General features: G+C 49.8%; 2 protein-coding genes across 5 annotated transcripts; one reads left to right on the forward strand and one right to left on the reverse strand.

The window, feature by feature from the left end:
- Nucleotides 1-555: 555 nt before the first annotated feature.
- On the reverse strand, nt 556-210,313 carry PEBP4 (phosphatidylethanolamine binding protein 4). Of its 2 annotated transcripts, none has more exons than XM_047717354.1 (7): nt 210,295-210,313; nt 197,490-197,626; nt 191,137-191,263; nt 94,717-94,815; nt 13,142-13,187; nt 10,900-11,013; nt 556-890 (listed from the first exon to the last, which is right to left on the reverse strand). In XM_047717354.1, the coding sequence occupies exons 1-7, from the start codon at nt 210,295-210,297 to the stop codon at nt 742-744; spliced, it is 675 nt and encodes a 224-aa protein (XP_047573310.1). In that variant the 5' UTR covers nt 210,298-210,313; the 3' UTR covers nt 556-741. The 2 variants fall into 2 exon arrangements, with proteins under 2 accessions (XP_047573310.1, XP_047573309.1); XM_047717353.1 differs by lacking the exon at nt 210,295-210,313 and adding an exon at nt 209,929-210,195.
- A 37,939-nt stretch (nt 210,314-248,252) lies between these two features.
- Nucleotides 248,253-275,657, forward strand: RHOBTB2 (Rho related BTB domain containing 2). Of its 3 annotated transcripts, XM_047717355.1 has the most exons (11): nt 248,256-248,322; nt 254,290-254,376; nt 261,943-262,144; nt 262,856-262,959; nt 263,481-263,666; nt 264,297-265,306; nt 265,606-265,724; nt 268,374-268,524; nt 272,194-272,282; nt 273,269-273,374; nt 274,555-275,657. In XM_047717355.1, the coding sequence occupies exons 2-11, from the start codon at nt 254,294-254,296 to the stop codon at nt 274,770-274,772; spliced, it is 2,268 nt and encodes a 755-aa protein (XP_047573311.1). In that variant the 5' UTR covers nt 248,256-248,322; nt 254,290-254,293; the 3' UTR covers nt 274,773-275,657. The 3 variants fall into 3 exon arrangements, with proteins under 3 accessions (XP_047573313.1, XP_047573311.1, XP_047573312.1); XM_047717356.1 differs by lacking the exons at nt 248,256-248,322; nt 254,290-254,376 and adding an exon at nt 257,243-257,896; XM_047717357.1 differs by lacking the exons at nt 273,269-273,374; nt 274,555-275,657 and having other exon boundaries at nt 248,253-248,322; nt 272,114-272,231.
- Nucleotides 275,658-286,284: the final 10,627 nt, after the last annotated feature.

A 286,284-nucleotide genomic window follows, 5' to 3' on the forward strand; every position in this document is an offset into this window, starting at 1 on the left:
CCTGAAGTTAGACAGCACTTCCTCAGAGAGACCTCGCTTGGGCCTCTACTGTGCCCCTCCACCACAGAGCGGGACCCCCACACCCTCACAGCACACACCATGCTTGTTGTCATTGGCCTGTGGTCACCTGATGAACCTTTCCCTCCCATTCTAGACTGTAAGCTCTGTGAAGCGAGCCCTAGGTTTTGTCTGGCCCTGTTCACACATGTATCCCCAGCACCTAACGGAAGGTCAGGCACGTACTGGGGGCCCACAATATTTGTTGAATGAATGCTGCTGAATGTCACAGTTGGAAGGGACCATGGCAATAACCCAACCAGCCCAACTCTCCTTCCTACCTTGATTTCCCAACTGAGGGAGTGGACTGTAGACAGGACAAGGCCACAGTGCCTCAGTGACAGTTGAGGCCTAGGAACCCCCTACCTCCTGCCTATCCATCTCTCTCAGCACTGCTCCCCCACCACCCCCATACACACACTCGCATTTATGGGAAAGCTCCAGGTCCCAGTGCTGGGCAATGATGGATTTCTTCTTCCTAGTTTTGGAAAGATGACTGGTTGGGAAAGAACACATCCAACCAGTAAGCCCTGGATGATTTTTTTTTAATTTGGAAGAGAAGGGGTTCCGTACCCAGCAGGGGTTCCATACCCAGCAGGGGTGCTGTACCCAGACCGTTGCTGGTGGGCACCGTGGACACACACACCTGCGGCGTGAAGACTGATGTCTGGCAGGCAGTTATCTCTACGTGGGTTTGTCCTTTAGCTCACTGCTTCCGGCTCCGGGGGCCTGGTAATTGGGCGAGTCCTGGTAATTTTGGGTCATGAATTGGGTGCTTGCTTCAGGTTCGCTCAGGTGGAAGCGGTTCAGGAATTTGTCCATTTTCCAAGAGCCTAGAAGGACAGACAGACCAGAGGAAGGTAGTGAGGGAGAACCATGGACTGAATGCTGGCGGGACTCGACAAGGAAGCCAGCTTTGGGGAAGTGGAGACAGCAAGTGAGGACCTTGATCCTTGGGCTGAGGGTGTCAGGGTGCCTGGAGGCGCCTTCTGGGTCCCCGCTGGATGCTAGCAGAGTGTCTGGGAAGAGGCTGCTCTGCAGGGAACAACAGGCATCAAGCTGGACTGGGTCAAGGCCTTCCTTTGGTCTCCTTCCCCAGAACCCCTTATTGGGTCTAACTCTGCCGCCTCACTCCCATGCAGAAACGAAGTGCCCTGTCGGGTGGGCTCCCCTCTTCCTCCACCCACCCCTCTTTTCCCGCAGGCTCTCCTGACCCCACGACTGAAGTCTTACTGTTTCTTTCCTTCACACCTGGTCACCCTGGCTGCTGGGGCTGAGGCCGAGGCTGGCCCAAGTGACCTTGGCCTTCCTGCAGGCTCCTCCCTAGGAGGGAGGCGGCTGAGGAGGGCAGCGGCTGAGGAGCGGAGCCTACCACTGGGCTTCTCCCTACTCCTGAGCACCTGGGTGCTGTGGGAGCAGAGTATGCGGGAGAAGTCCCCGTTGTGCCAGGTGCTCCTCAAGGGGAGAGAGCACAGGGGTGTTGGGGGAGGTGCCTCTTCTGGGGCAAGTGTGGACAGGCCCAGCAGCAGGGCAAGGTGGGTGCAGCCCCGGGCACTGGGGAGAAGCCGAGGGAAGTGGTCACAAGCATATTCCCACGCTCTGGTTTCCCAAACCCTGGGCCTCAGGCACCCTCTGCGCGTGATGGCCGGCTACAATCCAGGATGCCCGGCTTAGCTTGAGTTTGAGATAAAACAACAAATAATTTGTAAGTCTGTCGCCCGTATTGCATGAAGCATACTTAAAAATTTCTCTCTTGTTTATCTGAAATTCAGATTTAACGGGGCATCCTGTATTATTTTTTTCTTTTTGGCTACGTCTACCAACATCCCCCCCAGGGAGGGGGGCAGGTAGTGCTCAGGGCCTCTGTCTGCACCCGTGAGCCTTTTCAACAAGGAAGACAGCAGGTCCCTTGAAGGGCTGTTACTCCACTTTTCATCCTTCCCCCTCCCAGGGGCTGTTAGCTCTTCAAAGATGATTTCAAGGGAAACAAAAATGTTTTAATCCAAAGAAACAAGACAATAATAATGCTAATGCAGGTAATAATAATAGTAATAACACATCTATATAGTGCTTCCTATGTGCCAGCAACTCCATGCATATTCATACACTTAATCCTCACCAGGGCAGACTATTTTTATCCCCAGTGCACAGATGGGAGGATGGGGCACAAGATGGGGTTCCGGTGAGGAAAGGGCCCCTTCAGGTTCCCGCAGGTCCGGTCTGGTCGCTGGCTGCACGCTCTAATTAGGGAGAGAGGCGCTGGGCCCTGGGAGAGCCTCTCCTGGGGGGAGAATGCTGCTGGGGGACAGGTGGGTGACTGCATGCAGTGGGGTCTTCCGCTGGGAGGGGAGGCAGGGAGGCACTGGCCTGGTGTGGTCTTCACGCCCAGAAAGCCTGGCCGGATGATGAAGAGCTGTGGTATGATCCTGGGAAAGTGTGTTCACGTGTGTATGCTTGTACATGTGTGCGGGTACAAGCCAGGAAAAGGGCTCATGGGTGAACCGGTGTGTGACAGGCATGGGGACGAGGGGGCCTTCCCCACCGAGTAGGGCAGGAAGAAACCTTGGTGGCCAGGAGGGAATTGAAACTCTCATCACGAGATCAGGGCAAGTTGGTGGAAAGAAATCCCCTGTACCCTGAGGGAGAGCTTGCCTCCCTCCTGCAGACTTTGCCCTCCCCTAGCTCAGAGGCTTCTCCCAGTGGAACTTGGAGTGCCCTTGGAGCCTCCCAGCTCCCCCCCCCCACAACAACACTGTGGTTCCCGGGCAGCTCGTTAAGCCAGCCCTGTGTCCCTCAGGAGAGTGGGTACCGTGCTGCTGGCTGCTAGCCTCCCGCTGCCTCCTCCCCTGGCTTGGCCGTGACTCTTCACACCCCCTGTTTCCTGCCACAAAGGGCAAGAGGAACTGACCCTGTGCAAGTTCTAGAAGGAAGAGGGGTGAGTCAGACCCTCAGGGGTGTGTGTGTGGGGAGAGATGGGGAGCTGGGAGGCTGTGGCTTCGTGGTCACCCTGGGGAGGAAAGTCCCATACTGCATGGCACTGCTCTGTCCCGGCCTGGAACTGCAGAGAGACAGCCGACACGTGGGAAGAGGCTGCTGTCTGTGCTCCAGCCACTCCCACTGGCCCCGTGGGCCCAACCAGGACAGGCTCTTCCTTGGCCCAGGCCAAGGGTAGCGAGAGCCGGAGGGAGAAAGGAGGAGGGCGTCTGCGGCCTGTTTCCTGAGCCACCCAGTGGCTGAAACAGGGAGGCTGGCTCTCCTCTGGGTGGGGCCACCGGATAGGATCGGCAGCTTATTCTCTGCACAACCCTAGGGGGCGCCGTTCCCATCCCGCAAACCCTTACGCTGTGGCTGCACCAAGAGGCCAGTCTCTCACCTACTGGCTGGTGCCGATGGGGAAGATGTTGGTGACAAAGGATTTTAGATGGGAGAGATGTTCCAGAAACGGGCCAAGGGGAGAGCTGGGTAAGCTAACCTAAAGTCATCAGGGGGTTCTGAGCTCTTACTGTGGGTGCCTGATTTCTCCTAGACAGTGACTTCAACAACTGGAAGAGGGGCTCCGAGATTTCAGCTACTCATCCTCCCAGCTTGAGTCCTAGGGGCTGCCATGGCTAGAATGTTCAGAACACCCTGGGGCAGGTCTTGCCAGTCACTCTCTGCCCCCCAGCTCCCCCAGTCTGTGGGGTTGGCTTAGCATCGTTTGGATGTGGTTCATAGCATGGGACTGGACAGCCCTGTTGGGTCTATCAGGGTTCAACAGGCACCCCAGGACTGAGAAATAATCCCCCTCGGAGGACTCGTGAGGATGGGGTGGACAGCTCCTGGGCTAGAATGGGCAAGCTCTGGGCTGAGGGCAATCTGACAGCCCAGCTGACAGCCGCTTCCTCGTGTCTGCGGGGCTGGGGCGGGGGTGGGGTTTTCATGCCCTGCGGCCTTACTCCTGCCCTCAGTGGGTTTATAATATAAGATAATGAACACTGGGCTAGTAACAGTTCCCATCTGACTTGCCATTTAGTCCTCAGTGGGCGGTCAAGTGTTTCCCTCTCAGCCCAGGAATTGGGGGCCGAGAGGGAGGCCTCCATTCAGGTGGGCTGGAGGACAAGGGGGCGGGGTCCTCATCCCTGTCTCCCTGCCCGCCCCCCACCCCCAGGGGCACCGTGGCTTCTTGTCAGGGGACGGTGGCCCTGAAGAAAAAAACAAAAATTGAACGCCAGCCTCATAACCGCCCCATCGAGCGCCCGGCTCAGGTCTGTAATTTGTCTGACTCTTTGCAGGGCCGTCTGCAGTGATAGAAGCACTCGTGCCTTTCCACTGAGATTAATGATGTCCTGGTGGTGGTAGGCGGGAGGCCTGGGCCTCTTATTTTTTGTGCCATTAAATGACATCCAGAGACTTCCACTCAAGAGCTGAAAAGCCCTCGTTCCATCACATCCAATTACTCCTGGAGAATATTTGCTGAGTGGCTGATCCTGCCTGCTTGAGAGGCTTGGGGCAGAGGGGACCACTCTGACTTTGGAAGTGAGAGGGTGGGGATGCTGGGGGTGGGGGGTGGTTTGGAGGTGGGCAGGGATTACCTGGCTACTCTGGAGCCCTCCCCAGGACTGGAGAGTGGAAGAACAATTCCTAATTACCCAGTGAATGGATGGCCCAGGATGCCTCCATTCTCTCCTGGGGCCCGGATGCGGGGGAGGGCACAAGAGAGGAGGATTGGAGCTGTGGACGTGAGCTTCCCGGCATCAGTTCCAGTATCTCCTGGTGGTGGCAGGCTGGCATTCTGGGTGAAATCTGGGGGATGATCTGGTCACTACTGCTTTGGACAGTTGATGCTTGGCTTGACTGGGAGCTTCCAGGTGGTTCTTAGCCAGGGTGCCTGTCTGCGAGTTGCCCAGGATGGCCCCATCTGGTCTGCTGCCAGGCCCCCAGTCCTTCCCGCTCTGCCAGGTGGGTGGGGCCCTTCGGAGGCAGAAGAGGGCTGCCTCACACAAGCCCACACAGTGACTCAGGGGCTGGGCCCAGGGGCCGTTCTGGGGCCCGGCCAGGTGAACCGCCTTGGGAGGTCATGGCAGGGGGTAGGGGCTGTTTTGCAGTGGGCTGTGTTTGTGTGTGTCTGTGTGTGTGTTTGGGGCTGGTCTACAGGCGGGGGCCCCCTTCCTTCCATCTTTGCCTCCACTGTGTATTTTTCCCTCACTGCCACCAGGCCCAGCAGGATTTTCTCCCAGCCTCTGTCCCTCCACATCAGTGTCCCCTCCTTTTGATACTGCTGGGAGTTCTGCTGCCTTTCTGACCTTGGCCTGTGCTTTCAAACCTTTCCCCTCAACCCCCATTGTCTCAATCACCCATGATGTCCCCCAGGCCTCTAGAGGCCAAAAGCAAGACTTTAAACGCCATTGTGTGCAGAGTCTTAGCTTGTCTCTCCTCTCTGACCCTGTGGCGGGAGGGCAAGGGGGATGGCTTACCCAGGAGCTGTTCAATTCAGATGTCTGTGGTGCTGGGGGAGTGGGTTATGGCCGCCTGGTCCAGAACCCAAGGACCCTTCTCAGCCCCTCCCATCCCATTTTGCAAGGATCGGTCGGTCTCTCTGCACACCTCAGGCTGCCCCAGCAAGGGCGCGGTGGAGGCTGGTGTGGCCCGTTAGCTCCCCTGGCGCTGTGGCACCATCCTGGGCTCACCACCTCTGAGAGGCTTCTGGAACAAGCTGCAGCACGTCCTCTTGTGGGGCAGAGAGGGGATTTCCCCAGCTCACTCTCGAGAGGAGTTTGGGGCCGTGAGGCCGGCTCGTGACACCCTTGGGCCAGGTGGCTGAGGTGTGGTGTGACGCAGACCACAGCTCCCTGGAGTTCTAGGCTCTACTCAGGGCTGGGCTATAGTCTTCTCCAGGGAGGCCTCAGGGGTCTGTCTCAGGTGGCTGCTGCTGTGAGCCAAGGACACCCAGGGCTTCAGGATGGACTTGCTCCTTCTCTGTCCCCACACCAGGGCCCAAGAAGTCAGATGGTCTGGGTGAGGGGAGAGGGAATGTAGGTAAGTGGGCACCAGGAGCACAGAGCCTTGTTCCAGAAGTCAGAAGAAAGGTAATTTGCTCTTAACTGCGGAACCTGGGTCGGCCAAGACATCACTGTTCCAGGCTTCAGTCTCCTTACTCCCCCAGTGGGAGCAATGGCCATGGTCCTGCCCACTCCACAGGGTCCAGCAGCTGGGTGAGGCCAGGGAGGGGCAGGGCAGGCTGGCAGAGAGGCTGGGCACAAGTGGTCCTGCCCACCTGCTCAACATTGGGACAGGGAGGATGTGGATGCCAAAATTGTCATTTGTGGGCACGGTGCTCACAGAGGTGGCTGTCTTTTCAGGTGTTAAAGGAAGTTGATGATGAGCTGAATATGGGGGCGTGAGAATGTGCAGCTGTGTGTGTGTGTGTGGCTTGTGAATGTGCGTATGTGGGTGTGTCTAATACACAAACATCCTCATTGACTGAAAGCTCACAGTGGGCTGAGCACAGGGATGGGGGTAAAGAGGAAATCCACAGCAGAGGTCAGCTTCTCCCTCAAGGAATGGAGTCTCACGGTGGAAGTGGGACCCGTGCAAGTGAAAAATGACTGAGTAATACAAAGAGATGAAAGTGGGTGACTAAAGAGGCACAGCAAAGTGTCACTGAGCCCGTCAAGAGGGACAGGGGCGGGGTCAAGTGTGGGAAAGCCCCCCGCCCCGGGGGGCTGTCAGCAGGACCGGTGCTCTGCAGGTGGCCAGAGCCCTCCGTTTGGGGAAGGGGAGAAAGGGTCTGCCTAGGTCAGCAGGCAGAGGCACACCAGTTGCGCGGGGAGTGTGGGGGAGGTGGTGCCATGAACGAGGTCGGTGGGAGTTCGTGTGTCCAGAAGGGCCCACAGGATGAGGCAGGAGCCAGCCCTGTGTGTGTGGGCCCTTTTCAGACAAGTCCCCTAGGCTCATCTGGTTGGTTCCTCTACAGTGTAGAAGTCTAGATGCCAAATCCAAGAAGACTCAGGGACAAGCCATCATCAATTACAGAGAAGCCCAGAGGCCAGATTCTGGACCTTGGGCATAGAAGGTCGGGGTGTGGAGGGAGGGTATTAAAGCTGGGGGCCTGGAGGGGCATGTCCAATGTGTGGCAGGCTCTCATTTGGGAAGGTGAGGTGTAGCCTTGGGGACAAATGTCAGTGAAACTGGGCCAGCGCTGATCAGAGGACACCCGTTCCGGCACTTTCAGCCTCAGTATAAAGGCAAGAGGAGTGGGGAAGGGAGGATTTCATAAACGAGAAGCAAGGGGGCTCCAAAGCCCCTTCTAGGGCCCTCCCTGTGGTCCTGGCAGCCTGGTGTCTGACGGAACGCCTCCACCCAGATGTGCGTGGAGCCGGCTGGGCTGGTCAAGTCTGATCACTTGCTGCTTGCACTCGTCTCACAGGACTCGAAGTTGGGGGCGGCTCGGTAAGCTGGGAGCAAACCGGTTAAGGGTCATTCCGTGGTAGATCAACTAGTCCGACCCCTTATCTTGATGATGTAGAAATCAAGGCCCAGAGATGTGAGGTGGCTGGTCTAAGGTCACACAATGGATAGGTCAAAATCTCCCATCTGCCGACCCTCCCATGTTGTCTTGAGGTCAGAGAATAAAGGGAGGCCCTGGAGAGGCTTTCAGTCCCTGGCACGGAGCAATGTTCCCCAGCCCCCAAGGTCATAAAAGTTCTACTAGAATAATGTCACCCTTGCTTCTCATCCTAAATTGTCATTCACACCTAAGTCCTAGGGAGGCAAGGACCCAACAGGAAGGGCTCCCGTCGACTATCCTTCACGGATGCCTCTACCTGGCTCTCGCAAGGTGACTTCCCCTCCAGTTTCTGGAGTCTGTTCCTGCCTGTGCATTCAGGAAACACAGGGGGCTGGTTAGACCACGCTTACTCTAGGGACACCCCTGCTTCTCCAAGGATACCTTCCCATGGAATGAAAACTAGACAGCCGTAAGGCCTCGGGCCCGTATTCCTTGGCTCCAGGTCCTGGCCTCCCGAGGGCTGGGCCAGCCTAGGGCTCCATGGGTCCCCAAGCACGGTGTGGGCGCTTCAGAGAGCGCCAGGGGTTCTAACGATGGGCAAGGGCAGCTCCTGCTTTTGCCATGACCCTCCGGCTTCATTCGGGCACACATCTCCAGGCCCCCCGCTGCCTGCTGGGCTCTGGCTCCTTTCGGTCCTGCCCACCGCTCCAGCTTAGTCATCGCTCAAAAGTGGCTTTTGTGTTGCCTCTCCCACGGGCAGCGGCTAACGGTGCTTCACGGCACCGGCCAAGGTTGTGCCTCTGCTGGGCTTTCATGAACCTTCCGTGACCTCCCCCCCCTCTCCTTTCATGGCCTCACTGCTCCTCACAAGGGGTGCTCCTTCTCACTTTTTAAACAAAATAATCTTTGCATCTGTGGTTTCTCCAACCCAGAGGTTCCTCTCTCTTTCACTCAAGAATTCGAATGTCCTCCTCCACCCAGGCCCAGCCCAGGCGATGCCTCTTCCACGTAGCCTCAGGCCATACAGACCTGTAGATCATCTAGATCCAACCCCTCATTTTCTAGATGGGGAAACCAAGGCTCAGAGAGGGAAGCTGATTTGCCCAAACATCAAATCACTAGCTGGAGACTGGAACAGATTTCTTTACCCTGCAGTAAAATCCCTGCTAAAGAGGGTGTGTCTTCTTGGAGGGAAGGGAATCCTAGAACCTTATAGACAATCCCTAAATCCTACTGGTCGTCAGTTGTCCTTACAGCCCTAAACACACAATTAAGTGCTTAATTATAAGCTGCTTTGCATTGTTATTTAAGTGTTTTCAAAGTAGACTGTAAGCCCCCTGAGGGCAGGTAACATTCCCTGTGCTGTGGGATTGTGCTCTCTTCTAAACCCCTAGCTAAGAGTGCCAGGCACCAGAAGATGTCATAGAGTGGGACCGGTCCCCTGGCCTGGCTGGAGAGCTCATCTGTGAGGCTAATTCTCCCACCTCTGTTTCTAGTAGCAAGCAAAATGGCATGGAAGTCAAGGGTCCCTGCCCAGATGCAAGTCTGGTTCCTAAGTTTTCACATAGATGAGGGGTTTGTGTGTGTGTGTTGGGGGGGTGCATTACAAACTGTGGCTTGGGCAGATTCAAAGGGACTAATAATGGGTGTCAGGCTGGATAGGTTTCGAGCTTCCTCACCAGCTGCCAGCATCACTGGTGGGGGCACAAGCCACTGTGTTTTCTGGAGGACAGGCGAGGATCGAATGCAAGGACTGCAACCAAGGCAGGGGCAAGCATCTTTGCCCCAGGCACCTCCCTTCTTCCTTCGCCCCCTTTATGCTCTTCCTGGCTTCATCCACTGCTCTTTCCTTTCCCGGCCACCCCACCCCTCACAAGGTACTCGATCCCGAGGGAGGCTCTTTCAGGGGACAGTCTGAGCATGATCCCTGCCCCTCCCCACCCCGGGTGTGGGCTCTGTGACTATGATTCTAACGTAGGACTCAGAGGCACAGCCTGACTTTGTGGGGGAACGTGGTGGGCTGAGGTGCTAGTTCCCAGCCCCCAGAAAGAGCGGTGCCTGGGCTGGTGGAAGAGGGTTCGTGAAGTCTGAGGTGAGAAGGATCTAGGGAACTGGAGATATTCGTCTTGGCCTGGGCAAGATACACTTTTCTCTTCCTTCTCTCCTCGCATCCACATTTGAAAATGTGTCTTGGGAAAGTGGTTTAAACAGATTTACAGATTAGCAAGGTGCTGAGGGCACCTGGGGAGGGTTCACCAGTGGAAAGGTTGCACCAGCTCGACTTTCAGGGCAACCCAGAGCCTTCTGTGATTGGTGGCTCCCACTCGGCACACCTGAAGGCCTCCTTTGCTCAGCCAGTGCCTTTGCCGGCTTGGGCTCCTTGTTCCTCTCCTCTGGGGCCTTAGGCAATGGGCTTGTAACTATACCTTCCCCGGCTTCCCAGTGGGTGGAAGTTGGTCAGGGTCACTGGGTGAGAGCAAATGGCTGATGACACCCACCCACCCACTCATCCTCCAGCCGGCCTGGGGGATGTGCTCTCTGCACCCTCCAGATGGCATGTGTACATTCCACGTTCTCTTCCCTTCCCCCAAATGGGGGAGATGCTAGAGTACACAGGGATTACTTAATTTCCCATTTTTCTGGAGAGAAAGCCAAGGCTCAGAGAGGGGGCATGGCTCACACAGGAGCATGTGAGTCGCCTGAGGCACTGCGGCGGCCTGATGTCCCTGGGTCTCTTCCCGCTCCCCAGCTCTGGTGGGAGTGGGAGCAAGGCCACTGTCAGTTAGCCATTAGGAAGCTCCAGGGAGTGGATCCTCTCCAGGATGCCAGAAGGGCTGCTCAGAGAAGCTAGTGGAAGGGGCATGGCCGGGGAAGTTTTGGCCCCACCACTTGGTGCAGGGCAGACAGAGCAGTTAACGACCAATGAAGGCAGACTGGCAGGGTGGCATTCCAGGGCCCTCTTGCCCAGATTGGACTCAATTATAGGGTACAATTACCTGCAGGGGTGCTGTGGGGTAGCTGCCTGCACATGCCATTCGAGGCTGAGTTGGGGAAATGCTTCTCTCCCTGGCTCCAGGTACTCCCTTTGGGACCTGGCCTCCCAGACTCATCCACCCAGTGGAAGCTGCCATCTTGGTCTGTGGGACTCACTTCTTGGGGGAGACTATATCTGATGCCAACATCTCCCTTAGGACACTCATTCCAGTCCACTGCCAAGGAAGGCCACCCCCCCTGACTCCAGGCCCCAAGGCTCATGGGTGGGGGAATGGGTCAAGGTCCCCGCTTCGCCATGAACGCACAAGCATCCACTTCCACCCGAGAAGTCACACTGGCTTTGGCAGATGGGAAAGCCTTACCTCGAGTTTTGTTTTCTTTGGAATGGAGAGAGATGTTCTGTCTCTCCTGAAGATAGACGAAGAACTGGTAGCGGTGAAATCCACTTTGTGCTGGTGGGGACGGAGGCTGGTAGGCTGCAGGGGGCAGAGAAGGACAGCACATGGGCCCCCAACCCACAGTACCCACAACCTCCTGGCTGCCCTGGGCCAGAGGAAAAGAGAATTCCTTGTGCCTTTCATGGTCCTTCACCCTCCCCGCGACGCCGGGGGGTCCCAGCTGGGGGCTTACCCAGGGCAAACCATTAGGGTTTTTCTTTGGCAGGGTCTCAGCTTCAAAGCTGCCTTTAGGAAGCGCCTTAGTTTGCGCAGACCGGGGAAGAGGAGGTGTGGGCTGCTTGGGGGTCTTGGGGGCCAGTGGGACTCCCCGGGCCTCTCTCGGGCAGCGGGCATTGGTGCTATCCCTTTGGTGCTTTGGTCTATCCTGATGGATTTCCTGCCTCAAGGGAAACTCATCTTCCTCTGTGAGAGTGTTTGGCAGTGGATTTTTATTTATTTTTTCAGCATTTCCTTATGAACTCAATTCCCAAAGAAGCCAATTTCTTGGCTGGATCCGGAGGATCTGGAAGTGGTTACGGGGGTGGGTGGGACTCGGTTCAAAGGTTTGATCATGGAAGTGTAGGATCTGGGTGCTCGGGGCACTGGGAGCCCACTCAGGCTCTTCCGGAGAAGAAGGCCTGTCTCCCTCCCTCTTGCCCTCAATGCAGGAGCCAGATCTTTTCCTGGGGTAGGGGGGAGCCGGGGTGGGGACATCTCTCCCTCTTTCGCCAAGTCTATGCAGGGGTTTTGTGGGCCAGACTTTTGCGGTTGGTTCCAGTTGGGCCTGCTTCCAAACTGTGGGCCTCTGCCTCCTTCGCTCTCCTCCTCTCCCCTTCTGAAGAGCCTGGAATCTTCCTGGGGGTGGGTGGGGTTGGAGTGTTTTCGGTGAGGGTGCTGGTGGGAGGGAACGCTGGTACTCTAGGGGGCCCTCCCTCTCCGGGTCATCAGACAAGGGCCGCTTGCTCTTCACTCTTCTCTTCAGAGCTGCTGGAAGGGTTCCTCAGGGTGCACTTCCAGCCACCGGGGCCCCCCCATGCTCACAGCCCGGGGGGGAAATTCCTGACTGTTCATCTCTCCCGCCTTTGTGATTGCAGACCTGATATCCGTGTGTGTGTGTGTGTGTGTGTGTGTGTGTGTGTGTGTGCGCGCGCTCAGAGTGAGCACTGCACAGCGTGTGCCGGGAGTCGTGTGAGTTTGTATGACTTGGCGTCTACACTGCCAAAGAGAATGGTGCCTGTGATCGTGTGCGCAGAAGGCTGCGGTTGGAACCCTCCGGCTCTGTGCAGCTTGGGAATTTATCCCTAGGGGTGAGGAAGACCCAGCCCCCTTCACTAGGGCTTTCCTAAAGAATCTGCCCTCCGAAAGTAGAGATGAGGGGTGCTGAGGAGGAGGGGAAGGCGTACACACATGCATCCTACTTCTTGGGGCTGGGCCCTGGCTCCGCGCTTTCCCTGGTGACATCGCCTTAATCCTCACCACAACCTGGTCAGATGCAATGTTATCCCCATTTTCTGGATGAGGAAATGAGGTTCTGAGAGGTGAAGTCAGGCCAACAGGATGGGTGAAGCTGGGATCTGAGTCCAGGCCTGTCCGATGTCTGACCCCACCTTGGGTCATGGAACTACGGGGCTCATTTGTCTTTTTGCTCAGCCCTCCTCGCAGGCCCGGGTCTGCACCTCAGCCTTCCCTTCAAGTTGAGTGGCAGACCTGCTCTTGCCGGCGGGGTCAAGGGGGAGGGGAGGAAGGGAGCTGGGGGGAGTGGAGAAGGGGTGGGAAGGGGAGGGCATCAGAGAAAAGGGAGGTCTATGGGGTCCCATGCAAGTACATCATGGCACTGGGTACAAGGGAACACAGGGAGGCAGGCCCAGGGAAGGGAAGGACTCCAGTCCCTCCAGGAGAGCAGACCCCTGCATTTAATGCTGGCCTCACCCCTTAATCCTTGTGAGCTGAGGGACAGTGGGGTCATGCCTGCCTTTCATTCTCTTTCAAATGAAGACAGCAGCCTTTAGAGGCCATTAAATGAACTCAAGGAGCGAGGAAGAGTCAATTCCTGGGTCGGTGGGCACTTTCACACCACCAAGTCTCAACATTAAGTTGCATTGTTATGGTTCTTGTGGTCATGTCGTTGCCCCAGCTGGGGCAAGGGGTGGGGGAGGGTCGTACTCACGTGACAACTCCTGGCCCTGGACCTTCCCTTTCTTTATATCAACGCCCTGCAATCAGAGACAGGTGTGGGTTACTCCTGGGGCAGCAGAAGGCCACACGGCCACACCTCAGTCCAAGCGGGTTTTGTGGACTTCTTTCTCTCCCTGAGGGAGTAAGATAGAAGAGTAGGCACGGGTATGACTGCTCCTAGGACACATTCCAGAACGGGCTCTGGGGCTTAGAATGGTGCCTTAGGGGGTCCAGGGAGAGAGGACAGACACAGGCATTGCTGAGGGTGGCCTGGGGGTGAAAGATGGACCCCCCGTCCCCTGGAGAGTGCGAACTCCACTCCTCCTCTGCTCACTGGAAGGGCGGCTCCACTCCCATCATCTGCGTCCCCAGACTGGGCACGGGACACAGTCTCTGCCTATGGGGTCTGGTGAGCTCAAACACAGGGGCTGACAATGCTCACAGCCTTGCTAGGCTCTCTTTGGGGCCTTCAGCACATTAGGCCAGTGGCTGCCTGAGGAACCAGAAGGGCAGGGATGGCAGAAGGAGGCTGGACTGCTGATTCTGAGGCAGTTTCTTCCCCAGCCTTGATTGGACTCAGCCCACAACCCCTGGGCAGATTGTTTGGCCTCAGTTTCCCTCTTCTTCCTTCCCCTTCCTCCTCCCCTCTGCTCTGCGTCTGTGGGATAATGAGGCGATCCCGGGGGCGGGTGCTAATTATTGTTTGTGCAGGACCGGGAGATGCTCAGATGAAAGGGACTGGAGCCGGGCCCCTGGGTCTGTGCCACAGCTCGGGGGCCCCTAGGTGTGGGGTTTTATGGCCTTAATGATGGTGATTAGCATGGCTCTTCATTGCTTCTGCCAACACCTAACTGTGCCCTGGCCATTTTTCCACCGAGCCCTCCTGGTCCAGCCTTGGCTCCTTCCCCTGGCAGAGGTCCTCGGGATAAGGCTTTGGGAGGGGGAGCTGTGAGATTCCCTCTCATTTCTCTGCAGAGGCTCTCAGAGTCAGCTGGGTGACCCAACTCCTAGTGCGGTTTACCTTCTACAGAATTAAAGCCCCACCTACCCCTCTTCTTGAAGTACCCTCCCCCCATCTTTTCCACTTTGGGCTGTAGCCTGCCAACTGTTCTTATTTTGGGCCTCCTTGGCCGGAACATCCCCTCCCCAAGGCTCATCCCTGTCTATGTTACCTCTGGTTGGGAGAGAGTGTTGGGGGTTGGGGGAGACTGAGACTGCAGAATGGGCCCCTCCACCTTGGGCACCCTTCCCACTTGGTTGTCCTCAGCCTGAGCATTCGAGATCTCTGTCCCCTGGCACCCCGCCAGCCCCCCTCATGCCGTCTTCTCTGCTCAGGAACATCCAAGCATGCCAGCTCTGCCTTGGCCTGCTTTCAGCAGGGTTCCCCCCGCCGACCCCAGTATCAGGCCCTGTCTTACCCGTGGCATGGGGCCCCCGCTGTGACCTGCAGGTTGAGAAGCCAGGGGTCACCAGGGTAGGGGAAAGGGGCCGAGGAACAGAGGCCCCTTTCCTTGATACCTGGCTCTCTCAGGAGACAATGTGAGGCCCCAAGCCCTAGCAGCCCCTCTCCCAAAATAGCTGTCTGGCTCTCTGGTGGCTCTAGCAAGACTGAGAGAGATGGGGGCTAAGCCCCAGGGCGGCCCAGCCCAGCCTGCTGCGAGCTCCCAGCCTCCCCCTCACTTGTCTCCAAGTCAGCCCAGCCAGCGGTTTGTTTAAACAAAACAATAGCAACCTAAGCTGGCTCTTTCTTTTCAATTCCCCACAGGCTTGGGTCCCACCCAGAGTGATAAACAGGCCTCTCTCCTCTGAGTGAGTGCAGGGAGGGCTGGGAGGGCGGGCTGGGGATGGTTGCTGGACCCATAAGGTCAGTGAGTTTGTGCAGAACGGGGTGGAAAGTCTGATCGTAGCCTTGATCAGGGTGGAAAGGCTCTCATTCCCCTCCCTTTCACTCCGGGGAGTCTTTTCTCATCTACTGGGGCCAGCTTGGCAAAGACAGACGTGGATTCAGTGAGTAAAGCCAGCGGCCCTTCCTGCTCGCCTTCCCTGGTGGAGCTGCCCTTGAGCTCGGCTGAGGCAGCTGCTGGGGGAGCCGGGAGCAGAGGGCATTGACGGCTTGAGTTCTTAGGGTCTCTCTGGAGCTTGTCCTATGGACAGGTGCTGGTCCTTGGAAGGATGAGCAGGGAAGGAAGTCTCCAAGGAAGGACCAGGCTGCAGAGGGGCCTTCCCGGAAGAATCTGTGGTCATTGTGGCTGGTATTTATTCAAGCTGGGTTGAAGATTGGCTAAACTCCCTTTGGCCACAAACCTTCCCTCATTGGTCTGTTCTGGGGGGGGGGGTGCTAAAATTTCTACCACACGATCAATATGTGATAGGGTCTTAGGAAACCAAACTCAAAGGGTAAGAAAATTGACTCTCCAAGGGGCTCAAACTGCTTGTCCAGAGCCACAGAGTAGTGAGTGGGAGAATCCCAGAATATTCCAGGAGGAAGAAGCCTAGATCCTTTGACCTTTGAGACCCACTAGCTCAGGATCTCATGTCTTTTGACCCATAGTGCCATCTTTTGCTTTTTTTCTACGACAATCCCATCACTTCTCCAAGCAGCACGGCTTTAGGAAGACTGTTATTAAAATACATAGATATTACCTAGAGGCCTGGGGCCACAGTGGAAATGGCTACATGGTTCCCTGCCCCCAGCCCCCCACCCCCATATGAAATCCTGAGCTCTCCCGAAGAGTCTTCACGGATCGGAGTACCTCATTTAGCCTGAGATGACCTTAGGAACCCGGAAATTTCTGGGGATGGATGAGATTCTGGAACATTCTAGTGGAGTGGGGGGGAATCTCTGATTCTGAGCACTTCCTAGGAAGACAGGACTGAGGAAGGGGTCTTGAGGGTGGGCAATGAACCCAGCATTTGAGGGACAGAACAGTCTGAGCAGACAAGAGTTTTGGAAAGAGGTCATGCAGCGGGAGAGGGGCTGCTGAGAGCTCCCCCAACCTTGGCTTCCTCCCTGGCCTTCCCCCCTCCTCCAGGTACACTTTTCCTCTTTAAGACGGGCCCAGCCCAGACAAAACCTCCTTTCCCTTACTATACGCTAAGACAGATTGACATTTTCAAAAGGAGCTTGTCTAAATGCTAAGGTTAAAAAAAGGAAATAATTATAGAAATTATAAACAGTGTAGAAATTGTCGGGTTTCTGATCCTCAGGAACACGGAAAAGACCAGGGTGGCTTTTTGAGGATAGCGGGACAGGAACCCCTAAGGTATGAGGGCAGTGTGCTTGGGAGGATGTCCAGGATCCTTCTAAGTGTCCAAGACTAGATGACCTTGGGGAAGCAACTCTTTTCCTAATCAGCATCCTCTGTTAAGGGGAAGAAAGGAAGGGGTGAAAGGTTGTTCAGTAGGACCCTTAAACACTCAGGATATTAAAAAAAATGTCTCTTCTTTTTCTTAGAAGTTGGTCCCCGGTGTGTGTGCGCACACGTGTGTGTGTGTGTGTGCATGGCAGAGATGCGCACGACTGGCATAGAAAGAGTCACACGTTATTCTAATTGCAGAGAAGAAGCTTAGCTCTATGGACAGTTCAGAGGAATTTCTGGGTTTACAGACGTGAGATTTCCTTTCCACCCCTCCGACCTCAGAGCTCACGGCTTCTCTGTCAACTTAGTTTGGACCTGGCACGTCAGAGGTCCAACTTAGTTTGGACCTTAGGAGGAGTTGAAACTCGACCGAGAGTCATGGCCACTCCGTCTTGGCCCAGGGTAGATACAGACTGCCCCACCAGATTTGCTCCGATCAAGTAGAGGGCACAGTGCTGGAAGCTGGGGTCTGCTCCCCACTACTGTTATTGGACATTGGCAATGAGCTTTCAGTTCTTCTTCTCCAGGGCTCTAACCGATGCATCCATCTCAGGGCAGCCCTTGCTGGGGAAGGGCAGAGCTCAGTCTCCCAATTCAGTGGAAGGAAACCCAGAGGAGCTTAGTCTCTCAAGGGCAGGGATAGCATCCTGCCCATCTCTGTAGCCCTTAAGATGCTTGGCACAGAGCCATGGATGTTGTCAGTGCCCAGGCTCACTCCCCAGCCCTTGCCACCTTGGTGCTCTCCAGCTCTCCTTCCAATCTGTTTCACCTGGTCCCAGGGCCTCCTCTGGCCTCCAGGGCCTGCTTCACTACCTGCACAATAGGGCAGACTTGCTAGGGTGTTAATGTCCCCTGGCAACAGCTCCTAACCAAGGGCTGATGGGAAATGGTGCATAAAAACTGCAGCTCCTCCCCTCTTGGGGAAGTGATGGGGCTGCTGGGCACCAAGAGTAGAACTTGTTTGCCCATGAGCCTCAACTGAGCGCCCTCCTTTTTCCCTTCTCACCCGGTCCCTTATTGGGGCTTCCTCACGTCCCTTTGAAAATTCATTACTTGTACGAGACTCCTTGTCTTGAGCTCTGCTTTGGGGCAACCCAAGCTAAAACACTATGGGTCTAACACACATCTGTGGAAGGAGTGGAGAGAGGAATGAAGGCTTTGTTCAATGTGTCACAGGTAGCTGGCCTTGAGGCCAAGACTAGAAGAAGCCCCTCCTCCTGGCTTTCTGTCCCATTCTCTTCTGATGGGACACACCACCACTGTCCGGACCCCGATCCTTCCGCCCTCCCAGGCCGGGTCCCAGAGGTCCCTGATACATTAAGCTTTTGGAGTAGCACAAACAGACAAGCCAGTTAGATGAAAGACACTTCTATCCTTTGTTTCTTGTGCATGGTATCAGCTTCTCGAGAATCACGGGTCCCGGGGCTCCCCTTCCCCAGCCTGGAGAAGCCTTAGGCCAAGCCTACCTGAGACAGGGGGGGCCAGATTTAGGTTGTGAGATCTGGTGGATGGGAAAGGGCCTGGCTCAGCGCTGGGCCCAACAGAGATGGCCAGCCTGGTGTCCTCATTCCCCTTCAATTACCTACAGGTAACTGTCCGCCCACCTGGGCGTTTGTGAAGGCCCCAGGTGCTCGGGCTCGCTGACCCCTGGAGTAGAGGGTCAGCAGCACATTTCCTAGAGTCTGCGGGAGATGATTTAATCTCTTCACCCACTTCTTCCCATCTTAGACAGGAGGATTCAATCACTTCCCCTGCCTGACTGCCAGCCTCGGCCCGAGTAGGGAAGATTCACTTCTTGATCTCCGGGGTAGCGGGGGCAAGCGGAGTGGAGGAACTGTCAGAAGAGTCCTGGACTTGAAAGATGTTGTGGGGATAAGGGACAGTGAAGGGAGACATGAATGAAACAGCACTGGGTGGGGGGAGGTGGGAGGGAAAAGTAGGGAACACAGAAGCAGAATTCCAGGCCCTCTGATATTGGTACCAAATGAGAAGGCTCCTTGCTGTTTTGCACAGGGGCCTGCTAGCTGCCAAGTGGCAAGGGATCCAGGAAAAGGCACAAGATTGCAGAAGTGCTCCCGAGCAATCTGTGTATTCTGCAATTAAGAAGGGGTAAGTAAGTAGAACGCACTGACAGCTCCCAGGCTCTGAGGTCTCCAGGGGCTATGGCTGCCAGGCCGCCAAACACCGGCTTGGAGAGGGCCCAGCCCTGGAGACCGGTGCCTGCTTCAAGGGAGAGGCTGTGATCAATTAATCCTGTGGCCTGCTTTTTTTGCCCTGAGGCCAGGGAAAGGAGGGCTGGCCACGGCCACTGAGGTCGGTGAGTCCGCGGTGAGAAGGAGTCACGCACCTGAGCTCTCCTGGGAGCTGAGGGCTCTGGACTCCAGGGTGTAGGACAGCCAATTATTCTGTGCACCGGCTTCCCTCAAGAAGGGTTAACATCAAAGACCCAAGCGGCTTCTTCCTGGCACCTTCATGGGCAGTGGGCCTGGGGGTGAATAGTGTTTAGAAAGTGCCAGTGGGCAGCCTGAAGATTTGGTGTCTTGGCAGGGGCTGGTAACAGACCCCTGGGTTTTGACTCCTAGTTTGGCTTCAGATCTGGGGTCAGTTACCTCCTGGGTCTCCAGATACCAAAAATAGGGAGAGGTGGGATATAGCCGAGGGGGAATTATCTGCTTTTTGTAACTAAGCAGTTACCCAGAGGAGAAAGAACAGCTTCACCCAGGGCTTCCCCGTTCTTCCGGACACTGGGTGAAGAGGCAAGATTTCCCAAGGCCAAGGTCAAGGCTGTCTGCAGCCTAAAAAGTACAGGCTGTCCAGGCCCTTTGTTCCAGGCAGCGTGGAAGGGCATGTGGTTTCCAGATAAGTCACGCTGTCTCGCACCTGTGTGTGTGTGATAATATCTAGCGTAGAGCTGGCCCTGAGGAATGAGGGCTGCGGAGATGGGGAGATGATGAGTCAATGAACGAGGAGCCCTGGGCTGGACACAGAGATATGAACGAGGCACATTTCACGGTGCCGGTCCAGTGAGGTAGATTGGTCAACAAAGAAATAACTCTATTACAGGCCTAAATAACTGGAAATCTAAAGGAAGTGCTGGGGGAGCTCCGAGAACAGAAGTTGTACCTGCTTGGGGGCAGAGATCGGGAAAGGCTGTCGAGAAGAGGCTGTACTCTATCTGGGCCTTGAAGGATGTGTAGGAGTTTTTTTTAGTTTTCCAGTGGACCAGATGGGAAGGGGCAGTGTAACTTGAGGGAGCTGCATGAACAATGTATAAATATGCAAACAAGATGTGAAGACAGCGGTGGGTCTGGAAGAAAGCTCAAGGTAAGGCTGGAAATGTAAGCCAGGGTTAGGTTTGAATGGCAGGCCATGCTTCTGAGAGTCAAAGCCACCAGCAGCCTGAACTGTGGGTCCACAGACTGTAGGCAAGACTTCTTCCCCATGCTCAGCAGCGTGTACCCAGGAGAATCATCAGAGGGGGTCAGGGGAGCTGCCTCTGGTCAAGAAAGTATCTGGACAGATCCAGGCCTTGGAGCATGGCCCAGGGGGCAGGTCAGAGCTGCAAGGAGCTCAACTCCATCACCATGACCTCATTCCGAGCAGGTGGGTCTGGGGCCCTCAAACACCTCCCCATACAAATGATAACTTTGTTTCAGATCATTAAAGTACTGTATGCTCATCGTAGAAAAGGTTGAAAACACAGGGAAAAAAACCACACACACACACACACGCATACCCCAACCAGAAAGAAAAAGAAACCTCTAGATCATTCTGTGTAGAGATAAATCCTCTGAGAACACCACAGCTCCATTCTTTGCATCTGGGTCCCAAAATGGCTTGTCACACAGGTGCCAGCTCTGAGCCCCAGTCCCCTCTGGGGCCTGCATTAGGTGAACTCCTGTCTGACACCCTGTTCGGGGAAACTCACGCCGAGTTGCTTTCCATCTCTGAAGCTCACAGACTGGTCTGGACCTCAGGAGAAGGAGGAGACATTGCTCTTTGACACTTGCCTGTCACAGGTCATGCACCCTCTGGCTGCATCTCCAGGGCAGGGTGACAGAGTGGGAGTGGGAAAGAAAACAGAATAAAGGACACAAAGTGCGGTCTTACTGAACCCAGTCCACTTAGAAATAGACAAATATATTAAGATAGTTGGAGAGCAAGTATCATGAGTTAACAGCTAAATATAATTATCATGCCTTAATGTGACTTGGGACTAAGAATGCCATTTCTAGATAATGGACCAAAAGCGGAGGCGTTCAGCATCAACCGCAGGTCTGCGGAGCGCCTCAGTTATCTGGAATTGCGGGGCAAATTGGCTGTTCTCCGTAAGCGCGCTTCCCGGATCTCGTCACTCTTATCCTTGTAGTTCTCCCCAGCTCCTTTCATCTTAACTATTTTGGCTACTGATCTTATTAAACAATGGTTCTTATCTTCTTAAACACACACACACACACACACACACACACACACACACACACACACACGGAGACTACCTTATGTAATTTTAAACACCACTGCAGTTGACTCGGTGAATAACCCATTTCGCACCCTGCTACAGCGCCAGACTGTAAATGCTGAAAAACAAATAAAACGCACGGGCCCTTTGGCCTTCTGCCTGCTCAAACTTCCTTAGGAGCCAATAATTTAATATTTATGTGGTCATGGTCACCACATAAAGAAAGGGAAACACCTCTTGCCCGGTGCTGGCAAGGCCCAGGCATTTCGCCAGCATCTTTATACAAGTTGGCTCCCTCTGGTCCCCGCCTTCCCGGGCATTTCCTGATAAGGAGCAGGACCCTCAGGAGACTGCCCCCCCATCCCCCCCTGGGTGGACAGAAGCCGCCTGCCCTACTGAAGGAGTTGTGCCTTCATGGTCTGATTTTTGGCGGCTGCGGAACCGGGGAAGCAGCCCTGCTGTATTAGTGACTGAGCTGTTCACACAGTCGTCCAAAAGGGCAAACTGGGCTTCAGTCCAATGTCATTACCTATCAGCTGCATGACTGTGAGCAAGACACTTAACTTTCTCAGAGTCTCTGCTTCCGTACCTGTGAAGTGGAAACGGGACTGATGTCTGCCTGGTTTCCCCGTGGGGCTGTTGTAAAGATGAAATTAGGAATATTCTCAAGTCCCACAGTGCTGTCCTGGTGCAAGGGTCATTGTGGTTTCCCTTCCCTGGGGCTGCGCAGTGCGGGGAAGGGTGTGGTGGCGGTGGGGTGGGGAGGAGACAGGGAACCCGTCCTGCCTGCCCCTTCTGGTCATGGCAGTCCCCATGAGTCTCCTGGCAGGTCAAGTTCATGAGGCTAATGGTGGTGCCGTGGGCTTAGAGGTTACTCAGCTGTGAACGTGGGCCCCTCCTGCTGGGTCTGCACTCACCCGCTGGGTCTGCACTCACCCGGGGTGTGCCAAGGGCATGGTACATAATGTTTATTAATATGCCTTGATGAGGGGCATTAATATCTCTTAATGACACCATCTGAGCCCAGCCTCCTTCCTTCTCTCACTCCCTGCTCCTGTCTCTTCCCCAACCCACAGCGACATACACACTCACAGACAGAGAAAGCCACGTACAGGAGAGAGAGCTGTCGGGGAGGAGTGGCTCCGATGGGGGTCCCCAGCCCCCTATGGGGAGGCTCGGACAGGGGTCCCAGCTCCGATGGGGAGACCGAGGATCCTGGGTGGGGGAGGGGGGAGGATTCCAGGGCTCTGCTGTCAGGTGGAAACCGGGCTAGAAACCAGCAAGGGAAACAAAACAGTGGGCAAGACTTTTCCAAAACTGGTGGAGGGGAAGGGAAGTGGCAGAGGGGTGAGACAGAGGCCCAGAAGCCTGGGAGCAGGAGGGGAAGAAGAGAAGTGAAGAGAATGCCTGCAGGTTATTCGAAGGCAGGGTCTGGGGGAGTCCACGGGTGGCATGGCGAAAGTTGGAGAAGGGGAGGACAGCAAGTCACACTCATTCACACACCCTCGCCCACGTTCGCACACTCATGGCCGCCCATTTGTGCACACACATCACTCACATGCATACTCAACGTGTTCACACACAGCCCCCACACTCACACACTTAAGTGCACGTGCCCACACACACCCTCACACACATACATGTTCACAGCCACACACATGCTCGCATATAAACACAACATGCTTATGCACACACACAGCTGTCACGCTTACTTATGCATATGCACCCCCACACATGCACATGCACGTACATGTGTCCATGGCCACACACACATGCACACACACGCTCACACGCTCAGCATGCATGCTGATACACAGCTCTCTGCACTTGTGCACTTAAGCTCAGTCTTAAGTGCACTTAAGTCACGCACTCACATATGTGTATGTTCACACTCATATATACAACGTGCTTGTACGCATACACGCATCTCACACATGCACACTCACACACCAACATGATATGCTCATACAATACATCCTCACATAACATGATATGCTCATACAATACATCCTCACATATACATATACATGCATACACACCAATATACTCGCATATTCGCGCACAATACTCACAATTATACAGATGCACACTCACGCACACACACGTACTCACATTATATGCAGTTGTATATGGTCACACATACATATTCACAAAGCACACACACACACACACACACTCACAAACACATGCTCACACACACTCCCTCCCCCAGGCCACCCTGTGCTGGTGGGTGTGTCAGGGGCTGAGCACACTAGGAAGACCAGGGTGATGGGGCATTGGGAAGGGGCAGCGGGAAGTTGGGGGGGCGGTTAGGAGGAAGCAACTTGGACTTCGGGATTAGGACCAGGGGGTGTGGGAATCTCCAGGCCCCTGGCAGGAGTCCAGGACAAAGAGATGACTGATTAGGACTGTTGTTTGTGAGTAAGAACTGAGCAGTTCTGCTCCCTTGTGAGAGCCCCTGGGGTGGGGATGGGGGAGGGAAGGGGAGCCCTGGCAGGAGAGGTGATCAACCGGGTGGGGGCACCAGCCCTGCCCCTCCCCCTGCCCCAGGAGTGCGGAGCTGGGGTTGGCCTGCTCCCCTCTCCATGCAGCAGAATTGGGAAATGACCGCAGTTAATCCCCCAAACAAACAGGGCTTGGGAAACTGCAGCCTCCAGAGGGAGGGAGCTGCAAGTCTACCTCCTTAGGACTTGTGTTTATCTACGGCTCCCATCTCTCATCTCCAGCAGCCAGTCTTTCTGGCTGGGTGGCTGCAACCCCAGGAGGGGGACAGGAGGCACTGGGGAGGGCCAAAAAGCTTGGGGGTGGGTGGTGGGCCAGACCTCTGCTTCCCAGCTCCAGCTGGACCAAGGGGGCCCAGCAGCCCCCTAGCGCCCTCCTGGCCTAGGGAGGGTACCCCAGGGCTTGTGGACCATTGGTGGCACTGGCGTCTGGACCTCTCCGGAGTGGCTGTGAGAGCTTCATGACACCCCCCTCCCCCAGGTTCTGTGGAGTGGAGACCACCTTCACCAACGGCTGGGACGCTGTTCATAGTGCCTGGCTCAGCCTCTTCACCTGCTTCTGGTTCTACTAGTCCCTCCATCTCCCCTCTTTCTGCTCAAGAGGTTTCTCACCACCCGGATCCTGTCCTGTCCTGTTCTCAACTGTCAACCAGGCACCAGCCAGCAGCCTCTGGGCCTTGCTGTTCTCCCCACGTGCCACCTAAGACATGCTGGTAGTTCTAGAGAAGCAGGCCACAAGGCTGGCGACTTCGGAGCATGGGGTCGGGTGTGGGGGTGGTGGTGGGGGCCTGCCCAGCCATCGTGAGCCCTCCAGCCTCCTGGGGAAACGCGGGTAGCAGTGGTGGGAGTCAGGCTCCTGAGCTCTGTTCTCCGCTTTCTCTTCCTCCTCTGCCCTACTTCAGGCTTCAGCTCTAGTGGGAAGATGAAACACAGCCTGTGCTTTTGGGCTTCTCTGTTCCTTACCAGAGAGCTCAGGCCTGGGGCTACCTTGTAAGAAAGAAGAAAGGAGGGAAGGAAGGAAGGAAGGGAGCAGTGGATAGACAGATGGACTTCCTGGAAGAAAGCTTGGGGATCAGGATTTTGAGATGAAAGAAGAAAAGATGCTGGTGAGATCTGGGCGGTTCTGGGAAACCATGCCCTCATGAGGAAGTGTGGCAATAGGTAGAAACGGTTAAGTCTCATTCAAATCTCATCTTGTTCTTTTCACAGGGGCTGATGGTGAACTTGGCTCTGGTCCCCTAGTCCCTGGCTATTGAAACAGCAGCAGCGGTCACCCGTCACCATCACCGTCACCTCACCATCACCGTCACCGTCACCCGGGAGCTCATCAGAAATGCAGAATCTCCGGCTCCACCCCAGAGCTGGGAATCAGAATCTTCCTTTTAACAAGAACCTGCGGTGATTCTTATTCGTTTGAGAAGCCCTACCCCAGAGTCCTGCTCTCAGACCCGCCAAGCCACTTTCCCTGGGCTTGCTGAACTGGGCGGGGAACGTTGCCTCAGACCTGTGGGCGCAGCAGTGGTCCAAGGTCCGGTCTCTCACAGGTCTCTCTCAGGTTTTGGAGCCCTTGCAATCCCCCTTTCTGGGCACGACTAATTGGCCCTGAAGTGGCTCCAGCTCTCAAGTCAGATTCTTTGGACCCGTCAGGCTCCTGGGCGGTCAGAGGAGATTGGGTGCACCGGAGGGACAGGGGCTCAGCTGGGACTGGGAGGCACCAGGCACATCTCCTCCCCTGTAAACCGGCCTGGAGCTGCAGAAGCAGCCCCAGATCAGTGACTCTCAGTGTCTCTTGCTGTTCGGAGCCTTTGGGTTTCTAGTGTTGGGCAGGGCAGGCCCTTTCACTGGTGGGGGACCTGTGTGGCCACACCTGGGGATAGTCTGATGGGTACTGTCGGGGGAGGTTGTTGACAAGCCCATGGGGGCCCCCTTCCCCTGATCATGCTCCTCACTCCTGACCCTGTTCGGGGAACCTTTATTCCCCAGGTTTTCAGGGACCTCCGTGGGGGTAGAGGGAGAAACAAAAGAGACAGGAGCTTTGCTCTTCCTTGTAGCCTGTAGACCAGAGGAGGGCGCTGTGTGAGGCTGCACAGGTCTGGGGGTCAGGGTCTGCTCTAGGGTCCTGGTCCTAGCAGGAGGCCTGGTACTAAGGGTCTCCGTCAGCTCCTTCCCCACAGAGATGACCAGGTAAAGCTGTCATCACTGGTGAGCTGACAGTCTGCCCTCTCACTCCTCAGCCATGCCTGGGCCCCGCGGTGGGCTTTTGTGCCCCTGCCTGCCCGACGCAGGCCAGGCTTGTTCATCTGGGCCAAGGGGACAGCACATGGGGCCCACGGGGGGCCTGCCAGGCCCAGGGCTGGCTCTCGTTCTCTTGTGTCACCTTTTACAGAGCCCGGCAGGCAAATGCCAATCTGGGGAGCTTGGCAATTACAATGAAAAAACAACCGAGACTGAGCTCAGTAAACACCGTGACCTCCCAGTTGGTCCGACTCTGGAATGTGTGGGGATGGACATAACCTCAGGGGGTGGAAGGGAGTCTGCGGGCCCCTTTCTCGCAGGGTCCGCGACCTCGGGCTCCCCATACTGCCCCTCTAGTGGAGATCACGTATGGAGGGCCTCTGGGCTGAGCCCCACAGGCGGGTGGGAAGATGGGTGGCAAGCCGGGCTTGGGGCAGGTCCCGTGCTTGGCCTCCCGCCCCATGGGCATCATCATCAGTCTCCAAGTATGTTGAAATGAGCCTTTGCACAACTCCAAGGAGGGCCCAGCAGTTCCAGGTGACAGTGCCCAGGGCCATGAGGAGATGGGAGGAAAGGGGACAGGGTGACAGCAGGGAAGAATCCCAAAGAGGGTCAAGGGGCCTCCCCAGCTGCTGACTCCCCAAGCTTCCCGATCGGGGGCTGAGTGTCTCCTTCCAATTCCCCACCCATGTAGCTGGACCTCAGAGGCCTTCTACCCATGGAATCCAGGCTTCTAGGCTGCCGGAACTGTCCCCAGGCCATGCCACAGGGAGCTGAGACAAACTTGTCCCCAGAACTTCTTGTTGTGAGCAGTCAATCGCTCCGGCATCTGCGGCTGCGGCACAGAGCAAGGGGTCTTTAATGAATGCAAATGACAGCTGATTAATCTGCCTCCTCTCTGTGGGGTCTGGCCACGCTCCATTCCACCTCCACGGGCCCGCGCCAGCAGGGTGGGCTCCAACCTATTACCGCTGCGCTTCCAGCCCTAATGGGGAAGAGGGCAAGCCCCCAGCCCTCACCAGCGCCAGCCCCCAGCCTGCGGGGCTGTCATGCACGAAGGGCTGGCCCACAGGAGAGGGCTCTGCCCCTCTGGACTCTCTCCCTGGGTGCTCCCCTGGACGAAGGGGGCAGATAGCAAGGAAAGATGTGAGCGGGTGCTCGGTGGGATTTGGGGAAAAGGGTTACATTTAGGAGGTAAGTGCGGGTACTGTCTAGATAATGGTTTTTTTAGTTACTTGCTGACTGCGGCCTTAAGAAAGCAGTGGGTTCCCAGATCATTCTCACTGTGGGAAAAGGCAGAGAGAGAGAAGGATGCGCCTATGGAGAATGCCTCCTTCTCTGCTAGGTCACCTGCCCTGGCTCCTGGCTGATGTCCATGCAGCGCACATTTATTGAGGTCCTGCTAGGTGCCAAATGCAGTGCGGGTATGCGGGTGATTTACAGTCTGGCAGGAAGGCGGAATGAAGCGAGTAATTACAGATGGGATGCATGCTAAGAAGAGGACTTAGAGCAGGGAAGGCTTCCTGGAAGAAGCAGATAGATTGTCCCCCTGATAGTGGTGCTTGATGGGTAGAGGGGAGGGAGAACTGTGCACTGGGTTGGAACAGCCGATTTCCAGCCCTCCTCATCCCCAAGCCCCTGTCACCTCCTTGAGTTGCTGGACCCTTCCCTGAAGGGATGGAGGAGCAGGACAGGGATGGAGTCGGGCCTGGCATCATGGAGGCTCCTGACCTTCTCCTGGGCGGGAGCCCTTGCTGGGAAGCAGAAGCAGAGCTCCCTTTGGGGGAGAAACCCCTCAGTTTTTACTGCAATAAAGAAGGGGCCCCGAGCTCTCTCCTGCCATGGCCTCTAATGACGGGGTTGGGGTGTAATGAATACTATGTACTCATAAAGCAGGCTAATGACCGCCCTCATTTCACGGACCCCTTTCATCCTCACCCATTCCCAAACCAGAAGGGACCATCCTGAGGGCTGAGGCCCAGGGCCTGGTGGTAGCCACAGACCCCAGCTGTTTGGGAATGGGGTCTTGTTGGTTCCTGAGCCTGAGGCCCTTCAGAGGCTGCCTTCCCCTCCTCCATCCCTTATCTGTTTGAAACAGCTGCGGGAATTTAGGTCGACGGCCGGCCGACCAACCTTAGGAAGTAGGCAGGGGTTGGTGAGGGAGGAAGCATGTACGCCCTGATTCTTCAGAGCCGTGTCGACACTTGTAACACGGGGCGCAGAGAAAGAGCACTGAGCATTGAGCGCCGGGTGCCGGCGCCACGCCCCCTCCTGCCCCGGTACTGATAGGAGCTCCCAGCATCATCCAACACCTGAGAAGAGCGAGACTCGTGGAGGGAGGGGCTTGGCCTGCTGAATCACCAGCAACACCTGTGTTTTGCTTGGGAGGTCTGCTCCGGGACTAGCCAAGCCTGACCCTGTTTGGCTTCCTGGAGCTTGGTGAGATCACAGCCCGGGGTGATGTGGCTGCAGGCCAGTGTGACCTGCTATGCAGGGAGTATTTTTAAAGAGACACTTGCCCCTGTGTTCCCAGGATCAGCTCTGGGAGACACTCAAGTTGTTCCGAGTCCCCCAGGTCTCCCAAATTTGACCGTAGAAATTGGACGGGGGTACATGACATCGCTTGGGATGGAATGGGCAAGTGGAAATAAGTAATTTGGTCAGCTTGCCAGGGATAAGCCTCCCCTCCCCGCCTCCCAGGGGAGGGTGGGCCTCAGGGGGGGCCTGGTAATGGGTGGCAGAGGAGGGAGGTCGGGTGGGTGAGGATGGGAAAGCCCGATTTGCTTTCCCCAGAGCTATGGGACTATCTCACACCATGGTTTTCTTGAGCCTGCACAGAAGCCACAGGCCACCGTGACACGGTCTGCCTGTGGCAAGACACTCATGAGTGAGTCAGCCTGCAGCCTCAGTGTTCCCATCTGGGAGCTGGCCCAGCCCTGCCTCCAGGGCATCTGTAGATAATTGGGGTCAGTGGAGGGCAGAGGATCCCAAGAATGTAGGTTCCTGTGCTCCTTGCCAGGATCCCACGTTCATGTTCCCTTCCCTGGGAGACAATCGGTCCTTTCCAAGGTTGGGCAGAAAAAGCACTGCTCCCAGGTCCCACTTGGCCTCTCAGCTAGGGGCACCGTGGTAGAGAAGGAACATACAGAGGCCCAGGTCTCAAGTGCTCGGTCTGGGAGAGTGGGGGAGCGAACAGCTGTGAGTCACTCAGAGGTGGTGTCTCTGGTTGTTAGAGTAACAGGGCCATCCTGGCCCTGTGTCAGGCACTCTCCCATCCTGAGGCATTTCAGAATCTTCTGCTCCCCTGTATCATCTCCTCTTTTACAAGGAGGCAGAAGGGGCCAAGATGATCACCCCCAATTTGCAGGTGGGGAACGCAAGCCTATGAGAGGTTAAGTGACTTGCCCGGGATTACAGCCAGCGGCAGAGCTGGGAAAGGAGTCCAGGTGTCCTGGCCTGTGCTCCAAGACTCCTGACTCATAGTCCACTGTTCTTTTGCCTACACCTCATAACAAAGGGGGCTGTGTTAAGGACATCAGTTGTGAGGAGAAGAGATAATTTCTTTCCCCGTCGCTGGAATTTCTCTGGTGGCCCCAGATGTGCTTCAGTTTGGCTGAAAGACCAGTCTAGATCTCCCCAGATCTCTCCTGAATCACACCCGGGCCTGCGGGCGGAAAGCGTTCAGACAGGGACCGGCCACTTGCACTAGTCCCCTCCTGACTTCGGGACCCCAGGTGCCATGGAGAGGGTTGCAGGCGGGGAGGATGGGGGTGGCCAGGTGACGTGGGGAAGGCCTGGGCTCTGTGGCTAGAGGCTTCTCCCATCTGAGGCTGGGGCCTCTCCTCAGGGAGAGTTGAGGTTCCTTAGGAGTGTGGCTCATGTGGTTTCTGTCTCAGACGTTTCTCCTCCTCGGATTCTCTGTCTCGTTCCAGCCTGGTTCACCCTTCTCTTCCTCTGTGAAGCCTTCCTCAAAGGCATTTCCCCCAGTGCTTCCTCCCTTACACCGTGCTTGGCTCTGTGGTGGTGCCCTCTTCAGCCGAGGCCTGCAGCTGCTGCCTCTTCCCTGGCCACGAGCTCCGCCAGGGGATCTTGTCCTCTACAACCTCTCCTGCTGTGGTGGCAAGCGGAAGATGTGCAAAGTACCTGGGGTAGGAGGGGAGGGACTGACACATGAGTGCCTGCCTTGTCCATGGGCTCCACATCCATCCCAATGGCTCAGCAGGAAACCGAGTCTAGTGGAGCTCAGCCACTTGTCCTGGTCATTAGGTGGCAGAACGGGAAGCGAACCCAGGTATTTATCTCAGACACGATGCTCTTTGCCTGGCTCACTATGGTCTCTCAGACGTTCGCTTAGAAGGATGCTGGAGAGAGTGACAAATCGGATTATCTACAGAATTGAATCCTGGTCAAAGGTGTCTCCTGGTTTGAAAAATGCCCTCAGTCTGGCAAGAGAAGCATTTTTATTTCACTAGGTTCACCTTCCTTCCTTTTCTCCAAGAGACATTCTGCTGCAGTGAACCATGAAAAGGCCTTGGGGTGGTCTTCCCAGTGCCTGGGGCAGGGGCTTCTCTCTGCCAGTCTGTTTTCTGCACGGGGTGCAGAAGCCACCCTGGGGCACGGAGAGAGTCCTGGACACAAGGACTCATCAGTTTGGGGACAGGTTGGGCTGTTTAGGTCTGGAGAGCTATCAGATGCCATGTCTGTGGCCCCTGGGTGTGGGGCCTATGACTCTGTCCTCTGGCCCTTCTGGAGTAGGGCAGGGGGAGGTGTGTGTCAGTCCCCCTGGACTAGGACAGTTAGCCGGACCTCAGCCACAGGGACAGTCACAGGATCTCCCTTCCCTTCTGGCCCCTCCTCTCTCATGCCAGCCTCCCCCTCCTCCTCTGTTCTCTCTCCTCTCTCCAGCCTCTTTCTCTTGTGTCCTCTGTTCTGCCTCTTCTCCTCCCTCCTCCTGTCCCTTCTCCTCTCCTTCCTTCCAAGGGGACCTCAGCCCTCCACCAGGAAACAGATTTCTTCAGACCATCTGGTCTCACAGTCTGCCTCTCCCGATCAGCCCTGTCCATCCATTACAACATGCTGCGGCGGCGGAAATGTTCTAGATCTGCACTGCCCCTATACTGTAGCTCCAGCCGCACGTGGCTCCTGAGCACTTCAAATACAGCTAGTGCCGTAGAGAAGTGGAATTTTTAAACATTTTATTAAATTTTAATTTCAGGATGCTTGGGTGGTTCAGTTAGCTAAGTGTCTGCCTTCAGCTTAGGTCATGACCCCAGGGTCCTGGGATCAAGTCCCACATGGGGTGGTGGTGGTGGGGGGGACAGTCCTTGCTCAGCGGGGAGTCTGTTTCTCCCTCCACCCGCCACTCCCCCTGCTGGTGCTCTCTCTGAATAATAAATGAAATCTTAAAAATAAATAAACAAATAAATAAATTTTAATAAAGTTTAATTTAAATAAGTATGTGTCTAGTGGCTAGTGAACTGGACACCAGAGCTCTAAGTGATACCAAGTGCTTGAGTCCTGGGGCTGGGGGTCCCTGGGGACACCACCTACCCCCGTCCGGGCCCTGCCCCATCCCCTAAGTGCCTCTGTGTGGACGCAGCTTCCTGCCCATGCTGTTTCCTGACCTGTGAGAGGCCACAGAGGCCTGGGTTCTGGGCTTGGAGTTGGGCACTGGATCTGTGAGCCTCAGTGGCCTCTTCTGTAAAATAATGAAGATAATTTCTTGGGGAAGGTGCCCAAGTCCCAAGTTTCCCTTCCAGCTCTAAGTTCGATGCTGCTTTTGGGCAGGAACCTCCTATCATCAGATCTGGGTGAGTCAGCATGAGCAGCACGGCAGGTGGGGTGTGTGTGCGCGTGCGTGCATGTGTGTGCACACACATACACGTACATGTGTGCATCCATGGAAGAGGAGCTGTGAGGGACGGCCGTGAGACCCTGGGATCCTGCTTCTCAGTCTGACCCTGCCTGGTTGAGCGGCCTGGGACTAGGAAAGGGGTTAAAGGCTCCACAACGAGGGGAAGTTTGCAGCCTGACTCCACTCCTGGCAGGCGTTTTTGCCTGCTCCCTGGCCCGGGTGCTCCAGTGATGCCCCAGACTTCCTCTTCTGCCATAAAAGTCTCCCGGAAAGTCTTCCCACAGAGGCCCCGGGGGCTTTCTCAGGGAATGTGTGAGTGTGTGCGCACACAGGCACTGTGGAGCAGGAGCCCCAGGCCGTGTGCACTGCTCTCCCACGGCGCTGCTGGCCCTGGCATTGAAGGGGGTGTCTGTCCCGGCCTGGGGGGAGGGGGGATGGGGCTTCTCCTGGACCCAGGCCCTGGCTTATGCAATGCTGGGACTCTTAGTCAGCTTGAAGGATTTGGACACTCATGCACACACATACACACACATACACTGTGTAGGGAGGTGTGTGGAAGGAAGATAAATTAGCCTTTGCTGCTTTGCCCTCCCTCCAAGCTTCTGGTGCAGCCGATCTCCCCGCATCTGGAAAGAATGGGGGCGGTGGGAATCCCTCAAGACGGGATTGTTCTCAGGCTCCTCGGGGGTGATGGAGGCTCTGAGCCCATAGCTGAGGTCGGAGGGACCACAGAGACGAGCCCTCTGAGGGCAGGGGAATGTAGCCCGCCAGCTAGGATATGATGGGACGTGGCCCCAGTGTAAAGAGAAGAGGATGAATTCTCTTTTGCTCCTGAAGGTACTTAAGCCTCGGGGATCCTGGGTCACAGACCTGCCTGGTGGAGAGTTGCATCAGAGCGAAACTTCATGCTGGATGCCTTGCGGGAGAGGGCACTGAGGGCTTGTGATTCAAAGTTTCCAACCTTTAGGTGCTTGGGGTCAAATCCTCATTCTCTGCGATGTATCCCCTCTCTGACCATTGGTCTGTGCTAGACAGATGGAGGTGGTCGCTGGGGGTGAGTGAAGACATGTGGGGTTGAATCAGAGGTCACCAGACTCTAATCGGTCCTGAGTCAGAGAGGTGGGTGGGAACAACTTCAGGTAGTCTTGGGGCCCCCAATAAGCAAGAGCTTCCTGGGAAGAGAGGACCCTCCCTGATGGGGCTGTGAGGCTCTGACTGCAGACCGAACCTTTCTTTGCCATCACTTATACTCTAGGAGAGAACAGAGAGGCCAAGACAAGTGAATGATTCAGAAGCAGACCCGCCTGGAGCCAGGGAACTGGGACCAGCTGACCCACTGGGTCCCTTGTAACTCTGTAATTCCACACAGGGCACTCACTGCATCAGTGCCTCTCGGCTCTGTGGACCTACACTGATCCACTGAGAGTTTGTGTGGGGGGGGTGCCAGTTGTGGGGAGACGTCCGTCTGTGGTCAGGGAACTGAGAAAGATGTTGGTACAGAAGGGGGGATTCCCACAGAGTCCTGCTGGAGTTTCTGAATCTGCTCCAGGGTTTTTACTTCCCGGAAATAGGAAAGAGAGTGCGGATGGTTAGAAGGATCTGCAAATTGCTTTTTGGTTATGCATGGTTTTGGCAAGAAAGCTGTGGGGTGTGTTCCTCCTTTATCATAGCTGGCAGCCCAGATTTCCCACAATACGATGAGGTCTGGCTGGTTGGCACCTCCCCCAGATGTCCCTGTGGGCCTCCGCTAGGTCTCCTTGCTTTAGGTCTGTGGGCAAGAGGGCCCCTCTTAGGTAATGTCAGCCCTCGGAGCACAGCTCTCTTTCCCTGACTCATGACCTCCACCTGTCCTGCTCCAGCTGGCAGCTGTGCCTGCCCCAGCCCCTGCTTCTCTCCGTCTCCTCCCAGAGAGGGGAGTTGCCATCCAGGGCATGGCCAAACACAGCCTATGGTCCCCATTTGCCTCTGTCTGAACATTGCCCCTCCTTCCCTGCCTGCGAGCAGGTTCCCCATACGGGTGGTCAGCTACAGGGGGGCTGTGGAAGCACAGATGAGCCATGGGTGAGTTCTAAAAGGGGGGGGTCCTTCTAAAGAGAGATCCTTTGGGGGGTCCCTCCTCTGTATTTTACTGAGAAGCCAATCCAGGGTCCTTATAGGCAGCGTGGGTCTGGAACCTAGTTCTCTGAATTCCCAGTGTGAGATAATTTATAACAAATTAATTCTCTCATTGTCCCAGGGGCTTGGATGTGCATGGGGCTGGCATTTGGAAAAATGCATCGGGGCAGCATTTTCTCTTCTAAAATCCGGGTAGATGGTTTTGGGCACATGGCTGGTGTTTAATAAATACTTGCTGTTTGACCTGTGTCTGGAGGTGATGCCTCCCTCACCTTGAGTAGGAAGGAGGGGCGTTCCTTGCAGGAGCGTGGTTTAGTGGTTTACCCTTCTCTGCTGTCACCCTCTAGATTTCTACCATTGCTGGGCAGTCAGAAAGGAGGATGTCAGATGACGCAGGCTCCCCCTCCCCCGTCAGGGTCACACCTTGCTCTCTCTTAGCTTCTCTCACTGCTAAGACCTGAATAAAGGAGTCAGTCTGTACAGCGGCAGCCACCCTAACTGTTAGAGAAATAAACAAGATGGTATTGTGCCAAGGGGAGAGAAGTTACATCAAAAATATCTCAGAAAGGAAGAAAGCCAAACTTTTATATGAGATGCATGGATGGGGGAGGGGGGGCAAAAAAAAAAAGGCCTGGGTAATTAAGTTAATAGGTTTCTTAAAGAATGCCCTTGTGAGTGATGTTCAACACATTCAAGTGTTGACAAGAAGGTATTGAACTTGACACCCACGCAGCGGGCAGAAGCATGCTCTCAACTCCGACACACCTTCTTTGTCTGAAACTTGTAGTAAAACTCAGCTCTGGGTTGTGAAACCTGTCCCAGGGAATCCATGCTGTGGGGGCTCCAGGGTCAAGTCACTTGCTGCTAGATAGGCTTCGGGTGGGCCGAGGCGGCCTCCCTGAGCTAAGATCCCAAGATTAGGAAGGGCAAAGGCTGGGGTCCCCAACTCAGAAGCCTAGAGATGCTATTATGCCATATGAGGCCTGTGAGTCTTTGAGGACCCACAGACAACTTGCAAGTCCTTTGGGCTCATCAGAATGAAGCCCCGTCCTTTCCCTCCAAGCTCCTTGGGGAAATTATGTATGAGACCCAGGAACATCTGTGTGATCCTAGGGCTTCCTTATCCTGATGAACTAATGTAAGGATCCAGGTGAATATGGGTTTTTTCCCTTTCTCTTAAATCTTTGGTAGGGAGAGAGGCCCCAAATCACTGGTGGCCTGTTGGAAAGGAGGCTTGCCTCAGAATAGTGGTGTGTGTGTTTGTGTGTGTGTTTGTATTTACAGAAAACTTGGGGTTTCTCTTGTTTGAAACCACAGGAGCATAAATTACCATTCTTAAAACAAAAGAGTGCCTCCTTTGGCTGAGAGCTCGCCTCAAAGGCCCCAAATAAGCATGAGGCTTCTGGCCTCTTTGCCTGCCTGCCTTTCTGCCCAGCTGTCACCCAACCTTCCCATCATCAGCCCTTTACTTAATCTTCTCTTTGTGTTACATTAGGCTCAGACTTTTCGAGTGATCAGAGCTTTCAGGCTGGGACCCGAATCTCAGGGACTCCATCAAAGTTAGGGTGGCAAAGATGTCTTTGTGAAAGAAACCTTCTATTTTAGATATTTAGCAAAACACTTTGAAAATCTTGTAACCCAAGTCTACGGTTGTCTGGTCAACCCCGAGGAAGCTCATCTTAAGGGAATAATGACAAAGACCAGATTCAACACCTGTAGCTCATGGGTTTCCAGCCTGGCAGAAAGACCGGCCCTCACTTCACCTCAAGTCATACACATTGTCTGCGGATGTGCTGGGAAACAGTGGGTGAACTGGAACTTCCCCTTACTTAAAAATGGCGGTCAGGAAGGCAATCGCCTCTTGCAACTGGAAAGGCTGGGTTAGCTCTGTGCTTTAGTTCTTGGCACCAGCTCTTGTTCTGGGGCCCATTTCTGTCTGGAGAAGCCAGTCGCCACCCAGGTCAATTCCACTGTTCAGGAGCGGCAGAATTCTGGGGTTTACACACACTCTTAAGACATTTTCATTTCTAGGAGAAGGGAGCCAATTTTTCAGGTTTCTGCCTAACTCTCAAGGCACCAGGACCCAGGATTAAGGGAAAGCTCTGGGTTGAGTAGGGGATATTTGTTAATTTACACTGAAATTTCCCATTCTTCTAGCATTTTCCATCCCCGTTCTCCATCATGGAGACATAGCACTGCAATGCCTCCCCTTTCCTGATTGCCCAATTTGAGTGTCCTAAGAGCACACTGCACAGCCAGTTCAGCACACTCCCCTTCAGTGACTCCTATGCTTAGAGCCAGGCTGGAGGCCACAGGGCTACTGTTCCAGCCGTTAAGAGTAGAGTTCAGCTGATGGGATCCCCAGAGCTGCCTGCACCATCACTGGAGTCCCAGAGAAATACCCACCCTGCTCAGGAGGCAGGAGGGAGCTGGGAGCATCCTGGAAATATGCAGGCTTCCAGAGAAGTCCCTTCCTCCAGCCATTTCCCATTTCCTCCCACCCCCCCCAGCACTGAAACTGGGGGTGCCACAGAGACTTCCAACGAGGAGTCAATGATTCAAGGACACTGGGATGGATATTTCACTGGGACATCTTTTTGCATTAAACTCTTTTTGCAAATAATTGTTTCTTCCTTTGGAGATACCTGACCAGAGCAAAGCAGACTTCTTAGTTTGGACAAAGTAGTGACATGAGATCAGTGATAACGTTGGTGTGTTTCACGTGGACAAACGGTGCCGGGAAAACTTGAGAGCCGGACAGCTCCAGCAGCTGCGAAGAGGCTGAGGTCAAACTCCAAGACAGAGCCCACCAGAGTGGCCACCTTGCTGAAGTCCTCCCTAGGCCACCATTCTTTGTGGGGGTGGGCGGGAGCCAGGATTCTGGGCTATGGGCTTTGCTGTGCTGGCTGGCTGCCTGGCCTCAGCATTGGCTTTTGGACCAGACTTCCCCGCCCCGGCGTGGGAGGTGTGAGGGGCTGGAGCCCTGAGGCAGGAAGTGAGCACAGATGGGCTGCTCAGACAGCTGTGTGGGGAACAGAGCACATCTGTCCAGGGTGAGTCTGGTGGGGCCCCGCCCCACAACCTCTATGCCACATCTACCTATTCATCCATAGGGTATCTCTCGGCGGGGTTTGGGTTCCAAATGGGGAGGATGGTATAAAGTCGGAAGACAAAGGATGAGCTAGGGGTGGCTGAAAGGGGTACAGTCACAAGAAAACAGAATGTTTCTGAACTCTGGGGAAGAGGAGGGGCAAAGGACAAAGCAAAAACTGAAAGCAAATGGATTAGTTTGTATCTGCTCAGGATGGGCTTCTGGCTTTGCAGGGGCTCCCGAGTGCCCAGGGTCTGGTCTGGTGTCTCCTCCTCTGTGCAGCTGCCCCACTCCAGATGGTCTTTCCTCCTTGGGGCTCCCCAGGTGTCTTGCATTGTACCGATTAAAGTCCCTCCTTTTTCTGACCTGCTGCGCTGCGGGTGTACTAAGGGCAGAGACCCTATCTCCTTCATCATGGAATCCTGGTGGAGTAGACGTGCTGTAGAAGTTTGTTGAATGAATGACTGGTTTTGTATCCTAAACTGACACGAGGTTTCCTATTTAATCCCTTAATTTTCTCTAATTGGCTTCAGATACTGCTGGGAAAGCTTATCCCAAGTAGACACCCAGAGAGATCCTTGAGAGATAGAAGCTGGATCAGACTTCTCAGCAGGAATTTGCCTGTAGGCCTGAGAGTGGTTTACCCTTTTAGCTCTTTTCTAAAGAGCTCAGCAGAGGGGAAAGGCTCGTTGTTCTAGAAACTGGACAGACTGACTTGGCATCATAGCTGTTCTCACGTCCTCCTTGGGGCAGCTGCTCCTCCCTCTGTGCAAAGCTGTGAGCTGCCCGGTATCAAGCCGGAGAGGCGGGAATTATGGGTCACACGGATCTCTGCAAGTGGGGGAGGCTGGTAGTTTCCCCACATCCACTCCGTCCATCACCCCTCTCTGTCTGGTGTTTACAGGCTAATGACAGGAGATGGGCATTTGAGTCCCAGCTTGGCTGTGTGGCTGTGAGTGAGGCATTCCTCCTCTCTGGGCCTCAGTATGCTCGTCTGTACAATGGGAGGGCTGCACTGGATGATCTCTGGGATCTCCTCCAGCTCTTGGTCACAAATCCGGTAGGATGATGAGTAGGGAATGTGGCCCTTGCGTTATCACCGTCCCCCAAGAGCCTGGGCTGGGAACTTGCCCTGCACTTGGACTGGGAGAGGGCGGAGGGGCCCCAAAGCCCCTGTTGCACTCACTGGCTCCTGTGTTCACCCCTTTGCTACAATGATGACTCTTTCTGGATGAATTAGTTGAGTCCTACTTGGAGTCAGAAGGTCTGCATGGATGATTCTTAAATGTTTCTCATACTGCTACTCCTGTTTTCATCACTGAGTGAGTGTAACAGGAGTGCCCATTGGGAGGAAGGGAGGGCTGGAGTCCCAATTGCTTGGGGCCCGAGGAGACACACACTCTAATAGTCTCGTCCTTGTCCTCGTCATCACTACCACCTATTATTAATATTGTTAAACATTTACTGTTCTTCCCTCAGCCACGGGCAGTGGATGAGTAAATCAGCAAGGAAACCTGGCTTCCAGAAGCCTGCACTGTTCTGGGCGTCTCTCAGGTCCAGGCTAGTTTCTCCTACCCTTATCTAGAGATTAACTCTGACCCTCCGCAGGCTGTGGGGCCGCTGAAAGCTGTGGGAAAGGCATTCTAATTCCAAGCTGCTTCTGCTGCTGGCTGTGTGTGTCTTCTTCATCTCTGTGGCCCCTACGGGGTGTTGTACAGGGGCCGTGACACAAGGTGCTCCCTAAATGCTTACTGATCATAATTGTCATAATGCGGTCTTACAATACACTCAGTAGGCGAAGCGGGCCTCGGTGCTCAGAGAGCCCCTGAGCTGCCAGGAACAGAGAAACATATTTAAGTCCTTGTCTGGGGCATTCTCCCTGCCGACGCCCCAGTCCTAAGGTTGCAAGACTAGCCTGGGATTGTTTTGGAGGCGGGCTGGCAAAGGCTCACCCAGGAGGTGATCAGCTGGCGCCTCCTTCTGGCCCTGCAGGACTGGAGCAGGCTTGGGGAGGGCTCAGGAGGGAGCCTTTGCCCCTCAGCTCCCAGAATGTGACCCTCCGGGCCCTAGACCCTTCTCCCAACAGAGCCCAGCTCAGGAGAGCCAATGGAGGGCGAGGGAGGCTGTTATGTAACCGATTTAACTCCTTGTCAAAACTGGTGACTAATTCCAACTGTCTCGGCCAGATTGGCTCAGCAGCTTTGCTGTTAGCCGCATGAGGCCTGGGCCAGTTTGTGGCCGGTTCTCACACCCTCTGCTGGATGGATGGCAGCTTCCTGGCTGGCCTTGGCCTCACCAGCCCCGACCACTGCCCCATCAGCACTCCTCCCACCGGTTTAGACCTTTTCTGTGTTCACCCACTCCCCCGACCTTCATGTCCCTTCTCACCCTAGCAAAAACAGCCTAGGACGACTGTCCCCAGGAACCATCTGCTTGGGGTCTCGCTAAGACCCTTTATTTTGGACCAGGTGAGAGAGAGAAGGGAGTTAGGGCCTGCTGCCCTCGGACAGCTGGCCAGGCTGGGAGCTGGGGGATGCTGGGAAAGTCCTGTGCCCATGACCCGGCTCTCCCTTTCCTTTCTCAAAGGAGGGGCTTGGTAAGCTCAGCCCATGCCTGCTGCGGAAGGCTGTCCTGAGGGCACCTGGGTGGAGGTGAGAGAGTCTGGGGAGACTCCAAGAGGTGTCCTGACAAGGTCCAGAGCATTCGGAACGGTAAGTGCCGGGATTATCTTTCTACTCAACCAAACAATCCCCTGTGGTTGGGATGATTCCTATCTCATAGGTGAGGAGACTGAGGCCCAAAGTGACCAGGATGTTTGTCAAAGCTGGTAAGTGGCTGAGCTGGCCTTTGAACTCACACCCCCAGTGACCCGGAAGCCCAAGCTGGTCCTGACACACTGCCTTCCCAGGGTGTTCCCGGGACGTGTTCCCGAGGCCTTGAAATGAAATGCTTACACATCTCCACAACTTCGCGGCAACCGTTCAAGCAGATCCAGAAAATGATACTACCTTGTACTCCTTCCACCAAGCAGTACACAGACATGATCTCATTCACTCTCACAGAGTCCCCTGTGGGCTAGGGAGGGGGTGGGTAGGGTTGACTTCACTTCCTGGAGTGAAAGGGAGGCACAGAGAGGGAGTCGTCCTGTCCTAGATCACACAGCCGGCTGGCGGGACAGCTGGGACTGGACACCAGGCCCTCTTGCCCTCCAGGATAGTTACCTGCCTTGATGGATGTGGGCTAGGGTCACCCCGGAGATATGGCAGATTGGGGTGCCCTTCTTGATGGGTGACTCAGTGGCTGAAACAGCTCCAAGGGAGTTGGGCTTGTATTGAGAAAGGACATCTGAGAAGCAATAAATTCAATCTGCACGAGGGAGGGTGGGAGGGAAGCGGCTGGGCCTGGCGGCTGCTCCAGTAGCTCCCTTCGTGGCCAGGCTCCTTCCCCCTGGGCTTCCCTTCCCGCATGCCCTGGGACTTGGAGGCAGCCGTGGCAGACGGAAAGAAGACTGGCCTCGAGGTCATCGGGCCAGGGAGTGTATTCACCAGAGGCCCCCAAATTAGTCACCTCACCACTCAGCTTTTCCATTTTTCACACAAAATGTGGGGAGACTGACTACACGCAACAGACATTGTGTGTGAAATGTTTCCTCATACATTACAACGCTGGCCCAGAGAGAAACCACTGGTGTTCCCTTCAGCTTGATTTCCTTTCTAGGAAGCGCCTTTTATTTATTTATTTATTTTTAGATTTTATTTATTTATTTGACAGAGAGAGATCACAAGTAGGCAGGCAGGCAGAGAGAGAGGAAGGGAAGCAGGCTCCCTGCTGAGCAGAGAGCCCGATGCGGGACTTGATCCCAGGACCCTGAGATCATGACCTGAGCCGAAGGCAGTGGCTTAACCCACTGAGCCACCCAGGTGCCCCTAGGAAGCGCCTTTTAAAAATGGTTTTGGAGTGGTGGCTCACCCCATAGGACTGTCCGGGTCAAATGTCTAACGGAACGACTGGAGCTGTTTTCATTTGGTATCTCTAGTCCCCAAGGTCTGGCACTGAACCACAAGCTGCCCCAGTGGCCCCGTGCACTCTGGGAAGGGGCGGCGAACTTTCTGCAAAGGCCCAGGGAGTAGGCATGTGAGGCTCCGTGGGTTTTGGTCACAGGTTCTTTCCTTCCAACTCTTTAAAACTGGAAGAGCCATCCTTAGCTCACAGGTCCTGCAAAAAAAAAAAAAAGGCCAGTTTGGCCTGTGGGAAGTAGTGTGCTGCCCCTTGTCTGGTATAAAGGTGGGTGGAGGGGAGTTTGGAAATAGAAAAGCCTAGAACCCATTTAGCTGTATGCCTTCGGACCACTCATTTGGCCTCCTGAGGCTTTGTCTATTGCCTTGCCTGTTTCAGAGGGCCGTTGTCTATGCAGTGGGCTGTCTATGCAGTGCCCCCCTATAGCAGAGATCCCCTGGATGGGAGCTGAGAGCACTCTCAGCTGAGAGCTGAGAGAAAAGGAACATACAACCCAAGCTGGCCCACCCTGGCCTCAGTGTGGTAGTGGGGACAGAGCTCTCCTAGTGCCTGGAGTATTTTACAGGGCAAGTGAGGTCTTGTCTCAGAAGGGCTCCAGGGTTCCATCGAGGGGCAGGAGTGGATCTGGGAGTCTGCCAGACTGCAAGGTCTTGTCTCAGAAGAAGGGCTCCAGGGTTCCATCGAGGGGCAGGAGTGGATCTGGGAGTCTGCCAGATCTGGGAGTCTGCCAGACCCCACAAAGACTGAGCAAGGGCCAGGAAGGCCCAGGGCTTTGCTGGGAGAACTCTGGGGACTACCTGGTCCTCTTGAGTCCAGGGTTAAGTAAAACACTAGGGGACAGTAGCTCTGAAATAAGCATGCTCTTTTCATTGACACACGCTAAGCATCTTCTGCCTTCCAGGAGCCCTGCTGCAGGCTGTGTCCATCCTCCCAGCAAGCCTGGACGCTGCGGAGGGCTATGGGGCTTGGCTGCAGGGGCAGCAGTGAGGTGAGAACAGACCAGAGCCAGTGCTCCTGTTGCCTCTTATGTGATGTCCTAATTCTGTCTGTGCATTCAGGCTTGGATTGGATACCAGGCCATGGGTGTTTGAGATCTTGGCTCTTCTTTGTTTGAAATACAGGGAGAAGTGACGGGTTCCTCGGCTGTCAGAAGAATCCCACTGTCACCCAGCCACGGAACCCAGAGCACTCCCTTTCGTGTACCTGTGCCATCCCAGGGCTGGTTCTGAAGGCCTCGCCTGGGACCAGGCTCCCAGGCTATCACTCAGCAGTGTGATAGGTCTTCATACCCCCAATTGCCCTGCTCATTTCTGTGCCCCTTCCACCTGTGATGCACAGTTCTCTAGCTAGGAAAGTCCTTCTATCACTTCTTTAGCTGGTAAACCTCTACTGAGTCATCTATTATTATTATTATTATTATTTACATTATTTTGAGGGGGGAGGGGCAGAGAGAGAATCTTAAGTAGGTTGCACGCCCAGTGCGGAGCCCGATGCGGGGCTCCATTTCACGACCTTGAGATCATTATCTGACTTGAAATCAAGAGTTGGACGCTTAACAGACTGAGTCACCCAGGTGTCCCTCTACCGAGTCCTTTAAAACATAACGCAAATGTCACCTCCTCTAGGAAGCCTTCCAAGACTACCTAGGCACAGTTAGTATCTCCCTCTTCTACGTTCAGGCACTTTGTGTTCCTATTGTACTGTTTGAGGGTAAACATTAGTTGAACACTTATTACAGCCTATGCCTTCCACAAGTGCTTTACTGCATTATCTCATTTAACATTTACAAACTCATGAGGTAGCTTTTTTTTTTTTTTAATTTTATTTATTGGGCGCCTGGGTGGCTCAGTGGGTTAAGCCGCTGCCTTTGGCTCAGGTCATGATCTCAGGGTCCTGGGATCGAGTCCCGCATCGGGCTCTCTGCTCAGCAGGGAGCCTGCTTCCCTCTCTCTCTCTCTCTGCCTGCCTCTCTGTCTACTTGTGATCTCTCTCTGTCAAATAAATAAATAAAATCTTTAAAAAAATTATTTATTTATTTATTTATTTGACAGACAGAGATCACAAGTAGGCAGAGAGGCAGGTAGAGAGAGAGGAAGGGAAGCAGGCTCCCTGCTGAGCAGAGAGCCTGATGTGGGGCTCGATCCCAGGACCCTGGAATCATGACCTGAGATGAAGGCAGAGGCTTCAACCCACTGAGCCACCCAGGTGCCCCATGAGGTGGCCTTTTTTACCCCCATCTTGCAGACAAGGAAACTGAGGCTTAGAGCAGCTACATAACCTGCCCCAGGTCACCTAACTGTTAACTGGTAAGGCGGGGATCTGCATCCAGGCAGCTGGACTCCAGTGCCCTCCCTCCTAACCACTAAATTATATTGTCTCCCTTACATTACTTATAATTACCCCAAACTGTAATGATAAGTTTATGGGTCTGTAAATGCCTCCTGTGCCAAGAACTCATCTTTGTTGCCCTAGACTACATAACACAGTTCAGAGTAGGTGCTCTGTGGATGCTTATGGAATGAACGTTGAATAAAGAATCTGTGGGGGTTGAGGCCCCCAAGGGTAGGTAGGGTTCCTGGGAGCAGGGAAAGGGAGACTGGCAGGGAGACAGCTGGGTGGGTGGGGAGCACCTGACTCCAGCTGGGGGTGAGGTGGTTCCTGCCGCCAGTGGCCATACCATTTTGGAACCATCAACCTGGCAGGAGCAACAGAAAGGTGTCCTGACGCGCAAGCATCTTCGCTGTGCTCGGAAGGGCTTCACATTGGGGCATGCAGAGTCTGGAATAGAGGATGGCTAGTTCCCATCCCTAGATAGCCCAGAGGGGCAGAACCTCAACCCTGGTCCTTGCAGGACGCACTTGGGCCGAGTCTCACCCCGGAGGCAGGGCCTGGACTCTGAGTCCCATAGATTCTGAACCTTGCCGGCATTCTGTGAGTCCCGGGTGTTAGAGGAAGTAGCACATGCGTGAGTTCCTGTGCGAATGAGTCCCCTCTTGCTCCCTGAAGGTCTGTTTACAGCCCACTGGCTTCCTGGGGGAGGAGAGCTCCTAGGTGAGTGAAGACATGTGCATCAGGATGCTAGGCTTCTCCGACTTCTCATGGCCCTCTCCATCTCATGGGAGGTGGGACCCCGCCAGGCCCCAAAGCCTGGAGGCTCCCAGCAAACCCAGGTGGGCCAGGGAGGTCACGCTTCCTGCCACCCCTTCCTTGCAGGTGGCCCTGTCCTGGGGAGCTGCAGGGCCTCAGGGGCAGGGGTGGTTGGATGGTGTGTGGGGGAAGCCCTTTAGCATTCAGTCCCCTCTAGGGGCCAGCTGTGCCCCTTGAAGCCAACTGGAAAGCTCTTTTCTCGCCCGGAAGAGGTCCAAAGCCGATGTGGCTGCTGACACACGGGGAGGCGGGGGTGTGGGGAGAGGCGGGGAGAGCCAGAAGACCCCCCTGCAAGCCGTGTTCATACAAAATGCATTTCCCAACGTATCCCTCTGGCCTGTCGGAGCCCCTTCTGCTCAGTGCTCTGTTTATACATGATAGACAACTAATTAACATCCAAACCTCTTGAAAGGTCTTTTCAGAGGTAATGTTCTGACAGATTATGTCAGCAAGGAGCACTGATTTGTCTAAGCATGGATCACATTGTTTCAGATTGAATGAGGTGAATATTAAACTGCTTTAAATGTACTCTTCATAAAGTACTAATTACACACTCCCAAGGGAGAACAGCCAAGGAATACTAAACAGTAGAGAAGTCAACAGAAGGTTCTTTTTATAGTATGTTGCTGGGCTCTGTGTTTTTCTGTCTCCTTTCTCGCTCTCTCTCTTGCTCTCTCTCTCTCTCGCTCTCTTTTTTTTACAGTAAAATCACAGCACGCTAAAGAATACACATTTATAGCACAATGCTTCTCATCTAATTATATGGCAATCATTAGTTTTAAGCTGGATGCATTATATTTTCTTTGATATATTATGCCTGAGGCATAACTCCGCATTTATTGCTGCTACTGGCAGATCTAATCCCCCAACCCCCTTTCCAAATCCCAACTCCTCTCTAGTCCCCACCCTTTAACAAATTATTTAACTCCTCCTGTTAGTTTGCTTATTGTCTCAAAAAAAAAATAGCAAATTAAATGGGCAAAAATGGAGGAAACAGCACACCCTTCATTACATTAATTTAAAGGTGAAAAAAAAAAAAGAAATCTCATGTGTTCTTGGGAGCTGTGCAATTTTTTATCAGGCAGGTGATGCCCTGAACGTACAGGGTCTCCTCCCCAGCCCAGTGAAACTCCTTCGTAACAAATTCTACTGGATCGCACTGAATTCCCACTTGGCTGGGCTTCATTGTCCCTCAGGGAAAGAGATATTTATATGTATATAAATATACATCTATAAAAGCAACACAGGGGTGGAAAAACCATGTGGCAGGGATCATTCCAGAAAAAAATGCAGGGCGGCCCTTCAGAATGCCTATCTCCAGATGAAGCCAGAATTCTGCTCCATCAGTTTTTCTGGGTATTTCTGACATCAGCCCTTGTCCATGGTTGAGAAAAAGCGAGATCAATTTTGAGATGCCCTAGATTGTCAGAGTCTCAGTCCCGAAGGGAGGAAAAGGCCAAGTTCCATGGGGACGGATGGCTCGATATTGACCCAACTGGTTTCTCTTCGGTCAGGCCTCCAGTTATGATGCCTTTAAAGAAAAAAGGGATTGCAGGGTCCAAAGCGGGGACCACCTCTCTACTGTCTTCTTCCTTTTCCTCCCCACAGCAAATCAAAGACTGATGGGATCTTGCAGTTGAAAGGGTTAGACCTTTCCTATCCTCTTTGTTTTATGCTGAGGAACCTCCCCATGGGGCTTCCCAATTTACCTAGTATCACAGAGCTGCCTGCAGTTGGAAGGCTGACCCTGGGGTCCTGACTCCCAGCTCCGCACTCCCCTCACCCCCCATTTAAACAGACTAACTCCAAGCAGCACTTCCCTCTCAAGAATGACAAAGGGCAAAGGAGTTAAATAACAGAGTGCTATGGACTGAATGTTCGTGTCCTCTCAAATTCAGATGTTGACTCTTTTTTTTTTTTTAAAGATTTTAACTATTTATTTGAAAGAGAAAGAGAGCGAGAGCATGAGATGGGGAAGGGCAGAGGGAGAAGCAGACCCCCTGCTGAGGAGGGAGGTGGGGCTCGATCCTGGACCTCCAGGATCATGATCTGAGCTGAAGGTGGTTGCTCCACCAACTGAGCCACCCAAGCTCTCCTCAAATTCCGATGTTGAAACCCTACCCCCGGTGTGATGGTATTTGGAGGTGAGGCCTCTGGGAGGTGATTAGGTCATAAGGGTAGAGCCCTCACATAGGATCGTGTCCTTTTAAGACAGGCCGTATCAGAGTTTGCTTTCTGCTCTCTCAGCCCTGTGAGGACAAGAGGAGAGGGTGACTGTTGCCAGACACTAGACCTGCCAACACCTTGAACTTGGACTTCCCAAACTCTAGGAATCTAAGAAATAAATGTTCAGGTTTTTTTTTTTTTTTTTTTTTTTTTTTTTTTAAGTCATTCAGTCTCTGCACTTGCTATAGTAGCCTGGACATACCGAGACACAGAGTTATCCTCTCTGAGAGCTAGAAGTCTGGAGGGTCATCTAGTCCCTGCCCCACCCCCCAGAAGGTGCTGCCTGGGTCCCCTTCCCAATGTCCCTGTGAAGACTTGTTCTCGGCTCTGGCTCCTCCAGGGATGAAATGGTGAGTGACCCCCTCCCACAGCGGTCGGGTGTGATGAGAAGCCGCTTGTGGTGAGAAGCCGGTGTTTGGCATTCTTGTGGTGAGAAGCCGGTGTTTGGCTTTCTCTGGAGAGCAGCTCACGCCACGGAAGTGGGAGCGCCTGGTTTCAAATCCCGTGCCACCGTGCCCCAGCCATACGAGCATGGAGGAGCGATTCACATTTCTTTGCTTCTGTCTCCTCCTCATCGGGAAAATGGGAGCGAGTGCTCACCTTACAGGGTTTGTGAGGAGGAGCCTACTAAGGGAACTGAAGTTAACCTCCTAAGTATAAGCCGCTGAGTTAGTTTTATTGTTGTTCAGAAGTTCATCTCTTTCCTGGGCATCACTGCCACGCTCGAAGTTCCCTCTGGGGCCCCACAGGACAGGATTAATTTTTCTCCTACAGGACTGCTTGCAACCGTTTCATTCATTCGATGCTCAGTGTTCGCTACATGCCCCTGCCGCAGGGTACACGGCGATGGCCAGGAGCCGAGAGCCGCGCGGGGAAGACCTGCTCCCTGGTCTCGCAGAGTTTATACTCCAGAAGATCTAACAGTTTGTATCTTCAGAGCTTCCCTTACCAGGGGAAACACTCATCAGTTTCTGTGCGTGTTCCTCGCTTAACTTTTTTTCCCGGCCCGTCCTCCTTGTGTGAAATCATTCAAAGAAATAGACAGGGATGAATTCATCATGGCAGCAAAGCTGAACTTGAGTCCTAGGCACGCCTTGTGTCCATGTCCCCAGGCACACCTGTCACGCTTGCTGCTTCAGACTGGGATTCCACTGGGTGGAGGGAGCCCAAGTATGAGGTTTTCTTTTAAAGTTCCCCATTCTCAAATCCAATTCATGTGTGTGCACGCGTGTGTGTGTCTGCCTGTGTATATTATTCGTATGTGCACGTGTGCCCCCAAACTGCCACACAGCTGTGGCGCCTCCATTCCGGGGAAATCGAGAAGGCTGCCTTTCTATCTGTCCACTTCTTGGGGACACACTTTTTCCCTCTAGTGCTGACCCCAACTTCTACTGGGCTCTCTCCTCAAGGCCAGGTCCTTCTTGCTGAGATATGCTAGGTGATAATCTGTGAATCTTCTGGAGCACACTAAGTTAGTTGCCAGGCCCACTGTCCCTCCATATGTCCATCCCTCCCATCACTGATGCTGCCAAAGTTAGCATAACAGAACATGACTTAGACATTGTCACTCTTCTGCCTAAAACCCCTCCCCAGGATTCCCCCAGCTTAAGATCCTGTACAAGCCCCCTGGGGTGTCTCACCCAAAAGCTCCAAGCCGGGCACTGTTCTAAGTGCCTCCTGGATGCTAGCCCCAAACCCAGGATGGACTCTCTCTGTGGCCTGACGCAATTATGGGCTTTGCACCCCTCCTTTTCTAGAGCTTGAGGACAGCACTGCACTGTCCCCATTCTGTCCTCTCACAGTGCCTGGTACACACTGGGCTTGCTGAACTGTGTGGAATTATGACTGGTGCAGGGCATCTTTTTGAGAAAGAGCGCTGGCCTCATGCTAAGACATGTAATAGGCGGCTAGCTCCTTGTCCTGACTACAACATGCCCTCTCCCTTCTACAGCCTGCGTCTCCTTCCCCAGAGTAGCCTTCTTCACCCTCACGCTGGGTCTCTGCCGTGAGCCCACCTGGTGAAGAGGTCGTGCAGACCTCGTTGTATACCTCGGAGTGACTGACAGGTGACAGCACCTGGTATTTGTGAGGCGTCGTGGCAGACGCTGGCATTAGGGGGTACGGAGTAGGGATATGGCCTCTGCCGTCGTAGAGTTGGCAGACTCATGGCGATTTACAGAACCCTCTGAGCACTGGCTTTCTCATTTACAAAAGGGGCCTTGGAATACCTTCCCCACGGTTGCTGCAGAGACTGAAATAATGCATTTAGGGTGGCCGCCTTGGAGGTAAGGCTCTATCAAGTTTCCAAGTAGGCATTCTGCCATGCCTCAAGAGTGCGTGAGGAGCTGACACTTTAGGGACAGGAATACCTACGCACATGTCTGCAGGGATGTGACCTGGTGTCTGGGACGTATCTCTGCTTCTGGCCTTGGTCTCCAGGGACAGAGGAGGTATTGCTATGGGCGCTGGGCTAGACGGCCCTACTGGTTACATGGGTTACTGGCTCTGGGGTGGCAGAGCCTGGGGGAATGTGGGATCCGAGAGCAGGTCCTGTGTTGTTTTCTAACACCTTTCTTTATGGCCAGGGTGTCCATTTTCTCCTCAGCACAGACTCTTGCCCTTCTTCTTTCTAGGTCATTCTCTCTCCTGGCTCAACAAATGCCCAGTACTTCTGGCCCGCCCAGCTGGGTCTCCACAGGGGCTCCAGAGGGAGATGAAACTAGGTCTGAATTATTGCTTCCTCAAGCTGCTAGTTGTGTGGCCTTAGGCAAGGTCTTTAATCACCTCTTGCCTCAGTTTCCTTATTTGCAGAATGGGGATAATAGTGCCATCCTCACGACCTCATTGTGGGGATTAAGGGCAGGAAAATTGTCCCACACAGTGCAAGGCACAGTCAGCCCTCAGCATGTGTGAGTTTCTAGTTCCCCTGAGAGTCACACTGAGGTGCTGTGGGTTTAATGGATTCTCTCCCCTCAGGAGTTCCTGCATTTTAAAAGAGGACACGGGGGGCTGCTTGATAAAGCACGATAAATTGACTGGGGTAAAGACTTCTGGGGAAGCAGTGGGGTAGAGGAAAGAGATATTTTGGGGGCAGGAAATGGCCTTCCTTTACTTCTGGAATCACACCACTTAGACTAGCAGTTCTCAGACTAAAAGCTGTGACACGCTGGTGTGGTACCAGCAGTTGTGAGATATATCACAAACAAATATGTTACTAATAATAAAATGCTGCAGTTTTCGAATAATCCCCCCAGCTTGTTTTGTAAAGTAGAGGGAATTCAAGGTTATCCCCATAACACCATCATAGCCACTCACATCGCTCTGTGATTTCTAGAACAGGATGGAAAAGAGCGCATCCCGGCATTGACAACCCGGGTGTGTCTGGCCATGGGTGTCCACAGTTGCGTCATGGCCAGCCACGGACTTGGAGAGGAACAGAAATGTGAAAGGCTCTGAGAAATTTAGAGACACTAGGTACACTGCATAGTGGAAGAGAAGAAGGGACCACTGCCTTCTGCCCCAGTGTGGTCGCCTCTTATGGCCGGATTTCATGCAAGCCGCCAGACACAAAGAAGCACTTACTAGATGGTTCCATTTACGCGAAGCTCAACAATCCGCTTAGTTGATGGGGGCAGCAGTCAGAATAATGTTGGCTTAGGATTGGGAAGAAGCTTGTAGGAGCCTTTTGGGGTACTAGAAATATTCCATGTCTTGATCTTGGTAGTGGTTACATGGTGTTACAGAGTGAATGTTTGCGTCCCTCAGAATGCGTATGTTGAGGGGTGTCTGGGTGGTTTGGTCGATTTAAGCGTCTGCCTCCTCTCAGGTCATGATCCCAGGGTCCTGGGATCGAGCCCCGCATCAGGCTTCCTGCTCAGCTGGGAGTCCACTTCTCTCCCTGGCCCTCCCCCTGCTCTCTCTATCTCTCTCTTTCTCTCTCTCAAACAAATAAAATCTTTTTAAAAAATGTGTATGTTGGGCACCTGGGTGGCTCAGATGGTTAAGCGTCTGCCTTCAGTTCAGGTGATGATCTCAGGGTCCCGGGATGGAGCCCCACATTGGGCTCCCTGCTCAGCCGGGAGTCTGTGTCCCCCTCTGCCCCTCCCCCTGCTTGTGCTCTTCCTCTCTCTCTCTCAAACAAATAAATAAAATCTTAAAAAAAACTGTGTATGTTGAAACCCTACTCCCCAGTATATTAGGAGGTGGGGACTTGGGAGGTAATCAGGATTAGATGAGGTGATGAGGATGGGGTCCCCCATGAGTGGGATTCGTGCCCTTAAGGGAGGCACAAGAGAGCTTTCTTCCCTTCCAACTTGCTCTCTTCCTTGTGAGCACACTTGAGATGTTAGCTGTTCATAACCCAGGAGGCTCTCACTAGAACCTGACCATGCTGCACCCTGAAATGGGGCTTCCAGCCTCCCGGATGGTGAGAAATCAATGTCTGTCATTTATAGACACCACCCCCGCCCCCCGCCCCACCCTGTCTACTGTTTTTTGTAAGAGCGGCCCAGCCAGGCTAAGACAAAGGGTAAAACAAAACACTGAAGTTTTACACTTAAGATTTGTGTGCTTGATGTATGCATTTATAACTTAATTAAGCATTTTTTTTGAGAAGCACTTTGGAATCGCAGGCACACCCTGTCAGGGTTTTCCCTACTGCGCCGGCTGGAAGTTTCCCTAATGTTCCAGGGCCCCAGGTGCGGACAGTTAGTGTAGGAGCCGTGGGAGCACTGGGGTCACATCGGGTCAGTTCCAGTGGCCAATGATTGGCCATGAGCTCTCCTCAGGGGCGGCTCTGTACCCCTCAGGGCTCTCACCTGGCTGATGACTTTTTGGGGCTGACATCTCAGCCGCATTAGTGCCCAGTGCAGGCGGAGGCAGAACCCTCCCCAGACGATCTCGTGTCCCCTGGCAAGGCAGCTCAGCTCCTGCTGAATGCCGTCAGGTACCCCTGGCCTGGGCCCTGCCGTGAGCCCCTCAGAGCAACCTCAACGAAGGAGCTGGGCACTCCGCCCCCAATCAGTGTGGCCCCATGATGCTGAGGTGACTTTCCCCGGCCACCCATGTGGAGCTCATTTTGTTTGCTTTGTGTGTTACTTTTCACCCACCCCTTTGGTTGCCAAGGAAACAGTGACGCAGCCTCGGGTGGGGCCTCAGGCTCAGTCAATGCAGAGTCTTTTAAGGCAATGGTGGTTCAGTGTGTCGCTGGTGCTGGAGGACTGGTGGGCTGGCACAGGGGGGCAGGGGAAAGGGCCATGTGGGGAGGGGAAAAGGACGCTTTGCTGCTAGCCCACTGGACGATGCTAGTCAGGATGCCACTTTTAATTCAGAGCCTGTAGGAGACCCACCCGTGGCCGTGTCACCAGCAGACATAGGCAGATGGTTCTGGAGGCCAGATGGAACAGCCCTTCCCCACGCTCGGAGTTTGTGTGGCCTGGGACTGTCGGTCTCTGAGGCTCCGGCAGGTCCAGACCCTGTGCAGGCCAGGCAGGGCGGGAGCAGGCAGAATGGGTTTCTGGGCACTGATAATGCATTTTGGGACTACTGGCTGGGAAGTAGAATTCAGGCGGACCCCTCTTCTTGGGAGAAATGGCTTCTGTTCCTCCAGAGCTGACTTCCCTCACTTTCCATGCCTCCACTGCTGTCACCAGTGACACTGGGACCCTCGGGACTTCTCAGCCACCGTGTTCTGTCTTTTGCAGCCTCAGCCTGCAGGGCCTCAGGCCCAACAGCCTCCTCCGGGCCGGGCTCTCTGTCATGCACGAAGCCTCTCAGGCACGTGTTCCTTACACGACCAAGTAGCGCAGTTCCGAGGCCAGGAAGTCTGGCTGGTCCTGGGTCTTATGGGGCTGGGGGGCTCTCTCTTTTGAAGGCCCTGCCCAAACAGGCAGGTCTGCCACTCTGGACTGAGCCCTGCAGCCTGGTGAGTGTGACCCCTCCCCTCCATGCCTCAGTTCTCCTTTCTGTGTGTGGGGATGAGGGGGTGGAAGGGAGAGGGGAAAGGGGTTTGCCTCTCCTGCTGCAGGAATACCTCCCATGTCTGGCTGGCAGCTGGGCCTGGAACTGAGCGGGTCACTTCCCTGCTTTGTCACTCCCCCACCTAGCTCCCTTTTCTCTGCCAGCTTCCCTGCCACCCAGTCTCAAAGCCGCAGAGTTATTTCTGGTTCATCTTTCTCCTTTATCACCTTTATCTAGTCACTTATCAAATGCTGTCAGTTTTTCCTTCAAAATGTCTCTAGCATATGTCCCTTCTTTTTTTAAAAATAAGTTTCATTGTTTTTTGGTATAAAGGAGAAATATACTTGGGGTAGGAAATATGGATAGCCAAAAAGAAGAACATTAGAATTACCCATAATTCCTCCAGGCACAGCGGACTGTCATTGTTTTGATATAGACCCAGTCAGTACGCCACATACCTACACCCTTTTCTCTCCCCCACCGCCACTCCCATTCCCACTGCCACACTTGTCAGAGCTCTCTGCCCCTCAGGGTCTCTGACTCCCTTCTCCTCCAGCCTCCTGGGCCAGTCTAACCTTCTCAGACACTGCCTCTGAAACATGTCAAATTTAGGGCAGCCGCTAGTCCACAGAAAACACAGTCCCTCCGGGTAGAAGCCCACAGCTTGGCAAGCATATGGCGGACGCCTTTGTGTGATTAGAAGGAAGGCTCCCCTTCGTTGGGGTAGAGGAAGCTCCCAGACTGGGCGAGTGGCTGGTGGGCAGAGTGCAGAACCAGGGCCCCAGCAAAACTGCCCTAGGCCACCTGCTGGCCAGCCTTCCTGGCCTTATTAACCAGGGCCCCTCCCTTCCCAGCGAAGTCTCCAGAGCTGCCAGACCCGTTTACTCCCTGCTTCTGGAACACTGCATTTTCCGCCCCTCCACCAGTCTTTGCCAAATTTATACCCTCTCTACATTGTCTGCACTCACCTCTCCTTCCCTACACTCATGCTTCTGCTCATCCTTGCAGGCCTGGCCTGGGGGTCACACCTCATAGGCTCCCAGGGTCCAGGCAGGTCCCCAGTGTGTGCAAGGGGGTGGGGTCTGTGAGAACAGAACGTGACCTGGGCTGTCAGGTTTTCACCCAGATTATTAAAGGCAGTTCTCCAGTGTTCCAATGTCGGCACTAAATCAACGCATTAAGAAGCTTTGCCCAAGTGGGGCAAAGGTGTCCAGCTCTGCCACCGTCTGTCTCCTAAGAATTTTGTGTCTCTGCCCCACCTCTCCTTGATCAGCCTGGCTCCTCATACAGGAGCCCGAGATACCTGCTGGCAGCTTAGGCTTATAAGGTTTCATGGAAAGTGCAATTATTCACCCATTCAACAAGCATTTAGCGAGTGCCTACCCAGCCAGGCTTTGTAGGAAAGAACCCAGGCTTGGGTTCTGATTCTAACACTCTTTTGAGCAAGTCACTTAAGTTCTCTAAGCCTCATTGCCCACCTGTAAAATGGGGACTTCAGTAATTCTCAAACCACTCAATTGCACCAAGGCGTTTGAAATCATACGTGAAGGCATTTTGTAAACTGCAAGGCTCCGTGGAATGCCACTATTAGCCCGTCTGCTATTGTTCAGGCTGTGCCTACATGTCCAAATGTCTAAATGGTGTGAGCAGCCTCTTTATAGCAGTGAGTACAGATCGGGCATTTGATAAATCCTTGTGGATGAGTTAATGAAACGTACCATCTCTACCTCTTTCGGGAGAGGATGTGTACAGACGGCGACAAAACCATTGTCATGGAACGATAATATTACAATACTGGGAACGACAACGGAGTCCCTGCTCTGTGCTTGCTGTTGGCATAAGAGGTTTCACAATCATCATCTCCTTTGACCTTCACAATAACTCTTCTCAGGAAGGTACTATATTACCACCATCACGCAGTAGAGGAAACCGATGCCTAGTGAAATGAATAATGTCCCTGAGTCATGTCACTGGTGAGAGGTACGGACAGGAGAGGAAACACGGAAGTAAAACAAGCACAGTGAGTCAGCCCATGGCTTTGGAGGGTTAGTGGTAATAACATATATAAGGTCATCTCAGCAGACCATAAGCTCACAACAGCTCATACCTATTATTACTGAGCTCTAGGCTTGTTACGCACATTATTTGATTTGATTCAGTCCTTACAGCAATCCTGTGAAGTATCATCCTGCCCATTTTACAAAAGGGGAAACCGACATTCAGAGAGGTTCAGAGCCTCCTCCAGACCACACCCACAGCCTGATAACTGAGAAGCTGGCCTGGGATCCAGAGCCCAATACCCCCTTTACCCTGAGGTCAGTCGTTGGGGGCTCACCAAGCTTCCCCAGACAAAGAGGAAATGCTCTGCTTCCTCTAACATTTGCTGGTGGTACTTCCGTGAGCCTGGTAGCTGGAGGGCCCTTGTTAAGGCCTTCAGAGTGGCCTCCACCAGAGCCCACCTCTCTCTCAGAAGTACCTGTACAGTTGGGATGCTGAGGCCTGGGAAAATGTGGGCCCTCCCTTTAAAACTTCAGGGAACAAAGACTTACAGAACCTATCTTGGCCTTCCCCACCCCCTACCCAATTTTTTTCCCAAAGAAAAATGAAAGAATCTGATAATTACTTCTATCTACCACCCAACTGTACTAATTACCAACCTATTTCTTCACAGTGTGACAGACACCAGCTCTGGAAAACACATAGAGATAAATTAGCACTAATTGGTTTTCCTCTGGCTGTTTGAATTAGTATTTAAAGCTCCAATTACAAAGCAGAATAATTGCTATTAATGTCCTATCGCAGTACAAAAGGCAGTTCTCTCGAGAACCAGCCCAGGTGTATTATTACTTTGATTACAGCATATTTAACCTGGCTCGTTAAGAGGGAGACACGGGGGACAGTTTCAAAATGGCGGACAGACCACTTCCTGCAGGGTGGAAGCTTGAAGACAGAACTGTGTGAAGAAAAAGGCGGGAATAGAAGAAGAGAGCACAGAGGCAGGAAAAGCTGGGCCCGAAAGTCTGAAAGTCTATAGGGTTTCTCAGCAGGGTTCCTGGAGTCCAACTTCCCTGACTGTCTCCCTGGGGAACCCTCCTGGGGTCCAGCCAACCCTACTCCATCCAGAACCAGCTCCGCCTCCCATCCAAGGCCAGCAAAGCCCTCTGCAGTCCTTCCTGGCCCCTGCTTGGATGCCCGGGGAGTGAGGCTGCCCACAGAAGGACCCATGGGATGTTTCCGGTGTTGGCCTCAGACTTTTACTAGTGATTAAGTGAGGGCTGTGCCCTCCATGTTCATATCTCTCCAGGCCAAGTCTCAGTCGGGGGCTTTAGGACACAGCGTGAGATGTGCTTGCCACTCCCACCGGGGATCGCCTTGCATTATATATACCCTTTGTCCCCTGCACCCGTCCTGGCAGTGTTTTCATTCTTGTTCCTCTGGCGGGGTCCTTCCTGTTCTGGCCAGAGAACGGTGGGTGAGCTGGGGAGGAGGTGAGCCTGGAGGGCACCTCACCGGGTGTCTGTACGAAGGGCAGAGTCCCGCTCACTTGCTAGATGGCAAGTCCTTCCGACTCCAGGAGCCTCAGTCTCTTCAGCTGTGCAATGGGCGCAGCATCTTCCCGCTTTCTGGCTTCACAGAGCCATGAGGACCAGGCGAGAATGCTGTGAACATGCTTTGTAGACCAGAGGGCAGCTCCTAAACCAGGGGGTCTTTCCTTCACTGTGGAGCGGCAGTGGTTTGCAGAAGGGGGCTCTCAAGATGGAGCCGAGGCTGCTTCCTGCTGCTCCCTTCTTTGCTCTCTTCTTCCCTTTCCGTGGCTTCTCTTTCCCATCTCTTCCTCTCAGCCCCCCAGATCTCATCCATCTCCCCATTCACGCTAGGGTGTTAAGAACTCAATGAGTTACCCTTTCCTAGAGCAGCTGCGTTTCAAAAGGGAGGGCTATGTTTAACCCAAAGAAATGAGTCACTAATGGTGAACTTTCAGGCAAACTGAGATGATATTTTGTGGGGGAGAACGAGGATGTCACAGTGCTCCTCAGAGCCCCATAGGCAGCTGTCTACTCACTGACACTCAGGTTCGGTGTGGCCCTGTGCCAGGCTCAATGTGACGGGAAGCATTTTGCCAGAGAGGAAAGAGGAAAGAGAGAAATCACTGATGGAGACCGAGGCCCCCCAAACTCAGCCAGGCTGCTGATCCTGAATGCTGAGGTCACAGCACGAGAAGTGGGTGTAAGTGGGGGTTCCTTTTCTGGAGGTGCTGGCAGTGAGCCTCTCTGGCCCGTCTATCCCCAGGAGGATGGCCAGCTATGGGTCCTGGGCAGAGTTTGAGTTGGCGTCCTCAGGCTGTCCTGAGGAATGCAGCCTCCCCACGCCTGCTGCCACCTTTAACTTGTGTTGCCCCAGCTCCTCCCCCCAGACCTCTTTCTCTTTTGCCATATGGGAAATAGACCCAGCTGACTTCCCCCAGTCAGGACTCCTTGACCTGTCTGACCCCCTCTTGGTCCCCTGCCCTTCCACTGCCCCAGTCTCTCACCGGCTTCTCCCCAGGAGCCCCTCTCCCTCTGTCCTGGCAGGCTCTGTGGCCCACCCCCCTTCCCCTTGTGGGGAGAGCTGCCGCAGGATAAGGGGCAAAGTGGGGTCCTTGGAATCAGGAACCAGATTCGGCCTAGCATGGCCCTAAGTTAGCTGTGTGATATAGGTTTTCCCCACTTGTACCCTGATGGGGGCTCCCAGGTCTCTTTGGGGGTAATGTTCTAGGATTTTATGGCTCTCCTTTCCTTCCTTCTCCGTATCACTTGATCTCTGATATCCAGGCAGCCGGCGCCTCTCGGCACCCTTTGGGGACCCTGGAGGGCCAAGAGCTTTGGCTGGGTTGTTCCGGAGGTGGGCCGTGAGAAGGCAGGCAGGGCCCATCTGCCAGGGAGAAGGCTCTGGGTGGTCTCCGCGGGGTGGGCCCAGCTGTTGCAGCCAGGAAAGGAGCGTCACTGCCAACGAATCCCTCCTTTACAACCATGCTGAGAGGGACGTGGAAGGGCCCGTGGGTGGGTGTTCACGTATGGGGGGGATTTCTTTTTAAGAGACAAGGTGGGTGGAATGGGGGAAGCCAGCTGGCTGTGGGCTCTATTTCTACTGACAAGGCTTTACCCTGTAGGTGTGAGGAATTCCAATTAAATATGCAGCCTATTTGTCTGTGTGTGGGAGAGGGTTTGCTGGGAAGGAGGGGAACGGAGGCAGCGTCTCTGCGGCATACCAGCAAACCAGAAATTAGCTCCGTTCATCACAGGCACACGGGGCTTCCCTCAGCCCTCCTGTGCACTCACAGGAGTCGCGAGGAGACAGACAGAGGAAGTGAGAGAGAGGTTGGGGAGGCGGGTTCTCCAGACTCGAAGGGCTTCCGGAATCTCTGAGTGGGCAGGAAGGATTGCCCGACTCCTTGGCTCTTGGGGGGGTTTCCCATTCTGGAGGCGCTGGCAGGGAGCTTCTCTGGCCCATCTGTCTCCACCGGGGTGGGCCAGGGTCGTCCGGGCTCACCTCTGAAACTACAGGGCTCTGAATGCACATACAGGGGCATCTCCGACGAGGGTGGCACGTGGGTCTGTGGCCAGGGCGGCCTAGGGTGGACACCATAAGCTCTGTGGGGGGCCCCGGGCCACCTGGACCCTCCCCTCCTTCACCCTCATGCCAGATCAGCACTGAAAAAGCCTCTGTTTGGGGCAGCGGACTCTCTGAAGAACAGACTCCTGCAGTGCTGATGCTGGGACTCATCAGGTGGGGGGAGAATCCCACCAAGGAGATCTGGGGATTCATGGGCCTCCAGAAGCCATTGCAGACCTCTGCCATCCCTTCATCCCTCTTTTTACTCGTAGGTGGGATTTGGAAGAAGACATCAGAGTTCTCCAAGGCACAAAGAATAATCCATGTTAAGCTGGCCGATACAGTCTTTCAGCAGCAACTCTGTGTGGTTTTGGGGGTTCTCCATGGTGCCCCCCACTGCGAAACCCTCTGAACAGCAGCTGGGCTCACTACAGGGTCCACTGGCCTTCCTGGTGGACCAGCTGCCTTGCTCTGGGCCTTCAGACCACTGGAAGGCCGCTGTAGCCTCTTCCACTGTGGTCCACCACTGCTTTCTCCCCGAGGCCAGTCCTCTCTGTGTTTTTTCTGTTTCTCTCCCTATCTGCAAACACAGACTCCTCTTTAACTCTGATCCCCCCATCTACCTCCTGACTGGTTAAAACACCATCACTTATTGATAGAAGCAGCTTACTAACAGTTCTGAACGGGAGACCAAGAAGGGCCTTTTCCTGATCCAAGCACTCAGTAGCTCCAGCCAGAGAACTCCCCAGATTACGTGACCTACAGGGCCCGGAGGGTCAGCCACCAGGCGTGTCTGCAGGATGGCACACAGGCACGGCGCAGGTGGCTGGGGGAAACCGGGATGGCTTGTGATGGGTCCCAGGGAGGGCGTGCCTGGCTGGAAGGAAGAGCAGGGCAGGGGGCGGCACCAGCCGAGGTCTGCAGGGGAGGGGGTACACGTAAGGCAACTGGGCAAGCAAGCAGTGGGGGCCAGAGAAGATACTACAAAGGCTGGGAAAGAGGCTCAGGAGGGCGGGTGCACCCCCTTCCTCATGCTCCATCATTTTCTTCATTCCTTTAGCTTCCCTTTGGGCTTACTCTCCTTCTTCCATCCTCCCCACTCTCCCAGCTATAGGAGCTTCTGAATGAAGAGAGGGTGTGGCAGCTCCAGAAGAGCCTCCCAGCAGGGACGGAGGGGACAAGACCTGCCGAGATAGCGCTGGAGAAGCTCTTTCAGAATGCCATGTCTGACATATACAGGAAGCCTGGTGGTCTTCCCTGCTAGCTGCTGCCTCCCCCTCCCCCTCTCTCCTGCTTCACCTCTCTCTACAGACACTGGAACAGAGACAGAGTGGCTCAGAGGAAGGGGCTAGAGGTAGGAGGGAGGCTGGGAGGTGAGGGGGTCGGGGGAACAGGAACTGAGGAGAGACTATGGGGGTAGCGAGGTGTATCTGCGTGGGGAATATTCTAACGGTAAAGTCAGGCATACGTAAATGTTTGTGTACTTGGTTTTTTACGATATTTCCTTAAAGTAGGTATAGGGCAAGGAAGGGGAAGACTGAGTCGTGTGGCAAACACTGCCCAAAGGGCACTTCTCAATGACCAGGGGATAAAGCCAATCTTTTGACACCGGATGGAACCTTGGAAGCTCTTGCGGTGAGTGCCTCACCAGAGTCATGTGGTTGGCCTGCTGGCCACCACAGGCGCAGGGACACAGGAGCTCAGTATGGCTCTGGCAGCAGCCCCCGCCTTCCCTGGACCCTTTCCTCAGGGTCTGGGATCCTTTCCTCTGGGACTGCAGATGATGTTTCCAGAAAACATTGGAGTCTGCTCCCCACTAGGTCCAAAAGGCCATCTGGGATTGGTGGAGAGATAGCACCAGGCTACACTCGGGGACAGAAGGCTTGGCCGAGGCTGGCTGTCCTCAGTGGACACCAGTGGCACTGTGCAGACCACGAGCCAGCAGGGCACCACTGCAGTGCCTTCTTATCAGCCCACTTCCCTTTGCTGGGCACCTGTGACGGGTGAGGTCGGGTGTGTGGACGCCCTCCAGGAACTCACAGCCTAGAGAAGATGCTTCTTGGAAAGAAGACATTCCTCTTTGTATTTTTTTGCTTACTGAGTCACGGGTTTGGCAGGCCCTTTGGGCAGACGGTTGGGCCTTGGGTCTAGAAGAGTGTGCAGAATCAATCACTGAAGTGTTTCCCTGAGCCTGACCCCATGAGGGATTTGAGAGAGGTGCAGGGCAGCGCCCTGTCCTCGGGGAACTTTCCGGTTGCAGGGCGGCCTGCAGCAGCTGGAGAAGCACAGGTGCTGAAGGACAGCTGTGGTCAAGTTCTGCGGACCCCGGGAGGACGGAGCCCAAAGAGACAGGTGGGGTTGCTTTGGGAATGGGAAGGATGAGACTATGGGTGGCGTCCTTGAGCACTTCCTGAGCCAGGGCCCAGCTGGGCTTGGCCTGGGAAGTAAGAGGGGCAGGAGGAGGATGAGGGCACAGCCCCTGGACCTTCAGGGGACTGGTAGGGCCTGGAAGGGGATGGACAGGCTTCAGCTGAGGAGGCCACCGCTGGCAAGGTCTCTAGGTAACAGGCAGAAGAAGGCTGGGAAGCTCACTTCTTGGCTCCCAGACTGCCTCTTCCTGCTCTGTGGTTGTCAGACTCCTCACTCACTGGGCATGGCACTCCTGTCTCCCCCAGAGCTGGGGGCGGTGACTGGGGCGCAGGGAAATGTTGTGAATGGCAGAGCTGCTCTGAGTCCCAGCCTTCCTCTCAAGGGCGGAGGGGGGGCGGGGGTGGTGGAAGCAACCAACCATGAGGCATTTTCCTGGCGCTAAGGATAACCTTGTAGGAGGCAGAGGGAATCCAATTAGATGGGCAAGGCTGGGGAGGCTGAGGGCATGTGGGAGGTTTCTTTTCACTTTCTGGCTTCCCCAGGCCCTAAAAGAGAAAGTATAGCCAGCTCCCTCATTCCAGCCCCCGGCTCCCCTTTTCAGGGCCACCATCACACCCTGATTCCTCTTGTCATTCATCCCCTTCTCACTCAGGGTGACAGAGGCTCACAGGGGGGAAGGGGACGGGGGGGGGGACAGGGGACCCTTCCAACAGCAGCAGACCCGGGCATCAGCCACCACTGTTCCCTCCCTCTTGGTGGTTGCCTCCTGCCTCTGGAATGGAGCAGGGCCGGTGGGGGGGCGGGGTTGGGAGGGTTGCCTCCTGAACCCTTGGAGCTGGGTCCCTCTCTGAACCTGGGCTCTCCTGGGCTCTATAGTGATCATCCTTCTCACCCAACCGTGCTCCAGTTCAGTACAGATAAGGTGACATGTGACCTCACTCCCTCAACCCACCAACCTCAGTGGGCCCTGGGGCAGCCAAATCAGTGAGCCCGGGTCCTCCTGCCTCTAAGGCGTCTCTCTGTCTTTCCTAGAGGCACTTATGGGGGCACATAAAAGCATGCGTGCAGGAGGGTGGACATGGTGTGGATGTGGATGGGTCCTGTGGCCTCCTCCAGCCTTCTCCCAGTGCCCCACAGAGGGTAGGAGTGGCTTCACCCCAGTGACTTCTTCCTGCGTCCTGTTGTCCCCATTCCCCTCTCTTGTGATCCTGGGAGGGTCAAGTGGCTGGGGCTATAGGCCTTCCCAGCAAGCGTCTTAGGAGAAGGTTCTGGAAGTCCTGTCTTGACAGGGTGCTGGGCACCAAGACAAGTTCCCAGCTTTCCTCCCTCTCAGCTGAGGCCATGTGAAGGGTGCCTTTTTGGGGAAAGCAAAGTCCTCTGCCCGCCGTAAGTACCCTCCCTCAGTCGGGCCTGCCACAGGGCTCTGAGTCTTGTCATCTTGTCAGAAGCTGTCCTTGGAGGTGTGAGGAACTCCAATTAAGCATTCAGCCAGTCTGCCTGTGTGGGGGGCCTGGGCTGTGGGGGAGGCAGCCTTGTGCTGGCTTGGTGACTAATCTTTGCAATACCAATTATGAGCCTCTGAGGAGGTGGTGGGAAGGTAGGCGGGGGAGGTGGGGGAGGCGGGGGCTGGGGTTTCCTCAACTCGTCAGCTGCCTGGCTCTCTGTGCAGGCCCTGCAGGCCAGATGAGAGTCGGAGATCCCAAGAAAGGAAACCCTCGAGGACTCACACTACCCTCAGGAGAACCCTGCATCCCTGTGGGGTCCAAGATGCCCCATATTTGGACTTACCCAACATGTTCCGAGGACCCTGGCTATTTCAGGCTTTCTCCCTACCACCCTGAGTCACTGGGATTGGCCTCAAGGTAGGGATAGAGAATTGGAGGCACAAAGAAGTAAGTGACTCGTCAGAGGTCAACCAGCGAAGAGGAGACCAGGCGAGATGCATAGAGGTCCCTGACTCTGGACCAGTGGGGTTTTTATGGTGTCACAGAAGTACCAGACTGAGCTCTAAGGGTCTCAGATCATCTAGTGCGCAGGCCACAAGGACCCCTACCCTCCATTATATGGGGGTACTGAAAAGCCCAGGGGGCAAGGGCTGGGTCTGCACCTTGCCCCCCGCCCACCGACTACCTCCTCGCAGAACAGAAGAGTTTTCTTGTAGGAAACTGAGCAGTATCTCTGCTGAGTACATTCATCCCCCCCAGTAAATGCCTGTCCGTTACCAACTGCAGGCCCAGCATGGTGCTTAGCACTGGGAAGAGTGGGGAAGGCCAGGCTCCAAGAGGGCAGAGTTCGCTGGGATTCACTAGCAAAGAAGAGGTGTTGAGGATCCCAGGAAACCCCTACAGGCTGCCTCACAGGAGGCCTGGTTGGGGGCTCATATTTTCACTGGAGTCTAGGGCGTGAGCACAGCACAGGGCAGAGTGGAATGGGGTCTTCCAGGGGGCCGCGGGGAGGTAGAGAGGCAAGAGGGCACAGGGAGCTCTGCTCCTTTCCTTGGGCTTCTGCCGCAGAGTCAGTCCAGTAACTCCAGAGACAGTGGCAAGTCTGTCCCCTTGATCCAGGGGACCCTTTCAAGGGTTCATCCGAGAGAAGTAGGAGCAGCACTTAAATGGGAATGAAGGCCTTTCCCAACCCCTCGGACCTCCAGGAAAATGTTAGGTATCAGGCCTTGATCTCTAAACGTTTTTCTTCATGTTTGGGGCTCATGAAGTATGAGCACAGGGAAGAGAAGTAGCTATTTTTCTTTTCCAAGGAAGGCAAATGAGAGGAAACAGGGCTTCAGCTCCAGCCTTGGGGGGTGGGACTGGCCACTGTCAACCCTCCTGAGAGTGAGGATGGCACAGGAGTCTGCTGGGTGTGGTTAAAAGTGGGCCCCGCTTTCCAGGCATCTCGCTGTAGGAGACAGATGACAAGTGTCCTTCCTCACTCGGGCCTGGCCGTCTTCACTGGTGACTGAGGCCCTTGTTTCCCAGGCCCCTTCTATAGCTTTTTGAGGCTCAGAGCAGCTCATGCCTGGAAATCTGTTTGTCCAGACCCAAGAGTTCTTCCTCCTTCCTGGAGGCTGTGGAATGGGGAAGATTGAGAAGCCAGAGGCCACACATGGCGGTTACAGGGTAGACAACATCAACTCCTCTTCTGGGCTGCCCTCGAGAGGATGCCCTTCAGGTCCTGGCCACTACCGGGGGTGGGAATTAGGAGGCTGGAAGGCAGACGGAGTGCACTGATCAGTAACCCTATGCCCGCTGGACGCACGTGGACAAAGGCACCAAAGTGATGGTCAGATTCCTTGGATCCCACTTGAGCCTAATGATCAGCCCCAAACTTTTCCTTCCAGAAAAGGCTCAGAGGGTCTCTCGGATTGCTCGCTAAGGGGAAAGGAGATGGACATGTGTTGAGTGCCTGCACGCTTCAGCCCATTGCCTAGAACAGCACAGCCTTGTGGACTAGATGGCACCGTCCATCTGTAGCTATGAAAGTGGCCTCGAAGAGGCCCTGTGGTTTACTGAAGCTCACAAGCAGCAATCAGCTGTTGGAGTGGAACAACGCCCTGATTCAGGGAAGGCAGATGACCCCGTGCCTCCCGTGGGGCTGACCCTGGGTGCACTGTACTGAGCAGAGGTCTCAGAACTGACCCAATGGGTCCTCTTGGGGACCGTGAAGCCATCCCCTCTTCTGTGCCCTGCCCACCACGTTGGTTGCACTTGGTGGTGAGAGCCTTGTGGAGGAGTAGGGAGTCCGGGAGAAGGGGGAGGGGAAGGGGCTGTTGGAAACTCCCCTAGGCGGCAGGAACCAGGCTGAGAGTGGGGAGGAGGGACTCGGGGGTGGGTTCCAGGCTTTTCCCCACACTTCCTCAGGGATCGCTTTACATAACCAGGGCTGCTTAGTCACTGCTTTTTACTTTTTTTTTGGAAACAATTTTCTCAGCATCACAGCTCCCGTCTCCATCCCTTACTAGTCACCGGTGCTAGGGAAGTCCCTTTTCTTCCGTTCCCTAGGCAACCCAGCACATTTGCCTTTCAAATGATCCAAGGCCTGGGCGGGGGTAGGAGTTCCCTCCCCCTGTACCCGGCCTCCCACACAGCCACTCCCCACCTCAGTTGGCGATGTCATGTGGCCCAGTCACCAGGAGAAATCTGGGAGCCCAAATGCCCTTCCTGGCATCGACCCCCGTTCTAGACCCTCAGATTTTCAGGCCTGGAGTTTGGCTCAGACTCAGGGCTCCCAGCTCCTGTCTGAAGGCCCCCATTGCTGGACTTCAGACATGGCAGGCTCCCCTCAGTCCTCTGTTGACAGAGAGGTGGCAGAGGTGGGCCTGTTTCAGCGAGGCCCAGGAAACCTGGCTGGAGGTACCCACACTTTGGGAACTGGGCCTGCAGGCCTTGGTCCCCTCCTCACTCTCAACATCTTCCCGTAGGGCTGGGATTCGGAGTGAGGTCTTCTCAGTCCCTCTCTGGCTCCCTTGCTGGTCTTGACTGGATGGGGACTGCTTGTGAAATAGACTTGGCGAAGGAGTGGGAGTGAGAGGGGGAGTTCTCTTGGGGTGGGTGCCAGAGACACTGTGTAGACGGCCCAGAAGCCCAGGCCCGGCACGCATTCCCACACTCCCCCTTAGGAGACCCTGATGATAAAAGGTGCCTGACCTGCGGGCTCAAAGCCAAAAATTCAGGGTGATCGGGTAAGCTATGACAAGGCATGGCACAAAATCCCAGAGCAGGCAGGAAACCGCCACTCATTCATTCAAAACAGATCTCCGGATCCAGACCCCAGCCTTCAAACCACCCATCAGAGAGCTCCACTTTTTACACAGGGTCTGTGGATGACTACAGATCTTATGGGGGCACACAGGGGTTCTCGTTAAGAGAAAAGTCTCTTAGAATGCCTTCTTCAAGCAGGAGTTCTTAACCTAGGCTATGTGAACAGGCTTCAGGGGTTTATGAATGACCAGAAATTATACAATTGTATACATTCGCGCACCCCTGTGTGTGTACTTCATTAGTGAGAGGCCGCTCTCTTTCTTCAGATTGGGGTGGGTGACCTCCAAGGCTTAAAGACCCTTCCTGATAGGAGAGGCTGGCCCGGCTTTGGAAGTAGGCTGTCTTCAGATACTCTTGGTGGAGAGCCCACACCTGCCACATGTCTCGGGCGGAGGCAGCTTTGCAGTGCCCAGAACCCAGTGATCAACTTCCCAGAATCACAGGGAAGAACCCCTGGACTGCCCAGCCTTCTTGCTCAGACCCCAGGTTTCCTCCTCCCCAGGTTTCTTGTCCTCCCAGAGGGTACAGGACAGGCATGCACAGGCAGATCCGGCCTCCCCACTGAGCTCAGCCCACTGAGGTGTGGGTCCAGACGCACCAGCTGGGGCTCCTGCTTCTGTGGGGAAGGGATGGGCAATGTGGGGTTCCTCAGGGCTCCGTCTCCCCTATTCCAACCTCACTCTGCCTTCCTTTCTATATTTAGATCTTTTCTCTGTCCTTTCTTGAGCATAAGGAACGATGCCTAGCCATTCTCTTAATGCTTTCAATACTCTTTCCCTCTGAGAAGGGGTAGGTGTGCCCGCCAAGCAGGGAGGGTGACGGTCTGCAAAAGCCTGCCTCTGGGGGTTTCTGCATGGCCCTCTCCCTCGGGACCCTCACTAGCCTGTGGTGCCGGGGCTGCTCTGGAGAGACTCGCAAAGGGCCAAGCCCTCCAAGAGTGGCTGACTTGCTGGCCTCCCCCCACCCCCCCGGGGTGGTGTTGTCTTGGCTGCTTTCTTGAAGCTGCTGGTCAGGTGGAATCAGAGGCCAGGATTCAACCAGCATTCAACTAGGGTCGTTGTGCTCCAGGAGATCTCCCAGAAGAGATCATGACCACAGCGGGCGTGAGCAGCACTCACTTAACATGCCCGGTGTCCAGGTCCTTCTTGCACACCAGGAGTGGAGACGGCACGAGCCCCAGAGCCAGGCCAGACGGTGAGGCTGGGAGTGACTGCCACTGCCAGTGAACTTGGGAAAGCTCCGTAACATTGCCGGGCCCAGGAGGCCACGGGCATCTCAGCGATAGGCTGTGCAGAGGACTACAGAAATGGGTCACGACAGTGCCTGCCTGGACCCCGGCATGCGGCAGCCACTCTGTCTTTGTTAGTTTCCTTCTGTTCCCCACCGGCACTCCCACTACCAAAACTGAGTACTGAGTGCTATGCAGGGAAGACAGGTGCTGGAAAGGGCCAAAGGAACCGATGAAGGAAAGCCCAGGGGAAGAGGCGGGGACCAGGGAGGAGCAACAAGAATAAACAGAAACAACACATCTGGAGGGCAGGATGGGCTCAGGACTCAAGGGCAGGAAAGAGGACCAGGATGGGCAGGAAGAGACAGACTGTGGCTATCTTGCAGTTGTTAAGACTCGTCCCAGAGACCTTGTTTTTAAGGAAACTGAGGCACTAGTGGCGGGGACAAGCCTCCTGGCCTTGAATTCTGGCCCTGATGCCAGCCACTGGACGTGACCCTGGAGCCAACCTCCCATCCTGGGAGATGTGCCAGGCTTGGGTGCTGCCAGCCGGGTGCCTGATTTAGCGCACGCCTTGTTAAGAGAAGCTAATTAACAAACCTGCATTTAAATAAGCAGCAGCCCGGGTGTTTGTAACCACCGCCTTATTGAATTGTGACAAGTTATTAGCCCTTGCATGTTAAATGAAACAGAAGCATCCAGGAAAAACCCCTAAATCCAGTCTGCATAGAGCAGATCCCTGCTGAGAAAGTGACGGCAGCAAAAACGGATTCAGGATTCACTTGCAGCTTTGGAGAGAACTCCAGGCCTCCCTTCCTTGGAGGTTACATAATCCTCTGTCAACAGGGATGACACCCAGAAAAAGACAGGGAGCAGGAAGGGAGGACCACCAGAGATGCTCTGAGCTCCATCAGGGGTTCGGCCACCTTTTGGGGGTGCTGGAGACACAGCCTGGGCAAGGGGGCTGCTACAGTGGGCCATGCGGCACCTACCCGTGGCCACGAACATGTGCTGTGGGCTTGAAAGCTGTGGCTGGGCCTGCTTCTTTGGGGCCCCAGTATGCCTAGAACACACTTGTCATCACTTGGGTTCTGCCTTTGGACAACAGAACAGCTTAGCACAGACCCCTGGGGACCCGAACTCTCTGCGGCATTGACTGTACTCAGGGGACGTCTCTCTGACCGCCCACCAAGGACAGCAGGCCTTAGGCAATGGAACTGGGAGTGGCCACATCCTCAAGTTATGTTCCCTGACCTTCCGGGGCACCTGAGGGAACCTGACCAGACCTCACCTTGATACCTGCTACCCAGTGCCCAGAACTTAGAACTATGGCCATATCAAGATCACAGGCATCCTCCAGCATGGGTCCTGAACAATCTTCAATTTGGGGGAAGGCCACATCTCTGGGATGGGGTAAGACAGTAAAAGGCAAGGACATGGGTTGAAGGATGTCAAGGTAAGTCTGGTTTGGGACAAGCCTGGTATGATGCCTGACCTGGTATCAGGGAGAAGCACAGAAGAGGGAGGCCCAGTCAGGGAGGCAGGGCTGGTCTGTGGTGCTTAGACTCATCAGGACGCCGCTGGGCCACTGATTAGCCATGTGACCCAGGAAAGCTACAAAACCTCTTTGAGACTGCCTCCTGATTTAAAATAGGAACATTAGGGAGTGCCTGGATGGGCTCAGTTGGTTAAGCATCTAACTCAGGTTGTGATCTCAAGGTCGTGGGATCAAGCCCCACATCAGGCTCCATGCTAAGCATAGAGTCGGCTTGGTTTCTCCCTCTCCCTCTACACCTATCCCCAATAAATAAATCTTTAAAAAAATTAAATAAATAAAAAGGAAACAATAGCTATCACACAGAGTCCCGTGAGGAGTCAGTGAAAGAATGTCTACAAATGGCATTTGGCATCCAGTAAGTCCTTAATGAGCACTAATAAAGGAGGAAGTGGCAGGACCCATGGGCTAACAGCGTGCAGTTTCCTGGGATCCTTGGGGCTCAGAGTTGAGCCTGGAGTTGCCTTTAAATTTTGGCTCTGCTCCTTACTAGCTCCATGACCCTGATTAAGATCCAGACTTCACTGTACCCCAGGCTCCTTCTGTGTCACAGCGTTCGAGTTATCTCACAGTGCCGTAGGGAGAATGAAATGACGTAACACAGGTGTAGGAAGTGCCCAACACGGAGCAGAGATGGACAAAATGCTGGCTTCCCTTCCCCTTCTCCCCTCTACCTGCTTCATCCATCCTCCTTTTGTCTCCCAGCAAGAGGACTGCTAAGCTGTCCACCGTGGAGGGGTCTGGACTAGTGATACCAGGGAAGGAGGACTCTGATACATCATGGTATTCTGGGGCATGCTTTCCTTAGAATTAGGTTGGGACCTATTGAAAGAGGTTAGGTATACTTCTGGACTTGGAAGGCTTGTCTCTTCGCAGCTTTAAAAAAGTTGCCATGCAGTCTGAGGGTGCAGAGCGGAAACAATCTCTTTCTGTTCAGTTCCTCCAACGGTCAGATTTCAACTGACTGATCAAAGGAAATTCATCAGTGCACACACTCTGTACAAAGCTCTCTGGCTGTGGGTAAGGTAGCTCGTAGGGAAAGCAGGTCATGAGTGCCTGGGAAGTCATAGCACGGGAAGAGGGCTGGTTCCCTTTAATTTAGAGGTGGGTTCCTCCAGGAACAACTCCCAGATACCTATCTTTGGCAGGGGGGCAGGACGTGCATAGGTGGGCAGACGGGCAGTACTCTTGAATGGAACACAGTGAGGGAAGCTGGAGAGTTGGGGTCTGATTCTAGACACCTCAGTTAAATTAGGGGGAAGAGTTTGTACTGGGGACATGGTCAGAAAGGCAAGAATTATACAGGGTCTTACGAGCTCAATATGATTTGCCCGGCAGGCATTCTCCAGGCCTGGGAATTGGCAGAAGTGGAAGAAGAGGGGATACCAGCACTCTGTCGGATCATTTTTGTTTCTATAGTACTCATACCCTCTCCTTCCAGTCAAAAGTGATTCTCTGCACAGATTCCGGGTGGCTGATGATGGCAAAGAGAAAAGCGAATGAACTAGTCATGGCAACCTTCATTCTTCTCTGTCACTTCTCTTCAGTCAATAAACACACACTGGGATGAGAAGGACTAAACGTGGTCTCTGCCCCCAAGTATTTGAGTCTCATTGGGGAGTCAGAGAAATAAACTACTACGAGTACTAATACTAGTACCCGCACTTCTGCCCTCGGTTCTGTAATGGAGGAGTGTATGAGCCGTGGTGGTTTCCCAGAGGAGAGGGGGTTTAATACTGCCTAAAGGAAGGGAGGCCACAGAAAACCTTGTGAAGGGTGAGATGTCTAAGCTTCGCCTTAAAAGATGATCTAGGCAGATGAGAGTGTTAAGCTGGGGACCGGGCCGGGAAGAACTTAACTGACCACAAGTCCAAGAGAAGCCTAGGAAGTTACTGCTGGGATGGGAATGGGGGTGCCACATGGAGCCTTGTGAGACACGACGCTGGTGAGGAGGCCCGGCTGCTCAGGGAGGGAAAAACAGGTGCCATACCGCAGTGTGTGGCTTTAACCCCATGTGGGAAGCAGTCAGGGTTAAGTAGGGGAATATTCTGGAAAGGGTAGCCATGCTTAGGGAGATTCTCCAGGGATGGGCTGGAGGACAGGCTGGGGAGCATGGAAACTAGAAGCAGGTGACCAGTTGGGAAGTGACTGCCTTGCTCTAGAATGGAGCTGGAGGAGGGCTTGCAAAAGACAGTGTGGGCTTCAGAGACTCAGGAGGGAGGCACAAGGCAGTGGCTGGATGGGAGGATGGGAGAAGCAGGGAGAAGGGAGGCTCCAGGGTGAGCTGCAGCTTTTCTGCCTGGGGTGGCTGTGATGCTGTCGAGAATGGGGTGGGGGGCGGCAGGGGCAGGGTGGTGGACTAGAAGTGGGGAGATAACCCATTTCATTTTGGGCTTATTGAGAATGGTCTTGAAGAGCATAAAGAGACACACGTGGGCAATAGGCCCCTGGCTCTGGAGCTCATGAAGAGGCAATGTTGGTTGTGCCACCAAACGGGGGGAACAGACGAACCCATCCTGGGGAAAGTCTGATGGGAAAACAGTGCCCCGGCACCGGGAATCAGGTGGAGGGACGCAGAGTGGCAAGTCGTGGTCGCCAGGGAGAAGCACATTTCAGAATGGGAACTGTTGCCTTATGGTCGCAGAGATACCGCTGGCCGAGAAGGACAGGCCTCCACCAAATGCGGTAGGGAGAGGGCCAAAGAAGGAACAGTCAGTGTGGGAGACATGAACCGGAAGTGAAGAAGGAGAAACTGCCCAGGGCCATGGGCCCTGGGAAGCAGCCTGGCTGGGGAAGACAGCTGAGAGGGGCGTGGCTGTGACCCGACGGGGCTGGGGCTGGGGGCAGGCAGTCTCTCACAGGCTGGTGGGGAGTGCCTAGGACCCCTGCCTCACCCCAAACCATTCTGGGCCTCAACGTCCTCACCTGGGAGAAGAAGGGTCTGCACCACGGCCCCGGGGGGGTCTCCTTTAAACTCTAAAGTTGGACAGTCCTGATGGTTACTCGCACGCCACTGGAAGGATTCTAAACTGATAGCATTTTCGTATTATCTACCAGAAAGTCCTCAAATGTGTAACACCTTTGACCTCCAGGAATTTATCCTAAGAAAGTCAATAAAGAGGTGAATGAAGAGTGGGTATTCACAACTTTGCTCATTGTAGCATCGGTAATTACATATATATATATATATATATATATATATATATATATATATATAAAAGATACAACCTAATGTCCAATAGTAGGGGATGGGCTGAGTAAATTATAGTACATCCATATGGTAAACTACTTCTGCACTAAAAATCATGGTTTAGAAGAATATGTGTTGACATGGGAAAATGTTAATGATATATTGCTAAGTAAAAAAGCAGGCTCCATTACAGAATGTACAGTATGATACATTCATTTTTAAAATTTTTGATTAGGACACAGACCAAATCTTTAATTAATGTCATTTTTTTCTTCTCTTGGCAAGCAAGCAGAGTATTATCTGGAATAATGTAACTGAAAAACGAAACAGAAAGATGGAGCTATACACTAAGGGCGTTCATGTAAATTTTAAGTCATTAGAAGAATCGAGAGGAGGCTGTTACTGAGTCAAGGCAGTGGAGAACTTCTGAAATTTGGAAGTCGAATTTCCCCTAGAGAACAGGGGGCCCACCTTCCTCACTTTTCGGATGAAGAAATTCAAGCTTGGTGGGATGTCTAGGACAGTGACTGATTGGGGACTGTGCTGGGGAGCCAGGCCTAGAACGAGGGACCTTCAGTTTGTGCCAGCAGGCTGGGGTGGTGGGCCTGTAGGGAGCCCCTGCTGCTACTTACAAGGTGACCACATTCCTGAGTGCTCTGAGGTCAGGCCTTGGGCTCCTCTTTTCCTTGCAAGCCCAGGAGGCCTGTGTAGCTTAAGGCTGCTCGGGGGCTGTAGGGTTGTTCCTGGGCGGACTGCATCACTTCATTTCTACTACACTGAACTTTGGGGAGAACTTGCAAATGTCCCGTGGTGCGTGCTCATGCACTAACTCTGAAGCCCTCTTCCAAATGCAGGCGGGAGGGTGCTGGGCCTGGCCCCTTCTGGGGCCCTATGGCCTGCTGACCACCACGGTCACTCCATTATCTCTGGCCTGGACTACTACAATGGCCTCCTGACAGGTCTCCCTGATGCTCCTGTCCCTGACCCGAAGCAGCCAGGTGGAAGCCTCCTAAAACCCAAGTAAAACAGACCCTTCTTCTGCTCACATGCTCCCAGGCCTCCTGATGCACACACACAGAATGAGCCTGAGCCCTCACCAGGTCCTGCTGCATCAGGTCACCTCACCTCCTGGCCCTCCTCTTCCCCAAGTCCTTACTTGTCCCTGACACCCCTGCAGCCACATCGGCCTCCCAGCTCTTCCTGGGACACAGCAGCACCTGCCCCAGGTTCTTTGCACTAGCTGGTCCCTCTCCCTGAGGGCTCACCCCTGCCCCCCCCCCCCCATTTCTGCTGGCCTTGCTCTCTTACCTCTTAGTCTTCATTTGAATCTCATTTTCTCCGTGAGCCCCTCCCTGAGCACTCCGGCTTCACAATCCTGCTCTGCATTTTCCCCAATAAATTAAGCCTTCTAACAGCACCAGATTACTTATATGTTAAGTTTTATTGGTGCTTATCTGTCTCCTTCTTCTAGAAGTAAGCTCCCTGAGGGGAAGGAATTTCGTTTTGTGCCCTGATGCACCCAGAGTACCTAGAACGGAGGAGGGAGCACAGAGGAGCCACTCAAAAAAACATTTGTTGAATGAAAGCAAAACATGGGGAGAAGTTCAGAACTTAGAACTATTTCTGTTACCAGGAAAACACATGCAGGAAATTGAGGACAGTGCTCCAAGGAGAGGCAGCTCAATGTGCAGAAGTAACAACGGTGGTTTAAGTCTAAATGGAAGTCCGCCTTCCCCTCACCCTGATTTCTAACTCTGAGCCCTTCGGGATCCCGGAAGCCCCCTCGTGTTGGCCTCCAACCAAGCCTTCAACTGTGCAGGTTGCGGGACGATTCATTCGTTCATTCCCTCCTTCACTCATTCATTTATTCAGCACAGAGGAGGCACAGAGCCAGGGGCAGTTCTGCCCTTCAGGAGATCACAGCGAGGAAGGGGAGCAGATGCCTACGGAATGGACCGCCCAGTGAGACACATGGAAGCACCTGCCCAGGGAGCCTTCACAGCGGGCGAGTTCCAAGGGTGCCTTGAAGTATGAATGGGGTAAGAGAGGGAAGAAGAAGGCAGGCATCCTGGCAGGCAGATATGGCAAAGGCTTAGCAGTGGGAAAAACACCAGGAATACTTTGGGGTTGCTGCAGCTGGTTGGAGTGATGGGCTCCCGGGGGGTGAATAGGGGTAGACAAGCTGGGCTAGGGCCTGACCTTGAAGGGTCTTGGGGCTACCTTTGGAGGCTTCGTTTTCTAGCTCTGAATTTGTACATTTTGCAGGCTTCTGGAGAAATGGAGAGTTGGCTCCTTCCTCAGCAAACAGACGGGGTTTAATTGCTGTTACTGTCAGTGTAGTTGCAAATATCATATAAAAAGGGCTTTTTGGCTAATTGTTTTTAGAATAAAAATTCAAGAACTATGTATAGATATTATGCATCCAGGGTACTTTAAAGATCAAACTGTTTATATTACCCTTAAATACAGTCTTTAGCATGAGGCACTGGGATCTGTGAGTGACTGGGACAACCAAAGATCCCCCAGGGCTTAAGATGTTGGAACAATATGACAGCAGTAACTTTTTTACTGGGGGGCACATGGGGGAGTCTGCAGCCAATGCCCTTTGATTGGCCGGTGGCCCAGAAGAATAAATAGCTAAGCTGGGTGACTTCACAGGAATGCTGCCTTCAAGCACAACCGTCCCCCCCCCACCCCAAGCTGAATTCCATGGGCTTTTGGGGGTGGAAGAGGAAGGAGAGGAGGCTGGAGGTGGCAAGGTACAGGCAAACCTCAGCATTTCCCATCTTGTCCCCTTGCCTCAACCCAGTAGTACTGGGAGGATTTCTGAGCCACACAAATAAAGCAAATTCATATCTAGTCATTGCCATCCTGTCTTCATGCTCAAGCCTTTCTCAAATTGTAACTTGGGAGCTTTTAGAAAGGCAAATTTATCTGTGACACCATCCAAATTCTATTTTATTGGAATCCTATTCTCAAAGGATGCATTTGACTCCTGAGAAAGCTATGGGCTTCTCCTTTTGATATTTTCCCAAACTGTGTGTGTGTGCGCGCGTGTGCTCATGCACACACATGCACATTTGTTTTAGGGTTCGCTACTTATGTACAAACACATAATGCATATTCACAAGACAGTTACAGAAGTGTATATGTATATATTCCTCACATATATGTGTAATACAGCACAGACTCCTGGAAGCCAATATTTAAGTTATCATATTTAATTTATTCAACAAACATTTAATTAGCACTTCCTATTCATTAAACACTGTCCTGGGTCTTGGCAGTAATGCAATGAGCAAGTCAGATAAAGCTCCTGCCTTAGGGGGGCTAACACTGAAATCCACTGGAGTCTGAACACAAGGTTTGCAACAAATGTGCAGAAATCTGTATTGACAGCCATCAAGTGAGCTAGTAGGATATGTCAAGAGATCAGCGTTTCCTTAATATGGGAGAGACAGCCCATTTGTGTGAAATAGTGGTGGGGAGGTTCCCTGCATAGGGCAGCTCTCAGTGCTCAGCGCAGAGTACTTCCGGGTGCTTGTAAAGTGGAGACGAAAGACCTGGGGGCAGGGATGCGTGGGACCAGCGTATCCGAGCCTTGCGTCAGGAGGTTTTCCACACCCTCCTTCTCCATGAAGCCTTCCCTGTCATCCCAATCATAATCAGTGTCTCCTTTTACGAGCTTATCCTACGTCTGCGCAACTTCAGCGGCCACTTAACCTTAGGTGGGGACGTGTTATTTTTGCTCTAGGCTTTAGGTCGCTCTTACAACGAACACTCAGGGAATTTCTGCTCAGTGCCTGGCCCCGCATTCTGGGGGGACACAGATGAAGGGCACTGGCTTTGCCCCTAAGGGACTCCCAGCCTGGTAGGGGGAAAGGCAGGCAAACCTGTACGGACTGGGCCAGATGCAGGACAGGTGTGTGTGGGGTGCTATGGGGCGTAAGGCAGTGGACAGGGCTGAGGGTGGGCTGACTCTCAGGTCTCCACAGCAGAGGTGATGCTTAGAGGCTCCCCTAAGAAACCAGACTCCTGGGAACAGGGACCTTACCTAAGTCTCTTTATATTCCCCATAGTTGTGATAATCATATTTTCTTTCTCTGCAATTTAAATTTTTTAAAGATTATTTATTTATTTATTTGACAGACAGAGATCACAAGTAGGCAGAGAGGCAAGCAGAGAGAGGGGGAAGCAGGCTCTCTGCTGAGCAGAAAGCCCGATGCGGGGCTGGGTCCCAGCACCCTGGGATCATGACCTGAGCTGAAGGCAGAGGCTTCAACCCACTGAGCCACCCAGGTGCCCCTTATTACCAGTTTTTAAAGACACAACTCCAAACATTGCCATCTAAATGGCCACAGCTGGTGTGGGGGATGGAGAGGTAGCAATGATTTCTTGTGTTCATTTGGACTTCTGTACCAGTGTACATTTTCATTTTTCGTATGTTTATGTTGTATTTCTTTTTAAAGAACTTCCTATCACTATTCCTATTACTGTCCTTTGTTCATTTTTAAGTGAACAGCTAACATTTATTGAGTGCCTTCTGTATGTCAGGCTTAGCACTAAGCACTTTATATACTGCTATATTTCTGTTCCTCCTTCCAACAGCCTCACGGGTTATGGACAATTATGATATTATTAATTTGTAAGTACCTTATATATGGAGGATAGTAATCCTCTGTCCTTTTTATCACATTTTTAAAAATGTGTTCATTGTTTTTTGGTTTTGTTTATCAAGGTTTTGATCTGCAGAAGTTTGAAGGTTTTATGAGGTCAAATTGGTCAACAATTTCACTTCTGCCTTTGGAAATACAGGTTATAAAAGGTCTTTTCCTATCTTTAGATCAGAGGAATATTAAGCTATATTTTCTTTTGGTTCTTTTGTGGTCTAGTTTGAAACATTTAAATATTTGATTCATTTAGAATTTATTTTGATCATGGTATGAGAAAGAGCTTTGACGTTATTTCCCCCCCAAATGATTAGCCAATCATCTCCAAACCATTTATGAAATAATCAATCCATTATCTTTGATTTTGAGATGACTCTTTCATCAGATGCTGTTTTGTTTTTCTCCCTTTTCTTTGGTCTCAATGTTGTATGTGTTTACTCTCACCCATACCATCCTTTTAATATAGTTTTATATCCTGCATTAATATCTAAAAGTAAACTTAAGTTCCAATAAAAATCATTTTGTCAAGTTCCAGTAAAAATCCCTTTCTTATCAACAAAGAGCACATACAAAATTAATTTGGAAAATATTGATTTGCAAACTTATGTTATCTCTCTATATACTCAAGTCTTTCATACTCTCCTTGAAAGTTTTTTTTTAATTGAAATTCTTTACACTTATTGGATAGTTTATTTCTTAATATTTTCTACTGTTCATTAGTATGAAATATTTATGGATTTATTGTGTTTTCTAAGGCCCAAATCAAAACACATGTTGAAAAAAAAGTATATATATATATTTGGTCTTTCTGTGTATCAAAGACATTTTAGCAGGTATAGTTTGTATGCTGAAATGTGGAATTTCTGAGCATTTCTTTTTTTTTTTTAAAGATTTTTTTTAATTTTTATTTATTTGACAGAGAGAGATCACAAGCAGACAGAGAGGCAGGCAGAGAGAGAGAGGGAAGCAGGCTCCCCGCCGAGCAGAGAGCCCGACGCGGGACTCGATCCCAGGACCCTGAGATCATGACCCGAGCCAAAGGCAGCGGCTTAACCCACTGAGCCACCCAGGCACCCCATGAGCATTTCTATGGTTAAGAGGACAAGGAGGAATATTTAAAATTGAAAGAATATTGGGGTGCCTGGGTGGCTCAGTGGGTTAAGCCGCTGCCTTCGGCTCAGGTCATGATCTCAGGGTCCTGGGATCAAGCCCCGAATTGGGCTCTCTGCTCGGCAGGGAGCCTGCTTCCTCCTCTCTCTCTGCCTGCCTCTCTGCCTGCTTGTGATCTCTCGCTCTGTCAAATAAATAAATAAAATCTTTAAATAAATAAATAAATAAATAAAATTGAAAGAATATTGGCTAAATCCCAAAGGTGTGACGGGTCTCCAAAGCCAAGGTGCCCAGGAAGGGCCCGCACCACGATGGACACTCAGTATTTACGGAATGGCGTCATGCTGACATACTGTCAGATACTTAGAGTTGAGTGCTGGTAAAGCCAAAGTAAGGATTAAAAGCAGTGACTCAAGTTGGCTCTTTAACCCATAGATTCACCCAATTCCCCTGGCACTTCTCAAATGAGAGAGATATATATGTGCCTGTGTGTATGTGTGTAACTCATTTCCCCACTGAGTCTGAGTTCCTTGAGGGCAGAGTTTAATTCTATCCTTTTAGAGCCCCCACAATGCCCAGCAGAGTGCTGGGTCCGACACGGGGTCGGGGGTTGCTGAGTATTTGAGTTGTATTTGAGTTGAAAAGGATTGTCTCTTGCTATCGTAACTAGGGAGTCTGGTCAATAATGAGCAGCTGCGGAGGCTTCCTCTGGGCAGCGCTCTGAGCTGGCTCTTTGGAGAGGACAAGCAAAGCATAAAGGCCCTATTCTTTGCCTACACTCTGCCTAAGAAGAAATACTTGCCACATACCAAGGAGTCATTCTGTGGAGAACGCCAGTGTCCCAGATGGTTAGTCCTGAAAGGGGTTGAGCGGGCCCTGGGGGCCAGCTCTTCATCTCCCCCGGGAGGGCACTGAGGCCCAGGACCATGAACAATCAGACTCCAAGTCGGATCCGGTTGGCCAACCGGTTGGCAGGAGTTCAGTGTGATTCGCAAGGGGATGGGATGGGTTTTAAGCAGAGTTTGGAAACTGAGTGGACATGGATTTGGGAGAGGAGAAGGGGAGTGGTACTTCAGACAGGGGGATGGCGGAAGAAGCGGTCTGTAGGTGGGAGTGAGTGGTCAGTGGTGGGTGCTTGGTTGGTGGAGGGTGTCTGTTTGCTGGAGGAGGCTGCTGGTAGACATGGGGTCAGAGGAGTGGGAGAAGAGTGTCTTGCTGTTGTCTGTGGATGGGACGATGCAGAGTACTGTGACAGCTGGGCCAGGAGCTGAAAGCATGAAAGGTGAGGTGGTCAGGATGAGTACTTTGGTGGAGACGGTGGCCGGGAAGGGCCCATGCCAAGACCAATGGCTGTGTTCCGGGTGGAGGGTCAGATGGGTACCAGGGCGGGAGGAAGGCGAGCAGAGTCTTCCCACGGGGCTGGGAAACTAGGGCAAGTGCCCTGGGACAACTAGGAAACAAGACAGCGTGGAATCCAGTGCTAAATTGTGTGGCACAGACTAAATGCTAAGTGGGAGGCCAGACGAGGAGAGGGGTCTTGGAGTCATAAGGAGGGCGGATTTTGAACAGAACTTTTGAAAAGAGCAGGTTTTGGAGAGAAATGGTGTTACTAATCAGGTTTTTCACTTTTTGTACTTTATGATGCTTTGGTTCCCAAGGGTTTGTTAATGCTGGGGAGAGTGTCCTTCTCAGGGCTAGCTAATCCCTAGAGAGAGCAAACAACTCACTACGCAGACCATCCGTACTGCCAACCACATCCTACATCTAACTTCCATGCGCTAAACCAATGCTCCCCTGTCCTGCTCACCCTGGGGCCAGGTACCTGGCGACTAGAGACCCCCCTGATAGCCCAGGGCCCAACTCTCAATCTAACACTGCTCAGAATTGCCTCCTCTGCCTTGCCCATGCTCATTCATTCCAGGTGAAAACAAAGATAAAAGACTCCAGGCCCGACTGGCCGCTTGCTCCTTCTGCCTCCTGAGTGACTCTGGTGCTTCCCCATGTGGCCCTGCATGGCGTGGCACACGTGGTGTGTTCTTTCTCCTAGGAACTCTGGGGGATAAAACTCCTTTCAATGGCATTGATCTCTGCGTCATCTCCCATAGGAAGGGGAACAGCTGTCATATTTGGGGGCAGCTGGTGTAGGAGAAACTTCTGGGGGGACACGGCTAGGTTCACGTCGTACTCCCTTCCCTGGACTCTTCCCCCTGCTCCTCCTCCCCCATATCTCACTTTGTTTCACTGCCCAGTGCCCAGTGCTCTGGTTTGCTCCAAGAGGCCGGGTCAAGACTCCAGCACTGTCTGTTGCTGTTTTGGGTTTGGGGCTTAAACCAGTCCATGACCTCTCTCCTGCTAAGCAGCCCTTCCAGCCTTGCTTTCAGCTGTGGCCCAATGCTCTCCCTGCCATTAAGCAATTTTGAGCATCTCTAAAGCCAGTGGAGAGAGCGTCTGGGAAATAGAGATAGGCAGACTGGGGGAACTTTCCCAGAAACTCTGTGATGGCAGTCCTTGGCTGGTGCCAGGTGAAGGTCATGAAATGCCAAATTTTGATTTGGAGGGAGAGGAAGTGACCCCTGAGCAGTCCCAGGGAAGATGGTCCCTTTCTCCTTCTCTGGGGACGTGGTCAGTCACCCAGTGAGTGCCCCAGACCCACAAGGCCCATGCCAACCAGTGGCCTCTCATTCAGCCCTCTCGGGAAAGTGAGAGGAAAGAGCAGTAGGACTCAGTTCTGGTCCACAGCCTGCACCATAAGCTCAGATGACTTTGGGCCTCAGTTTCCTCATCTGTAAAATGGAGGACTAGGACCATATGTATCCGAGGGCCCTTCCAGCTCTGGAGATCTGGAATCTCTGAGGGGAGGAACAGTCCTTCAGCCATGAGGCCAAGCCTGTCCCAGCTGCAGGCACATTTTGGGACCCTTTACTCCTCATAGCAATGGCAAATAAAGGTACCCCAGTGCTGTGCCCTCTCAGGCCAGGCTGGTTCCATCTTTCCTCCTGGGATAAACAGCACCTCAGGCTGTAGGGTATACATGCCAGGGCCACATGGGACGATTCCTCAGAGCCCCCTGGGCTGACAGTTGAAGGTTACTTCCCAGAATCAGAGCCAGGCTGGGGAGGGCTGACTGTCCTGCCCAAGGCGGGGCTGCAGAGGGCAGCAGACTTACTTCTTGAAGCCAAGATGCACAACTCCCAGATTCTGTGGGAGAGTGCCAGCTCATTGTTTACCCTTCACAATGTGGAAGCAGTCCAGAATTTGGCCGCATTTGCCTCAAGAGATGACTATATGGCCCCCCTTCTTGACCATCTCCTCTCGCCACCCCAGCCCTTACCTGGCTGTCAGAGCGAGGGTCACCTCCCTTACCTACCCTCTCCTGCCCATGCCCTTTGAGCTGCTGTAGCTCTTCTCTCTACATGATTCAGTACTTCCTGGTGGTGGTCCTTAGTTTTTAAATCTTTCTCCTGCCCCCCAGTGCTGGCAACCCTCTGAGGTGGAGGCTCTTTGTCCTCCCCAGGACCTAGCACAGCAGGTATGAGCATGGAAACCTGTACGATGGGATAATGCTGCAGAAAGATACCTTGGTTTGGAAAATCTGTGTGAGGTCACAGCTGTGCTTGAGGGGAAAGACCCCCTACCTCACAGAGGGAGAGCTGCAGGACACCCACATGGAGATACACTATCTCATTGGAGCCTCACACAAGCCCTGTATTTCTGCCTTTTACAGACTGGGGCTCATGGAAGCAGATTAAGGAGCCGTAGGGACGCAGGTCCACCTGCTTCTCCCACTGCGCCACACTGCCTGGAGCAGAGGTCCCTGCTACCAGGTGGCCAGGTCCTCGGGGAAGGGCACCTATTCCTGACACACAGCAGATGCAGGGACTAGAAACAGCAGCAGGAGAAAGGATTAGGGGTGGAAGCTAGGCTCTTGACCTCTGCTACCTGGAGGCCAGTTCCCAAGGAAATCAAAGTTTCTTTGGGGGATGTGTGCATTTCTTAGGAAAAAGGCTGAATGTGAGCTCACTGCCTGAGAAATGGTTTTACAAAAGCACACACAGACATGCATCTACACACATGCATCCACACATACACACACATGCGCACGCACACACACACACACACACCAGAGCCACCACAGCACGGCTCCCTAGCACTGGGGCCCTCCCCCAATCAAACCCATCTCTCCTCCTACCCTATATGTGCAATCTTGTGAAAACTCCACCACTCTTAAGGTTAATAAGGCTCATTTGCTTAAGATAGCACCTGTTTCTATGGTGACTCCTGCCACCCAGAATCTGTTCATCAACTGAGACAAGAAAACAGTGACTTCCACCCTCTTTGAAAGGAAAGAGCTAATTCTCAGCCAAGGGCTTGACAGGGCAGCAGCCCAGGAGCTCTGGGGGTCTGTCCATCCACCCTATTGAAGTCCTTCCCTGCAGCACCCCCACCTCAGACGCAAGCGGAGTTCCCGATTCTTTCCAGAGTGCTCTGGACTGTGATTTTCTCCTCCTCATCTTCCTGGGAAGCAACACAGCCCACTGCTGGAGGTGGCAGGGAGGTGGTGGGAGTGGGGTGGCAGGGGGTAGTGGTGGCGGGGTTGCTGTCTCCTGCCCCTAGGGCTCTGGTCTCCCCACACCAACTCCGCCATGTCTTTCTGGGCTGAGTGCTGGCAGGAGAGCACAAGGAACACTGGGCATCCCCCCCCCGTCCCTCCCTCCTGCTGCCCACTACTCCAGGCCTATCGCTAACCCTGGCATGACTGGGTTCCTGCAGCCACCCGCAGCGGGCCTCCTGCCACAGGCTTGCCTTCCTCCAGTTGCTACGGCAGGCTGCAGCTCCCTTTCTCCTAAACCAGACCTGGGCGGGCCTCGCCCTGCTCCCTGGCCCACTCTGGTCCTCTAAGGTCTGTCGCTGAGGTTTGCAACACTGTCCAGACTGACAACCAGTCCCAGTTGTGGGTTGAAAATCCCTGGGGAAGAAGGTTCCAAGGCAGACATTGCTAATCATAAAGCTGCAGCAAATGATTTATTGAACAATAAATCGGAGCAGCTTCCATGCCTCCCTCCAATGCCACCCTCTCCGGCACTCCGAAATGCTCTGTGGACGGGAGAGCAGGTGCACAGGGAGCCGGGCGAGGACGCCGATGAGAGGATCGAGGATGGAATCAGACTCTCAGAGCTGGATGTGATGGCCCACACCTACCTAACCTGCTCATTTGCAGGCGAGACGACAGAGACCCATGGAGGGGCGGACCGGACCAGTGGTGTCCAGCTAACAAGGGACCCAGGACACAGGTCTCCGAGTCCCAGCTCCACTCAAAGAGGCACACAGTTTCCTGCTAAACAGAACCAACTTCTCGTGGCCTGCAAGGTGCCTCCACAGCCCTGGCCTCACAGCCTCTCTGCCCTCAGCTCTAGGCAGGCTGGTGTCAGGCTCTTTCATAAAATCCCAGCAGCTGAGAGCTACAGGCAGCAGCCTAGGACCACCTGGCTCAACCTTTTGCCCCATCCCTGGCCAAGGGCTTCTTCTTGAACATCTCCAAAGACAACTTACTCATCCCTGTACTCAAGAGGCAGCCTTAAAGGCCTCGTCGTTACAAACACCCAGCTGTACCCCAGAGTCAGGCCTCCTCTCTTGCCACCTTCCCTGACTTCCCGCCTCTGCCTCAGTCTCCTACTTGGAATCTCCAGTGAAGATCTAAAGAGCATCTCAGAATTAACTGTCTGAGACAGAACTTCAGGTCCCCCCGCCATGCTCTCCCCACTGCCTTGAACTCCAACCTGCCCATCTTCCAGTGTTTTCCATTTCAGTAAATGGCACTGCCATTTGCTCAGGCCCCAAATCTAGGCGGCATCCTTGGATCATCCTTTCCTACCATGTCTAATCCACTGGCAAGTCCAGTCAGCTCTTAACCTCAAATAGACCCCAGAGCTATCCTCTCCATGCCCACTGCTGTCGCCTTGGTGCAGCCACCCTCATCCTTCCCAAAGGAGTGGAATGGTCTCTTGTGGCTACCATGCTGCCACTCTTCATGGCAGTTAGAGTGATCTTTTAAAGACACCAAGCAGAGAGTGCCAGAGTGGCTCAGTCAGTTAAGCGTCTGCCTTCAGCTCAGGTCATGATCCTGGAGCCCTGGGATCGGGTCCCGCATCAGGTTTCCCACTCAGCTGGGAGTCTGCTTCTCCCTCTCCCTTTGTGCTCTCATCCTCTCTCAAATAAATAAATAAAATCTTAAAAAAATAATAAAGACCCAAAGCGGGAATGTCTGGCTGGTTCAGCTGGAAGAACATGTAACACTTGATGTTGGGGTTGTGGGTTTGAGCCCCATGTTGGGTTTAGAGATTACTTCAATAAATAAGAATTAAAAAGACACAAAGCAGGTTTCATCCAAAGCAGTTTTTAAAGCCGCCCGATAACCATGTGCCAAACTCTCTGCCTGGGCCAGGACTCAATAATTCTCAATCCCAGAATCATATTGGTTTTCCTCCAATTTTCTCTTTCCCTTTTTTAAAAAATTGTGTTGAGAACTCTCAACATGAGATTTGCCCTTTTAACAAATTTTTACATGTACAATATTAATCTCTAGAACTTACTCATTTCGTGTCACCGAAACTTTATACTCTGACTAGTGACTCACAGTCTCCCTCCCCTACCAGAAGCACATTTGTATCACCTGGGAATTCTCAACAGAAATGGTGCCTGGGCTCTGCTTCCAGGGGTTCTGATCTAGCTGGTTTGGATCTAGCTGGAGCACAGCCTCCCAGGTGATTCTAACCAGGGAGTGGCCAAGGTTAAGACCCTCTGTCCTTTACAGTCTCCCTCACTGCTCATCTCTTGTGCATTTCCCTTTGACCACTCTGTTCCAGCTGCACTGGCCTTCTCTCTGTTCCTGGAATCCAGCCAGGCTGTTCCTGACCCAGGACCTTGCTTCCTGTCCCAGGACCTTTGCTTCTGCTACTTCCTCTGCCTGTATGCCCTTTCCTCACTGTTCACCCATTCAATTTTCACTCTGCTAAAAGGATCACCTCCTCTGTGGAGCCCACCTTCTTTCCTCCCAGGTTCTTGGGACCTAACTCCACCCTGACACTCCCACTCTGTACAGTATGTCATCACTGATTTACTCCTCTGCTTCTCTCACCAGATAGGCTGCTCTTCCCTGGTGGAGGGGATTTTATGATCTGCAGCACCTGAATGAAAACTATTGCCTAAGATATGCTGAACATAGGCTGAATGAATGAATGAGTAAATGAATGAATGAGTGAATGAATGAATGAGTGAACAGAGGTGGTCTGACTGATGCAGTAAAGGGAGATTATCATCTTCAATGATCTAAAAGCCTTTACTTCCTTCGACGTGATCTAAGATTACATTAATGTTCTTAATTCCTGCTTTATGGTTTGACAATTCTATTATTAGCTTAAGATTAGCTTAAAAATTAACTAAAACTCCTTTGCTCCTTTTTCCTCATGAACTCCTGCCATGCCAGATCTTCCACGTTTTGTACTTGTGCAATTGATTTAGAACCTAAATATAGAACCTTCAGATGAACCCCTGTTAAATTGAAGTCTTTCAAGGCAGGCCCATCCTTCCAATTTGCTAAAATTAACCATCATACCAGCAATTCCTTGAAACTTTGTGGGATCTACCAATCTGGTGAGCATGTGATCTATAAACATATCAAACAAGGTGGGACCCATGCAAGAGTCCCATGGTGTGTCACCCCTATGGGAGACACGTGATTCGTCAACACTCTTTGGGAATTGTTAACAAGCCACAAACCCACCTACCACAATAGTCACTAAAGCTGTATTTCTCTTCCTTGCCAACAAGTTCACCAAGATTGACTTAGTCTAATGCCTTGGTCAGTCAAGCTGTACTGTGGACCTCCTCCTGGCTCACTGGATCAGTGCTTTTTAATCAACGAAGAAATTTGAGTGGGGAGGTGTGACTTGTTTTTAGTGAACCTATGCTGACTCCCAGTGTTCACTGTTTTCTATGTTGTCTCAGACCATCTGTTTATTAAATCAGTATTGAGCTTAGATGTGGATTGATATCACACTCGCCAGCCTCAATTTGGGAATTTATATTTTCTTATCCTATTTCTGGAAATGACTTTGTGGTTGTAAATCTAAGTCCTTTCTGGACTTTGAAGGTCTTAGTTCATGAGATATTAATTCATGAAAGGCCAGTAAGCGTTTGCAGATTGCAGAAAGGCTTCCTAGGGAGACCGGTCACAGCAAGCATGGTCCCTAGAGGCCTGGGACACACAGAAGGTGTAAGATACCTCAAGCTGTTCAGCAGGAGCACCTTGGGAGCTGGCGAGGGTGCAGAGGCCAGAGCCTCAGAGGTCGTGAATACCATGCTAGCCAGATAGGACTCTGTCCTGAGCTACTGAGGAGTCACTGCGGGGCTTCAACTAGGGAACTAATGTGATCATATTTCAATTTTAGAAAAAAACAGATAATTTTGGAGGGGTTGGGGTTGTAGGAGGGGGACCAGTTATACTTTTGCAATAATAATCTAGACAGAAGTGATAAGGGCTTTAATGAACTCAGCCGTCTTGGCTTTTAGGTTTATGATTTTTTTCCCCTATGCCATTCAAATGTCTGAGCATTTAGTTTTCTTTTGTTGCAGTTGTTGTTTTTTTAAAAGATTTTATTTATTTATTTGTCTGAGAGAGAGAAAGAGAGAGAGAGAGAGAACGCACAAGTAGGGGGAGCAGCAGGCAGAGGGAGAAGCAGGCTTCCCACTGAGCAGGGAGCCAGTTGCAGGGCTCAATCCCAGGACCCCAGGATCATGACCTGAGCCAAAGGCAGATGCTTAGCTGGCTGAGCCACCCAGGCATCCTGTGTTTAGTTATTCTGCTCCATTCCTGGAACGGAGGCTCTGGTATCCTGACTTTTCCAGGCCTGCTCATAATCGGAGACCCAGCTCAACTTTTATCTCTGCTGTGAAGTTATCATATCCATCCTCCTCCTACCCAACCACTATCCATCCACCCACCTGTCCAGCCTTCCATGTTCAGGGCCCCCTAGCTAAGTGCTGGCAATATAGTAAGATAACAATTCTACTCTCTGGGAACTCATGGTCTAGTCAGGAGAAGAGACCCATAAATAATAACAAAGCGAAGAAAGACAAAGCTGAAGGTATCAGGAGCTGAGCCTCGAAGGAGGAGCGGTTGCCCCACTGCCAAGGGGACAGTGCTCTGCCCTTTCATTTCTCTCTGAGCCTCAAGAGCCCAGTTAGAGCTGACACCATACTCCTTGAGTTCTACTCTTTCCTATACATGAGCCTTGTCCTTCCAACTTAGCAGCAAAAAAAAAAAAAAAAAAAAAAAAAAATCACATTTTAAATTCTTCTAACATTTATTTATCAAAAGCCTCTCTGTCTATCACTTATTGTTGTTAATGGCCACAGTGCTGAGTACAGTGCTGGTTAAGGAGCTGGTCCCAACACTTCACTGTTAAGTCCTATGCCTGCCTTGCCTTTTTAAAAACTTTCACCAGTGGACAGCTCATCCCGAAGTACATACAGAGAGTGCCGTTCACCCCTGACTTTCTAAACTTCCTGTGGAGGACTGGGGGTGCTGGCCGGTGGAAGCAGGGCCAAGCCCCGACGTAAGCAGGACCTCCTACATGGCCCCAGCGCCATGTTGCTGGTGCGCCCCACATTTGATCTCACTGAGTCTTCACAGCGTTCCTGCAAGGCAGATGCTAGTGTCCTTTTACAGTTGAGGGGACAGACTTGGGCACATAAATCATGTGCTTCCCGGTAAGTTGGAGGATGGACCTCCGGGGGCGTGTGCTGCGTTTCAAGGTCCAGGGTCAAGGCCATGTGCTCTGGCGGAGGTGGGGGAGGCCAAGGGTAGAGGGCCAGGGAGTGCAAACTGCCCCACTCACCCCGGCCCTCTTAGCTGCTACACCTGGCCCTGGTGGAAGCTGTCACATGTTCCAGGATAACTCCCCCCCCCCAACAAGGGAGATGTCCTCCTGCATCACGATCCCATGTCTAGGCTCTGGATTCAAATCCCAGTCAGCCACATGGCAGCCATGAAATCCCAGGCAAGTAGCTCAGTCCCTCCAGGCCTTTCTCTTGTCTCTATTACCTTCCTCTTAGGGCTTTTGTTAAGACTAAATGAGACATTCCTGCCCCAAACCACATGCTAAGTGAGCACACGTTTTTTTCCTGATCTTTTTTCCTCTTCTCTTTCCTTTTCCTTTCTATTCTTCCTTCTTTCTTTCTTTTTTTTTCCTTTTTTTTTTTTGAGAGAGAGTGAGTGAGCATGGTGGGGAGGGGCAGAGGGAGAGGGAGAATCCATGGCCAGCACAGAGCTGGGTCTCCATCCCATGACCTCAGGGTCATGACCTGAGCCCAAACCCAGAGTCCGATGCTAACTGACTGAGCCACTCAGGCACCCCCCTTCCTTCTTTAACTATTACTGCTGTTGTTAATATGTTACACGAATCTAAGCTGTGAGAGTTTCTAGCCAGGAGAGGACAGAGGCAGATGGAAACACCCAAGGAGTCACCCGCTCCGGCCTTCCACACACTGGGGGAGTCCCTGGGTCACCCACGAATAAGTACTTTCCGTGATAAGAAGCTCTCTCCTCTGTGGAGTATATGTTCAGTTTTCAAGCAGTTCAAATTCTTAGAAAGTTTTTTCTTCTAGGGAGCCAAATTTACTTCCCTGTAAATGTCACCCATTGGTTCTGATTCTGCCCAGTGGAACACAGCTGGACCACCCTCATTTTCCAATTAGATGTCTTCACACTCTTAAGGAAATCTTCAAAGTATTTTTAAAGACAGTTGTTATGTCTTCCTGTCCTGTTCCAGAAGGCTAGCCATCCCTACCTCGTTCAGGCCCTGCTCACTTGACATAAGCGTAAATTTACACAGCCTCGCTGTTCTGGTTGCTTTCCTCATGCTGCTCACGATCTTTCATCAAATACTGTGGCTAGAACAGAAGACTTTCTTCCAGGTGTGGTATGAAGAGTGTACACGAACAGAAATCTCCTGAAATCAAGGAAGGATCCCTCCGATATGTTGCCACCAGCCCCTCCTTTGTCTCCTCCGAAGTGCATGTGTTTAGGGTTGGGGGTCTGAGGTCAGGGGACAGTGACAAGCCCAGGTTCCTTGTGTCAGGGCAGGGTGTCTGTCTCAGTCTTATCCACTTTACAGCATGGCCACGGAGGGGAGCCACTCTCTCTCCCTGTCAGAGCTGAGTTCGGAATTGGGGGGTAAGACTGTGCTGTTCCTTTTGGGGGCATCCATGGGTGGGTGTGAGGGAGGTGTGTGTGTGTGTGACTGTGTGAGTGTGTGTGTGTGAGAGAGACAGTGTTGGGGGGTGGGCAAGAGAGGATAGGGAGAGAGAGAGAGACAGACAGACAGAGACAGAGACAGAGACAGAGAATTTTCTGCCTGATCCAGGAATTCTCCTGGATGGCAGAATTGGTTTCCATAACGACTTTCTGATATAAACATATTTGATAAAAATAAGTTAACAGCGGAGCTGTGGTGGAGCACAGACTCTCAGAGTGCTGAGAGAGAGGGAGGGAGAGAGAATGAGGGAGAGAGAGAGAGAGAGAGCACAAGCTCTTCGAAGAACAGTACTTTCCTTTTCTCCCCCCACCCTCCTGGTCAGCCTCTCTATACATAGTTTCCATAAAACAGTTAAAAAGCTTTGTTGACCATAGTCCTGTCTATCCTGGACCCTTTCCTGCTTGTACACATCATATTCATTCTCTCTCTCTCTCTTTCTCCTTAGTTACCTGAAGCACTACAGTATGTATGGGATAATATGATAAATTCATTTCCAATTCACTGCATTATCCCTTGAATATTTTAATGACTCATTGAATGGAGTAAAAAAAGCTATCTCAAATGAACAATTATGCTGCATTAGTCTGAGGGCTGATTATATTTAAACAGTGCTCACATGGATAACAGGACACAGCGACCTCAGCATACGAGAGCTAATTTGGCTCTTATCTCCAAATAATTTTACACGGCAAATTACCATGAAAACCTAAAGGGCTTTAAAAACATTCATCAAAAGATAATATTCCACTTTGTAGCAACATTTTATTTAAATTATTTTGAATGGGAACGAAAGCATCTCTGCAGTGGGACAATGACAGCAAGGTGGGGACTGTGAGTGATAAGGAAATGGCGAGCGGGTGCTGGCTTTCGTTAAAAAGACAGATGGCAAGTGTCCGGGAAGATGTGTAGTCCTCACAGGGAGCACACTGTAGGCCTGACCGGCCCTGGCAGCCCAGCCCCCTGCCCTGGCTGTGGTCTGGTCCAAGGGGGCACAGGGCAATTCCCAAAGGCTCACTGAGGGGACCCATCCCCTTGTCCCAACTGCTAGTGCCTCTATGAAAGCAGGTCCTGGTCAGGTGGGGTTCTCCGGGCTGGGCCTGAACCCACCTGGACTTGAAAGGCAAAAAGGATGAGCTGTTTTTACTGGCAGGCTTGCCTCATTACCTAGAATTCTTACTTTGCAAAGCATAAGTCGGAGAGCCTCAGGGAAGCTGTTCAATTCTAAGTGGCTACTCCAAGCTGGTCAGATCTCCAAGCTGGGGTTCGTAGGGGAGAGAATCACATTTACTGAGGTCCTACTATTCCATTCAGAGTCAGGAGCCTTAATCTCCTTGAACACTGGGAAAGAGATATTATCATCATGCCCATTTTCATGACAAAGAAACTGAGGCTCAGAATTCCCATGTAAAAGTCCCAGAGCCTGGATTCTCCCCTAGTTCATATGACCCAAAAGTATAGGCCTAGTCTCTGCCTCTTCAGGGTGGCCTTGTACCAGTCTGCTTTACACCCTGGGCCCCCCTACACTGTCCCTATCACCTAAAGCCCGCTATGGCCCTTAGCTCTTTAGGGAGCAGAAGCCATGCCTTCCTGGTGTTCATTACTTAAATTAATGGACCCTCACAGTACAGGGCAAAGCATGTATGGACAAGTGAGCAAAGAGCAGAAAAACTAAAAATAAAGGTCTAAATAAATAAATTAATTAATCAATCCCATTTCCTTGGTTTGATCTCTTCATCTGAACTTGTGGTCCTGATAAAGATTGTTTATTCTTCTGTTTGTTATCATTTGCTTGCTTCTAAGCATAGACATTGAAATTGGAATATATATATATATATATATATTGCATAATATACATAATATTAGAATATATAATATTCCAGTATTACACACACACACACACACACACACGCACGCGTGTGCACGCACACAGTATATTTAAATTTCTACAGTATCTGCTGCTCAACTGGTTAGGAACAGGATAAATTTGCCATTCTCTATAGAGCCTCTCTCTAGGGAGGCTTCCCCTCTTTGCATATGTAATTTCCTTCTCCTGTCACAACCCTGAAGGGTAAGGATTTGTGTCATTTTTACAGAGGAGAAGCGGCAGGCAGGCTCAGAGAGGCCAAGTGACTTTCCTGAGGTCACTCAGGAGCAGGACGGATCGATCATTCAAGGAAAAGGGTCCTGATGTGTGCCAACTGCATCACTGGAAAGCAAGGGGCTAAGATCCTTGATCTGTTTATTTGGTTGCCCATTTATCTTATTCACCTAACACACTGAGGGGTGCTTTCAAAAACAACCTCTCATTATGGAAAAATTCAACCCTTGTAAGAAAAGTAGACAGAATAATGGGCTCTTAGAGGTCCTTTTAATTCCACCCAGAATTGGTTGTGCTTACAGCTGCCAAAGGTTGAGGGCACTGAATGAAAGGGAAACATGAACTTGCCATTTCGCTTTCTTTTTTAAAACAAAAAAGATATTCACGGCAAATTTTAGAATCATTGACGGTTTCTAGGAAGATTTTCTTTTTTTGGAAGAAAAAAGGTACTCTTGTCTCCTTAATTGTTCTTAGTGTTCTTTGTCACCAATCATGATATTCTTTGTGGAAGGTATTAATATACCATCTTCCTGTGTTCAATATTCCCATTAACAATAAAATGTCTAATGAAAATATCTTCATGAAAAGCTCTGAGCACTAATTTCAGAGACAAATAGAAGATGAACCAATAAGCTTTTCTTCTGAAATGAATGATGCAAATTAATTGATATCTTAATTAGGCTTTAGCACGAAGATTATTAGTTAGATTGAATCAGAACTGAAAAACATCTTAAGGAAAAAGCCGAGGACAGGGCATTGATGGGAGAGAGATGCTGTCAATTCTCTGTTCGAAATCTCTTTTGTTCAACAAGAGATTTTTCAAAGAGGGATTGGAGAAGGATGGCATGCTTTACCCTGGAGTCCCTGCCTACCGTGGTCTGGCCAGCTTTGGGGACTGAAACCTTGTCCTGCCCATGAGCTAATGGGAACCCACCGCTGTGGGAAGTTCTGCCCTGGGAGCCGCCAGTGCCCCTGGAATCCCAGCCCCGCACTGCAGCCTCCTTCCCCTGCCTCACTAGAGCAGAAGCCCTTGGAAGGCAAAGATTTGCGCTGTTGTGTGCACATTTGCAGCCCCGGGGCCAGAGCGGTGCCTGACTTAGGAACAACAAGCATAATGTTACGACCAGCAATTGTGCACAGCTCACTATGCGTTCTGGGTACCGGTCCAAGCGCTCTACTAAAAAGAACGCATTTGAACTTCCTAACAAGGGCATGAGGCAGGGACTACTGATCGGCCCCACTTTTCGAGGGAGCGTATTGCGTTGCAGGTTCAGCTATCTGGCCCCCAAGATCACATAGCCATACCGGTGGGTTCAGATTCGAACTCAGTGGTCGGGCTCCAGAGTCCTTGCGTTTACACTTGCAAAGGGCGGTGAATCCATATTTGTTGAATTCAGCGAACAAAGGGCACCAAGAACGCCTGGCTCCTACTGTGGACGTCTCTCTAGATTTTGTTCAAGTTTCCTCTCTCCAGAGCTTTATCCCATTCTGTGGTAGACTGCTGTCGGCCTCTCTTTGGGGCAGGGGCTGCAGATGTTCCCTGTATCTCTCAGAACTGCCTGCTGTTTCAAGCCTGTGCAGACGGCCCCCAAAGCGCCCCTACCAAGGGGCTCCCACGGCCGCGGCTGCACCCACTACCCAATTAGACCTGGGTCCCTAATTTCAAGGCCAGCCGGGGTTCCACCTCGGCTGACCACCTCTGCGGCCACTGTGAATCACAGGGCTGCTGTCACTCTACATCGGCTGTGACTTTACGGTGTGCCTTACTGTTGAGGCCACTGACCGCTGAGGGTGATGATACTAGGTAGGCTTGACTTTTAACCTAACATATCAAGGGTTAAAATTACCGAAGGGTTCAAAATGCCTCCCAGGTGTATTTCATCACCCAAGATAGCATCCCCTGGGGAGGTTCCCTCGCAGCACCCATCTGTGAGATGGAACCAGAGCCCTGGAAAGGCAGGCGAACCACAGAGACTCTGTTTCCCATCTGGCAGAGAGGGCACAGTAGGATGCCTTATGCCACCGCAGAGTGGCTAGCAGAGATGTCGTACAAGCCACGTGGTATGGCAGGAAGGATCTGCAGTTTGGAGCTGGTGGGATTTGGACTGAAGACCCAGCTCTAAGACCCTCTAACTGAGAGATTGCATCAGCCAACCCCTCTAAGCTTAGCTTGCCCACCTACGAAATGGGCAAAATGCCTAGTTCACAAAGCCATCGTGGAAGTGTCAAAAGCGATTGTCACTTGAAAATTGCTCCATAGGTGGGTGACGACGGCAGTGACCAAGGCATTCTGACACTGAGCTCCGTGGTCTTCCTTCAGCTAGCTAAACTCCTTTCTGGGGACTCAGGCTCCCCACACTGACAGAAGCGGTGCCTGGGAATCTGCATTCTAACACGTTTCCCAGCGGATTTGAACTTGCTCTAATGTCTGAGACCCAGTCAGCCGCCGTGAACGCCAACACAAAGGAAGTGCTTCTGGGGTTGATTAGAGCCGTCCTTTTTTTTTTTTGGCCGAGGTCCACAGCCTAAGACCCAAACGAGCCTGGTTTTTATACTGGCCACGTGGCTGGAGGAATTTGGGAGCTGGTGGGCGGGCTGAGTGGATGGGGATGAGGGGAGCTGCTGCTTCCTGCTGGACCCTTAGATCAGGGAAAGTGGGTGAAAATGTGCCTGAAACCCAAGCCGCCTCCGGTCTGAGCGGGAAGGCCGAGGGCCACGCCCGGGCAGGTGGCCCTGCTAAGCTCTGAGGCTTAGCAGTCTTGCCGGACAGCTGTCACCTGCCACCTGTCACCTGCTTCGCTTCTCACTGGGCTGCTGAGAACCCACATCTGTGCCACAAAGTGTGTGTGACAGAACTGTCCCAAGTGCACGCTGAGGGGGGGGATGGGCGGAGTTGGGGGGGTTCAGGCTTGGAAGAGAGGCAACCTCACGGCCCCAAGCTGCCCTCGATGCTGAAATTACTCCATCCACCACAGTTTCTGAAATCTGCCTCAGAACACGCCTGTAGAACCCTCTCACAGACGGCCTGGTGTGGGGCATCCCGAGCAACACTACTCTCTTGAGAGCTCCACCCCCTTGTGACTGCCAGGGGATCCCAGGTACAGAAAAGAGCCAGGCTCTAGACTGGGGCAGGATCCAGTATCTTTCCCTTTTGTGTCCTCGGTTCCTCTCCCTGCCCTGATGGTATGAAAATCCCCCAGCTCTGCCCCTTTGCATGTTTATGGTGTTTCCAAGGCTCTTCACAGGGCTGAGGAGGGCTTGGACCCAGGAGGGTGCATTGAAGCGATGCCCCTGCTTTCCCTCAGGCACCGTCCAAGAAGCTGCTGCCGGAAGCCTCCCTGGAGGGGGCCCCTTCCAAGGCCGTCCATAGCCAGCACTGCCTCTGAGGATGGGCTGTCGACCTGAGCATCCTGTGAAGGAAGGGCCTGCGGTCCCTGGGCAGGGGCTGGTTGACAGGGTAGCTTCCTTCCCAAGCCCCCCACTCTAGGGGCTGTGAGAGCCCCTGCTTTGCTCAGGAGCACCAATGGCTAGTTCATACTGATACCCCTTCCTCAGCCCCACAGAGGTGGGAGGAAAAACACGAACTCCTTACACTTGTGGTTCTGTGGTTTCCAAAGCGCTCTCGGGACGCCCTCTCATTGGAGTATCATGATAACCGCACAGGGGAGGTAACATGGTTCCTATCTTACAGATAAACATGAAACGCCCACAGGGACTCCGGGCAACTTAACGGTGATCACTGATTTGGGGACCAGCCAGACCTAGAGGCAGACTTAGTCTTTCTAGTCCCGGATGCCCACCATCTTACTGCTTGATGCCTTCGCACACCTTGTGAAGGCCATCCACGAGCTCTCTGGGCCTGGATGGCATGGATTTTCCAGAGTGTGCAGCCAGGAGCTCGTGAACTCCAGATTCAACAGTCAAATGCGGTTGGAAAATAAACGCATACTACATAGTGCACGTTAAAATATTAAAAGCTCTAAAAAACCCTTTAGTGAGGAATGGGATTAATACAGTGCCACCAGGAGTCTCCAAAACTTGTTTGGGAAGAGAAAATTTTTTTCTTCCTCCACCTAATGCCCGTTAACACTGCACCCGATCTGTGTTCCTCATACCTACTCCAGAATGGATCAGTGAGGTTCCCTTACAATTATGCGATGGCAGAGGGACACAGAGGAGGGGAGGCCACTTGTTTCCGTACAAAGGAAAGGACATCGCCATGCCTCCCCCAAGCCCCTCAGCCCATTAGGAGGGGGAGCTCCTGCAGGACCCCCCTGGCCAGCTCTGCACCCTCCCACCCCAGACTGCACAGAATCACCCCCGTGCCTCTGAATCCAGGACCCTGGAGGCGGTACGCAGGAGCCAATTGTTAAATCTTCAGAAAATTTGTGAGTTAATCGTTAAATCATCAGGAACTCAAAACTGGCCACGATGGAAGTATTTACATTATAGAAATCAGCAAACACGACAAATCAGGGCTCTTCCCACCTGGTTTATCCTGAGAGCCCATTTACCTGTGCACGACTGAAACTGGATGTTTTCTGAAATTGTTAGAAAACTTGGGGGCCTGTGACACCTGGGTGCAGAGGACAACCTGACACGCAAGTCCTTGCCCTTCAGGGTCCCCAGCCCTCCTGAGTCTAATCCGAGAACCACACAGAACAGTCATCCTCTAGCTATAACCCCAAATGAATCAGAAAGTGCCTGCTGGCCTGCTTACCTTTATATCAGTTACCAGCCAGTGTCTCCAGAACTGAGCTTTGGGTGAAGACCTGCTCGGGGCATCTGGATCTACCATCACCAGGATGTAGTTTGCGTCCTGAAACACATTCACCAGAAAGAAATGTAGCGTCGTGGCTAGAATTCTGATGGGAAACCTGCAAGGTGCCGTCTCTCCTTTGATCTCTACTGCAGCCGACAATGGCTGGCCGACCCCTGTAGCTTCCTACCCAGTCCATCTTTGTTCTCGTGACATTCCTCTTGGGTCATGTGTTTACTCTCAGAGAAATGAAGTCTATTAAGTAGACAGCTGAAAAGCCTGGCTTTCTCTTTATGAAGAAGAAGAAATCAAACAAGCATATTTACTAAGCATCTGGAAGTTCCTAGCATCATGCTGGGTGCCGTGATGGAAAACAGAAAGTTAAAACAGGGCTTCTGCTCTCAGGAAGTTTACAGTATGGTTGGAGCAACTTATCCATGAATTCGGCAAACCCAGGAGAATTTAGTCTGTGTCGGGGACAGTCCCAGTGGCAAGGAAAACTAGGATCCATTCATCCCTTCAGCAAGCACTGAGTGAACACCTACTGTGTGCTGGAAAGTGTTCTAGGAGCTAGGTATCCAACAGAGAACAAAAAAGTGTGAGCCTTACTTTCAAGAAGCTTTCATTCTAGGGAAGAGGCACAGATTTAAAAAAAAAAACAAAAAACTCAAAAAACAAACCCCAGCCACAGGGAAATGTCCACTTGGGACCAATACTCCAGTGAAAACAAAATAGGGTGGGGTGAGAGGGAGCAAGCATTCTGGAAAGAGGAAACAGCCACTCCAAAGGCCTGCGGGTGGAAAAGAACAAGGGTTTGGGGAACAGCAAGAATACCATGTGGCTAGGGGAGAGCAAGGGGGAGAATGGACAAGGCCAGGTTTGAGAGGTGGGGGCGGGGGAAGCCAGGCCACAGAAGGCTTTGTAGGCCTCAGTACGGTGAGGAGGAGGGTTTTACTCTAAGTGCAGTGGAGAACCAATGGAGGGTTTTAGCCAGCAGAGTGAGATGCTGGGATTTGTTTCTCAAAAACTGTTTCGGTGGTTGGGTGGAGACTGCATGGTTAGCAGGAGGTGAGAGAGGGAGCTGGGAGGCCAGTCAGGAGGCAGCTGTAGCAGCAAAGGGAAGGATGGTGGCATATTGGACTCGAATGGTAGCAACAGAGAGAGAAAGAAGTAGGTGGACTGGGGAAGTATTTTTAGGTAGACTCAATGGGATTGGCTGATGGATGGGGCATTAGGACATTGAGGGGGTGGGAAAAGAGAATTTGAGGATGTCTCCTGAGTTTCTGGCTTGAGCAACTGGGTGAATGGTGCCATTTACAGACACAGAAGACTTGGTGAGGAGACTGTTTGAAAGGGGATATTAAGAGTTCTGTTTTGGGCATATTAAGTTAGAAATGCTTCTAAAAGTATACAAGTCAGAGTCTGGAGTCTGGAGGAGAGATCAGGACCGGGTATCTAAGTTTTGGAGACACTGACATAGAGATGGTCCTTAAACCCATAGGCTAATGAGATTCTTATTGGATGGATTATACATGAAGCAAAAAAGAGGATTCACGAACAGAAAAGACTTTTCTAGAACAGCTAATGTTCAGAAGAGAAGAGAACCTAGCAAAGGAGACTGTGAAGCCAGGAAAGTGGGGCAACACCTGAAGAGTAGGTATCATGAAAGCCGAGCCTAAAAGAGTTTTGAAAAGGGAGAGCGGGTCAACTATGCCAAATGCTGCTGAAGGGGAGAGCGAGATGAGGACACAGATATGACTGTGATCTGACAAGCTGGGGACACTGCTAACTTGGCAAGACCAGTTTCCGTGGAGTAGAAAGGACTGAGGTTTGCTTGGGATAGGTGGAGAGGAGACGGGAGATGTGAATTGGAGATAGTCTGTAAAGATGATAAAAGAAATCTTAGTGTGAGGTCAGAGGCCTGGAGTGGCTGTTACTAGATGGGAGAGTCAAGAGATCTTTAAAGGTTTTTTTTTTTTTTTAATTATTCTTTTAAGAAAGAGGTGACAGTAAGGCATGTCTTCGGGTCAGTGGAAATGATCCAGTAGAAAGGGAGAGAGAGGAGAAAAGGGATCGTTGCAAGAGCCAAGACTCTGGAACGCTGGATGGGGACAGGACCCAGAGCAAAAGTGGAGGGACCGGCCCTGGGAGATGTGGAGGATACAGGCTCAGATGCAAGGGAAATGCAGAATGCAATGGTGAGGAGTGAGGAGACTGTCTTCTGAGGATTTCTGTTTCCTCCGTGAATTAGAAGCAAGGTCATTAGGAGAAGATGGATTATAGGGAGTTCGGGGACAAGAAGAAGGGGTGAAATAGTCATTTTGGAAAGCGAGAAACTGAATATACCATGGGTTTGTGGTAAGGTTCCTAGGTAATATGACATCGCACATCTGTGCGCTTTCAAGTGTTGCGGTGCGGTTGTGAAAGGAATGGTGGCAGGGTTTCATGTGGACAGGACCCCAGACGGGTCAGGATGCAGGATGAGAAGGGAGCGGGAGAGTAAGACGTGAGTAGGGTAAATAGAGAAGAGCCAGGGCTCCTCTTCATCTGAAGGGGACAGGACTATAGAACAGTGTGGGACTGCCTGAACATTTACCGTGCTCAGGGGACGCAGAAGACAGAGCCCAAACCTCTCTGCCTTGGGAATCCAGACATCCTGCACAGAGTTGCTTTTGAACTTAATCTTGAGGAATGAGCAGGGTCAGGAAAGCGACTCTGTAGGCAAAGGGAAGGGTCTGTGCAAAGGAATGGAGAGGTTCAGGGAATGGCAAGAATCTTGGGTGTGCTGGGACAAGGGGCAGCTAGAGAGGAATGGTGGGTTACAGGGACTAGATGATAGAGAGCATGAAGTGTCCTAGGCCATTTAGAATTTGTTTTGCAACAGGACCCACTGAAATTGTTTGACTGGACCACCGACATGAGTTAAGTGTGTGCTTTGGGAAGGCACGTGATAAATGTTGAGTAAAAACCTAAAAGAAGAGCAAAAAAAAAAAAAAAATAGTCAACTGGGGTATCCTGAAGAGGGATCACAAGGGCTTGAAAATGCAAGTAGTAGTAATAAAGACTATGCATTTGAACAGTCCAGTCAATAGCATGGAATGACTGGGTAGGGCTGATGGGGAGAGGGAGATGTCTAGGATGACCCTGACATTCTTTCTTGGGCAACTAGGTCAACGACAGCTCCATGAGTATTAGGAGTAATGACTTTGGGAGACCTTGAGTTTGGTGTTAAAATGTGCAGGCAGGGGGTGCCTCAGTGGCTCAATCGGTTAAGTGTCCGACTCTGGATTTTGGCTCAGGTCATGATCTCAGGGTTCTGGGATCAAGTCCCACACTGGGCTCCGTGCTTCCCGGGGCATCTGCTTGGGATTCTTTCTCCTTCTGTCCCTCCCCCTGCTTGTGCTCTCTCTCTTTTTCAAGTAAATAAATAAAAATTTTAGAACAGAGAGAGAAAATATGAGGGAGAATGAGGGATCGTATCCCAAAGAGCCAGGGTGTATGGGGGTTTGTGTAGGTGTGTGTGTGTGTGTGTGCGCACACACAATTCCAGTGGAATCCCAGAAGGAAAAACTGTATAACTGATACTCCCAAGAATAGGTTCTAGCCAAAGTAATTAGAAAGCAAAAAGAAACAAAGTATAAATACTGTAAAAGAAATAAAACCATCCTCTTTCTGTCTTTTAATTACTTAATTATTTTTTTCTCTGCCTACATAAGAAAACCAAAGACTCAGCAGGAAACAGCTAGACTAATATTGTAAAGTGAGCTGTTATGAAATGCACACAATATCAGTACTTATTAATAATGGCTGGAAAACACACTTTAAAAATCCCATTTACAATTATAATACAAAATATAAAATATCTAGGAATAGACTTGATGAAAAATCCAAGACTTAGACAAAGAAGCCAAAACACTACTGATGTAAATGAAAAGAAAACTTGAATAGACGTGGAGACACTCTATCTTTTAAACTGAAAGATTCATTTACAGATATGTTGATATCCTTTAATTAATTAGTTAATGTAACACAAGTCCACTCAAAATCCTAAATAGATGTTTTGGGAACTTCATGGAATAATTCTAAAGCTCAGAATAGGAGAAAAAAATAAATTAGCTGAAGCAGTATGGAAAAATAGGGAAATTCTATTGATTTTGAAGATATTAAAACATACAATAAAGCTATAATAATTCAAACAATTTGGCATTGGTTAAATAACAAGTAACTAGAGGAAGCAAAGTAGAAAATCTAGAGAGAAACCCATGTTCTTAACATATGTGTATTTAATAGATGATCAAGTTCTCAAGAAATATGGGATATTTAATATAACAGAATAATGTTATTTCAAACAAGGAGGGAAAAGACAGATGATTTTTTAAGTGTTACTGAGACAATTGGCCCACCATGTGGAATAAACTTCAGTCTCCATTTCTTTCATATGCCAAAAAATTTCCAGATTTACATATGAAAATGAAAAAAAATCTTAAAAAAGTGATTTAATGAAATTAGTGAATTCATATAATGGAATACTCTGTTAGAATTAGATCTTTATATTTTAATATGGGAAAATATCTAAAATACACTAGTAAGTTAAATAAGCTGCTGAATAGTGTGAATGATACCATCTAAAATGTGCAGGAAAACTTTGTATATCTAACTATATATATATTTATAGATATATTTGCATATGCATAGAAAATGTCTGGAAAAGTACACACCAAACTGTTAACAGTAAATGGCATGAAGGAAAAGATTGATATATTTAACTAGATATAATTTTGAAACTTTTATGACAAAGAAAAGAAAGCAAAATAAAATTCGAAGATAATGCTGAGAGAAAATATTTACAAGATCTATGATAGAGGGTTAACCTTAATATGTAAAGTACTTTTTAAATCAATAAGAAAAAGAGTAATAACCCAATAGAAAAATAGATAAGCTACATGAATAGGCATAAATTCATAATATAAGAAGTATAAACCATCAACAAACATATGAACATTCAATTTCATTAGTAATCAAAGATATGCAAATTTTATAAAATAAAATCCCATCATGCCTATGAAATTGACATATATATTTTTTATGTCTATTCCCAGACTTTTTTAAGGTATGTAGAAACAAGGGGTAGGTTACAAAATCTTATATAAGATATGATTTCATTATCTTTGCTAACCAGAAGAGAAAACCAAAAATGTACATCATACAGATATATACCCTTCTATGGAAAGAGGACCAGGAAAATCAGAGCTGAAATGTTGACCATCTCTAAGTGATGGGATAATTATGAACTATATTCTTCTTTGTGTTTTTCTCCATTTTCCAATGTTTGTGGAATAAAATGCACTGCTTTTACACATAGGAAAAAAAAAGGATTTATACTTAAAAAAAGCTTCTGTAAGACGTCCCCAAACCCTCATTTTTCTCCTGGTCAAACAATGCTCAGAGGAATTCTTCTCTACAGAAGGCTTCTTTGTCTTTCCATTCCCCTCGTTCACTGCCCTCCCAGCCCCCACCTGCAGCTCTCCCACACTGGCATCTGCTTCTATAAGTGGTGGACTGGGAGACTGGTGGGTGAGTCCCTGTTGCACGGTGCTCTCTGAGGTGGTTGCATCCTGAGGTTTATCCTAGACAACCTCCCTGCTAAGCAAACCCATAGCAGACCTCTTCTAAAACTCAGCAGGAAAGAGAGGGCTTCTGTGGCGATGGTCTTTAGAAACTCCCTGACAAATATTTAGCAGAGGTGGGGGTGATGTTCAGCAGACAAATTGGGAAACAGGCTGTTCAAGAGCTTGGCTCATAGCTAGACCCCCTGAAGTCTGACCCAAGCCCCTGCTTGTTCTCTGCTGGTCCTTGGGGCAGACAGACTGGCATAGGGTGGAGTGAAGGAGATGAACCAGCCTCTGGGCACATGACACTAATGTCTGATCATGGCAGGCCATCCTCTCGGCACAGCCTAAGGAGAAGAACGTGTAATCAATACTTTCAACAATGGATTTGTCTCCAGAGATTTTGCACTTGCCACATGTCTCCTTGCCTGAGACAAAACCGTTTTGCACTTCACTGAAGGTATCACACTGACCTAGTAAATGCCAGGTACGTGATAGGTACTCACGAAGGCTTGTTGTGCTGTGGGCTGGGGATCTCGGCTACATCTTTCTCCTCTCTGGCTTTTTCTAGCAAATGAGCTGATAGATGGTCTACTTACCTTCAGATTCCAACATCCGTTCAGGGGATTCTGAGGGGTCTAGATACCATATGAAACTAATCCTGCTTAAATGAGCCAACAGTCCCTCTACAGGGTATTGATCCAAAAGAACTGAAATCGGGACCTCCAAGAGATGCTGGGACATCCCAGCATTTTTCACGATAGCCAAGATGTGAAAAAAACCCGACATGTCCATCAATGGATGAATGACTAGAGACAATGTAGTCTATACACACAGCAGAGTATTATTTAGCCCTAAAAAGAAGGAATTCCTGTCATTTGTAACAAAAGGAATGAACCATGAAGACATTACGCTAATTGAAATGGGACAGTCACACAAAGACAAATATTGTATGATTCAGTTTATATGAGGTATCTAAAATTGGCAAACTCATATAAGTAGAGCAGAGAACAGTGGTTGCCAGGGTTGGGGGAGGAGTGGGGGGGGGCTGGTCAATGGGTACAGAGTTCGAGTTACACAAGCTGAGTATGTTCTAGAAATCTGAACAACATTGTGCCTGCAGTTAATAATACTGTATTATATACTTTAAAATCTTGTAAAGGGTAGATCTCATGTTCTTAACCACAATAAAGTTTAAAAATTTAAAAAAAAAGTAATTCTACTTGAAGGAAAAGGACGGAATCAACGTCTTTGTCAAACATCCTGCAAATCTCAAGAGTTTGAGTTTATGCTCGGCTAGTGAGGCTGTGCAGAACCTTCCTGCATTGCCGTGGGGAGGCAAAGTGGGGGCAATCTATCTCTAGGCTCCGTGACCCCATTTCTGTGATTTTTTTTCCTTCTAAAGATACCTGCACATTTACGAGAACAATTTGTATGGAAGGTGTTCATTTCAGTTCTAGACAGAGCTGAATAATAATAGCCCAAGTCAGAAATAACTCAAGTGTCCATCAGTTGGAGATTGGTTGATAAACACTGATACATACTCACGATGGAATACTTGATAGCTGTTAAAAACAACGAAGCTCTCTAAGATCTGTTATGAAAAGCTCTCCAAGACAAATCGCATGAAAAAAGGCAAGATGCAGAACAGTGTATCTAGGAGCTCACTTTTACAGAAGAAAGGGAAAATAAGAGATTCCTTTCCAGGGGCTGGTATTTGCACAAACTAACTCTGGGAGGATACTTTAAAAAACCAGTAGAGGATGCAAGCAGGGGTGGTAACAGGGAAGATGGGATGGAGAGATGGGACGGCCATCTCTTGTACATGCCTGTTCTACCATTTTGGTTTCTGAGCCATGCGAACATACAGTCGACCCTTGAAAAAACCTGGGCGGGGTGGTGACCCCCTTGAGCAGTTGAATATCCATGTATAACGTTGGACTCCCCAAACCTGTTGACCAGAAGTCTTACTGCTGACATAAACAGCTGATGGGCGCGTATTTTATACATTATGTGTTTTGTATACTGTATTCTCACAGTAATGTAAGCCAGCGGAAAGAAAGTGGAGTGAAGAAAATACATTTGAGGTAATGTACTGTATTGATGGGGAAAAAAAATCTGTGGATTAGCAGACCTACACAGTTTTCAAACTCCTATGGCTCAAGGGTCAACGAGGTGACCTGTTAAAAATCAACTAAAATGGTAAAATAAAGAGAAATGTATAGTAATCACATAGTATTATCTTGGAGATGTCAGCCTCCAGTCTCTCTCTCGCTGGCTGAGAGGTAAAGAGGGATGGCGTGTCCCTTTGTAGCAGGCAGAGCTCTGGGAATTCTCATTCTACTTGTGGGGGGCAGTTAGGTGAAGGGCAGTGGAGGGACGAGAGCTTGGGCTCCACAGCACAGGGCGTGAGCAAGATGTGGAAACCCGTGTTAACAAATCACGGTGCTGGGATGCCTGGGTGGCTCAGTTGGTTAAGTGTCTGCTTTTGGCTCCGGTCACGATTCGAGGGTCCTGGGATCTGGGATCAAGGCCCTCATAGGGCCCCTTGCTCCTCGGGAGCTTTTTTTCTCCCTCTCCCTCTGCCGGCCACTCCCTCTGCTTGTGTTCTCTCTCTCTCTCTCTCTCTCTCTCTCTCTAACAAATCAATCAATAAAATCTTAAAACGAAACAAAACAAAACAAATCACGGTACATCCAGATGATGGTGACAACACAGACGCAGAGTTACATCTGGACTTGTCCAGGTAAATTTCTTAAAGCAGCTATACTGAAGTATAATTTCCATAGTACAAACTTCACTCCTTTTAGGCATACATTCCAACAATTTCTAGTAAATTAACAGAGCTGTGCAACCATCACAATTTAAATTTAGAACATTTTTATCACCCCAAAAAGAAACCTTGTGCCATTTACAGTTACTCCCTGTTCTCTCCAACCAGCTCCAAGCAACCACTAATCTACTTTCTGTCTCAATAATCTCCTTTTTTGCCTTTTCGGAACATTTCGTGTGAACGGAATTGTATAATATGTGGTCTTTCGTACCTGGCTTCTTGCACTCAGCATGACGTTTTTGAGGTTCAACTATGTTGTTGCTTTAGCCCTTTTTGTTGCCAAATAGTATTCCATTGTATGGATGTTGGTATGCATTTCATTTGTCCAGTTGGTGGACATTTGGGTTCTCCTGCTTTTTGGCTATTAGGAAGCCCGCTGTTATGGACATTTGCTACAAGTTTTTGTCTGGATATTTGATTTCAATTGTCTTGGGAAAATATCTGAAGTGGAATTTCAAGGTCATACAGTAAATTGTGTTTGCTTGTTTTTGGTGATACAGTCAATTTGTGGTTAGCATTTTTAAGAATTGCCCAACTGTTTTCCAAAGTGGCCGCACCATTGTTCAACCCCACCAGCAGTGCGTGAGGGATCCAATTTGTCCACTACCCCCCAGCACTTGTTACCGTCTAGCTTTTAGACTGTGGCCGTTCTGGTAGGTACCAAGTGGCCTCTCACCGTGTTTCTGATTTATGTTTCCCTAATGACCAGTCACGCCAAGCATCTTTTTTTTTTTTTTTTTTTTTTTTTAAAGATTTTATTTATTTCTTTGACAGAGAGAAATCACAAGTAGGCAGAGAGGCAGGCAGAGAGAGAGGAGGAAGCAGGCTCCCCGAGAGAGCAGAGAGCCCGATGCGGGGCTCGAACCCAGGACCTGGGATCATGACCTGAGCCGAAGGCAGCGGCCTAACCCACTGAGCCACCCAGGCGCCCCACGCCAAGCATCTTTTCATGTTCTTACTGATTACTCACATATCTTTGGTGAAATGTGTGTGTAAATCTTGGTCCCTTTTTAACTTTTCTTATTATTTCAGAAGGAATTTTAATAGGTGTGTCCCAGCTGGAGGTTGGGGCAATGGGAGCAGTGGAGAGAGTGGAATAAAAAGGAGGGAAAGTGGGAAGAAGAGGCTATTAATTTTGAAGTCTGCTCTGAAGGCTTGTCAGAGCCAGACAGCCCTCATCCTTCAACCTCTGAGTTCTGCCCGCAGCTACCGTCTGTCCGTGGTGCTGTCTACTTACTGCGGTTCACCGTGACAACACTGACTCTTCTGCAGTGAAATGTTAGCCTCACGGGTAGCCACCACAGTCCAGGTGGGCAGAAAGCACCAAGTGACATTGACTCCCCCAGGCCTAGTGAGCCAAGTCTTCTGTCCACTGTCTCACTGGCCACCCTCAGAAAGACTGAGCCCCAAACTCAGAAAGACAAACCCCCAAACCACGGGCCGCTCTGGCGCCTGCACCCCCACCTCTCAGGCCATCTTCTCTTTCTCCGCCTCAACCGTCAACAGTCACACCACGACCTTTGTCATCCGAAACTGCTCCATCTCCAAAATTTGTACGAATTCTGGCCACAACCTCTTCTTTGTTCAGCTTGCTTCTTCAACTCTCAGGACTAGTCTTTGACCTCAAGGGGCCTCCTGACCACAGGGGATGGTCCCCCCCTCCCTGTCCACCAGCTAGGCCCCCTGCACTTGCCTGCTCCCAGCTTCACAGGTAAACTGCACACACCATCTCCTTTTCCTTACTTCCTGTTTACTCTTCCTATTTTTTTAAAAAAGATTTTATTTATTTTGTTTGACAGAGAGAGAAAGCACAAGCAGGGGGAGTAGCAGGCAGAGGGAGAGGGAGAAGCAGGCTTCCTGCTGAGCAAGGAGCCTGAGGCAGGGCTCTATTCCAGGGCCCTGAGACCGTAACCTGAGCTGAAAGGCAGACGCTTAAACGACGGAGCCACCCAGGCGCCCCCATTTACTCTTTATAAAAAAAAATATCGAAGTGTAGTTGACACACAGAGCTGTAGTTTTCAGGTATACAACATAGTGATTCAACAGTTCTATACGTTACTCAGTGTTTGCCACGGGAAGTGTTGTCACCATCTGTCCCCATACAGCGACATTACGACAGTGGTGACTGTATTCCCTGTGCTGTACTTTCATCCCAGGGACTTCCCATTGACTTTTTAACTTGCTCTGTGCCCTCAGTTCTGCTACAGGCCTTTGCTAGTGTCATCAACTCCAGCAGGTACTTTCCAGTTGTCATCAGACCTGGTGTCTCTCCCAAGGCGGGTCACCTCTTCTTTATTAAAATGCCTTCTGGGATTCCAGGCCATTCTCTTCCTCACGGCTGGTTTTGCTCATGGCTGGAGCTTAGGCTCTCTTCATGTTACTCCTCCCGCCTTCTCAGGAGCCTCCAAGCACAGGCACCTCTATCCTCCTGCCCCCAGCTCTCTTCTGAGCTCCAGAGCCTGTGCCCCACAACCCATTTCTCCTCTCCCCATGGAAAGGAGAGGAACATCTCATGTTAGTCCTGCCCAGCAACACTGCCTGGGCTTCCGGAGTATTCTGTTCCCATGAATGAAGGCAGCCCCATCTGCTCTTGCAAACCAGAAGCCCAGGAGTCAAGTTCCAGTCCACAGCAGTCTTGTCAATTCTGCCTCCCAAGCATCTCTCAAGTCCGCCCATTCCCACGCCCTGCCGCGCCCGCCACGTCCACCCTGGATGCCATCATCTTTCGTTTTGTCTATTATAACAGCCTCCTGACTTGTTTCCTCATATTCACTTTGACTCCCTAATCAATTTTCCACCTGGATCCAGAATATCTTTTCAAAACACAAGTAAGATCATGTTATCCTGGTGCTTAAAATCCTTCACTGGCTTTCCATGCCTCCTCACGGTGTTTTCTAAGGCCTTGAATAATCTGCCCCCTGCCCACCTCTCCTTGTCACTGGGTGCACGTGTCCCTTGCACTTACAGGCCTTCCCATTGCTAGGGTCTACCCTGCTCCCTGCTGCTCACAGCCTTTGCATATGATCTCTTGGTGTCTGGAAGGTTCCTCACTCCCAGCCCACCCCCTTCAATCCAGTGAACTAGTCATTCTTCAGAGCTCAGTTCAGGGTGACTTCTCTATAGAAGGGTCCCCTGTCCCCCCATTCCACATTAAGTTCCTTTGTTAAACACGCTTACGTTTCTTCCCCTCACACATTCATCTCAGCTTACAGTCAATAATCCATTCATTGGCATGAGTTTTGATTTATGTGTGTGTCCCCCACCAGATTCTAACCTCCCTGGCAGCAGGAATGGTGTCTGCTTCTGCTCACCATTATATACCCTGTTGATTACAGCATGTGGTACATAGAAGACAGGCAATAGATATTTTTGAATGAAGAAATGAAACAAATATTGTACCTGGCATAAGTGGTTCAATGGTTCATTGGTTGGTTAGTTGGTTGGTTCATTCATTCATTCATTCATTTGGAAACCATTGACTAAACCTTTATGTACTAAGCACCATGAGAGGGGCAGAGGATAAGAGAGGAAGAGAGACATGGCCTCTGCCTCTGAGGAGATAGTGGTCTAATGGGGAGCTGGACTCTTGTGCAAATAATGCGAGAACCAGGCACACCTCTGTGGTGTGCCGACTTCATTTCCATGCCTTACCACACCTGATTAAAACAAATCCCAGGTACATCTTACAGCAGGGCCTTTGACTCCTTGAGTCAGATATCTAGCAAGCCCACAGGAGCCTACAGCACACTGGGGACTAACCAGCCCTGCATCTCCCTCATTCCGAGATATGATTATGGACGTGGCTAGCTGCCTACAGCACTCACTTGTCCTTGAACGGGGGATTGAGCTGACCTGATACAATGAAGTTTCACGGTCAAGTTGAGTGGAGGGCCATATTCTCCAAGGCAGGAGTTCTCACCCGAGGGAAGAGTAGAATCACTAGGGGAGCTTTTCAAAGCTACCAACCAAGGCTAGACTCTTGACCTAAAGGGTCTGGAGTGGGGCCAAGACACTGGCGTTGATTTGGAAGTTTCCCAGGTGACACTACAGTAGAGTTAGGGCCAAGAACTCCAGCCCTCAAGTCTGGTGTCCCTGACCAAATCTGCCATTGACTAAAAAGCCCGGCTTCTGGTCTCTTACTTTAGTGAACTCTCAGAGAAGAGTGTGTGCCCTCTAAATAAAGAGGACAGCTTCCCCCGACCTGCTGGAGTCCCTTGTACCCGGGACCCCGCAGATTAAGGGGCTCAAGCACCAAATGGAGAAGCTGAAGTCACAAACACCAGTCACCCTCTGCTCCCACTATTCATTATGATGTTGGTTGGAATACAAATTTAGCCCATGGTGGGTTGGTTGTGTTTGAACCTCCCCCACAAAGTTCTGTATGGGAAATCTAGTTAAGAGCCTTCTTCCTGGGGGAGGCTGAGTGTAACAGCTGTTCCTCACCAGGGCTGATGGCCCCACCAGGATGCAGTCTGGGTGTTGCCCCTTGAGCCTAAAGCCTTTCATCCCTCGGGACCGGCTCACATTTCATGCCAGCATCCAGAGGGACAAGCTTTCTCTCCACTGCTGCTGACAAAGACACTTCCTGAGCTTTGTGCACAGAGGCACCTCAGCCTGGGAACTGGGGCTCCTGTCATGCTTTGACACCATTTGGAAAAGATATTGTGTCTTCACTATGGATCAGCTGTCCCTGCCTGCCTTCCTCTCCTGTAGAGGCTGGAAAGCTACAACACTGGACTTCCCAGTGTTTCTTTCACCAAGTGGGGGCTGTGTTCTGACCAAGAAGGCGTAAGAGAAAGTCCCTGGGAAGGGATATCTTCCTGAATAAAAGGCACAGGCTCACTAGAAGAAAACCCTTGTCACCTTTGGTCTCCACCCATTCCCCTTCCTTCCCGCCTGGAATGCGGATGTGATGTTGGATGGGTAGCAGCCATCCTGTGACAAAGAGGGAACAAGCATGAGGCTAAAGTCCTGTATGGTAAGGATGGTGAAACAAAGATGGAAAGAATCTGGATCCTTGAGCTGTCGAATCTGCCAGGGACTGCCAGCCCCTCAACGTGTTGCATGAAACAAATATACCCACTAAGTTCCCGTGGTAGGGAATTTTTTTCCTTGGACCCAAACACATTCCTACTTGACACACACATCTGTTTTCTATGCTGGTTTTAAGAGCGTCAGCGGCAGATCTTCGGGAAGTCATCTTGATGTTGTGCACGATAACTTGGGTCAATGACACAGGACCTGGGTTCTAGCCTCAGCTGTTCCACGTATGTGTTTGGGGCAAGTTATTCACTCTTAACCACGTGCAGTTTATCAACCTGCAAAACGGCAATAATATGTGTGTCGCACAATGGGGGTATTCTAGAAATAAAGTGAGTTCAAAACGTGGAAGTGTTTTTAAGACTGTGAAGCAAGGTCCCTGGGTCAGGTTTTATTACTGTGAACAAACGGCCTCAGTGTTTGCTCCGTGTGGATCCTAGAGTAGCAGTTAACTTGGCAGGCAGAAGACTTCCTCCAAAAAGCCCATCTCCAGCTGCCTGGAACCAGGGAGACAGAGCTGCTTGGTATCTCTAATCTACTCTGGGGGTCACTGGGGCATGCACAGATGCAGCCCTCCTTCTCTCTAACTCTCACTCTCTCCACAGCCCCGGAGATGGGAATGGGACTGATTCCAGAACCTTGAACTATTGGGAGGAAATGGCGGCAGAGTTTCCCTTATAGCAAACGTAGCCAGCAACCGCCCAGCATCTCCGTGGTGCTCCCAGGGATGGGTGTCCCTCACTCCCTGGGGATGTGACTCATGCAAGTATGGCTCAGCTTGTCAGAGAGGGCTATATCTCATGGAGCCCCCAAGTTGCCCCTTAAAACTCATGCTTGATCGGGTTCTTTCTTCGAGAACTGCATGGAACGAGTCCTGTCCTTGCACATGGCAGCATTTCAGATCTTTGAAGGCAGTGATCGCAGCTTCACAAATACCTCTTGTTCAGGGTAAAGGTCCTTTCCTTCAACTGGTTCAGCTGCCTGGATCTACATCCTACACTGTCTGTACAAAGATGCCCTTGAATGGTTCACAAAGTGACAAGGAGACAGACATGTAAACAAACTACAGCACAATGTGACACGCCGGCTATGGGAACACAGGTGAGGGACAAAATACTTCCATGTACAATGGGGCCAGGGTGAGGGAAAGGCTTCCTGCTGGGGGTGGGGGTTGGGGAGGAGGAATAAAGAATGATTTGGCAAGGGCTGAGTACTGGGGCCAAAGGTTGCAGGGGACTTGGGTCCCAGTCAGTGAGGACCATAATTTGGTGTGACCAGAATCACATTACTGGAAGTGGGACCACTGCAGGTGAAACTCCTCTAGAGATTAGCATTCTGAGTGTACCATTGGAAAAACAAAACAAAACAAAAAACAAGAAGCCCAAGGCTCAGGAGGATTCAAGGATCTGCCTGAGGCAATATACTTCAGTGATGTGAACCCTACTTGGTCGCTGTGTGACCCTGGGCATGTTGCCTCAACTCTCTGGGCCTCAAGTTCGTTATCGATAAAGTAGAGAGAATAATAATAATAGTGCTTTTCTCTTGGATTGTTACACACGTTGAGCAAGCTAATAAACAGCTCAGAATAGCGTCCTACACATGCCGAGGGATCAAGAAATGCCAGGCACTGCAAACAAGTGCATAGCTTCTCTGGGATGCAAAACCATGACCCTGGTCTCTCAGTTCTATCCTCTCCTCCCTTCACAGAAGGGCAGGCACAGGTCAGAAGGCAGAGGGACAGATTCAGGGTTGACTCCTATCTATACCAAGATGGTATTTACTGCGTGTTGCAGATGCCTCCCCGCCCAGGTCTCTGGACACTCGTACAATCTAAAACACACATACTACAAAGATGTACTTGTTAGCAACATGTCCCAGCCTCTCTGAATCAATGCCTTCTGCCACTGCGCTGCCCGGTCCTCTGGGGATGACGGTCCCTCCACAGCATCTGCCTGCTCAAGATGGCTGGGGGAGGGAAATTCGCCTGGCTCCCAAGATTCTGGCTGTGTGCCACAGGGGCACCGGCGGCCGAGCGGTGGGTTCAAGTCCTCGTGGGTTCACCGTACTCTCTCCACCTGCCAAAGCCTGTGCTCTGATCTACTGCCACTCTTCCGTCTTAAAAAATCTGAGGGACTTCTTTAAATTTCCAAGTCTCACACGCAGCCAAGCAGGCAGAGAAATCACAGCATATCGAGTGATGAATTGAGGTACAATCCACACGGCATGGGAGGGAAGAGGGAAGGGAGGAGGGGAGACGGAAGGAAGGGAATGGGAGAGCAGAGCTGAAATCAGCGATGAGTGTGGGTCATTTCTTCAATCTAATCAGTTGTCAGGTGGGTATCCCCACCTCCAAAGCTACACTCACGTCTACCCCGCTAACCAGCTCACCCTAACCCTAACCCTATTTCTGCGAATGGACTGCCATTTTGTCAGCCACCAAATTCAAACCATGAATCATCTTTTAGCTCTTCCCTCTTCAGCCATGCCCAGTTCTTTTTGATTCCCAAGTTTAGGGTCTCTCGAGACCCTCCCCTCCCCTCTCCTCATTCTCTCTGGCACCCGAGAGTGCGTCTAGACTTGCTCCTGCCTCTAATATTTCAACAGTCTCCTCACTGGCCTTCTTAACCCGCTACTCATTTGTGGCTGACTTGGTAAACCAGTTGTTGGGAAAACTAACAACTGAAAACAAAGCTTGGTTGATAATGCTCCCACATTTCCATGGGTAAGTATTCCCACCACAGTCCATCCAAGCATCCCGGTTACCAAGGGGAGGCCACAGAACGCAGAGTTGGCAAGAGGAGCCTGGAATTGGCTCTGGCGAGCACAGGACGGAGCGATAATCTAAGGAACAGCCTGCCACAGATTCGTGACTTCAATATGAAGTGTGTAACCTGGCGCTTGAGGCCTCCTATAGCTTGCTCTCGAGTCACCTGCCTGGCCCAGCCCACCACAGCACCACATGTGCCCATGAAGCCTGGGGATGCTTCCGATCGCCCTGTGACTCTTGCTTCCCGGCTCCGGTGTCTTTATTTATGTTGGTCTCTCTGCCTATCAGAAAATCCTTCCCATTCTTCTAGACACTTCTCAAGTGCTATCCATCTCCTCTAGGAAGACTTCTTCTGAGCCCCTTGAACCAAACAAGATGTCCTTATAGTATCTGAACTCCAGGAACATTTTGTTTGTACCTATGTGAGGGACGTTTATCACGGTCTGCTATGTAGCTGGCTCTAGGTGGGCTTCTCTTGGCTCCTCTTACTAGATTAGGATTTTCTCGAAGCTAGGGACTAGTGTGTTTTGGTTGTTCCTGAAGTGTCTAGCATAGTTTCTTGCACATAGTCGGTAGTCAAGAAAGATTTGTTGAAATACATGGACCCATTTCCTGTGCCAGGGTGGGACACTGTTTATTCTTCATGAGCTAGAAGGAGGAAAAGCTTTCTGAAAAGATTTCTCCATAAGCCCTTTGTACTGGCCCTGACACTGTGTCACTTCCTGTGGAGCACTCGCCTTTGTCTCCCAGCCTCAGCCTGGGGAAGCTGATGCCTCTCGTTCCTGAGCCAGGCCTCTCATGCACCCATACCTGCCAGGACATAAGATCAGCTCAGCCAGACCTAATGCTTCCTTCCAAGAGCTGGCTGGGTCGGCTCCTGGCTAGGGTCGGCGAAGGCAGCATTTGCCTAAAAGCCAGGCCTGGGCCTCAGTTGACCTAGGAAGCCTTGGCAGCGGAAACAGAGCTGGGGCCATTCTGCCAGGCCTGGCGCCGGGCTGTGGCTTGGCCTCCTCTGCTCTCGGCCTAAGCAGTCGCCAAGGCCCCTAGTGTGAAGGAATTTGAGTTCTAACTTTAGGTGGCTACGTGGCTGATGGCTGTGTTTGTGAATATCTCATTCCTACTTTGGTGGCCCAGCTGGTGGGAACAGAACGGGTAGTCATGGGACTGTCATCATGTGCTGTCCAGGTTAACATGTAGCATTTCTATTACTATTAACAGACTTTCTGCTCCTCACTCCATCTGTTCTCTGAAATAATTACAGTTGTACAGACCATGCCTTCGCTACAGGCAAGCTCTGGGGAAGAGGATAGTGCTTTTATGAGAAAAAAAAAGTGTTAAAAAATAACAGCAAACATGAGAAGAGAGTGGGAATGAAGCTAACAGCAGGTTTCCAATTTCTTTCGGATTTCGGCCTGCAAAGGTGGCATTTTCACACTTGTTTGGGGTGACCAAGCCCAGCCAGATGGGGGTGAGTGGCTGGGCTGGTGGCCCAGCCTTTTGGAAATGGTGGTGGCCACTGGGGGATCCGGCCCCAGTGGAGACGGGTGGACTTCTGGTCGGGCTACCCAAAAAGTAGGAGCTGGGAAGAAGTGGGGCCCTGAGGAAGAGACAGAGACATTGTAGAAGGGCCGGGGATGTCCTGCTCCAAGGAGCGAGAGGGGGCCTAGAAGAAATGCTGGGGAATCACGAAGGGCTGGTGGGAGGTGGAGGTTGCGAGGTGGGTGACTGGCTCTGTCTGGGCCTCTCTCCACAAACAAAATGGGAGGGGATCATCACAATCTCTGGTTGGAAGGAGAATGAGGGGGTCCTGCAAAATATTAAGAATTCGTCTGCCGCAGGGTTACAAGTATAAAAGGCAACTGAGATGTGGACTGTGAAACACGGGCACCATTAAAAGCCCCCAAACAAACACTTGTGGGTTCCAAGCACTCTGATTTGTAAGCACAGTGTGTGGAGGATCCTTCTCTTTGGGGGATGTTAAACAAGGCACCACGATGAGTACAACAACCTGGTGGGTCTTTGTTCTGGTGCCTGCCTTCCCACCACCCAGCTTGTCCGTGAGTGCGGCTCAGCGCCAAGTGTCCAGATTCATCCTCTGGAACTAAAGAATAGTATCACCCCTCACCCTTGCCTGAGCCCCCATGGGAATGGCCAAGGAAGAAGGCACTGTTGAGTTTTTAGAAGTGAATTTGATGGAGAAACAAGGAAGGGAACACAGCCATGTGATTTCTAGGGCTTCTTCCAATTTCAAGGAAGTGTTTTGATTTGAAAGAAACCCACAGAACAGGACTGGTCAGCTGCAAAGAAGACATTTGTTGGGGAAAACTGTGTGTGTGTGTGTGTGTGTGTGTGTGTGTGTGTGTGCGTGTGTGTATGGACTCTATTCTTTTCTTGAAACCCATTAAATGATTTTTAAAAGATCCTGGAAAAGCTCAGGTGGAGAATCAGGGAACCATTCTCTGATGATGATCATCACAGTGCAAACCAATTCTCAGGTACTGAGTAGGTTTTCTCTGTCTTTCCACTTTCAAATTACCCTCTAAACTGGTTGGAAAGTTCTAGAGATGCTTTTTTTTTTTTTTTTAAAGATTTTATTTATTTATTTGACAGAGAGAAATCACAAGTAGGCAGAGAGGCAGGCAGAGAGAGAGGAGGAAGCAGGCTCCCTGCTGAGCAGAAAGCCCGATGTGGGGCTTGAACCCAGGACCTGGGATCATGACCTGAGCCGAAGGCAGCGGCTTAACCCACTGAGCCACCCAGGCGCCCCTCTAGAGCTGCTTTAAAACCAGACTCACTGAATCATAGACACGGATGGGCCTTTATCTAAGAATTTTTGAAATTCGTAAGCATGAATAAAAATGTGGCACTGTTGGCTGGAGGGGTTCCCCCCAAAACCTGGGTTCTCCTATTTAGAAATTGGAAAAGGGGAGGCTGTTGAACTATTCCTGCCTATTCAGAAGATTCTAGACTTACCTTAGGAAAATCCACATTTTCTCCTTCAAGCTAAAGACTTGAGGGGAGAGAACATGAATATGTTCCTTGAGAAAATGTCTGTGTAAAATATGAATGAAATTATATTGATTGCTCGTGTGTTTGCTTCCACTACCTCCTTGTGAGCCCCCCCAGGTCAGGGTATGGTGGCGGGCTCTTAGTGTCCTCTAAATCTATGAGGTGTACCATAAGTATGTATTCTGAATGCGTGAATGAAATATATAACTAGTGGTACTAATAGCCGAGAACTTCACCTTTAAGCAAATAAAAAGTGGCCTGTCCATAAAAAGTGAACCCTAGATGTATATACAAACCGATGCAATTAGTAATAAAAGATTAACAAGCAAATAATAGCTACCACGAATTGAGCCTTATTATATGCCAACCATTTTAAATCTCTTGCCTCATTTACTTCCAGAGTCAATATACAAGGTCAGCATTATTATTTCCATTTTAAAGAAGAAAACACTGAGACCGAGGATAATTGACTAACGTGCCCCAAGACACGCGATTCGTAAGTGGCAAAGGCAAAAATCAAATCCAGTTCCGGTTCCAGAACTGGGGCTCTTAAGTGCTTTGTTAATCTGTTACAGTTTTTTAAGGGGCTAAAAAAAATGGCGGGAAAGAAAACTGTATTTAGTCTTTCAAAAGCTTGTGACAAGTCTATTTTCAAAATTAAGACCCTTGGGGGCCAAATAGATTGTCATTGACAGAAATAAACTTAGAGCCACAAACAAGCAACAAAATGCTCTCTCTCTCCATTCACTTACAGATTACATTCTTTGGGGACTCAGTTCTAGGACTTCTATTCTACACCTCTATGTAAATCCTGTGGGAGAGGAAGTTTACAATGAAACTCCCAGGTAATCGGGTGATCAGGGAATCCTTTGGCAGGTGAAATCGCCACATGATGGGGCTAGATCCAGGCTGGCCCCGAGAGGCGTTGGATGTGGGAGGGCAGAGATGCGGGCAGATGAGCTCCTGGGCTGGCTGAAGCCAGGCTGGGCCCTGGCAGAAAGAATTCTGGGTACTTCTGGGAAGACAACTCGGGAAAGGATCTCACAGTTGCTACAGATCATTCCCTACAGACACCAAGGGGCTGCTGTGACCTGGAAGGACAACAGAAGGTTGGACTCAACCAGAAGGAAATACGAATAAATTAATGAATGCACTGCCTTTGTGTAGAGCCCTCATGTGTGCTTGGAGGCAATGTCTTCACTTTCACAGTGCTGCAGAAAGGCTAAAATAGTCAAATGCAGGGGGCAGGATGAAGCCAGGAGGAGATGCGGCATGATCAAAATATTTCAAGTCACTAAGAGTACGAATGTTAAAACACAGTCTTGGTCATCAAATCCTGGAAGGCAGGATTAGAGGGAGCTCTGGAGTTTTTTGTTGTTGTTGTTGTTGTTTTTGGTGTGAGAGAGTGCACTTGGGAATGGGGTGTAGGGTAGGGGCAGAAGGTGAGGGACAGATAGAATTTTTTTTTTTTTTTTTAAGATTTTACTTGAGAGAGAGAGAGAGAGAAGGAGACAGGTAGTGAGAGAGAACAGGAGTGGGAGGAGTGGGAGAAGCAGGCTCCCCACGGAGCAGGGAGACAGATTCAGGGCTTGATCCCAGGCCCCTGGGATCTTGATCCGAGCCGAAGGCAGACGCTTAACTGACTGAGCCACCCAGGCGCCCCGAGAGACAGAGAGAATCCTAAGCAGGTTCTACGCCCAGTTCCACATGGGGCTCGATCTCACAGTCCTGCTATCAGCCGAAATCAAGAGTCGGACTTAACGGACTGAGACACCCAGGCACCCCAGGAGGCAACCCTTGATACTTGAAAAAGAAGCAGCTCGTAGAGATAGGAGGAAGTGCCAACCTACACAGTGAGCCGGAAACTCATCTACATCATTACTCAAGAGGTGAGACAGGTCTGAAAACATAAACAAAACATAAAGGTTTTGGACAAACCAGTGGGCTATCAATTCACAGTGGCTCCTTGGGTAGATAGTGACTTTTGGGACGAGATCCTTAAAGCCTGATAGCAGAGAGGAGAATAGGGCCGTTAGAAGTCTCTGGATGCTGTGGCTAGAGTGGCTGGCATTCCCAGCCGGGCGGACAGTGGTTCATTTTGACCCAAGGTGCCGCTTCTGAAGGAGGTAAGAAATATTATGCATATGTTCCGAAAAGAGTGAAAATGGTTAACAAAAAGGCATTTCTTGATTCCTATAATTATGAGCCCACGTAAGTAAAGTTCCACAGGGGGGACTTCAAAAATCTCAGGGTTGAGCCCGTGGAGCTTTGGAAAGCTAGGCCGATAAAGCAAGAAAGAGCTTGCCTCTGTCACCAGCCAGGATGGCAACAGCCCTGAGAGTCACAGCCAGTGCGTGCAGGGCCCGGAACCTGTGCGGCCCTTGGACGGGCACAGCTTGCTTTAATGCTCTGTTGCTGCCATCTTGAAATTCTCAGCGATTTTTCGTCTGGGGGTCCTGTGATTTCGTTCTGCCCTGGGCCCCACAAATTACACAGCCAGTCCTCGTTAGGAGCTACTCGGCTGGCATAATAATAGTGGGGGAGTGGGTCAGAGGAGGACCAAGGGAGAAGGCCAATCGAGGCAGCTGGATCCAAATGACGCCAGGAAGGGGAACATGTGTAGAATGGACAGTTTCCTAGGCAACTCGTGGCCCCATCTAAGTGTCAGGCACATGCTTTGCTAAAAACGTTTCTTAATGGCAGGAATTAAAACAAGAGAAATAAAGCCCAGGGGAGACTGGGGCACACCTGAGTTCTCACCAATGACCTGCTGTATGGTCAATCCATGAACAGAACCATCTGGAAAAGAGGAAAAAAAAAAATGGACCTTGTTGGGCCTGGTCTCAAGTGGATGTTTTGCGGCTGAATGGCGGCCTTCCTCTTTCCCTAGCTTCACCCTCAAACATTCGTGTTTATCGGAAACACTCTTAAGCAATGACTTTAGCTTCTGACAAGGGCCACTCCTGAGTTGTCTGGGAAGCCTGAAGAGCCTGGACACTGAATCAAGGTGAGGGCGATATTGTGAAGGAAAAAGAAAAGACACTCACAGGAGCCCCAGCCAGGGCTGCGCCTCCCCACGCCTCTTGCCTCTCCCACGGCCACTTCGAAGCGACCTTTCTAGCAACCCCTTCACGTTCAGGCCTCGGCTTCTCCATCTTCAGAACAAGTTATCTCAAATCCTCCTCATTTGGAGCTACAAAGGTGCTGATTCTTGGCAGAGTCCTTACTGAAGCGGGTAGGAAAGGACAAACAATACTACAGAAATCATTAACTCTAGTGCTCATGTTGTCCCAGACATAATTACAGAAGGAAAACCAAGATGAGGCCCCAAAATGCCCCACAGACACTGACGCTGTATAAAGTAGGCATTTTTTCAGCTTAGAAAAAAGGAAGTTACTATAAACCACGATGAGGCCATGCCACAAAGAAATCTCAAATCACGAGGCTTTGTCTGGTGAGAGAATTTCAAGTATCCCAATAAAGTTCCACTATGCTTTTTTCTCCTCTTTCACTTAACCATATTCTACCTTCTCTACTCTATTTAATTTAGAAAATTAGCTCTGATGGGGGATGATGCTGGCTCTGGGTGTTCAGAGAGGGAGAAGTCCATTCCGGCAAAGAGGGTTCTATGGGTCTGCCCCTAACCCAGTGGCAGAGCTGCTGCCTTGCCCACAGCAGGAGGCTGGCATATCTGAAACCTGACCTCGATTCTTCCTCTGCATTCAACCCTTGTTCTTGACTGACCAAGGTGGGCACTTGGCCTGGGCAGGCAGTCCATAAACCAGCTACAGTCTACCTAGCATGAAAAAAACTAGGCTGGGCCAATCCTATTTGCCCTCGGCACTCTGACCTGGGTTCTTTAACAGGGAGGGTTAGACATCGGGGGCCGTATGTAGGTAAGAGTCATGAGAAGCCGGGATGACCAGTGTCCAGGGATGAGGACAGTGGTGGGAAAGGAATTCCAGCCCTGGGACTCTCTGGGGCCTAACTGTCATCTTCTCCCTGTCTGGTCCTCACGAATGTCCCACACAAGCCTTCTCTTTCTTGAAGGGTAGAAGCAGGCTTCTTGGTGGAAGGGGTGGTGGGACAGATTTCAACTGGGCCCAGGTGAGGACTTCTCATGAGTCAGAGCTGAGCAGATGTGGAATGGGCTGCTGGGAAGTAAGGGTAGGGTGGGGGAGAAGAGTAAGTTCAGCATTACTTGGTGGGGAAGTTGTTGGGGAAACTGTAGGGCTTCTTCCAGTCCTGCCATTCTACGTGTCTACATGTATCAGGGGGCTGGTCCGTTCTGTATCTAGCTATCTACTGGGGGAAATGCTTTGCCAAACTTAAGGTTAGAATCCATCCTAAATATTATTCCACCCAGATTCATTCTGCCCTCATGCCCCGTAAGGCCCCACTCACTGCCCTGACCTACCCTAGACATAATTTCTTTAGGATTCTATCTTCTGACCAAACCACAGGCTCCTCTGGGCAAGATACCTGGTTATCCTCAGGACCTGGCATGACATCTGGCCAGGTGTGGAACGGATACAGGTATCAACACAGGAATGAATGACATGGTCGGCACGAGCTGGGACATACTGGCTTGAACTGCAGGGGCTTGGGTAGGGAAGAACATAGCAAAAGGGGCAAAAAAGGCCAGGCGAAATGCCCTTTAAGTTGAGCTCAATGCCCTTCTCCTATGCAGACCTCCATCCTTGGTTGGGTCCAGGGGACCCCCTTTCTCCATGTCCTCAGAATGTCATCCTCCCGTGGTTGTCAGCCCCTCAGAGACATAGGAAGAGGCCACATGTGGTTTAGCAGATTGGTTTAGCAGAGGGCAACAGCCTGGAAAGAATTCTGGACCAAGAATTCTGATGCCACGTGACCTAGGCCAATCTCTCCTCCTCGCGACACCTCCTGCTCTAGGGTGGAAAAGGTGAAATGGGGGCTCTTAGAAGATAGGGGCTCCAGCTTTTAAAAATGCTGAATCCCAGTTTGGGAAAAGATTTGGTAACCTTAGTTAACCCAACACAGGCGTCCTTTTCACCCTGTCCTGAGAGATCTGGTCCTCTTCCCACCTCACCCCAGAGCCCCTCATTTGGCTGTCACCCAGGGGTAATAGAAAATACCTCACAGCCCTCTTTCTTGGAAAGGAGGAGGCTAGAGTGGCAGAGAGCTTAGACCCACCAAAGCCAGATATGAGGCATGGCACCAATTCCAGAACATCCCAACTCTGGTCCTTCCTGAGAAGGCTCCCAGTCTCTGTACCCACTATGACCCATGAGTGGCCAAGACTGGGCCATTGCAGAAAGGAGATTTGATGCAAATGACACATACAGTTGGGGTGTATAGTGTTTGCTCAGCCCTTGCCTTGGGCTCAGGCCAAGTACAGATGGCATGTGCTGGCAATAATGGACAGTTGCAAAAGCCACATAAAGAAGGGGATCTTGGGGAACCATGCCCCCAGACAGAAAGAAGTACATTGCCTCTATCCCTGTGAGTGATGTTCATCTCCACCCTATCCCCCAAACCACTTACTTTCCCTTACAGTGTCCCGTGACTACAGGGAAGGGGCGCTGAACCATTCCTCTGGGGCAGAGAGAAAGAAGTGGGGATATGACAGAGTCTGTTCCAGGCTCAGTCAAAAGCAGGGCTCAGAGCTGGAAGACGGCTCATGCAGGTCTACACTCTCACGCCCTGGCACATAAGCCTTGAAGGGGCTCTTTTGCTTTGGAGATCTCGATTTTTAACGTATATCCTTGGGGAAGGGTCATGCACTCCATCTCTCTGGTCCCTTTAAATCCTGACTCCCTTAAAGGTTTCATGGGGCCAGCCAGGCAGGAACCAAGAGCACTGTTGTGTGGTGAGAGGGAGACCTGGGCTTGGTTCTGCTTTGGTCATGAACTAGCTGGGTCTCCAACTTTGGGTCTCCTCATGGGTGAAAGGAAGGGTAGGATGGGATGGTAGGCTAGGTCCTCTACTCATCTCAGGCTTTATCTTAGGTAGGTGCAAGTTCAGAGACCCCAGCTCCAGGCAGCATGTCCGTGGGTGGAAAGGCAACCCCAGCCCCATCTCCTTCCCTGTGGGGGACACCCATTCCACTACTGTTCTTTCTAACATGGGGTGCCCCAGAACAGCATCAGAGAACACTAGAAGTGTGGGAAACCAGAGGAAGGCCTGCATTCCATGCTGAGGATGTCAGCCCCCCCCCCCGGCCCCCCGAGCAGCCGGCTTGGCACCATCCCCAGACCCTGAAATGTGCCCCCAAGGTTGGAGGTGGCTGCCAGAGAACACTTAGGTTCTAGAGCCTTCCACTCTCAGCAGGGGTAATCACTGAACTCTGTGAGCCAAACACCTTGAAAGAGCTAAAATGACTTTAAATGCCTAAACATTTTAAAACAAACCTTACAACACAAGGCTTTTAATTTTTTTTTTTTTATCCCAGTGCTAAAGCTCTCTCTCTCTCTCTCTCTCTCTCTCTCTGTCGCTTTCTCTTTTGGGGGGAATTCAAAAGCCGTTTTATGCCTCATTACCTGCACACTGTGAGTGATGTCTGTCGGTCCATGTGCTGTAAATACCTTAAATCATGCTTCATTAAGAATATCTATGGTGCTATTAAAGAGCTATAATAGACAACGAGTTAACAGATGATTAAAGATGAATTCCATTTGTGTCAGTCACCAGCCAGAGAGAGACGAGGGGCTCTGAGTTCTCAATTCATTATCCAAGGGAGTGCAGCTCTCCCGGTGCCCCGTCCTGGATCTGTGAGGAGCGGGAAGGCAAGGCAGGGCTGTCTGCTTGCCAGGAGTGGAGATGGGCTGCGTGATGGCGGGGTAGGCTGGACCAGGGGTGGATGAACAAGTGGGACCCGCTGAAGGGAATGGGAATGGGGAACCCTGAGGGAGTGCTCAGATAAAGGTGTGTGTGTGTGTGTGTGTGTGTGTGTGTGCTTGCGCGCACACGCCTGCGCGTGCACACACAGGCGCCCTCTCTCCCAGGCACGTACATCAGGGCTGTGCTCACCGTCTGACAGCACTGTCAGGTCTGCCTGGCTGTTTCCCTGCACAGAGTCAAATTCCACTTGGAGCCATAAGAAACAGATCAATCTTGAACGCCTGGTAGCCGGAGAAAAATAGGCAGGTGGAAAGGAGGAGGGGGAGTCCCAAAGGAGGAGACACTGGATTTTTGGTCGTAGCAATGGCAGGGAGAAAAGAAGGAGAAATTTCCTTTCCTCGGAGGTGTTTTTGGAGAAGAAATCAGATGAGTGTCACCAAGAAGGAAAGGGATTGGTAAAAAGATGGGGCCACTGAGAGGTTAGAATAGTTTCCCGCTGAAGAAGTGTCCCTTAAAGACAGTGCACTATCTGGTCTCTGATCTCTTTGTAGAAGCACGTGGCCCTGTCACTCCAGAGTCAGGGTATCTCACCCCCCTTGGCCATACTGTAGTCCACCAGCAGAAATCTGGAGAGCACCGGGGAGCTTAATTCCCAGCCAGTGCTGGGCGGCATGGGGAAGCTCATACTCTGAAATGAAGACTAAGGCAGTTCTAACAGATGACTTCAACATTCTCCATGGACATTGTGTTTCTTGTTGTCCATCCTTTACACGAGGAATGGACTTATTCTCCCATTGGACAAGTGGAGGAGCGGAGGCACTGAGTCAAAACAGATTACGGCTATGGCTTGATGAATAGACTTTCTGTGCCTTCTACTGGTAGGATATATTTCTGGCCTGGTGGAGGCCAAAGGCATTGAGGACATGGTCCTTGCTCTCAAGAGGCTTCACAGTCTAGCCGTGAAGGTGGAAATCCAACCACATGGGCAGGGGAAAGAGAAGCCACCCACAGGAGGTCAACTAGAGGGCAACGAGATAGGGTAGAAGACAGGCAACTCGGTCTTAGCAGGCTTGGCTGAATCTAGAGCTGCCTGTGCTAATGATAACACACCAGCTCCTCTTGGCATCTTCTGACCCAGACGGTCTTCCCATGCCCACTGCCAAGTTACACTGGCTCTGCCGGCAACACTGAAGTGCGGCTTTATGCTATTCACGTCCCTAGTGCTGCTGTCACGCTCTCCGACATCCTGTGTGTCACCTGCCATGCTATCTTGAACGTGTTACTTGGCCTGGGGTGTTACTACAATGCTTCATTCTTTACATCTACTCTTTATGCAAAAATAAATAAATAAAAAATTTAAAAAATAGAAGATGTCAAAATCCAATGCTCCCGATTTCTTTCCCATGGAACCCAGCTGAGACGTTCATGTGTCCATGGCTTCGGTCTGTCTTCTGTTGCTGTGGAATGTGAACAGCTTGTGGGTGGGACTGGGAGAAAGGTCCTGAGCGTGATCTAGGAAGCAGAGGGCATGTGTGGCCATTTGCTAACAGAGAGTAACAGAGAGTAACAGAGAGGTAACAGAGAGTAGATTGGGGTGGGGGGGCACCAGCACGTATTGACTCATGGGGTACCCAGAAACCTCGTGGGAGAAGAAGGCATTGTTATTATCGTCCCTTTCTAAAGACAACGAGATCTGTGGCTCAGCAAGGAGAAGTGGTGGGCCTAGGACATGGGTCCGTGAATGAGAGGGCCTCCCCTGCTTTGACTAGGGTCAGGGTAAATGGGGGTGGTCATGGACGGGGAGGAGAGGAGAGGCTGGTATCCAGTGGCCAGCATTTCAAACTAGAGTAACGGGACAGAAGGGATGGCCTGGTGGGAGGAAGGGACTGGAGTAGATCTGGGAAAGAACAAAGCCATGGCCTCCTCACGGCAGTGTGCCTGTCTGCTGGCAGAGCTGGGAAGCCAGAGACAAAAGTCGTCTTCAAATAGCCAGGAAGATAAGCCATGGTGAGTCAGAAGCTACAATCTGGCCCAGGGGTTGTGGCTGTCTTTTTAACAAAGTGGCTGGAAGCTGTGCCACCTAGGAAGGGTTCTCCTTGGTGTGAAAAAGAGCATATCTTCATAGCATGTGTGTGCGTGTGTGTGTGATGTTAAAAAGAACAAGGCCTATGGGCCCCCGTCTAACTGTGGAGTCTGCCATTTACTACTTCTTGTCTTAGTTCTTCATTTGAATTATGGAGGCACGGATACCTCTGTGGCTTGAAAATGCCACAAAGCACAGATCTACGGAGCCACGCACAGCTCCTACACACGAAGGCTGCTGCATGCCGATGGAGCTTTCTAAGAGCCACGGCCTCCAGGACCCTTGGGGAGGGGTAGGAGGAAGGGGCCTCTGCTAGGTTCCCAAGCCCTCTCATTGCAGTGGGATCCAAGTTTAGAAAGGAGTTGGAATAGACTTGGGTTCAGATTCCACCGGCTCCATGCCATGTCCCACTTCCAGGAAAAGAAACGGGCTTGTTGGAAAAAGAAAACAGACTCAGAAGGCATCTTGGGCATCCAACAGTTCTTAGGAAACAGCATTTGGGCAAACATCACTGAATCAGCAATACTTGGATCCGGTTTCCTTTGACAGCTTCACAAACTGAAGATCGAGAGGCTGGGGACCTGGCAACTTTCTGGGGACAATGCCAAACACATCTTGCCCTGGGTGATAGTCTCTACTTCCTCCCTCCCATCCATGTCTGGCTCACAAGGTGCCTCTAGTAAGTGCCAACATGAAGAGACCTCTGGGCTTCCTGAGAAAGGGGGTGCAGAAGACCCTGGGCTGGAACTCAAACATCTGGCTTGAGTTCCTGCCACACCGATTGCCGGCTCACCCAATGCCTATTATTCCAGTTTCTTTTGAATTAATTTTCGACACTGTATACATTCCTACCAAGGAAGTACTTTCTAGTCCTCAGTGAAATGTGGGAAGATAAAGCCCTTGGGATTTTAGAACTGGATGCGGACATGGGAGATCATCTGGCATACCTTTACTATTGCACAAAAGAGGAAACTGATGCTCGGGAAGGCATAGTGACTTGTCCAAGGCCACAAAGCCAGAACACTCCACTGCTTTTCCATGGCGCCCCCACAGCACATCAGAGTTAGTTGTGAAGCTGAACGTAAGCAGAAAAATTCCTTTCTCTTTCTTGCTTGTTGGAATCCTATCACCCGTAGCTACCAGAAAGAGAGCACACGACACGGGTCCCCAGCAAGTGCAGGCGAAGACTAGGGGGAAGGAGGAAAGCGCGCGGCCTTGATAATTGAATCTTGGTGTGCAGAGACAGCCAGGTGCACGGCAGTTGAGTTAAGTGGAAAATGCCATTTCCGTATTGTTAGAGGCCTTCTCAGCCCGAGGCTCTGATCATTTACTCAAACACCTGGTGGTCTCGTGCATCTGACCCCAGCTCCCAGCTGAGCCACGGGCCAGCTGGGATCAGCCGTTTGGGGCAGGGAAAGAAATTAATTTTCAGTCCCCAGGGACTGCCGTTGGTAGCTCAGCAGCCAAGGATTATACAGACCTGTAGAGAATAGAGCACAGTCCCTCTGGGGGAGTTATTGAACTCCCAAATGCCACCGGTGGGACGATGCGAGGGAGGGAGGGGTGCGGGGTGCTGCTGAAACAGACTTTACTGGCAATCCCATCACTGTGACTTAATGGACATCTCTTACCGGAGATTTTGCCTCTTGCTGATTTCTCTTCCGAATATTTAATTTCAAACTCCTGCCCTCCACCTCCAAAGCATCAACCCTCACACAGTAGAAGAGCCGAGTTTCTTTCTTCTCTCCCCCCACCTCAACCTGTTGTTTTGAGGCAAGAAATTGCTTTTGTGAAATGAATGGCCTCGCTCTGATTACATGAACGAATCTTGTGGGCTCCTCCTCCTCACTTTCAAAGACTTTCAGAGGAGCAGAGACCTCCCCGTTTCTTTCTGAGCCCATGTAAAAAGGAGCCAGCCTTGGTCTACTTTCCCTCTGAGCCCACCTTTTCTCATAGTGGGTAAATGAACAGCAGTTAAAAACACACCACAACAACGCCCAACCAGAAAGAGCCTGGAAAAATCTGTTTCCCAACACAAACTTGGTTCCAGCAGAGTCTTTTGTGAGTGTGAAGAAAATATGAATTATGGTTCCTGGCCGTGCAAAGTCCTCACTAAAAAGAAAAAAATATATAAGAAAGAAAGAAAATGCTACATCTGTTTCCATTTCACTTGCTCACATGTTGAAATACACAGATGAGGCATTCCTCTAACTTTACCAGGTCCTAAGCAATTAACAATTAAAAAAAAAGACTCAAACATGATAGCAACATTTTTGAAAAATGCAAAACACTAGGATGCGCGTGTTAATGTGTTCATTTCTACTGTGCTGCATTCCTTTGCAATCCTGGTGCTACTGGAGAAGTGGAGTGAGGCCTCAAAAAAGGAGCAAGGCATCATTAGCACAGTGAGATCTCTACCTCAGCCCGCAGCAATTACCATCCCGAGAAGCCTGCAGGCTGCCAGGCGCTTTCATTACTGGGGGGGAGTAACAGGTCACTCACCTCTAGCCCCCATCTGGGGCTAAAACAAGCATTTTCCGCCCTAAGGATTCCAGCTTCATTTAAAATCCGTAATTGCTTTGATTTCAGAATGCATGGAACATGGAGACTTCATGACTAAGAATTGTATTAGTCAATAAGTTTGTGACTTCTATGAATCATTAGCCCTCAATTCAGTCCTTTCCCACTCTGGTCTGAACCAGTGTAACAGATTTCTTTTTTCCACCTGTGGGGATCAGTGCAATTTCCCTTCAAGACCACCTGTTCCAGGGATAATTAGTTTCTCTGGGTCACAGAGGTGGGATGAAATCGGTGAACGCAAACAGGAGTATTATTCTTGCTTCCATACTAAAGGCAGTCAGTGCTGGGCAGCAGCAGGAGTTTCCCAAAAATTCCTTACATTTGCTGACAGCTTTTAACTTTCCAAACTCCTTACCATCTATTAGCTCGAGGATCCTGGGAGGGAGGTGCCCTTCTCCCCAGAGAGAGGGACACAAACCTCTAGTCTTGTGTTCTTTCAATTCTGTAACTTGTCTCACAGTAAGTTCCTTCCACCAAGCAAGATATTGTTGTGTCCCTTTGGGGATTTGGAGCCCAAATCCTGGAGACCCAACACGCCTTCTCTGGGCTACATACATGATGCTCTGAATCCATGGATGGTTCTTATCTGGGTGGTTCTGATGGTGTCAGGGCAAAGGTAAAGAAACACTTCCTCCAGACCTTTGGAGGGACCAGACAGATCACAGGACATGCATCTCGGTAGGGACAAAACTTATGCCAATTGCTGACGGTTTCTGATAATCCCTTACCCACACTCCCACCCCAACACCAGAATCTGGAGATGATGGGACAAAAAAAAATATTCATATGAGAGAAGATAAATTAATGCATGCAATGCTCTATACAGATCGGTGATATCAGAGCCTCACCATGAAAAATTCAACGCCTGATCCCAGGTGCTAAGGAATTGGACATTGTCCCGCCCGTTAGGAGTCTACGGAGTGAAGAAGTGGCCTAGAGGTTAACTACAGGCTCTGGGACGGGTCCCTGCTTCTGCAGTATTCCTGCTCGCTGCTGTTTCTGTCCATAAGCAGGAGAGGACTCCTGACTGGCACTTTCTCTGTACTTCCCCACATCTGCCAGGACAATGCCCTTCCCCAAGGGCACCAAACACAGGTTCACACCCTACCTACCTCTGGGGCTCTATCAGGGCTGGGCACCCTCTCCTCCTGCACAATCCACACACACAGCAGTCTGGGGAGGAAACTATAATAAAAATCAGTGGTGTTGCTGTAGGGACTGGTCTCAAACATCCCTAGGGGAAATGAATGTAATTGTACCTTGATGATACCCAGAGACGTAAAGAGCCCCTCCAGAACCTCCAGGAAGGGCGGAGGAGTAAATCAGGCGCTAGGACAATCAGGGAGTGGAAGAGTTAATGTCTTTTCTCCCCATCTTCACTTGGGGAATGTGAATTCTTGATCAAGCGATTTGTCAGGATTGTTGTGTATTTACTGTAATTATAGAACATCAAATGTGCATTGACGTAATTACCATAAATATGTGTAAAGACATTATAACATGTAATTATGTCATATAATTCTTTAATAAAGCATGCAGAAGAAAAATTACTCTGCACATGCTCAGTGCACATCTTTTTCTTACTATGTCTACTGAAGGTTTTATTTGCTCCACTCCCCTCCCCCTCTTCGAAATGACGGGGGCAGTTTTTCCCACTTAGGATTAACTAGCAGAGAATATGTGTACAGGTTTGTGCAAGGGAGCGTATACATGGTGCTTGCGCGCACACGCACAGGAAGAAAAGGCATCTTCCGAGCCCAGCAGGGGGGGTCAGAGCCTAGATGGGAGTAGCACAAGGCCCTTCAGGGAGTGCTCTCCCATTGCTGATATGGGGCAACCGTCATTTTGGTCATTTTGGTGGGGCAGCCAGCCCCTCTCCTCTCCCTCTGCCCTTGCACAGGGTGGACACATCAGGGCACAGCCCACATGGTTTGGTGGCACAGACGGCCCCTAAGAGAGAGATGCTTGGAAGGATGCTGACACTATTCTGAACCCAGGGACCTTTTCTGAAGACATGAACAGGAAGCAAAATCCCTGGGGTGCAATGTTCATGCAGAGTCTAGACTTGTCACTGGAAGACAGGTTTAAATTCCTTTCCCAGCTCTCCGAGAGTCGAGTAGGCGCGGGTCTGTGTTCAGATCTGCACCTTTCATAGTCCTCCCTTTTACCCGCCGGGTCTTCTGGAAGCAGTGTCTCCCTAAAGTCCAGGGTTCTTGATGTATTACATTAAATTAAATGGGAAAGAACACTTTAATGGGAGGGAAAGTCTTCCCAACAATGATAATCAAAATAGAAATCATAAAGGAAAAGACTGATAGATTTGACTAGGCCAAAATGTACAGTCTGTCTATAAGTCCCCCCAGAACAACAATAACAAAAACACCATAAATATAGTAAAATGCAGACAAAAGACCAAGGAAATATTTGCAATATATATGACATAGGGGATAATATCATTAATGTGTTAAAAAGCTCTGACCAGTTGGTAAGAAAAACATCTGAATAGGGGCTCCTGGGTGGCTCAGTCGGTTAAGTGTCTGCCTTTGGCTCAGGTCATGATCCCAGGGACCTGGGATCGAGCTCCACATCCAGTGGGAAACCTGCTTCTCCTTCTCCCTGACCCCTCCCCGACTCATGCACACTCTTGCTCTCTCTTGCTCTCTCTCAAACAAATAAGTAAAATCTTTTGAAAAAATGAAAGAAAAACACCTGAATAGGAAGTATGGGCAATAACGGACAGAAAAAAAAATCACAAAATAAAAATAAATGACCAAAAAGCAGATGAAAAAAATCTGACCCAACTTGTATAATCAGAGAAAGAGATACTATTTTTCACTTATCAACTGTTAATTATTTTAACAGATTATAATACCCAGTGTAAGTGAAGGGTTGAAGGTATGGGAATAGAAACTGGTTTAACGTTCTTGGGGCCGATTTGGCACTGAATATCAAAAACCTTGAAAAGGAGCATACCCTTTGACCTATTAATTCTTCTTGTAGGATTTTACCCTAAGGAATTAAAAATAAGTCAAAGACTTAGGTCAAAGTTTCCTGACAGCAAATTTTTTTATAACACTGAAGGGGAAAAGTCCCTGGAAACAATATAATGACTAATAAAGGAGAACTGGTGAAATGAAGTCAGGTAGAATCATAAGCCCCCCGGAATACCATTCAGCCATTAAAAATGAAAGATGAGTGTGTGATGACATGAATAGATACATAATTATGTGAAAAATTAAATTATAAACCAGTAAAGAAAGATACAATTTATAGATAGAAAAGTTTTGGAGGAATTTACACAAGATATTATTACTACCCGTCATCTTTTAGTGTTATAATAAGGGTATTTAACCCCTCCCTCCCTCCCTCTCTTCCTCTTCAAAAAAATCAGAATAGTCCAAAATCTGAAACATTTGGATTGCTTTTAAAGTACACTAAGTGGTGTAAGCCTATGCGTACACACACACACACACACACACACACACACACACACACACTTTGGTCTAGTGCCCTGATGTGGCCATTTGTATCACTTGGGGCTCCCACGGCATACCAAAAGCTACACTCTTCTCTTTGCCTCTGGCTCCCAATCACTCATCACAGAAACACTCATGGCCAGGGTCAAGTTCTTGAAGCACCACCAGGAACGGAAGGGTAGATGCACAGGGTATTTTGGTCTACGTGCTGTGAGAAAATTCACAGCAAGTAAATACTAGAACCAGAATTAGAAGCCAAGATAGTAGATCAGGAGTGAGCCTGTTTGGTGGGGTCTTTGAACTCAGGACTCATGGGATGAATCTTTCATCTGAAGCCACAAGAGAACCCCAAGTTGGGGGAACTTAGACTAGATTCTAGTGGGATGCAGAGTCCAGAACCAAAGAGGGAGGTGGAAGTGAGTTACTGAACTGAAAAGCCAGAAGCTGAGGTCAAATACTGAAGTGTTCCTGATGAGCTTCCCTCTCAGTCTGTCTCATTTTGTACGCTCATTTTGTACTCATTTTAGGGCAGCACATTGAGTCAGGGAGCAGTGAGCCATGGAGGGGAACAGGGAACACCATTCAAGAAAAGAGCTCCCTCTGAGAACTACCTGAAATAGGGACTTGACTTGAGATGTCCCGTGGTACATGGTGCCTGGGGCACAGTCCATGTTTAGTGGACTAAGGATGGGGAAAGCTCCTTGTCATTATCCCCTCTATCTCTGGCATCATTTTCTAGAGCCTGGGGCCCATGTGGCAGAACCCTTCGAGGTGACCGGGTTGAGGCATTTTGTTCTCGCTGATGTTATAACAAAGGAGGGGTCCTCTCCAGTGAGAAGATGTAGAGTCCGAGCAGGATGGTGTGGGTGTAGAAATGGTGAAAGGAACAGTTAAGATTCCCGCATGTCTCCTTATCAAGTTCCTTTCTCAGAGCTTGGGCAGCAAAATAGCTAAGATGTCAAAGGAGTCTCACTGTTTTTAGCATTGTTACCCAAGAAGGGAGTCAGCCAGGCTCTAATGAATGACCACTCAGCTTAAGGTCTATCACCAATCTCAGATCTTCCATTCTCGTCTTGGCAAATGTAGTGATAAGGGCCGTACAAAACACACCTGCCCAGGCAAACGTTTAGTTCCAGTCTCCTTAGAGAATGCACAGAATTATGTTAACATTCAATAGCATTCATCCTGTTACTCAGATTTCCAAGGATATCATCAACTCTACCCCATTCATCTTCTTGATATCCTTAGAAAGCAAGAAAGAAATTATTACATTCATTTTAGATGTGAAAAAAGAAGACTAGAGAAGATAACTGGAGCCTTAAAATTTCATATTAAATAAATAACAGCTACACAAAGAGGTGTGTCTTTGGCCATCTGGTTCGCCACTCCCATCTAGAAGTCAGAGCTGCATGGGTGTCCCCATGACACCCAGAACTTAAAAAGGAAAACAAACTCCAAAATGTCATAGGCCACCTCACTTCTACTTTCAACAAGTAAGCCGTCTACCTTACACTGAGAAGAGCCCAGCCTGTGAAGCAAAATAAGGCAGCCCTTACCAGGGAGCCCTATCGCGGGGTCCGTCAGACGGGCCCGTGGAGACCGCACCCTGGGATGCCGTCAGCAGTGGTAAATCCCAGGAGTCGGTGACACAGAGCCTGTAATTTGCCAAGTGTTGAGCTTGTAGCACTGAGGTTGCTTATGAATACTCAATTTGAAAGGAGTCGGGCTGATCAGGCTGAGATCTCCTTAGTGTCCGTTAGTGCATCGGGAGAACCAAAGGCAGCAGAGGAAGCAGCCAGAGGCACCCATTTGCAATGGGCCCTTGCTGTCCCAGTGAGGTGAGGTTGGGGTCTGCTTTGCAGAAGAGTCTGGGTTAGCATAGGGCAGCTTGCCACGCTGGCCCAGACCGAATGACGATGGCATAGTAGCCAAGGTTGAAGAGAATATTAGAAGACCCACTTTCAGCCACATATGAAGTCAAAGACAAAATTTTAAATTCCAATCTTTTTTGGCATGGCATTCAAGGCCCACTTGACCTCCCTTTGGCCTTATCTCTTACCATGTCCCTCCCTCCTTGTACTTTAAGTTCCGACCCTATCCGTTAAGTGTCCTTTCCTTGAACACATCCTACACTCTGCCTCTTTACCTTCCTTAACTCCTTTGTTCTTGCTGCTTCCTTCCCCATCTTTTTTTAAAAATTGTGCTAGAATACTCATTACATAAAGATGTGCTATCTTAACCATTTTTAAGAGCGCAGTTCTGTATGAAGTACATTCACATTGATGTGCAACTGATTTCTAGAACTTTTCTCATCTGGTGGAAACTGAAGCTCTGTACCCACTAAACAACCGTCTATTCCCCCAGCCCCTGGCAACCACCATTCTACTGCCTGTCTCTAAGGATCTGACTACTTGAGGTGCCTCCTGTTGGTGGAATCATACATTATTTGTTGTTCTGTGACTGGCATAGTGGCCCTAAGGTTCACCCACGTTGTAGCATAGGTAAGAGTTCCTCCCTTTTTCATGCTGAATAATATTCCATTGTATGTACATACTGCATTTTGTTGATCCATTTCTCTCTCTTCTGCCCTTTCAAAAGCTGACTCTGTCTACAAAGCTTAAAATCCAGGGTACCTACTTGAAGAAACCTTCAAGATCCTCATTCACAGCTAGTCATTCACAAAAGATCTTCAGAGCATCTGCTCTCTACCAGGCCCTGTGCTGGCAACAAGAGCACTGGGGTGTCTCCCGCTCTCGTCTGTCCAAGCCCAGCTTCCTGGGCTTCAGGAATGACTCCAAGACAGCCCTCCCCGGGCATGCTCACAGTCCACCATGCTGCCCCGAGGTCTCCTTGATGGCCTTCCCATAAGCCATCTGCCTTGGAAGCTCCTGAAGGACCTGGGACACGTCTTCTCTCAGCATCCCCAGGCCCCAGCACAACAGATCCGACATAAAAAATAATCAAGACATAATTTGTTCCAACAGAATTAAATTTGGAATGCAAGGTTCCTAAGTGACAGATCAGTGACACAGCTAGTTATAGGAGTGCTTTCCTCATCTGGGGGCCCAGCCACAGGGTGAGATTCCCACCCCTGATGGTGGAGTGGGGGGACTTTGTAAAAGTATCTTACCTTAGCCTGCTGATGTCAGCATGTGTGGAAGGAGACATTTGATTAGCCCTGTAATAGCTGATAATTGTAGTAGCTGAGGTATTACTATGCCTTATGGAACCTACATGGGAAGGTTCTTTCCATGTACTGGGCTTTCTCAGTACTTCCCACAGGCTAACTGAATCCTCACAACAACCCCCAGAGAAAATTTTCCTCTGGGATAAACAAATCTCTGTTATTATCCCCATTTGACAAATGAGGAAACCGAGGCACAGAAAGGCTAAATAGCTTAGCTCTGCATCCAGAAGGGAAACGAAGTGATACCAGATTTGCCAGAAACTTGCCTGCAAACCCAGGCAGGCAAACTCCTCGTGCTCTGCTGTTCTGGTCTGAACATCTTGCTTTGGCAAGGTCTGATGCAGATTACATTTAGCAGAACCCGTTTGAGAATCTCTTTAAAACGTTAAAAGGGGGCCCCTCTGACGTCAAGGACCTGTTTTCTGTTTGGGTTCCTTCAGTGTTGTGCAGCCCATCTGGACTCTGAATTTCCTTAGGTCCAAGGGATGCCAACTTGATTAAAAAGAGATAGCAAGAACTAGGAACTTCTCTTGACAGAAAGGTGTGGGGTGGGGAAGGTGGGCAGGGGAAATGAAACGAAATTGTTTCAGTTGTCATTTATAATAACCTCGACCCAATCTTTCACTTTAGTAATAAGATCTTAGGAGCAATTTGTTAGGATTGGACCAGCACACTGGCTGGTTTGGGGAGGGAGGTGGGGCGACAAGACTGATTCTCTCCCCTCTCCCACCCATCCTGAGTTCATCTCTTGTTGGCCTGAGCAGCAAGTTCGTGAGGCAGAGAAGGAGTACCTGGGGCACAGGGAGGAGGGGTAGAACTCCTCAGGAGCCAAATGGAGCGGGCTTGGAGGAAGGGGTGGGGTCTGGGCAGGGAAGCCGCCGGAAGATGGAAAGCCACAGAAGTGGTTATTACTCAGACACCAGGAGACTGGCTGGACTAGAATGGAGAGTTGACAGCTGGCAAGCTCATCTTTCTCTTATAACCCAGGGACCACTGCAGAAACTGAAAAGGAGGGCAAGGCAGAGTTTCTGGAAGATGAATACAGGTGCAGTCTGTCAGACAGGCCGGAAGGAGGACAGACAGCAAGACCACGAAGGGACTGTGGTGGTCAGTTTTATGGCATCAGCAAGGCTAGGCTACAGGATCCAGTCAACACATTGGCGTTGTCCTGAAGGTATTCTGTCATTGGAATTAATGTCCACAGTCACTTGACTTTGAGAAAAGGAGATCCTCACCGATGATCTGAGTGGGTCTGATTCAGTCCGTTGGATTTTCCTAGAAGGAAAGGTTCTACCCGTGGATTAGAGCATCAGCCCCTGCCCAGAAGTTTCTGGCCTGTCCTGCCTGGTCACCTGCACTGTGGGCTGTGGGCTTGCCTAGCTAGCCACTGCAAGGTCGCGAGCCAGCTCCTTGTAATCGGTCCCTACTGTGTATCTCTCCAGTCGAACCCTGACTGACACAGCGACAGAACACTAGGGTGGTTTTGGACTAGGCAAAGGAGACTTGCCCAGACTTGAGATGGGACAGGGAGACACAAAGACCGATAGGACCTGGAGTGGCACACAGGTGCGGGGTGAGAGAAGCACCTGGGGAAGCCCATCTGCCGTGACCAGAGAGCACCAAGAGCAGACCCGGGTTCCTGCTCCCTCCCACCCCCACCAGTCACCCAAGTAACCCAATCTCTCTGGATCTCTGAAAAACCCCAGCTTGAAATCATACCCCTAAGATGTCTTCCAGCTCTAACGTTCTATGACTCTATGTCCAAATCAATTCTCTACAGGACAATCTCATCTTCAATAAAAAATGGGACTTTCTTCTAGATGAAGTATATTTTCTTGCCCCCAGAAGACTATTTCAGAGAATATAGGGCCAGTGGTTGTTTTCCTAAGTATCCACGACTTAAAATAAAAGGAGGAGATCAAGGGAAGACGTCATTGGATCCCCAAACAGCAATGGGGGTTTGACCAGCTGGTAAAGGGGCTACCAAACAGAGGACAGAGGATTCTGTCAATATTCATAACAATTAATATTTATTGAGGGCTCACCTTGTATTAGACACTGTTCTAAGTGCTTAAATAGGCATGAACTCTTCTAAACTTCACAATAACTCTAGTATATACCTGATCTATGGATGAGAAACTGAGGTTTCAAAGGGCAGAATGAGTCACTTAACATCTCTAAGGTCCCACAGCTTATAGGAGTGGAGGAGATGGGGGGTTTGAACCTAGACCACAGCCCACCCTCCTGATTTTCTATGGCCATGGCAGACCTCCTGGGATTTGGTATTGGGAGGATGACTAGAGGAAGTTATTTGCAGCCAAAGGCAGCCGTGGAAATTTCCTGACGTGACACAGACAACATGGAGAATTAAATGAGCAAAGGCCTCTCCCCAAATTACTGCCACTCTAATATACAAAACCGCCAAATGTGAGGCCCTCCAGGCACCCCTCCTCTCTGGGCATCCCCAGGGCCACGGCAGACACCCATCTTCTCTAGGGTCCGCTCTGATTGGAACACATTGGAGGTGTTCCAGAAACGGCACCATGATTTTTTGGTTGGAAAGTAGGGCCCTGAAAGTGGTGAGGAGGCTTCCTACGGCTTCTGAAGCCGCGTTCTCTGCGGTTCCAGCACTTTCTGATTCACAGTGCGAGCCACAGAGGGACGATGGGCTTCTCCTTGAAGTGTGTGCAGGGCTTTAACTTTGAGGAGAGAGCACTGGTAAGGGTTCCGCATGCTTACCTCCCCCACCTGCAGCCGCTGAGTATTTCCCGTCTCTTTTTATGACCCTTAGGTGATGAAAGCACCATTCATTCAGCCAACACCCAGAAACAACTGGCTGTCTGCCCTGCTGCCTGTTGCCGCAGCAGAGACAGAGGGTAGGTCCTGACCCCGAGGAGTTCTGGGCCTCCAGCTCAAAAGGGACGAGTGCCTCCTGCCTGATGATGTCTAGTTGAAGTCCCAAGGAGATGTTTGCCTTGCTACAGGGGGGAGCAAAAGATAGTGTCGCCCTGGATTTCCAGTTAAGTAAATGTCAAACTGTTTCTCCAAAGTGCCCTGTCCTCCTCCCGGCACTCTCCCTGGCTCCTGACCCAAGCCTTTATCATCTCTAACTGGTCTCCTGGCTTCCACTCTTAGCCCATCAAATTCTTCCTCCTGGCCACTAGAAGGGTGCATTTCAAACCTTAACCTAACCAGGTCCTTTCCCTGCTTACACTGAGAACCTCTCCAGTCTTGCCTCCCACCTCAGCACCCTAAACATTTTCACCTCTAGCAACTCTAAACTATGTCTTTCTCCACCCTGTGTTTCCGTCACGGAATGCCCCTGCCTTTTGCTTGATTAACTCCAATTCTCAATTACACACTCAGCTCCTGTGTCACCTCCTCCAGGAAGCCTTATCTGATTGCAAAACAGGACACTAATAGCACAACCCCTGCCCCTTGCTCCCTGGTTGGGTGCTCCTATAATGTTCTCTGCAGGAAGGGCTCTGTGGGGCCACCTATTTGTATCCTAACGATCGACTTCTACACTTATTTCTATCACCCTCTCACCGGACCTCAACTTGCTGAGGACGCGGACTGTCTGACCTCTGAACTCAGTCCAGGACCTAGCACTGCGAAGTAAGAGGAGGCAGGAGGCACTGGCAAAGGCAGAGCTACCAACAAGCGGTAGGAAGCTTGGGGTTCTGACCCTGCCTTTGTCACCTCTCTATGCCTTAGTCCAGTGCCTCAGTTTCCCCCACTGGGCAAGTGTGGGGGATGGGGAAGAGGGAGCAAGATGAATCTAAGGGACTCTGGAGGCAGCAGCTTCCATTCATTAGCATTTGTAAAGGGCTCTGAGTGCTGCAGATGGAAGCCGCTCCGGCAGGCAGCTTGTTAGGACTAAAAATAGAGTTGTGTAGCACCTTCTCGGCAGAGAGCTCAGGAAAGGGTGGAAGGGGTGAGAAAATAGGTAGCCAGAGGTGGAAGAAGCTGACCAGGTCCTTGAGGGACGTGCACACCACAGGAAACTACGTGGGAGACACTGTGGCCACCGCCGATCTCCCTCTCAGCCTGTGACTCCCCCCCTCCCCACAGCACGCACCATCTGTCTGGGAAGGTCAGGGGCAGGTGGCCCGCCGTGCCCGGAGGCAGGGGACAGACTGTGGCCTTCTCACGATCTGGGGACGGGACTGCTGTCCCCGGACGAGCTGTCTTCACAGCAAGGGTGGGCAGCGCGGTAGGGCTCGCGCCCCGGGCGGGGGGCAGGTATTATGGCGACAGAGCGGGGGAGGCAGGGGCCCCCGCGGTGTCCGAGGCCGCAGCGCTGGGTTGCGTAGCCGGGCAGGGGCCGACCCTGGGGCTGGGGCAGGATGGGGAAGAACCGCAGGGGGAGGGGGAGAGGGCCCACGTCCTCCTGTGACTCAGATCTGACTCAATGCCATTTCTGAAACAGCCTGGGGGGCGGGGGGAAGGTGGTTTTTTTTGTTTTTTTTTTTTTTTTTCTTCCCCAAAACGACAAAACAGCTCCTTCCTTGCTCAGGGCAGCCCTGGAAGAGCTGCGGGCGGATGGGAATCACCCCGGGTCTCCCTCCAGCAAGGCTCTTGGCTGCCCACCCACGGGCGGCGGCGGCGGCAGCAAAGGGACCCTGGCCTCGCCGCCCTTCCCACCTGCAGCTGCCCGGGCGCCTGGCGGGGCGCGGGGCGACCGTCTCCCCGGCGCGAGGTGGAGCGCGCCGCCACCCCCGGCCGCGCCGAGAAGGAGCCTCAGGGAAGAGCTAAAAAAAGGGAAGGCGCTGCAGCGGGTGCCGCCGCCCGCCGGGGAAGGAATTCCCTCCGCCCGGGCGCACACGCGGCCCCCCGCCCCCGCCCCATCCTGCTCAGAAAAGATCGGATTTTGCCGGAGAGTAGGAGGCAAAGGAAGCCTCAATTCTAGCCACCGCCACCTTCCCCTCCCCGCCCGGATCCCCGAGAAAAGGGGATAGGATTCCCCCCCCCCTCCCCACCGGATCTGGTGGGCGCAACACAGGGCCCTGGGGGAAGGAGAGCGAGGCTGATAACGGGGACACGGGTGGCGGCGGCGCCCAGGGTGGCCTCCTGGGCTCGGAGCCGGCGGGTACCCGGGGTTGGGGGGCGCACCCTGCGCGGTGGCCGGCGCACCCCTGACGCTCCCCGCACCCCACGAAGCGCAGAGCCGCAGCCGCGCACGGCCTACCAGCAGGCTCGATTCTCTCCCGAACTGAGGGCAGCGGCTGGGCGCCTGTCGCCACTAAGAGCCGGAGAGGGGCCCCGTGAAATCAAGAAATAGTAACTTCACTCGCAAAGTTCTACCGTCTTGCAGAGCAGGGCCACGAGTCGTCTCGCTTGTCTCACACTCAGGCTGGCGTCTCCACTTGACAAATGGTGAAATGGGAGCCTCGGAGAACGTTATTTATTGTCCCGCTTTAGCGGATCCGGGTAAGAAGCCAGGCCTCTGACACAGATCTCCGATTCTGTATCAGGGACTTGGATCTGACTGCTAGGGGCCAGGCCTTATTCTTTGGGGTCTTCCGTGCATTTAACCTGTTGGGGATGCTTATCCTGTACGAGCACCATGTGGAGGGCAGAAAGATGAGCAGGAGCCACTTTATGACCTTAAGGAACTCACAGTTGAGTGAGAAAAGGAGAAAACAAAGTGACAGATTAAAATTCGGTGTAAACCACACTGTTCTAAACACGGAAACAGTTTCAGTAACTTGTTCAGGTGTCAGGACTGTGGTGGCCCCGCCAGGATTTGAACCCAGACAGTCTGACTCCAGAGCCTACCCACACAAACCACTACAGTAAACTGCCCCCCCTTTCCCTTAACTATATAGCCTTAAGTTGGGGGCGGGGAGCAGATCACAAAGACCTATTATGGTATGCTCCCAACTAGAATACAGATAAACGCTCAGGGGGAAAAAAAGGACGAGGAGAGTACATGTCAAAATGATGGGTGATTTTTGTTTTCTTCATCTTTTTTACAAGCTCCATATTTCCTATGCTGAACATGAATTTTATAATAAGAGGAAAGCAATAAATGTTACTAAAGTACAGCTTGAACGCAAAGCTTCTGAAAGCTGGTGTGGCTTGAGATAGCCCTAACAGAAGTGGACTTGTTCATCAAATGGGAAGGCTGGGAAGGACACCCCAAGGGAGAGAGCTGTGCACCCCAAGGCTGCAAAGGCATGGCAGGAGGCCAGAGACTGGCAGGAGAAAGCTGCAAGGGAGTCTGCTCAGCAGGCGTGAGGATGGGAAAGAGTGGGAGATGAGGCCTCAATCATATTTCTTGGGAAGCCCCTCAAATAGAGAATCCCAAACCCTGAATACTATTCTAGAACCTTCCCTGAGAAGTCAATTCCCTTGAGGAGCTAAGGCAGCAGTCCAGGAGTGGGCCGAAATTCCTGAAGGTTATTACTGTGTTATAAATCTTTTTCTGTCTTGGCCAGTGAAACCGCTGGATGTAGGACGTTAGACTCTCTCAACATATTTGGATCAGAAAGTACCCATGTACTGGGTAGAAATCACCAAGGATGGGTTGTTCCCATGCCCATTTTCATTAGTCTGACCTTCGTGTCATAACTCAGTTTTACTTTTGCTCAGCGCCTAGCCTGCAAAGACATTGCATCAATAACCCCCACTTGCGCCATGCTGCCCATCTCTCTGAGGTCCCTGGGCGCACCAGTTCCAATATCAGCCTCGGCTTATTAAAGCACTAGATTTTCAGGTTGTGTGGCAGGTCCTGTCCTCCATATCCAGCCCAGGCCTCCCGAAGTGCCCTGGTCTCTCTTTCCCTGCTGGACAACCCTGGGCAAAGGCCAGTTCCCTGCTCTTCCCCCACCTGGCCCCAGCTCTCTCCAACGCGTCCTGACCCCAAGAGCTGCGGCACGCAGTGCACAGGATATACAGAGATGCTGCTTTTCTACAGATTCCGAGTTCCAGGCTGGAAATAGAGGGCCCTCTACTCACGTCATTGCATGAAATTCACCATCTGCCACTTGAACAAGAGAGACTCAGGGATGTTTAATGTGAAAACGCGGCTCTTCCTTGGGCAACTGACTGTACTTCCGAGTGAGGACCACAGCTGGCATGCTAACCCTGGGACCTGGGTTACCCATAGGAGGGATTCGACCTAATATGGGTCTAGTGAATTGATAGTAATAGCTTCGCTCTCTTTAAGCAGCTAGCCCTGTGCACACATGGACCACAGAGAGCAGGACCCAGCTCAGCCTGGCCCCAACTAGTGTGGGTGTGGCTGCTTGACAGGTGGCGGGGGTTGGGGGGCACAGCCAAAGGAGCAGGGAGAGCCCAGGTGGCTGTCCCTGCAGCCAGCACCCCTAACTCCCACCCCATCAGCCTTCCCTCTCTTCCTTGATCCGCTTGGCAGGTGAATGGGAAAGCAAATGGGCTGTGAGGAGCCCTTGTGATAATCTTCAAAACTCTGAAGGGTCCGTTTTACTGCTGCTAGCGAAAGGAAAACACCACTCTGCTTTCCCCTTCTTGCTGACTTCTTGCTAATGAGCAGTCAAGGGGTTTGGGGGTGGTCTTTCATCTGGTTGTCTCTTTAGTGTCATTTTTGGTAACTTGGATTTGTTCACCTGCCCTCAAGCCTCAAGGGAGGCTAGAAGGAGCGCCTTCTGGTGGGGGTGTCTATTTTAAGTGCTACCCTCCAGGGAACCCTGGACAGAGGTAGGGGTGGAAGAATTGGGTTTTATTCTTCTCCCTATTTTCCACAGCACTCAGCCCAGAGTCTTATACACAAACTCCCCTGAACTCCAAACCCATCTGTCCAACTCCAACAGCCTACCTAACATATCCACCAAGCTAATAGTGCTAACTCAACAGGTCCAAAACTCATCTCTGCCTTCACCCCCCCACCACCTAGAATCGGCTCTTCCCTGTCTCAGTTAATGCCACCCTTTCAGTCCTGGTGTCATTTATGATGCTCCCTCCTCTCCCCCCCACATCGGATCCATCAGGAAATCTTCTCCCAGTGTTCCCTCTAATCCACTCCAGCTGCGTCGGACGCCTTGCTGATCCTCAGGCACACCAGGCACACTCTTGCCTTGTGGCCTTTGCACTGACTGGTCCCTCTGCCTGGTTTCTGTGCTGTCTTGGCATCCTCTTTGCTTAAACATCCCTTTCTCGATGAAGCCCACCCTGCCACTTTATTGAGTTGGCAAACCTCCCCCATGCCAGCACCTCCCATCTCCCTTATTCTGCTCCATTTTTTTCACATTGGACTTAAGTCTAGAAAGCTACAGAAGATGCTTATGTAGATTTTTCAGTATATGTCTGTATGTTTATTTTTTTAGTATATGTCTTCTAGATCAGAAAGTCAGCTCTATAAGATTCATAGTTTTGTCTCTTTTGTTCACTGATGCATCCCAGCACTTAAAAAAAAAAAATCGAAGTGTTTAAGGGATGAATAAACATGTGTTGGTTAGAAGTGAAGGGTGGCCACAGACTCACCCATCTCCCTTGGAAGCCATGCCCCTCCACAACTTGTCTGGCTTCTCTGCAGCTCTTGAAGGGAGATAGGGAGCTTTGGGTCTGCTGGATACAGAGAGGGCATGAAATTGAATGGGGTCAAGAGAATGAGAAGGCATGTCACAGACTAGGAGAAAATCTTGGCAAACATGTAGCTGATGAAGGACTGGTATCCAAAATATACAAGAACTCTGAAAACTTAACCATAAGAAAACAAACAACCCAATTTAAAAACGTGCAAAAGACCTGAACAGACACCTCACCAAAAAAGATATACACATGGCAAAAAAAAAAAAAAAAAGTATACAAAAAGATGCTCAACATCATATTATTACAAAATTGCAATTTGAAACAGCAATGGGGTACAACCACACACCTATTAGAATGGCCACGATCTAGAATTCCGACAACATCAAAGGTAGGAGGGGAGGTGAAGCAACAGGAATTCTTGCTCCTTGCTGGTAGGAATGCAGAATGGTACAGCCAACTTTGAAAGACAATTTGACAGTTGCTTTTAAAACTAAATGTATCTTTTCCATATACTCCAATAATTGTGCTCATAGATATATACCCAAAGGAGTTGAAAACTTACGTCCACACAGAAACCAGCACACAGATATTTGCAGCAGCTGTATTCATGACTGCCAAAACTTGGAGGCAAACGAGGTATCTTTCAGTATGTGAATATATGAATAAACTGTGACACATCCAGACAAAAGAAATGAGCTACCAAGTCATAGAAAGACACAGAGGAACCCCAAGTGCCTATAACTAAGTGAAAGAAGCCAATATGGAAAGGCTCCATATTGTATGAACCCAACAATACGACATTCTGGAAAAGGCAAAAAAGTGGGAGACGGCTAAAAAGAGGAGTGGTTGCCAAGGATTGGGGGAGGGGGAAATGAATAGTGGAGCTCAGGATATTTAGGGCAGTGAAACTTTTCTATATGTTATTTTTTTTTTATTTTATTTATTTGACAGATCACAAGCAGGCAGAGAGGCAGGCAGAGAGAGACAGGAGGAGGAGGCAGGCTCCCTGCTGAGCAGAGAGCCCGACACGGGACTCGATCCCAGGACCCTGAGATCACGACCCGAGCCGAAGGCAGAGGCCCCAACCACTGAGCCACCCAGGCGCCCCTTCTATATGATATTGTAACGACGGGTACGTGTCATCGTACATCTGTCTAAACCCACAGACTGTACAATACCAAGAATGAATTCTAATGTAAACAATGGACTCTGAGTGGTAATGATGACTCAGCATAGATTGACTGATTGTCATAAATGCATCACTCTGGTCCAGGATGTTCATGGTGAGAGATGGGGTATCGGTGAACTTTCTGTCCTTTCCACTCAGTTTTGCTGTGAGCCTAGAACTACTCTAAAAAAACAGTCTGCGAAAAAAACTGAGTGGCCCACAGGTCTTTCCAAGCAGTACATTATCAGGCTCTGAATGGCTACTTCTCACCTATCCAAAGAAGCCCCTGGTCACTGCCAAAGAAGGAGCTTTGCTCTGGAACAACCCCTCATCTCACAATCTCAGCATCCAGGATAGCCTTAGACGGGGGCGTTTAGGGAGGTGCAGACCCGGGAAGATGCTCTGTAGATGCCTGGACTTGTTCCTTTCCTGCTTCACTAGAGGACGAGGACAGGGACATAAAAGAAAGACTTTCTGTTGCTGATCCCACGCCCCCAGTCCCAAAGTCCCAGGAGAAGCAGGTCCCCTTAATCGCCTGAAATGCTGCTAGTCCCTGGCGGTGAGGAGTAGAAAAACAGAGAAGCAAGAGTTGCTGGGACAGACAACCCCCAATGCAGGAGCAGGGGTCCAGCCTCTGTCTGGAAGCTGAGGTCACACAAACCACCGGATTTTTCTCCTTTCTTGGGCCTCCACTGTTTAGCAGGTCAGATCTCGCAGCCCAGTGCTTTGCTCCAAAGGACAATTCACATCGAGGCTTGGGTCCACGTGTTGTCACCTCCCCATCCCCGTTATAGGAGATATATTTTCACTCCTGCCTCTCATGGATACTGACGGATCAAAAAAGGCCTCTCTGGAATAATAATAGGCACCACAGATTTAGCACTAAGAGATTTACATATATTATCTCATTTAGCCCTTGCAAGGTTCTCATAATATAGGTACTATTACGGACAAAATCAAACTACTTGCCAAAAGGTAACACGGCTAGAAAGTGGGAGAGTCAGGATTTGAACCTGAGTCTTTCTAACTCAAAAGCTACCATCTCTGGGAGGCCTGGGTGGCTCAGTCAGTTAAGCATCTGCCTTCGGCTCGGGTCATGATCTCGGGGTTCTGGGGTGGAGCCCTGCATCGCATCGGTCTCCCTGCTCAGCGGGGTGTCTGCTTCTCCCCCTCCCTCTGTCCCTCCCCTCTGCTTGTGTTCTCTCTCTCTCAAATAAATAAAATCTTAAAAAAAAAAATCTACTATCTCCTGCCAGTAGAGTTAAGCAATGCATGCATGGCACAGAGGCCCTCCAGGCAAGGACATGACTGGGGGCTCAAAACCAGCCCCTGCTCCCCCTGCCAAACCATGCTTTCTGGACTAGAGAGGAATCAGGCCAAAAGACAGGACTCCTTTCTGTAGTTTGCACAAAGATGCTGAGTACGCTGGCCATCGCCTACATATTTGCAAGGAGCCGGTGAAACCTACACCCTCCAGACATGCCAGAGTCACGTGTGAGTTTTCCACGGGGATAGGGTAAACAGAAAGAAGTCAAAAGCCTTTTTCTAAATACCTTGGAAAACAAACAGGCAGAAGAGTATTATTTCTATTGCTATGAAGGAAGGCATTGCCTCCAAATACTTTCAGTCTCCCTGACCATTTACCCAACAGCTACTTTGATTTCCTGATCCAGACTGGCTCCAAATCCTGATTCCTGGCGTCCAAATTCTTTTTACTAGAATCGGGAAAGATTAGACACAGAAAGGGGAGAATTCCTACAGGCAAAGTTAAACTATAGCTTAAACTGAGCAAGTTTTTGCCAAAAAATCATCCTTCCCTGGGTGGATATGAAGAGAAAGGGCCAGGAAAAATCTTCCAAAGCTGGTATTGTTACCAGAGAGGCTGTGCCTCGACTGTTCTTCTTAAACCCTTCACAGTCCTGGTTAAACAGTTTTTCCTTTCTCTCGTCACTGTCAGCCATGGAGGAAAGGATGAAGAGGAAAGGATGTTGTAGGACACAACTTCACATTTTCCCATTCAAGTTCATTTCACCGATACAGCATTTACAGTAACGTGGCATAGAGAGCTGTAGATTAAGTATGTTACGCCCAATGCAACATCATTCTTGCCCACGTTATCCCCTCCCAAATTTTGTTCTTGAGAAAGTAATGCTGTCCTTAACACACTGACACTTATCTTAATTCTCAGGGATGAGCCTCCTACAGCCTGAGGGCTGCATGTGGAACGGGGAGGGGCCGTCCCCGATCTTGACCTTGGGGATGTTGGGGAGATTTAGGGGTCTGACTAGTGTGTGAGCTTCGGGAGGGTTGGGGCCCTTCCTTGCTCCTCTCTGTGCTCCTCCCAGCTGCCCGGTTATCCCATTTGTCCCTCCCTAGGGATAGCTCAGTTTGCTAAGCAAGTGGAGGAGCCAAAGGCAGCCCAGAATTCTAGGTCTTGATGTCTCAGTCCCCCTAATTAGCCCTGTGGTCTCACGGGGAGGTTCCATCCTGAGGCTGGGAGTGGGGAAGGGGGTTGCGGAGGGAAGCATGCTACCACCTGAACACAGACACTGGAAGGACGGATTCTGTATCTCAACAGCTGAAGGAATTTCAGTTAAAAGAAAATAAGGTCAGGACAGGGGAAAGGGAAAGAAGTCAAAAGCCCCTTTTTAAGTACCTGAGAAAATGAAGAGGCAAAAAATTATTATTTCAATTACTAGGAAAATGTATTTTATTAGAAGATGGAGATTCATCATTGACACTCAAAAGCCTGAAAAGCAATATCCAGCACAATAATACCCCCGTCTCCATGCAGGGAGAATGAGTTATTAAATCTGAAGATGAATGTTTGCAGTTCAGTTAACTGCCTCTGTTAAAAAAGAAATAGTTAGAAACTTGCTGTGGGTCCCCAACCCCTCCCCATGAAAGCTGTCTCTGGCTAGCCCCCAGCCCTCTGTATCTGCAAGGATCTTGACCCCTCCCCCTTTCACATTTCTACAGCATATGAAAATTCAAGAGTTAGAAAGAAAAAAACATCAGCAAATTAAATGCAAACCGGAGTTTTTTTTTATTATTATTAAAAAAAAAAAACCCAGTTGCATATAGTTCAATTGTTGCAAAGTGCGACGATGTAAATGCAGTGCATTCTTATGTATAACAGCTTTTCCTTCCGCTCCCATGGCAGCCTCAATAACGCTGCGCTTCTGTTCTGCATGAATAAATATGTATAAAATGTAACGCAGCAAAGAAATAAAATCCGATAACCGAAAGATACCATTTCTTAGGTTCTGGGAGCAACATGAGGCACCAGCTTTTCTGATTCTTTGGTATTTATGGGAGGAACTACTGAAATGATAATGTGGAATTTATTATTTCTTTCCAGGGGCAAGTAATTTTCAGTTGTTCATCAAGGCTTTCAGAAGCGGAGGGTTGGTGGTCTACCTCCCCGTTTGGTTTTCTAGGCGGGGTCTCTGGCGGCTTCCCTGCTTCCTCCTATGGGCCATACACCCACAGCCTCTACATCTTTACCCTTCAGCACATTGGGAGTCACTCCTGTTGGTGGAATAATGAATTTATCCCTTGGAGGGGGCTGTGTGCAGCCTTTTCACCAGTGAGACTCGAGTGCGAGATGATTCTGTAGCTCTTGAGCAGGGAGCTGGGAGCTGGTTGCCCTGCCGGCTCCCTGCCCACAAAAGGTAACTCCACCCCTCCTCTCCAGAGTGGGGAAATCAAGTGGGATATCATTTTAGTAATAATCTTAAACACAAGCCCTTTTTAAAAAAAAAAAAAAAAAAGGAAATTGCTCATACACTCCCAGCATTTTCTTGCCTTTTGCACAATACTTAGAACCTCGCTTACAGTTGGTCTGGACTTGCTCCTTGGCTGTCTGAGAGTGCTGAGGCCAGTCATCTGGAGGTTCGGGGCCCCTCACAGGCTGCCCACAGCCCACCTCCATTCACCCGGTCCTCAACACTGGCCACAGTCCCAGGCCAGCTTTCAAACCACGGCCCAGCCTTTCCAGACCTTCTTGATCCATTTGCTGCTCTCTCCACCTGACATGCTCCACCTGACACCTCTCTAAATGGGGTCTTCCTGGCTATCCACACTCAGCTCGAATGTCCTCTCCTCTGTCACCACTGCTTTTATGATGAGGCAGCTCCCATGTATCCCATACATGCTGCAGTCCTGTGTCTGCGGACTTGACTGAGTCCCCCCCCACCCCCGGGCAGGGATGGTGTCTTCCTAACTTTCTGCGTCATCGGTACAGAGCGTCCGTAGTGAAGTGCAGCCGGTGTTTGTTGAAGGACTGAATGAATGAATTACTCAGAACAGACGGGATCCAGCTCATTCTTCAGGCTTCTCAGGATTTGTCTTTAGGCCCCATTCCAGGAAAGGATTTACATGAGATTACTTGGGAGCACTTGAGAAGCCAGAAACTCAGGAAGAAGGTCACTTTCCAATGATGCCGTGGGGACCTGTCCCATCTCTACTTTAGCTCACAGCCCAGGGGCTCTCAAGGAACTGATGACAATGTATGCTTACCAGCGTTTGGACTGGGTCATTAAGCAACGCATAAAGTATGTCGGTTAGAAGTTAATGAATGAGCTAGGAATTGTTTCGTCTGCCGCCTAAACGTGATGTCTCAGGTGAGACATCGGCTTCCAGGGAGCAAAGCCAACACCTGGTTCGGTCGGTAAAAAAATGTAAGCAAATTTCTGTGACATTAAAGGTAGAAAGGAAGACTTCAAGTTTCAGCAGATGCTCTCCTTCCCTCACTGTGGGATCCTGGCCTGGTCACGTAACCTCGCTTGTCTAAAATGGGGCACCTCCTTCATGCAGTCTTTGTTGAGGATCTGAGGGTAAATTACATAGTATGTGTCTGGAAAAGAGAAGCCCCCCATAAACATTACCTATTTTTTTTAATTTTTATTTTTTCAAAGATTTATGTATTCGTTTGAGAGAGAGAGAGCGCGCGAGGGGTGGAGGTAGACGGTAGGAGGAAGAAGGAGTAGCAAATTCTCCTGCTGAGCAGGGATCCCAAGGTTGGGGCTCGATCCCAGGACCCTGGGATCATGACCCGAGCTGAAGGCAGACACTTAATGAACTGAGCCAGCCAGGCACCCCAACATGACCTATTTTGATTATGGCTTGGATTTCTGGGATTTTATTCTGCCCTCATAGATATGTTAAATCATGTTTTGGACTCCCTCCTGAACTCCCGCCCAAAACCAGGCTCTTCCAATGGAAAAGAATTGGGAAGTAACAAGGCCCAGTGATTCCTCTGGGCTGAGTGGGAATCCTTAAACTGAGCCCCTCAGCATCATGGATAAGCTTGTGAGCCATTTCAACCATCCTGGGGGCTCAAAGACTTTTTCACTTCCTTGGATGTATATACTGATGAGGTCAGGGGACTTTGGAATAAAGGGACCATTAGTGTATAACAATCATATCCCTACTTTTCTGGACTAAGATTCAAACCCGAGGGACAATATGAATTCATCTGAGCCTGCTGGGTTGGATGGTAATCCTTGCAACTATCACATCTTCAAGAGATTGGGTTTCTTTGCCCTTAAATAACCCAAAACAGCTCAGGTACTGCATTCCTGCACATGGCTGGCCAGAGGTGGGTGGTCCCTTCTACAGTCTCCACAGCCAAACCGCCAGGAAGCCAGACAAGGAAGACAGAAGAGGGGTGCAGATCCCAGATGCAGTGCCTGGGAAGCCTGGGGCTCCCCAGCCCCGTCCAACCCAGTGCACTCAAGTTTGGGGAGTCCTGCCCCACCTGGCTGTCCTGTTAAAAATCCTGCTGGGGACAACCACGCATGTGGGCAGCTGGGGGCTTTCCTCAGACTGACAACAGATTCTTGCTGGAACTCTGAGGAGATGAGCTGCTTACGTGAACAGTGGCTCAGAGACACCTGCAGTGTGGGATGCTCAGTGGGGGAGGGGCAGAAAGACACGGGGTGAGAGGACAGCTCCCCCACCCCACCACACAGGGGGACATTTGCCCATCTGTCCATCCACCCAGCCAGCCAGTCACTGTGTTGGGCTCACTTGTAACGGGGAGGCAGGGAAGAAGGCAGCACGATCAAAGGGCCTATGCTCAACCTTCATCCCCAGCACCCCTAGCTCCTCCTAGATTCCCCTCTAAGTGAGATCTGGCTGAAAAAGGAGACTGTTGGGGTCCCAGTGCTTACTGCGGACTGGGTGAGGCCATTACAGGCTCCGGAGGCTGACTGCACCAGCAGCTCCTGGGAGGGTGGAGCAGGGGTGAGTGTGGCAAGGAAGGAAGGGGCTCAAGTCCCCGGAATGGAAGGTTAAAGAGTCTGAGGGTAAAAGGGCATTTGGCGGGGGGGTCTCTGCTCAAAACCTACACTGCAGGGTGAAACGTGTATGGATACTGTGGGAGAAGCTGGAGGCCAGGGATGTCCAGAGGGCTCTGAGATGGGGCGGAACGGGGTGGTGCCTCAGAAGGCACCCATCTCTGGGGCACACGTGCTCACTTTCTGGCTCAGTTTACCTGACATGCCACGTTAGTGAGATCACTACCAGCAGAAGCCCTGAGTCATCTGTTTGCTCAAGTCTGATTGCAAAGTAGACAGGAGGGCTCATGGCGCTCCTGGAGGCAGAGCCCGTTGGGAGGAGGGTCTCCGCCTCCCCCTCTGGGCTGCTCCTGAGTGGAGTGCATTGGCTACCGGGGATACATTCCTTAGCTTCACCGCAGGAGGCTCGGAGTTTCTGGAATAGAACAGCTGTGTGAACGCCCAGGCCACACTGGAAGGCCAGGGAAAAACATCCCTCCTCCTCTGAGTACCCCTGCTCTTTCCCTGTAGTCATTACGGTCGAGCCACCATGGGCAGACAGACCCTAGAGGCTGGAAGGGACGCTTTAGCATGCTACTGGTCTGACTTCTTACCAGAGCACGAAGGGTGAGAGCAAGAGCTGCAAATGAGGACTCTCGTCACCATCCATGGTGTCTTCTCTGTCACTTGGTTTCTTGGGACAGAAAGAGGATGGGCCCTTCCCCGGGGGAGAGGCTTTGCTATCATGAATGCTCCCTTGTGGTCTCACTACAGCTGAAGGTGTGGAAAGACAGGCAGGCCCTACAAGGAGCGTTCCTATCTCTGGAAGGTACTCCACATTGTCTTCTTGTGAGATGTCTGCTTCTGGACGGTTGAGCCCAGCACACTGGGCTCACCCACCCAGAGGTGGGACTCGACCTTAGACATCCCTGTACTTCCAAGCCTCGCACTGGGCCTGGCATACACACCAGGCACTCCATCGATGTGTCATGGACCCACACATCAGAGATGACCAGCTCTCAAGGGTAGCATCAAAAGAGGTGAAGGAAATGGAGATGGTCGGCTCTAGCTCTTCAGCCGACGAAGGAAAACCTGAGGTCCAGAGAGGTTAAGCCACATACTCAATCCCACACAACAGATCTGAGGCAGGCCCAGGACTACCCCCCCCCCCCAGTGTTCTTATATAGTACCATGCTGACTGGGGAGGATGCTGAAGGTGGCACGGAGGTGCTTGTGGGGTGAGGTGTGACTCCAGGCCTTGGGGTACACAGACACTTGAAAACAAAACTGCGTGATGCAACGCACATCTGCAGCAGCAACGCAATTATCTCAGATCCAAGCACTGATCGATGCAAGTTTTAATTACCAGAATCTCCTCACCCTCCCCCACAGAGGAAAAGAAACAAATATCTCCCGGTATGTGCATTTCATAAAACGCGGTAACATTCTATGTGGCGCGAAGAGGCACACGGCATTTGCGTAAAAGGGGGTGCTGAACACCATTCTCTGGGACCTGCCGCTGAAAATACTGTTCAGACTGCTGTATGCACTTAAGTTTGGCTGCAAGGCCCGAGGAAGGCGCTGAGGGAGGAGAGCCTGGCCAGCTGGTTACGGGGCTGCGTTCCACCCTCAGAGTCTGGGCTGTGGGACCAGAAGACAGCAGAAAATGGGGAGGGGAGGACGGAGCAAGGGGCATGGGCTCAGGAGCCCGAAGCCCCAGTCTGGCTCCACTGTCTGTGAGCGCCAGCGTCCCCTTAGCCACTTGGTCACAGTCCCCTGTCCATCTACCTTGCAGGGGTTTTGTGACAATCAAATGACATGTGAACTTATTTCGAGAGGCTCCGATGGTGACATAAACGTGAGGTGTTATTATTCTGTAAGAAGCATGCTGACAGGAGCTATGTATAGCCACCTCTGAGTTTAAAAGAAAAAATTCTTCAACTGCTCCTAAGTTGACTGTATTCTGTTTTACACTGGGCTGACCTCTCCTTCACTGGCTATCTGAGCAGTGCTTCGCTCCTGATACTACCCGAGGCCCTTTAAGAGCGGAGTCTACATCCCTTCACTGGGCAGGTAGGTGCCTGCCAGCTCTAGGAGACAGCTCAGGATGGCCTGTGCCCTTGTCCCCATCCCTGCTTTTCACACTCAGGGCCAGGGGGCTCTCCCCACCTGCCCTCCCCCCTCCTGGTGTCTCTGAGACAGGGGCTGGAAGAGGCCTTTCTCTCCATTCTGCAGTCTTCAGTGGGCACTACAGAGATGGGGTGTGGGGTACCCAAGGTGGAGCAGTGAGAAGGCATAAATCCAATGGGACTCTGGTGGGGAGTTCCATCCACAGGCTCTGCTTAAAGCAAGTGGCTCCCCTGCCCCACCAATGGATTTCGTCAGCTCTGAGATGGAGCCTTGCCCCACACAGAGGGGAGAGAAGGGAAAGCATGAGGCCTGGGCCAGCTAGCTCCCACTCAGGCCCACTGCTCGCCCTTCAGGCTCTGCTCCACATGGGGGTGGGGGGCTGGGGACCTGGCCAGACCTCCCAGACTTCCCACACCATCAGGGATTAGTCTGGTTGGGTCACTGAGAGTCACTGATAGAAGGGAAGAGGAAGGCCAGGATATTGCTACCCCTCTGTTTGGCTCTGGACAATGCCTCTGGCCTTGGCTGTGTCTCTTAGGCCTACAGGGCTCGAGCCTTCCCAGAGATACCCCAAGGCCTGGACTGGTGACGCCACAGACTCCCTTGTCCCTCAGCCTTGGGCGCCCCTGGCTTCCTGCTGTTTACTTCCAATCCTCCCTTCAGATTCTCGGACCCCTATCACCTGCATAACCAATTCCCTGCATTAAATCCCCTCTGTTTTCATGGAGAGTAGTTTCCTGCTAACTGGGTGGAACCCAGTCAGTGGCTCCCTGAGTCCTGAGGGCTGGCCTGGTCACCAAAGGCAGGGATAGCCCTCCGGCCTGATGGAGGACTTGTGCTTTCTCTGGGGTCCAGCGTTTTCCAATTCGCAGGCCTTGCTACAGGGAGGCCCAGAGCCTGTCAGACTGGCGCTCTCTACAGTGACTGTTTATTTGCTCCCTTTGCTCCTGTCTGTTCCCTGCTACCAGGCTGCAGTGCAGGGGCCCCAAGTGCAGGGGCATTCATGACTGTATGTCCTCACTGCCGATAGCCATGCCAAGTAGCTTAAGAACACACAATGTTTGCAGAAACAAGGAATAAGGGAACCCCCTTGAGTTCCAAGCAGAGTACTCCCCATGGGGCAGTGATATTCTTTTGGGGTTCATTCTCCCTCTCTGGGGTCACCTCTTCTAGAAGTATGACTTATTGCTACTTGGGACACACTCCATCAAATCCTCTTGGGATGATCCTGCCCATGACAGAGGGAGGCAGCGTATCACAGGGATTAGGAATGTGGCTTTGGGCTTGAGACCTGTCTCTGTCACTTATTGTCTGTGTGGCCACCAGCAAGTGATCTCCTCTCTAAACTGAGAGCAGCTACCCCATCCTGAGGTTTTAAGAACTAAACAAGGTAATACTTTAGTAGCCTGGCCACACTACAGGTGTTGAATTCCTGTCATCACCATCATCACCACCACCACCATCATCACCATCATCACCATAACCATCATCACCACCATAACCACCACCACCACCATCATCACCATCGTCACCATAACCATCATCACCACCACCATCATCACCACCACCACCACCACCATCACCACCACCACTATTATCACCACCACCAGCACCATCATCACCACCACCACCATCACTACCACCATTACCACTACCACCATCATCACCACCACCACCACCACCACCATCATCACCATCATCACCACAACCATCATCACAACCACCATCACCATCATCACCACCATCAACACCACCATTATCACCATCACCACCATCACCACCATCACCATCATCACCATCATCATCACCACCACCACCACCATCTCATTACCATCATCATCATCTCTATCACCACCACCATCACTAGGATAGTCTCAGCCCCATGGGATGGATGGAGGACAGGGGCTCAGGAGACTTGGCTAGCTTCTCTGGTTTTGTGGATGTCACTGGTTTTATGGGAGGAATAGACACCACCCCCATATCCTTAACTTTCCTGCTGCTTCTATCCTTTCCCTCAATCTTTCACGGAAACGAAGCATTTAGAACTATGATCAAGCCTGTTTCTTTGAAGGGCAGGAAACTGAAGCCCAGAAATGTGAAGTTGCCTCGCCAACAGCCACACAGCATGTTCCTGGTGGAATTGAGAGGACTTCTGAGTCAGCCGTGGCAATGTGGCTGGTGTTATCCACACCCAGGCAGCCCCCGAGGGATGAGAGAGCAGGAGAAGCCTGGCAAGAGCTCCACCGGTTGCAGTGTAGTAGAAGCCTCTCCTTCCTGGCCTCACAGATCCAGGGCTGGGGTGGTGTTGGGGAATATGCCACGGCTTTTCATCTGTGCGGATGGTGATGTCACCATGCCTGGCTTTTCCTTGGGGCTCTGGGGTGAGGGACAGGAGGAGGAGATGATAGGAAATAGAAGGCACCTGATGGTGTTGGGGCTATGAAAGTGTACCAGTCACATCCTTTCATTCTATATTCTGATGCTTTGATATCTTGTGGTCTCACAGACCCTGGGGGGGACTGCCCCTCCCAGGGCTAGCTAACTCCTGAGGGCAAGCTTCTCTTTCATATCCTAACCAACCAGACTGGAGCCATTACCCCTCAACCACCTCCACTATCACATGCTGGGCCACTATCCCCTGCCCTAATCTCCCCAGGGCTGTAGAGACGACTTGGGGTCCTATGTCCCAGAGCCTGCTAAAATTATCCAAACCAGTCAGTTTGAATAATTTACTATTTACTCTTCCTCACTCAACCCTTCTGTGGAAGCCACAACAAAGGCTTCTTGTCCACATTAACCCCCTCACTCTCTCCCTTTGCCTCCTGACGGAATCTGGCGCCTTCCTGTGCGGCCCTACATGGCCTGCCATGCCTTCTGTCTCTAGGGATGTGTAAGTACAAAAACTCCTTCCTTCACAACAGTCATTTCTGTGTCTGTGTCTTACTCCACCTGCTAAAAGCAAATCCTGGGCACCCTTAAAGCAATGAGGGCATCCGTACCAAGCAGGGATTAAGATGCTTACTTAGAGGTTCGAAACTCAAGATGTAGAAAGTTCCTTATCACATCTTAATGATATCCTTGATCTAAAACCCTTTCTGATGTGGGATCAGCCCCTGAGAGTCTCTTCACTCTTCCATGTTGAAATTATTCTGAACAGTGTTTGTCACCATTGCCCCTGTCCGTCCCATGCACAGGCCCCAGAACACACCCAGACTCCTTGTCCAGTACCGACCGCTCAAAAGCTGACCCCAGCAACCTCACCGTGACTGTGCCCCATGGGCTACGACCAGATCTCACAACCCCAGCCCTACAATTCTTTCCAGGGAAGATTGTATCTGCAGACTTGGGGAAAAAAAAAAAATTGAGCTGAAGATGGCACAAAATTAGTTCCTTCGACAGACAAATTTGCTCCTGAAACACACTGCCAACCTGCTAATGAGTCGTCTTGAACCTTGCGCGGTGTTACCTCTAATTTTGCAGCCTGCTAGGATTTGAGTTCTGCGGACAGCCTCACATTTGGTTTGGAATTATAGGCTGAATTGCTGCTCACTCCTATTATTGTGCTGTCAATCTTGTATTAGCACATTATAATATGGTACACTGCCTGCATCTGTTCTGTATATCACGGGCCCGCATTGTCATTTGTTGAATCAGTTCGTCTTATATGATTGTTAAGTAATTATTTCATCTCAGGCCGCTTAAATTTTGATTACTGTATACTATTTACGGGGAATGCAAAGAGAGGGGGAAAACTCCGCCATCAGCCGATTCGTCACCAGTTCCCAGCTCTGGTGTTCACAAATGTTCGTGCTGAAGTGCAAAGGCTCCCTGACACCTGGACATATGCCCTTGGATCTGAGAAGGGAGCCGGGGAAGCGGACTGAGGAGATGGATCTTGGCTCAAGGGCTGAAGGGATAACGAGTTTGGAGGCAACGGAAGAGGCATGTGGGAAGCTTCCCCTCTGTTTCCCATCCCTGGCAGAGAGAGCGCACACACAGATCTTAAACACAAGGGCCTCTAAAGCACATATGGAAGGCACTGGGTTTCACCACCTACTTAAGAGCAGTTATGAAGGTTGAGGAGCTGTTATCTGAGATTCATAGCCCAATCCTGTGAGCTCGGCCTCCTAATTAACAAGACAAGGGAGACTAGAAAGTTGCTACAGCTACCTGGCAGGGCTGGGAGCCCGCTGTCACCACCATGGATGATAGCCTTTCCTTCTCTGCAGAGCCTAATAGAATGTCAGGGCGTGCGTTCCAGCGGGATGGGGAGCGCACTGGCTATTACGGGGAAAGCAAGTGCAGATCCGGCCAGGGTTCCCGCTAGGAGGTTAATCAAGGAAGAGCCAACGGATGAGACTCACTTGGTTCACGGCTCTGAGGACATCAGGAGAGGGAAGAGGGAGACAGTCAGCATCCTTTTCAAGGGTACCATCTGTCCCCTTGACTTAAGACTTCCCCCCCAAAGTCCCAAGTGCTTTCTGACCTCCTTTTTACTCTTCTGAGCACGTTTCTCACTGTCCTCAGCCTTCACATAACCAGTTCAGATCCACACCACCTCCATATTCTCCTAATGTCTTTCCTTAATTTTGCTATATCCTTCAATGTGGATTTTCGTCTCCATGTCTAGTCTCATCCTAGCCTTCCCCTGCCATGCCTGAAAAGCCTTGTCCTCTTCCCTCTGCTTATGCAAGTTCTACCCATCCTTCAAAGTGTACTAGGTTTACCTGTTCCAGAAAATCCTACCCTGCAGTGCTCTCTCTGTCCTGAGTCACAGCAACATGTACCGTCCGCTAATTCTCAGGTCACATTGCCTCTAACACAGAACTCACTGCACTCTCTCAAATGAAGCAGACACTTCTTCCCTTCTCACTTCTTAGAAGGGAGACTGGAATATTCTATGTCTTTGCACATGATGGCACATCCGGCAGAGCGAGTGGAACCAGATATTACCTGCCCCTAGGGTAGGTGCGCGGGTCTTGCTTGATGCTAATCAGTACGCGAGCCCTTACTGATCGAGAGCTTGTGAGAGGAGTACTTTAAGCAAATCATCTCATTTAATTTCTGGAGGCAACGAGGGCTCAGTGAGGTTAGGGTGGCTTCTCAGGGTCCGCAGAGGTGCAGGACGAACTAGAATTCAAACCTAGTCTGGGTCTGGCCGACTCCAGCAGCTGACTCCCTTTTCCTTTGCGATCAAATGCAACATCAGGCTCCTGACTGGTATTTTCCACAGCTGAGCACCGAGCTCAGCTCCTCTAGCTGCCAGCCTGTAGGTCCATTTCCGCAGCTATAGGCTTGGGGACTAACTGACTCCTCTCTGCTCTTCCAGGGAGCTGACATTTGCCTCTTCACGGAAGCCAACAGCCCAACTGTTAGTCCTAGGGCTAAACAAACAAACAAAAACTCTAAAGATGCCTCTCTCTGAAGGCCACAGGGCAGGCCACGGGCATGACCAGCAACGGGCGTTTCCAGCCCTCACACTGCTGCTATGGAAGCTGTTCCGGCCAAGGTTACTATGACTTTTGGAATGAAGTCAGGACTCCCATAGCCTAATGAACACTCCTCGGTGCTGTTCACCTGGAGGTCCTGGGAGAAGCGAGCCCAGTGTCCCAGGCACACGAGCAGGTCACGCGAGTGTGGGAACACCTGCGTCTGGGAGTTGCTTTTTACACCTGCTGACGGGTCACTCCAAGACTCTGCCTCATTACTTCCTAGGCATGTACCACGTGAGGACTTGGTTTATCCTCGCTTCTTAGGAGTCAGACTTGCTTCCCTTCTGTGACCTTTAAGCATCATTAGCGGGGAACTACAGGGTAAGGAGGGAAGTTGTATTTATTTGTTGATCCACTCACTCATCCACTTATTTATCAATCATTTCTTTTAATAAGAAAGCCCTTACTAGACAAATACAGACTCTGCTGTCCATGGGCTCTGGGTCAGGAGCCGGCACGGGGTGCTTCTGCACTCTACAGAGAGACATGCGACTGGGTCAGCAGCAGCCCTCGCGGTGGGCTTCGACACAGCGCCCGGCCACTCGGGTGTGAGGCAGCAAGGATTCCTGACCAACAATCTGGCTACATTTCCCCCTTCTCTGACTGCAAGTTGCCGCATTTCTGGAATAGGTGAAAGACAACTCCTAAATCCAGGCTGGCTATGAGGAGGCCACTTAACATAGCCATCGCTCTTTGAATCTGGCCCTCAATTTATAGCATCTGGTCACTCTGTCGTTGGTAGCTGGGGACAGTGAGGGACTCTTAAGTCTGCCGACCCCAGACTTTCTCATCATGGAATTGTAAGGGATTGGAAATCATGTGTACAAACTGAGCACCTCTGAAGTCTGGGATGTCAGGTCAAGGCCAAGGTGCAGGGCGAGGAAGGATGTGACCCCTTTCCCTTTTGAGCCATACAGGGCCCTGACGCTTGGCAACTGTTGGGCAAGGCTACAGACCGCATACAGTCCCCATACTGCTCTAGAACCACGTGCCTGCCCCAGAACCACGTGCCTGCCCCAGAACCACAGCCCAGAACCACGGCCAGAACCACGGGGGCACTGACCACTCTGCTCTCGTGGTCCAAATCCCCCACTCCTCACCTGGCAGCAACAGCAACAGGGACAGTGACAGAAATTTGAGACGGGAGGGGTGAGTGGTGCTCCTGGTTAAGAACCTGGGGGAAACAGGACGCTCATCTTCCAGCCTCAAGAATGACTTGATTTGACCTGGGAGTCCCAAGATCTTTGTTTGATTTTTTTGGGTGAGTTTGCATAGGTATTCCTACCACTCAGAATGATTGCAATCGGGGCTTCGGGGGGAGAAATGTCTTTCTCCGAGGGAGGAGGGAGAGCAAAGGAGGGTCCATGTGGATCAAAGGAGGGAGAGGCTAGACCATCTGAACCCACAGAAGCCTCCTCAAAACCCAGAATAGCAGTAAGGAAGCTGAGGGTAGGAGGGTGGGCTTTAGGGAGAGACCCCAGCATTCATCAAGAGAAGGTGCTGCTCCTTTCTCCCTCCTGCTCTAAGGCCCCAGGGAGTTCATAGTTTAGGGAGATGATAAGTGGGAGAGAAAATTAAAGGCAAGAAAAGTCTAAGGAAGTCGTCAAAGCACAGCCAGGCGAACAGAACCCTGAAAAAAGGAGGTAAAAGGTAATGCCGTAAATTACAGCTTAAAAGCCTCGTTTTGGGCAAATTGCTTTTTAACAAGCAGACAAGCTCTATCAATAGCATCTACCGTATGTTTTTATAAAGTGCAGAAATATGTTTTAAAAGGCCAGTAAATAAAGTTCCTATCGATTTGAACTCAAGTGTAATCTGTTTTTTCTGTCTGCCACCAACATTGGTAATAAAGCAGAATCATGTAATACGGTATTCAGGTAATGTGACTATACATCACTGCAGGGGACGCTCTGCTCTGCGGCGATCTATCATTTTCTATTGGTATTGCTTAGCTGCAGAATTTATCAACTTGCTTCAAATTGATGCAATGTTCAATTTTCTTTTCCAATTTATTTTGGTTGAGCCAAGCAATATTGAGGTCTCCGAGCAAGCCACTGAGCACTACCAGATGTTCCTGGAAGACCTCACGCTCCTCGGGAGGAGTGAGGAGACGTCAGCCAGCACTCACACGCTTCACAGACAGGGAGACGGAAGGACGGAAGGCCGTGGAGGTAGACGTGCATGGAGACGAGGCCTCCCGGCCTGGAGACCCAGCGACAGCTGTGCTCTAGAGCAACCCAGAGGCTGAAGGGTGGAGGGCAAGAGGCGTCTAGCAGAGAATCTGTAGCCGTGAGTCCTCTAGAGTCCAGGAAATTGTACTAAGACGTAAATGCTGATTTTGTAGGTCTGGATGAGGCCAGAGACTACCTTCTAACCTTTCTAACCTTTCTACCAGCTACCAGGGGCTGCCAATGTGACTAGTCCACGGGCCACACTTTGGGTAGCAAGTCTCCAGACCAGGAGCATCCACGAGACAGAGAGTCACAAATCTTAGCTCCGGAAATGACCTCAGACAAAGACCCAAGAAGTAATCTGGTCAATTACCTGATTTTCTTATGGGGACAATGTCATCTTTCCAAATTTCCAACTCCCTGCTGTGCTTTGGTACAGTGTGTGCCCTTGTGGCTCCACTCACCATCTCACAGTGACTGCCTGGTGAGTGAGAGTACCTAGAGACCACTTGCGTCTGGAGACCACTGGGCAGATGCCAAGGAGCGGTGCAGTGTGGTGGAAAGGGCGAGTGTGGCATTAGATGGGATGGGTTTGGATTCCAGTTCCATCATTTACTGACAAGCAGGCTTCATCTTAGGCAAATGACTCTATCTCCTGGAGCCTGGAGTCACTCTTAATTGGTGATTTGGGATTCAAGTTCTTTCCTTGAAATCTACCTTCTCATTAAATGAGATAACATACACCGAGGGCTTGATACCGCCAGATGTTTAAGAAGGACCAGATCCCTTTGTATTTATTCAGTACGCAGTCGCCAAATAGATGAATGAATGAATGCTTTGGAGGCAGCCGAGACAAACAAAGTATAAGTGGCTCATACTAGATCATAGAGTAGAAAGAAGCCAGGGCAAAAGGCTGGGTAGGAGGGATGTAGCCTGGCTCCCCCTGCTTTCTATGATTCCCCACCTGTTGGCTCCAATATCCTCACCTCCCTCCGATGAAACTCAAGTCACAAATGCATGAAATACTCATTTTGGCCTCTTGGTCTGGCATCAGTTGTTGACCACCCAGAGGGGAATGTGGTTTGGGGAATGAGGAGTATGGCTGTGGGGGTGATGATATGGTTAGGCAAGGTGTCGGCTCTGGCATATCGTGGGATATACCTTATGTAGAGTTCAGGGTTCTGGAGGTGAGTGTTGGAGTTATTCTGAGAGCAGTGTCAGAGAGAAAACTAAGGCCCTTTGTAAAGTCCAGTTCGGTGGACCTGCTTCATTGGGCTGGGAAGGGATAAGGCTGGGTTACAATTAGGTCTTTTGAACCCAATCCACCACACTTCTACCATACATCACAAGATCCTTCATATATTAAGAAATCAACAAAAGAGAAAGTAGAGGGGCTAAGAGTCATACTTAATGAAACCAACTTATGAGAAATGAAAATTCAGTAGTCAGCCTATTTAGTGCTAAAATATATGAAATAATTTTCCAAGTAATATCTCGTACTTGGTTATGTTTTTTTAAGCTACAGTAAAATGCATCTAACATAAAACTTATCATCTTAACTTTTTTTTTTTTTTTTTTAGAGAGCAAGTGAGTACTTGAGAACACATGTGAGCAGGGGCGGGGATGGGGGGGAAAAAGAGGGGCAGAGGGAGAGGGACAGAAGGATTCTTAAGCAGGTGCCATGCTCAGCATGGAGCCCCATATGGGGCTTGATCTCACGTCCCTGAGATCATGACCTGAGCTGAAATCAAAAGTCGGACGCTTAACTGACTGCCACCCAGGCGTCCTTCCCTATCGTCTTAACCCCTTCTAAGTACACAGTTCAGTAGTGTTAGTTCATACACGTTGTTGTGCAACCAACTTCCAGAAGTCCTCATTTTGCAAAATGGAACTCCTTGCCAATTAACCACTGTCTGTTCTCCCCTCCCCCAGCACCCCCGCAACCACCATTCTATTTCCTGTCGCTATGAATTTGACTACTCCAAGTACCTTATATAATTGGAGTCACACAGTATTTGTCTTTTGGTGTCTGGCTTATTTCCTATAGTATAATGCCCTCCAGGTTCATCCATGTTGTAGCCTGGGTTAGAATTTCCTTCCTTTTCAAGGATGCATACATTATTCTGTATGTGTACACCACATTTTCTTCATCCATTCAGCAGTCAGTGGATACTTGGGTCTTTTCTACCTTCTGGCTGTTGTACATATTACTGTTCACATTGGATATACAAATATCTCTAAATTACCTGCTTTCAGTTCTTTTGGATACATATTCAGAAGTGGAACTGCTGGGTCATATGGTAATTTTATTTTTAAGTTTTTGAGGAACTCACCATACTGTTTTCATCGCAGCTGCACCATTTTACATTCCCACCGACAATGCGCAAGACTTACAATTTTTCCACATCCTTGCCAACACTTGTTCTTTTCTTTCCTTTTGTTAAAAAAATAGTAGCCATTCCAGTGAATTTGTGGTGACATCACATCATGGTTTTAATTTTATTTACCTTATGATTAGTGATGTTGAGCAACTTTTCATGTGTTTTTGGCCATTTGCATGTCTTTGGGAGAATATTTATTTAGGCCCTATTTCTGTTTTTAAAATTGGATTATTTTTTGTTGCTCTTGAGATGTAGGAGTCCTTTATATATTCTGGATATTACTCTTCCATCAGATATGCAATCTGCAAATATTTACTTATTGTGTAGGTTGCCTTCTTAGTCTGTTGATTGTGTGTATTCTGATGTAATTAAACTTTTTTGACATAGTTGAATTTGTCCATTTTTTTTGTTGTTGCCTATGCTATTTATGTCATATCCAAGAAATCATCGCCAGTTCCAATGTTATGAAATTTCCCCCTATGTTTACTTCTATGAGTTTTGTAGGTTTAGCTCATATGTTTAGGTTTTTGGTCCATTTGAGTTAATTTTTGTATATGGTGTGATGTAAGGGTCCTAGGTTACATTTTAATGCAGACTTTTTCCCCTTACTATCACTATGACTATAGTAACAAAATAGCCATCTCAAATTCCAAAATTTAGGAGTTAACGTTTTGCCAAAGGGCCATAGGAACTTTAACATGAATAAAATAGGTACACGTGACCAGGTCCACATTTCCTAGACTAAGTTTCTGAAGTTTTGGATGTTTCCTTTTTCTCCATTACAGGAGTTTGTGTTTATTATGACTCACAAGTGTATTACTTTGCATAAGCCACATATCTCTTTGAGCCTCAGTTTCCTAAAAAGTAAACTGGAGATAATAATATCTCAGCCTCCCAGGGCTGTGGTGACGAGAAGAGATTCAGGTGTAGAATGTGTGCTCAAATAACGTTGGTTTTGCTACATTCAGTGCTTTCACCTGGAACATTCTGCCCTTTCTGATTCATGATAGTACCACGCAAACATCAATGGCTTAAAGGCTCATCTCTTCCACAGATGCTTCCTTGACTCAGGCTCTTCACTTCAGGCATCCTTTCCTTTGTCCTTGGAACACAGGGTGACCCTTTTGTTTTCCCTGACTTATAATAAACCAAACTGAAAGAGGAAGCCTGTGTTCTGCTTCTAAAATGGTCCTGTCGTCTAAAACTGATGATGTACTATACGTTGGCTAATTGAATTTAAATTTAAAAAATAAATAAATAAATAAAATTGGTCTTGAAGGGTAGTGGGTGATCAAACTAGAGACCGTCTGCTGGCAGGCAGGACGCTTCAATAGGTGAAGTGAAGGCGGAGGAGCCCAGAAGATTCCAGGCTGAGTGATGGCTAAATGCCAGTTTAATGTGGAATTAAAGCAAGTTCAAATTTCTTGGGCTTCAGTTTTTATAGCTTGAAAACGGGCGACACAATACACCATTGTGACATTAATGAAAACAAGAGTTTCGAAAACCACTGACCCAATTTGCTTTGCAGAGGCAAATAATAATAATAAATAATAATTTAAAATTGTGATCACCTCAGGAGTTCTTAACTTTTTAAAATCACAAAGCCCTAAAAAGAATGAAAAAAAAAATACAGACTCCAGAAAACACTTTGTAGAAGTAAATTTGCATATAATTTAGGGCCTTTATAGCTTCCCTAAAGCCTATCCAGGGTGTCCAGACTATAGGCAAACCCCCGGATAAGAGCTCTGCTCTGTACAACTGAGCACACCAGCTATAAATACCTGATGTGTGTTCCTCCTGCCTTAGGGTTTGCTTTTTTTCCTTGCCAATCCCTCTTCAGTGAAGCGTGGTACTTACACCAGGTTGCCGACTCCCACGGTCTCTGTTTGAATATGAGACTAGGAAATTATCAATAAAATTGTCACCCTGAAGGATGGTGGTCTCTGCTTGTGCTGTCACTGGCTGAGGACTTGGGGGTCACCCACAGTGATCCAGTGTAGAGGGGCAGCTCCATAGGTCTTGGGAGAGGGAGGCCGTGACAGAGACATTCAGAGTTACTGTTCTCAAGTCAAGTCACTGATTCATGGGAGCTCAGAGGCTCCTAAGAGGTGGTGACAGCTTCCTGGTGGTGTGCTTCTGAAGCCAAGAGCTCTAGGGCAGCTTCCAGATTATGTGGTTTCCTCACTGGGGCCGAAAAAGCAGCTCTTCTTGGTAGACCAGTTGGATGGTTTTATTCCCGGGAAAGTCATTCCTGGAGGCCCAAACTAGAGCCTACTCCTCTAGCCCAGCTAACAATTTTGTAAGTAGTAAATTTTCTGTATTCAGTGCTTTCCTGCTTAAAATAGCTAGAGTGGAGTTCCAGTTTTCCGTAAGTACACACTGACTGACAGGGCTTTGGGATGGAGGAGATTGCCCGCAGCAGACCCTCACATTTGGGGCTGGTCACTGCCTGGTCCTCTTTGAAGACAGGTACAAGCACAGGAGCAGATTCACCCTATGACCTGAGACAATGAAACAACTGAGCAAAGCATGTGAAACGGTGGTTTTCAGACTTTGGACATTGGGCAGTGCAGGGCAGTGATCAGCGAGAGAGGGAAAACAAATGAGGAATATCTACAATTACCCCCTTTTCTGCCTAGACTGAGTTTCCAGCCTGCAGTGGAGGGAGGGGGACCAGCTGGAGCCTGATGGTCACTCTGAGATGAGGATACCAAGCTGGAGGTCCAAGGAGGTTAAGTTGCCTGGAATTCACAGGAGAGAGAGAGAGAGAGATAGCTGTGCAGAGAGAAACCTCTGGAAATCACAGAGCATCGGCCCTTATTAGTTGCGTGCTGATGAGCACATACATGTGAAGAAATGACCTGACACCAGGGAAGGAACTCCCAAAAGGAACAGAGGGAAACATCTTCAGGGATCACACAGACCTAGGAACGGTTTGTATTCCTACCAGTTATAGTAAACAACAACGGCACCCCCCCACCCCCAATAACCTCGTAATTCACAAGGGAGCAGACAGAACACTTAGCAGTGGGACAAATTAGCTCTAGAAAAAGGTTGCTCTGGCCCCACCTAACTAAGCTTAAAAACAAGCCTTAGAAGGATCAGAATGTTTCCAATGAACCTAACTACATCCCAGAACAAAGCTCAAGAATATTTATAAGATGAAATATCTCACATGCAACAAAGTAAAAATTCACAATGTCTGGCAACTAAAAAAAAATTACCAGGTATGCAAAGAAGCAAAAAATAGAAACCGTAATGAGGACAAGAATTAATCAATAGAAACAGACCAGAAATGACACAGATGATAGAAGTAGTAGACAAAGACATTAATGCAGTTATTATAACTATATTCCATATGTTCAAGAAGGTAGGGATGCTTAAATATCCCAAGAGAGATGGAATCTCTTTTTTAAAATTCAATGTGAAATTTTAAATGGAAGGGCTAAAAAGTGTAATGTCTGCGATGAAAAATGCATTTGATGAGGTCAACAGAAGACTATTGTACAGAATGACATATTAGTGAACTGTAAGATACGGCAAGAGAAATCACCCAAAATGAAACACAGGCAGTAAAAAGACTGGGGGAAGAACCCCGAACTGCATGGCAATGAGTGTGGGACTCTCAAGTAGCTAAATATAGGGGTAACTAGAGTCCTTTGAAGGGAGTGGGGGAGGCAGAAAAAAGAAGAAAGCATGGTTGAGAACTTCCAAATTTGATGTGAACTATAAACCGCAGATCCAAGAAGCCCAACAAAAGAAATGCCAAGCAGGAGAAAAATGAGGGAAGCCACACCAAAGGCACATCATATCCAACTGCTCAATTTGATATCTCAATCAATCACTTGATATCGCATATCAATCACTTGAAATCAGTGATGTGAAACAGGCTACATTATGAAATGTGACGCTGGTGGCCTATGACATGCAGTAGCAAAAGACTCTTTTTCTTTTCCCCAAAGATTTTATTTATTTATTTGACAGACAGAGATCACAAGTAGGCATAGAGAGAGAGTGGAGGAAGCAGGCTTCCCGCTGAGCAGAGAGCCTGATGCGGGGCTGGATCCCAGGACCCTGAGATCATGACCTGAGCTGAAGGCAGAGGATTTAACCACTGAGCCACCCAGGCGCCCCAGTAGCAAAAGACTCTTAATTATCAAGTGTGGTGGCCTAGAACAAAATGCCCATTAAAGACAAGTGTCTGACTGGCAGTGCTGCGTAAGAGTTGATTGCACTGGGGATGATGAGGACACAAAGTGGAATAAGACGGCTTCTTTTGGTTGGAAAGACTAAAACACAAACAGACCAACAAACTTGGGGTTTAAATTCTCAACTCAAGACATGATCAGAAGACCAGGGAACATTTACGACTTCTTGGAGGAAAAAAAAAAACAAAACTCCAAACCAGAATGGTAGCTCAATGAGCTGTGGGAAATTGTAGCCTGCAGCTTCAGTGCCAATGGAAAAAATCGCACATGAACTCTGATGCTGCAGGTTGCTGAGTTACGAGGTAAGTTCATAGGCTCGCCAGGTCTCTTCAGGGAGAGAGACCTGACGAGGAAAAATTGGGACCCTGTGGTTTGGGATGCATGATTCAGACGGCTGAAGCTCAGACCCAGTGAGCCTCCCTTTCTGACAGAAGCTGCCCCTTCTTCTGTGCCTGGTAAGACTGATCTTACCTTGCAAGAGATTAGCTGTTCTTTTTTTTTTTTTTAAGATTTTATTTATTTATTTGACACACACACACACAGAGAACACAAGCGGTAGAGCAAAAGAGAGAAGCAGGTCCCTGCCAAGCAAGGAGCCCGATGCAGGACTCGATTCCAGGAAGCTGGGATCATGACCTGAGCCAAAGACAGACGCTAAATTGACTGAGTCACCCAGGCATCCCGAGATTAGCTCTTCCTGATGCCCACACTGACCACCCCTCATTGCTCTGGAACTATCCTGGAGTCAGATCTCAGCATACCTCACAGTGACAAGTATAAAGTCTGATCCCAAAACAGCAGACTTCCACACCCAAATAACTGGCATTTGTTTTCTTATATTTATTGGCAGAGATCTGAGATGTTATCTCAGAAGCCTGAGACACATACTACATATATATATATGTATTAAGGTAAGGAGCTACATCAGAGGACAGAAAAACCGAGATGGGACCAGCTTGATCAATATGGATTCTAGATTCAAAGTGCTAGCTAGATCATCTGGGTGTGGGTCTGTTTCCTCAGCATGTTCCCTGCTGACTGCTGAACTCCATGGTATCCTATACTAACTAAAATAGAGGTGATGGAAATTCCTTGATATAACACAAAGCAAAGAACCCAAATACCTAGAGAACTTCAGAAATGTTGGGGTAAGCTAACACATTGGCCCCGCTGTGTATTCTCTAACTCTGTCCCAAGAACATATTTCCTTTGTGAGTATTTAGGAATACTTTGGTGAGGGGATATCAGCATTATTTTTTTCTTTGGTTGTCTTCAGAGTTTCCCTTGACTGCCAGTTTTCACCAGTTTGATCATGATATATAGAGATATTGCTTTGTTGTTGTTATTGTTAATCCTGATTACAGCTCTCTGAGCTTCTTGGGTCTAATAGTTTTGAAAAATACTTGGCCATCATCTCTCCAAATACTTCTTCTGCTCTGCTCTTTCTGTATTTTATTTCTGGGACTCCAACTCTATGTAAGTTAAACCATTTTCTATCGTCCCACAATTCTCGGACGCTCTGTTGTGTCCCTTACCCTTCTTTTCTCTCTTTATGTGCGTTTAGATAATTTCTATCTATCCTTCTTCAAGTTCATGGATTCTTTCACCGATTATGTCCATTTTTGGATAAGCTCATCCAAAGTACCATTACAGAATCTGTCTAGTTTTCCTGATTGGGGTTTCTGCCTTTTTTGTGAGATTGCCTCCTAGAGCATGAGAACTCATCCTGAGCCCAACCTAGGGGCACGAGCCTGGCTCCCCATGGGCAGATTTTGTCGTGCCCATCTGCTTGCCTGAGCCCCTGGTTACTGCCCATTGAGTGCTTCCCCTGCCCTAGGCAGGTTTGACATGTGGTGTAAGACAGCTGCTTTAGACTTGCTGGTAATGCAGTTGGGGAGATAAGACATGTTTGCAAAACCTCATAACCTGCCGTAGAGTGAGATCAGTGCCCTCAGAATGCAGGGTGATGTGGGAGCCCAGAGGAGGAAGGTGTGTTCATCTGGGGGAAAAAGACAGGAAGTAGAGTTTTCGAAAACCACAGTCATAGCCCAGGTGTGGTATAATGAAGGCCTGAAATAGCGCAAAGCACAGGTCAGAGCTAACACCCATTAACAGAATTTTGCCCCTGCTTACCTATCGATTCCCACCCAATGGCTTAATTACCTGAGGGCTGCAGCGTCAGGGGGATGTTATCAGGGCTCCATCCTGCTCGCTGGGAGGACCTGCAGTCCAAGCTGGGTCTCCCCTGATCTCCCTCTGTCATCGAATGATCAGTTTCCTTCCACCCCTCCCGCCATGGTTTCTTGGGGCTGACTCGGGTCCACTCCTACACTAACTTCCCTGACGTTTTGTCCGGTGAGATTTTTCTAGCTCTGGATACCTAAGAGCCACATCACCCATTTCATTTCTCATCCCCTGCACCTGTCCTTGGCCCCTCTATTCCTGTTCAGGCTGAAGCTCAGAAATTAATAAGACCCTCCCAACCTACTGTGTTCGCTGGTAGAACCAGCATTACACAAAAGTTAGGAAGTAACAATTTATGACGGGGCAGTATTTCAGGAGGGCGAAATGCCTCAACTATCTTGCCATCAGATATACGAAGCCCCCAAAACCATAATTAGTGTCTCTTTTCTCTAGCATAGTAGCTATAAACTTAAGCTGATGCATAGTATATGATTGTTCTTTCTCTTTCTTCCTCTACATACATATGTATACACATAAACACACATACATACTTACACAGGTATGTAGTATCATGTATATGCAAAATTGTATATATGTATATAGAGAGATCTTTATAGATATAAATATATACATAACTAAATCAAATATCCCAATGTACTGGGGTACCTGGGTGGCTCAGTGGGTTAAAGCCTCTGCCTTCAGCTCAGGTCATGATCTCAGGGTCCTGGGATCGAGCCTTGCATCGGGCTCTCTGCTCAGCAGGGAGCCTGCTTCCCTCTCTCTCTCTCTCTCTGCCTGCTTCTCTGCCTACTTGTGATCTCTCTCTCTCTGTCAAATAAATAAAATCTAAAAAAAAAAAAATCCCAATGTACTAAATATCATATCAATGTACTAAATATCACACATATAATTTTTATTTATATATATAGGTACCCGAGTGGCTCAGTTGGTTAAGCGACTGCCTTGGGCTCAGGTCATGGTTCCCGAGTCCCAGGATCGAGTCCTGCATTGGGCTCTCTACTCAGCAGGGAGTCTGCTTCTCCCTCTGATCCTCCCCACTCTTGCACTCTCTCTCTTTCTCTCTCTCTCTCCTCCTCAAATAAATAAATAAAATGTTTTTTTTTAAAAAAAGGACTTAAGAAAAGTATGGGGGAAAAAACTAAAAATTGAGTAAATTCATATTTTTTTCTGCTAATTGAAAAAATATAGCTTTTTTTCCCCCCTCACCCCTCCTCTTCTTCCTTCCCTTTTCTATCTCTTTCTTCTTTTAATTTAAGACTCTTCAGTCTCTTAGCATGCAAAGTCCCTTGGGGGCAGATAACATTTTAAGCTGCTATCAGTCACCACACTGGGATGTGATGTGCTGAGAAGGACAGACACAGACAAGAATAGGAGTGGGGGAGGAGGTGGGAGCAAAGAAGGAAGGGGACGCTGCCATGTCCAAGGGGGAAAGGACATGGTATGTGGACGGTTGAGGTACCAAAGACAAGCCATCTATGCCATAATTTTAGCCAGGTGTATCTTGGCCACCTAACTCTCAAGAATTAGCTCTCAAGTTTTAATACACAGAAACATATCACCAAGTACTTTGTTTTTCTTATTCAAAGCTTCCAACAACCTTATGAGAGAGGTATTACTAATCTTACTCTATAGTTGAGAAGACTGTGGCTTGGAGAGGTAGACCTTCAGATCTACTTCTGTCTCCAGCCTAGACCTCTGCCTTGAACATCAAACTCCTATAGAAACAGTCACTCAGCACCTTTCCCTATGTCTGGTAACAGCCTACACTCAGCATGGCCAGATCGGATCGCCTGAGTTCTTGCGCGCACCCTTCAAACGTACCTTCCCTCAGTCTTTGCCATCTGCTATGGACTGGATGTTGGCATTCCCTGCCCTGTTCATATGTTGAAGCCCTAACCCTAATGTGATAGTATTTGGAGACGGGGTTGCAGGCGTTAATACAGCTTAGATAAGGCCGTGAGGGTGGGGACCTCATGATGGCATTGGCGCCCTTATAAGAAGAGACCCCAGGGAGCTCTCTCTCTGTGCCTCTCTCTTCCACATGAAGACATGGAGAAAAGGCAGCTCTCTGCCAGAGAAGACAAGAGAGCTCTCACCAGAAACTAACTTGGCTAGCACCTTCATCTTGGATCTAATTTCCAGGACGGCAAGAATAAAATTCCGTTGTTTAAGTCATCCAGTCTATGGTGTTTCGTTGCGGCAGCCTGAGCAGAAAACGGTAACTCTGTCCTCCCAGCCATCAAATCGTTCAATCTGTTAGGAAGGGTCTCAAACAAAGTGCTCTAACCTTTGGTTTAGGGTAACTTTCCAGAGACAATCATGGATGGTTTTGCCCAAAGGAGTGAGGCGTTTCCCTCATGCTCTGCCTGCCCAGGAGGAAGCTTGAATTGGCCCCTGGCATGTGTTTCTCTTCTGTAGTTATTCAGTCTTTTTCAAGGGTCTCAAATATATGAGACTCCCCTCATCAGAGCAAATTTGTGGTTGAAACATACCAGCCAGAACGGAGGGCGGGACAGGCTAGAAAGCTCTGTGGGGTAATGAGGTGAATTTGGAGGGGCTGGGCCCTGAAGACGCTCCGTACCCCAGAGGGGAGGATCTCAGGAAGGCAAAGAGGGCTGGGCCTCACCATGGAAACGAGACTAGACAGGGAAACTGAACCCAAATCTCCCTTTGCTAGTCCCTACTGTGAATGTTTCCAAGGAAATGTGGCTTGATGAAATCAACTCCATTGTTTTGGACAAGCAGTAGAGCGGGGTGGGTAATACCCGCCATCAGAGCCAGATCGCCTGGGTCTGCCGGCTAGCTCTGAAGCTTACCAGCTGGGGCAAGCTACACACCTGTTTCCTCACCTGGAATATGGGGGGAGTCATTGCACTGACCACAGAGCATTGCTGTGCAGATGAAAGGTTGACAGTACATAAGAACTGGGGCGCCTGGGTGGCTCAGTGGGTTAAAGCCTCTGCTTTCAGCTCAGGTCATGGTCTCAGGGTCCTGGGATCGAGTCCCACATCCGGCTCTCTGCTCAGCAGGGAGCCTGCTTCCCCCTCTCTCTCTGCCTGCCTCTCTGCCTACTTGTGATCTCTGCCTGTCAAATAAATAAATAAATCTTTAAACAAACAAACAAACAAACAAAAACCAAGACAGTACGCAAGAACCGAAGACAGCGCCTGACACATACGGGGAGTCTCTATCACGCCCCGCTCTCTGGAGGTGGGCAAGCTGCCCGAGCAAGTGGGAGCCAGACCCAGGGAGCCAAGGGCTGCTGGGCATTTAGCCATCGTTCCCCCTTCCTTGCTGTCCCCCAGCGTGAGGCTGTTCTGGGAGCGCTGGCCCTGAGGTGGCAGGGAGAGTGGGGAGCCTGTTTCTCTGTCTGAGCTGCCTGAAGTGCTTAGAGGAGGCAGCTGGGCCTTCCAAATCATTCATTCTGAAAAGCCAGAGTGTGGATAAGGAAGTGGTAAGAAAAAAAAAAATGTTTGTTAGGTTTCCATTCTGAAAGGCTCTTTGTATGCACCCCTGCAGGTCAGGGCCGGATGCCGAGTTCCTGGCACCAGAGACTCACCCTGTTACTATGGTGTGTGCTGAGCAGCCACTGGGAAAAGCAGCTCTGGTCCTGGTTCCTTTCTCCCTCGAAGAGCTGGGGATGGAGGGAGGAGGGGTGTCAGGCCTCTCATCTACCTGGTATTATTAGAAAGGAATTAAAACATGGACGGGACTGGAAGAGATTATGCTGAGTGAAATAAGTCAAGCAGAGAGAGTCAATTATCATATGGTTTCACTTATTTGTGGAGCATAACACATAACATGGAGGACATGGGGAGATGGAGAGAAGGGAGTTGAGGGAAATTGGAAGGGGAGGTGAACCATGAGAGACTATGGACTCTGAAAAACAATCTGAGGGTTTTGAAGGGGCGGGGGGTAGGAGGTTGGAGGAACCAGGTGGTGGGTATTAGAGAGGGCACTGATTGCATGGAGCACTGGGTGTTGTGGAAAAACAATGAATACTGTTACGCCGAAAAGAAATTTTTTAAAAATTGCAGAAAAATGGCAGAACTCATGTGTGTACCGCTCCTAATTTTTCAAAGGGCTTTCATGGGTTTTCGGTTTCTTGAACCACCTAACAATCCTGGGACAGCAGGGCTGCCACCTGGGGGCATCCAGAAGGGTAAGAGGTTCACCTTCTCACCTGTGGTTACCAGGCGAATAGCAAAGGCGAGAAGCAGGGCACAGGGAGGCAAGAGACCCGGCTTCTAGTTTGGGCTCTATCGCCACCTGCCTGTGTGACCTTGGGCAAGGCCCTTCACTTCTCTTTGCTTTGGCTTTCTCATCTGCAAACGGAAGGTCATGATCCCACCTAAGACAAGGGTGAGGGATCTGAAACAGACAACACGCTCTCTAACAGAGAGGGCCGGCTGAAATGACCGATTTGGAGGTCACTTCGCCCACGGCCGCAGGGTCCAGCATGCAGTCGGGCATCCGAGAGAGTAGGGGGGAAGAGGAGAACAGACATTTAGTGAGCACCTACTCACTAAAAAGCTCTCCGCACCCAGACTCGTCACTTTAGGAACATTTTCCCCGTTAAGTCTCTCCACGTTCACGATGAGGGAAGTGAGGCTGAGAGGCCCAGAAATCCGCTGGTTGGCTACAGAACAGGAATCTGGACACAGACCTGTCTTTCTCGACCTCCACGGCCCTCGCAGCCACTCTTCCATGCTGCTTTTCTGATCCGCACGTCTGGAAACTACACACAGAGGCGTCCTACACATAACAGGGCTCACACGCCACAATGCAGGCACTTGACTCACATCCTTGTTTTGAGCCTATCGACTCTTAGTTTAGAAAGAATTCTGACATCCTTGACTATCAGCTTTCCCATATCACCACTAGACCAGAAGGGACACATGGCTACTTATCAGCTTTAATAGCAGCAAAAAATGACGGATGACAGGAGGAAAATAAATTTTTAAAATAATTTTAACAGTGTTGGACAGTTTTATGAAGAAACCATAACCCTACAAATTTCTTTGATTCCTTAGATATCACTTGTGAGTGAACTAAACACACACACACACACACACACACACACACATCACAAAAACCCCTCAGCCTTCCCTCTGTAAACAAAAGAAAACGTGTATTCCCAAGGCAGACCTAGCTCCAGAAAAAGAATCTCCACGCTGGGCGTGGCCGTTGGACCTCTAGCAGCTCTGACTCTGGCTCCCCAAGATCCCTTCACCCCTTTCTGAGCCCCTGTCCTGGGCACTGTCCAGCCTTTCCAGCCAGGGCAGAGCACACACAGAGACCGAGGCGCCCATCCTCAGCACCACTGTGAAATGAGAGACCCATCCCCAATTCACGGAAGACCCCAGGACAGCAAAAAGCGAGCTGATAGAGAACCACAGCATTTGCATGATCGATAAACCTTGATCTGGTCTCTGCCACGTGGCAGCAGAGTCCCAGAGCCGGGCTGTCAGCTGTGAAGTTGACCAACAACAGGAAGTGAGTCATGTCAGTCTGCAGCTGGTGACCCCTGGAAAAGGCACGTGTCCCCTTGTGGTCCAGCCTGCCTGCATGTGGCTGAAGTCATCCGCAATACCACCCAGCTGCTCTCTACGCCGTCCGCCATGACTGTGGCGTGGTCAGAGACACGAACTGGGTCTTTGTCCTCAGCTCCTGGCACCCAGCTCCAGGACTCTAGTTATCTCCGCAGTGTTGTGTGTCTTTTGTATGCTGATGGGACGACTGGCGGTTGGGGGCCCCTAGACAGCATTAAGATGGGGCTGGTCCCAGAAAGACCAAGGTGTGATAGAGGTTGGGAACTTTTGGCCCCACCCCTGACCTTGGGAGGAGGGGCTGGAGATCTGGTTAATCACCAGTGGCCAAAGATTTAATCTATTCACGCCTTGGTAAGTGAAGGCTCCGTGAAAACCCCCAAATGATGGGCCCAGAGAGTGTCCCCATTGGTGAGCATGTCAAGGTGCTAACGGGGTGGGGCTCCCAGAAAGGGCAGGGCCGGGTCCACGCAGCCTCCCTCGAAACTTGCCCTGGGAATCTCTTCCATGTGGTTGTTCCTTGAGTTGTATCCTTTGTAATAAACTGGTAATTGTAAGCCAACTGTTTACCTGAGTTCTGTGAGCCGTCCTACCAAATTATGGAACTGGAAAGTGGGGGTGTAGTGGGGACTCCTGATTATTTAGCCAAGTCAGAGAGAAGCGTGGGTGTTCTGGGCACCCAGTACTTGTCACTGGGGTTTGAAGCAGGGCATGGTCTGAGACCAAGCCCTTGGCTGGCAGAGTCTGATACTAAGTCTAGAGAGTTAGCGTGAGGATTGAACTGAAACGCGGGGCTCCGCACTGGCAGACGGAGAGCTGGAGAACGGGTTGTTGGTGTGGAAAAAACCCATACGTCTGGTGCTAGAAGTGTTGTGGGGAGAAAACACTGTGGAGTGACTGAGGCAGCCATGGGAGTTCTGATTTCCTGTCGTAGATGACTGATAACTGGGGGGGGGGCACCTCCCCTTCAGGGTGAGGCCCCCTTGCCCACAGGGGCCTGGCCTTAGAGCCGTGGAGCACATCCTGCAGCCACAGCGAGGAAATGCCCAGGTAGCAAGGCGCTCTCCGCAACAGGTGTTCGTAACGATGACATTGAGTCACTTAACAGAGGTTAAATTAGGACTGTTGAGGGAGGCAGGGTCATATGTAACCAATTTTAGAAAGACTGCCATACACAACACGATTGAAAGAAGAAGTCTGAGTACGTAAAGGAGCAAGGTGTGATCTTCTGGAAGGCGAGCTAGGAATCAGCTCCCTCTCACGAGGGCTGTTCTTGTTTGCCTTTTTGATCAAACACCTCCTTCCTGACTCCAGGCCCTCCATCCTTCCTTAATAGACCATCACAAGTTCCCTGCCCTCTCTGGACCCTGTAACCTCACGGCAGGAGGCAGTGTCCCCGAAGCACTTGTTTTGTTTAGGGTCTGATGTATTATTAGCTTCTCTCCAGGCTATAGCCTCTCCCCACTCAGACAATGTGTCCTGGACACCCGGCACTGTCCCTAGCCCCAAGCCCCAGGGAGTGCCCAACTCAGGCCTCTGTCCAATGCTACCTCTGAAGAAAGGGGACAGAGAACCAGGCTGACTTTCCTAGGGTAAGGGACAGCTTTCTGCCTGGAAAGTGCTAGGGTTCCAATGTTCCCCAAAGTTCAAAGAGCCATGTGGGTTCTGCTCCGTAAAGGGGAAAGGGGGTTTGCTAAAGGTCAACCTGAGAACCTCTGCGGGAAGGAAGCTGTAGGTGACATACAGGTTTCCCTGGAGCAGACAGTGATCTAAGCTCAAGGACCTTGGCTTCCACCAGGTAGCACTGGGTTGGCACATGCCGTGGGTGGAGTGGAGGTGGGCATCGAACCCTGAACTCTGCTTGTTACACGGCACAGACCTTATAAATAGGGGTTTTGCAGCCTAACGTGCCTAAAAGCAACAGCAGGGTAGCAGGTCGGGCAAACCCAGGATGGCAGTGATGTTTCCGGCACAAACCAGTGGACTCCATCTTCCTCTGATGGTCCCTTGTGCTCCCATAGCTTAAGTGGGGAGAATCACCCCCAAGAGATCTGAACTGTTAAGAACAGGATTAATTGACCTGCTGTCCGAGAGGCAGCCAAGATTTTGTCATTAAATTCGCAGATTTGAGGACCAAACAGCTGGGCTTCAAATCCTGGCCTCATCACCCACCAACTGTGTGACCCTGGGCAAGTTGCTTAACCTATGTGTGCCTCAGTTTACTTATCTGTAAAACAGGGATAATCATGGTTGGGAAGACTAAGTGGGTTAATATTTCTAAAGTGCTTCAAACAGCGCCTGGCACCCACCAGCAAACGCTAAATGAAACACAATGCTTCGGCAAAGACAGGGGATTGAAAAGATGAGGCATTTTCAATAAACATCACCGAGGCTCAGGTACGTGGATTCTCACTCCTGGCTGACTCCTGGCCTCAAAGGCAGTGGCTCCTGAATGGGGCTGTAGGGGAGGGAGAGCACGAAGGGTTAAACCCCCAAGTGAACAGAAAAACAAGTTCCATCTGGTCCCTGGGACAAAGCGACAGCCTGCAAAGCCCCCAGCCCGGGCTCCTGCTCAAAGGACACATTGCTTTTTAAAATTCCAACTTGTGGCTGCCTCGATCTATAAATCAACCAGTTCTCCACACCCTAGAGCTCGGAACAGGATTCACAAATGGCAGCGAGACATTCATTCCGAGAATAGGCATATGAAAGTGACTTTGCACTCAGGGTACCCAGACTTTCAGCTTCCTGAAAGGCCCTGGGGCTAGTGCTTCAGCCCGTCTCCCCTCCAGTGCAGGGAATTGTTCTCCAGGGGGCAGAAAGAAGGAAGGCAAGATGGCAAGTGGTCAGGGCTCAAGCCAGGATTAGGATTTTCGTTAAAGGCTCCACTTAGGGCAAATGTCCCTGGGACTTGGTGACATCCCCGTCTTTATCATTGACACAAAAAGAAAAGAAAGCCACTTTCCCTCCCTCCCCACACCATGGCCGGGACCCCATCTTTAGGTACTAGGCTGGGAGTGGGGCAAAGCTGATTCAGGAGAACCACCAAGTACTCCACAGAGGCACTGGGGAACCCTATGCAGGGGAGCAGTGGGCTTCTTGCTGGCTCCCCAGCCCACGTGCACACAGGGCGGCTTGGGCCCCAGCATCCTCTACAGGACACCTGGAAGGGAAGAGGGAGCCAAAATGAAACCCAGGACCCTCCTTGGGGACCCTGGCCTGCGGCAGGGTCCTTCCATTTTCACCACTGCCCTGGCCACATGCCCACACCCCGGGAATGCTGAATCCAGCCCTAGCACTAACCCTGCGGAGCAGGGAAGTAATTCACAAAAAGTTGGGCAATTCAAAGTTACGGTTTCCATAGCAACCAGCACTCAGACCATTTGGGTAGCTGAAGCTTTTCCTCTTAGCATTCACTCTTTTTCTCCCCAAATAGCTTTTTTTTTTCTTATTATTAAAGTAATACATGTTCATTGGAGAACATATGGAAATTACAGACAAGTGTAAGGGAGAAAATAAAAATCACCCTTAATCCCACCACTTGAGGTGATCCAGTGTCAACATTTTGATGTATTCTCCATTCGTCTAGGGTTTTTTTCATGCATAAAAAGATATAATTTTTGAAAATTGAGACTGTAGTGAAATTACTGTTTTATCATTTGATTTTTTCCACTTATAAAAATATATTGTATGACTTCCTGATAGCCTTAAATATTCTTTGAGAATAAGATTTTCAATGGCTAGCTGGTACTTTTTCATAGGGATAGAACATATTCTATTTAACCGATCTATTGTTGAACATTTACATGGTTTTCCTTTTTTCTTTTGCTATTTTAAATAATACTACAATGAACAGCCTTTTACATAAATTTGTGTGTATGTATCTGATTAAGTAATCAGATTAGAATAAATTCATAGAACTAAAATTACTGTTCAAACACAATGAAATGCTAATGATTTTAATGCGCATTATCAAATCACCCTCTGGAAAGATTGAAGCAATCTGTACTTCTACCTGTAACGTATACTCTTCTTTAAAAAAAGAAAAAAAACCAACGACAACAACAAAAAACCCAAACCACAAATTTGGTTGGTTTTAAATGAAGTCTGTACTACTTACAAAAACTACATTTCCTTTCACTGAAGCATTGTCCCCCATATTTTTAATGAATTTCCCTATTTCTATAATCACCTACTACATCCTTTGCTCTCCATTTCTACGGGGTATTCATCTTTTCCTTATTGATTTATAAGAGCTCCTTATGCATAAAGATAATAATGCTTTGCCATATTTGTGGCACATATGTTCTCTCAGTTTGTCGTTGGATTTTTATTTTGTTTACGGCATTTTTAAAGTGTAGAAGTTTCAAATATTGTTGTAACTCACATCCATCCTTCTTTTCCTTTATGATTTTGTCCTTTGAATTTTAGGCTTAGACAGACCTTCTCCACCCTGAGATCAGGGGGATACTCACCTGTATGTGGCTTTGGCTGTGTGGTTGGGGTTTTACATGGACTGCTCTAACCCTCCTGGGTTTTACCTGGAGGTGGGATCTGAATTTGTCCTCCAATGGTCCTAAGGCTGGAGTCAGGTCAGAGACGGTTGCCAGGGAGATTCGGGAATTGACCTGTCTGCCGCTCCTGCCTTCCAGGAGCGCTCAGCCTGGCAGGCAGCTCTCCGCAGAGCGCTCAGCCTGGCAGGCAGCTCTCCGCGGGGCCTGAGGTTCTGCTAGTGAATGGAAGACATGAATAGCTGCTCTGCAACCGCACGCTGGGAAAGGTGCACCTCACGTGGCTCTGTTTCCCATCTGAGATGGGGGGGGGGCGGGGAGTGCCAGATGTATGGAGAGCTGGTGAGCAGCTCCAGTCTTAGCACGGTAAGAATCGGGGGATTGGATTCCAGACCTGAAATTAACCACCACTCTATCTGCAAGATGAAGAGCTAGAGGCAGTTCTGCTGGCATTGGGTCTCCTTGAATACCAAGTTCTCTTGGAGAGGCACTGAGGGAGGGAGGAGCCTGGGACTTCAGCTCCCCAGAGATGTGGACCATCTCTGGGGAGATAGTCTAGCCCCCAAAGGGCCTGAGAGTCAGTAAGTGCCAGGCGGGATGGTGGCCTCCTGAGCACGGGGTGCTTAGGTCCGGCCAGCATCCCGGAAGAGGCCGCTGCAGCCTGCCCGCCCCATCCAGCCAAAGGCGATTCCTGCTTTCAGTCATCTTTATTTCAATCCAGCCACTAAAACTTTTCACTGAGGGTCTTTACTCAGTTTCCAAAGTCAATTCTGCATGTACTAACAACTCAAGAAGTGTGTTCATCCATCCCACAGGTTTCCTGGGTGTCCCCTATCTACAGAGCCCTGTGTCCAGCCTTGTAGATCTATTGCTTTTCAACCAGCCATAAATATTTCCCTTCTATCTCTGCCCCCTCCATTTCTCTCCTTAAACCCTTAAAAGAAAAACAACAACAACAACAACACACACACACAAAGCACTACAACCCTCTCTCTTGAATCCCACGTCCTCCAGCCGTCTCCTGCCTCGGCCATCATGTTGCAGGTTGTACCAGTCACCTGGGCGTCGGAGAAGATTATAACCACCAACATTTACTGAATGCTCCCTGTGTCGGCACTGAGGGCTACCCACACATGATCTCTCATAATCTTTATCCAATAACTTTCATTCAACAAATATTAAGTGCCTACCACGTGACCGAGACTCTTCTGGTACGTGGGCTACACCAGTGAGTCCACCAAATATTCCTGCCCTCATGAAGCTTACACCCTAGCTGCGGGGTAGGGGTGGTACTAGGTAAATGAAGAAGTTACATGTGGGTTAGAAGACATAAATACGATGGCAAGAAGTGGGGAGGGACCGGGGTCTCAGGAGTACCAGGTCTGGCAGATGGGAAGGCCTCCTGGAGAAGATGCCCTTGAAGCAGAGATCTGGAGGACGTGAGGATGTGCGCCACTGAGATATGAGGGGAAAGCGCCTGAGGCGTGCCCGGTGTGGTCAAGAAGCAAAAGGGAGGCCAAGGGAACAAGGCAGAAAATGGCAGGCACTGAGGTCAGAGAGGTGAAGTGGGTCAGACTCTAGGGTTCTGTAAGTCAGTGTGAGCCCTGTGCCTCTTACTCAGGTGATATGGGGGAGAAATGGAAGGATTTTGAGCAGAGGAGAAAACTGATGGGATCTGCAGATTTCAAGGCTCATCCTGGGTGCTGTGTTGAGAATAGGCTGGGGGGTTGGAGCAGACACGATGTCTGGGAGACCAGTTAGGGGGTTATTGAAATAACCCGGGTAGAGAGGGTATGGCCCTGGCCAGAGTCTTCATGGCGGAGGAGAGAAGTGGTCCGATTCTGGATATATTCTGGAAGCAAAGCCAAGAGGGTTTCCTGGTGGACTGGGTGGATAATGGGAGAGCCAGAGCAATTACTGATGACTCCAAGATGGTTAGACAACAAGCTGGGAGGCTGGGGTTGTTTTTTGCTGAGATGGCGAAGACAGCAGATGAAGCAGGTTTGAGGGGAGGCTGAAGAATGGGCACTTGGGGTTGGACATGTCTGTGAGATACCCCAGTGACCCTGTAACTAGTATATCATAGAGAAGACATTTAAAGTCATGACCTTGGATGAGACCACAAGGGAGAAAGTGTAGAAAAAGATGAGAAGACCCAACCCTGAGGCCTGGGATAACCTATGCCCAGAGGATGGCGAGAGGAGCAGCAGCCAGCCAAGGAGACTGAGAAGTGAAGAACCACGGAGGGTGAAGGCAAATTCAGAGACTGCGGGTCCTGAGAGCAGAGGACCAGGGGTGTCTAGGAGGAGAAAGTGACCAACCCGGTCAAATGCTGCTGGGGAGACCAGAAGGATTAGGATTGAGAAATGGCCCCTGGGTCTTCCCTAGAAATGGATATAGGGGTAATACCTATTTTAAGGTGAAGAAAAAGAATCTTAGTGAGAAGATCCAAGGTCACAGGGTTATGAGCAACAGAGCTAGGATGTAAGACAAGGTCTGTGCAAAGCCCAGCCTGACGGCTTCTCATAATAACCTCTCAGGCTCCGATGCTCTCTAAACCAAGGGAGTAGCTCTGATACCCCGCAGCTCTCATTCCTGCTGGACTGTTCATCCTTAGGAAGTTGAATAGTTTCTGCAGGTCAGGGAAAACCAGGGATGAGCAGACTGTAAAATCCTATAAAAATGCTTTTAATGCCAGGTGGGATGTGAGGAGCTTCTCAGAGCAAGATGGTCTGGCTGGCCCCGCTTTCCTTCCAACTGTGTATTTCATCCACCTATTAGGGCCTGGCCCTTAAGGGCATTTCCAGTTAGTGGCCCCCGATTTAAGGAATTCCAGCCCAAGGATATTTGCATTTGAGTAGAAGGGCATTTCCACAACCAACCAGCAAAGGGAGAGATGGCAAGAGGGGTGTTGAGGCATGCACACCCAACCCAAATCCAGGACCCTCCGTTTCTCCATTCCTGGGTAGGTCTCCACGGTCTGCCCGCCCTGGGCAATGCCTTCTCAGCTGGTATGCAGGCTCTCCTTGTCTGGGGCAGGATGACAGTCACCTGTCTCCCTCTGGTGTTCACTCGTGCAATTGCAGCCCCAGGAGACCGCAGGAGGCTCTCTCTGCCTTCCCAGATCCAGGGCCTGGAGAGCCACGCCTCGGAGCCAGGCCTGGCCCTCTTCCCTTCTCGTCCCCCTAGGCCTTCCCTTCTCGTCCCCCTAGGCCTTGTCTGCCTCTGCTCAGGGCATCTCTAGAACTCTAGGCCATGGAGATGGACCCTCTGCATTCCCAACTGCAATGGAAAGAACTCAGACATGAAAATTAGAATGTCTGATGGTTTACTCTGGTTGTCCCTTGGGGTAGCAGGGCAGACCTAGAAATGGGGAAGAAACCAAGGGTCTCTGATATGTGCACACCCCTGCACACCCCCAGGTCCCACTCTTTATCTCTCCCTTTGCTAAGTTATTTGCTATCATGAGGCCCATTTGTAAAGGGAGGCGATGGAGCAAGAGGAGATCTCCTACTTACTCCTTCTCTGTTCGCCTTAGGGGCTGGCTTCTTCCCTGGACCTGGGGTTGGGTAGCTGAGGCCGCAGCTGGGAAACAGCTCAGGTCATTTGGGGCACCCTGCAGGTGGCCTTCTACTCTCGGGGGATGAGCCCATACAGACCTAGGTTTAAATCCTGACTCTCACTCATGAGCTCTGGAACCTTTCTGTGCCTCAGTTTCCTGGCCTAAAAAATGAAGGTAATCATTTCTCCTGGGGAAATTAGCACAGAGCCTGACTGCATGGGAAACAGTAAGTGTGGCCATGTAGTAAATGCTTGGGGACGACAGGGTTGCAGGGGGTACAGGAAAGAAAAGCATGGTACAGGAGCCAGGGATTCGAGCCCGGGCTTCATCACTCCACTTAGCACGTCTGTGCATTTAGGGCAAGCTAGCGTCCACAAAGCTGCAAGGAGGCCTAAATGGGGTGTGAGGCAACAAGGAGATGGGTGCTAGGCTCTGGGGGGGAGCTTCTGCCTTCTCTGGCCATCCCTGGGCCAAGGATCCTCAGTGTAGCACAGACAGCTGCCTGGCCCACCTCTCAGGACTGATGGGAGAAAAGAACCGTCATGACAAAGGAAAGTGGTTTGAAAACTGAAACACTTATACTCTAGTTACCAAGAGATAACCACCTCCCTCCCCCCCCCCCCCCCCCCCCGCCCCGCCAGCATCCCGCACTTAGCTCCATATCTCAGGGAGTTTACATTCTCTTTGGAGAGACAGACAAGAACCCAAATGTGGGCAACGCCCAAGTTGACAGCAAGTGCAAAAGAACCACTCCAAAGCCTCACCAGAAACCTCCATTCGAGGGAAGCGCGAGTCCCCGAAAGGGAAGCTAAGCTACAGGATGACTGGCCACTAGCCTGGGCCAAGATGGGCAGTTCTCAGACCCTTCTGTGGAGGCCCAGCTGGTAGTCTACGCTATTAATCCCAAAAAAGCTATATACGGTAGGATTCCAACTACGACATTCTAGAAAAGGCAAAAACCATGTAGAGAGCAGGAAGATCAGTAGTTGCCAGGAGTTGGGGAACGAGTAGGTGGAGCAGAGAGGATTTTTAGAACAGTGAAACTACTCTGTCTGATACTATAATGATGGATACATGTCACATGCATCTGTCCAAGCCTATACAATGTGCAACACCAAGAGGGAACCCTCCTGCAAACCATGCACTGTGGGTGATAACAATGTGTCAGTGCAGGGTCATCAATTGTAACAAATATACCACTCTGGTAGGGGGTGTTAATAGTGTGGGATGACTGTGCATGGGTCAAGGAGCATATAGGAAATCTCTGTAATTTCCACTCAGTTTTTCTGTGAACATAAAACTTCTCTAAAAAATAAAGTCTATCGGGGTGCCTGGGTGGCTCAGTGGGTTAAGGCCTCTGCCTTCAGCTCGGGTCGTGGTCCCAGGGTCCTGGGATTGAGTCCCACATGGAGCTCTCTGCTCAGCAGGGAGCCTGCTTCCCCTTCTCTCTCTCTGCCTGCCTCTCTGCCTACTTATGATCTCTGTCTGTCAAATAAACAAAATCTTTAAAAAAAAATAAAGTCTATGAAAAATTACATAGAGGGGGGCACCTGGGTGGCTCAGTGGGTTAAGCTGCTGCCTCAGCTCAGGTCATGATCCCAGGGTCCTGGGATAGAGCCCCACATCAGGCTCCCTGCTCAGCGGGGAGCCTGCTTCCCTCTCTCTCTCTGCCTGCTTTTCTGCCTACTTGTGATCTCTCTCCGTCAAATAAATAAATGAAATCTTTTTAAAAAATTACATAGAGCTGGTCTGGGTGGCTCATTCATTAGCATCTGCCTTTGGCTCAGGTCATGATCCCCAGGTCCTGGGATCGAGCCCCACATCGGGCTGCCTGCTCAGTGGGGAGCCTGCTTCTCCCTCTGCCTGCTGCTCCCCCTACTTGTGCTCGTTCTCTGTTAAATAAATAAATAATATCTTTAAAAAAAAAAAACTAAATAGATAATTTCCCACGAGCTGCTGCTTCCTCATCTGTAAAACAGTCTCCGCATTGCCACCGTTAGGGTCCGGTGGGCTCTAACACAGAACCACATGCACGCTGGCATCGGGGGTGCACTGGTAAGAGAGCGAGATACCTCAAGGTCCATGGGACTGTGTCCTGGCAGCAGCTCCAGCCAGCAGAGGACCTTCTACTTCCTTCTCCCCCTCCCCCACCCAAGACAGCAAGTGTTAACAAATACCATCATCACTCGAACAGCTTCAAAACCCTTCTCTGAACGGCTCTTGAGGCCACCATCTTTTCTCTCCAGTGAGAACAGGCAACAAGCCACTGTACATTCAAAATTCGAATATTCGTCTCTCCGATCGGCTCCCACGAGGGCCGAGCAGCTATTTTAAAATCCAAGAAGCCTCTGCTCACACCCCCAACAGTCGGCTCTGAACAGATCCCACACAGGAGACGTGCCCCACACAGACACTTGCTGAATGACCTTTTTTTACACTCGCTGAATGACCTTTTTAAAAAAAAAAAAAAACAAACAAAAAAAAAACAGGATGCAAACCCAGTGAACTCTCCTTTCAGATCCACATGTCCCCTCCAAGGAGCGGCCCACATGGTGTTTTTTTTTTTTTTTTTCCAAAGGAACATTATTTGATCTGAAAAACATCTGGAACCTGTTTCCTCACACTTGACTGAGAGCTTTTGGCCGACATCAGATGCCCAACCACTGAGCAAACACCCTGTTTGCCTGCGCTTGGAGGAGCGCCCCGGTGCACGGGGGACAGGCGGCTTGATTAAAAAGCTCCAGGAAGGTCAGGCTCCGGTCTGACCAGACGTTTGCAAACCCTGGAGCAGTGAGTGTAACGACAGGAAAGGTGGTGGGGTGGTGGGGTGGGGAGAAAGTACTGGAAATAAAGATCAAGGCCAAGAAGCTTCCTTACCAGCAAAACATCAGCCACACAAAGCACTTCTGAGTTCAGTCTTTTTACAATGACAGCCATGCCCGTTCTCACCTTCATGAGGTGCTTCTGGTGGCGGGCAGGGCTGGGGCTCGTGTTGGCTGGGGTCCCCTGCTCATGCAACAGTGATGGGCCGAGGGGCACACAGGAGGCCTCCACTGGGATCTGGACACAGGAATGGCTGCCTGAGCCCAGTGCGGACACCAGGTGACCACGTCTGGCTCTTCGGCCGTGAGCATCTGGGCAGCACACAGCTTTGCCGCGGAAGTAATGGGCCGTAAGGCAACTTTGCCATAAAAGACGAAAAGTAACCGGCTGACCGGTTGGTTTCACTGCGGGGCTTTACCCTCTACAATCTCAGGACTCGTCGCCGTCTCTACAGTGACCCAGAGTGTCCAACCCACATTTCCCGTGGAACTTTGGAACGCCCATCAGTGAGCAGGGAACCAGAGGCCAGAGACAAACAACAGTGTAGAAGGCTGTCGCCACACCATACAAAACTCAGCAGCAGGTGCACAGCCCGGTATTTGGAAACTGATACCTCCCTCGATGAAGGAGGAAACCTCAGTGGAAAGAGAGAAAGTGCGAGGCCGCAAAAGGAGGCGAATCAATAAGGAAAAAAGAAGTGTATGCTGTCAGGAAGGAAAGACTCTGAAGACCAGTGCCTAGCTACGTATAACCTACAAAATCAATGATACGTGTACATTGCCAGGAATCCACACGAGGCAATTTTGGTATGTTCCAATATTTTTATACTTCACAAGAGAGTCTTTTTAAATTCTGTAATTTGTTCTTTGCGTTTCATTATCTCCTTTTTAATGGATGTCCCTCTTTCGTTTTTCACGATTTTTGTTTTTGCAGCAAAATTGCCTGATAGCCCACGAGCTGTGCAGCAAAAATGCTGGCAGTAAAGATGCTTCTGCATGAAGCCACCCGGAACCCCACCCATTTTCAAAGTAACCAGAATGGAGTCAAGAGGGAAAATTATGTAGCTGGAAGACAGTGGACCTGGAGGGGATCTAAAGCTGGTTCTCCTACTTCCCAGCTTTGGCAAGTGTGACCCTGGGAGGGCCCTTCACCTACTCTGCCCAGCTCCCACCATTATTAGGAGGATCGCGTGAAACCCTACAGGAGAAGTTTCTCTGCAACTTCAAAACCTGGCTGCAAGGGTTAGAAACGGTGATAAGCGTTGCTCTTTGAACCCTCCAGAAGCCCAAATCCTTCTGTGCCGTGTACTCTTCAGACTCCAGGCCTGTCTCTTACAGTGACAGCTGAGAGCATTTACTAAGCTTGTGTCACGGGTTAGGCCCTGGGTTAGGGTTGCAGGTCACGAGTTCCCTCTACCACTTGGGGTATTGCTGAAGCCCCCACCCTGTCCTGGATTCACCATCTGCTCCCAGCCGCTCCTTCTGGAACTCCTCTCTCCGTCCTCAAAAGCAGTGCCAGGGAATTTGCCAAATCTAATGGCTTTCCCCAGCCCAGCCCCTGCAGCTGCTCCCCCCACCCCACCCCACCTGAGTCTTCTGCGGGTCCTACCCTTGGCCTCTGAGAAACTTGGAAATCTCCTGCCCTTTGTGTGACCTCCACCACCCCCATGGTTCTTCTCAGATGTGAACTTCTCCACTGCGCCCATTATCTCCAATTTCTGCTGCATGGGGCTTTGCCCTTAACACTGGCTCTTTCCTGTCAGCATTTCAATAGCTCGGGTGCCCCTTGTCTCCCTGCACACTTCTGGTGTGTGTGCCCAGCCTGCCGTGTCCCTTTCTCATTCACTTCTGTCCCTGATGGGGCTTGCTAGCAGCTGGCTGGGTTAGTTCAGTTACACTCTTTCCCATGCCTGTCTGACCTCTGCAGGTGGACCACAGGGGACCACTCTGTAACCTCCCTCCGAGGGAGTCCCACCACCTCAAACTTCTACTTCCTGCGCTACCCCCTGACACTGGGGACCCCAATCTAGGCCTCCAGCCCTGTCTGCTCTGCTCAGCGGGCTCACGGGCACCTGCCTCTGCACGCACACATGGTCCTCAAACTCAGCGTCTGCAGAGTCACTGCCACTGGCCTTTGTCCCTGTAGATCTAGTGTGTCCCTTGCTGGAAGCCCTAATAATGAGACAGTGTGCCCTGTCAGCCCTGCCATCCTGATAATTATCAACAGCCTGTCCCTTCACTCTCCAAAGCGCCTTGTTTTAGAGGACAAGTTAGATGCTCAGCTTCACCCCCACTCCCCTGGCTGACCGTCACAGAAACCCAAGTGTCATACCACCCCCCACCCACCATCCCCGTGCCTCTGCAGTCACCAAGCCCTACAGATGCCACTTCTATATAGCTCTCAAATCCGTGCCATGGCTCATGCCCTCGCCTATGCTGACTGTTTTAACGGGGTGTTCTCCCTGCCTCCAGCCTCTCCTTTCTTCCCTTCTCCCACCTGGAATGCCGGGGACAGAGGGCACCTTCCCAAGCTGCTAATCCAATCGCCTTCACCAGCCCCTCCCCAGCCTGCCTTCAATATCGAATCCGGACTCCCCAACAGGCCAAGCAGCTTTTGTGGCCCCTTGCATTGTGACCCTGTCCTCTCCTGAGCCTCATCTGTCACCCAGCCACCTGGGGCCTTCCCTTCATGCCCTGCCTATTCACTGTCTGCAGGTCAGCTCCAGTCACCTCTTCCTGGAGGCCTTCCCTGACTGCCACTCAGCTTGGCTGCCCTGCCCGGTCCTCGTGGTACCTGCAGTTCCTCTATCACAGACCTGACACCACACGACCCCACATTTGCCAGCCACCCATCCGTATTCCCACCTAGACTGGGAGCCATGCTGTGGCGCCTTCGGTTTGGGGCTCGGAGGCACTAATATGGTGTCTGTGTATTCAGTGAGTATGTGTTAAGTGAATCACTTCCTGTCACTGACACTAAATCCTGCTGGGCTGCCGCCCTGGGAGCCAACGTACTTGGCTGCCCCTGCAGCTATGCACGCCCCTCCTCTGCCCTTTCTTGCCGGGGGTAAGAGAATCTGCCCCGTCCATCGGTGGTGGGGGGGCTGCTCTAACCAGCCTTACCCTGGGTGTCAGGAGCCCTATGTCCCGCCTCCACTCATCATCTGTGACCACAGCAGCCCTGTGCTGCTCTGTGCATGAAGAGAAGGATGGGAGGCAGGCCAGTTAGCTCCGAGGTCTCTTTCAGCACACAGAGTCTGTGATGCCACTGCCTGTGTCCCAACTTTGTCCCCACTCTGGGCCTGCGAGGGCAAGGAGGTGGCCCCCAGGAAGCAGCAACACAGACACTGTGGTCCAGGGTGGCGTGGGGCTAGGCCCTCACCCAGGGCGAGGCTGCTCAGAGTCACCTGCTTTCTGGGAAGGAGAAAACCGCCGAGCCTGCCTGGAAACCCGAGGGACAGTAGGACTCCTTGTTCCTTCTCTCTAATGCAATGCACATTCCCCACTTAAAGGCAATTTCTTCACTTCAAAAGGTTTCCAGCTGGTGAAATTCAAGGTGAAGAATAAGCCTCAGTCAAGAAGCTTCTCAGGGGCCTTTCAGTTTGCATCGTCTTGAGAAGGGATGTATTTTAAGACGTTTGCCTCTTAATGTTTGTCAGAGCACCCGGGGAGAAAGCTGCTTCTTATTCCGACACTTCTCTCAGCTCTCAGGACTGTTGACACAGGGACCGTCCACATTTCCCTGCACAACTTTGCCTTTTGGGAAACCTGCTGGATTTGTCTCCTGGCTTTCCCCTTCCCAGCCCCGAGTACCCCACCCCCACCCTGGGTGGAGGAGGGACTAGCGCTGGGTTCAGGGTTCACCCGGCTCACCTGGGCACCCAGCAGCTTAAAAGGCAAAGCATGGGACTCACACATCTCACAGTTCACCTCCAGGAGGTGTCCTTCCCCTGCCATTCATTCATTCTCTACTCACTCACCTGGTCAGCCAACATGGGGTCTGCAAAGCTGGTAAGGGGCTGTGGCCGGTCCTACTTTCCTAGAGCTTATACACAGGTTAAGGTTCTGGGAGATAGAAATAAGCAACCACAATACAAGCTAGAGGAAGTAAAGGCTAGTTCTGGTGGGTAGGGGACATTTAAAAAGCTCAGAGAGGGGCGGCTGGGTAGTTTAGTCATTAAGCATTGGCCTTCAGCTCAGGTCATGATCCCAGAGTCCTGGGATCCAGCCCTGCATTGGGCTCCCTGCTCGACGGGGAGCCCGCTTCTCCCTTTCCTGCTCTCCCTGCTTGAGTTCCCTCTCTCACTATGTCTCTCTTTGTCAAGGAAATAAATAAAATCTTTAAAAAAATAATGAAAAAATAAAAAGCTCAGAGAAAGAAGAGACCAGCCAGGGATGAGGAGAGGGCTAAGAGGGAGGCAATCAGGGAAGGCTTCTTAGAAAAAGCATTTTGGTGTGATCAAGGTGTCCCAGAATGCAAGGTCCAGATATGGGAAGTGGCCTGAGCAAAGGTGTGCAGAAGGGAAAACCTCTAGGAGGCGCAGAGACACAGTCCCAGGCCCACTGACCCCCTCCTTCCAGGGCCTCGGGGCTTGCTTGGTGGTGGTGGTGGGAGCTCCCAAGGCATGCCCACAGTCACCTGCTGCTTTGGTGGCTTTTGCTGTAATCACCTTTGAAACGAGACACTGTCCCCACATAGCCCATTGCTATCTGTTTGTCCTTTCTCATCAGACCCTGGGCCCAGAGGAAATGCTTACAATCCTCTTCTCTGTCACTCTGTTCCCCTGCCTGCACTTTTGAGGGACCCTATTCCCAGGTGGCATCCACTTCCTCTCCAACTTTTCCAGTTGCTTTCTTTCTAGAGGTGTTTGCTCTCTCTACCCCTCCAGGGAAGCTCTGCTCATCCTCTCATTTCCCATTGCCCCTGGCCTATCTCCCCCCTCTTCACCACCATCCTTCTTAGCAACCGCTCCTTCCTGTCCCAAGAAAGCTTCTGTTCCGCAAGCCCTCTCCAACGGTACCAGCACCCTGATGTCTCCCCTGAGAGCCATTGTCAGTGGTCCCGTGTTCAAGCCTTTGGAGCTGGGTGGACCTGGGTTTAAACCCTGGCTCTGCCACTTTCCAGCTCAGCACTCGCTTTGATTAAATCCTTCCGCAGGAACTTCTCTTGTTTTTCTGACCCAATATCTTTTCTCCCTTCTAACAACCAACACCTTGATTCTCCTTTGGAGGAACCATCCTCTTCTGCTCTCAGCTTTTGTAGATTTAACGGGCCTACCCAGGGTCATTAGTTCAAGGATAAGTATGTGATCTAAGCAGGACAAATCCTGGGATTTTTAATGGTTGTAAAGTGTCAACCTATACCCACTAGGATTGATAAACTAGTAACACAAATCTGAAGCTGATGGGGGCTGTCGTTGCCACCACAAGGAAAGAGTCTATTTACACATAAAACCAACATAGAAAAAAGCAGGGAAAAGAGAAAAACAGATTTTTGGTGATGTTGTTTGGGCACCTGGATCTAGCTATGCCTGAAGCTATCCCTGGAGTTTTTGGTTTGTGAACCAAAAACCAGTCAAACTGGCTTTTGTTACTTGCTACTGACAGGCTCAACCAAAGAAACACTTCATTTGCAGACTTGATGAAAACTTTAAATGAAATGACACATGAACAGTATCCAGCATAAAGTAGGTACCACTTGATTAATGGTGTTTTTCGGGAACTCAAACTGAATCTGCCTTGTCAAACATCAGTTATATTTCCCAAAAAAAGCCAAGTTCTATAGTAGTAGAATATTACTTTTTCTTCCTTTGTTTCCATCACTTTGACCATTTTGTGTGTGTGTGTGAAACTTCTGACATCCTTGGCTTTCTTTCTTTCTTTTAAAAGATTTTACTTATTTATTTGACAGACAGAGATTACAAGTAGGCAGAGAGGCAGGCAGAGGGAGAGGAGGAAGCAGACTCCCTGCTGAGCAGAGAGCCCAATGTGGGACTCAATCCCAGGACCCTGGGATCATGACCTGAGCTGAAGGCAGAGGCTTTAACCCACTTAGCCACCCAGGCGCCCCTCCTTGGCTTTCTTAATCACAGTTCTGTGTCCCTCATAAGTCTCCAGGTTTTCTTCACCATCCCGCCTCTGGACAGAGACAGGATGGGAAATTTCATGACCTGGTGGAGGTGATGCATTCCATACCCACACCCCAGGACAATCAGTATGGACCAAGCCAAATCAAAGGCAGACTTCCCAAGCTTGCTTCAAACCAAGTACACCAGGTACTCAGAAAAGTCTGCACTGCCATCTAGTGGACATCTTCTATAATATCACGCAGAGTGGAGCGGTTTGAGAATCCCTCCTGGGACAGTCAGTGGGCTGCGAAAGTGTTTTGGGTCGACCTCCTTACTCCTTCAGTGGCAGAACTAAGGACAAGTGAATTAATGGCAAAGTCGAGCATCTTGTCCCAGGTGCGGCGTTATACTCTTCCCTAAAAGACTGGGCTCCTGCCCTGCTTCTGCAGCCCTCCACATCCTGTTCTGAGCGTTAGAATCTCAGGGTCCTATGTTTCCTCTGCTTCTCCCACGTGTCCAATGGTGCAACCCAGGCCAATGGTCTCCAGGGAGGAGGGCTGACATGCAGGTGTGCACGTGTGTGTGCTTGCATGGTCATGAGCACGGGGCTTGGGAGGGTTGAGGGAGAGGAGACCCAGAAGGCACCCTTATTACTTGCTTGCTTAGACTCCCGGAGGAAAGGACATTTGTCATGATCGCAAACACAATAGCCAGTCAAAGCTTTGTGTTCCCAGTCTCATAAATTGTGGGACACATCACAGTCTATTGGTTCCCTGATAGTGAAAACAGTCCCAGAGAGAGAGAAAAATCTACCCTCTCCATCTGAGGAGGCTGTGATCCCCCACCCCAGAACTTGCTGTTTTGTTGTGTTTGTCCTGACTGCCATCAGGCCTGATCAACAGCAGCACTGAGAGTCCCCAGGCTGGACGGACAGAGGGGAAGAGCCGTCAGTGGCCTCTCCCTGCCGCTGCACACGGAGGGGACCAGAAGGCTGTGCGCGTCCGCGTGGTGTGTGTGGGGTCACATCCTGACCGTGGCGCTTCCGTCTCCACCCATTTGTGGCCTGATTCCCGGCCACATCACAGTCCTTGGATGTAGGTTGACATGGGCACCTCCTAATCAAACACTGCAAAGATGGAGGCAGAGTTGCCCTCCACTGCTGACACTTTGGGGGTTCAGTGTGACCCAGGAGTCAAGAAACAAAGAGACAGTGACCGGAACACTGGAGCAGCGCCCCCAGGACCTGGCCTGGCCACTGCAAGCAGTAGCCACAGTCCCACTTCCTACTTCCATGGCCCTTCCCCAGGCTTACTGCATCCCCAATCTAAGGGAAGCTTCCAGAACAAGATAGTACTAGTCATTTCCTGGTGGAAAAAACACTTATTTGCGATTCCTAAAAATGCTTCAACCTTCTGTTTCAGACAAGTGCGAGCAAACTCTCAGGTGTGTTTCATATTGTAAGGATGGAGTCAGGATGCACTACTCCTCTTGTTTAGCCCATTACAAACTAGCTCCTCTGCGTCCGGAAGAACATTCTGAAAGCCGAGCCACCTCGCACCTGGAGAAAGGACTCCCTCTCTCCTCCTTTTTTCTGCCAACCCCAAAGCACACACCAGCTGGTCTCCATGTGCACTGAGGAGCCAGGCTTCTCTGGGAGCAGGCAAAGACCCCAGCAGAGTGGCCCCAGAGTCCCACTACAGTGCCCAGGCTGCAGCCCCGTTCCCCCATCCCAACTTCCTCCAAGGCCATAGAGCTTCTCTAAGGAGAGCACATGCTTGTGGCATCCGTGGTCACCTGGGACCCCCAGACCCAACCCAGATGGCCCTGCCCATGGCTTCAAGTCACCCAGATGAGCACGCTCAGAGGGAAACCAAGACCCATGGCCCTCCCCCTCCAGGCCAGGCTTGCTCACTTACCTCCAAGGCCCTAGGGAACTTGACTATGGGCTCAGCCCAGTGGGTGATCTTTAGTCTGTAGTTGTTGCAGTCAGGAATAATCATGCAGCCAATGTTCCCCAGCTCTGGGTAGAAAACTTCAAGGCCCCTGTGGAGAGAGGGAGATGGTCAGCCCATGTCAGTTCTGGGGGAGGCTGAGAGCACACACTGTTCAGTCTAGTGCTATGGAGAATGTGGAGTCAAGTGGGATTGAATCCTAGGCCTACTACCAACTGGTTGTGGTCACTAACTAGTGTGACCAGTGTGGGTTAAGAGTTACTTGACCTCTTGGTGCCTCAGTTTGTTCACCTGTAAAATGCAGACATGGACAGTATGTACTGATAGCGCTGGCGTGAGGAGCGAAGAAGGCGATCGATGTTTACAACAAGCCACCAGCGATCAGAAGACGTTAATGGTCATCTCCTCAGGAAGAACATACATCTTTAGGCAAACCTGGTCAGTGTCTTTAAAGTAGGATTGGGTTTATAAGAACAATATTTACACAGTGCTTTCCAGGAATGTTTTATTTACATCAAGAAAGGTTTAGCAAGTGAGCACAGCCTTCTCACAGGTCCAGCCTTCGTCGACCCTAAATAATCCAGATCCCCTCCATGTCCGGCAATCGTCCCTGATAGTTTCCCTAACTCACCTCTCTGGGTCATGTGTTGCCCGATAACCTAGGCCCTCGACCTTCTACTCCCTGTACTTTCAGAATGCAAATGTCTCCTAGGGGGTAAACTCTCTGGTCCCTAAGACAGTAGGATGAATCCATTTGTCTGCTTTTTCCCTGAAAGAGCTGAACAGCACGAATGCTCTAAGAATCCTGTTCCCCTGGAGGGCTGTTCCCAAATCTCCATCAGGATTAGCCTTAAGGGCTCACCTGTAACCAAAACTCAGGGATGTAAACCAGGCTGTCAAACTGATATTTAAAAACAAAACAAAACAAAACAAAAAAAAACACCAAAATCTTTGAACCAACTTTTTTTTTTTTTAATTTGCCATTCCTCTCTGTTCCGCCATATTTTTTTTAATCACCAAGACCCAGGGTCTCTGCAGGGTGCATTTGGTTAAGATGATTCACAGACAGAGAAAGGGCGGGTCCTCAGCCTTCCCCGAAAAGCTCAACATGACTGAGCAGCTCCACAGCCTGCCAGGGGTCACCCAGAGCTGGCCACGATTCCCTTGCTGGGGGTGAGGCTGGGAGGAGGCCCCGTGAGGAGATACTGAGGAGAGCGGGGGCTCCCAAGCTCTGGATCTGCGAGGAAGGCAAGGACAGCCTTCTGGTGGGGAGCCCCACATTCCGCTCCCATCCCACCCTTTCAGTGGCTCCTGAGGTCCCACCTTGGGCACTGGCAGCCAGAGCCTAACCCCCGGCAGGTGCAGGATGCTTCAGTAGGCCAGCACCCTGAGGAGCCTCGGGCCAGTTAGCTCAACTTCCGGTTTGCTCAGCTCACTTGTTTCTTTTACCTCTTGGTGAGGTTATAGTAATTCCTTTTGGAGGCCATGGTTTTGATTGCTTTTGAACAAGTTTTAGGGATGGGTTTTCATTTTTCCTCACAGCAACATTTTATTTATTATTACTTATTATTATTATTATTATTATCATTATTTTTCAAGAGAGAGTGGCCCTGTGTAGCCAGAGGGGCAGAGAGGGAGGGAGAGAGAGAGAATCCTAAGCAGGTTCCACACTCAGCACGGAGCCCAACATGGGGCTCCATCTCCTGACCCTGAGATCATGACCTGTGCCGAAACCAAGAGCTGGACTCTTCCCTAACTGAGCCCCCCAAGTGCCCCAGAAGTAATATTTTCAAAACCGTTTGGTTTGGTTCGGCCATGACTGTCTGACACTGCACCTAGCAAGGTCTAAGGCCGATAGAGGGGACCCTCTGCTGGAGAGTCAGCACACAGCCCGGAACTGGGAACGGCCAAGGGCCAGGAAGGAGAGAAACAGAGGACCACAGGGGCCTTCTCCAGGGGACAAATGGGTCTCCTCCTTTTATCCTAGTGGAATTGCTACAAATGTTAAAACAGTTTAGCCAAAGCAGCCAGCTGACGTCCCATGAATGGGCCTCAAGCCGCAGAGCGGCCCCTGGAAATGTAGGCACCAGGAGACCAGGAATTGAGTCCGTGCTCCTGGCCCTGGTCACACCATGGGGCGCTGCCAGCCCAGTGTCTGAAAACCTCCCGTTGCCCCACACGGCAGGCCAGGCCACAGGGGCTCGTGCAAGCCTCTGTCCCGTTCAGCAGTTTTGCCAAAGACTTGGATCGGACACAGAAGGCAAATCTGTTTGATTTGTGAGAGGCACAAATTTGATTAATAACAATGAACAAGTGGGTCATTGATTAAAACAGATGATCCAATCAGCCTCAAAAAAGATCTGGACAAGCCTGAGGTGAATGAATTGAAAACTGAATTGAGTAAGAACACACTTTAGCACCTGTGCCCTCTTTTGGCTCATGGGGTGCCTCACACAGGGCGCGTTCCCTCTCCACCCCCCAGAGGTGGGGCACTTCCTGGTCAACTTCACAAGGACCTGGGAGCGCTGAGGGGAGGGCCGGGGGGGCTCTGGTCCCAGCGTGGTCGCTACCTCGCATGGCATAAGGGGCTGAGGGAAAGGGAATGGATAAGGAGCACCACACACATAGTATTTCATTCCGTACGATTCCTCAGAGCAGCTGTGGCTATTACTCCCCTCCCCCAGATGAGTAAGTGGAGGCCCAAAGAAAGTGAAGCAACCAGCACAGGGTCTCATCGTTGGCGAACTGAGGGGACGGGGACATGGGTGTGGCACACGGTGTCCATGACGCCCCCCCCCCGCCCCGAGATCCCCGCCTCCTGGTCCTGCCACCTGAGTGTGACCCGTCCCCTTGAGTAGGGGCTAGATTTGGTGACTCGCTTGGAAGGGAGAAGGTGGGGGTTAGGGTTAGCAGCTGCGGTGGAACGTCACTTCCAAGATTATGTTATAAGAAGACTGTGGCTCCTCTCACACGCCCTCCCGCTCAGCCAGGCTCTGGGGAAAGCATCTGCGGTGTGGCAAACAGCCCCACAGAGAGGCCACCCGGCAGGCAGGGGACCAAGGCCTGTCAATAGCCACACGGGTAAGCTCCTGGGGAGCCGAGACCCCCACCCCGGCCAGTCCACCCCCTCAGATGAGGCCGCAGCTTGAGGGCAGCCTCCAGAGAGGCTCCAAGCCCCAGCTGCCCAGTGGAACCCCACCCAGAGAAACCAGGACACAACAAAGGTGAGCAGCTGCTCCGCGTGGGGGATCTATGCAGGGAGAACTACTCCAGTGGCTTGTCTGACAGCCTCCCCAGGGAGCTGATGCGCTTCTCCGGGCTTCTGTCTGACGGGATGGTCACCGTAAGAACTGGATCAGAGGAAAACGGCTCCTTGCCTGTCCCTGCAGAAAGGGCTCAGAATTCCAGCGGCCTGTGAGCGAGGAGGACAAGAGGCCGTGGAGGGGAGGCTGGCTTCACAGAAGTCTGAGGGGGCTCGCTGGGCACCCCAGCCTCCCTGCACAGTTCTCAGGGTCCAAGTGCAGGGCTCCAGCCTTGGAAAAGAGCAAAGGGTCTGTCTCCAACCAACACTCCCAGATGTGCGGTCCAGGAGCCAGGCCCCTGGGGAAGAACCGGAGACAGAGGAGGGTGCCCAGCTTAGAAGAGCTACAGGTGAAGGCAGAGTGTGACACCCCACCACCTGAAGGACCAGCAGGAGACAGAGAAACCAGACTCCTCCGATGCAGGGTCTGGGGACAAAACTAGGAGTGCGGTGAGTTAAAGAGAGGCAACCCCCACCTTGAGATGGGAGGGGACGCACCCTGTCAAGGACAGAGCTTCCACTACAGGCCGGAGGTTCTGGAGTTTTTTTTGTTGCAGACACTGAACATAAGTCTTTTTTTTAAGAGTGAGAAAGAGTACTCACGCGGTGGGGCACAGGGGCAGAGCGGGGGAGAGAGAATGTAAAGCAGGCTCCATGCCTAGCACAGAGCCCAAGGCAGGGCTCGATCTCACGACCCTAAGATCATGACCTACACTGAAATCCAGAGTCATATGCTTAACCGACTGAGCTACCCGTGCACCCCTGAATCTCAGTGTTTTTGTCAGTCTACTCAGGCTTGTCTTGGGGTAGGTAAGATATCACTGCGGAAGAGCTTTTCTCTTAACAGTGTTTGCCTACTGCTTCTCCCGATACATATAATTCCTCTTCTAGATTCATACTCTCAGGTATTAAGGCCTAAATTTACAAATTCCCTTTTAGACTCCAAATACCACAAGGGGAACGGCTTCTCTGGGGGCTGTCTTGGCAAGGGGAGGAGGCCGAGCTGAGCAGGGTTCTTGGGGAGGGGGGGTTCTTAGCACAGGAGGTACTGACCCCAGAGGTCTGGCCTGTCCACAATGTGCTGTCCGTTAGTGATGGACTTTTACCGACGAAAATCTTCAGCAGCAATAAAGACAAACCTTTTATAGTGATGGCTTATAATGGGACATTTCCTACCACGCAACCCGAGTGCGGAAAGTTTGTGTTTCTCAGACTGGGGGTCTGCTGGTGTATTCTAGGCAGTCCTGAGAACAGCTCCTGCGAAGGATTTAATTGCAGTTGCCCCTCCCCACAAACTCATAAGCTGAACCCCAGCCCCCAGTGTGAGGGCGTCGTGAAGCAGGGGCCTCCAGGGGGTGCGTCCACTAGGCAAGGGCACGGCGAGAGGACGGCTGTCTCTGAATCAGGAAGCGGGTTCTCACCGGATGTGCCGGCACTTGCAAGAAGGACGAGAAAGTACATTTCTGCTGTTTATAAGGCGCCCTGAGCTGGCATTTTGTTAGAGCTGTGGGAAGGCGACTAAGAAAGCTCCCCTTCCCTTGGGTTTGAGAAGCTCTGGCCCTGCATGAAGGTCAGCGGCCGGAGGCGGGTGAGAAAGAGTGTTGGGTACAGAGTCAGACAGAAGGGGCTGAACCCCGGCTCTGACACTTGCAGGGTGTGTGAGTGCTGTGGACTGGTTATTTAATCCCTGGAGCCCCCTCTTTGGCTGTGAGGATGCTGATACACAAGTTGGGGCTCCCTCCGTGCCCCAGAGCTCTCAGGCCACCAGGACACCAGCGTGTGTGTGGAGGGAGGCCTACAGCGCCGAGCCTAGGGCAGCTGGGGCCCAGGCTGGTCACCGCCAGGGACCGTATACACACAATCACTTTCTAAGTGTTCTGTAATGAATGTGGGAAGCACAGAGGCATTCTGCAAGGGGGCCTGATCGTGGCTGGCCCAGCCCACCTCCCCAGGTCATGGGAACTAGATCTCCTGCCTACCCGAATAAAATGGCGGCCGCCCCCAGGAAGGTTCCACTCCACGGAGCACCTAGAGGCCTGGAGCCCACATGTGAGAGGCAGCCACTGTTCCCTCCTCCTCCCACACAAAACTTCACCCACAATGGTTTCACCAGAGTTTAAAAAAGGTACTGATAAGAATGCGTACCATCTTTGTGTGTGGGGGGGGCGGTTTCAGCTACCTAACTTTTCAAGGGAAAATATGTATTTATCTTTCTAGAAGTCACATTAGGAGGAATTCAAATGTATACAAGGAGACCAAGTAGAGAGGAGGGTTCTTCCCTACACTCTCACTTCCAATGGCTTCAATGGGATGCCAGCCCCCTCGGCTACCAAATGGGCAGAGAGGGTTGGCGGCAAAGTGGCCTAGGGTCGCCCTCAGGATGAGCCACGAGTCCAGGCCAATCAGGACTGGCTTTTCTAACTGGCGGTCCATGAGGAGAGAGCTGAACTTTGACTCAGGCAGGGAGAAGCTTCAGGAAGAAGCCCACCCCTGAGGCCCAGACTCTTCTCTAGACAGCATCCAGAGGCCACACTCCCTAAAAGACCCACCTGTCACACACTCCTGGGGCTTCATCCCTGGAAAGCTAACGACGGCCTCCCACATGGGAGGGTCCAATTTCACACCCTCTGTCAACTGCCACTGTTCTTTAAAATGCCATTTTGCTTGGGGGGAGGGAGCAGTCTGGGCCATGGAGAGGGAGGGTCCCTCAGGGTCCCAGCAGAGAGGGTGAGGCCAGCCTCTCGGGTCTGGAGGTCCTGGGGTACGAGGGGGAGCTGACCAGATCCGTATACCCTCTGGGGCTGGGAGCCCGCCTTCTGGAAGGCGGGAGCTCGTCTCAAGTGCTTTCCTTATGCCGTCCTCATCCAGGTATTCTCCCAGGCTCACTTACTCTTTGCCAGTCCACAGGGGCTGCCTGAGGAGACAGTGCTGCCTGGTTCAGCAGACACGCCTCCCCGCGATCTCAAGCCCCATTTTGACCTGCCTGCTCGCTCTCCGGAGTCCCGCCCGGCCTTACTTGCAGAGGACAGCATCGGCGTCAGACAGGGGCTCGTACAAACATAAGTCGCCTTCCTCCACATCTCTGGAGACCACCATCGTGAGACCCAGAAACAGGGCTGCCACAGCCAGCCTCATTGTCCAGTCCGTGGACACCTGGAACGAAAGGAACTTTTAGAGCTGGGGGGCCCTCTGCAGGGGGCACCCTTCTCACCCTGCGTGTCCCCACCCCAGGGGCCCACTTGGAGGAACAGAGACCACTGGTAAGCAGAAGGAGATGGGCAGGCAGCTGCCTGGGCTCCAGCCGCCAATCTGCCACCAGGACACGGATACCTTGGGAGGACCTGGGCCTACTCCAAGCCGGACTCAGTTTGTAGTCCTGGCTGGGGCCCCGCCCCGTTGGAGCAGGGCTTTGCTGGCCACTAATCTCTGTGGCTGGGGCAGAAGGGCTTATATAAGTCTCTCTTCCCAGCAATGCGTCCTATCCCTGCCGCTCGCCCTGTGTGCAATCAGCTGGCCCTAGGCAGGCAGCCTTCTCCTTTGGCTTTAAGGCAAACCCTGGGAAGCCAGTGACCCCAGGCTTTGGGCTGGGGGGGTGGGCAAGAGCGCAGGTCCTGTGGTGCTTGCGAGAGCAAGACCTTGATCGTCTCTCTAGGAGCTGCGGTCTGGCTGGGCTGAGCCCTTGGACAGCTCTGCGTCCCCTGCCCACAGTTCTGTGCCACCTGCCTTGACAGCCTTGGGGCTGACGGATGGTAGGTGGACCCAGGACACAGTGACCCTGTGCAGAAGGGGCCACTGCTCTTGGGGCCGCCCTGGACCCGAGGACAGCTCCAGAGGGCCAGCTAAGGACAGAAGGGCTCCTCTGACTGCACCTTGCCGCAGTGCTGAACTCAGCACTCTCCCAAAATAATAGTCTCTGGAGAAGAAGCCAGCAGGGCTGCTGGGGAAGGGGGCAGCTTGCGGTGCGGGTTGCTGGCGCTGGCTGGGAGGAAGGGGGGCAGCAGCCTGCAGGAAATTGCGTGTGGGGCTCCCATTAGAACAGGAGAGGGCAAGGGGAAGATCAAAGGCAGTTCTCCCACGGCCTTTCCAGCTGATCTGCTCCCTGTCTTCTCTGAGATGGGGTGTGGGGGTGTGCCGGGGGGCTGTTCTACCAGCCGGGAACCGAGGATGCTTGGGTTCTGCTCTGAGCCCCCCGCCAGTTTGTTGGGGTGGGAGTTGGGGGGGTCTATGCCTCACTAGGATGCACCTCTTCTCCCTCTCAAAAACAAGTGAAATACCCCGTCACTCCTGTGCCTTGCTAAGGAAGATGAGATCATAGCCATGAAGTGTATGCTGCTCGAGCTTTAGAGAAACTATTTCGAGCATCGCTTGCTTTCCAGCTGAATTCCTGCTTCCAGGAGCCCGACTTCTAGCCAAAAGCCCTTCTTTGGGGCAACAACTTAGATGCACTTCTCAATAATTAGAGGTACCTGATGTATGGCCAGGGCTCCCCAAAGAGGACTCCTTCCCAAGTTCATTCCCTTATTGGAAGTGTCTCCTGGTAGCCCCTGCTTCACAAGATGGCAGAGAACGGAATGGGACAAGCTATGGATGGAAGGGCCTCCAGGTGGGAATGGCCCTCACCTAGGGAATGCTCATCATTTACGCAGAGTGTAAGTACTCTTCGCAGCTCCATCCATGTGTTCATTCATTCATCCATTCATTCATTCTCAATCTGTCTCTCCAGTGAGTACTGAGCACCTCTCACGTTCCAGGCCCTGATAAGGCAGAGTGTCAGCAGGGTCCCTGTTCTGGAGGAGCTCACTGGATAGCCAGAGCCACAGGGTCGATGTTGCCAACATTGGTCTTCCAAGGCCAAGAGCCTCTTGCCTTCAAAGTGGCAGCCACTAGAAAAGCCAGAACTTTCCTGAATGCCAATAGCTCTTAGCACCAAAAAATGGCTGTCTGGAGGTGGGGGAGAATCCCCGGGATAGAGTTGCTCCTGCCAAGCCTACCCTTGTCAGCAATTCTTCCTCACTCAGTATGAGCCAAGCTTTTATCATTGAATCCTCTTGATAGGATCCTCTGAAGTAAGTACTGTTGTTATCCCATTTTAGAGAGGAGACTGAGGTACAGAGAGGTTTGCTGACCTGGACCTTGGTCACATGGGTTGTAGTGGCAGACCTGGGATTTGAACCCATGCCACCTGCCTCCAGACTCCCTGCTCCCTAACCACTCTCCTCTACTGCCCCCTCTTGGAGCTTTGCTGTCCCCTGTCTTTCCCCTACTATTGTCCCCCTCCATTCCCTTTGTTCTTGGAATGAAGCCTGGAATCTCCCACTTAGCCCATAATGCCTGCCTGATCTGGCTCTTTCTGCTTCTGTGGCTGTGACTCTCTACTTTCCACAGCTGCGGCTCAAGGTTTAACTCCAGCTCAGGCCTCAAGCTCCTTCCTGCCCCAAGGCCTTCCTATGCATCCCCCTCACTTCCCACTCCCTTTTGGTGGATAGTAGAAATGTCATGTCTTCAGAGAAATGCCCTGACCCCCAGGTTCCATTCAATTCCTGTTACACAGAGTCGTAGCTCCTTATTCTTTTCCTGGTTCTTAAATGCTTGTAATGGATTATTTTGTAATTACTTACTTAGAGATTAGTTTATCGTTCCCTGCCCCCATTTCCACAAGCTTCTTGGGAGGCGGTACTTAGTCTGCATCCAGCATTCCAAGCACAGTTCCTGGCATTTCTAGATGCTTAATAAATGGCTGCGTGAATGCCTGACAAACCAGCTACCTCTGTTTCTGATAGTTCAATTTTCACGTAACAGTTCCTAACTCAATAAACAACAGCAGGAAGTAACCGCTCAGATTGGCCCCTGGCCCTGGATCCCTTTTGCTTATTTGTCTAACCTTCTCTGGCTTGTTTTCGTACAGAGAGCTCCGACAGAGTGCAGTGGTTCTTGGCGTTTTCGAGTCTGATCTTTCTCTTGGGGATTCACAGGACTTCACTCCCTACAGGGAGTCCAAGATCTGGGAACCACATTCAAGCCCAGGAAGGCACAGTGTCCCCTTCCCACTGCCAGCCTGCTTTGCTCCACTGCCTAATTTCTGGAAACTTCCATCTCTAGATCCCAGGTAGCCACCCTGGGAGCCCTCTTCTTTTCCTCCAGTCATCTGGACTGTGACCACATCCCAGTACTATCAGGGAAGCTGAGCCTGTTGGCTTCCCAAGATATCTTGGTTCCTCTAAACCCTGGAATCTGCTGGGTCACGGCTCCTGGAACACTTGACCCCCCCTCCTAGCCCTCCAGGCCTCCTCTCCCTCCCTCCCTCATCACTGCCCAGGTGTTACCTTCCTTCTCCATCCAGACGCTCGTGCTTTCCCTCTCTCCTAAGCCTTTTCACCTCTGCCCTCTGGAATCTCCGAATCTACAGTGACTACATCCCCCTCCCTCTTTTCCTTCACTCCACATATAAAAATTGAGATTTATATGCCATAAAATTCACCCTTTTAACATGTACAATTCAGTGGTTTTTAGTATAGAAATCACTAAGGGTTGAGCAACCCTCACAAAGTTATGCAACCATCATCACTACCTAATTCCAGAACATTTTCATCACCCTCAAAAGAAGCCCCAAAGTACAACTCATTAGCAGTTACTCCCGCTTCCTTCCTTTCCCAGACCTGGGGAGCCACTAATCTACTCTTTACCTTTGTAGATTTGCTTATTCTGGTTGTTTCCTATAAATGGAATCATACTACAGTTGACCCTTGAACAAAAGGGGGTTAGGGAGGCCAATTCCCTGTGCAGTTGAAAATCTGTGTATAACTCTTGACTGCCCCCAGATTTAACTACTAATAGCTCACTACTGACGGGGAAGCCTTACTGATAACATAAACAATAATCCATATTTTAACACATATTTATATGTGTTATATTCTGTTTTCTTATGATAAAGTCAGCTAGAGAAAAGAAAACATTATTAAGAAAATTGTAAGAGGGGTGCCTGGGTGCCTCAGTGGATTAAAGCCTCTGCCTTTGGCTCAGGTCATGATCCCAGGGTCCTGGGATCAAACCCCAATTCGAGCTCTCTGCTCAGCAGGGGGGCTCCTTCCCCCTCTCTCTGTGCCTGCCTCTCTGCCTACTTGTGATTTCTTTCTCTGTTAAATAAATAAATAAAATTTAAGGAAAAGAAAAGAAAAGAAAATTTTAAGAAAGAGAAAATATAGTGTGGACTTTTGAAAAATTGCATATAGGTAAACTCATGCAGTTCAATCCCACGTTGATCAAGGATCAACTGTGTATGTGTCCTCTTGTGACAAGCTTCTTTTGCTTAGATGTTTTCAAGGTAATCCATGTGTCAGTACTTCATTCCTTTCTATGGCTGAATACTTTTCCATTGTAGGAACACACCACATTTTATTTAACCATTCATCATTTGATGGACATTTGGGTTGTTTCTTCTTTGGGGCAATTATGAACAATGCTGTTACAAACATTTGTATACATTTTTGTGAAAATATGCTATGAACTTTCTTGGGTTATGCCCAGGAATAGAATTGTTGGGTTGTATGACAATTCCATGTTTAACATTCTGAGAAACTGCTCCAGTCTTTATTTTCTTGATGGTGTACTTTGATGCACAAAAAGTTATAATTTCAATGGACTCGACTGAATTTCAATCAAGTGCAATTTATCTATTTCTTCTTTTGTTGTCTATGCTATTGGTGTCATATTCAAGAAATTAGTGCTAAATCCAATGTCATGAAGCTTTTCCTCTATGTTTTCTTCCAAGAGTTTTCCAAACTTAACTCTTACATTTCCATCATTGATCCATTATGAGTTAATTTTTTAAAGATTTATTTATTTATTTTAAAGAGGGAGAGAAAGAGAACATGAACAGGGGGCGAGGCAGAGGAAGAGCATCTCCAAGCAGATTCCCTACTGTGTGGGGAGCCTGAGATGGGGCTGGATCTCACCATCCATGAGATCATGACCTAGGCAGAAACCAAGAGTCAGAGGTTTAACCAAATGAGCCACCCAGGTGCCCCCTCCCCATTGTGAGTCAGTTTTTGTATGTTGTGTTAGGTAAAGTTTCCTTTTTATTCTTTTGCATGTAACTATTGAGTTGTTCTAACACCGTTTGCTATTGGCTTGGCTTTTCCCACTTCAACTCTATCTCTTGCCATAACCAGAAAGCTACTTTTCCTGAAGTTCTTTCCTGAAGTGTGGAATGCTCAGTCTCCCACTCCCAACATGACTCAGGGCTGGGCGGTAAGGTTGACTAGTTCCTCATTCCGCATTACTGTTTCTATACCGTGACTCCTCAACCCTCTTGTCAAAATCTATACTTCTTGAGGCTTACTCCATCTGAATCAATCCTAATTGGTGTTATCTGCCTTCCTATCACTCCTTGCTCACTGAACACATTACTACTTGGCCTGGAAACTTTCCCTTGCTCCAAGACTTGATATTAACCTGGAGTGACATCCATATCCATGGAGATACCTCTTCCAACACCTCTCCCACCTCTCCAGCCTCTTTTCTGATGGCAACTTCTTGGACACTGTCACCTCTAAAAACCATTCCATGCCTAAAATCTTAAATTCAAGCAGCCATCCTGATAACAACCTCTTGTTCCTTTGCTCTCACTTTGTTTACTCTCACTGCATCTACTCCTCCATCTGATTCTGATCTCCAATCCATTGACCACTGTCCTTTCTCCTTACCTACTCTGACTTCCTTCTCTCTGGTGCCCAGTTTCCTGGGAATCTTTGCTTCTACTATTCACTTGCCACCATCCTCAATTCCTTCTTCAATTTTGAATCTGTCTGCCTGATCCACTATGCACCCTTGCTGTTCCCCACTCCCACCCACCTTCTCAGTACCTTGTGCCCTCTACAGACCCTAGAGCAGGGGATGGGGAAAAATATTGTGCTAAATGAAGGAAGCCTGTTACAAAAGACCACATATTGTATGAGTCCTTTTATATTAAACATCCAGAACAGGAAAATATATAGGGACAGAAAATTGATTCATGGTTGCTTAGGGCTGGAGGTGGGTGGATGAGTGAATAGGGGAGATGAGGGTGATAGCAAAAAGGTATGGGGTTTCTTTTAGCGGTGATGAAAGTGTTCTATCATTGTGGTGATGGTTGCACATATCTGTAAATATACTAAAAACCATTGACTTTTAAATTTTCAAAGTCATTAAATTGTACTTATTTAAATTTACCGTATAATTTGGTGAACTGTGTGATATGTGAAACATATCTCAATAAAGCAATTAAAAAAAAATTCCAGGTGACATCAGCAAAATTATGGGACTGGGAAGCTCCAAGCTCTCATTCTTTCATGGAAACTTCAAAATACATACATGTATACATACTCCAAAACAAAACCAACCAACCAACCAACCAACCAACCAACCAACAAAACAAACACTCAAAAAAACAGAGCTAGGAGCTTTGGTAAACTGTCAAAGATTGTGAGCAACCAAATGAATGCTCAATTGAGAAAAAGTTGCCTTCAAAATGATAAGAAATTTCATGGCATTTTCACATGTCTTTGCCCCCACACACTCCCCAGCATGGTTCATTCTTGGCTTGGAGGATACTGAAGCCCAGTTACCAGTTTCCTCTCTCAAATCAGAGGCAACAAAGCAGACCTTACTACAGTGTTATAATCTGTCTAAGGATTGCCTGAAGGACTGGTTTCTGTCTGGTCCAACTCAGGTCTCAGGGAGGTTAAGGAGTGGGTATTGTTTATGAAAGCTGCAGGAAGACTACAGACCTTCAGATATTTAGGGCAAGAGATTATGGATGGTGACATATGAAAGATAATATGGTTCCAAAGAGAAGCTAGGGTGAGATTCTTGGGGAAATTAAGACATTTAAAAGAAGTTGTGTATATGGGGGAACTGAGAAAGCCACATTCAGGTTCAGGCGAGACACATGCTCAGAAAATACCAGTGAGGATCTTAAGTTCTCATCTGGGGCTGATCCCTGGGCTCAGAGCATGCCCAGCTAATTAATAAAGGTCTTCTTTGGCACACAGTCAGTCTGCAAAGGCTAGGAAAAGTGGTTGTTTCTTTCAAATACACAAATTTCAACAACAAACATTCACATAGGACAAGAAAATGTAGCCATTCAAAGGAATAAAATAAATCGATATAAACTATTCCTGAGGAAGCTCACACATAAGACCCATTAAAGACCTTAAAATAATTGTCTTAAATAAACACAAGAACTAAAGAAAATCAAGAAAACAATATATGAACAAAATCAGAATATCAACAAAGTATAAAAATGATGAAAAGGAACAAAACTAATTCTGGAGCTGAAAAATGAAAAAACTGAAATGATAAAATTACTAGAGGGGTTCAATAGCATATTTGAGCAAGGAGAAAAAAAGAATCCAAGAATTTGAAGATAGGAACACTGAAATTATTGATTCTAGGAGCAGGGGCAAAAAGAAAAAAGCATGAAGAAAAGTGAACTGAGCTTAAGAGATCCATAGGATACCATCAAGTAGACCAATACATGTATTATTAGTTCCAGAAGGAGGAAAGAGAGAAGAGGGCAGAAAGATCATTTGAGAAAATAAGGGCCAAAAACTTCCCAAATTGGATGAAGCACATGAATCTGCAAATGCAAGAAGCTCAAGAAATGCCAAGTAGAATAAACTCAAAGACATGCACACCAAGACACATAAAGTGTTGAAAGACCAAAAAAAATGAATTTTGAAAGGAGCAAGAGAAAAGGGACTTGACAAGTACAAGATATGCTCCATAAGACTGACAGTTGATTTAACAGAAGAAAACTTGGATGCCTGAAGGCATTGGGATGATATACAGTTGACCTATAAACAACAGGGAGGTTAGGTGCACGGACCCCCACGAAGTCAAAAATCTGTGTATAACTTTAGACTCTCCCAAAACTTGAGTACTAATAACCTACTGTTGACTGGAGTCCTTACTGATAACATAAACAGTTGGCTAAGACATAATTTGTATGGTCTCTATATTACAGACTGTATTCTCACAATAAAGTAAAATAGAGAAAAGAAAATGTCATTAAGAAAATCATAAGGAAGAAGGGAAAAAAATACACAAATAAGTGGGCCCGTGCAGATCAAATATATTGTTCAAGGGTCAACACTATTTAAATTATTTAAAGAAAAAAACTGTCAACCAAGAATTCTATATCCAGAATAAACGGTCCTTCAAAAATCAGGGAGAATTAAGACATTCCTAAATAAACAGAAACTGAGGGGGTTCATTGCCATTAGATATTCCCTGCAAGAAATGCTAATAAGAGTCTTTCAGGTTGAAATAAAAAGACAGTAGACAGTAACTTGATGTTAGGTAAAAATAGAAAGATCTCAGGGAGAGGTAAATATATGGGCAAACATAAAAGACAGTGTTATTTTATTTTTTCTTTGAAACTCCACTTTAAAAAAAATTGGATTTAAAAGTAATTATAACCTTTTGCCAGTGTACAGATATATAAAGACATAATTTGTGACATCAGTTACATAAAATAGAAGAGTGTAGCTCTATAGGAATAGAGTTTTTACATGTGATTGAGATTAATTGGTATCAATTCAAATTAGATTATAATAATTTCAGGATGTTTTATGTGGTGCTCATGATACCAACAAAATATACCGACATAATATACACAGAAAGAAGTAAGAGGGGAATAAATACAAATTCTTCCAGAACATTAAAGTGGAGGGAGCACTTCTAAGTCACTTTGTGAGGCTAACATTATCCTGATACCGAAACCAGACAAAGACACTACAAGAAAGGAAAACTAAAGACCAATATTCTTTATGAATATTGATGTAAAATGCTAGCAAACTGCATTCAGAAGCATATTAACAGGGGCGCCTGGGTGGCTCAGTGGGTTAAGCCGCTGCCTTCGGCTCAGGTCATGATCTCAGAGTCCTGGGATCGAGTCCCGCATCGGGCTCTCTGCTGGGCAGGGAGCCTGCTTCCTCCTCTCTCTCTCTGCCTGCCTCTCTGCCTACTTGTGATCTCTGTCAAATGAATAAATAAATTCTTTAAAAAAAATAAATAAATAAATAAATTGAGCTGTAAACTTTAAAAAAAAAAAAAAGAAGCATATTAACAGGATTGCACAACATGACCAAGTAAGATTTGTTCCTAGAATGTAAGAATGATTCAACATATGAACATCAACCAATATAATACACCACATTGACAGAATGAAGGAAAAAATCCACGATTATCTCACTGGAGGCAGAAAAAGCATTTGACAAAATTCAACAAGTTTATTATATGTAATATAATATATACAATATAGTAATTCATGACCTTTTTAAAGATTTTATTTACTTATTTTTGTAAGAGAGTGAGAATGTGCATACGTGGGCAGGGAGGAGCAGAAGGAGAAGCAGACTCCTTGCTGTGGGAGCCCAAATTGGGAAAGTGGGACTTGATCCCAGGCCCCTGGGATCATGACCCAAGTTATAGGCAGAACTTTAACCGACTGAGCCACCCAGGTGCCCAGTTTTTTTGTTTGTTTGTTTGTTTTTTAAGATTTACTTGAGAGAGAGAGAGAGAAAGCAAGCAGGTGGTGGGCAGGAGCAGAGGGAGAGAGAATCCGAACAGACTCCACATTGAGCATGGAACCCAATGCTGAGCTTGATCTCATAACCCTGAGATCATGACCTGAGCTGAAACCAAGAGTCAGATGCCTAACTGACGGCACCACCCAGGCACCAACAGCTTTCTTGATAAAAAAATCAAAACCAATGGGGCGCCTGTGGCTCAGCGGGTTAAAGCCTCTGCCTTCAGCTCAGGTCATGATCTCAGGGTCCTGGGATCGAGCCCCACATCAGGCTCTCTGCTCCGCGGGGAGTCTGCTTTCTCCTCTCTCTGCCTGCCTCTCTGCCTACTTGTGATTTCTATCTGTCAAATAAATAAATAAAATTTAAAAAAAATCAAAACCAAAACCAAAACACTCAACAAACCAGGAAGAGAAAGAAATGTCTTCAATATGATAATGGCCATGTGTGGAATACCCGTAGCTAACATCATACTCAATGGTGAAAGACTCAAAAAAATTTTCCTAGAGATCAAGAGTAAGACAAATGATTAGTTTCTCAGAGCTACCATGGCACAGATTGGGGGGCTTAAGCAATAAAACTTATTTCCTCACTATGAGGAGTGATTACTTAATGGTTACAGATTTTATGTTGGGATAATAAATGTTCTGGAAATACATAGGGTAATAAATGTTCAACATTGTGAATGTAATCAGTGCCACTGTATTGTACTCTTAAAAAGAGTTAGAATGGGGGAAACCTGGGTGGCTCAGTTGGTTAAGCGTCTGCCTTCGGCTCAGGTCATGATCCAGGGATCCTGGGATCGAGTCCCGTATCAGGCTCCTTGCTCAACGGGGAGTCTGCTTGTGCTCTCTCTCTCTCTCTCTCTCTCTGACAAATAAAATCTTTAAAAAGAGTTAAAAGGATAAATTTTATGTATATTTTAGCACATACACACACCATAGACATCCAAGGAACTGGTGGTCTCTAGAGCCCACTTTGGAAGCACTGACCTAATCTATTCTCCTTACTGCATAGACCACTTGATCAGGCACTGTAGCCTATTTTGAAAATACTCCCCATTGGCTGTGCTTTCTTCACCCTAAGGCCTTTGTACAAGCTGTTCTCTCTGCAAGGAGAGCCAATTCTCTCCTGATTCATGACCCCTATAGCTAGCTTTTGCTTATCCTTCAGATGTTATTTAAACATCAGTAAACCTTCCTTCAGTGAATCTTCTTCAATATCCTCTTATATCCACATATAGTCTCTGCAATACTTCCACCATGACAGTATATATCGGGCCCTTTTTATTTGCCAGTTACTTGTGCTTATCTATCACTAGAGTGTTACCTTCATGGGGGAAGAACGACATGTGTGCTGTGAATTGCTGCATTTGGCACCTAGCACAGTGCCTGCGAAACAGCAGATGATCAATTACCATTTAAAGAAGGAAGGAAATAAAGGAAGGAGGAGTGGACATTGACCTCCTGAAGACCACATCTCCACCTCCACTAATTGAATCGGTGTCTCCCTTGGGTTCCAGGGGCAGTATTTGCTCATCCCTCAAGAGCTTTCACTGCTATCTTTCTTCTGTTCTAGTTTTCTGTGCACATATTTCACCCATTTGTTTCTGTGTCCCCCACAGTACTTTGAATATAGGAGACACTTAATAACTAAACAGTATCCACATTCAAAAACAATAGTCTTTTTGTTGTCCTTCATATGCAAAGAGTAGGAAAGGATTGCAAAGCCTCCCAAAATGCACCTGAGCCATCCTTTAGTTCTCAACTAAAAGATGTTGCTTTTATGCACGTTTCACTTCAAGTGACCAATTTGGAAACTGTCTTGGAATGTAAAACTATCAGAGTGTAGTTTCTTTCATTGTTATTTTAAGAAATGCTTGCTTTCCTTCTATCACGTTTTGAATTATAGATCTTTAAATTATCAAACAGAAGTTCAGGAACTGTTGCTGTTGACAGGGGGTGGGGTGTGGGGGCAGTGGTAGAGAGAGCTGCAGAGCTGAATTTTCTAGCAATAACATTTCCCAAGAGTGAGGAGACCAGGAATAGTGTCTATGAGATAAAGCCAGCCCTGGTTCCTGAGCCAACCACTCATTTTATCCAAGGGTTCTGCTAGACCTCCAGCCGGAAGCTGGGGGCTTGGGCAACTTCACTCCAAGGACACAAGGTCTTCTTTCAGGGAGTCCAGCTTATTGGTCTCAGCAACCAATTATTGACCTAATCAGCTCACTGCCTCAGCCACATGATGTATTTACTGACTCACTTCATCCACAGAATGGGAAGGCCCAGATAAGCTATGAAACAGGGGTGTTTCCCAGGTTCATTGCTGCCCTGTCATCTCAGAGGGTTGACTATTCTGTCTGTCCTCATGGAGGTGAGCATTGAATGTAGAGCCCATGAGAGCTGCACATTGCCCTCCCCCTCCACTCCTTTCATTCACAGATCTAATCTCTGGTTCTGTCTACAGGTCTACACATGGGAGGAAATAAGAATTCTTCTTCTTTGGAGGGAGAAATCAGGGCCCCAACAAAGGAATGAAACTTCTTAAGTTTGTTAGAAGTAAGGCCGCTCTGAACTGAAATCAGTAACGGTAATCCCAGTCCAGGACTCCACTAGTGAGAAATGTGTCAAGGAGCCCTTTCTAGGAAAGTTAGAGAGGTGCATGATGCTCAGACACAAGCATGTAGAAATGCCATGAGTAATGGCCTCAAGTCAAATGAGGATTAAGAAATTAGAAATATACCCTCAGCACAAATTGTCTTAAATTCTCCAGGCCACAGTTCTTGTCCCCGAGAACTTCTCATTCCCTCTGTCTCTCTGTCTGGCTGTTCCTGAGGGAAAGTCCCTGCCTCCCACCAACCAGGGAGAAGAGCCCTTATCACTTACTTACCCAGAGCACTGTGGGAGCTGTTGGGTGGTGGCTGCAGGAAGGTAAGAAATCTTGGCAGTTTTCTGGGCTGGACAAGGTGGGCAGCAAATTCCCTCCAGGGTGCCCCACAGTTTGGGCCCTTAAGGCAATCAGGGTCTGCCAGTGTTGAGAGTATGGGAGTTTTAAGGGAGGTTCCTGGAGTGCCAGGAGAGGAGGCAGCAGTTGGCCGTTGGGGAGACAGTTGGAGAAAGTTCCAGGAAGTTCCAGGGAGGAGCTAAGATGCAGCATGGGTAAGAATAGGTAAAGAAGAATGGGTAGGTTTTCTGGCATTCCCGCTTCCAAGGATTCTAAGGTGAAAAGCAGAAATCACAGAGACGGTTCTCTTACCATTCTTCCTACCTTTCAAGATAGACTTTAAGACAGGGAGAAGAGGCACCAGGGATGCACAAAGAGAAGGCTGTGGAAGAATGAAGAGAGAAACCATTGAGACCAGAGTCCCAGAAAGAGATAAACAGCGTCAAGCAAAACTCACATCGACACCGAGAGGAGAGAGGTAGGATTGGGAAGCTTACCTGGGGTGAAGCAAGAGCGCCTTCTCCAACAAGTGTGGCCTGGAGCCTGAGAAGAATGCAGAAAAGCAACATTTGTTCAAGCCCAGGATCTGCCAAGACTGGGGAGACTGTTTTCAGCAGCTGACGTTCTACCAAAATGGGCAGTTGAAGTTCCTGTAACAGGTGATTGGGCCCAGGGCAAGTCCCTGGTTTTCTGGACTTGGATTTCCTGCTGTTTTAAATGACCACATCTGGGATCACAAGCTTGATTTCTTTCTGGAAAATTCATCCCAGGAAATTCAAGGAGTCAGTGGAAATCCAGATATCCCAGATAAATTAAGTCAGAATCTCTCAGGGTAAGGTCTAGAGATCAGTTTTTAAAATTTAATTAATTAATTAATTAATTAATCTGTTTATAGTAGGCTCCATGCCCTGTGTGGAGCTCAGTGTGGAGCCTGAGCTCACAACCCTGAGATCAAGACCTGAGCTGAGATCAAGATTTAGATGCCCAATCGACTGAGCCACCCAGAAGCCCCGACATCAGTATTTTAAGCATGCTTCTCATGGGATTCCAATGACCAGCCAGGCCTGAGAATCACTGTTTTAAACATAGATTGGTGACAAGCATTTGCCAGATGCTGAAGGTACAAACATGAACAAGGTTTAGACCCTGTTTCCGATGAGCCCACAGCTGAGCAAGGGGCATAGGCATCAAAACAAACTATCAATGACAAAACTGCCCACAATGTGCAGAGGTCAGCGGTGTAAGCATCCCCGGAGCAAAGAGGAAAGTGTTTTAATTGTGTGTTTTATTTTATTTTATTCATTTTATGATGGTTTGATGTCTTGAGGGCCTTGCTGGCTGGGAGAGATGCCCCCTGCCCTTCCAGGGCTAGCTGCTTCTTAGGAATCATGAACAACTCACCTTGGAATGCTTCTTTCATATGCAAACCAACAACCTTGAGTCCATACCCCCCAACAACCTTTTTATCCAGCCGTTTGTATCCCCCTGCACTACACCACCCAGAGCATGCTGACTTTATTCCAACTAGCCCATCCTTAGCTGTTTCCCTGCTTCACCCCTTCCTTTCCATGGAAAACACAATAAATGCTCTGGAATGGGCATTTCCCTCAACCCTCTGCATCCCTCTGCCTCCTGATTGACTTCAGTGCTTTCCCAGGAGGTATATGGTATGCCCATTTCTCTGGGAAACGTTAAGTAATAAATTCTTTCAATGACATTGACCTTTCTGTGTCATCACTCGGTCACCTGTGTAAAGTAAAATCCCACGGTGCAATCAAGACAGAAGCCATCTTATACGAGTGACAACCAGGGAAGTCTTTGAAAGAGAAACAGAAGAAAGGCATCCCACAAGCAAAGGCACAGAGGTGTGGAAGGGCCCCAGTCGTTGGTAGACTAGAGCAGGATGGAATTGCTGGAGCTCTAAGCACAAATGACCAAACAGGATGGGGTTGGGGAGAGCATGCAGGTGGGGAAAACAGGGCATGCTTGGGGGGGGGGGGGTTCTTTTGCTTAAAGAAGATGTGATTTCTACACTTTTCTGCTCTCCAACAGGCCCTACAAACTAACCCATTTCTCAGTTTGGGCTTCTGTGAGATTAACAAGGTCATGGTAGAGACCCTACACACTGGCATCAACATTTCTGGCCCAAAGAGCCTGTGGGAGGAGAGAACAGACTGCGGAGCAAGGCGAAGGGGGCTCCTCTATCTGAGGCAGAGCGTGGGCATTGGGTCTGAAGTGTGGACCTACCATCTTGGTCAAGCTTCTTACCCTCTCAGCCTTTTTCGTTAGAGTGGACACAATAATACATGCGTCATGGTTGTCACACAGATGAGGGGGAAGGGGAAGCACAGTTCTTGACTCTTAGTATACTTATTTCTATCTTTCCCCCCTTCAACCAGGAAACAATGTAAATCTGATGAGAACAAACAGAAACACGTTTCATCAAAACTGCAAGGTGGCAGCTGGTGAGAGGCCAATTAGTAACATTTCAGTAAGAGTGTCTCTTCCAGACAATCCCCATAAGGCAGTCGTTCTAGGTCCACAGAGGGGCCACGAGATCTGTTGGCTTAGCCAGGGTCAGCCTCCTTCATCTTGCTGTTCTAAACTGAGGCTTTGGAACTTTCTTGCTTCCACATCCCAGGAAAGCTTTAAGAAGAAGCTGCAAGGCAAACAGATGTTGTAAAATGTCACATGAGTTCAGATGTCCCAGCTCTCTCCTGCACCACTCAGCAGAAAGGCAGAACTGGACATGGATGGTCTTTTTTCCCCTCTGCCTGCAGCCTCGGATGCCTTGGGTCACCGCGCCCATTCCGATGACATGGACTGAGCGCTGACTGTGTACCAAGCCGCGTATGAGCTTATAACCAGCACCATCTCATTTAATCCTCCCCGTAGCCCTACGAAGTGGGCTCTATTATTCCCACTTTACAGCTGGAGCTTGGTGTCACATCTTAAGTGGAAGAGCTGGATCCCAGCCCAAACCCGTCTGATTACAAATTCCGCATTTTACTATCCTCACTAGGATGTCCTGGGCCATTTACATCTCCCAATGTCAGTCCAAAGGCTTGTTGATGCAAATGTCCCCATACGGCAACAAGCTCTTCTCTCTTCTCAGTTCACCCAAAGTGTAGCGGTCACAGGACATTTTGGACCCTCCGTCTTTGACGCTTTGCTCCATGTGTCATCCCATTCACTAAGCCATTCAGTGGATAGACCTTCACTGGGGTCCTGAGGTTAGATCATCTTTGCCTCTCTACCGACCTGCAGTTAGGGGAGATAAAGGGGTCTACAGTGGGTTTGGAGATGATTTTATTAGGTTCCTGTGGGACATCCACTGGGCCCAACCGTGTACAAAAAAGTGTTTTGTTTGAGCTCTGGGGATTTCTGCTAGGAGAGATACAACACAATGTTGGCCCCCACAATTTAATGGGAAAAATAGGTATTTACTTAACCAACAGTGAAACCAGCCAGTGATAAGAGCTATAACAAAATAGTCCAAATAGTAAGGACACTGAGAGGAAATAAGACCAGGACTGAGGAAGAGTGCACAGTGGAGAGGGTAATTCAATGAATCTCCAGGGCTGCTTACTTAGCTCATCCTTTTTTTCTTTGAGGGGGACTGGAATTCATGCCTCATGTCCTTCTAGCCTGCCTGAGCCCCAGCCGCTGACATCTGATCGTTTCCCTGTAGAGTCTCGTCAGATCAGACTCCCTACAGGCCTCATACCTGCCCCTGGCTCAGCACTCATGGCCAGGGCCTCCAAGGCGTCTCTCCAGCAAGCCTTGCACCCATCCATCACTTCCGAGCGGCCGCTTGGTTGGAGGGCTGAACGCTGTAGCCCAGCCCTGCGGAGGAGTGAAGGAAGCCAAGTCGTTAAACCCCAAACCACTGACTGCAAGTGAGTCCAGGGAACTGCCAGAGGCCTGGCCTGCATTTCAGTGTTCGCAGACATCAGCCAAGGAATAAGGAGCAGGCCTGGGATAAGGCCAGGCTCTAGCTCTTTGCTGGGAATGTCATTTGAGACCTCAGGGGGAAGAAATCAGGGTGGCCCTCCTGGGCCTTCTTACCTTCCTCTTCTCCTGGGTCTTGTCCAGGTTGCTTATCTGGGGAGGGGGCTTTGTAAGGAAAAGATCAAGGTGGATCTTTTGGGAACTCAGGTGACCTGCCCCATTTCATAGGTGGCATCTCTGTGTGTGAATATTTCCCAAAGCAAGCCCACATGGATTCAGGTAGAAGGGTTAGGGGAAGACTTGTCCTCCGTGGCTCCACAGGAGAAATGGATCAGGCCAGCCAGATGCAGGTTTCTAGCCTATGGTCCACAGGGATGGGATGACCAGGCCCCTACTAGGCCACCAGAAAACCACAGGGACCTATCAGCAAAATGCTTAGACAGGACCCACAGTGCCCTATCAGGGCCACTGTAAGAGGGATTCCATTCTCAACACAAGGATGGATTTGGATCAGTGGGTTTTAACTTGTTTTTTTAGAGGTCTTCAGGAAATTTGGGGAATTGGAGGGGTGGTAGGGAGCTCCAACCAGGAGTATTGATCTATTTTCTACATTAGGACTCTGCTTAGGGTATATATCTGTATCTATCTATCAATAGATGGATATCAATAGATATCAGTAGATAGATAGATATTTTCTATTTTTAATATATATATAGATACAGATATATATTTTCTACATTAAGATTCTGCTTAAGATAGAAGATAGCTAGATGATAGGTAGATAGATAGATGATAGATAGATAGATAGATATCATAAGAACATATGAATGTATCTTTACCTATAGATCTAAAGATACATAGATATTCTATCATACTGTATATTTCATGGAGATCTCATGGAGGGTCTACGGGGTAAACTCACCTTTGGAGTTAGGTGATTAGTTTCAAGTAGATCAAAGAGACTTATTTCTTTATTTATTGCATTTTAGCACTGAGGGCCATCCTTTGTAGGAACTCTGAACATTTGTTGAAGAATCAGCAGACACATGGAAGCTTCTGGAAAGCTCATGTCTTTTGCTCTGCTGAGTCAGGGGCCCTCATTTCCAGATGCTCAGTGTTGATTATACCACCATTATGGTATTGGAAAGTTTCCTTGAACTACAGAGGATCCATTTCCGAGAATGTGTCCTGTTTGGTTTTCCCCTGGCCTGCCAGAGCACTGTCACACGCACAAGTCTGCCTCTGTACGCAGGGCTGAGTTCCTGAGAAAGGCTCTAAACAGTTGTAAGTTGGAGCGCACTATAACTGCTTATGCTCACCTGGGAAGAGCTTACATAAGTGAATAATTGCTACCTAGTAATCCTTTCCCTTTGGGTTTGCTTAAAGCTGTATGTCCTTGGTATATGACTGCTAAGGGATAAATTTTTAAAAAATATTTTCTTTATTTATTTGATAGAAAGACAGAGAGAGCAAAAGCAGGGCAGAGGGAGAGAGAGAAGCAGACTTCTATGCTGAGCAGGGTGCCCAACGTGGGGCTCAATTCTAGGACCCTGGGATCATGACCTGTGCCAAAGGCAGATGCTTAACCAACTGAGCCACACAGGTGTCCCGGGATAAATTCCAAATTAGGTAAAATTATCACTTTCAAGCAGACGTAAAGTACACACATCTTACAATTTTATTGTTATTCATTGTTAATGAGGGAACTGGTAAGATCTTACAACCAGTTCAAAGGGCAATCCAAAGAATGGACAGACACATTGATAGATCAAGAATGTTGGCATGAATATGCAAATGACAGCAAAACTTGCTTCTTCCACAGAAGGAGAAGGAAGTCAGTTGAACCTTCATCACACTGAACTGATTTATCCATTTAGAGACAAGAATTATTCTGCATTGTTTGTAGCGATCTACAATTTATGGAGTTGTAAAATAGCACAGGTCAATGAAAGAGGCAGAATCACAGAAAGCCTAGAAGAGTGTGCTGCAAACAATTTTCCATTACAGACACTCAGTAATCTCATTAGCTTACACAAAGATCTTTACATGACAGAAGTGATGTTTGATGTCAGTGGAGAAAGGACAAGCATCCAATAAATGGTGACAGGGCAACTGAATTTCCATGTGACAAAAGAAAATGAGACATGACACCATACTTTACACAGAACAAATTTCAGGGAGATTAAAAAAAAAGAAATATCAAAATAGAAATTTTTAAGCCTTTGGAAGACTATATAAGAGAGTAACTTTATGACCTTAGGTGGGGAAGGAAATATGATAGAAGAGACCTGAATTATAGGAAAAAAGTGATAGATTGACTACGTTTTAAAGAAAAAAACCTTTTTTTCATCAAGAGACCCCAGATATATAAAATCTTGTGTTGCATATAGCCAATAAAGGCTCAGCATGCAAAATTCATGAAGAGGTCTTACAAATCAAATCAAATCAGAAAAAGACCAGTAAGCCAGCAGAAACGGGTGGGGGCAGGTGCCTACCACAGGAAGAGATTGTGAATACAAATTTCTTAGGAGTACTTGGACTGCCTCTCCAATGCCCTTCAGATGAGCACAAGCACCTCAAACCATTCAAAGGAGCCCAGAGATGGCACCACCTGGAGATTTACTCAAAACCATCTGTATCCCACTCCAGCTCCTCACCCAGATTCCTCAGGCACCACACTGGTTAGAGATGTTAACAGTTACAGTTACTCTGAAGATTCTCATAGCGAAGGCCAATTCTGTTTCCATTATGGAAACCAGGACCCCGTTCGTTCATTCATTCATTCAACAAATCTTGGAGTGCCTATTTGTGTCAGGGACTGAGGATATGAAGGGATGACACCTCCTGGAGCTTTGTCCTCCGTGGCTGATGAAGGAGTCAAGCCCTACTCACCAATCAGGGTGCCCTCCCAGATGGAGAAAAATACCAAGGAAAGGAAAGCTCTGGGATCCTGCTGCTCAACTCACTCCTGTGAGTTTGTCGGATTTTGTTTGTTTGTTTGTTGCTAGTTAATTTTATACTTAGAAGTTACAAAAATAACACAGAGACTCTTCTGTACAACTTGCGCCCAGCTTCCCCTAATGTTGACTAATATCTTGTGTGGCCAAAGAACAATGATCAAAATGAAGAAATTCACCTTACTACTATACTACTCATTAAACTACAGAATTTATTTGGATTTCACGAATTTTTCCACTAACGCCCCTTTTCTCTTCCAGGATCCACTCCAGGGTCCCACACTGTATTTAGCTGTCGTGTCTCCTTAGTTAGGACCGGTCTCTTATAGCTCTTCTGTGCTATAGACTAAATATTGGTCTCTCCCCAAAATCCATGTGTTGAAGCTTAATCTCCAATGTATTTGGAGCTGGGGCTTTTGGGAGATGCGTAGGCCTGGGGGATGGAACCCTCTAAATGAGATTAGTGTCCTGCGGAGACGTCCTGGGAGAGCTTTCTCACCCCTTCCACCACGTGAACACCAGAGAGATGGGGTCCATTATGAACCAGAAAGTGGCTCTCACCAGACACCCAATCTGCGGGCAACTTGATCTCAGACTTCCCTGCCTGAGGGACTGCAAGAAATACAGGTCTGCTGTTTACAAGCAAGCTTGTTTATAAGCTTCGGTATTCTGTTAGAGCAGCTGCAAAGGACTGAGATGCGCACTCTTTCCTGGTCTTTCATGACTTTGACATTTTTGAAGCATACTAATCAGATAATTTGGAGAGTGCTCTCTCGTTGTTCAGTAGAGGTCACACATTCTTGGGAAGGAGACCCCAGAGGTGGCCTGCTCTTCCCAGTGCATCATGTTGCTGATCTATTACTGGTGATATTGACCTTGGTCACTGGGTCCAGGATTCTCCACTGCAACCCCGCAATTTTCCTCCTTGTAATTCTTAAACGTTTGGGGGGAAGTACTCTGACATGATGCAAATACACTGCATGGGCTTTAGTTTTGCTGTGGCTTGTTTTTTTAAACTCATCCTTGCACTAGGCTTCAGAAGACTGATTACCCCTGACAGTCAGCTTCAGCCCTGCTGGGCTGCTCAGCTGAGAAAGTACACTCACTGCCCTTTCCTTTTGTCCGCTGCGCAGAGGCACAAAGAAGCCATGTTGTTCCCACCTGGGGCATCGTGTGGGGGTTCATCCCTCACGAAGAACAAGAGGAACCTGCAAAGGTCTAGGAAAAAAAGGCAGCTGGAAATATAATATAGGAAACATGATAAGAACCTGGAAAGAACTTTAAATATGAAAACAGGCTGGGGGCACCTGGCTGGCTCAGTTGGTAGAGCATAGACTCTTGATCTCAGGGTTGTGAGTTTGAGACCCCATTAGGTGCAGAGATTCATTTTAAAAAGCATTAAAATAAATAAATAAATAAATAAATAAATAAATAAATAAATAAAATGAACCCCGTAGAGTGCTGCTTTTTTTTTTTTTAAGAGTTTACTTATTTATTTCACAGACAGAGATCACAAGTAGGCAGACAGACAGGCAGAGAGAGAGAGAGGGAAGCAGGCTCCCCGCTGAGCAGAGAGCTGAATGTGGGGCTCCATCCCAGGACCCTGAGATCATGACCTGAGCCAAAGGCAGAGGCTTTAACCTACTGAGCCACCCAGGTGCCCCTGTTTTTGTTTTTTATTTTAAAGATTTTTGTTTATTTATTTGGCAGAGAGACACACAGTGAGAGAGGGAACACAAGCAGGGCGAGTGAGAGAGGGAGAAGAAGTCTCCCCGCTGAGCAGGGAGCCTGATGTGGGGCTCCATCCAGGACCCTGGGATCACGACCTGAGCTGAAGGCAGACGCCCAGCAACTGAGTCACCCAGGGGCCCCGAGTACTATATTTTATTTTAATTAAAAAATCGGGGCACCTGGGTGTCTCCATTGATTAAGTGTCCAACTCTTGTTTTGGCTCAGGTCATGATCTCGGGGTTGTGGGATTGAGCCTGCATTAGGCTCCACACTCAGCACGGAATCTGCTTGAGATTCTCTCTCTTTCCCTCCCCCTCTGCCTCTCCCCCTGCTCATGCTCTCTCTCTCAAATAAATAAATATCTTTTTAAAAAAAGCAAATGGGGGTGCCTGGAGGGCTCAGTCGGTTAAGTGTCTGCCTCAGCTCAGCTCATGATCCTAGAGTCCTAGGATGGAGTCCCACATCCAGCTCCCTGCTCAGCAGGGAGTCTGTTTCTCCCTCTCTCTCTACTCCTCACCTGCTTGTGCTTGCTTGCCCTCTCTCTCTCAAGTAAATAAAATCTTTAAAAAATGAAAGGAAATAAAATAAAAGCAAATGAAAACAGGCCAAAGAAATTACCTTTCTTTAGCAAACTGGACAGGTGAAGGCTGGGAGGAAGAGGGCATGATAGCATAAACATGAACTTGTTTGTTTCCTTAAAAACCTGGTGAACTGATGCACAATGTGGGGTAAGGACAGCTTGAGAGATGAGGAGTTCATTTTAAGAATTAAAGCAAGGAAACTTGGGGCGCCTGGGTGGCTCAGTGGGTTAAGCCTCTGCCTTCAGCTCAGGTCATGATCCCAGAGTCCTGGGATCGAGCCCCACATCGGGCTCTCTGCTCAGCAGGGAGCCTGCTTCCCCCCCTCCCCACCTCTCTGCCTACTTGTGATCCCTCTCTCTCTGTCAAATAAATGAATAAAAATTTAAAAAAAAAAAAAGCAAGGGAACTTGACTCTGTCACTCAAGAGGCTACAAGTTTGAAATGCGCCAGTGCTGTAAGGCTAAGGATGCATTTCTGGACAGGCCTGGAGTGGGGGAGGCCAGCACCACACACACCTAGGAGCCCCAGTGTCTAGCAGCTAGTGGGGCATGGTAAACCTTTGTGTGCGGCTTGGATGGAGGATCCAAGCCAGGCCATCCATTCCCAGGTCTCCGTATGAAGATGATGGGGACGCTGCCAGGCTTCTAGTTTAGGAATCCACTGTTCGCCCTCCGAACTACTTGTGGGGGAGGTGGAGATGGGAGAAAGGATGTCAGGGTCACTGACAAATGCTTCCTTTTTCTCCTCCCTGGTTGCATTCTGCCCTAACAAATTCTCTCTCCACTTCTCACTCCAGGCACAGCATCAATCGACCATATCCTGGGACCATATATCATCTTTCTAGGGCAGAATTAAATCAAGAATCTCCTACCAAGAAAATAATTCGATCTCACGATCAGATTAGTCCAGAATTCTGGTTATTAGTTACTGGCTGTACCTGACTCTTCAGGTCTTAGGTACTTGCCTGCAGGAGCTACCAAGAGTGGGTAGCCCATCCCAACTCTGTCTTGACCCATGGTAACCTCGCAGTTGGAAGGTAATTTCAGGTCTTGGCTCCCTGGCTTTTGGCCATTTGTGGCCATGGAGACCGGTGACTCAATGTTTTGTTTTTGTCCTTCCTTCTGGGGTTTTGTGAGATATTACTGAGATGATTCTTACAAAGTGCTCAAAGATGGCATGCAGGGAAATAGGGTACATATTCGGGATTCCCTAAGATGCACCTGTGTCTTTGGAAGTAGCCCTTGAGAGTTCAACCTTAAGCCTGTTTCTTCAGTCTCCCCAGTGATTCTGTAAGTTATTTTCCACACTGACATGGTTTCCTTTCTGCTTACCCCAGTTAGAAGGACTGTATTTCTGCAACTGAACCCTGACAGATGCAGGTCAAAGAGAAATGACCAATAATGTAAGGAAAGGTAGGGGCCCCTGGGTGGCTCAGTTGGTTAAGTTTCTAGCTCTTGATTTTGGCTCAGGTCATGATCTCAAGGTCATTAGATTGAGCTCCATGTCCAACTCTTTGCTGGGCGTGGAGCCTGCTTAAGATTCTCTCTCTTGGGGCACCTGGGTGGCACAGTGGATTAAGACCTCCGCCTTCGGCTCAGGTCATGGTCTCAGGGTCCTAGGATCGAGCCCTGCATTGGGCTCTCTGCTCAGCAGGGAGCCTGCTTCTCCCTCTCTCTCTCTCTGTCCTCTGCCTGCCTCTCTGCTTACTGTGATCTCTGTCAAACAAATAAAATAAAATCTTAAAAAAAAAAAAGATTCTCTCTCTCCCTCTTCCTCTGCCCCTTACCCACCCCACAGGCACACTCTCACTCTTCCTCTCTCCCTCTCTAAAAAAAAAAAAGGAAAGAAAGGGACATAATCATGGATATTGAAGTATTTTAAATTATGAGAACATGTATAATAACACTATGCTAATCAATTTGAAAGCACTGAAAAAACTGATCACTTTTCAGAATATACAAAGACATTCAAATTTACAAAAAAATAAAAAATGCAAAGAAACAAATAATAATGGAAAATTGAAAATATATCAAAGAATTACATTCTGGACACATATTAGACCCAGGTGATTTTATGAGAAAATGGCTTCTAAAATACCTGGATATTTTATTTAACATCAATTGATTGTTTTGTTTTGTTTTGTTTTTAATTGAAAGTAACTCCTGGTTTCTCCTACTTTCCCAGAGCTCATCATTCATCCTTTGCTCAAAGGCATTCATCGCTTTACAGATAGGGTAGGGAGGAGGCAACAAGAAAGCGGTCCCTCAGTTTTGAGTTTCAAGGCATGTTTTGCCATATTGGAGAGACAGAGCCTGAATGACAAAAACACTTGATTTTCAAGAGCCATATTTTTGAGAAAGAAGTTATTTTTATTTTGTTTTGTATTAAAAAGAAACTTTACAAACCAGTGGCTATAGACAAAATCATGGAGGGCACAAAGTTTGGGATCACAAAAGGACAGACTTCTCCCCAGAGATTTGAAGGTGATGTTCATAGACACCCAGTGAAGAGTCTCTGAAGAGTGCTCGGCACCCTGGCTTTCTCCCAGTTGAAACGGAGGGCCAGGCTAAGAGAAACCCTGAAAGTACAAGAGCAAGAGGCCTACAGGCTGGCTTTCCATGGCCCAGGAAGCTTGGGAGGACATGGAATAAACGTAGTAAACTCAGAATGGTTGAGAGCGGCATCTAGGCTGACGGCAGGTAGGGATTTGTTCCCTAAACCCTGGACAGTTGAGGGAACACAGACAAGCCCTAGGGGACCCATGGACGTAATGAGTGAGCAGGTAAAGAAACCTGGAGAGTGGTGTCAGGACAAGGGGGACGCAGTGTTGGTGGGCTCATGGTCAAGCAGATGGACCTGAGCTGGGTCCACGTGCAGTAGGTGCCTGCCCACAGCAACAGGAACCAAAGACAGGAGGGGAACCAGCACCAGATAACTCATCTCATGCTAGAAAGAGAAGTAAGCATCTGGAATCAGATCACCATGAGGAAGGGAGAAGAAGGGGGGGTGGATCTCAGTTTATACTCTAAATTAACATGTTTCAATATAAAGTGGTCAAAAATGAGGCAATTGAGTGGGGCAGTTGGTTGAGTGTCTGACTCTTGGTTTCTACTCAGGGCATGATTTCAGGGTTGTGAGATGGAGCCTGAGTCACACCCTGTGCTCAGTGCAGAGTCTGCTTGAGATTCTCCCCTGCCCTCTGCTCCTCTCACTTGTGCATGCTCTCTCTTCTTTCTATCAAATAAATAAGTAAATCTTAAAGAAAAAAAAAAAACAAAAAACAAAGTGTCTAAAATTCATGAGTAAATTTTCTCCCATCAGCAGAAATGGAGTGTCTTCAACTAAGTATCTGTCTTGAGAAATGAAAATTACATATCTGTATCTCTGAACCTGTGTAAAATTTGTACCTGCTATGAAAACTTAATGACTACAGATATTTCCCAGATCAAGAAAAAAAAATGTTCAGCATTAGGGAAATGTATAGGAAGTTTCCCAGTACATTTTACAAAATCAGCACAAGTGTGACAGTAAAACCTAACAAAGTCCAAAAGAGAGTAATTGCCAATCTTTCTTAGGACTAGAAAAGCAAAAATGCCAAGCATGCTAGCAAGCCAAATCCAGCAATACAAAGAATAGTTGACCATAATTGGGTTGGCTTTATCCTGGAAATGTGGGATGATTGAATATTAATACATCTATTAATGGAATTATCTCTTTAAAAGTTATCATCACAACATCAAAAAACCATTTGAAAATGTCCAGTGTCTATTCTTTTTTTTTTTTTTTTTAAGATTTTGTTTATTCATTTGACACAGAGAGAGAGGAGTGGAAGAGGGAGAAGCAGGCTTCCCACAGAGCAGGGAGCCCGATTCAGAGCTTGATCCCAGGACCCTGGGATCATGACCTGAGCCGAAGGCAGATGCTTAACCCACTTAGCCACCCAGGTGCCCCCAGTGTCTATTCTTAAGGGAATTATATCCTTTGTTTATGGATTAGAAGACTTAATATTGCTAAGATGACTTCTTAGAAATTAAAAACTTGGGGGGCACCTGTGTGGCTCAGGGGGTTGAAGTCTCTGCCTTCGGCTTGGGCCCTGGTCTCAGGGCCCTGAGATCAAGCCCTGCATCGGGCCCTCTGCTTGGCGGGGAGCCTGCTTCCCTCTCTCTCTCTGCCTGCCTCTCCCCCTACTTGTGATCTCTGTCTGTCAAATAAATAAATAAAATCTTAAAAAAAAAAAAAGAAATTAAAAACTTGGGGCACCTGGGTGGCTCAGTCGGTTAAGCATCTGCCTTTGGCTCAGGTCACGATCCCAGGGTCGAGGGAGCCTGGTTCTTCCTCTGACCCTCCCCTCTCTTGTGCTTTCTCCCTCTTTCTATTTCTGTGTCAAATAAATAAATAAAATCTTTTTTAAAAAAGCTTTTGTGCATCAAAGGAAACTATCAACAGACTAGAAAGCACTCACAAAATGGGAGAAATTATTTGTAAATCACTTATCTGATAAAGGATCAGTATCCAGAAAATGTAAAGAACTCCCAAGACTCAACAACAACAAAAACAAACAAACCGATTAAAAAAATGGGCAAAAACTTGAATAGACATTTCTCCAGATATATAAGCAGCCAATAAGCCCATGAAAAGATGTTCAGCATCACTAGTTCATTAGAGACATGCAGATCAAAACTACAATGAGATACCATCTCATACCCATTAGTGGGATACTACCAAAAAACCAGAAAGTAGCAAGTTGGTGAGGATGTGGAGAAATTGGAACCCTTGTGCACTGCTGGTGGGAATGCAAAGTGGTGCAGCGATTATGGGAAACAGTATGGAGGGTCTTCAAAAAATTAAAAATAGAACTACCATATGATCCAACAATTCCACTTCTGGGTCTATATCTGTTCGAGGAAGGTAGTGAGAAGACATGACGGTGGCGGGTTGGGTTAAATAAGTGATGGAGATTAAGGAGGGTACTTGCCATGATGAGCACCAGGTGATGTACGGAATTGTTGAATCACCGTGTTGTACACCTGAAACTGGTATAACACCATATGTTAAAAGAGAGTGAGAGAGAGAGAAGTCATGTTGACCTGTAAACTGGACCAGGGCAATTGGATGCTCTCACTCCTCTCGCCGTCTTTGGAATGTGTGTTCCACTTGCCTTCTCTGCTGCCAGAAACTGCTCCAAGGATACAGCCTCAAGGTAGACATGTGGTGTTGAGACTATCTGGACTGGGTACATGACTAAACCCAGTGAAGTCCTCTATACAAATATTTAAAAATTCTGGCAGGCATTCACTTGCAGCTGCCCAAGATCAGCCTCGTAAGTAAGGTCCCTTACTTATCAAACCTGCCACCTACAAACCTAGAGTATCTAGAGCAGTCTGCCTCTTTCTTGGGTCTCTCCTTGCCCTCCCGGTCTCAGATTATACCCAGAAAGCTTCAGAGGATGTTGCAAACCAACAATACCCCAAAGACTTGAAAGCAGGACCCTGAAGAGATAGTTGCACACCCATGTTCAACAACAGCATTATTCACAACAGCCCCAAAGAGGAAGCAACGCAAGTGTCCATCAACAGAGGAATGACTCAAAAAAAAATACATATGACATGTTATATATCTATGATGGGATATTATTCAGCCTTTAAAAGGAAGAAAATTCAGACACCTGCTATAAAATGAATGAACTCTGAAGACATTCTGCAAAGTGAAATAAACTAGTAACAAAAGGATACATACTTTTATGATTCCCCTCATAGGAGGTACTCCGAACAAGTATTCAAATTCATTAAGACAGAAAGTAGAACGGTGGTTGCCAGGGGCTGAGGGGAGGGAAGACTAGACAGTGTTTAATGGGTACGGACTTTCAGTTTTACAAGAAGAAGCATGTTCTGAAGTGGATGATTGTGATGGCTGCACGGCAGTGGGAATGCACCTCATGTCACAGGACTGTATATCTCAAAATGGTTAAAATGGTACATTTAATGATATGTATGTATTTTTAAACCAGGATTTAAATAAATAATTTTTTAAAAATTAAAAACCCACAACATCTATAAAAACTATAATTATGTCTAAGTCAATCTTCAGCAGGGAGCTCTTTCTAAACATATAAAAATAACCAACACCACAGGAATACAAACAATTATAAGAGAGTATTATGAAAAATTATATGCTAACAAATGGGGCAATCTGGAAGAAAAGGACACTTTCCTAGAAACATACAAACCACCAAAGCTGAAACAGGAAGAAATAGAAAATTTGAACAGACCTATAACCAGTCAAGAAATTGAATCAGTAATCAAAAATCTCCTGACAAACAAATGTCCAGGGCCAGAATTTTTCCCAGGAGAATTCTATCAGATATTTAAAGGAGAATTAATACCTATTCTTCTCAAATTGTTCCAAAAAATAGAAATGAAAGAGAAACTCCAAATTCGTTCTACAAAACCAGCATTACCTTGATTCCAAAACCAGACAAGAACCCCACTAAAAAGGAGAATTGCAGGCCAATATCTCTGATGAACATGGATGCAAAAATTCTCAACAAGATACTGGCAAATCAGATTCAACAGTATATTAAAGGAATCATGGAGCACAAACAAGTGGTGTTTATTCCTGGGCTGCAGCGTGGTTCAATAATCACAAACCAATCAGTATGATATACCATACTAATAAAAGGAAGGATAAGAACCATTTGATCCTCTCAATAGATGCAGAAAAAGCACTTTACAAAATTAGCATTCATTTTTTATTAAAAAAAAAACCCTCAAAAAAGTTGGGATAGAACATACCTCAGCATCATAAAGGCCATTTATAAAAGACCCACCCCTATATCATTCTCAGTTGGGAAAAACTGAGTGCTTTTCCTTTGCGGTCAGGAGCAACACAGGGATGTCCACTATTACCATTACTATTTAACATAGTACTGGAAGTCTTAGCCTAAGCAATCAGACAACAGAAAGAAAGAAAAGGCATACAAATAAAAAAGGGAGAAGTAAACTTTCACTATTTGCAGACAACATGATACTCTATGTAGAAAACCCAAAAGATTCCAGCAAAAAGTGCTAGAATACATGAATTTAGCAAAGTTGCAGGATAGAAAATCAACACACAGAAATCTGTTGTATTTCTATACACTAATAATGAAGCAACTGAAAAAGAAATCAAGGAATTAATGCCATCTACAATTATACCAAAAACCATAAGGCACGTAGGAATAAACTTAATCAAAGAGGTAAAAGATCTGTATTCTGAAAACTATAGAATACTTATGAAAGAAATTGAAAAGATGCAAAGAAATGGAAAAACATTCCATGCTCATGGATTGGATATTTTAACAAACTTTGATGAAATGTCCATACTACCCAAAGCAATATACACATTTAATGTAATCCCTATCAAAATACGACCAGCATTATTTACAGAACTAGAACCAATAATCCTAAAATTTGTATGGAACCACAGAAGACTCCAGATAGCCAAAGCAATCTTGAAAAAAAAAAAAAAAAAAAGCAAAGGTGGAGGCATCACGATTCCAGACTTCAGACTGTATTACAAAGCTAAAATCATCAAGACAGCATGGGCCTGGCACAAAAACAGACACATAGATCAATGGAACAGAACTGAAAACCCAGAAATGGACCTACAACTATGGTCAACTAATCTTCAACAAAGCAGGAAAGGATATCCAATGGGAACAAGACAGTCTCTTCAACAAATGGTTTTGGGAAAACTGGACAACAATATGCAGAAGATGAAACTGCACCATTTCCTTACACCAAACACCAAAATAAATTCAAAATGGAGGAAAGACATAAATGTGAGACCTGAAACCATAAAAAGTCTAGAGGAGAACACAGGCAGCAACCTCTTTGACCTTCGCTGTAGCAGCCTCTTACTAGACATGTTGCAGGAGGTAAGGGAAACAAAAATAAAAATGAACTATTGAGATTTCATCAAGATAAAAGCTTCTACAGAGGGAACCTGGGTAGTTCAGTCAGTTAAGCATCTGCCTTCGGCTCAGGTCATGATCCCAGGGTCCTGGGATCGAGTCCTGCATTGGGCTTCCCACTCACTGGGGAGCCTGCTTCTCCCTCTCCCTCTGCCTGCCACTCTGCCTGCTTGTGTGCTCAATTTCTCCCTCTTAATTAAGATGTAAAATCTTAAGATTTTAAATAAAATCTTAAAAAAAAAAAAAAAACTTCTACACACCGAAGGAAACAATCAACAAAACTAAAAGGCAGCCTATGGACTGGGAGAAGATATTTGTAAATGACATATCTGATAAAGGGTTAGTATCCAAAATCTATAAAGAACTTACCAAACTCAACACCCAAAAAACAAATAATCCACTTTAAAAATGGGCAGATGGCATTAAATAGACATTTTTCCAAAGAAGGCTTCCAGATGGCTAACAGATACATGAAAAGATGCTCAACATCACACAGTCGTCATCAGGGAAATGCAAATCAAAACCATGATGAGATATCACCTCCCACCTGTCAGAATGGCTAAAATTAACAACACAAGAAACACCAGGTATTGGCGAGGATGTAGAGAAAGGGGAACGCTTGTGCATTGTTGGTGGGAATGTAAGCTGGTGCAGCCATTCTGGAAAACAGTATGGAGACTCCTCAAGAAGTTATAAATAGAACTACCCCATGATCCAGCAATTGCATTACTAGGTATTTACCCAAAGGATACAAAAATACAGATTTTTAGGGGTGCATGCACCCTGGTGTTTCTAGCAGCATTATCAACAATAACCAAATTATGGAGAGCTCCCAAATGTCCATCATCTGATGAATGGATAAAGAAGAAGTGATATATTTATTATATTTATATTTGTTTATATATTTGTGTAAATATATAAATACATAATGGAATATTACTCGGCCATCAAAAAGAATGAAATCTTGCCATTTGCAATGACGTGGATGGAACTAGAGGATATTAGACTAAATGAAATAAGTCAGTCAGAGAAAGATAAATACCATATGATTTCACTCATATGTGGAACTTAGGAAACAAAACAGATGAACATATGGGGAGGGGAAACAGAGAGTGAACAAACCATAAGAGACTCTTAATTATAGAGAACAAACTGAGGGGCTGATGGAGGGAGGTGGGTGGGGGATGGGCTGGGTGGGGGATGGTATTTAGGAGGGCACTTGTGATGAGCACTGGGTGTTGTATGTAAGTGATGAATCATTAGATTCTACCCCTTGAAACCAATATTGCACTGTATGTTAACTAAATAGAGTTTAAATAAAAATTTAAAAAGAAAAAATATATTAAATTAAGATCTACGTTAAATCAAAACATATATGAGTAGAATTATAAAAATTTAATATAAAAGAAGTTTAATTTTTTTAAAGAAAACTGAATCAAAGGAGAGGTACTTATGTAATCTAGTTAAAGTAGTTTAATATTTTTAAAATATCAGTTATTTTCAAATGGATTTATAGATACAAAGTAATTCCAACAAAATTTGTGTTTTTAGTGCATGTTTAGAAAATAAGTCTAGGGGCGCCTGGGTGGCTCGGTGGGTTAAAGCCTCTGCCTTCTCCTGGAATCAAGCCCTGCATTGGGCTCTCTGCTCAGCAAGGAGCCTGCTTCCCCCGCACCCACCCTCTGCCTGCCTCTCTGCCTACCTGTGATCTCTGTCAAATAAATAAATAAAATCTTTTAAAATAAAAAGAAAGAAAGAAAGAAAGTCTAAATTTCTTTTGGAAAACTTAATATAGCAGAATTGTCAAGAAATTTTTTTGAAAAAGAAAGTTAATGGGGTATGGAGGGGAGAAAAGCATGTCTTGTTTTTTCCTGGAAAGCTATAATAATTAAAACATTATGGTTCTGTCACAAGGATAAATAGCTCAATGAGACAGAATTGAAAGTCTAGAAGCAAACCTAAGAATGAGTGGGTATTTAATATATGATAAAATTGAGAAATAAATTAGGTAAGTACAGAAGCTAGGACAACTAACTATTCAGAAAAACATTAATTCCAGACAGTTCAAATGGTATAGCATGAAATATGAAACTATAAAAGAATGAGAAAAATAAAACAAATTATTTATATAATAATGGGGAGGGAAATACTTTGCTAAGATTAAAAGCAAAGAAAAAAACAAAAGCAAGAAATGAATGTCTCCTTTTTTTCTTTTTAAGATTTTATTTATTTATTTATTTATTTGACAGAGAGAGAGAGAGAGAGAGAGAGACAGCGAGAGAGGGAATACAAGCAGGGGAAGCGGGAGAGGGAGAAGCAGGCTTTCTGTGGAGCAGGGAGCCTAAGGTGGGGCTTGATCCTAGGATACTGGGATCATTATGTAGGCCAAAGGCAGACGCTTAACAACTGAGCCACCCAGGCTCCCCAAAATGGATGTCTCTTAAGAGAGAAAAGTGAAATTTTTGAATGCCCATACACAAGCATAAAATTATTAAATGCCAATAAACAAGATGAAAGTCAAGCAACAAACTGCAAAGTATTTACAACAAATGACAAAAGATTAATATTCTCAATACATAAAGAGGCATTATAAATCAATATGAAAAAAGTATCATTGCTCTGAAAAATGAGTAAAGCTCACAATTAGAAAAAGAAGTATGAGCACATGACCGAAAAGGTGTTCCTGCTCACAAGCCACAAAGACCGCAAGTTGAAACTAGGTACATTTTGATACATAATAAATATCAAAAGCCATAAAAATACACTTTAACCCTGAAATTCTACTAGGAATTTACCTAAGGAAATGCCCATGCATTTGCAGCATTATTTGTAATAGCAATAGTTTGGAAACCATAGAAGTCTAACAAGAGGGAATGAGATTTTTTTAACGATTTTATTTCATATAGAAAATAAACCTTTAGAAATAATGTTAAAAAAATTACTCAGTGTGGGACGCCTGGGTGGCTCATTCTGTTAAGCATCTGCCTTCGGCTCAGGTCATGATCTCAGGGTCCTGGGATTAAGCCCCGAGTTGGTGGTGGAGGGGGAGTCCCCTGCTCAGCAGGGAGCCTGCTTCTCCCCTTCCCTCTACGCTCCCCACAGCTAGTGCTTTCTCTCAAATAAATAAATAAAATCTTCTTTGAAAAATTACCAAGTGCTATAGAAAGATGCACACAGCAATAGCAGGGTTCCAAGAGGAAATTGATGACACACTCACATCGGGATAAATGGAGGAGGGATGAATAAAGGGGTGCTTACAAAGGTGAGGGCAAGATAGGGGGACACCTGAGGGTTAGCGATGTAACTAGGGGCTAGTAACAACAAACTGTCATTAGACCTCAGGGGCTTTGGTTCGGGAGGGCGGGGACACAGCAAAGCTCACTGAGGCACTTACGATGCCAGATTTGAGGACATGTTCACCCTCAGGGTTGTGCAAGGCACAGTGAGTGCCTCCTTACATGTTTGCGCCAGAGGCACCTGCCTCACGCCATGCTATTAAAGGCACCTAGAAGGAAGATTCTGCAGAAAAGACTGCGTGGACAGGATGTGTGATCTTTTACAGGAGGCAGTTCAAGGTGACCCCATAGAGAGGCTGCCTGAGAGAAATACCTGCTCTCACTTTCCTCCCATCCCCTTATTTCCTCCAGGGCTTTCTTTCATCAGGCTCCTCTGGAAGCCAGAGGGCAAGGTGCTTTACAGTCAGCCTCTGGGACAGACCGCAGGACAAGAATGGATCCAAGGGGCACGAAGACTTCCACAGAATGACACAAAGTTAAGCAAAACAAGCAGGTTCCAAAGCAATATCTAAAAACCGATGCCTATCTTTACATAAGTTTTATTTAGTGGTGTACTGGGGTGTAACATTACATTACGGTTTATTTTTAAATAGTTTTTGCTTTTATATGTATTCGCTAAATTTAATGGAGTGAGTGTCATAAAAAGAAAAAAAGAAAGAAAGAAAGAAAGAAACCTTCCAAAAATGCTATATAGGTTGTGGCCTTAAGAGGATGAAGTAAAAAGCCTAGATGAAAAAAGTCAAAGTATTTACAGGGGTTGCTTTTAGTGGTTAATGTTTATAGAGTGGTTATTTCCGGGGGGCAAGCATAGTTCTGTTTTTGTGTGCATCTTAATCCTCTTCTTTCTTTGAAAATGTCCTAAGGTGAATGTATGTCTTGAGATCATAAATCCAGAAGCTATTCAATATAGTTTGGAGAGAGGGGAATAGATGGTGTAAGACGGAGAGGAGAGAGAAAAGAATCTCCATAAACAGCCACCTGTCCTTTCTGTGAGCTGATATCCCAAGCTCACTTATACGTATCTCATGTGTAAAATGATATGATTTCTTTTAGCTTCTTTTGCTACAAAATCCCTTTTAAAGAAGAAAACAACTCTTATCTAACAGACACCACCCCCCACCCCACCCCCCCACCAACATGGAGTCATGGTCATGAGACAAGGCAGACCAATGCACGGCTTAAGTAAGTAGAGTATGGACTTGGAGGAGGACCTGGGAGCGCCACCTCCCGGCAGGCCTGGGCATTACAGCTGACTGTTAACGGCCCTTTCCCAGGCTTCAGGACACGCTGCCTTCTACATGCCTTCTCGAAAAGGCAGTATGTTGACCTCCTCTTCCTTCACTGACCACTTTGAAATCCAGCTCATTGTCTCCTACAGTGTCCCGTCTTCTAAAACTACAATGCTTGGAATGCCTGGGTGGCTCATTCATTAGGTGTCTGCCTTCAGCTAAGGTCAAGGGATGGAGTCCCACATCCATCCTGATCCGGGAGTCCTAGAATTGAGCCCAGCATTGGGCTCCCTGCTCAACGGGGAGTCTGCTTCTCCCTCTGCCTGCTGCTCCCCCTGCTTGTGTGCTCTCTCTCTCTATCTCTGACAAATAAGTAAATAAATAAAATCTTTAAATAAAAATAAAACTACAACGCTTACCCCCCAGAAATAACCATTCATAACCCTATAAACACTCATCACCCAAAAGCAACCCTTGTAAATATTTTGACTTTTTTCATCCAGGCTTTTTATTTCATCTTCTTAAGACCATAACCTACATATGATTTTTCCAGAATGTTTCTTTTTTTTCTTTTTATGACATTCATTCTATCAAATTTAGCAAATACATAAAAGCAAAAACTCGGGTCTTGACATCCTCGACTTTGTGTTAGAGGTATTTTCACTGAACAAGGTCAGTTGGTCACCTCAGTATAACAGCCCATAGAGTGCAGGGGGCCATTTCTCCCCAAGTCTGTATTGTACTTTACATGTGTGAGTCAGCATTCACAAAACTGTTGCATTTCTGCACTCTCTCCCCTCGCACTGCTGTTCAGCCCATCCTTTTGGCTCTCCCACTCAGCCACTTCTTCCCATCGGTCCTGCGCATGGCTTGCTTTCTGCCACCCTCGTGTCCCTCCTTCCAGCCCAGGCTCCTCAATCTGTAGCCACCAGCTCAGCGCCATTTTTTTTTTTTTTTTAGGAGATGTATTTATTTATTTGAGATAGAGAGAGAGTGGGAGGGGCTGAGGGAGTGGGAGAGAAACTTAAGCAGAATTCTGCAGTGTGGAGCCCGGCTGGGGCCGATCTCATGACCCTGAGGTCATAATCTCAGCAGAACCCAAGAGTCCAATGCTCTACTGGCTGAGCCATCCAGGCAGCCCAGCACTTAAACATTCTTAAGCTTCTTTCACCTATAAAACATCTCTTTCAGTAGTGAATGCCCTAATGCATAACCCAGATACCCCCTCTGGACTGAGGCGTCCAATCTCCCAGCTGCTGGAAATATGGCCGCTGGCCGAGGCCCCGTCTGGGAGTTGGTGGAGGGAGCTGACTGGCCCCACTCCCCAGGGCAGGCCCCACTCCCCATGACTGTTTGGTGTTGGGATATTTGAAGGGTCCTCTGAAATTGTTTTCAGCAGACATACTGACACGCAGATGACTGTCACAAAGAAGTTTATCCTCCCAGATCCCTAGGAACAGGAGGCAAAGCAAGCCATGCACGCAGGGGGTCACACGAGGAAGTGCAAGTTTCCTTCGGGAGGCAGAGGGCACAAGGGGAAAATGGGAGGAAATGTGGGCAGTCACCTTTATGATGGCTTCCATGGGAAAGGCAAGGCAAGGCAGTGTAAGCAGGTTTAAGATTGGCTAATTTGGGGGTGCCTGGGTGGCTCAGTCTTTAAACATTTGCCTTTGGCTCAGGTCAGGATCCCAAGGTCCTGGGATCAAGCCCCACACTGAGCTCCCTGCTCAGCAGGGAGTCTGCTTCTCCCTCCCCAATGCCCCTGTTTGTGTTCCCTCTCTGGCTGTCTCTCTCTCTGTCAAATAAATAAATAAAATCTTAAAAAAAAAAAAAAAGATTGGCTAGTTTGAATCATTTTATGGACTCTAGGATATTGGGGCTGTCCCTTGTCGTCTGGTGCCCTACACTGAGGTGAATAGGGCCGGGGGTTCTGGTCCTGAGCATAAGAATCCTCTAAGAGTCCTGTCAAGATGGCGGTTAAGGGTCTGGACTGTGGATTGGTTGGTTTGCTTGTGAAAGTCATGCTCCCAGGGGACTCATTTGCTATCTCTAGGAATTAGTCAGCCCTGCCAGGGGCAGTCCCTTGGGGATCAGCAAGATGTTAAAACACTAGATACAGCAAATACAGCAAATAAAAAAGGCACGGTTAATACAGGGGGTAAAGGCTCAAATCCCCTTGCCCTGATTCTGGAACATCTCTGAAGGCCCACCTTAGCTCCACGGCTCAGAGGTGGGGGCCTCAGGCCCAGGCCTTTGAGTCACTGTGTCCAGCTCCCACCTCTGCTCCTCGGGCCGCACCACCCAGGGAACCGCTGCCCCTTAACCTTCATCTCTGCCTCTCCTTGCCAGGGAACTGACTCAAGACAGTCTCTCGCACCCTCACAGTCCCCTATCTGTCCCCCACCTCTCTCTTCCCTTCACAGTCAAACTTCCTGGAGATACAACCTCTGCTCGTGGTCTCCACGCACACAAATCCCCAGGCACACCTTCTGCTCCATGGTTCTCAAACTTCAGCCTGAATCAGAATCACGGGGAGGGTTTGTTAATGCATCCACTGCGGGGCTGGCACCTCCAGAGCATCTGAGGGAGTGGACCAGAGGTGGCTGCGCCTCTAACATGCCGCCATGTTGGAGAAGCCGCCCCCTCGCCCCGTTCCCGCCACTGCGCAGCATGTCCCAGTTTAGTCAAGAGGAAGTCCGTACTTCCTAAGGCTCTTCAGGCAGCCGTCTATTCTAGACAGAATAGCCTCAGCTCTCCCAGTCCTTTCTCACTGTCGTCCACTCCCTGCCATAGTTGTGCTTCCTGCTGGAGATGTGCTCGCCCTCAATGCCTCTGGGCCTTTGCACATGTCTTGTTTGCTGCGTCAGGTGCTCCCTCAATACCCCTTACTTCTTTCCCCTGCCTAGCTAGTCCCCTTTCAGCTTCCTGTCTCCTTTCCAGTCACTTCTTCAGGGATCCTTTGATCCCTTGATCCTTTGGTGCCCCCTTTCAGAGGCAGCCCTCACTAAATTATCACCCAGTGATTGGAAAATGAATAATGACAGAAGCGCTGCTCTTTCATTATAGAAACCCCTTCTCTTGGCTGAGGCAAAGATGGAAAAGGCAAAGGAAGAGTCCTGTGGAGAGTGCTGGGCCACAAAGGTGGCTCCCCAGGAGGGCGGGGGGGGGGGGATGGAAGGGGCATCAGCCCCAGGGGGAGGGGCAACACAGCAGGTGTTCTCCTCTTGCTTAACCTTCTTCTTATCCTTGAACTGGCAAACACAGGCTTGTCCTACTCTCCTCAGTCCCCCTCTGCCCACCCACCACCTGGGGCAGATGAAACCCACCCCCTGCACCAGCTCTCCCAGGGGAGTCACCCCCCAACCCTCCCACACCCGGTCTGGGGCCTCCAGCCAGCTCTGGCGGGAGTCATGTGATTGCTCTGGTGTGCATGACAAGCTCCCCGGAGTGATGCTTTGAGGAGTGACCTTGTTGTCCAGGACAGAACTAGCTCCCTGCAAGCCTGCTGATGTCTGTAAGGGTTGGGCTGCTCTCTGGGCTTGGGGGTGGGGGGCAGGGGTGGGGGCAGGGGCACACTCACTTTTCCTCCACAGATATTTGGCCCCAATTTTTTCAGGTCCGGCTTATGTAACACCTGAGGAGAACTACACTCCCCGGTCACCCACACCTTTTCCCTTTCGTGGAGCATTTCACAGGCGCAGCTGCTTCTCAGAGAAGGTCTATTTTGGGAGCTGTTTTCATTTGACCTATATTAAGCACAGTCACAAGGCAGAGGCAAGTTGCAGGGTGCAGAGTGGCCTGCTTGCTCTTTGTGCTTTTTTAGTGTCACGGGTGAGAAAACCAGACAAGCCGGTGCCTACAGCTCGGGACCTGAGCCGTGAGGGGCCCCTGGAACTCCCCACAGCGTCCGGCCATGGAGTGCTCTAGGCTCCGACAGCCCACCTGTAACAGTGCAGGCCCAGGCTGCCCCCCTCCCCAATTCCACAGTTCTGGTTCATGGCCCCTGAGGCCCCCTGAAGACGGCACTGTACTCACTGCAGCACTGGTCAGGGAAACATTGACATTCCCAGTAGGCCCAGAATTTACCAGGCCTGCAGAGCCCGGGCCTGCAAAGTGCGGCTGGTAGACTTTTGATTGGCCATTGAGCCCCTGTATTTCCTGGGTTAATAATTAAATCACATGACCAGCAGGGGGAGAGAAAGGGCTGCTGGGAGCCAGGAGGCCCAGGTCATGTGCGCAAACAGGTACTCCTTGGGGTCCCCACCACTATGAGGGCCTATGTGGACAATGACAACCCACTAAGTGTCCCATTGGCCCCTTTTCAGTGGGGGCATCTCCTGCACCACTGTTTTCTCCCTTGGGGCTCTTCTTAGTTTCCCTAGAAGCAGAGGCTCAGTTCCAGGGTCTAACGCTCTGCCCCACACGGTTGACCCCCAAAGCAGCATCTCTGGCACCTTGACTCTCCTGAGGGTCAGGCCCACGTCTCCAAATGGTTGTTCCGCTGATCTGTCACATGCAAAAATTCAAAGCAGACATGCAGGCCCCCTCTGCACTGGGATCAGCAGCCCCCCCCGCCCCCCTGGGGAGGACATGGCTGCTGGCCTGGTCTTCCACATGCCCCACACCGTGTCTGCCTTTGAAGGGCAGGATGGACACGGATGATGACTTCTCGGGCCAGCTGGGGAGATGTGATGGCGCGTCCCCTCGGAGCTGCTGGAAGAGAATCCTGGCTTTGTACTGTGCCACAGACCTCAGGGCTCCTGCTCCTACCCTTTGTGACCCAGGGAGTGAACAGCTCTCACTGAGAGGCTGAGTGTGTCGTGCACACCAAAGTGACTGCGTGATCCCCATCAGAGTTGGCTGGAAGCAGCGAAGGACGTGGGGAACCCATTGCCCTGGGCAAGCTGGTGGATGGTATTGGGAGGAGGGGGAGGAACCAAGAGAGACCATGGCAGCTGAGGGGAGCTGAGGTGTGAGCTACGTGCACAAGTGAAAGGAACTTGGAAAACTTTTGAGTTCTGGGTCTTGAGGGACGGAGGATGGTGGAGAGAATGGGTAGTGCATTCTAGGCAGGGACGCAGGTAGGATAAGGCAAAGCACATCCCTCACACTGGGCTTATGAGATGCTCCGAGAACACAGTGAAGAGGGGATAGACGAAAAGGGGAACCAGGCTGAGGAGGCTTGAATTCAGAGGTGTCCTTCCAGCTGGGTGGCCCCTTTCTCTGATCTCTCTTCCTAATCCCAAATCCTGGCCAGAGATCCTTCCTCTGGTCTCTCTTCCCGGTCCCAAGTCCTGGCCACCCCATCAGCACAGGGGGGACTTGGGGTGGGAGTATGGAAGCAGTAAACATTCTTCTGTGGGCTGAGGCAGACAGAGGACTGCAGACTACTCAACAGGTCTCCCAGGGCAAGGCCTCTCTCTTCAAGGACAGGAATACTTGGGAGCTGGGGAAGCCAGGACAAAAGGACCAAAGGAAAGGACCCTGAAAGCATGGTCAAATACAAGTCATGGAGGGATTTGAGAAGAAAAATCCATTTTGCTTCATTAAGGAATAAAGAGAAGGCAATATCATTCTCTATTCAAATACTAAAAAGAAAAATAACAGAGGGTGAGGATGGATGAAATCCCCAGAGAGGATATTGTCATTCTCAGTTGGGGTAAATGCCAGAAGCATTGTTTCTGTTGATATGGCATAATCAGGAGAATACACTTTTCTCATAGATAAAATACATATCAAATGCAAGCACTCACTCTTTGACTCAGTTTCCCCTCTTTCAGCTAATTTAGAAATGCCCCAGTGAAGAAATAAAGGCTCCTTGTGCCCTGAGCACATGCTACTCAAAGGCAGGGAAATGATTTTCACCTCATAACATTTAGCACTCAACACTTCACTCAATAAACATTTGCTGGAAGACCAAATTTTCAAAGAAAGAAACTCCTTGACAATTAGAGATCACCTCTAGAAGAACTGATTAATACCATCATGGTGTTAGCCATTGATGATAATATTAGGCAGCTGTTAAAAAGGTATGGATAAAAAGACGAGCTATAAAAGATATTTGGGGACAATTCAGGAACTATGAGTACCAACTGGGTAGTAGATAATATTAGAAAAATTTTGGGTTTTGCTTTTGTTTTTTTAAGTAGGCTCCACACCAGGATGCTTGGGTTGTGATCCCAGGGTACTGGGATCGAGTCCCGAGTTGGGCTCCTTGCTCAGCGGGAAGACTGCTTCTCCTTCTGCCTGCTGCTCTCACTGCTTTACTCTCTCTCTGACAAATAAATAAATAAAATATTAAAAAAATAAAAAAAAAAGTAGGCTCCACACCAGTGTGGGGCTTGAACTTACAAACCTGATCAAGATCCGAGCTTAACCTACTGAGCCATCCAGGTGCCCTGATAGTAGAGAATTTTTGTTAATTTGCTTCAAGGGTGTTGCTGATTTTGTGGTTATTTATGTAGGACAGTGTCCTTTTGGAGGACACGGATGTTGAAGTATTTTGGAGTAAGTGTCATAATGTCTATGTAGGGGCTGGGGACACCCTGCCACCTAAGATGGGCCGCTTTTGCACGAAGATTATTTTGAGTTAAAAGCAATCAAAACCCAGCAGATTCAGGAAAAGCTCTTCACCTCCCCCTCAACTGCCTAAAAAGAATTTAGAGGACCTGCTCCAAGAAGAGAGCTGTCACCATAGAGAATTTCATTCTGATGCGAGCTGGGTGTGGTAGACAGAAAGGAACCTAGCAAGGCTTGTTTGATCCAAGTCCTGTGGTCCCATTATTTCCAAGGGGCCCAGCAAACACTCTTCAGCCGAATATTTGCTTTTTTTCATCTTCCTGTGAATTGAATTCTTCTCCTTTGACATTCCAGACCCCTACCCCTTCTTCTAAGTTCAGGCGACATATGTTCCTCTTTTTGTCTGCCCATCATTGGAATTCCATGTCTGTGTGGATTCCCTTTCTTGAGAGAGAGAGAGAGTGCCCCCATGTGGGGTGAGGGAGGGGCAAAGGAAGAGAGAGAGAACTTTAGTAGGCTCCACACCCAACACGGAGCCCCATGCTGGGCTTGACCTCAAGACCCTGAGATTGTGACCCCTGAAATCCTGACCTGCACTGAATTCAGAAGTCAGACACTTAGCCAACTGAACCACCCAGGCACCCCATCAATTTAATTCTTAGTCCAACTAGAAGGACCTTGAAGATATTGCTCTCCAACATCTCCAAGTTATTTTGAAAAATTTGGGCAAAAAAAAAAAAAGCATGGAAAATGTTAACAAATTATAAAGTCTAGGTAACGGGAATGAGTATTTATTGGATTATTTCTTTTCAGTTTTTCTGGATGTTTACAAACATGTACAGTAAAAAAATTTAAAAATATATATATCACACAACATGGGGCTAGAATAAAAAAAATCTAAGATTGATAAATAAGCAAAAAAGGTATAAAAGGCATATAACGTAGAGCTAATAGAACTGAAAAGAACTGCTGCTCTGATGTTGAATTTATGGAAGATTTCTTTTACTTAACTACCTGTTATGTTTTGTTGTCTTTGAAAAGCATGTGTAAAAGCTCTTTGCAATAAGTAAGTCACTGCCTAACTTCTTATAGTCTTTATATATCGTCATGATATATCCGTATACATGTATACCTACTTTATTACTCTTTTACACACCAAGTTATTTAACGTACCAAGTTGCTACTTTGCATTTGCTTTTATCACTGACCTTTGGGATGCAATAAAACAATTAAAATACTGTTTGTACCTTAAGAAAAAAACTACCCACATTTATTGCTTTAGCGACATTTTACAATTGAAGGAAAAGACCCAGCAAAATGTTTCCTTCCTTCTGTCCTACCTTTCTTCCCACGACATTAATTAATTTGTTTCTTATTTTGATTAATAATTACTTTTTTGGCAGGGCACCTGGGTGGCTCAATCTGTTAAGCGTCTGACTTTGGCTCAGGTCATGATCTTGGGGTCCTGGCATTGGGTTCCCTGCTCAGTCGGGTGTCTGTTTCTCCCTCTGCCTCTACCACACACTCCTCCCCCGCTTGTGCTCTCTCTCTGTATCAAATGAGTACATAAAATCTTTTAAAAAACAATTGTGTTTTTGGCTTCTCTTCCCTCATCCCCTGTCAAAAAATATTAACATACTTATTTCAAAAATCTGGAAAATATTAAAATAGACAGAAAAATCTAAGACCCTTATTTTCAACATCCAGAAATAACCAGTTTACATTTGGTGATATTTCTTTCCACCCCTTTTCTCCTGTATGGATTTTTCTTGATTATTGAGATCAGGCTGATAAACAATCACGTGTCTGTGTGAGGGGTGTGTGTGTGCGCGCGCGCGTGCATGTGTGCCTGTGTGCACGGGCAATAACACATTCTATCTTAGGAATACACCATCATTTATTTAAAACTTCCCCTGTTGTAGGGCCCTTAGGGCTCTAGACGGCGTGTTTTTCTCCCCAACTCGCCCCAAAGGCATATGTTGAAACTTCATTCTTAATATGGTAATATTTGGAGGTGAAGCCTTTGGAAGGTGATTAGGTCATGAGGGTGAGGCCCTCATGAATGGAACGAGTGTCCTTATAAAAGAGACCCCAGAGAGATCCATTCCGACTTTGACCATGTGAGGCTACAGAGAGAAGACTGGTGTTTATAAACCAAAAAGTGGACTTGTACTAGATACTGAATATCCCAGCATGTTGATCTTGAACTTCCCAGCTTCTAGAACTGTGAGAAGTATTCTATGGTATTCTGTTCTAACAGCCAAATGGACTAAGACAGTTTTTTTTTCTTCATCTCTCCCTTCACCCCAAATTACTTCTGTTGTGATCATCCTTCACATAAATCTTTTCCTGACTTCTGATTATTTCCTTAGATTTTGTTCTTAGTATTTTCTTGGGTCAAAGTGTATGTGTTCTTTTAAGCCTCTTCATACATATGCAAAAGAGGGGAAAGAAATTATGCCTTTGCCTTTTATGTTCAGTGCTGGAGGCCTGCAAATTAACAAACAAAAGACAGAGTAATGGGGGAAAAGGTTTTCTGGGAGTACACAAGGGAGCCAATGAGTGAAGCAGCTGGCTTGTTAAAATGGTTCAAGTTAAAGGCTTATCTACCTAACTTATTAGGGAAAAGGGTGGGGGGCAGAAAAGGATTCTATAGGAAGAGTAAAGGGATTTTTTTTTAAGGAAAGACAATGGATTTTCAGAACAATCTCTTTCAGAGATAAGAAGTTTTTGATAATGTCTGTCAAGTATGAGTTGCCTTTCTATCTCCTTCAGGGTGATACAAATCCCCCAGAGAAGAGATTTGGGGTAGGTTTTATTTGATCTATTCTGGAATTGAGCTGCCCTGAAGAAAGAGTTTGTGGCAGACTTACTTCCCAGAACTTGCTGCTTTTAGTCAGATAAGGGAAGCTCTGAAAAGCCTTTTTTCTGTAACCATTGACTCGCAGATGTCTTTATACATTAATCTTTTATTTACAATAATCTTTATACCAGCTCGGGGGCTCTGCATGGGTCCTCACATACACCATCTGATCGTCTTTCAGAAATGTTGTACTAATTTATATTTCCATCAAGCAGCGGGAGTTGAGTATCATCATTTAAAAAAATTCTTCCTCATTCAATAGATTAAAAATTGACCTAATTGTCAGTTTTTAAAAATAACAGAGGTTAAGCCTTTTAAAAATGTTCCCATATTTTTTTCCTTTTTAAAAATGAATTGTATCTGAGTGTTCTTTGCCAATTTTATTTGCTAAAAAAACTTACTGGTAAATTAAAATCCTTCAGGTTTTAAATGCCCAATTGTTACATTAGAATATTTATGAGGCCAAACAATGAAAAAAATTGTGTATTTATCTTACCAGTGTGAAGAGAAATGAGAATTCATTTAATCGTCAAATTCCTTAATAATTCTGAAAAACAGAAGGGTCAGTTCACTTCATCAGGACAATTTTGATTGTTATCCTAGCTGTCTTCAAAGTGAAAGTTTGAACTAATGTCCAATACCAAGTTTTTTTAAAAAACAAACTCTGTGGATATTTACAATTAGAGCTCCAAATTCCAAGGAATCCAATCTTCTCACAGCTTTGTGTGACGTCCCAAATACTTTCGAAATCCCAATTACAATGTTGTGTTTCTGCTTGGTTACATGAAGTGCATCTCGTCCCTTAGCTGTGACCCCAGAACAACACCTAGCATTCATCCCAATCGCCTATTTTTAACTTTCCCTTTTAGCCACAGGTAATCAAAACACTTAAATTGCTCTAAGCTGCTTCTTTCAAGTGAAGCAAAAAAATTTGTTCACAACTTTTCCGAGTTTAAACTACCTACTGATTTTCCTTGGAGATTCAGAACTGTCTTTTTCAGAATTTGACTGCAGCATGTATAAAGATCTGCTTGTGGAAATGTATTTTTCCCTTCCGATCTCATTTCCCATTGTTAAAGCTAATTGTCCGTGCCTGGCATAACTAGTTCAATAAATGTTCACTGGAGCTGATTCGACCGGTAAAAGCAAACCATCTTTTCAACTCTGGTTGTGCTGACACTGATTTTGTTTTAAAGATTTTATTTATTATTTGATAGAGAGAGACAACAAGAGAGGGCACACAAGTAGGGGGGGAGGGGCAGAGGGAGAAGCAGGCTTCCTGCTGAGTAGTGAGCCTGATGCGGGGCTCAATCCCAGAACCCTGGGATCATGACCTGAGCCAAAGGCAGATGGTTAACTGCTGAGCCACCCAGGCACTGCATGACAATGATTTTTAAACCTAGGCTGAGCTGGATGGCTGACTGAAAGAAAGAGACCTCATTCCCCAGTGGGAGCTGCAGTGACCTCCTCACCCCCACTCTCTTCTTGGCTTCCATGGAGCCTTGAGATGCTCTCCTCACTAGGGCAGGCCCTTCGAGATTGTTCCAAGTAGGCTGGTTTTCAGAGCTGGGTGTTTTGCCAACCAGGTTCATTTGAATTAGCCACTGTCCCTGCCAGGAATTCACAGCCAGAGCTGATGCAGTCTCCTTCTGTTGGGTGGGGGGCACCAGAGGGGGAAGGACGGGTACGTTGAAAAGGCACAAAAGGTAGGTAGCATCTGTGCAGCCCCTTTCTCCTCCTACCTGCCTCTGAAGCAGCTCTCGTCTGCTCTCCTGGGGTTGCAGAATGAGCAGGAAGCATCCTCTGGCTGCCATGCTCTTACGGGAAAGTTCGGGCCCTCCAGAGACGTTTAGGGCTCCAAAGGAGCCTAAACTTGGCCCTGAGCCCAGGTAACTGAGCTCCAGCTGCAGCAGCCCCATGCAGCCCAAGACCTAGACCACTTCATGCTCAGGTACAGCTGGCCCTTCTGCCCACTCTCCCAACCCCAGTCCTGACCATGGGATTCTCAGTGGCCCCAGTTTAGAAACAGTGATGTCAGAGGCTAAGCACTGAGGTCTGCCCAGGCATTTTGCAGCAGAACTAGAAGAGAGAAGCCTTCCCTTGCTCCAAGGGATCCCCGAATCTGTGTTCTCACCATTTCCCCAAACCCACGTGCAGGAAAACTTAGAGGCTACTGGTTTAGGGTTCTTACCTCTGTTCCATCATGCAAGCCAAAGGGGCCTGGGCAAGATGACAATACTTGCTTTGAAACCTCTCCCCAGCCTCCTGGCCTTTCTAGCTCTTGGTGAAAGGCTCTACACCAAGAGCTCCTTCCCAGTTGTCCATGGCCCCTTCCTGCCACTCCCTCATTCTCAAGTCTTTTTGATGGGAGCAAGGTAGAAATACTTCATGAACTAGACTTTAGATTCTGTGCAAACTCCAATGCATTGGTATAGGCACCATCTCTCTTGTGAGGCACCTTCTGATCTCCGTTTAGAAATAGTGAGTACCTGGGGCGCCTGGGTGGCTCAGTGGGTTAAAGCCTCTGCCTTCGGCTCGGGTCATGATCTCAGGGGCCTGGGATCAAGCCCCACATCAGGCTCTCTGCTCAGCGGGGAACCTGCTTCCTTTCCTCTCTCTCTCTGCCTGCCTCTCTGCCTACTTGTGATCTCTGTCAAATAAATAAATAAAATCTTTTAAAAAAAAAAAGAAAGAAAGAAAGAAATAGTGAGTACCTGGGGAGCTTGGGTGGCTCAGTCGGTTAAGCGTCTGCCTTCAGCTCAGGTCATGATCCTGAGGTCCTGAGATCGAGCCCCACATCAGGCTCCCTGCTCAGTGGAGAGCCTGCTTCTCCCTCTCCCTCTGCCTGCTGCTCTGCCTACTTGTGCTCTCTCTCTGTCAAATAAATAAATAAAATCTTAAGAAAAAAAAAACAAAAAAGAACATGTTAAATAAAAAAAAAAAGAAAGAGATAGTGAGTACCATGCTTAGCTCAATTGTTTAGCTCTCCCTGCCTCATCCGTGACTGGGCACATAGACAACCATGTAGACATGTGTGTACCAACATGTAGACTATGTTTATAGCAACCCAGTGAGACAGAGTTCAAATGGTTTCTCTATTAAAGGGCTGACATGCTGAGATTGATAATTTGGCCATAGTAAAGCTGAAGTAAAATGTGGAGGGGAAATACTTCGTTTTGGCTAGAGCAATCTTAACCTATATTTTTATTTTCTGCCCTACAGAAAAAAGGTTTTTGGTAGAGGCGTGAAGTAACTCATTTCACAATTTTTTCTGGTATTTGAGTGGGTCCTTTTGGAATTGTCGGGTTGTTAGGGGCCCCCTCATGATATGCTTTTTCAGGGGTGCACATGAGTCTTTTCCAGACCAAGGATACACCTAGAGAATCTCTACAGGCAGGTGATGGCCGTGATCTTTAGGAGAGAACTCTGCTCCTGAGTAACCGGTTTGGGTGTTCGGGAGGCACACAGAACAATTTCAGAGTAGTGCGAAACACACACTCACTTTTTAAAATTTATCTTCTACTTCTAAATGTTCTACTATGAACCTGTAAAATCAGAGAAGAAAGACGTAAAAAAAAAGATAATGCTATATGACATGATATATGTCAATTCTGTATTTTAGATATCTACATTGATTGGTGGTAAAAATTTTAGTGGTTCTTAATTTTTCCTATTTTTCTGCAATCATCAATATTTGTTAATGAACATTTGTTAATTATAGAACCAGAGAATTTTTTTAAAAGATTTTATTTACTTATTCAACAGAGAGAGATCACAAGTAGGCAGAGGCAGGCAAGAGAGAGGGGGAAGCAGGCTCCGTGCTGAGCAGAGAGCCTGACGCGGGACTCGATCCCAGAACCCTGAAATCATGACCCAAGCCGAAAGCAGAGGCTCAACCCACTGAGGCACCCAGGCACCCCTAAACCAGAGAACTTTTAGAATAAAGTACTGGAACTTTTTTCTTAGCCAAAACATCAGTTGATAAATATCAATTACAGAGAACGTTCTAAACAGGAAGGGCAAGCTTAAGATATTTGAGAAAAATATATAAGATTATATTTATCACCTTAGGCTAAGGAAGGATTTCTTAAGATACAAAATACACTATCTGTGAAAGAAACCTGGGTAAATTCTACTGCAATATAATTAAGAACATACGTTCATCAAAAGCCACCATAAAGAAAGTCATAGGACAAGCCACACTCCTGGAAAAATATTTGTCACAGGCATAGCTGAAAAGTTAGAAATGCTTTTTGCATATTAAATACATTAATACTTAAAATATGTATCATGTATTAAAATATGTATTAATGTATTAAGTATTAAATATGTATTAATGTATTATGTATTAAAATATGTATAAGATATGTATTAATATCTATCATATTTTTCATATAATTGAAATATAATTCATATTTTTCATATAAATTCATATAAATTTCATATATTTTTTCATATAATAATTTTCATATAATCGAAAAATATTTATTTCAGAATAAGTACGTAACTCTTACATATCGCTGATGATAAGAGAATGGTGGTGTACAGAAAATGGGCAAAGGACATGAACAGGCACCTCACAGAAGAAGACACACAAATGTACCAAATGCTGGAAGATACCCGCTCGACCCTGTGAGTCATCAGAGAAACCCAGACCATTACTGTTGAGATACCAGGAGGCAACCAGCAGAGAGAACCGGGTGGAGATTAGAATCAGGAGCAGCTGGAATCCTCCTTCACTGCGGGGGGGCGGGGGGGGGGCGGGGGGGTCCAGCCACTTTGGAAAATCCTTCAGTGCAGTCTTGTCAAATTGGAGCAGGCACTTACCCTGTAACCCAGCAATTCCATTTCTGGGTGTTTACCCAGTGAGAAATGTTTCAACATGTGTCCTTAGACAAGCACGAGAACATTCAAAGGGGCGGTTTTCATGCTAGCAAAGACTGTCAGGCAGGATAACCCACTGTGGCTCTGGGAACCCCACGGCTCTGCAGATATGGCACCCCGGCCACACACAGCACAGTGGCTCGATCTTAGTAGCACAAAGATGAGAAAAGACAAGTCTAGCAAGACGATGCACATATAGTATAATGTCATTTCTCGAAGCTTAAAGATAAGCAAACCTAAACAGTATATTATTTAGGGAGGTCCACACAACATGATAGAAAATACTTTAAATCTTCAGGGAAATGACGAACGCCCGATGCCAACTAGGGTCCCTGCGTCGAGAGGTTAGAGATGGAAAAGAGGATTCCCACACACGTGGCTTCAGCCATGCTGTGTGTTGCTTGTGTCACACTTTTTAAGTCCAGTGAGGCATTCACCGTTGTTTGGGTCCTTATTATTAATGTTTTATGACTTGGATATGTGTAATACTTTCATGGACCATATATTATATCACCTAAAAGTATTAATGATGACAGAAGGAAATATGTGGGATACCCAAAACCTGTAAGTGGAACTCCTTTGCTTTGAACTCAATCTGACTCAAGTTTCCAAACTCTTAAACCTACCTAGCCATGGTGTATTGCCTTATTAACAGTGCTTTTTTAATTTGAAAGAAAAAAAAAGAGCCCTGATTATAGTCATTGGTATGGGTATCAAGGCACAGACTCATCTCCTTGACTATACCCTTTACTTCTCCACCTCTTCCCAAATGATCATGGTCCCCCCAGTGTGGCTAAGAGGGAGAAGGGGAGGAGTGCCCAAAGTATGCTTCTCTAGCGCCCCCTACAGACCAGATTTATCCTAGCAGAAAGTAGGGCATCCACCAGACCCCAGAGGGGAAGGAGTGAGGACATCTCCACCGTGGGAGGCCAACTCCTGTGAAACTGGCCCATGGTTCTTTTCACCGCAGTCACTCTTCACAGTCACTCTTCAGGGCTAGACAATGGGGCTGAGGGCTTTGTTTCCTGAATACACTGAGGGTGTCCCCCAGCCCTGCCCCGTGCAGGTGCTCCCAGGGGTCAGCCGCTCAGACTGGCACAGAGCCCTTTACCTAACAGAGGAGCTGGAAGGGGTAGAGCTGGGACTGTGAATCCTTGAGCCCTGGGCAGCTGGGGAAGATGACAGGTGGAGAACAGTCTGGGGAAGAGATGGGAAAAGCAAAGCTGCTTCTGGAGGAGTGAGGATAGCACGCAAAACCCAAGGGGCCCCTCAGGGCTCCCGAAGCACGGCCAGGGTCCCAAGGGAGTTAAGTGAGGCGAAGGCCGAAGGCCATGGGGATCCTCTCCCTTCCCTGCTGAGGCATCTGATAGGGACAAGTCGGGGTGAGGGCAGAACGTATCCCAGCCTGGTGCACTGTCATGTCAACTCCCCCTGTCCCTCTCCTCAGCCCCAGCCCGCACCAGCCCCTCACATCATACTCAAAACAGGGAGATAACAGAGTCCAAGCCATTGCGAGAGATATGTAGGCTACATCAACCGAGTTCAAGGCCACTGTTCTTGGTGTTCACACGGAGGGATCTCAAACTTTTAAGACTTACAAGAGGGTAAACTGAGGTCCAGAAATCAATTCAAGGAGCACAGTGGCCAGGCTAGGTTTTGAACTCAGTTGCTCAATCTTCTCGAGTGTCCTGGCTGGCCAGACAGGTAATGTCTGACCGCTACAAGCTTATAGCTTTCCCCTTGTTTATTTCCTACCTGAGTGCAAAGGAGCAGAAGCAGGAAGAAAGGCTTCCTGTCCAGCAACACTCCCCAACTCCCATCTCGCTTCTCCAGCCTTGCTTGCCTCCGTGGAGCCTCCAGCTCAGGTTGCCAAAATTAATCCCCGGCGGGGCTGGAGCCACGCCGCTCTTCCCTGGCTCTAGGCCAGGCTCCCAGGATGTGCGTCAGAAAGAGCCAGTGAGTGAAATTCCAAAGCAATGTGAGTCACCAGGGAGGGGGAGAGGCCAAGACTGAAGTCAGAATGAGAGCCCGAGGGCAGACCAAAAAAAGGCCCTAGGGGCCAGGGGCTGGGCCCAGATACCAAGAATGCTCACCTGTCCAAAGCTGGGAGTTGGGCCTCCGGCCCAAGTGGCTTATCTCTGGGCTTTGTACAGACATGGATGTGGAGGCAACTGACCAGGAGGCTGGCCTGCTAGTCCCACCCCTGGATACAGTAACCATGACCCTTACCTGGCTCCCCATAGGCCAGGGCTTGGGATCCCAGCCCTTAAATCTGTGTATTGTTCCTCACGCATTCCCTCCCCCTGACCTGGCCTAGGACATTGCTTCCGGACAGGGAGCAGTGACAGGCCAGCTGGGCCCCAGAGGGAAGACAGCAGGTAAGTCTATGACCCAGGCCCTGCCATCCTGAGACCACCCCCTGGGACCCTTTCTCTGTGCCTAGGGAGAAAATCAGGAGCTCCAGCTTTGGCTGCTCTACCTGTCCTCAAGGACCTGGTCGCTTCCAGAACCCAGGACAATAAGCAGTTCTCAGAATGTGATCTCCTGAGAAGGAGGGAGACGTGAAAGCAGGGGAAGGCACGTTAAGGAATCAGGGGTCTTACCCGTCAGGGCGCAGCAACCCCTTGACTGTGGACCAGCAATGCAAAGCAGCCAGTCCCAAGGCAGAAACTGTGTGTGTTGCGGTGGGGGTGAGGGGCAGTTCCACATGCAATGGGAGTGTCAAGGGGCAGCATCTACAGGGACCAAGAGCCAGGGCAGGCCTGGATTCCACTCTCTCCTTGGAATCTCACCAGGAGGGAAGGGGAGCGGGGTTCTCTCCTCCAAGAGCCCTTTTCATCCTACCCAATCAGCAGCCAGGGACCAGGGTGGAGTGCAGCGGCACCCTGTGCTTCTGGGACCAGCTCAGCCCCTATGCCAGTTCTGCCTCTGCCCTTCTCCAGCCGCAGTGGCCCCTGCCGGTTCTGCAGATAGCTCGGCTCTGCCTGTTTTCCTGCACCTGGCTTCTCCTTACCCCTCACTCCGGGACCCTGCACAGCCCCTCGATGTCCCTCCCCACTCCAGGAGCCACCTGATCCTGGCAGCAGGAAGATCTGTTTCTCCAAAAAGAAATGGATCAGCATCCCTAACTCTAATCCTCACCCTCTCTTGCTCCCGCCCACCCAACTGGGCACGTCTTTCTAGTCGCACCTGGCCAAGAACTCAGGCTAGCAGAAGCAAAATGCAGAGAACCCCCAGCCAGCCTGCTGTCACCTCCTTTCGGAAGGGACGAGGCTGACACTGAGGCTTCTTAGGGCCCGAGGATGTCCTGCTAGGTCACTCACACAAGGGGCAGATGCTGAGAGGTGGGTGGCTGTGGGTCGTAGCCAAGGTGAAAGGCACAGCCCTGCCCATGGAGTCAGACCAGCTGAGGGGCCCTGTGAAGTGACCGTTTAAGGCTTTAGATGTCCCTATTTCTGGGTGACCTTTGCCCTGTGCTCTAATTCTGTCTCCTCCTTGTGCCTCCAATTCCAGGAAATACTTCTTTTTCTCCAGCTGTTAAGACCTGTCCATTTCTCTGACATTGACGGGGTGTGTGTGTGTGTGTGTGTGTGTGTGTGTGTGTGTATCTCCCATCAACTGAGTTAAAAGCCTATTCCTCGGGGCATGAAAACTTTTCCACATTCTCCACTTCTTCTGGGGCTGGGGTTGCAGGGTTAGTGGGGGCTGGGAGGGATATGAGCCATTTCTGCTTCTCTGCCATCTGTCTCCCTATAGCAACCCTCCCTGATGGCAGAAACCATGTCACATGATAACCTCACATGGTCAGAATTTCAAAACCGGCAGGGGTCACCAGCACCAACTGGTCTCACTCACGAGTAAACTGAAGCCCACAGAGACTGAGGCTGGGGAAGGGGCCCCAGCCCTAGAGCCCACACAGCCACAGACTCCCCGTGTGACTTGGCACATGCCATAGTCTGCACCATCGGGTTTCCCTGATAGAGTCATTTTGTATGAATTCAGAACAATACATTAAAGCTCTAAAATCGGGGCCCAAGGTTGGAGGAGGCTGAGGGACAGTGCCATCTCCTCTGAGAGGCTCGGGCCTGCCCACTTTGTGACAGTAGCAAGTCATGTGGCTTCTTAGAGTTTCCCCACCCGCCCAGCAGGCATCAGAGCCCCTCTTCAGAGGGTTGTTCTGAAGTGTAAATGAAGCAGGACATTAGCCCAATACCAGACATATAACAGGCTTCTGATAAATGATGATTATGATGATGAGGTTGAAGCTTCTGGATGATGGGGATGGCATCACTATTTTAAGAATCGCCGTCATCTCTAGCACAGTGTTGGGCACTAGTAGGAGTTTCACATGTCTGTGATATGCAAAACACAAGGGAAATGAATGACTGAGCAAACAAGCCTCATTTCTTCCTCAGGGTCTCAGGGGGCAAGTAAGCGATGTGCCTGGGATCGCATGGACCGGTTGCATGCCTTTGGCCCGGCCAGGCTGTTGGGGACACAGGTCCCAGAGAGGCGGAGTGTGGTCCATGCTCTGAGTCCTCTCAGGCCTGTGGCCCCGCGGTCCCAGTTCCGCCTGTACAGGATAGTGGTTGGGACAGCTGTGAACCGTTCTGCTGCTCCCAGGCTTCCCTCGGGCTGTGGAGACGGTGATGCAAGGATGTTGTTTCAGGGGGCGTTCCTCCAGCCCCAGGATTGCACCCATGGGCTGAAGCTCCCAGGCAGCTCAGCACATGTTGCCTAGGAGAAAGAAGAGGGTGGGTTGGGAGAAAGGTGGGATGAACAGGGGTGAGCTTCTCCGGGCACGTGGTAAGCCTCAAACCACCCAACAAACTGGAGGTGTGCATTGTGTGGCCTTTGAGGTGCCCAGACTGAGTTTCTAAGAGCCTGAGTAACAACACCCTGCTGATCCAGCCACTGTGCCGGGGGACCAGTGCCACAGGCTGGCTTGCTAAAGGACTGACCTGTCCTGTGAGAAGCTTCCAACCCTGAGCGACCAGCTCCTCTACCCTCTGTCTGCCTCACTTTGTGCCTTGCCCTGGGGGTCCAGTAATCTGGGAATGGCCTCGCCTCCTGAGACCGGGGGCCCTGGATTCTGTGTGCAGTACCCTGACCCTGAGAGGGGCTGAATCTCCCCGGGGAGCTGGCTACTGACTGGCGCTGTTTGGAGCCTAAGGGAGGAGTTTCAGGTCCAGAGAAGTCCACAGACTTGTCCTGTTGGTCTCTCACCACTTCAGGAAAGTTATGCCCGCCAGCCGCCCCCCTCCCTTGGACCAAGCCAGAGCCGTGCGCAGATATTTTTCTAGATCTTTCTGCCCAGGAGGTAGAGGAAAGGAGAGGGAAGAATCGGGGAAGGGGAGTGGCTAAGGAAAGGGAGAACGAGAGGTAAGGAAGAAAGAAGGAGAAGAGAAAGGGGGCCTTAATGGTGGATGGAGCAGGTCTGTGGATGATCCCAGACTTTGTGGAGTATGTGGAACTTCGGGAGCTGGGGGAGCTCTCTTCCTCTGGTTATAAGAAGTCAGGGCCTAAGGCTCCTTAGATATCATCCAGGTCAACCACCTGATTTTCCTGAGAACCCCGAGGGGATGGGAACCCCGTTCCAGAATGCGCTCCAGCGCCTTTTGCATCCCTTCCATTATCGTATTGTTGGAGGTCCGAGTACCAAAAAGGCTCCGGGGCTAGAGCAAAGGGGTGCAGGGTGCTCTGCAGGGTCTGGCCTAGAGCCCTGCAAGGGGAGCCGGGAGTGCAGGTGAGGGCCAGGCCCCTTCCTGGGAAGCCCCACACAATCCTCTAACCTGGGCCCAAAGCAGCTACAGCCCGAAACTTGTGTCTGGTTACTGCCATGTGGCAATGCTGAAGGCAGGGTCCAAGTTCAGACTAAGCTGACCTTGACAAGAACACTGAGACCGCTAAATGTTTACTAAACAAACCCTGTCCCCGTCTCAGTTTTTAAGATTCCCCGTCCCATGCCCTGCATTCCTTTATCTGGAAGCAGTAAACAATAATACACACTCAACAGTGGACCACCTCTGCGGGTCAGCAAAAATCTTTCCCATCCCTAACATGGATTATTACCCCTACGAGCTCTAGCAGGACCAGCCACCAAGGGGGAACAGTGGGTCAGAGGAAAGGGGACTGGGGACTGCTGGACACACATCTCCCCAGGCCTCCCTCTCAGCCTCCTCCATGCCCCCTCTAGAACGCCGCAGCCACATGGAAAGCCATGGGAAACAGTTGGGGCTTTTTATAATCTTTATTTGTTAACAGTTCAGGCTATTTTTTTTCCGTGCTTGCAAGAGATGCCAAGGCCTCATGAAAAAGTTGTGAAAAAAAAAACAAGTCTATTTTGGGGTGATCAGCCTCCTCTGAGCTTCTCACTTGCAGCTCTGCGGGGCTCCAGGAATGAGCCTGTCCTCTCTCAGAAGGTCTGCAGCTTGCCTGAAGTGAAGGATCTTGGGCCTTGGATGCACTGGCCAAGGGGATGCATTTTTGTCCCCAGCTTGTAATGTTTCTGTCTACAAAGCCCCGCAGAAGTAATACTGTGTAGCTTCTTTCTGCAGGAGGCCTTCCTCATGGCGGCTCCTAGTGTACTGTCCTGGAAGTATCAGCCCAGGAGACTTGGGGTGGGGGATCATGCATCTCCCCTGTGGCATTAATGGTGGTGGTACCTGCAGCTCTTAAAAGATACAAGCCAAAAAGCGCTTGGGTATCTCTGCTGAGCAAAGAGATACTGCAGGGCCTCTGCATGGAGGCCCCAGCTCACTGTGGCTCCTTAGGAGGCAGGGCCAGGGTGGTGGGGGGGCTTGGGTGATTGGGCAGAGGGGTCTGCATGCTCAGATCTCTGCCAGCAGGGGCCGGTGACAGCCTGGCCAGGCCACACCAGGAGTGGCGTCTTCAGCTTCTGCTTTGAGCTGCCCCGCCAGCCCCCCCGCAGTGTGGTGTAGGAAGGCTGCAAGGGGGCCGGCTGGGCTTTGAAGATCCCAGGCAGAATTCTCATTTGCTCTCCTTTCACTGTCTCACCGGCTTGTTCATTTACTCACTGGGCGCCAGGGCCAAGGTGGGCATGGGATTTTCCAACCCTGGTAGGTCAGACTGTCAGAACTCCGCACCCTCTGTGCTGACTGCTCGCCATAGGCAGCCCAGGTGGCCGGGGCACAGATGGGAGATGGGTCCCCCTTGACCCAGTGGGCATAAGTCCACGAGGGGGAGAAAGGCAGAAAAGAAGGAAGAGTGAGAGGGATCACACCGTCTCTGATCTTGGCCCAGGAAGCAGTCATGAGAAGATCATCTGGTCACCCCCTGTCTTCAGGCAAGTCGTGTTATTATCCCAATGGAAGACCAGAAAGATTAGGTTCCTTGCCCGAAGTCACACAGCCAGTTCCTGGTGGAGGAGAGACTAGAACTGAGGTTGGTGCCATTACTGCAATGGCTGCTCCTCTGTTTTGGTTTCTTTTTACTCCGGGCTCTTGGGGCTCTTGTTGTCCACATCCCTGCCCACTGGGCTTGGGGGATGGTGTGGGGCTGCTCTTGCCTTTGCTTTCTTCTGCCTCATTGTCCCCTGTCCCTGGAGGCTTGTCACAGAGATGCCCCTCCATTACCCACCCTTTCATTACCTAGTATCAACTGATTCCAGAGGAATCCACCAGGCCTCTTCAAGCCCTTCCTTCATCATTCCCTCTCTCTCCTGAAGTTCTAAAATTTTCTTTGGTTGAACTGTTCCCAAGACTGTGATTAACCTTTTAAGGAAGCTAAAGATGGGGATCTCTGCCTCTTACTATGTTTCTAATCCCTTCCCACTCTGCCCCCAGATATTTCCTTCTTCCATTCTCAGCCTTGGTGGCCGTCCACTCATCTTCTGCTGGGTCTAGTTTGGATCAGGAGCTTCTTCAGTGAAAAGGATGGCCAATAAAATATAGGCCTTCCATGCTAGAAACCCAGAGTAGATATCGTGCTGGATAAGCTGGACCCCACCCTTGTACAGGAGAAAACAGGCCCAGAGAGGAGAGAGAATTGCCCACTGTCACCCACCTTGGCGAGGACAGAATCCAGGCCGCCTGATGGAACAATGACTGCTCTTTTCAAATTATCAAGTTCAGAAAGGTGCAAATGCCTGCAGCATGGTTCTTGACCCTTAAGGAGCCCCTTGACTCCCTAAGGTGGACTCTGTCTTGGCCTCCAGGCTGAACATTTCAGCCCTGTGGGCCTGGGCAGCAGGAGCCACGCTCTTGCCCTGAGCAGATCCTCTGTTTGGGCTGACTGCGCTGGTGGCATATCTTTGGGTAACTCACAGTGTGTTTATTCCTTCTATCACTGTCTTCTCCTGCCCTGCCACATTCACTTCTGTCCAGCCCCATGGGAACCTGGAGGGAACACAGAGCCATGGCAAGCCAAAGACAAGGCTGGTACAACCTGTGGAAGACCTCTCTGGACAGCATGTGAGTAGCCACTGGGTGGTGTCAACTCCCTCCTCCCCAAGATCCCCACCCAAACATTCATTCATCCATCAAGCGTTTATTGAGCTCCTGTTGAGTACTGGTTGCCAGACCAGGAAGAAGGAAAGTCAACTAAGCATGGTCCCTTCCCTAAACAGTTCTCAGGACTGTGAAGAAGAGAGAGACCCAATGACAGAGCAGGGTGATTGGTATTATTAGGGGTGCACAAAAGAAGGGCAGGGAACCTTGCCAACTTTGTATGGGGTATTCCTGGTGGGCTTCCTGGAAGAAGTGACACCTAGGCTGAGACTTGAAGGATGAATAAGCATTATCTTCACTCCAGGTGAAGGGGTGGGAAGAGCAATGTTCTGACAGAACTGTTTGAGAAAAGGCCCAGAAGGGTTCTGTCTGTTATGAAGACCTGGTGGTGCCCCTTGAGTCCTAGACCTGGAGGCTGAGAGATTCTAGACTTTCCAGATTTGGCTCCTTCACCCTGACAGAGCTCTGCATTTTGAGATACCTCTGCTTCTGCTCTCAGCTGGTACCAGGCACAGCGTGGCAATGCCACGTGTCCCAGACCACATGCTGCTCTCCTAGGGGAGAGGGGTAGGGTTTTGTGTCAGAAGGCTTGTGGGGTGGGCTTGGTCAAGGGTAGAGAAAAGAGAGATTAGGAACCTGCCAAGAGGAGATAAGCTGGAATTGTGTGTGAAACAAATGGAATGTGCAGGTTGGAGGAGGACACACTGAGAGAGGTCTGCAATGCTTGGGCGGCACTGGGCAGGAGCCTTCGAGATCGGGGAGAGGAGGGCTTGTGGTGCTGGCTGCGCGAACCTGCCACATAGGTGCTCTCTTGAGGACTGGGTTGGAGAGTTTTCTCCCCAGACGAGACCTCCTGCTCACAGTCTTCAGGAAAGTGGCAGCTCATGATGTCCTTGATGAGAGTGGATATGGGCATCATTGGAAGGGGTGCCTTTTGGGAAGAGGTTCAAGGGGTTTACATCACTGGGAAGGAGGAATCACGAGAAGGCTTTTCTGAGGGAAGAGAGGCTCTGACTGGGAATGCCTGAGAGGTGATGTGATCAGGAAGAACTCTGGTTTGAAGAAAAGCTGAAAAATGATTGTGTGCCAAAAGCGGCACTGGGAATTAAGTTGTTGTCCCCCAGCGGAGCACCTGGCTCTCTCTGCCTGAGACAGTTTACCCAATGTGAGCAGGGGGTGCAACTTCATTTTGCCAAACTTACACCTTTGAACCCCAACAGTGCAGCCTGGTTGGGCAGTGAGTTTCGCAGGCTGAGCTGGCTCTTTCCCCAGAGACTCCGTAGAAGTAGACCTGGAAGCCCCACGATTTGGGGCAGTTCTGTTTTCCTGCTTTGTGCTGTCCTGGGGCCATCCCCGCTGCTGGGTTGTGTGAAAGTTGAAGCCAACAGTCGAGGGCTCTGGAGCTGGCTGGGGGCAACTGGGTATCAGTGGGAGAGGCTATGACCTCCTGGCACACCCATGCAGAGATGTCATGCTATGGTTCTCTCTGGGGCAGTGACCTGTGGCACACAGAGGATAGGCTGAGGCTCTTCAATACCAAATATGTGGGAAGGACACACCTGTCCTTTTTTCCCCCATGCATGTATTCAAACCAATACATTCTGTTCTTATGGAAACCGATTCCTAACCAGAAGGGTGAAGTGGCACACTCAGTCATCCCTAACCTCTTTTCCAGCTCTAGGCAGGTTCAGAAGGAGGTGGGGGAAGCATTCTCCACTAATCAGGCACTTCTTGAACATGGACCAGGCCAGAAAGCACATTTATCACGAGCACCTTAATGGGCAACTTCCAATTACATGCATTCATAGATGGAAAGCGTACCTCAGAGAATACAAAATTCATTTTTATTTGGCTTTTGGGGGGCAATGCATTTCTCTTCCTAATTATATTTTTGCATAAACTAGCATTAAGCTGGATTTGCCTTCTCAGAGCGCAAGCTTGAGGGGGTTAGGTGGAACGCATGTCAGTCTGGGCTTAAAAAAATTGTCCAGAGGTAATTGACAAGACGGATAAAACCAGACTGAGCAGGCTACTGTAATTACCAGTAGTCAAGATCATCAGAATCAAAGTAGCCTTGAACATGGAAACTTTTTTTGAGGACTGCTCCTTTACAGATGTCATCCCTTATAACCTCTTTGTTTTACAGGGGAGTAAATCGAGACAGGGAACCCCAAAGTGTCTTAGACTCCGTCTCCAGGGCTAGTGTCTTCATAGCATTTCTTTTAAGAGGCCGGAAGATGCTGGTAAACTCCAGGCTGCAATAGGCCAGGGTGTGGGATGGAAGCAGAGACTGCTGAAGAGGGAGGGAGGGGGAGAAGGCCTAGATGGGCGAAGGTACAGGTGACAGAGTGACCCACTCTAAAACTCCTGGCACAGGTTGTAGCTGAAGGGCTGGTGATCAAGGAAGGAAGGCCCGCAGGTGCCAGGAAAACTCTCAAGCCAGAGGAGGGCCAGTGTGAAAAGGCTGTGTTCCTCTCCCCCCGGGGAGGGGGGGGGCAGGGGTGGAGGCCTGGGTTTAAGGGGGAAGGAAAATATGTCACGTTCTCCTCCCCTAACTCGCATCCCTTCCAGGGCTAAGATGCGTCTCGGAGTTCTTACTCAGCCTCCTGGAGGAAAGGGGGAAACCCTGTGTGAGTCCAGCGAGGTCTTGCGCCTTGCCAGGTAGAGGGAGGAGACCCACCACGGGTGGTGAGCCGAGACCCTCCCAGCTTCTTCCCTCCGGGCGGGGGGAAGGGAGGGCGGGCGGGAGGGAGTGAGCGGCGCCGCGGGGCGGGGCCGGGGCCGGACCCGCCGGTCGCCCAATCCCCTTCTTTCCCCGCCCCTTCCCCGCCCCCAGACCCCTTTCCACCAACGGAGCTCCGCGGTGGGCGGAACCTGTCGCGGCCGCCGGCTTGGGTGCGATTTTTGCCCCCCGTTCTTCCTCCCTGTCTTTTTTTTTTTTTCCCCTTTCCTTTTTTTGTGAATGAAAACGGGAGGTCGCGAGCGGTCCCCGGGACTGCAGCGCTAGGCGTCTTCGCGGCCGCGCCTTTGGAGCGGGCCGGGCGCGTAGCGGCGGTGGCCTCGCCCCTCTCCTCCCCAACTGCGCGTCGCCTCCAGCCTCCGCAGCCAGAGGACCCGCGGCGGCGGCGCGGCCCAGCCGCGCGAGGTCGGCGGCCGCGCGCAGCCCACTCCAGCGTGCCTCCATGACATTGGGCGCCCGGGGCACGGGGAGATGCTGATCCGGAAGAGGCAATGGCTGCAGTGCCGCGCGCGCGGCCGCTCCCGGCCAGCCGTCCGGCCTGGGCTGCTCTGTCAGAGTCTCTGATCTAGCGCGACCCGGGCCCGGAGCCTGTAGCAGCGGCGGCGGCAGCAGCGGCGGCGGCGACGCCGGCATCGACCTAACTTGCACGCGCGGAGTGACCCCAGACATTTCACTAAAATGAGCGTGCTTAGCAGGAAGAGATGTGTTCCTCACACTAGAAATTACCCCGTCACATGTAGTGGTGTAAGTAAATGATTAATTTCTATTATGGCTGGGTTGCAAGCTGCCTGGAAACGCGCCGCTTCGCCCTCCTGTGCCCTCCCCGGCCCTATCTGCGCCCCTTCTGAGGACTTCCCCAGCCACCACCACCCCTCTCCCCTTGGCTATAGCTTTGGCTGCTAGGGTTTCAGGGGGCGGGGAAAAGAAAACCTTTTCTGGGTTTTTCTAGGGAAAGGAAGATGACTTGATTGCCTTGGCATGTCGTGGCCTGTTTCCTCATTTTTTTTTTAATTTATTTTTATTTAGTGTGTGTGTGTGTGTGCATGTGTGTGTGTGCGTGTGCAGAGCAGCGTGTCAGGAATAAAGGTCCAGAGTGGTGGAAATGTTTCTGTTGAAAACCAATGGAATTTGGATGTTTTGCTCGCCTTTCCGGAGAGATTTCTTTCAACCCAACTCCGTTGCAGTGTGTGCATCAGAGTTCTGGCAAACTATGGGAGAGATGGTTAGTGTTGTTTGTTGATGTTTGAGAAGGTTCTTTTTGTGTGTTTGGGTTTGCATTTTTTGTTCATATGATCATTCAAGATCCCTTTGAGCCTTGCGGTTCACTGGATCTGCAGGAAGGATTCATCTCTCCGCCTTCCCCAATATTACAATGTCAGCCAGCCCTGCGAAAAGCCACCCTCTCTGGTCTTCTCTTCCCGATTCCCCTTTCCTCTCCATCCTCCTCTTTCCTCTCCATCCTCCTCGATTTTTACCTTCATTTTGAGGATATTCCTCTCTTTTGCATTTTGTGAGATGCAGGATGTGGGATTTGGTTGCTAGGAGACAAAGCAGGCTCCTAGGGAGATTCTGTCGTTTCCTTGACAACCAGACTAGGGCAGCCACAGATGAACAACCTCCTATCAGCTGTGGGAGGGAAAGGGGGGCTTTTCTGGGCTCTGCAAAGAGTGTGTGTAGGGGTGTGGGGGTGGGAATGGTACCCGTTGAGGGTTGTAGCTAATTTGAGCACACCTGGGTTTTTGGCCTGGCCTGAGTGCACAGAGCTGGGAGAGCAGTGGGCCGGAGGCTGATTGTGGACAGGGGGACAGGGATCATGGGACAGGGTGGAGAGGGAGCATCTATGTGACTCTGGGATCACTGAGAGGAATGAATTGGAGATTGTCATTCCCGGGGTAGGATGGCCAGGAAGCCATAGTGTATGGAGGTTTGTCTAGAGGCTCAGAACGAATGAGGATGAGGCAATTGTGTGGAAAAGTCTAGAGTCATTGAAGGAGAGAGTGCCAGAAGGGAAGGGGAAGTTGAGAAGCTCATTGAGTGGGTTGTATCACCATACATCAGCAAGGATACAGTAAAGTAGCAATATTCTAAAGCAAAAATTATATTACTGCCTGCTTTGGCACGCTATCTCCAGTCCAGGATCCTCGTGTAAGACAGGCCTGTTTCGACTAAAGAGTTTTGCCTGCTGGCTTAATTGGGCCAGGCTGTATCTTAAAGAGAGATAGAATTACATATATAGATATGTAATCTAGCATTATATAATACCAGATTACATAAGAAGACAAATACCTCCTTTCTGCCCAGGCTCTCTTGGCACAAATTTACCAAGATTCGGAAAACTTTCTTCCAAAGCCCTCAAACCCATTTTCCAGAAGGGCAGACTGATGCCCAGAGAAGCAAATTGACTTGCCCTTTCCTAGATCTGAAGTTTCCTAAATCTGAAGTCAGGTGGTTGGGACAGGGGTGGAGTGGGTGAAAATGATAAAAATAGGGAGGGAAGTCCAAGGACAAGCAGGGGAGGGCTGTGGAGGACGGAAGAGTGGATGGGAAGGGGCTGCTCAGCCAGAGGAGCCCCCAGCAGGGCTGCTGTCCAAACCCCTGGCACTGTTTGTTACCTTCCTACTTGTTGGTTGGCTCTCTCTTCCTTCAACACAGAGGCACATGAGCTGTGCAGGGGTATTTTAATCATAAACTCTCTGATTTTGAAGCAGCATTGATCTACTAGTGTTCTGGCATCCTCTTCATGGTCCACATGCTCCTGGATTTACAAACTGACGCCCCTCCTCCTCCTTCTCCTCATTGCCCCTTCTGCTCACAGGCCATTCAAATCTGAATTTGAGAAGGAAGTTCTACTGGCCAGTGGGTATAGTCTTTCTCCTCCAGCTCTCCATATTCGTACTGGGGAGACTGTTTTGTTCTTCAGCATATATAGGAGACTACAGCCCAGGTGATTTCTTCCCGGTTGCCTGACTCGAGACCAGGAGTCCTCGAAGTGGGGTTCCTGGTCCTCAGCTCAGGAGAGAGCAGGGAGGAAGCAAGATGGTGGTTAGGACATGCCCCTCCAGGGAGGGTGAGGAGGGTAGAGGAGACCGGAGGAATCCTGCAGACAATTGCTCTGGAGATGGAGGGGGGGAGGAGCTGCAAGGAGACCCTTTGTTGTTTGGAGTTCAGATCCTGTAAAATTCCAAAAAAGAGGAGGTGCTTGTCTCATTGAAAAGTCCTTGCTGCACTTTTTGCTTAGGTTGCTAAGATGTACCTACTCGGCAAATCCCAGTTGCCATGTTACTTGGGTATTTCAGCTCTGCATTCCTGCATGCTGGCATCCAGTTACAGCCCGGCAGGAACAGAGCTGCTCAGCACTGCTGGTGGCCCTGGCTCTCTGGCTGGATGGCTCAGCAGTGAGGGTGTCTCCAGCACCCTTAGGAGCTCAGCCTTCCTGGGCCTAGGAAGGGGTCCTCCGGGCCGCTCCAGCCCCCCGCTGACTTAATGCACACATGGAGTGAGGGCAGGAACAGGCCCACGACCTAGGTGAAACCAAGTTCCCTACCAGTGTCTGCCTTGCACCGACCCCTACCTCTTCCCCTCAACCCTTTCAGGATGCCACCAGGGGACTGCTCCTGAAAGTCCCTTGGCCCTCCAGCTGAGGGTCCCTTCCTGGTGACAGCTTTTTAAACACTGACATGACATTTCAACTACAGAAGGACTCTCTATTCATTTGAGCCATCCCCCTCTGTGGGTGGACAGGGTACTCCCTCTCTGCTCAGCACAGAGGGAAACTGAGGCAAGCATTTGCCCAGAAATTCAGGCCCCGGCTTCTGACCCTCTGCTTCCCCCAGCAGCCCCATTACCCATGCAGCCAACTGAGTGAGCAGCCTTCCAGGAATGCCAGGGTTCTGGGGGTTTCAGCTTGAGAATCCTCGTCCCTAGGAATGGGAAATTCTGAAGGGGGAAGGGGGGGGCGTATCTCACTCTCCCTGGGGCTGCATGCCTGAGTAGGGGCGGGAAGGCCCATTGGCCATGGAGTGAGTAAGTCACAGGCCTGTTTATCTCTACTGCCATCTCAAAACTGGGCCTGCAGCTGAGTGAGCCCTTCAGGCAGCGTGACTGGCTCAGAGGAGGGGAGGGGATGCCCTGGGCTGCTTTGGTGCCTCCAGAGGGACTGGGAGGAAAAATTCTGGCATCTCCCTGAAGGAGGCTGGGGGTGGGGGTGGGGAGAGGACACTAGCATTGAAGGGTAGCCATAGGCAAGCTAGGGCTTGAAAATCCACCACCAGGGAGGGAGGGAGGGAGGCAAAGGTAGAGGGCAAGAGAGCTGCCCCCCAGCTCTGACAAGTCCATTAAATTTTAAAGTGGCCCTGCCCTCCGGCATGCTGGGAAGGGGTGGGGACCTGGCCCGGACTCTGCATCTCTCAGCTGTTTGTTGTTCTGCTGCCCAGAGGAGGAGAGTGTGGGTGAGGAGTGAGCCTCCCAGGCGGGCTGTCCTTTTCCTGGGAGAGTGGGGACAGGCCCGGGGCAGGTTCTGCCGCGGGATCTCTCATAGGCCTCCCCCAGCCAGAAGTCCAGTGGGAGGATGGTGGCAACAGAAGGCCCACGAGCGGTTCACGTGGTGCAGCCACTCCTTGCAGCCTGAATGGGCCCCCAGCTTCTCAGGCCCCGCAGAACGAGCGCCCGGAAAGCTACCCACTCCCTTCGCCCCCTCTCCACTCAGATGCTGGCTGAGGAAAGCCGCTGGCCCCGGCCCTCGGGGAGCTGGTGAGTGGAGCTGTCCTGACCACGACGCTCCTCTCCCTCAGGTCCCAATTAATGGATTCTGACATGGATTATGAAAGGCCAAACGTAGAGACCATCAAGTGCGTTGTGGTGGGAGACAACGCGGTGGGCAAGACCAGGCTCATCTGTGCCCGGGCCTGCAATGCTACCCTCACCCAGTACCAGCTGCTCGCCACCCATGTGCCCACGGTTTGGGCCATCGACCAGTATCGGGTGTGCCAGGAGGTAAGGCTGCAAGGCCGCTCGGCTGGGGGTCCGCCCTGTGTGTTTGGGCTTCTTCCCAAGCCACAGCTCAGTGTGTGCAAACACGGCCAGCCCGCCTGTGCCGAGCTCACGAGCTCACGGAGGCCCCTGGGGATGGGGTGGGGGCAGCTGAAGAGGAAGGAGCCCCAGAAGAGAGGACCCCACCCCAGGGGAAGCCCTGGGGAAGGATCCTTCCACCCCAGGGGAAGGATCCTAAACCATTTGTGTTTTGCATGGCTGAGCTGGTGCCTGAGACCCAGGCTTTGCTTAGGGCGAGCATCTTGTGCAATCACAGCCTCCGGTAATGGGGAGGTGTTGGAGAGATGAGGGCAGAGAGGAAGAAAGAAGCTGTTGGCCAGTACCAAAACCAGAGGCAGATGAAGCGGGGAACAGGGCAGGCCCCCTGAGATCCCTTCCACCCCAGGACAGTCTGCCCTCTCCAAGGCTCTTTGCTTCTGGCCAGCTTCGAGCCCACTCCTGCTGTTGGGTCTGCAGAGATGGCACCCAGACAGGGACGTGCTGGGCACGGCACACAGAGGGAGCTGCCCGGACCCTAGCCAGCTCTGTCCCTCCACCCCCATGCTGTCTGGGACCCCCAGGGATGAGCCGGCGCTACCCTGAGCTGACATACAGAGGCCCCTAGAACCATCGCCCCTGATGCCCGCTCCTCTCCCTCCCCGCCACACCCCACAGGTGCTGGAACGCTCCAGAGATGTGGTAGATGATGTCAGCGTCTCCCTCCGCCTCTGGGACACCTTTGGAGACCACCACAAAGACCGTCGCTTTGCTTATGGGAGGTGGGTAATGCCTTTGGGGAGCCAGGCGGATGGGTCTCCCCTGCTTTCCCAGGGAAGAGCAAGGCTAGGAAATTTCAGCTCTGTGGAGGGAGCAGAAAAGGCAGCTCAGCAGACCTCATGGACGGGGTGGCGGGGAGGCAGCCCGGGGCCGTGGAAGGAGCCGGCTTTGGAGTCAGGAGTCCTGGTTGGACTCTCAGCCTTGCTACCTGTCAGCTCTGTGACTAGGCACAATTAGGGGAACTGTTCTGAATTGATTTTCCTCAGCCATGGATTGTAAAGTGGTGATTTCTAACCCGTAAGATAGCCATGAGGTCAAAAGGAGGGTTTTCGAAAGCTCTAAAATGCTGAATTAGAGGTCTGTAAATTAGGGGTCCTGTTAGTATACATTCTGTGAGCGGATGCCTATGACTGATGTGGGACGTAGTGTAGGGTGGGGTGGGTATGTGTGTTCGTCCTTGTTCCCAGGGCAGGCAGCTGACCACCAGCTTTCCCTGCCTGTAACCCCACTCTCCCACCCCCAGATCCGATGTGGTGGTTCTGTGCTTCTCCATTGCCAACCCCAATTCCCTCCACCATGTCAAGACCATGTGGTACCCAGAAATCAAGCACTTCTGCCCCCGAGCACCTGTCATCTTGGTGGGGTGCCAGCTGGACCTGCGCTATGCGGACCTGGAGGCTGTCAATAGGGCCAGGCGACCCTTGGCTAGGTAGGGGGTGCCATTGCTAAGGGAGGGGGAAGGAGGAAGACAGAGGGAGGGGGTGCATCTCCGTGGCTTCCTGTTCAGCCCTGACAGAGTCTACTCAGCCTCACACCTCACCCTTGATTTGAAGCAAGCCATGCGGGGGCCCAAAGAGTGTCCACTCATTCATTCATTCACCCATCTATCCGTGCATCCATGCATCTGTTGTACCCTTTGTGGGCAATCCTGGGCTGAGCACCATGGGAGGGAAGGAGAAAAGGTGGTAGTCTTTGCATGAAAGGGGCTTATGAACACACTGGAAGATGAACTCCATATATGGCTGTGTTAAAAACCAGTGTGGAACACTGCATGCTAATTGCCAGAGAGGGAGGTGGTGCTGCCACTGCTTTGAGCTGGGGAGGGCGGGTGGCTGGCATAAATACGGAAGGCTTCCTGCAAGAGGAGGGGTTGGAAGTGGGCCTTAAAGGACTGGTAAGATTTGACTAAACAGAGGAGAAAGGGCAGAAATCAGACAGAGACAGATCCTGAGCCTTCCCTTGAAGAACAGGCAGGCTCTGGAGAGCTGCCTCTCCCTGCCTCTCCCCTCTTCTCCTCTTCCCCCGCAACATGTTTGGTTTTCCTTCTTGAACCTGCCAGGCCCATCAAGCCCAATGAGATCCTTCCCCCAGAGAAGGGTCGGGAGGTGGCCAAGGAGCTGGGCATCCCCTACTATGAGACCAGCGTGGTGGCCCAGTTTGGCATCAAGGACGTCTTTGACAATGCCATCCGCGCCGCGCTCATCTCCCGCCGCCACCTGCAGTTCTGGAAATCCCACCTCCGCAACGTGCAGCGGCCTCTGCTGCAGGCGCCCTTCTTGCCTCCCAAGCCGCCTCCCCCCATCATTGTGGTGCCCGACCCCCCCTCCAGCAGCGAGGAGTGCCCCGCCCACCTCCTGGAGGACCCGCTGTGCGCGGATGTCATACTGGTGCTGCAGGAGCGGGTGCGCATCTTTGCCCACAAGATCTACCTCTCCACCTCCTCCTCCAAGTTCTACGACCTGTTCCTCATGGACCTGAGTGAGGGGGAGCTGGGGGGCCCCTCGGGGCCCGGGGGCCCCCACCCAGAGGACCACCGGGGTCACCCCGATCACCATCACCACCACCACCATGGCCGGGACTTCCTGCTGCGGGCGGCCAGCTTTGACGTATGCGAGAGCGTGGAGGAGGGCGGGGGCTCGGGGCCCGCTGGGCTCCGTGCCTCCACCAGCGATGGGATCTTACGTGGCAATGGAACAGGTTATCTGCCTGGGAGGGGCCGGGTACTATCTTCCTGGAGCCGAGCTTTTGTGAGCATCCAGGAGGAAATGGCAGAAGATCCTCTGACCTATAAGTCCCGGCTGATGGTGGTGGTAAAGATGGACAACTCCATCCAGCCAGGGCCCTTCCGGGCTGTTCTGAAGTACCTGTACACCGGGGAGCTGGACGAAAATGAGCGTGACCTCATGCACATCGCCCACATTGCCGAACTTCTTGAGGTCTTTGATCTGCGCATGATGGTGGCCAACATTCTTAACAACGAGGCCTTCATGAACCAAGAGATCACTAAGGCCTTCCATGTCCGCCGGACCAACCGGGTGAAGGAGTGCTTGGCAAAAGGCACCTTTTCAGGTATGGACTGTGCTCAGGAAGCGACTGCCGGAGGGCAGGGCCCTTCCCTCCCATTAGCCTTCGGAAGAGTCCAGGTTGGTCCCCTCAGCATTCTGAGTCATCTCAGCTGCTGATGTCCTGGAGATACGGTGGCCCTGCTCCTGAAGCCTCGTCCCCAATCCTGAGAGCGTGGTCATGTTGCACTCTCCATGAGCGGCTTCAGAAGGAAGTGGGCTGTCTGGGCACAGTGTCAGTCTTTGGGGTGGGTTCTCCCTCATTCTTTCACCACATCCTCACAGGATGCCTCTTCTCCCTGACAGATGTGACCTTCATCCTGGACGATGGCACCATCAGTGCCCATAAGCCCCTGTTGATTTCCAGCTGTGACTGGATGGCTGCCATGTTTGGGGGACCATTCGTGGAGAGTTCCACAAGGGAGGTAAGGCTAGGAGGGAAACAGGTGAGAAGGAGAAAGAGATCTTCGCCCTTCCTGCCTGAGGCATCTGCCATTTTTACTGGTACTTCCTTCAGCACTGACTGCGTGCTTGCCCACCGCGGAGTGCCAGACTCAAGACAAGTTTATGAACTAGGTCCCATAGCCAAGGATCTTATGATATTTCAAGACGGGGGGATCATAGTGACATCTTCACTTCATGGTGTAGAAAGCCACTTTGATATATTGTCTCATATATATATTTGATATTTGATATATTGTCTCACCTCACACACAACTTCTACACATGGCTTCGTGTTCCCACTTTATGAGGAAGGATGAATCCATCACTGTTTTAAATGTAGGTCTTACTATTACTTAGGTACAGTGAAGCCCACAGATCAGGAGAAAATTGCCATTGGGCAGAGAGATTTTTGTACTCTCAGGCATAGGGGGCCAAACAGGGAAGCACCAGGGTCAGTCTGGAGGCAGAGGGAACAAAGGGAACAGCGAACAGGAGTCGTCACTGCATTTTCTATGTGAAGGAATGAGTGAGGCAGGGTGAGCAGGCTTAGGACTGGCCAGTCTGAATAATTTCAGCAGGCTTTGGGGCTGTCCCAGATGGTCTGGTACCTGGCCTTGGGGTGACTAGGGCAGGGGAGAGTGGCTGAGAGAGGGAGCCTGATAAAGAAGATGGCTGGGGTGTGGACTGGGTTTGGTTTGTTTGCACGTGAAAGGCATGCTGACTGCCCCCTTTCCTAATGCTATGATCGGCTAACCCTGGGAGGGGCAGCCCCTCATGGGATCAGCATGGCCCCAGATGTCAAAGCAGCAGAAGACAATTTTTAAAAAAAATGCTTCATTCACCTTTCTCTCTAATCAGCGCTGCTCCAACCCAACTGTTCTGTCACTGTTTCGGCCACTTTCTCAGGCACTGAGACTGGAAACTCGGAGCTGGAAGGGGCATGTCAGTGCATCCTTAGAAATATTCTTTCACTCTGTTCTGTCCTTTTCCTTCTCGCGGCCGAGCAGGTAGCTCAGGCTGAGGCCCTTGTTTTGTCCCTTTTCCTTGAACTCCTATATTGTTGGTTGTCCGCGGTCAGCCTGACAGTTCCCAAGGTCCAACTTTGTGCAACTGCCTGAGGTTCTGAGGGTCTGCACACTGTTTCCTCACCTGGTCTGGGATTCCTCTCCTCCCCACCTCTCCCCAGCCCCACTCCATGCTGGTCCGTTAGTAAGAGCTCACCAAACAGGGCGCCTGGGTGGCTCAGTGGGTTAGGCCACTGCCTTCGGCTCAGGTCATGATCTCGGGGTCCTGGGATCGAGTCCCGCGTCGGGCTCTCTGCTCAGCGGGGAGCCTGCTTCCCTCTGTCTCTCTGCCTGCCTCTCTGTCTACTTGTGATCTCTCTCTGTCAAATAAATAAATAAAATCTTTAAAAAAAAAAAAGAGCTCACCAAACACTTGAGGTAAAGATGGGAGGACAAACAACACAGGACAGCCTCCTGTGACATAGAATAACAGTTTCTTTTTTCTTTTTTTTTTTTAGATTTTTATTTATTTGACAGAGAGAGATCACAAGTAGGCAGGCAGAGAGAGGGAAGTAGGCTTCCTGCTGAGCAGAGACCCTCCGCCGCTCCATGCAGGACTCAATCCTGGGACCCTGAGATCATGACCTGAGCCGAAGGCAGAGGCTTAACCCACTGAGTCACCCAGGTGCCCTTAGAATAACAGTTTCTTAAGATTTCTGGGAACAAAGTCCTTCCGGAAGGCTCAGTGGAGGGCTGAGCTGGTCTCTGATCCTGAAAGCATGAGTGGATTTGGCTTCTGTGAGTGTGAGACGAGGCGCTCCCTGGAGCCTGAGGGGCTGGCCTGCCCTAGGCACTTCTCGGTACCATAGAAGCAGCCTTCAAGCTCCAAATGACTCCCATGCAGCCCGGAGAGACTCGTGTCTGATGAGAAAGCAGTTTCTGTTGCAGTATTGCTCAGAAGAGATCCCGGGGGCCCAGAGCAGCAGCTGCAGGCAGCCAGGGAGAAGCCAGCTGGGGTTGGCTTTGCTCCTTCATAGCCCTCTTGCACTGCCCTCTGTAAGGCCAGGAGGGGGCCCCAGGGTGGGTTTAGGGGGCAGGAAGCACTCCTTGAGACACCTTGCAAGCCAACACAGCTTTGGAAGCATGCCAGTGAGAATCCAGGTCCTTTGATTTATTTATTAAAGATGTATTTATTTAAAGAGAGAGAGGGAGAGGGAGTGCACACAGTGAACCTGGGGAGGAGCAGAGGGAGAGGGAGAGAGTCTCCAGCAAACTCCCCACTGAGCGAGCGTGGAGCCCGATCTCACGACACTGAGATCACGACTTCAGCCGAACTTGAGAGTCTGACACTCTACCCACTGAGCCACCCAGGCACCCTGAAAAACATCCTTTTGAAATGTCAGAGTGCCGCTGACTGGGGTGGTCAGCACACGGGCTTGGTGCAGGTTTTGCCTTGGGAGACAGGCCTCGGGGGGCCGTCGGAGCTGGTACAAGGGCGGCTCAGGGACAGCTGCCCATCCGGGGGAGCCAGCGAGAGGGCGGGGGGCGTTTTGAGTTTCCCCAGCCTGAGCTCGTCCTTCCGTGCAGCTGGGCCTTCCTGGGGCCTTGTGTCTCCCTTCCCCGCAGGTGGTGTTCCCGTACACGAGCAAGAGCTGCATGAGGGCCGTGCTGGAGTACCTCTACACGGGCATGTTCACCTCCAGCCCCGACCTGGACGACATGAAGCTCATCATCCTGGCCAACCGCCTCTGCCTGCCGCACCTGGTTGCCCTCACAGGTACACGGGGACCCCTCTGGGGGAGAAGCCTGGGAAACCCACCTCCCCAAGGTCCTGATGTCTCCTCTCACCTGCCTCCCTCCAGGGGACAGGCTGCAAGCAGCAGGGACGATGTCGACATAAAGGGAAATACATCGATGAGCACTGGGGTTTGGGTGAGGACAGAGACGTAAAGAAGCGCATGTGAGAGGCAGGATGGTGTCACGTGATAGGCTCTCCGCAAAGGGCTCTGAGCCCCAAAGAGCCGTCTCCAGTAGACGACAGCGCTGGTGTTCTGTCTGCTTGGCCCCAGTGGGGCGAGCTGAAGAGGAATTGAACGCCGTTCCCATTGCTCCCCTTTGGTTCTCCTCCTCCTCCTCTGCCTTCTTTCCTCTTCCTTCTCTTCCTTCTGCTCTGCTTCTTTCTTCTTCCAAAAGCAGACAATAAACATTGACCCGTCACTCCTAGGCCCTTGAAAAGCCCGGGAGAGGGTGAGAGGTGGAAGGCAGCTTTTCGATCGGGCCACCAGCAGAGGCCCTGGGGAGGAGCAGGACCCGAAGCCACAGGGAAACCAAGCAGCAGGCAAGGAGGGGCAGGTCAGGGGCCCAAGCGGCCGGAGAAGAGGAATGGTGCCATCCAGATGAAGGGAGTCTGGGACCAGCGACACGGGCAGGCAAAAGGCTCCCATTGATGTTGGAATTGGTCTTTGCATGGTGTTGGTGCTGGTCCCCGTGCTGCTGTTGATATCGGGGTCTGTGTTCTTGGGCAGGTCGGGGCACATAGGGCAGGGTCTTAGATACTGAGTTGGGATTCAGTGAAAGACCTAGCATGAGAGCTGCTGGGGCTCCGGACCCATGATCAAGACTGGGACTCACATAGGAGGAAAACAGCAATACCATGATGAGAAATTAGTTGTTTATTTGTTTTTGTTTTTAAGGATTTATTTATTTATTTTTTTGGCAGAGAGAGAGATCACAAGTAGGCAGAGGCAGGCGGGGGGTGGGAGCAGGCTCTCCGCTGAGCAGAGAACCCGACGCGGGGCTCAACCCCAGAACCCTGAGATCACACGACCTGAGTCGAAGGCAGACACTTAACAATGGATCCACCCAGGCACCCCAAGAAATTAGTTTTAAGTTGGGGCTTGGTCATAGGAAGATTGAAGAAATCATTGATCAGAATTTGAATGTGAATAGCTGAGCCTACAGAGAGAGTCCAGGCGCCCTAGTTGGAGACACAGAGGGCTTTAGGGTGGGGAGCAAGAGAGAGGCTTCTAGAGATCACAGCTGAAACTGTATGTCCACCAGAGCTGCCTCTGGAAGGTGGTGTGTTCTTCACAGAGCACAGACAACTTCCAAACTCTTGGACCAACTAGTTCAACTTTTGAAAGACTGTCTCCAAACAAATGACCCAAAGGCAAAATACATATAAAGATGTTTCTGTAAGTTTACTTTATCACAGTGGGCGATCAGAAACAAGTCAGCTGTCACAAATGTTCAGCTGTGCCGCTGTGTGGAGAAGTTTATAGAAAATACCCACTGAAGGACTTTTCCTGGGCAACGGTCCATCCGTACTACGAAGCACACAGACTTTGGTCGTGCACATACCTTGTCAAGGATCGGCAGGAAATGCTGAGCATGGTATAATTGGTGATGCTCTAGGTTTTGGGAGATAGGCTTTCTATGAAGTTATTGATTCAAGCTTAAAACTTGTTCATTGTTCAATAGAGTGCCAGTGCAGGAAGCATATGTTCAGCTTTACGAAGTATAGAGTCAAAGTCCCAGATCAGGAGCTGGCACCTTGCCAGCCATAGCAGAAGCCCTCTGCCTGTCCCCGCTAATCACAGGTCCTTCCCCATCCTCAGGAGGAACACTTTGCCTATTACCCTTTGTCAGGTAGACTTTTTATTGGCCTCACTTCGTGTTCCTTATAGTTTTACCTTCTGTGTGTCAATCCTTAAACACCATAACATGGTCTTATTTTTTAAAAGCCTTTTAAATTTCTTCTAATCTAAAAGTGCTTGTCCATTAAAATTTTTTTCCCCTTGCAATTTATCTATTGGAAAAAACCCATTGATGTTCCAGAAAAATCTAGATTTTTCTCTGATTGGCCGTTGGATCTAGGGGCTAGATCAGATTCATATTCAATTTTCTTTTGCTCAAACTACTTCTTAGGTTATTCCAGTTCTGTTTTGTTTTAAGATTTTATTTCTAAGTAATCTCTATACCCAGTGTGGGTCTTGAACTCACAACCCCGAGATCAGGGGTCGTGTGCTCCACCAACTGAACCAGCCAGGCACCCCATTTCTGGTTTTCATCCAGAAGCCTGGTCTCTTTTTGTGATCTTTTTGTGATGTTAGCAGCCACTGAGCATCATTGCCTAGATCCATTGGTTTATGAGGCATAAAGTGATAATATTCCAATTCGGTCATTCCTTATCTTTTGGACTACTCTGAAAAAGAGCAGCTTCCCCTCACCTGATCTTTGCTTACCAGTGGTATGGTTCGTATAGGAAGAGCGGATGAATGCTTGGTTGTATCCTTTCATTTACTGGTTTTCGAGATTCATTTTTTTTCCCTTCACCCTTTGAGGGTGCCCGATTAGTTTTTGCTTTTAAGTATTACTACAAACATACTCAATTGGTTTCAAATAATCACAGTCATCTTCCTTGAAACTGAAATACCACACTGCACCTTTTGCCAGCAGGAGTCTCTTCAAGCTGGCACCAGAGTGAGCTTTCTGGTTATGTGGTATAACAAGATGTTCCTGGTTCTTTTTTTTTTTTTTTTTTCTTTTATTTCCTGGTTCATTTTATACATCTGCCCCAAACCTCGAATCGGTCACTTCTCTAAGAAGTCTGTTTCTTATAGTTGGGCATGGTATTTCAAGGCTATAATCTGAGCACTAGGGATGCACATTACTACTGTATTGTTTCTGGAGCTGGGAAATAGATTTTAAAGTTTGTTTATTTGAGAGGGAGAGAGAGAGAGAGCACATTAGGTGGGGAGCAGAAGGAGAGGAAGAGAGAGAATCTTAAGCAGGTTCCATCCCCAGTGCAGAGACTGACATGGAGCTCGATCTCATGACCCTGAGATCATGACCTGAGCCAAAATCAAGAGTCAGATGCTTAACTGACTGAGCCACCCGGGCGCCCCCGTGAAGATAAAATGCCTCATGAGTTTATACTGATACAATCAAACTTCAGGATTAAAAGCGTTTACTTCTTTAATGTAAATGTTTTAAAATAAAATGTAAGGTTTGTTCACAATTTGTGGTCAAATTTCAATGAACACAAATAGCTAGACTCACTCCATAGTTGTAATTCACAGTTCTCAGCAATCCCGAGTTACACCCTCTCCCATCAGTACCAACGGCTGGTTCTGCCTAGGGCTTTCACCCTCCATATACCAGACCACTGGGTACAGCGAATGCACGGAACAGTTCTCCTACGTGGTTCTAACTAATATCTACCTCCGCTTCCCATCCCCACTCTACTGGGAAAGTCCTGCTGTAATCCCAGTTTCCCCACTGGTGGAGCGGACTTGAGTCACGTGTGGGCTTTCCTGGCCTGCTGGGACTTGCCACTGGCCCTCCTCTCTCTCTCTGCCCTGCAGTGGAGCCCCGCCAGAAGGATAGGTGAGGGCATGTCCATTCATGTGACTCTTCAGCTGATTCCTGACTGTGTGTGTCACAGAGCAGTACACAGTGACCGGGCTGATGGAAGCAACGCAGATGATGGTGGACATTGACGGGGACGTCCTCGTGTTCCTAGAACTGGCTCAGGTATGATGGCAAGGGAACGCCTCTCGCCAGCATTCTTTTTTTTTTTTAATATTTTTATTTATTCATTTGAGAAAGAGAGAGACAGAAAGAGCACAGGCAGAGTTGAGCGAGAAACAGACTCCCCATTGAGCCGGGAGCCCGACGTGGGGCTCGATCCCAGGACCTGGATCATGACCTGAGCTGAAGGCAGATGCTTAACCATCTGAGCCACCCAGGCACTGCTCTCTCCAGCATTCTTGACTCTGGGCCCTGTCTGCCCACTGGTAGTGACTGACGAAGGCTGGCAGGTGGTGGGTAGGAAGGGAGCCTGCTGTTAGACTTGGTTCCTGGATTGAGCAGGGCCCATCTCACGCCGAGAGGAGAGGCTGGCCATGGTGGGAAGGTCTTGAGGCATTGTAGGACCATAGGGCAGGGGACAGAAGCCCAGTCTTGTGTGTAAACGTGGTTGCAGCATGCCTGAGGTCATTGAGGACTCTTCATCTAAAAGGAGCTGCCCACTTCCTTATTCCCAAGCAAACAAGCAACGCGTCCCACACGGCCCTCCAAGTGCAGAATTCTGCCCCCAGAAGCCAGCTTCTGAAGCAGACATTGCGGCTTTGAGGCACGTAGACGCGGCTGGGAAAGTGGGCTCTCTAAGCCTGGCTGTCTGCCCCTCCGTGCAGGCCGCCTGGCGGCTGGAAGAGGAAATCTGGTGGGGGGGGATCTAAGGAGGACAGACACAGATGGAAGGCACCACACACATCTGTGGATTTCTGTGGGTGCTGGGGACAGGACCACGGTGACGTGACAGTGGCATTGGTGGGGCAGGGAGCAAATTCAGGGTTTTCTCACGCTTTTGTGTGGGTTTGCCTCCTGAGATGGGCTCATTACAGCTGCGGGGCTTTGCCCCTCTGCACGAAAGCTTTGGCTCTGCGGACAGCTTTGGGTTTCCGTATGGACCCCACACCCCGGGGCTCTAGCAGAGGTGCTCTTCTCTCTGTCCCCAGTTCCACTGCGCATACCAGTTGGCCGACTGGTGTCTTCACCACATCTGCACCAACTACAACAACGTGTGCCGCAAGTTCCCCCGAGACATGAAGGCCATGTCCCCAGGTGAGCATCTCCTGCAAGACCTGCCCATGCTCCCCCCCACCCCCTGCCCCCCCCATGCTACAGGGCGTCCAGAAGCGGCTGGAGATCCTGGGGCTGCACTTGAGCTCTTGGGTGGGGCGAGCAGCTGGCAAAGGTGTATCAGGCCAAACGGAGGGGATCCCGGGAAAACAGCAGGGCAGCTGGGGACCTCAGGTGATCCACTTTACCTCTCTGGGTGTCTATTTCTCACAAGTACAAGAAGGTGTTGGACTCCTGGTATCTTTTTTTTTTTTTTTTTCCGGGGGTGGGAGTGTATTTTGGTATTTCAGACTTGGTATTTTTTTTTTTTCAGAGTTGGCATTTTTCAGACAGGACTCCACAATAAGAAATATATTTTGTTGTGAGCCAGTGCACATATAAAAACCATGTCCGTTGTTTTTAATGCTGCTCATGACCCAACACATGGATTTCACAACCTAGAAATGGGCACAGCTTGTCCCACCCAGGTCCAGGTATCCTCTGAGGTCCCTGCGGTTCCACTTATGCTTAATTAATGTCTCCAGTCCTGGAGCCCAGCAGGAACCGCACAGACTCCCAGGAGCGGTGTGGCAGCCTGCCCGAGTTCCTGCCACTCTGTGAGCCTCACGTCTTCACTGGGCACCCCACTGTCTCCTTTACCCCCCGTGGGCATTTTCTTTCCAAACCACAGCTCCAAGCGCATCACTGCCCTGGTCTGAAACTTCCACACCTGCCTCGCCTTCTAAAATCAGTCCGAACCCCTCTGCCTAGCCATTCTGTCCAGGCTGACCTTCTTTGTCCTCCTGCAGCCCTCCTTCCCCTTCCAGCAGAAGCCAGCTCAGCCCCTCGCGGCCCTTCTCCCTCCTCACGCCCGGCCCCAGCCCAGTTCATTCCCAGCACAGTGAGGCCCATCCAGGCTGTCCCTCCATCATGGAGCCCAGCAGAATGGAAGTGCCTTTCTCCGGCGCTGGTGTGGACTTTCTGGAAGAAGCTCTGTGGCTACACGGAGGGCTCTGACAGCAGGGCTGATACTCTGGCCCTGGGACTGGGCATGCCTTGGTTTGAGGCCCCCGGCGGGTCCCCAGGGCAGGGGCGTGGGGGTGGGGATGCCCTCCATGTCCCAGACTCCTTGCGCCCGTCTCCTGTCTGCCTTCTAACCAAGCCCTCCGGCGTTGTGCCCCAGAAAACCAGGAGTACTTCGAGAAGCACCGGTGGCCGCCCGTCTGGTACCTGAAAGAAGAGGATCACTACCAGCGGGCACGGAAGGAGCGCGAGAAGGAGGACTATCTCCACCTGAAACGGCAGCCCAAGCGGCGGTGGCTGTTCTGGAACAGTCCCTCCTCTCCGTCCTCTTCTGCAGCCTCCTCGTCATCCCCATCTTCTTCCTCGGCCGTGGTCTGAGACGCTGCCACCCTCTTCTGACCCTGCTGCTCTTCCCCCCACTCGCCTTTGCCCCTCTGCTCTTCTGCACCGCCCCTCCACCTTCCAGGGACAAGGGGACCCACGTAACCAGGACCCCAAGGGCAGAGCTGTTCTCACCAGCTGACGTAGCTCAGCAAGAGAGGAGGGGGGCCTTGTGGATCAGTGCAGGGACCCCCTGCAGGGGACCCCAGTTCCAGAGCGGGGCGGGAGGCTGACAGCTGCAGGGAGGCAGGGGGCAGGGAGGGCGCAGAAGGTTCTGGCATGTGACTCTGGCGTGGAGAACGCTGGGATCCATGGGAGACTCTCCCAGCCAGGAGGCTGTGTGGTTCGGTCTGTGGAGACGGCCCCCTCCCAGGGAGTGGCTGTGCACAGGGAGGGTCCTGTCTCTTGGCCACATTTTTCCATCCACGGACCAGAGGGTGGCAGATGTTTTGTGGGGCGCCTACTCAGATCCTCGCTGGAGAGGTCAGGGTAGAAATGAAACTTTCAGACCCAACTCGAGGCTTCCACATCCTGGGGCGAAGCTGCCGAGGCCATGGGTGGGAAGGCTCGCACTCGGCGGGCGGCCCTCCCTCCCCGGGTGGTGAGTGTCCAGGCCTGATCAAGGATGGCACAGCCTGGTCTGAGCTTTCGGTCTCGGAGCAGTGAGAAACTTCTCCCTCCCTGTGCTTGCGCCACTCAGATCCAGAGATGGGAACCAAAGGAGACAGCTGGAACAGGAGGAGAGGAGAAAGTTGGGGGGGTGGTTTCTGGGTGCAGCAACCCCATGCTCTTCTGGGCTGCTCCCCCTGCCTCTGGTTAGCACGGCTTCTTAGCATGGTGGGGCAAGATTAGCAAAAACAAACAAACAAACAAACACAGAAAAACCGAAATCCCAAACAGCAGCAAAATCACCCCAACAAAAACATGTTGGCTTCTATCCCCTCAAAGAAAAACAACAATAGAAAAAGACCCTGTAGAGCTTACAGGGGCTTCCATGTTGAGGAGACAACAGTAGAGACTGTAAAATAATTCCAGAGCCTTCGGGAAAGGACTCGTTACTGACTGCAGCTGGGGATGCACAGCCCTTGCTGGCTGGCTCTGAGGATGGCATGAGTTCTGAGTGAGCACACTGGGATCAAGGCTTCGGGGGCAAGGCCGGGGCTTCTCAGGGCTTGAACGTGGCATTGGACCCCAGCTTTGCCCATCATGAGAATCACTTCTGGACTTCAGAGAGTGACTTGCCATTCCCAGAATGGGGGGAGGGGGTCAAAGGTCAGGGGAAAGGGCAACGACTAGGAAGACAGGTCCCTGTAATGAAGGATCACAGGACATGAGCTCCCTTAGTGCTGGTTGGTGGGCAGGGGTTGGGCGGGGGGGGGGGGGGGGGGGGGGAGGAAAAGGAGAGACGTGAGCAGGGGCAAAGCAAAGTCAGCCCCAGGAAGAGGGGAACAAGACTAGAGGATTGTGGGGGATAAGACAGCAGCTTGTGATCCCATGGGGAAAAGCTGGGCCACATTTTACCTCTCCCGGTTTTGTGATCCTAACCCATGTTTCGCCCCCCACACGGTTATGTCGACTTAAAAGCCAGAGTCCCACGGATGATGGGTGGAACCCTGGGCTGGGCTCTACCAGCAAGACCCAGGCTTCGGGTCTGGGGTCAGGCAAACCCGGAAATAGGAAAAGTTTGCAACAGTTTTGCAGAATAGAGATCTAGAGATTCAATGGTAAGTCCTGGGCAAGAGAAGAAGCAGGAGGTGACAGGCTGGGCAGGTCTGGGGTGGCTGCACCCCCTGATGTTTGCGCCACGGAGTTTTCCAAGGCGGGAAGTGTTTCTCCTTCTGGCCGGCTGGCAGGCCAGACATGTGCTCCTGCCTGCTGAGTTCTCATCCTTGGCTTCAGGGCAAGGCTGAGGACCCAACAGGCAAGGGCAGAAGGCTGCTCACAAGGGGGTGCAGCTCTGCACCCAGCACCCTCGCTCTGGGGAAGGGAGCCAGAGGTGGGGCCATGGTGTCTCCCGGGAACTCCTGGTGAGAAGGAGGGAGAGCAGAAACCTACAGTCCAGGGGGAGGGGGAATTGGGGGACTGAGCAGTGTGGCCCACTGATGAGGATGCAGAAAGGCCAAGGGGAGAGTCAAGGTGGTCTAGGAGGTGCAGAGAGCCCATGGGAGAGGACCCACAGGACCATCCCAGCGACCAGAGTGGGCTCACCCCTCAGGGACCCAGTGCCTCTTACTAGCTGCACTCTGGGGGTCCAGCAGGCCCCTGTGCAAGCCAGAGAGACCACCTGAAGAGGCTGTGTGGCAGCCAGGCCAGAGCTGGTGACCTCCCAGGAGAGAGGAAGGAGGGCTGAATTCCAGTCCCCCAAGAACCTGGCATTTGGAAAGGCAGGGTGATAGGAAGGACAAGTCACAAGAACACACACCCCTGTACTCGTGTCACTCAAGCTGCTTCAGAGGAGAGTGGGAGGGTGGGGGAGGAAAAACACACACACCTCTTTTTATATAAGGTTTCATATTTAATTTGGTCATGAATTCATAAATACATGAGTATTTTGTACCTAATGGCCTGCCTCGTATTGTTTGATATGTCCCACAACCTCTCCAGAGGAGGCACCTTCCCCTGGGGAGAAGCATGAAAGGGCACCATCGCTAGCGCAATGCTAAGTGCTTGCTGGGGGCCAAGTGCAGTCAGGACTGGATCGGCTCCATGCTCTGATGCAATCGACCTTAAATGAGGAAGCCTGACCAGCCCCCATAAGGCTAATACCGCAGACGGGCACTCAGGTCCTCTGAGAAGGAGTGCAGATGCGCTGAAGGCCGACTGGCAAAAATTCACGGCTCCTTCTGAAGATGCAAGCACCCCACATGCAAGGTGCGGCAGAGGCAGGAAACCCGGAGTCTTCCAGGAATGGGAGGGGTGGGGGGGACCTCTGGAAGCAAGTGGGAGAGGGAGGGAAACAGCGAGGCGATGAGGATGTGCCCCCACCAGACTCCGCTAGAACATCAACTCCCTGAACATACCTAAGTGTCCAGGCATTTGAACTGAGCCCTACCAGTCTGGGCACACACAGACCTTTGCACAGGGGAAGCCTGAAAACTCTGAGAATAAGCTCTATGCCATTATCCCGCCAAAACTGGGACATAGGTGTGGGAGGAGAGCTGCAGATGATGATGGGGCCAGAGGTCCATGCACGTGACCCACAATGCAATGGCACATGACATAGACCCTATCTGCCTCCTCAGCTCTGACCCATCTCCCACCCCCACCCAAGTCCATTATGTGACTGCCCCATTCAGGGGTACCTGCCCAAACACAGGGCTGCACAAGGACACCCCTTCTCTTCACTCTCCCTACTTGGAAACATCTGCCTATAAGTAATATAAATATTCATACACCCATAAAGTTATCATGTTGGAAAGAGTGGGCACTTTAGAAGCTTCTGGCCATTGGATGCTGGAAAGCTCAAGCTGCATATGAGGGAGAACGGCAAGCCACCCAGGCCACCCCTAGAGGCAGGTGTTTTCCTCTTCCCCCTTTGTGTTCCTACTCATTCTATGGTTTCCGGCTCCCATCCAGGTAACCCATGCAATCGAACTAAAAAACACATTTCACATTTCTACATGTTCATAGATATATATACAAAAATAGAGAAGTAGGAAGATGCACATCTTGTAGCATTAATAGTTAGATATAAGTAAAAGTACACACGCCAACTTGAGTGTGTCTTACAATATAACAAATACAAGTAAAAACTGCAATTCTGTTAGGATGAAGAAGTCTCATGAACTGAAAAGAATAACCCTCTAAAACAATTCTCAGTGCGCATATGAACACATACAGGCACCTCAAACCTGACACAGCAGGTTTGCTTCCAGACCACCCCAACAAAGCAAATAGTACAATCAAGCGAGTCAAATGAATCCTTCGGTTTCCCAGTGCATACAAAAGTTATGTCTACACCACACTGTAGTCTATTAAATGTGCAATAGCATTATGTTTTTTAAAACCATGTACTGAATTAAAATACACTTTATTGCTACAAACTGCTAACCATCATCTGAGCCTTCAGCGAGTTGTAGCCTTTTTGCTGGTGGGGGCTCTCGCCTCCATGCTGGTGGCGCTAACTGATCAGGGTTGTCATTGCTGAAGGTGGGAATGGCTGTGGCAATTTCTTAAAATAAGACAACAGTGAAGATGGCCACATGGATGGACTCTTGCTTTCATGAATGACTTCTCTGTAGCACCCCAAACTGTTTGATACATTTTACTCCCAGTAGAACTTCTTTCAAAATTAGAGCCGGTGCTCTCCAACTTGCAGCCGTGGCTCTCTTGACTATGTTCACACAACGCTCTCAACAATCTTGTCCTCTCAACAATCTTCCCAGCGTCCTTCCCAAGAGCACATTCCATCTCAGGAAACCTTGTTCCCTGCTCATCCACAAGCAGCAGCTCCTCATCTGTTATGTGATCATCAGAGGGAGGCCATTCAGTCCCGTCTTCGGGCTCCACTTTCTGTTTCCAGTTCTCTTGCCCTTTCCCCCACACTTCCTCCCTGAAGTCGTGAACCTGCCACAGTCACCCGTGAAGGTTGCGATCAAATTCTTCCAAATTCCAGTGCTGATATTTTGACCTCTTCCCAGGAATCACGAATGTTCTTAATGGCACCTGGAATGGTGAATCCTTGCCAAGAGGTTTTCAGTTTACTTTGCCCAAATCCATCCGAAGAGTCACTACCCATGGCAGCCACAGCCTTACACAAGGTATTTCTTAAATAGTAAGACTTGAGAGTCCAGTGATCCTCCATCCACGGGCTGCAGAATGGAGGCTGTGTTGGCAGAAAACAATCATCTCATTCTACAGCTCCCTCAGAGCTTGTGCCCAACCAGGTGCCTTGTCAGGGAGCAGTCGCGTTGGGAAAAGGAGACTTTTTTCTGAGTGGTAGTTCTCAACAGTGGACTTAAAATATTCCAGAAACCATGTTGTAATCTAAAGAGCTTTCACTCAGGCTTCGTTGTCCCGTTTACAGAGCACGGGCAGAGTGGACTTAGCGCGATTCTTCAGGACTCTGGATTTCCAGAATTGTCAATGAGCACTGGCTTTGACTTCAAGTCACCAGCGGCTTGAGCCCCGAACAAGAGAGTCAGCCTGTCCTTTGAAACTTCGAAGCCGGGTGTTGACTTCCCCACTCCAGCTGTGAGAGTCCTAGCTGGCGTCTCCCTCCAAGAGAGGCCGTTTTATCCGCACTGGAAATCCGTCGCTCAGTGCAGCCTCCTTCATCACCTATCCCTGCTGGATCTCCCAGAGAACTTGCGGCAGCGTCTACACCAGCACTGGCTGCTCAACTTGCACTCTGACGTCACAGAGACGGCTTCCTCCCTTATACCCCACGGACCCACCTCCACCAGCTTCCGCCTTTTCTCCTGCAGCTTCCCCACCACTCTCAGCCTTCGAAGAATTGGAGAGTCGGGGCCTTGCTCAGGATCAGGCTTTGGCTTAACAGAATGTCGAGGCTGGTGTGCTCATCTATGCAGACCACTCAGACTTTCTCCACCTCAGCCATAAGGCTGTTTTGCTTTCTTACTGTTCATGTGTCCACTGGAAGGCACTTTGAATTTCCTTCAACAACTTTTCCTTTGTATTCTCAACCTGGCTGCTGGTTGTGTGGCCCAGCTTTTGGGCTATCTTAGCTTTTGACATGACTTTCTCACTAAGCTAAATCGTTTCTAGCTTTTGATTTAAAGTGACAGACATGTGACTCTTCCTTTCACTTGAACACTTAGTGGCCGTTTTGGGGTTATCAATTGGCTAGTGGCCAGTCAGATGACACACACCATTTATCAATTAAATTCACAGTCTTGGGGCGCCTGGGTGGCTCAGTGTGTTAAGTCTCTGCCTTTGGCCCAGGTCATGATCACAGGGTCCTGGGATGGAGCCCTACATCGGGCTCTTTGCTCAGCGGGGACCCTGCTCCCCCACCCTCTCCTCTGCCTGTCCGCCTGCTTGTGATCTCTCTCTCTCTGTGTCAAATAAATAAATAAAATATTTTTTAAAAAATAAAAATAAAAATAAATTCACAAATCGCAATTTGTGGTACCTCAAAACAATTACGATAATATCACTGATCACAGAACAACATAATATAATAGTAATGAAAATGTTTGAACTATTGGAAGAATTACCAAGGTGAGCCACGGAGATATGAAGTCAGGAAATGCTGTTGGAAAAATGGCACCAACAGACATGTTCAACTCAGGGTAGCCACAAACCTTCAATTTATAAAAAATGCCATATCTTTGAAGTGCAACAAAGTGAAACACAATAAAATGAGGTATTCCTGTAACTATAATCCACATAGAATCTTTCCACAATTCAGTTATCACACCCACATCAATTATTTTTGCAAAAAATAATTCCACAAGCATTGAAAAAGTTCTAGAACTTTCCAAGAGCTGTAGGTTTTTGAATTCGAATTTCTTCAAGTATCCGTCAAGTGTCTGCTCTTTCTTCCAGGTTGGTGTCCACTCATGCTTCCCCTTAAAGAAGAAACGTAAACAAGGGAAGCTCAGACCCCTAAAAAGATTATTTCCATTCAGGATACAGGAGAGCCGGTCTCACCTTCTTAGATGCGCTTTCCAGAGCCCACACGGTAGTCTTGAAGTCACTCCTTTCCATCTCTTTCCCCTCACATTTCCAAGGCATCCAGGGGGGTGTTGACTGAGGTACCCCACCCTGTCTGTTGAGCCTAGACACAAGCATTTCATACAAGGCATCCTGCGTGCCCAGAGCATGAGCTCTGGCCACAGGGATGTCATGGTCCGTGAGGCCCATCTGCCGGATAAGTAGGCTCCAGGACTTAAAGACCACAATGTCTGGAAAGTAATGAAAGAACAGCCTCAGCCCAGGTTGGGGGAAAGCCATAGCGAGTTGGGAGCCCTTCAGAAAATGCAGAGGGTGTGTAATCAGGCCTTGACCTTAGAGTGGATCCTAATGAGCTCCCCCTGCTGGTGAACTCGCTGTTCTGCAGCCCTTATCTGTTTCCCATCCCCAGAAAATCAGGTGGAAAAGCCTGGGCCTCCCTTGAACCAGAAGCGCTGGGGGAGTGAAGGTCAGCAGAGAATCCTGCCCCAAAGGCAGGGCTGATAGCCCATCCTGGAGGATAGACAGATTATGGAGGGCGAACGCATATGAGGTAGGAAATAGAGAGTGGGACAGACTGTGGGAACAACATGTCCTCAGAGGAGAGGAACTGCACTGATCATGAGAGGGGTGTCCCAGGGCTGCCCACACCTGCACCTGTGAACGAAGTGTGTGTGAAATGCATTACACACTGCCATTCACAGATATATTAGGTGAGCACTGAAGAAAAGTATACATATATACTTTCTAGTTGTTGCCTTAAAAAAACAGGCGATATTCTTTTTTTGAGAGAGAGAGACAGAGTGTGCACACAGGTGAGTGGGAAGGGTGGGGAGAAGGGAAGGGTGGACAGAGGGAGGAAGAAAGAAAATCTTTTTTTAAAATTTTTTCATTTTTTTATAAACATATAATGTATTATTAGCCCCAGGGGTACAACAGGTCTGTGAATTGCCAGGTTTACACACTTCACAGCACTCACCATAGCACATACCTTCCCCAATGTCCATAACTCCACCACCCTCTCCTGACCCCCCAGCAACCCTCAGTTTGTTTTGTGAGATTAAGAGTCTCTTATGGTTTGTTTCCTTCCCGATCCCGTCTTATTTCATTTATTCTTTTCCTACCCCCAAAACCCCCACATTGCATCTCCACTTCCTCATATCAGGGAGATCATATAATAGTTGTCTTTCTCTGATTGACTTATTTCGCTAAGCATAATACCCTCTAGTTCCATCCATGTTGTTGCAAATGGCAAGATTTCATTTCTTTTGATGGCTGCATAGTATTCCATTGTATATATATACCACATCTTCTTTATCGATTCATCTATTGATGGACATCTAGGTTCTTTCCATAGTTTGGCTATTGTGGACATTGCTGCTATAAACATTCGGGTGCATGTGCCCCTTTGGATCACTACGTTTGTATCTTTAGGGTAAATACCCAGTAGTGCAATTGCTGGGTCATAGGGTAGCTCTATTTTCAACCTTTTGAGGAACCTCCATGCTGTTTTCCAGAGTGGTTGCACCAGCTTGCATTCCCACCAACAGTGTAGGAGGGTTCCCCTTTCTCCGCATCCTTGCCAGCATCTGTCATTTCCTGACTTGTTCATTTTAGCCATTTTGACTGGTGTGAGGTGATATCTCATTGTGGTTTTGATTTGTATTTTCCTGATGCCGAGTGATATGGAGCACTTTCTCATGTGTCTGTTGACCATCTGGATGTCTTCTTTGCAGAAATGTCTGTTCATGTCCTCTGCCCATTTCGTGATTGGACTTTTTGTTCTTTGGGTGTTGAGTTTGCTAAGCTCTTTATAGATTTTGGACACTAGCCCTTTATCTGATATGTCCTTTGCAAATATCTTCTCCCATTCTGTCAGTTGTCTTTTGGTTTTGTTAACTGTTTCCATTGCTGTGCAAAAGCTTTTGATCTTGATGAAATCCCGATAGTTCATTTTTGCCCTTGCTTGCCTTGCCTTTGGCGATGTTCCTAGGAAGAAGTTGCTGTGGCTGAGGTCAAAGAGGTTGCTGCCTGTGTTCTCCTCAAGGATTTTGAGAGAAAGAGAATTTTAAGCAGTCTCCACACCCAACATTCAGAGCCCAAGGCAGGGACGGGGGCTCAGTCTCACGATCCTGACATCATGACCTGAGCCAAAATCAAGAATCTGACATTTAACTGACTAAGTCCTCCAGGCACCCCACTCTCCATTATTAATTCTAATAATATATTATACAAATCTAGTATATAGAAAATATTATCATTTTAATGTGCAATCAAGGAGCAAAAAATTATTAATAGGGTTATTTATATCCCTTTTTTGATTTGGAATAGTTTGTAGTTTACAATTATAGCTCTCAAATTTGGTCTAGCCAGTGGGTGCCCTACTGGCTGATACAGCGCCTCAGGTGCCCTAGGTGGGAGTGAACGTGGCCCTGAGCAACAAGGGAGGAGGATGGAGGCTGATGTAGGAGGGAAGGACAGGGAAGTGTTAAGAGATAGAGGGGTGCAGTGGGGAGAGAAGAAGAAGAAGGAGAGGGGGATTTTATTTCCAGATGGTGCCATGACAGTCAGCCTAAAACCCAGTCCTTCAAGTATTCATCAAGTATCTGCTCTTTCTTCCAGGCTTTATGGGACTCAGATGAAGAATACATATACAGGAGGGAACTTCGGAAAACCTAAAGTGCACAAATGTAAGCACGCAACAATCAGGAACCATGTACCACACTGACTGTCTAAATAAGGGAATGAAGGTATCTGGTAGCCTCCATGGAGGGTGAAAGGCATTTGGCTTAAAATTAAACAAAATTCTAATTTATAAAAAAAATACCTCAAAGGGGCGCCTGGGTGGCTCAGTCAGTTGAGCATCTGATGCTTGAATTAGGCTCAGGTCATGATCTCGGGGTTGGGAATCAAGCCCCACATGGGACTCTGTGCTCAGTGGGGAGCCTGCTTGATATTCTCTCTCTCCCTCTCCCTCTGTCCCTCCCCCTGCTCCTGCTCTCTCTCTCCAATAAATAAATAAAATCTTTTTTAAAAAACCCCTCAAAATAGAAAGGTGTATCCATAATAAGATTTTCTATATGAAAACAAGAGTCAACATCATTCCTAATCATGAAATATTAGAGATCTTCCCAGTGAAATCAAATCAAGACCAGAACACCTGCCTTTTCTAAGTACACTGAGCACCATTCTTTTATTTCTGGACGAAGCAACAATGCTTGAAACAGAAGTGAGGTAAGACCAGAGCAAGGGGGTAGAAATCATCCTTACTGTAGATACGACCATAAATTTAAAACACCCTAAGGAGGGCATCTGGGTGGCTCAGTCAGTTAAACATCTGCCTTCAGCTCAGGTCATGATCCCAGGGTCCTGGAATGGAGTCCTGCATCAGGCTCCCTGCTCAGTGGGGAGTCTGCTTCCCTCTCTCTCTCTCTCTGCCCCTCCCCACACTAATTTTCTCTCAAATAAATAAATAAATAAATATCTTTAAAAATAAAAATAAATAAAACATCCCTAATGTTTAAACTATAATACCTAAAAGTGAATATATGCCTTGATGAATGTTAAAAACATAGCAGGTCGGGGCGCCTGGGTGGCTCAGTCGGTTAAAACCTCTGCTTTCGGCTCAGGTCATGATCCCAGGGTCCTGGGATCGAGCCCTGCATCGGGCTCTCTGCTCGGCGGGGAGCCTGCTTCCTCCTCTTTCTCTCTGCCTGCTTCTCTGCCTACTTGTGATCTCTGTCTGTCAAATGAAATGAATAAAATCTTAAAAAAAAAAAAAAGCTTTAAAAAACATAGCAGGAACCTCTTTGACCTCAGCCACAGCAACTTCTTTCTAGAAACATTGTCAAAAGTATGGGGAGCAAGGGCAAAAATGAACTGTTGGGACTTCATCAAATCAAAAGCTTTTGCACAGTAAAAGAAACAGTCAACAAAACCATAAGACAACTGACTGAATGAGAGAAGATATTTGCAAATGCTGTATCAGATAAAGGGCTAGTATCCAAAAACTACAAGGAACTTATCAAACTCAACACCCAAAGAACAAAATATCCAATCAAGAAATGGGCAGAAGACACGAACAGACACTTTTACAAAGAAGACATCCAAATGGCCAACAGACACATGAAAAAGTGTTCAACATCACTCAGCATCAGGGAAGTACAAATCAAAACCACAGTGAGATACCACCTCACACCAGTCAGAATGGCTAAAATTAACAAGTCAGGAAATGACAGATGTTGGAGAGGAAGTGGAGAAAGGGGAACCCTCCTACACTGTTGGTGGGAATGCAAGCCGGTGCAGCCACTCTGGAAAACAGCATGGAGGTTCCTCAAAAATTTGAAAATAGAGCTACTCTACAACCCAGCAATTGCACTACTAGATATTTACCCTAAAGATACAAATGTAGTGATTGAAAGAGGCACATGGACCCAAATGTTTATAGCAGCAATAGCCAAACTATGGAAAGAACCTAGATGTCCATCAACAGATGAATCGATAAAGAAGATGTGGTATATATACATATATACAATGGAATACTATGCAGCCATCAAAAGAAATGAAATCTTGCTATTTGCAATGACGTGGATGGAACTAGAGGGTATTATGCTGAGTGCAATAAGTCAATCAGAGAAAGACAATTATCATTTGATCTCCCTGATATGAGGAATTTGAGAGGCAAAGTGGGGAGGTTGGGGGATAAGGAAGGAAAAAATGAAACCAGATGGAGTCAAGAGAGAGACAAACCATAAGAGACTCTTAATCTCCCAAAACAAACTGATGGTTGCTGGGGGGTAGGGTGGTATGGAGAGGGAGGTTGGGTTATGGACATTGGGGAGGGTATGTGCTATGGTGAGTGCTGTGAAGTGTG

The sequence above is a fragment of the Lutra lutra genome, chromosome 2, assembly GCF_902655055.1.
Source record: "Lutra lutra chromosome 2, mLutLut1.2, whole genome shotgun sequence".
Classification (NCBI taxonomy): Eukaryota; Metazoa; Chordata; class Mammalia; order Carnivora; family Mustelidae; genus Lutra; species Lutra lutra.

Bases quoted from the DNA above. Each gene is read 5' to 3' on its own strand.
- PEBP4 (XM_047717353.1), bottom strand. From the start codon at position 210,195: ATGCTGCATCTTAGCTCCTCCCTGGAACTTCCTGGAACTTTCTCCAAC. The intron at 11,014-13,141 runs GTGAGTACGACC...TGCCCCCTGCAG, and splicing joins CCAGGGCCAGGAGTTGTCAC to CCTACCAGCCTCCGTCCCCA. The intron at 891-10,899 runs GTAAGGCTTTCC...CTGTCCTTCTAG, and splicing joins CAAAGAAAACAAAACTCGAG to GCTCTTGGAAAATGGACAAA.
- RHOBTB2 (XM_047717355.1), top strand. From the start codon at position 254,294: ATGGGAACCTGGAGGGAACACAGAGCCATGGCAAGCCAAAGACAAGGC. The intron at 254,377-261,942 runs GTGAGTAGCCAC...CCTCTCCCTCAG, and splicing joins AAGACCTCTCTGGACAGCAT to GTCCCAATTAATGGATTCTG. The intron at 265,725-268,373 runs GTAAGGCTAGGA...CCTTCCCCGCAG, and splicing joins TGGAGAGTTCCACAAGGGAG to GTGGTGTTCCCGTACACGAG.